At 44.0% G+C, this 288,358-nt stretch overlaps 1 protein-coding gene and 1 non-coding gene across 2 annotated transcripts; both read left to right on the top strand.

Moving 5' to 3' along the window:
• Nucleotides 1–61,174: 61,174 nt before the first annotated feature.
• LOC126483852 (uncharacterized) lies at nt 61,175–286,472 on the top strand. The gene is made up of 6 exons (XM_050107071.1): nt 61,175–61,362; nt 170,067–170,376; nt 255,437–255,574; nt 274,073–274,213; nt 280,593–280,721; nt 286,123–286,472. Exons 2-6 carry the CDS (start codon nt 170,292–170,294, stop codon nt 286,203–286,205), a joined length of 576 nt encoding a protein of 191 aa, XP_049963028.1. The 5' UTR covers nt 61,175–61,362; nt 170,067–170,291; the 3' UTR covers nt 286,206–286,472.
• On the top strand, nt 151,328–151,402 carry Trnat-ugu (transfer RNA threonine (anticodon UGU)). The gene has a single exon. It is a non-coding gene; the product is annotated as a tRNA-Thr (tRNA).
• Nucleotides 286,473–288,358: the final 1,886 nt, after the last annotated feature.

The raw sequence follows: 288,358 nt of genomic DNA, 5'->3' as shown, positions 1-288,358 counted from the left end.
CATCACACACATCCATGCCCGAGGCAGGATTCGAACCTGCGACCGTAGCGGTCGCGCGGTTCCACACTGTAGCGCCTAGAACCGCTCGGCCACACCGGCCGGCTGCGGAATACTCGCTGCACGCTATATATTACGGAACGGAGGGCGTCTTCTTCAGTCTTCGATGGCTCACCCGAGGATGGCTGGCAGTTGTCCAGTGGAAATATCGTCGATGGAAGCTAACGACGACCGGCTGCAAGCCCGAAATCTTCTTGAATACTTAACTTGTATTTACAAAGGTGTCGCAAACGATGGGTGACATGCAACCAAGTCAGAGTTCATGCAAGTTTGTCACACAATTTGTGGATCACTAATAACGCTCTGTAGCACTCTCTGCAAGGCCGTGGTAATGCTCTGCGAATACAGCCCACTAATGTCGGAATACTCAGCCCTAATATCTGGCCGAGGCTGGCAGGACCGTCGCTTACATTCACTTCTTACAGCTGTCGCTCCTGTCATGGCGCGGACCTAATCTTCGTCTTCGTTCCGGCGCTTGTGGTTACGTCAGAACAGTTACCACTGTTGTTTTTAATTTCACCGAAAGTTGTGGATGCCATTTCTTTTTCTATTTCTTCATTTTGCCGTAGCCATTTCACTATAGGTTCCCTGCAGTTCGTAAGTGACTTATGTTGCTGTATTGTTGTGTTTTTCTGGATATTTTTTGACTTCCTTGTTTCGTCGATCCGGCCGGCCGGAGTGGCCGTGTGGTTCTAGGCGCTACAGTCTGGAGCCGAGCGTCCGCTCCGGTCGCAGTTTCGAATCCTGCCTCGGGCATGGATGTGTGTGATGTCCTTAGGTTAGTTAGGTTTAATTGGTTCTAAGTTCTAGGCGACTGATGACCTAAGAAGTTAAGTTGCATAGTGCTCAGAGCCATTTGAACCATTTTTGTTTCGTCGATCGGTTGAAGTATTTCTTTTGCTATCCAAGATTTCTTTGCAGTTAACTTCTTTGTACCTACGTTTGTCTGTCCAATTTCTGTAATTTCCCTTTTTAGAGAAGAACCTATCCTCTGCAACAGAACTGCTTAGTACGGTACTCAGTATCTCAGTATATACAGCCTGAAAGAACTTCAAATGCGGTTCTCATTTTTCAATATTTTAGTATCCCACTACTTTCCTCGTTGTTTCTTCCTCGCGATTTTTTTAAATTTCTGCCTATGGATCATCACTGCCATGTCTACGCCCGTTCCTGGGTACTACTTACGATCCACTTCCTGATTTTGGAATTTCTGTCTCACCATAACTTAATCTAGCTGGCGTTTTCTCGTGTCTCCAAGTCTTTCCCAAGTATATCTCCTCTTCGTGTGATTTTTGAACTGTGTGCTATCTACACTACTGGACATTAAAAATGCTACACCGAGAAGAAATGCAGATGATAAACGGGTATTTACTGGACAAATATATTATACTAGAACTGACATGTGATTACATTTTCACGCAATTTGGGTGCATAGATCCTGAGAAATCAGTACCCAGAACAACCACCTCTGGCCGTAATAACGGCCTTGATACGACTGGGCATTGATTCAAACAGAGTTGGGATGGCGTGTACAGGTACGGCTGCCCATGCATCTTCAATACGATACCACAGTTCATCAAGAGTAGTGACTGGCGTATTGTGACGAGCCAGTTGCTTGGCCACCATTGACCAGACTCTTTCTATTGGTGAGAGATCTGGAGAATGTGCTGGCCAGGGCAGCAGTCGAACATTTCCTGTATCCAGAAATGCCCGTACAGGACCTGCAACATGTGGTCGTGCATGATCCTTCTGAAATCCTTCTGAAATGTAGGGTTTCGCAGGGATCGAATGAAGGGTAGAGCCACCTGTCGTAACACATCTGAAATGTAACGTCCACTGTTCAAAGTGCCGTCAATGCGAACAAGAGGTGACCGAGATATGTAACCAATGGCACCCCACACCATCACCCCAGGTGATACGCCAGTATGGCGATAACGAATACACGCTTCCAATGTGCGTTCACCGCGTTGTCGCCAAACACGGGTGCGACCATCATGATGCTGTACATAGAACCTGGATTCATCCGAAAAAATGACGTTTTGCCATTCGTGTACCCAGGTTCGTCGTTGAGTACACCATCGCAGGCGCTCCTGTCTGTGATGCAGCGTCAAGGGTAACCGCAGCCATGGCCTCCGAGCTGATAGTCCATGCTGCTGCAAACGTCGTCGAACTGTTCGTGCAGATGGTTGTTGTCTTGCAAACGTCCCCATGTGTTGACTCAGGGATCGAGACGTGGCTGCACGATCCGTTACAGCCATGCGGATAAGATGCCTGTCATCTCGACTGCTAGTGATACGAGGCCGTTGGGATCCAGCACGGCGTTCCGTATACCCTCCTCAACCGACCTATTCCATATTCTGCTAACAGTCATTGGATGTCTACCAAAGTGAGCAGAAATGTCGCGGTGCGATAAACCGCAATCGCGATAGGCTACAAGTCGGAAACGTGATGGTACGCATTTCCCTCCTTGCACGGGGCATTACAACAACGTTTCACCAGGCAACGCCGGTCAGCTGCTGTTTGTGTATGAGAAATCGGTTGTAAACTTTTCTCACGTCAGCACGTTGTAGGTGTCGCCACCGGCGCCAACCTTGTGTGAATGCTCTGAAAAGGTAATCATTTGCATATCACAGCATCTTCTTCCTGTCGGTTAAATTTCGCGTCTATAGCACGTCATCTTCGTGGTGTAGTAATTTTAATGGCCAGTAGTGTACATCCAGCTTAGGTTTATTGCCGAACCCAACTGTCACTATCGTCTCTCATTCCTATCACACAGCCCATTCTCTCCCGTAATCTATTCCTTGTCCTACTACAGTGTACCAGTTGTGTGAGTCAACATTACACCGGAATTTCCCTCCACGTTACTACGATTACTGGTAAAAGTTCAATAGAATGAAGAAATGTTTCAGCTAAAAGTCCTACTGAGTCAACGATAATGGGGATGGAACACTAGTTCAGTTGGAAAAAGGAGCGATGGCTATTGCGGAAACTATACAGGCATTCGTCCTGAATGGTTAAGAGAAAAATCAGAATTATGATTCGAGATGAGGTTGCTTTGTACTGAATAGTGATCTGCCTCGCCAGCTCAGCTGTGGCATTTCATGCAGATAGCTGAGCACTGGGCACGCCCAACGAACCCGGCCCGCGGCTCGCATGACACGAGCTGCAGTACGCGCTGTCCGCGGCCGAAAAACAGCACGCGATAAGGAGGCGGCCAGGCGTGTCACGTGACTGGCACAGACGCGTCTGGTCCTGCACTGAACACTAAAGGCACTGCCTGGAAAGCCCACGCTTCTCTGTCACACCACTCGCTTGCAAAGGTTGTGGTGGTTCCCTAGTTTACCTGTTTCTCTTCTATTGAACAAGATCGAGATAGGGAATCTTTTTGGCACAATACGTTACTGCATCTAAATACGCTAACACCGTAAATTGTCCCGTAAGTGAAGTTGCATGTTGAGGGTTACACTGGATAATCTGCTCTTCAGGTTTCACTGGTTGCTTGAGAAGAGCCCTACTTACCCCAAATCTTCTAAAGGGGCCTGCTTGTCGTCACAGGAAACGACTTCGAGCATCACAAAGATCAAACATTAATTAGCTGTCTTTGTGACCGAGTCTTTAAAGATCAGCTTAACGTTTCCTGGGGCAAAGTTATCTTTTCTAACACATTCACCTAAAGAAAATACAATCTAAGGGGAAAAATGAAACGGAAATCGGATTGGATGATTTGTTCTGGGGAAAGAGCTTCAGAAATTGGGTTAATTAGTAATGTATTGGTCCACCCCTGGGCCTTGTGCAAGTAGTTGTTAGACTTGGCATTGATTGATGGAATTGTTGGACGTCCTCCTGAGGGATATTGTGGCAAATTCTGTCCAAGTGGCGCATTAGTTCATCAAAATCCCAATGTCGTTGGAGGGCCCTGACCACAATACTCCAAACATTAGCAACTGGGAAGAGATCCAACGACCTTCCTGGTCAAGGTAGGCTTCGGCAAGCACCAAGACAAGTAGTAGAAACTCTCGCCGTATGAGAATGGGCATTATCTTGCTGAAATGTAAGCCCAGGATGGCTTGCCAAAAAGGGCCACAAAATGGGGCGTAGAATATCATCGACGTACCGCTGTGCTGTAGGGGTGCTGCGGATGACTACCAAAGGGGTTCTGCCATCAAAGGAAATAGCACCCCATACCATCACTCCTGGGTCTCGGGTCGTATGGAGGGCGACAGTGAGGTTGATATCCCACCACTGTCCAGGGCGTCTCCAGACACGTCATCGCTGGTCGTTGGGGTTCAGTTCGAAGCGGCTCTCATCACCAAAGACAATTCTACTGCAGTGAGATTCTAGGCCGAAGACCTGTCCGGAGGGATACCAACCTGAGTATTTCCCGCCATACGGCCAGAAAAACGGGAGTGATAGACTGGGGTGCCATTTCTTTTTACAGCAGGACCCCTTTAGTTGTCATCCACAGTAACCTTACAGCGCAGCGGTACGTCGACGCTACTCTACGCCCCGTTTTGTTGTCCTTCATGGGAAGCCTCCCTGGGGTTACATTTCAGCAAGATAATGCCCGCTCGCACATGGCGAGAGTTTCCACTACTTAACCTTCGTGCTTGCCAAACCTTACCTTGGCTGACGTCCGCCCCGATAGCTGAATGGTCAGCGTAAGTGGCCCAGGTTCGATTCCCGGCTGGGTCTGGGATTTTCTCCGCTCAGGGACCGGGTATTCTGTTGTCTTCATTTTTATTTCATCCCCATCCGGCGCCCAGGCCGCCCAATGTGAATCGAATGTAATAAGACCTGCACCAAGGTGGCCGGACCTGCCCCGTAAGGGGTAGAGATGGGCAAAACTGTTCTTTTCAGAGATTGGATCAGAACTGTTCACTCCCTGAAATGAACTAGCTCTTTTTCATGACTCACCACTCATTCACAACAGAAAATAAATGGAAGGCACATTGCCCTTTAAACTTGGTTTATTCCAGTACCATACCTGTATTTTGATCTTATTTGATCCTATTTTGAAGTAACACAGATAATGAGTAAGAATTTTGTATTGTTTATTGAAATTTCCACGATATGACAAAGTTTTTGATTATTGATTTATTTTGCACTATCGTGGTTTTTTGAGTGATCGGAAAATGTTGTAACTTGAGATTTACATTAACAATGTATTTGGCTATAATGTATTAAAATTTCATTAACCTCGTACAAATACATCGCAAGACATATATTTTTAAAGTGAACATTTCCTTCCGAAGACGCCTAAAATCGCAAAATCCGTACTAAAATAAGAAAAAAATATATAAATTTGACTGTAAGACCAAAGTGCTGCATATAGCCTTCCGCAGAATAAAACAAGGAAAATATTGGTGTATCACTTTTGCTATACATTTATCGGTTCGCTCATAATTAAAGTGTAAATTCGAGTGACCATAATAAAAAATCCTATAGTAAGAGGAGCCGTCAGGAACCTAATCTGATCAGTTTAAACAAATAAAAATAAAATAAAAACAAATAATGTATACATAACATAATTATGTAATATACATAACGGTATTACTACGAAGAACAATATCCAGTAGAGACGAACTCCGATGCAGAGGCGCTGAGTCAAGCAGGTCGAGACGCGAGCTGTATTACTGCGTGAGCTAAGACCGCAGAGACCAGAGTGACACCTGAGTTGCTTTGCTCAACGCTCTGGCTAGAGTCGAGAACGGTGGGGTGAGCGTTGAGTGGGCGAGTTCCGAGGGTGGGGGGAGCGGTGAACTGCCACCACTCACCCGCTCGGAGACAAATCGTCCTTTCTCTTGCGAGCAGGTTGTTGCAAGTAGTTCTTATGTTCTCCGCTAGGAGGCTCTCTGTCCTGTTGCTCGCATCAACTGCCCAGAGGGCAGGACGTGCGACTGAAACGATCGCCGACGGAGTGCTATGCTAAGGTGCGCCAGACACTGCACGCGGCAGAGGAAGCACAGAGAGTGCACGGCATATGTGAAACACAAAATCCAATGGGGCACTGCACAATGCAGGCAGCCAAGGCAGAAACAGGGTAGAGGCCGGCGCTGGCTGTGTTGTGTGGCGTGCAGTGTGCTCTGACCAGCAGAGGCCCCACTGGTCTGCCCCGACTCTCTCTCTCTCTCTCTCTCTCTCTCTGCTGTGGAGCTACCGTTCTTTTTTTCTGAATCACTGACTGTTCACTCCTTTGAAAGATTCAACTCTATGAATTAGTTCAGGAGCGGATCCCCCATCTCTAGTAAGGGGCTTCCTGGCCAATGACGCCAAACGCTCATTTCCATTTGCCCTGGCTGACAAGGTCGCCGGATCTCTCCACATTTAAAACTTTTGGAGGATTATGGGCAGGGACCAACAACGATCTCGAGATTTGGACGATCTAACGCCCCAAATGGACAACATTTAGCACGATAACTCTCAGGAGAACATCCAACTCTTATCAGTCAGTGCCAAACCGAATAACTGCTTGGATAAGGACCAGATGTGGACAACACGTTACCGACTTGCTCAATTTGTGAAGCTCTTACTCGTGAATAAATCATCCAGTTTCTCTGAAATTATACTCATTTCTTTTTCTGAACATGTAAATCATCACATCTACGGATTTCCGTCGCATTCGGATAATTCCTTGGTGGTGCGTCTTTTTCTTGTTTTGTGGTGCAACTGGTCCATTTGATCATGAGTGTACTATTCACATTAATGGAACTGCCTGTCGACTTCGATTAGCAGAGTGCACAAAAAGTAGCTTTGGCCCGTTCCTGCTCAGAAGGCGCAGACCGGGAGGGGACAACGGTAGCAGTGGGGGCTTCATTGTGGGTGATAACCGAAATGTAGGTGAGGTATAGTGCGACAGCTGAAGCTTATTGACGAACGTACAGCTCACATAACTTGTAAGTTACAGTCAGTGAGTCTGCATGCGATGGTGTAATAAGTACTGACAATAAATCTTCGCTTAAACAAAGGATTATTCAAAGCAACAAAAGTTCGTCTGTGTGCTGCCAGAAGAAAATCAAGTTAAAAAAAATGGAAACAGTTTAGCGTAGCAGATAACGTCGCTGGCTATGACCCTCGCAGTGTTAAGTCAAGATTATATGCAAGTGGAAATTATGTGTCAGTTTCCGACAGTCTGTTCGTCAATACAAGCTAAATATAAGATTCTGTTTCTTTGTGTCTCTCCTGACGTAGGGAAGCCTCGGGAAGTATGAGGGGCGTTCAATAGGTAATGTAACACATTTTTCCCAGGTCAATTTGGGTTGAAAAAATGCAAATTTGCTGCGGGACATCGTGGAATATTCCCGGTTCAGCCCCTATAGTTCCGACTGGTGGCGGCGCTATACGTAACCTTCAAAATGGCGTCTGTAACGGAGGCAGAGAGCTGTCATTGAGTTTCTTGTGGCGGAAAACCAGCGCATCGCAAATATTCCACAGGCGCTTGCAGATTCTCTACGGAGAGCTGACAATGATGATGGGGTGGTTATTGATGCATTGATACAGGCCCTCCCGATAAGACAGGTTAGCGGAGATTACGTTGATGTATAGGGTTTTGCAGCCAAAATAATTGGGAGTAATATGGTCTACTGGATTTCCTATAATCGCACGTGCCTGATTATGAAGAACGTTTCGTGGAGCTACAGTGCCTGTAGATAGCAGGAACATCCTTCGTAGCATGCAGATAGCAACGAGGACGCCCAATGTCCGTACTTGGGCGTGCGATAGTCAGCAGAGGCGGGCTCCCCATTCGCGACAACGGGATGCAATCGGTCACTGCTGATGGCGAAATGCGTCTCGGCGCAGGGGCTACGTAATTTTGTATGAGCTCTAGTAGACTGCGGATAAATGCTTCCCGCCTGCCTTCCTAGGGCGCAATTTGGTGATAGTTTGTCCGTTTTCGTAGATACTCGTAATAGTGGTCCACTTATTTGTGAACTTTTGTGGGTTAATGTTTGATAAAAAAAAGCAGTTGTGAAGACATCTGTGTGGGTACAGACTACGGCTTTTTTGTTAGTTTTTTAACAAGTCAAACTTTAAGTATTATTACTGGACGATACACTTCTCCGTGATATTCCTCTGACTCAAGCCCAGCGTGTGAGGCCATTACGGGTGTGTACGTCCAGATTTATACGAGCCCGGCCTGTCCAGCTTTCGTTACACTTTTAAGCCCGTTTCAAACTAATGACGTAAGCGCGGGGAATAAGTATAAGGAGGAGTAAGGAGCTATACTTTAAGGGTGCACAGATATACCAAGCAATGCTGTTTTTTTTCCCCTATGTTTTACTCTGTAGGCCGAACAAGCCTAACACACAATGTCTCCACCACACTACTCACAGAGCGAGCGAGACAAAATAGAATCTGCCGACCAGCCAATGCCAGCCCGCCCTGCAGCGAACCACGCTCGCGCGTCGCTCCTACCTGTGTCGAGACACGCAAGTACGTACTAGCCTGCGCCTTCACTAAGAAAGTGTGCCTTTTACACAGGTGCTCCACCATTTAAGGATTAGATGGCTGTCTCTCTATTCTGCTACACACAGATTTTTACACATGTATGAATCATTAAATGAATATTTTCTTTCGTGAATTAACCCACCGAGAATACTGAAACGCTTTTTCGAGAACACTGAGTGCCGAATCAAACACACTTAAAATTCAGATTTTTCTGTCAGTGAACTATTCGACCAGTGTTCGCAAATGTGGATAACATAGCTGAGTGACGGGAGCACACTTTTGTCCGACGAAATTTCTCAGAACTTTAGAGCCTTTATTAGAGACATATATCAAAATCAGTTGAACGAATTTCAAACCAACGTGAGTACATGCACATACCTGTCAAAGCCTACTTAAAACCGTGGGCATGTAAAGTTAGCATCCAATTAAATCACTTTCGGTGATGACATTGTTGTTCCAAGACGAGAGTAAGCAGCAGAAACTATAGATATTTCGTCTAGAGAAAACGTACAGTTCATTGATACTCAATTCCTCGATCAGTGGCAAAATTTTATGAAAACCCTGCCAAAAAGATGACATTGCCTTTAAAATGTTTTTCTCACATGAAAAGTGAACGGTTTATTTCAAACCAAAGCACAATGAAAAATTTTATTATTAATGATATTGGCAGAACATTACTTCGCAATTCAAGACCATAATGCAAATGGCTCTGAGCACTATGGGACTAAACTTCTGAGGTCATCAGTCCCCTAGAACTTAGAACTACTTAGACCTAACTAACCTAAGGACATCACACACTTCCATGCCCCAGGCAGGATTCGAACCTGCTACCGTAGCGATCGCGCGGTTCCGGACTGAAGCGCCTAGAACCGCTCGCCCACAGCGGCCGGCCCTGAGAGCGCTAATAGAAAGCACAGAAGCTGAAATCGTTATAGGTGCAGAAAGCTGGCTAAAGCCTGAAATAAGTTCTGCAGAAATTTTTACGAAGTCTCAGACGGTGTTCAGGAAAGATAGATTAGGCAGAATTGGTGGTGGAGTGTTTGTGTCTGTTAGTAGTGGTTTATTTTGTAGTGAAGTCGAAGTAGATACTCCGTGCAAATTGGTATGGGTGGAGGTTATACTTAACAGCCGAACTAAGTTAATAATTGGCTCCTTCTACCGACCCCCAGACTCCGATGATATAGTTGCTGAACAGTTCACAGAAAATTTGAGTCTCGTAACAAATAAATACCCCACTCATACGGTTATAGTTGGTGGGTACTTCAACCTTCCCTCGATATGTTGGCAAAAATACTTGTTCAAAACCGATGGCAGGCAGAAAATATCTTCCGAGATTGTCCAAAATGTTTTTTCCGAAAATTATTTCGAGCAGTTAGTCCACGAACCCACGCGAATTGTAAATGGTTGCGAAAACACACTTGAACTCTTAGCCACAAACAATCTAGAGCTAATAGAGAGCGTCATGACTGTACATGGATTAGTGATCACAGGGTCGTTGTAGCTAGGCTCAATACCGTTTCTTCCAAATCAACCAGAAACAAACGCAAAATAATTTTATTTAAAAAAGCGGATAAAGTGTCACAGAAGCTTTCCTAAGAGAGAATCTCCATTCCTTCCGAACTGACGAGATGTGGCTCAAATTCAAAGATATAGTAGCAACAGCAATTGAGAGATTCATACCTCATAAATTGGTAACAGATGGAACTGATCCCCCATGGTGCACAAAACAGTTCCGAACGCTGTTGCAGAGGCAACGGAAAAAGCATGCGAAGTTCAGAAGAACGCGAAATCCCGAAGATTGGCTAAAATTTACAGACGCGCGAAGTTTGGCACGGACTTCTATGCGAGATGCCTTCAATAGGTTCCACAACGAAACATTGTCTCGAAATTTGGTAGAAAATCCGAAGAAATTCTGGTCGTATGTAAAGTACACAAGCGGCAAGACGCAGTCAATACCTTCGCTGCGCAGTGCCGCTGGTACTGTTACCGACGATTGTGCCGCTAAAGCGGAGTTATTGAACGCAGTTTTCCCAAATTCCTTCACCAGGGAAGACGAATGGAATATTCCAGAATTTGAAACACGAACAGCTGCTAGCATGAGTTTCTTAGAAGTAGATACCGTAGGGGTTGCGAAGCAACTCAAATCGCTTGATACGGGCAAGTCTTCAGGTCCAGATTGTATACTGATTAGGTTCCTTTCAGATTACGCTGATACAATAGCTCCCTACTTAGCAATCATATACAACCGCTCGCTCACCGGTAGATCTGTACCTACAGATTGGAAAATTGCGCAGGTCGCATCAGTGTTTAAGAAGGGTAGTAGGAGTAATCCATCGAACTACAGACCTATATCATTGACGTCGGTTTGCAGTAGGGTTTTGGAGCATATACTGAATGAATCACCTCGACGGGAACGATCTATTGATACGTAATCAGCATGGTTTCAGGAAACATCGTTCTTGTGCAACGCTGCTAGCTCTTTATTCGCACAAAGTAATGGCCGCTATCGACAGGGGATCTCAAGTTGATTCCGTATTTCTAGATTTCCGGAAAGCTTTTGACACCGTTCCTCACAAGCGACTTCTAATCAAGCTGTGGGCCTATGGGGTATCGTCTCAGTTGTGCGACTGGATTCGTGATTTCCTGTCAGGAAGGTCGCAGTTCGTAGTAATAGACGGCAAATCATCGAGTAAAACTGAAGTGATATCAGGTGTTCCCCAGGGAAGCGTCCTGGGACCTCTGCTGTTCCTGATCTATATAAATGACCTGTGTGACAATCTGAGGTTGTTCGCAGATGATGCTGTTCAAATGGTTCAAATGGCTCTGAGCACTATGGGACTTAACATCTGTGGTCATCAGTCCCCTAGGACTTAGAACTACTTAAACCTAACTAACCTAAGGACATCACACACATCCATGCCCGAGGCAGGATTCGAACCTGCGACCGTAGCAGTCGCGCGGTTCCGGACTGAGCGCCTTAACCGCGAGACCACCGTGGCCGGCGATGATGCTGTAATTTACCGTCTAGGAAGGTCATCCGAAGACCAGTATCAGTTGCAAAGCGATTTAGAAAAGATTGCTGTATGGTGTGGCAGGTGGCAGTTGACGCTAAATAACGATAAGTTTGAGGTGATCCACATGAGTTCCAAAAGAAATCCGTTGGAATTCGATTACTCGATAAATAGTACAATTCTCAAGGCTGTCAATTCAACTAAGTACCTGGGTGTTAAAATTACGAATAACTTCAGTTGGAAAGACCACATAGATAATACTGTGGGAAAGGCGAGCCAAAGGTTGCGTTTCATTGGCTGGACACTTAGAAGATGCAACAAGTCCACTAAAGAGACGGCTTACACTACACTCGTTAGTCCTCTGTTAGAATATTGCTGCGCGGTGTGGGCTCCTTACCAGGTGGGATTGACCGAGGACATCGAAAGGGTGCAGAAAAGGACAGCTCGTTTTGTATTATCGCGTAATGGGGGGAGAGAGTGTTGCAGATATGATACGCGAGTTGGGATGGAAGTCATTAAAGCAATGACTTTTTTCGTCACGGCGAGATCTATTTACGAAATTTCAGTCACCAACTTTCTCTTCCGAATGCGAAAATATTTTGTTGAGCCCAACCTACATAGGTATGAATGATCATCAAAATAAAATAAGAGAAATCAGAGCTCGAACAGAAAGGTTTAGGTGTTCGTTTTTCCCGCGCGCTGTTCGGGAGTGGAATGGTAGGGAGATAGTATGATTCTGGTTCGATGAACCCTCTGCCAAGCACTTAAATGTGAATTGCAGAGTAATCATGTAGATGTAGATGTTATTCGCGGCACAAGCGCCAAGACTGCCCCTCCTGACAGGTCGAAAGTGTGTTATCGTTCATAAACTCCCAAAGGACAAAGGAATGCAGTCAACTGTCAACCTACACTATCACGAAGATGATGATGTTGTTGCTGATATGTCCGCTGACAGTCGCATAAAAAATACTCAGGTATTAATGAATGAACAAGTTTATTTATCAAAGATTTATAGCACGTCCGCTGCGACGTGTATTGGGAAAAGAAAGAAAAAAAACGTAAAATAAGCCTCTTCTTGAAATAGAACAATAGTACCTCTAAAGTTTAAGTCCTGTAGCAGTTGACGCTGCCTAAGCTCAGCGTGTAGCCGTTTGAATAATAGACGGGAACAAATTTACAAGTCCACAAGTCCGCCATGAAGACGGGTTCCCTGTCTTCTTTGGCGTGGAGGCCTCGAACACTCTATGTCCACAGCTGGCAGCTCCTGGGATCACGAAATCAGACGTGAGCGGCGGCGTCGTCGTGAAGACACCTCTCAAGTAGATTCCTGATTGACGGAATCCATGTGGAATCGGCACCTGGCCCAGGAAACTCACTAGGTCGGAATCTGGTCTGGTCTGGCCCAACCGCGTCCCTAAATACCATTCGGCGCTAGTATACAGCCAGGTCTATTTTCGATCCGTGTCTTCCGGAAGAGAATAGGTCCGATGCCTCTAGCGGCGCTTGGGAGCATCCTGCTGGATGTTAGAGCGTGGCCATCTATCTCCCGGAAAAATTGTCCCCTCTGTGTTAGGCATCTACGAAGCGCTGGTGTGATGTGGGCTGCTGATAACACTGGCATTAAGCTTTGGTACAGCACTTGTGTTATTTAAAAATTATACTGTCAAGAGTTCCACGAAATGATTTCCAAGAAAAAAAACGTTCTTGGTAAAATGGCATCAAACGAGAAATATTAATACTTAACTACAGATTATCGTTATTTCTTTATAACTCTAACCGAAATGACCAAAATTATTGAATACTTTTTCCTTTTCAGTCCCAGCAGAATACATAATTTTTTTCTGTTTATTGAGGAAGTTTCAATTTGTTTTGACATAAGCTAATCGTAGGAAGAACCCTGAGCAATTAAGAAGACTGAGAACTTAGTCGCTATCATAATTGCCCAGTTATAAGGCTGTTAACCGATTTCTGTTTTTTTAGTTTAATTACATGTAACGTCGCTCACACAAAAAACTAAATACAATTGATTATTGATAAACGAGTCTGATTCCATTTCTATTTAAAAGAGGTAGCGCAGCCTTTGGGGACAAATGTCCAGCTAAATAAAACGCTCAATCCGGCTTTTCTATTTTTGGACCTGGTAATTCTAGATATGGGAATTCCTTTGATCTGTTGTTAGTCAAGGACAAAGTCGCCTACTGTCAGAGCTTTCCCACATTCCACATTCATGTGAAGTCACAACCTGTCACCTGTGGAGTGGTTAATCTGCCTTTTTAGTGACTCGCACAACTACAGCGGCAAATACAATCCAGTACATTCAATAAATCATAACCAGCTATGTGACATAAACACCGTAAGGTGTTGTGCACAGATAGTTCCAGACCATCGGCCAGTGTCCTTATTTTTACTGTATTGACGGATTCTTCTCTTTAAACTTCTTGCTGAAACGGGGCTTTAACCCAGAACGTTGCCATTCATGGACTTAACTACTTAGCTCTCCAGACATGGCTCAAGTCCCCCTTTACAGATTCAGTTCTGCCGGTATCTCTCCCCAATTTTCCTAACACAAGCTCTCCTCGAGATTTTGTTCTGCTAGCATTTCTGGAAGATTGGTCGTTGCGAAGCTATCGACTGGCCGCAGCATAGGGGTTGTTTTCAGAATTGAATTTATGAATACGCGTCATTAGTCATGTCTCGATTCCTCAGCGGGTAGGACCAAGGTCCGCAAAAGGACAAGGTTTCAGTGTCAAGTACCGATTCAGCATATAGTTACAATCTCTCTGGAAGTTTTAAGATTGAAAGATTTATTCTAGAAACAAATCCCAGGTACCGGATAAGGCATTTTCCTGTTATCTACATCTATATCTACGCTCTGCAACGCCATTGCGGTGTGTGGCGGATGGTACTTCGTGTACCACTGTCACTTCCCACCTTCGCTGTTCCAGTCACAAACAGTTCGCGAGAAGGTACACTGCTGCTAAGCCTCCGTGTGGGCTCGAATCTCTCTCTGATTTTATCTTCTTTCGAGAGATATACTTAGGATGAAACAATATATTTGTTGACCCGTCTAGGGACGTATTTTCTTCCACTAGGCTAATCCTACAAGATGAGCAGAACGTTTGCAAAGGTTGGAAAGTAAGAGAGAGGTACCGGCACAATTGAAGCTGTAAAGCAGGGTCTTTAATTTGGATAGTTCAGTAGGTAATAGAAAATTCCCAAAAAAGTCAGGATTCTGGGCTTGAATCGAGATGCGACAAATAACTACATCTACCAAACAAATTTTAAAACTGCACACTCACCGCTGCATAGTGAAAGATTTGTGCTTGAGCTTCATCTGATTTCTTCTCGACACGCTACATCCGCACTGGCAATTCCAGATCTCATAAGTTTGGTTTTGCTGTTAAGTTTCAGTTGATTATATTTTTCAGGTTGAACTTGTGCTTCGTCTTTCGAGGTTCTGTATTTGCTCTGTCAATCCTAAACGTCTCAGGCTCACGAATAACTACCATGTATCGGTAGAACGAGGATTTTGTAAGCTGCCTCCTTCGAGAAATGTGGAATGTTGAAGATTAGATGGGTAGATCACCTAACTAATGAGAAGGTACTGAATGGAAACGGGGAGACGAGAAATTTGTGGCACAACGTGACTAAATGAAGGAATCGGTTGACACGGCACCAGTCTAATACTGGAGGGAAGTTCGGTGAGTAAAAATCGTAGTGGGAGACGAAGAGATGAATACAGTAAACAGATTCAGAAGGATGTAGCTTGCAGTAGTTATTCGGAGATGAAGAGGCATCCACGGGGTAGTATAGCACGGAGAGCAGCAGCAAACCAGTCTTCGGGCTGAAGACCACGGCAACAACAACAACAACAACAACAACAACAAAAATCTGTACAGTGTGAAATGTCCCCTTAGAAAAGTTTATGAATTACTGTGCTGACAAACCCCTTACGTTATTTTATTTTTAAACAGCTGAGCAGAACTGAACGTACTCAGACATTTCACTCTTTACTTATTCTGATCAACACTAAACTGACACACAATATTTTTAGCGCAACGCAATCTGACTTGCAATAATCCCTACAAAAGAATGGCCCTGACTAACAATAACCTGTATCTTTCATGAATCACTCACCTCACAAAAACCTTCGTTACTCGAACTACTGCAATACAGCGAGGGCCAATACTGCCAGCTAAATAAAAGATTCTAACTACTGAAGGCACTAACTACTGATAGGCATACTTAACAAATGTAAGATTTTGATAGAGAACAAACAATGTATTTTCCTTAATAGTGTTCAAAAGTCATTATATATATACAACTTCCATTGGAACTACTGACGGCCTTGAGAGAGCCAGTCCTGACAAAACTCTATCATCTGGTGAGCAAGATGTATGAAACAGGCGAAATACCCTCAGACTTCAAGAAGAATATAATAATTCCAATCCCAAAGAAAGCAGGTGTTGATAGATGTGAAAATTACCGAACTATCAGCTTAATAAGTCACAGCTGCAAAATACTAACACGAATTCTTTACAGACGAATGGAAAAACTAGTAGAAGCCAACCTCGGGGAAGATCAGTTTGGATTCCGTATAAACACTGGAACACGTGAGGCAATACTGACCTTACGACTTATCTTAGAAGAAAGATTAAGGAAAGGCAAACCTACGTTTCTAGCATTTGTAGACTTAGAGAAAGCTTTTGACAATGTTGACTGGAATACTCTCTTTCAAATTCTAAAGGTGGCAGGGGTAAAATACAGGGAGCGAAAGGCTATTTACAATTTGTACAGAAACCAGATGGCAGTTATAAGAGTCGAGGGACATGAAAGGGAAGCAGTGGTTGGGAAGGGAGTGAGACAGGGTTGTAGCCTCTCCCCGATGTTGTTCAATCTGTATATTGAGCAAGCAGTAAAGGAAACAAAAGAAAAATTCGGAGTAGGTATTAAAATTCATGGAGAAGAAATAAAAACTTTGAGGTTCGCCGATGACATTGTAATTCTGTCAGAGACAGCAAAGGACTTGGAAGAGCAGTTGAATGGAATGGACAGTGTCTTGAAAGGAGGATATAAGATGAACATCAACAAAAGCAAAACAAGGATAATGGAATGTAGTCTAATTAAGTTGGGTGATGCTGAGGGAATTAGATTAGGAAATGAGGCACTTAAAGTAGTAAAGGAGTTTTGCTATTTGGGGAGCAAAATAACTGATGATGGTCGAAGTAGAGAGGATATAAAATGTAGGCTGGCAATGGCAAGGAAAGCGTTTCTGAAGAAGAGAAATTTGTTAACATCCAGTATTGATTTAAGTGTCAGGAAGTCATTTCTGAAAGTATTTGTATGGAGTGTAGCCATGTATGGAAGTGAAACATGGACGATAAATAGTTTGGACAAGAAGAGAATAGAAGCTTTCGAAATGTGGTGCTACAGAAGAATGCTGAAGATTAGATGGGTAGATCACATAACTAATGAGGAAGTATTGAATAGGATTGGGGAGAAGAGAAGTTTGTGGCACAACTTGACCAGAAGAAGGGATCGGTTGGTAGGACATGTTCTGAGGCATCAAGGGATCACCAATTTAGTATTGGAGGGCAGCGTGGAGGGTAAAAATCGTAGAGGGAGACCAAGAGATGAATACACTAAGCAGATTCAGAAGGATGTAGGTTGCAGTAGGTACTGGGAGATGAAAAAGCTTGCACAGGATAGAGTAGCATGGAGAGCTGCATCAAACCAGTCTCAGGACTGAAGACCACAACAACAACATATGTATGTATATCAATTCATGACATCCAGTCTTACAAATATACTGTCTCTGATGGACACACGTCCAGATCATCCGCTCTCAAAACTCCGCCATCTCTCTCCCCATATCTACCACTGTTGGCGGCTCGCCTCCAACTGCGCAACGCTACGCGCTGTTAACAGCCAACTGCCCAACACTACAATAGCAAATTCCACCAATGCAAACCAGCCACAGACTGCACACAGCACAGTCAGTGATTTTCATACAGAGCGCTACTAGACGTTACCAACATAAAAACCTAAACAGCCTACTTACAGGTGCAAAAAATTTCGACTGACTCAAAATAATGGAAAGTACGAAGTTCAAAATGGTTCAAATGGCTCTGAGCACTATGGGACTTAACATCTATGGTCATCAGTCCCCTAGAACTTAGAACTACTTAAACCTAACTAACCTAAGGACAGCACACAACACCCAGCCATCACGAGGCAGAGAAAATCCCTGACCCCGCCAGGAATCGAACCCGGGAACCCGGGCGTGGGAAGCGAGAACGCTACCGCACGACCACGAGATGCGGGCAAAGTACAAAGTCATCCACATGAGTATTAAAAGGAAGTCCTAAATTTCGGTTACACGATAAATAACACAAATCTGAAGGCTGTACATTCAACTAAATATTTAGGGATTACAACAACGAATAACTTAAATTGGAACGATCACACAGATAATGTTATTGGGAAAGCAATCCAAAGGCATGCTACGCCAATTCGAGTATGACTCTTTAAAACAAAGGCGTTTTTCGTTGCGGCAGGATCTTCTCATGAAATTTCAATCACCAACTTTCTTCTTAGAGTGTGAAAATACAGGGTATTTCAAAAATGACCGGTATATTTGAAACGGCAATAAAAACTAAACGAGCAGCGATAGAAATACACCGTTTGTTGCAATATTCTTGGGACAACAGTACATTTTCAGGCGGACAAACTTTCGAAATTACAGTAGTTACAATTTTCAACAACAGATGGCGCTGCAAGTGATGTGAAAGATATAGAAGACAACGCAGTCTGTGGGTGCGCCATTCTGTACGTCGTCTTTCTGCTGTAAGCGTGTGCTGTTCACAACGTGCAAGTGTGCTGTAGACAACATGGTTTATTCCATAGAGCAGAGGATTTTTCTGGTGTTGGAATTCCTCCGCCTAGAACACAGTGTTGTTGCCACAAGACGAAGTTTTCAACGGAGGTTTAATGTAACCAAAGGACTGAAAAGCGATACAATAAAGGATCTGTTTGAAAAATTTCAACGGACTGGGAACGTGACGGATGAACGTGCTGGAAAGGTAGGGCGACTGCGTACGGCAACCACAGAGGGCAACGCGCAGCTAGTGCAGCAGGTGATCCAACAGCGGCCTCAGGTTTCCGTTCGCCGTGTTGCAGCTGCGGTCCGAATGATGCCAACGTCCACATATCGTCTCATGCGCCAGAGTTTACACCTCTATCCATACAAAATTCAAACGCGGCAACCCCTCAGTGCCGCTACCATTGCTGCATGAGAGACATTCGCTAACGATATAGTGCACAGGATTGATGATGGCGATATTTGGTTTACTGACGAAGCTTATTTTTACCTGGACGGCTTCGTCAATAAACAGAACTGGCGCATATGGGGAACCGAAAAGCCCCATGTTGCAGTCCCATCGTCCCTGCATCCTCAAAGAGTACTGGTCTGGGCCGCCATTTCTTCCAAAGGAATCATTGGCCCATTTTTCAGATCCGAAACGATTACTGCATCACGCTATCTGGACATTCTTCGTGAATTTGTGGCGGTACAAACTGCCTTAGACGACACTGCGAACACCTCGTGGTTTATGCAAGATGGTGCCCGGCCACATCGTACGGCCGACGTCTTTAATTTCCTGAATTAATATTTCGATGATCGTGTGATTGCTTTGGGCTATCCGAAACATACAGGAGGCGGCGTGGATTGGCCTCCCTATTCGCCAGACATGAACCCCTGTGACTTCTTTCTGTGGGAACACTTGAAAGACCAGGTGTACCGCCAGAATCCATAAACAATTGAACAGCTGAAGCAGTACATCTCATCTGCATGTGAAGCCATTCCGCCAGACGCGTTGTCAAAGGTTTCGGGTAATTTCATTCAGAGACTACGCCATATTATTGCTACGCGTGGTGGATATGTGGAAAATATCGTACTATAGAGTTTCCCAGACCGCAGCGCCATCTGTTGTTGAAAATTGTAACTACTGTAATTTCGAAAGTTTGTCTGCCTGAAAATGTACTGTTGTCCCAAGCATATTGCAACAAACGGTGTATTTCTATCGCTGCTCGTTTAGTTTTTATTGCCGTTTCAAATATACCGGTCATTTTTGAAACACCCTGTATTTTGTTGACGCCCATCTACATAGGGAGGAATGATCATTATAAAGATAAAAGTAATCAGAGCTCGCACAGAAAGATTTAAGTGTTCATTTTTTCGGCGCGCAGTTCAAGAGTGGAACGGTAGAGAAATAGCTTGAAGATAGTTCGATGAACCCTCTGCCACCCACTTAATTCTGACTTGCAGGGCAATCATATAGATGAACATGTAGATAAGTACGTTATCAGGACAATGCACCCTGTTCTACGACGCAGAATCTGTGAGGCAACGGCTTGTGGGCAGTAATATTCCTGAAATGGACTGGCCTGCCCATAGTCCCATGGAAACGGTTATGACGTCGAGTTCGTTCCACACCACAGCGTCCAACGTAACTGCTTTCCCTAGTTTCGGCTCTTGAGGAAGAATCGGCTGCCATTCTGGTTGGCGTGGCACTACGCGCAATGTGGAGCCTGGAGTAAGAGGGAGCTGCAAGCATCGTTCGCGAAGCCACTTCGTTCTTTTTAATATTTCCTGCGATTGTATTGCTATTTAATTCTTGTTCAGTGGCGTGATTGCTAAAACTTGATTAAATGAAGAGAGAACGAATACGGGCACATCGTGTAAAGAAGAAACGCATGTGCGTCGAGCAATACTGGGCTAATTTATGTTGCATAGTAATGATCAAATTAGCTCAGACGACACATGAATGTCGGAAGACTCATCCGAGTGGAGAGCATTGTCGGATGCATCACGTATGTCTTTGACGCCACCAGGAAAATGTCTGTTGAGGCATTCATTTACAGTATGATCATTATCTGAAAATCACCACATTCACACAAACTGTTAATACAAAAGCCCCATGTGTGCCTGTTGTATTTGAAAATACTTTCTCCAAACCAGAATCTACTGAGCCATACTCACACCTCCCTAGGATGACTAGAGCGCGGTAGCAATGTAATGTAGTAGTAGTTTCTCCTTTTTACCCACAGACTCAGTATTGCCCAGATGGGAGCCCTCCCCTCGGTACATGTTAAGCTTAACAATAATACATGCCTATAGAGTTCCCTGTTCTTGTCAGAGAATCTCATTCTTCACTAAAAGTTCCTCCCCTGCAGATTTGTCCAACTTGAGTATGTGTTTATGTATGTATGTACATGTGTGTGCATGCAAGCGCGCGCGTGTGTGTGTGTGTGTGTGTGTGTGTGCTTAGGAAGCTGCTACCTCGATCTAGTTACTGTCCATATACAGGGTTTCTCATAATACCTATCACAAGCTTCTAGGGGGATGTAGAGGGGACTTACTAGATAAAGTTGTGATGAGGACACAGGCCCGAAAATTTACGGTTTGGATGTAAAATAAATTTGAAGATAGGGCTATTTTCAAATTTACAGCTTCACTTTCACACACCGTGGAGAAAATGTGCTCCAGTCTATGTACTCTACAAAACAAATTGCAAACCGATTCAGAAAACATATCTGAATGGTGCGAAAAGTGGCACTTGACTCTTAATAACGAAAAGTGTGAGGTCATCCACATGAGTGCTAAAAGGAACTAGTTAAACTTCGGTTACACGATAAATCAGTCCAATCTAAAAGCCGTAAATTCATCTAAATACCTGGGTATTACAATTACGAACAACTTAAATTGGAAGGAACACATAGAAAATGTTGTGGGGAAGGCTAATCAGAGATTTCGTTTTATTGGCAGGACACTTAGAAAATGTAACAGACCTACTAAGGAGACTGCCTGCACTACGCTTGTCCGTCCTCTTTTAGAATACTGCTGCGCGGTGTGGGATCCTTACCAGGTAGGATTGACGGAGTAGATCGAAAAAGTTCAAAGAAAGGCAGCACGTTTTGTGTTATCGCGAAATATGGTAGAGAGTGTCACAGAAATGGTACAGGGTTTGGGCTGGAAATCGTTAAAAGGAAGGCGTTTTTCGTTGCGTCGGAATCTTCTCATGAAATTCCAATCACCAACTTTCTCCTTCGAATGCGAAAATCTTTTGTTGACACCGACCTAAATAGGAAGGAACTATCACCACGATAAAAATAAGGGAAATCAGAGCTCGTATGAAAAGATATAGGTGTCCATTCATTCGCGCGCTTTACGAGATTGGAATAATAGAGAATTGTGAAGGTGATTCTATGAACCCTCTGCAAGGCACCTAAATGTGATTTGCAGAGTATCTATGTAGATGTGGATGTAGAAGAGCGCATGACATTTACGTAACGAAGGACGCTCCCTTCAAAATCGAGAGTGCAGTGTGTCTGCGGAACTCCATAGTTAACTATTGTAGTTGTGACGCACCAGTTCCTCTTAGCCTCTGTTGTGGTCGTTAAACATTTTCCTCAAGAACCAACATTGTCATTGTCGGACTTCTGTACCGCTCTTCTTCTGGCGTAACCCAAGCGCCGGAATGAAGATGAAGAATGAAGACGAAGAACACAAGACCAGAGAAGACAGTGAAACGACGTCGGCCAATGGTGCGCCGATTAGGACCGCGCCACGACAGAAGCGACACCTGCAAGAAGTGAATACAAGCGCCGCTCCTGCCAGCCCTGGCTGGACCTTTTTGGACAGGATTCGCAGAGTATTAGCACGGCCTAGAAGAGAGTGCTACAATATCAGATTGTAGTGATCCATATCCATTACCTGTTTGAACGTTGTGTATAGCAAGCACTCGGATTTATGTTGCATGTCGCCCATCGCTTGCGACACCTTTGTACATTAAAGTTAAGTATTGTCTATCTGCTTCATGGAAATAAAACTACTATTGTTATTTGCTTGAACTGTTGAGAACGCAGCATTCCTTAGGCACCCTGTACGAGACGAGTGGGTAAGACCCAACAACTGGAATGAGTATCATCCGAACTCAGTTCCCGACGAACACGAACTTTTTATTTATATTGTGCGGGCGTCTTAGTTCTCTCGCGTCTTTACTTTGCAGGGCCGCTTAATTGCTTTCACAGTTTCGTGTCGTTTTTGCTAATTCGTGTGTTCAGGTGGGCGTTGCAGAAAATGTCTTTGTCCACACTTTTGTCTGTTTGTTGCATTTGTGTCTTCCAACATGCCCGCCCCACCTGTCGCGCACCCTGCTCAGGTGCTGCAGCCGCAAGCGTTTGATGCCACACAGCTAATGCACATGTTTCAGATGCAACAGATCTCAGCACTACTCAACACAGTGCAGCAGCCACTCGCCACCGCTGTGCGCCCGAAGGAACAACCGCCGCCTACTGCTGCTGCTATACCATCTTTTCGGAACTTTAGTCAACAAGACGAGGAATGGCTCGAGTGGTTGCTCCAGTGCGATGCCTGTATGCTAGCTCACAACGTCCCAGGTACTGTGAAGCGTCCATATCTATTTTCCACTGAAGGAAGTGCAGTGTTCAGATTAATTCAAAGACTCTTTCCTGACGCTTCTTCGAGTGAACTTGCGTATGACAATATTATCGACCAACTAACAAACTATTATGAACAAGTGAGTGTGGTAGCAGCTCGGTATCAATTCCGTCATTGAAAAAAAAAAAAAAAAAAAAAAAAAAAAAAAAACCTGTCAGAACAAACTTATCGCGAGTGGGTAACAGATTTGCAAGGTATCACAAGAAAATGCTAATTCAGATGTGCTAGCGGTGCTTTATATTCAGATATTATGTTGTGTGATGTGATCGTGTAATATGTACCTGATATCAAAATCAGAGAACAGATTTTGAAACAGTCCGATCCATCATTTCAGCAGGTAGTGCAAATACTAGATCAGTACGATTCCGGTGCCTTGTCGGCTCATAAATTTGAGCAGCCCGCTATTTGGTAGGTTGAGTCCCTTGCTTGCGATCGCCCCGTTCCGCACCGCTGGCATGCACTAGCCACGCCAAGTAAACAACGTTACATGCCGCATAAGCAGTTCGCTAAACAGGTGGCCACACAGGCGAACAGAATTAAGTCTTGTCCCCCCCCCCCAACAAGCTCAGTATTACGCTTGTGGTAGGAAAGGACATGTGCAATCAGTATGTTTGAGACGGGACACACATAAGAATTTGGCCCACTCACAAAAATATAGTCAAGGCCCTTGTCATTAATGCAGTGTATTCGAAGTCCGTAACAGCTAAGCGTGCAGTTTATTCAGTGATACAACAGTCAAACAAACTTTTTGTTCATTTACTTATTTGTGAGAAACATGTGAAATTTCGGTTGGACAGGGGTGCCTCTGTCACATTGCTAATTCGTCGCACATATGAACTGTTAGGCTCCCCGCGCCTGTCTAAAACTAGCACGCGACTGACGGCATATAATGGACAAGACATTCCCGTTCTCAGAACATGTACTTTGCCAACCACGTGTGACTCACATACGTGGACAGTGACTTTTACAGTGCTACAATCATGCGATTGTGACAACATATTTGGTCTTGATTCTTTTGATTTGTTTGGCTTTAACATTCAGGACAATGTATTGTCAGTGTCTGCATTCAATGCGAAAGACAGTGCAGCTAGCGTGCTAAAAGAATTCACTGAACTCATTTCTGAAGGTTTAGGCAAAGCTAACAATTTTGTTGCACATATTACGCTGAAAGACAATGCTCAGCCGAAATTTTGCCGGGACAAACTTTTCCCATAGGATTACAGGACAAAGTCACGACTGAACTTAAAGAATTGCAAGATAATAGAGTTATTGCGCCAATATTAGCAAGTCAATGGGCTAGTCCTCTGGTTTTGCTGCCCAAACCTTCCAGTCGCATTCGCCTCTGTGTTGACTTTAAGTCTACCGTCAACCCACAAACTGTAATTGATACTTATCCATTCCCACACACAGAGGATCTTATGAACAACTTAAGTACTGGACGCAACTTTTCAAAAATTGATTTGCGCGACGCGTATCTTCAAATACCACTGGATGAAGAATCTCAAAAAATGTGTGTAGTAAATACTCATGAAGGCTTGTTTAAATATTTGAATTTCCCTTTTGGCAGTGCTTCCGCACACGCCATTTTCCAACAGTATTTGGAACAGCTGACTGCGCAAGTGCCAAACTGTTCAAACTATTTGGACGATACTGTAGTAGTAGGTCGTACACCTGAAGAACATATTGCAAATTTACGTGATTTATTTCGTGTGTTGGCTGATGCAGGACTAAAGTGTTGACTGGACAAGTGTGAATTTTTTAAACATGAGTTGCTGTAAGTTGGTCATGTCATTAACACTCAAAGTGTGCATCCACTTCAGCCGCATTTGTTAGCCATTCGTGACTTGCCAGTTCCTCGCAATGTCACAGAATTGCAGTAAGTTTTAGGGAAAATGAACTTCTATATTCAGTTGATACCGAATTCTGCACAAATTGCAGCTCCATTGTATCGTTTGTGTCCCCTTTGTTTGGACAGATGAGTGTCAAGTAGCTTTTCAAAAACTTAAAGATGCATTGCTCAGTAATCGATGCTCAGTTCACTTTGATCCTGACAAACCAGTTGTATTGAAAGTTGATGCTTCCTCTTACGGAATCGGTGCAGTGCTTTCGCACAGAATTGGTCATAAAGACAGATCTATTACTGCTTTCGCATCAAAAGTGCTGTCCAAAGCTGAGTGTAACTATTCACAAATTTAAAATTAGGCTTTGTATGGCAGAAAATTCTACTTAGTAACGGATCACAAGACTTCTCAGTCCTTGTTTCATCCGACGAAATCAGTTCCTGTACGAACTCCTCAAAATTTACGCAGATGGGCTTTGTTGTTGTCTCAAATCCAGTACGAGATTGTCTATCGTCCGAAAGCTCAACATGGTAATGCGGACGCGCTTTCACCTCTTCCGATTGGCTCAAATACAAAAAATGGTTCAAATGGCTCTGAGCACTATGGGAGTTAACATCTATGGTCATCAGTCCCCTAGAACTTAAAACTACTTAAACCTAACTAACCTAAGGACAGCACACAACACCCAGTCATCACAAGGCAGAGAAAATCCCTGACCCAGCCGGGAATGGTCCTAATACAGACTTTGAGACTTCTGCTCCAGCTTGTTGTCACATTGATGCTTAGGAGTCTGCATTGCTTCAGTCTTTTCCACTGAACTATAAGAAAGTAGCACAGGTCACGGAAGCTGATCCAGATTTGATCATTTTGCTAACATACATTTGCACATCTTGGCTTTGTTCCTTGCATAACATAAAGAACTCTATAGTGCGCCGATACTTTGCTCGCGGGCATAGCCTCGCTGTACAGAGAAGTGTAATTCTTGTTCAGAATGACAACGGACAGTCAAGTGTATTGATCCCTATGGCTTTGCAAAAAGAAGTGCGCAGTTACTTCACCAACGACACTGGGGCATTGTTCGTACGAAACAGTTACAGCGTCGATACTGTACTTGCAGGGTATGGACACCCAAATAGAACAGATGGCATCGCAGTGTCACACATGTGCAGGAAATCAGTCCGCTCCGCCACAAAAGTTCTCTACTTGGCCTAAGTCGCAATCGCCATGGCAACGTGTGCAAATAGACTTTGCGGGACCTTTTTGGAACACTCGTTGGTTGATTGTGGTTGACTCGTACAGCAAGTTTCCTTTTGCTGTGCCAATGACCTCGACAACGTCACGTACCACAATTCAGGTGTTGCCATCGCTTTTTTGCCTCGAAGGTTTACCTGAAGTCGTGGTGTCAGACAACGGACCTCAATTCACGTCAAATGTATTTGAAACATTTTGTGAATGCAATGGCATGCAGCATCTAACCAGTGAACCGTTCCGTCCACAGTCAAACGGCGAAGCGAAGCGTTTCGTCAGAACCTTCAACCAGCAGATGACCAAACTTCGCTCCGCACTCACCAGGGATCAAGCCTTGCAACCGTTTCTCGCCTCATATCGTTCGCACCCACGAGATGGGCCATCGTCGGTGGAATTGCTTCACGGCCGCCGCCATCGGACACTGCTCCACCTGCTCCATCCTCCTCAGCATCCGGCGCCGAAGAAAGGCCGCAAGTATCGCTTCGCGACGCATGATGTTGTCTTTTACAAGGTCTTTAGCGGCAGCAGACGGTGGGCGCGAGGCGAGATCATCCATCGATTAGGCGCTTGCATGTATGTTCTTTTGGGTCCGGAAGGCTTGCAGCGCCGCCATCAAAATCAACTTCGGCTTTGTCATGTACACGATGATCTTTCAGTCTCTCTGCCCCCAGATTCACGAGTCCAGAGGACAGCGCGGCCACAGTAGCCGCCAGAGGGTGTCATCAAGACACCACGGAACGACCCCATGGAGACGGAGCCTTCGCCTCCTCCACCTCCTCTCGTTCTACCGATGGAGCTGGACCCGCCCACACCGCAGCAGTCACCACTGCCTTCTTCCTCTGGTTCATGGCAGCAGGAGATGGACGCGTACCCTTCTGGTCGTTTTCTGGGGGACGTTTCCGCCAGTGCGCAGGCCGGATGGCGAGGTACTGCCGGAAGCTTGACGTCCCCTGCAGCCACAGCTTCCGGCCCGACGTTGCGCCTACACACCTGCATCCCCCACCGTGGTCGCACTCCCTACACGACAACGGTCCACGCTTTGGGGGGGGGGGGGGGGGACGAATGGTTTGGCATAACCCCAACCCCGTAACGAAGACGAAGAACGCGAGACGAGAGAAGGCGGTGAAACGACGTCAACCAATGGTGCGCTGATTAGGATCGCGCTACGACAGGAGCGACAGCTGCAAGAAGTGAATATAAACGCCGCTCCTGCCAGCCTCGACTGTACGTCAGTGGACGGGATTCGCAGAGTATTATCATGGCCTAGCAGAGAGTGCTACAATATCAGATTGTAGTGATCCATATCCATTGCTTGTTTGAACATTGTATATAGCAGGGACTCGGATTTATGTCGTCTGTCTCTTGTGACACCTTTATACATTAAAGTTAAGTATCGTCAACCTGCTTTACAGAAATAAAACTACTAATGTTATTTGCTTGAATTGTTGTATAGCATTCCGAGAACGCAGCATCCCTTAGGCATCAATTACGAAACGAGTGGTCAAGGCCAACAGATCTTACTATAATTGGTGACCTATATAAATCAATGCAGTGAGTTCCAAAATGATATTCGAAAGTTCTATCATATATATTTCAGAAATGGGGACAGGTAGAAAGGAGGACCATGTTGTTTACGACATAATTTTCACACATACCTAAAGTTTTAGTAGCCATTTAGCAGAGTTCATTGTATGTGCAGTAGACAGTGGTTGTGGTGTAGAGAGAACGAAGAAGACAACGGCAGTGTGATAGAAAGAGAGCGACACAGTGGTGGAATGAAACATAGTTGACAGCGACCAATGCTAGGAAAAGCGTAAAGGAGACGGTGCTGGGAGGAGGGGGGGAAATAAAGAGAAAGTAGAAGTGGGTGAGAGCCAGTAATAATCAGAGTCGGAGTTTACGATAATGACAACGAGGAAAAGAGAGATAATGACAACAAAAAGAGACAGCAGCAGTAGGAAGAAAAGTATGATATATTAGCAGTAAGCGAGAGCAAGAGGGTGAGAGGGGACAGTAGTAGCAGGACAGAACGAAGGCGACCGTGGCTGTTACACAGGTGAAAATGACAGAGATTCACAAAGAGGTATTGACAATGGGTTGGGTTAAATGAGTGAGTGAGAATGAGAAAGTGGGAATGGATGAATATGAGCCACTTAAAGCGATGGACTAGTGGGTGTGCGTGAGTTTGGGGAGCCTGTGGAAGTGAGAGGTCAATTTCATGTTAAAAAGAGCGTGAATATGTTCACTTGCCAAATTTTTTGGGAAAAAATTGAAGGTGCTGAGGAAGGTAGAATGGATCAGCTAGTACCTCACTTTTAAGTCAAAGTCTTCTAAGCAGGAAAATATTCACTTTTTGTGCTACGATAGAATCTTTTCTCCACTGGTCATAAAATACGGCAGGGAACATTCATAAAATAGGGCTGGTCGCATGAACACTTTATTAGCGCTGTATGCGACTCACGAACCGCAGTTTGACGACCACTTACTCTAACGTGTGCGCATGCTATTTATAAGAAACGTTGCAACATCCAGTTCGAGATTCTGCTAGATTCCCACGCATGCTCAGTATCTAACGATTACCAGTTTCTTTGAAGCTTGTACCGAGCGACAAACTCAAGCAAACGTTTCTTCGTTCCTGGAAACATATTGCCCCCTTCCGCTTGGATTAGATCCTCCTCTATCAGCTGCGATAAGAGACAAGTCTGGTCACGATAAGTGCATAAGTGAGAGAGACGTTGTCTCAGTGACGGATTGATGTGTTCGCTCCATGACGAAAAGTAAGCTTCCGGTTTGTTGGCACATTTATCCTCGTGAACAAGGTACTGCTGTTCCACGAAGGCCGATGTTAGGCGCAATGCACCTCCACAGTAACCACACGGTGATTTTTGTGTAAGCGTGTTGTTTGTCGCCCTACAAAAAGTATTCGACAATGTAAAGTTGTGCAAGATGTTCGACATTTTCAGGAATAGTGGTGTAAGCTAGAGGAAAAAAGTGCAAAGTGCAATATGTACAAGAACCAAGAAGGAGAATAACAATGGAAGACCAAGAACGAAATGCCCTGATTAAAAAGGTTGTAGGATAGGGATCCAGACTTTCTCCCTTGCTGTTCAATCTGTATATCGAGGAGCTAATGACGGTGCCTATTGTGTAAAAGTGATTTCTCACTGCACGTATATAGTCCTCAAAGCAACTCCAACACTAACAATAAAATTCACGCATGCAGAAGTCCTAGATCCAATCACCACAACCCTGCCCTATTGTCAATTCTTACCCAACCACCGTACCAATTAAACCCGTTCCATAACACCCCACGCAGACTAAATGATGATCATCATCATGCCGACTAGAATGCCTGTCACATCCAAACCGGAAGCCGCCCTATTACCCTTCAAAATCCTGAAGATATCTTCATCACAGTTTCAACAACAGACCATGACTGAAGCTGCTACTTCCCATACACCCATTCACATCTATCCAAGCCGACCTGCTTTCTCCTTACGCGCTCCTGAAATTCTTACAAAATCTCACCAGCTACACATCCTCGATCGGAATACACTAACATGCCAAGGATTATTATAAACACACTTTTGAAATTAATTAAATGTAAAAATACGCCTGAATTGCCGACAGACGACTCAAGACCCATAAGCTCAAGGAAGTAATGGAAAACTTTCCAGGATGTACTGGAAAACTTTCTATTGACTGACAGGTCACAATCCTGCTCCACTCTACCATAGCAATCAAGCTATTCCTATAATCGAAACTTTGATCTTACCATGACCCCGATATCGACGAATGCATAGTCCCATCTACTGATCGCCTTTCTGTTAGTTGATAATACTTACACTACACAACACGAAAAGAATTAAACACAGCAATTACAGCACACAACACAAAGGTCACAGCTGTGAAAAAACATAATGCAGCCACCCGGTCTTCATTCCATCACATATCACCACCTCAAAGAAAATTCTTTCATCTTCTTAGAAATTCTACACACTGGTCTCTACCCTGAATCGTGGAAGATTAAAATTTTCATATACTTAAAACACAAGAACCCTCCTATTGAAACTCTTTCTCAGCCAATAAGTCTTCAGCAAGGAGGTGGCATCACTCCTCTCTAAACACACTCACCAACACCTTGAACAAGACCTTCCTCCCTCCGTCATCCAGCATAGCTTCCGTCCCCAACTTTGCATCGATTATGAACTTCTCCACCTGGTAGCTCCTTACCAGAAACACAATACGACAACAGTCCCTCTTTCTGCCTGTAGCCATAATAAAAGCGCAAGATCGTGTGTGCAATTCTGGTCTCCAGTTCAGAATCCATTGGTTTGCTCTTCCAGTCATTTACAGCACTTTTATTATACCGTTTCCAACCGCCAGTCCTATGTAACAAGACCTAACAGCCAGTCTTGCGTTTTCAACCCAACTGCAGATGTCTCCTAAGAATATGTGCTTGTTAGAGACAAGGCTATCGTCAGGACTGCCCCAGGGAAGAGTGATAGGATCATTATTATTTTCTGTGTATTAAGTTATCTGGTGGTCGGGGTGGGTAGCAGTCTGTGGTTGTTTGCTGACGACGCTGTGGTGTACGAGAGGGTGTCGAAGATGAGTGACTGTAGGAGGATACAAGGTGACTTAGACAAATGTTGTAGTTAGTTCGATGAAAGGCAGCTGTTTCTGAATGAAGAAAAATATCAGTTGATGCGGATGAGTAGGATAAACAAAACCGTTATGTTCGGGTGCAACATTAACATGTCCTGCTTGACACACTCACGTCCTTTAAATATCTGGGCTTAAAATTACAAAGCGATTTGAAACGGAACGAGCATATGAAGAGTGTGGCATTGAGGGCGAATGGTCGATTTCAATTTATTTGTAGAATTTTAGGAAAATGTGGTTCATCTGTGAAGGAGACCGCATACAGGACGCTAGTGCGACCTATTCTTGAGTAATACTCGAGTGTCTGGAATCCACAACAGGTCGGATTAAAGGAAGCCGTTGAAGCAATTCAAAGACGGGCTGCTAGATATGTTACCGGTAGGTTCAAACAACACGCAACTATCACGAGATCCTTCGGGAACTCAAATGGGAATCCTTGGAGGGAAGGCAACGTTCTTTTCGAGAAACACTATGGAGAAAATTTAGAGAACCGGCATTTGGAGCTGACTGCAGGGTAACTGTACTGCCACCAATATACGTCGCGAATTGGACCACGGAAATAAGATACGAGAAATTAGGGGTCATACGGACGCATGCCTGTGCACAATCGTTTTCCCCCTCGATCTATTGGTGAATGGAATAGGAAAGGAAATGACTAGTAGTAGTACTATGTACTACTAGTAGTACCCTCCACCACGCACCGTACGATGACTAGTGTATATGTATGCACATGTAGACGTACCGGCTCGAGCTAGTGATGTATTCTTTATTTCGCAGCCATCTTCGGTCGACAGACCATTAACAGGTTCTCAAAAGGATTTACAGCATCATATTAAGCAAATACAAAATCACTGATCTCAGAAAATAAAACCATCATTTTGTGACGTAATATTCATAAAATTGTCAATATATGAGCTGTGGTATTCATCCGTTCATAACGTTAATCCTATCGCTGATGTAACATGAAAGAGTGCACTTCCCAGCACGGTATGTGTTGACGATGTATGTATGTTACGACGTGACAACAGTCACAAATTCATGGTTCTATTATCTAAGGAATATGATTTTAAATTCGCGTAATATGATGATGTAAATGCTTTTAGGAACCTGACGATGGTCTGTCGACCGAAACTGGTTGTTAAATAAAGAATTTTGTCAACAGCTCAATGCGATAATTACGACATTTTCAAATATCAAAAATTAAATACACCTGATTTCAGTGGTGGCAACACAAAATTTGGGCCATATCAACAAGTTGACAATACACAGGCAATATGCGTGCCACAAATCGAACACTTGTCACAATGTCGGTTCCATGTACATGCAAATTTTATAATGTACTGACTGAATCAGACTGACATGGAGAAAGTTGTGATATAAAGACAAAAAAATAACATTATTTTACGAAAATTAAAATTAAAGACAATGTTATTCTTATGCATCGAAATGGTAACGTTTATTCTCTGGGATATAAATGTAGACTGAGATTTCGTCTAAGCAACGTGTCTGGAACATAATAGATGTTAATCTTCTGATGTCTTTAACTGTTAATATTAATTTAAATATGGCTGTGTCTGTATACGTGAACTTATGCGTCGGAATATATGTACTTTGATCTTATTCGATTCAGGCAGTTCATTTAAATACCTGTTCCCAAAATCTGTCTAAAGCCTAATGGTGCAGTGCTTACATATCACGTTTGGTTGGATCAGCTCGCGGAAGCGGTTCCCCACGTAACCTAGTATGTCACTGTGAATAAAAGTGGTTCTGATTGTTAATAAAAATGTTAACAATGTTATGTATAATTTTTAAGAAGGGAAGCAAAAGCGAAAACTTGAATCATACGAAGAGTGAAGTATGCGTAAAAATGGTTGACGTGGAAAGAAAGAAGAAATTTCAAACCGTTTCATGTTGCAGTCGAAAGTGTACGATATAACAAAATCAACTTTAAACATGCGAAAATTTGTATTTGAAACCGTAGAACTCGTAATAAGAAGCAATGAGTCAGGTATCGATTGAGTGCTTGCTATCGATATTTGAATGCTGAGACTTGTGAACTCACGAGAACTACACTGAAAAGCCAAAGAAACTGGTACACTTGTCTAATAACATGCGTGATCCCCCCCCCCCTCCGCGAATACGAAGAAGTGCCGCAATACGACGTGGCATGGACTCGACTAATGTCTGAAGTAATGCTGGAGAGAACTGACACCATGAATCCTGCAGGGCTCACCATAAATCCGTAATAGTACGAAGAGATGGAGACCTCTTCTGAACAGCACGTTGCAAGGCATCCCAGATATGCTCAATAATGTTTATGTCTCGGAAGTTTGATGGCCAGCGGAAGTGTTTAAACTCAGAAGAGTGTTCCTGGAGCCACTCTGTAGCAATTCTGGACGTGTGGGGTGTCGCAATGTCCTGCTGAAATTGCCCAAGTCCGTCGGAATGCACAATGAACATGAAAAGATGTAGGTGATCAGACACAGTGCTTGCGTACGTGTCACCTATCAGTTCTATCTAGACGTATCAGGGGCTCCATATCACTCCAACTGCACACGCCCTTCACCATTACATAGCCACCACCAGCTTGAGCGGTCCCCAGCTGACATGCATGGCCCATGGATTCATGAGGTTGTCTCCATACCCGTACGCGTCCATCTGCTCGTCCGACCAGGCAACATGTTTCCAGTCATCAACAGTCCAATGTCGGGGCCGGCCGAAGTGGCCGTGCGGTTAAAGGCGCTGCAGTCTGGAACCGCAAGACCGCTACGGTCACAGGTTCGAATCCTGCCTCGGGCATGGATGTTTGTGGTGTCCTTAGGTTAGTTAGGTTTAACTAGTTCTAAGTTCTAGGGGACTAATGACCTCAGCAGTTGAGTCCCATAGTGCTCAGAGCCATTTGAACCATTTGAACCAATGTCGGTGTTGACGGGCCTAGGCTAGGCGTAAAGCTTTGTGTCGTGCAGTCATCAAGGGTACACGAGTGGACCTTCGCCTCCGAGAGCCCATATCGATTATGTTTCGTTGAATAGTTCGCACGCTGACTCTTGTAAATAGCCCAGCACTGAAATCTGCATCAATTTACAGAAGGGTTTCACTTCTGTCACGTTGAACGATTCTCTTCAGTCGTCATTGGTCGCGTTCTTGCAGGATCTTTCTCCGGCCGAAGTGATCTCGAAGATTTGATGTTTTACCGGATTCCTGATATTCACGGTACACTCGTGAAACGCTCGTACGGGAAAACCCCACTTCATTGCTACCTCGGGGGTGCTGTGTCCCATCGCTCATGCGCAGACTGCAAAACCACGTTCAAACTCACTAAAATCGCGACAAACTGCCATTGTAGCAGCAGTAACCGATCTAACAACTGTGTCAGATACTTGTTGTCTTATATAGGCGCTGCCGACCGCAGCGCCGTAATTCTGCCCGTTTACATTTCTTTGAATTTGAATATGCATGCCTATGCCAGTTTCTTTGACGCTTCGGTGTATACTGAAGTGGTTTATTAGATTATGAACGAGACATGGCTTACACTACCGATACTAAAACCAAAAAAATGCAACATAACTCTCCACACCAATACCTTTGTCGACACGTTTTCTGGAACTATTTAAAGACTTATTCACTTGGAGAACCCTCTTTGCAGTCTCAGAGAGATGGAGCAGTGGTTATCACACAGAACGCGCATTCGCGAAGAAGGTGGTTCGTATTCCCGTCCGGCCAGCCATATTTAGGTTTCCCGTGGTTTCCGAAGTCGCTTAAGGCGAATATATGCATGATTCCTTTAAAAAGGACGCTGATGATTTCCTTCCCCAACCTTCGCTCAATCCAAGTTTATGTTACGCATATAGTGACCTGATTCTCAACGGGACATTAAACCATAATTTTCCTTTTGTATTGGTTGCTCCATTCGTCTTCCCACCATCTTCTGCTGGCCCTACTGCGGAGAATCGGACCAGCCACTTAGAGAAAAAGTTGCATCCACCAAGACAAAGCTGCAGGTATCTCCAGCTCCTGCTTCCGTGTAGAGGAGGTGCCTCAACATGATAACCAGAATGAAAAATGCTCCTATCATAGCTCAAAAAAGGCGAATACGTCCTGGGCAGAGTCAGAGACGTAAAAAAGAGAATTATATTTTCAAATTATTTGACAGCTAGAGAGACATTTCAGTCACAACATGTTGACGTATTCCCACCATTTTACTTGTTAGTGTTAGTACCTGTCATGTACTATAATGCGTCGTGTCAAGTAAAGTAACATAATACATGTTGCCATCCCTCCAGGAACAAATCCACCCCCAGTAATGTCACATGTTGCTCTCCAGCCATGTAACATTACATGTTGTTCACTATGCTGGCGAATTTTCTAGATTTTGTGCATTTGAACAGGGACTTTAGCCTATAAATTGCAATACGCAGGTGCGCCAACACCTTGCAGCTAAGAGAGGTCGCTGTGCTGTGGAAGCATGGAAGCATAGTTAACTCGTAAAAAATCGCAAATGTGATTTAAATGTCTTCGAAGCCAGCAGTAAGTCGAAATGCTAGTTCCCTTCTTTTATATCTCTAACTCTACCCAGACATATTCGCCTTTTTTGTGCTACGATAGCAGCATTTTCCATTCTGGTCCGCAAATTTTTAACTGTACCATAATTACGATATTAGACCGCCATAGCTTGGCAGTCGATGTAGATATTTCTTGACTCGGGCGACGACTTATGTGATATCGGTCTTTTATTGTCTTTCGGACCATGTTGATCATATCGTGGCAACGGATAAAGCTTTCGTAAAACAACAGAACGACCATTAGTTACATGTATTTCTCTACCTTCTTACAAAATGTGAACGTATTCTCATAAGTTTGAAACACTGAAGTGGTACACGTAAAACCACCTCACACAAAACATGTTTTTTGCATGTAAAATCCGAATGAAGCTACATTCTTGAAAGTGAGTTTGCAATTTTATCGTAAGAATGAATTTTTTATTCATTTAATTTTCTGTAAACTGTTTCCGCGCATTCAATGCATGGATCAACGAATTTTACGTACTTCATTTAGCTCGACATTAAACCATTGTATCTCGACAACGGATGAAGATTATTGGATTAAAAGAAAATACGTTTTGACTTTACCCACTTATCTACATTTGTCCAAAGTTTCAACCGATTTGTACAATTCTAAAACAAATAAGTGGCGCGCTTCGTAAACCTCTAAGAAAAACGTATGTTATAAAATCCAAACGAAGCAAGATGTTTTTCAAACAGTTAAAACGTATCTTAGATCAAGGTCTGATATACCAAAGAACCAAATCTCAACCATCAGTCTCGCTCCAGTGAGGAGTTATTTAAGAGCAACAATTGTTGTTCGTAAAATCCGAACTTGGGTGACAGTTTTGGCTAGTGCTCATCCGAGTAGTGCTCATAGAAATTCTGATTTTAGCTGAGCATTAATTTCATCCAAAAAAACATTTTGCGAAAGGAACTAATCGATTCGTATAATTTGCATCGTCACCAGCTCCGGTTCGTCGTTCAAACCTTGCTTAACATACGGTAACGTAGCTACAGTAAGACAGATGTTCAAATGGCTACACAAATGGCTGCTCAAATAGACACCGAGTAAGAAGGCCCCCCATCACCAAAAAGTGATTTTGCGCGCTACTTTCTCTGTTATATTTGCCTTCTTGATATCGAGTTACTGACCACGATGGAAAAGAAGTAGCTATCCAAGTGTCCATGAACATAGCAAAAGCCGGCCGTGGTGGCAGAGCGGTTCTAGGCGCTACAGTCTGGAACTGCGCGACCGCTACGTTCGCAGGTTCGAATCCTGTCTCCGGCATGGATGTGTGTGATGTCCTTAGTTTAGTTAGGTTTAAGTAGTTCTAAGTTCTAGGGGACTGATGACCTCAGAAGCTAAGTTCCATAGTCCTCAGAGCCATTTGAACCATTTTTGAACATAGCAAAAAACATCTCGCTCGTTCGAATAAGGCACAATAGTTATCTGTTAAACAGTCTGGCAGGCCAGTCCAGCGAGAAGTGAAATAACGACGGCAACAGTTGTGAACGAGTTCGTCTTAATAACAAAGGCACTAACTGTTTTCTGGGTAGCTGTTTATACATTTACTTTGTCTTTCGGCCACAGGGAAAAGAATGCGCCAAACAGATTTCATTAAAAGATACTGGGTATTAAGCACTTTGTCAATTTTCTACTTTGAGACATCCAAAACACGAAGCTGTTTCAGACGATAGAGAAGGCTTGAAAAACAAGTGAATTTGTAGAATCTGGTCAACAGAATGAACATCTCTGACCTACTCGGTTTGTGGGAAGAACGCGATAGCAAATCATGTTACTTTTCGGAGAAGTGTGTTATCTTTAGTCTCGTAACAAACTGATAAGATTTGGTGAACTTACAGATAAACGCTGAATGCTTGAACGGTTTGCTTGAATCGATAACTTTCTTCACTCTATATTACATTGAAGTCTACGAAATGCGAATAAACCATGAAAACACAGCTTGGGAAAGCACAGAGAATCTAACATGAAAAGAGTATGGCGTTATCGCAGCTGCGTTCAGTAAAATGACTGTTTGTGAACCATAGGATCCGCAATCCGCCTGCATCGTCTGTACCTACAAAATAAACGACTGCGTGTACAGGCCTATGGCGACAGCAGGGGTGGGGGGGGGGGGGGGGTGAGAGAGGGGAGGTAGCAGAAGACTTCTCCATTGGCACAGTCTGGAACCGCGTGACCGCTACGGTCGCAGGTTCGAATCCTGCTTCGGGCATGGATGTGTGTGATGTCCTTAGGTTAGTTAGGTTTAAGTGGTTTTAAGTTCTGGGAGACTGATGACCTTAGAAGTTAAGTCCCATAGTGCTCAGAGCCATTTTTTTTTCTCCATTGGCGTCGAGGCACCATTAAGCGGAGCAACTGCAATGCAGGACGACATCTTATGGCTTAATATCTTGCCGAAGTAGAGACCTTAAGAAGTTTTGGACAATAATGGAAATGGTCGTGCCCTGTTGAAAGGAAACGTCGCAACATTCGCTTGAAGTGATTTAGGAAAGGTCAGGAGAATCTACGTCATGATGAACAGACAGTGATTTCATCCTTCTCCTCTATAAGCACAGCGAAACTCATCGCTATCTGATAGGAAACAGCGATAACAAGCCATTGAATACGAGCTGTGTCTGCCATTTGGCCAATCGAACTGTTGTTCCTAGGCTTTTGCAGTCTCTAACACACGTTCGGAATATATATAGACACCTATCAGTTCTCTCTGTTCTGTTGGTTCAGCAGCTATTCCACAGTATGTGCATTAAGTGCACCGGCCTATTTTCAGAGTGTTGTATTGTGATTCACTTTTATTATAGTAAAGTGATGCAAAGCAATAACATTGTTTTCGATCAGAATCGTTTCACTCGTTGATTTATCATCATGATTATAGTGAGTCATTTTCTTCTTCTGCGACCGAGCGACGTTGTACAGTGATAAGACACAAGAATCACATTCGAGAGGGTACCGATTCGAATCCTCCTCTGGCCACTGAAAATTAACAAGTTTTCGTACCTCACTTATAGCAACAGCTTACAACGTCACAATGAGACAAGGTCCATTTCTTTCCCCATGTATCTACGATCCGAGCTTGTGCACCGTCATTAACAAACTCGTCATCTACGGCACGTTCAACATTAATCTTTCTTCTTTCTTACTTTGTGTTATTTGATCTGATTTTTGGAACGTTTCACTAATAGGAAAAACCCAATTTGCCGATGTGATTCCGGGTTCTCAGACTTGTGTGTGTGTGCGTGCATTATCGTGTTGGAGTATGATTCCTGCTGGATTCTTGTCCGATCGAACACGTCGGAAATGGCATCCGCACTATTCAGCGTGTCTGGAGCCGTGGCTGTGACAGGACGTCCCGAGCGTGGCTGATCATGGAGCTCTGTTTGTGCATTTCCTGAGGCTGTAACTTTCTTTACCCGGAGCCCAACTCTACTCTTATCAACTGCAGCATCGCCATACACTGCGCACAAACGTTTATGAATGTTCACCACGGTTTCTTTTTCTGCACACAAGAATTCAATAGCATCACGCTGCTTCTAATGTGAGTCGTATGTAGAGGCCATTTTGACGCTGCACTATGGCTCTTTCTGCCAGAACGGTTCGAAACTTCACCGGCTCACAGAATAAGCAAGGACGTTTGTCTATGTATATTAATAGCTTTTTAAAAAAAGGGAGGGGGCCTTACTTACTGAACGAGCCTCATACAATTGCTACGGTATGTGCTCGAAACATAGTGGAAATTCGGACATAAAAAACGTGACACGTAATATAAAAGGACACTCTACAACAGTGATACCTGAGCTGTGTTTGCAAAAGAATGAACAGCTTTTCTTTTCCTTTATTGCATTTGATTCCAGTGAGTCACAAGGGCAAGCGAGGGCTGGCAGCGACACAATCTACCGCTCTTCAGCCGAAGGACATAACAGGCATTCAGAAAGATGAAACGATACCTATTAAAAAGACAATAAAAAGGGGAACACACATAATGAGGGGCGACAATGGCGGATAAAATATACGCTTACACGGAGACTTTCATTGGGAGACACAATGAAGAGCATAAGATTGCAAGTGATGCTATATGAATGCCGGCCACTGGGGCCGAGCGGTTCTAGGCGCTCCAGTCTGGAATTGCGCTACCGCTACTGTCGCACGTTCGAATCCTGTCTCGAGTATGGATGTGTGTGATGTACTTAAGTTAGTTAGGTTTAAGTAGTTAAGTAGTTGACCTCAGATGTTAAGTCCCATAGTGCTCAGAGCCATTTGAACCATTTTTCTGTATGAATGTTGTTTCTTTCAATCACTGAGAACCATCGTTAGAGGACTGCACCAGATACTATAAGAATATTGTTTCGCACCATCACACAAAACTACTTTCTACAAGGGGCGTTCAATAAGAAATGCAATACATTATTTATCGGCCAATTTCGATTGAGAAAAAAAATGCGATGTTTGTTGCGGGACATCGTCGAATATTCCCACTGCAGCCCAAATAATTTAATGAAGTTCCGATAGATGGTGGCGCTATACGCAGCCTTCAGAATGTGACGGAGGTGCATTCCAGACAGAGAGCTGTCAGCGGGTTTCTTTCGGCTGAAAACTAGATCATCGCCGATATTCATAGGCACGGTAAGTCGTTGGGCAAGATGTCTGTCATCGCAACAAGGTCGCGCAAACCTGTCTGATCTCCGGGGCGCCGGCCCCTCTCACAAAGCTGTAACTCATGCAATGTTGGAACGTGCTGACACTCTCATTCGACGTGATCGACAAATCAGAATCAAGCACCTCGCTGTAAAATTGGACATCCTTGCTGGTAGTGCTGACACACTCGTCCACCAGTTGGGATACTCAAACGTGTTTTCCCACTGGGTTCCTCACCGCTAGCAGAACATAAAGAGCAACGAACGGCCATACGTGCGGAATTACTTGCGCGTTACGAGACTGACCGTGACAATTTTTTGTCGAACGTCGTCATAAGCCATGAACCATTGGCTCGTCACTTCGAACCGGGTACAAAACGGCAATCCATGGAGTGGCTCCATACCATCTTTCCTTCGAAGAAAACTTTCAAAACCACATTCTCAATCGGTAAAGTAATCGCAACAGTCCTTTGGGATTCTGAAGTGGTTATTCTGTTTGATGTCCTCCCTCAAGGTGTGACGATCAACTCCGAAGCGCATTGCGCTACGCTCAGGAGATTGAATAAAAGACTTCAGCGTGTTCGTCGCCACAAACATGCAAACGAACTTTTCCTTCTCCATGGCAAAGCTTCATCGGACTGTTCTTTCTCATCCATCCAGCAGCCCGAATCTTCCACCTTCCGACTTCCATCTGGTAGACTCAATGAAGGATGCCCTCCATGGGAAGGGAAACGTGGGTGGGATGTTATTGACGCAGCAAGACGTTGGCTCCGACGACCATCAGCATAACGGTACCATGAAGGCATACAGGACCTCTCAGTAAGTTGGTGTAAGGCCATCGCTTTGAACGGAGATTCTTTTTGCAGCCAAAAGGTGGGGAATCGTATAGTTTATTGGAATCCTGAATAAAACTATCTGCTTTTAGAAAAAAATGTTTTATTACTTCTTGAACGCCCCTCGTAAGTAATAAAGCGAAACCATTGGTCAAAACAGACTTTATTTTAAAACTTTTATCCATTCTGGATTTGGAACACTGAGACTGTCTTGTTAAAGGTTTCAGGAAATACTGCCACCAATCGTCGTTTTTTCTTCAATTTTTATTTGTTCATGACCACTTTCGAATCGCCTGGTGATTCATCATCAGATGATACAATTTAGTTTGGAGTATTGTGGGAGTCGTGCATTGTTTATATTCTAGTAGCAGGCACTGCACTGGAAAATATAATCTGCTCTTACCAGTATCGTTTATTTTGTAGAAATACAGGTCAAGCTCTACAAAGAGGTGTCCGTGTTTTGCGCCTACTCACGGTATAGAGCAGATGTTGGCAATGCTTTTCCATGTCAAGTTGGAGGCAGCCGAAGGGGGGACAGTATGTGGGAACCAGTATGCAATTGTTAACCCAAAACGTCTTTATGCTACGAATTATTCAAGTTTCGTGAACGCCTCCCCTCACATCATGATTTTACTGCGTACAGACATTTCTCTTGCTGATAAGTACAACGCTTTCTCCCTTTCTCTGCTGAAATGTTATAAGTGATTTCGTGTCAAAGACGGAATCTAGGTTGTGGTGACAGACCGATCTGTAAAGTAGCCATACTTCTAGGTCAGGTTGGATGGTGATAGTTTCATTTTCGATTATTTTCTGTTTGCTTATATCCAGAGACTGCAGTTTTATAGACATTGTGTATTCTGCATCCTATATTCTAAAATCTACTTATTTACGTGGGAATGTCCACCCCATGTAAATGATTTGTAATATTCTGTTAGCACAAAAAAGATTCGTGTTTCAGGCGAAATCATTTATAGTATTTTAACAAAAAAGTGCGTTAGTGCTCTACATATCAGTAACAGAAACGCCTCGGCGCAAAAAAATCAAAAAGTGAAGGAAACAACACATCGCAGTTAATTCGTGTGAGTCGGACACTGGTATGAAATTCCATTTTTGAGACCAATTAACTTGTGTCAGTGGGTCACCACAGTCTCGATTCCGTGTTTCATATGAATTCATTAACAGCTACTTCAATATATAAAATGCTACAAACGTAATAACAAAGCACCTGGATGCGACAAAAGTAGAAAACTGACTTTGGTCAGCTAATACGTGTTTGTATGTATTATTCCCTGCAAATGAATGTATTTTCTCTAAAAAATATTTTCATTGCAGTCTAATCTAGTATGTTAAGGTTACCTTTACATAAACGACTAATATTTATCCCTCCTACGACTGAAACGCCAAGTATTGTTAAGTCATTAACTATGTAAATCAGCTGTTTCACTATCTTATTTTCTCATGATCGCTTGCGATCTGCGTTACCAACACACTTCAGGTAAGAGCGAGGGCAAACCAACGTAAAGTTTTACTGGAATTCGGTAGTACCACAAATGGACAACAAAAAAAGACATGTGAATAATATTAAAATTTTAATTGGATAATCTGCAGAATATATTGGAAAAAGTCAAGTGTATGACATTTTTAGCGTATGTGCGGCCCTACCACGGAAGTTAAGAAGTCGTCCATGATAGTGAAAGAGGACGACAGCATAATGTAATGGATTTTTTTTTTAATGTGTGTGAAATCTTATGGGACTTAACTGCTAAGGTCATCAGTCCCTAAGCTTACACACTATTTAATCTAAATTATCCTAAGGACAAACACACCCAACCATGCCCTAGGGTGGATTCGAACCACCGCCGGGACCAGCCGCACAGTCCATGACTGCAGGGCCCCAGACCGCTCGGCTAATCCCGCGCGGCTGTAATGTTTCAGATGTGTATGCCGTAATCATTCAGCTTATGAAAGCAATCGAATCAATAAAAAAGAACCACACTTTTTGAACATAACACAACTCATATTGTGCGAACGTTATCTGATCAAAAGTATCCGAACACCTATTAGCGCACATTAATATGGGGTGTGTAATGCTTCGCCTTTATGACGGCTTGAACTCTACTGGAGACAGGTATCTGAATGTCTGTGGTGGAATGGCAGCCCATTCTTCCTCCAGAGCCGAAACCAGGGAAGGTAATGATGCTGGACGATGCGGTCTGGAGAAAGTCCATGTTCTAACTCGTCCCAAATGTATTCCGTTAGGTTCAGGTAGGGACCAAGGGCCGGCCAGTTCATTTCAGGCTTGTGCACAAACCATTCCCTCACAGATGCTGCTTTATGACAGGGTTCAATTTCATGCTGATACAAATCATCATCGCCTCCGAAGTGTTCCTCTATTGTACGCAGTACATAATGTTGCAAAATATGTTCATATGCTTTGCATTTAGCGTTCTCTTAAGCGCAATATAGGGACCACACCCTAAACACGAAAATCACCTCTGTTCCGTAACACCACCTCCTCTGCACTCCATGTTGGTACTACACGAGTTGGCAGGCAGCGTTCTCGAAACAGTCGCCAAATCCAAAACCTTCCCGTGAATTGTCACAGGTTATGGCCTTATTTATCACTGCAAATCACTCATTTCTAGTCATCCCTCACCTCCAGCGTCGCTTAACACTGACAACAGAAATCTATGACTTATGAGAAGCTGCTCGACCATTGTATCCTATTCTTTTTAGCTCTCAATGCACAGTCATTGTGCTACATGGACTGCTGGTAACACTGTGAACCTCAAAAAGGATATATTCCTCTGATTTCAGGCGAGTTTTTACAACCACACTCCGCAATGCTCGATGGTCGCTGCCCGTCAATGAATGGGGTCTGCCTGATCTTGGCTTAGTTGTGATTGTTCCTTCGCGTTTCCATTTCTCAGTCACATCACCAACATCTGACTTGGGCAGATTTAGAATTGTTGTAATGCCTCTGATGGATTTATTAGTCAAGCGACACCCAATGACTAGTCCAAGTTGGTAGTCACTGAGCTCCAGTGACCGACTCATTCTGCTGCGTTCCTGCTTCTTTTCTGACAATACTCCCAGCTTCCTCTTATACCAGCGGACCTGTCTCCCGTGACATATAGACGGAGGGTACTTTTGATTACGTAATGTATATTTATCACTTCAGTATTTCGAACGCTTCTTTGTCATTATGCCTAATATTTTAAACAGTGGCCTCCATAAAGTTAGAGGATAGGCATCAGGTATTTCCCCTACAGCAGGTTTCTGTGGAATGAATACTTTACCTCTACATACGGAATTATCCCAAAAAATTATTTCACACGGCATCAAAGAATGGAAGTATACGTGGGAAACTATTTCCTGATGCTATCAGCACCAAAATCACCAAAATCACATAGAATAAATGTCTCTGAACTCAGCCGTTTATGGAGACCTGTAATATGTCATTTCCAAATCAAGTTCTGATCAGTATGCACACCTAGGAATTTTGAACAGTTAGTTTCACGTATTTCCTTTCCTCCTTGCTGTATTTTTATTGATGATCATGCCTTATACAGAACTAAATGCGTTAGTAAGCAACTGATATACACTGTAAAAAATTAGTTTCAGTTTTCTCCACCAGATGCAAATCTGGCAATGTGAATGCAAGAAAGATTTGTAGAAATGTTTCCATACGTAATAGCTCAGGAGCAGGGTGTAGGCGGGAAAGGTCAAAAAAGTGATAAAGGCATAATGTTGATTTTATTATTAACCGCCCCTTACACAGTTTGCTCAATATGAGACGTCGATGAAGTGCTGTACAGCGCCAGATTTGTACGTGATGGCCTAAATTGGAACCAATTTTTTTCCAGCGTAAATCAGTTCCGCATTAAGCATTAGAATATCTACCAAGTTTCGCTACCATAAGATAATTAAAGCCAACACTGGAACTCTGTGGGCAGCTGCACTTTAATTACTCGTATAAACATCCAGTATATAGGAAGTATAGGAGTGGCCATTTGTGGAAAGCCAGTAGCGATTTGTCCACATTCAGAAGATTCAACACAAGAGCTGCTTCACCTATCCAACATGGTCCTTTGCTTTCAATCAGATAAATATGAAATGAACCACTTACTAACTGTGCTCTGAAAGCTGTAAGTTTTTTCCAGTAGAACGTTATCAATTTCATAGAAGAATATTATGAATTTCATAGTTAGATATATCAAACAATAACATATCCCTCTTAGTGAAATTTTGTCAGTTAGATATTTTAACACGCGATTAGTAAACTGGTAGACGTCATGGTTGATCCCCTTCTGGAACTCAAATTGTGACTGAGAATCTTATATTTGCTTATACGCTCAAGTATTGTTAAACACATTAACCTAAACAGGCTAATACTGCAGAACATCCACATTATTGTGCTTGTTATTTATAAATTTGCAGTTGTTTCACCAAGTCCTCGGACGTAAAGATTAACTGACTGTCTCAATTAGTCATCGAGGATTGAGGCCACTCTAGTAGAGTTGTTTTTCTTAGATATCGCGTGCATCAGCACCGTCCTCGGCGAGTGGGTCGCGGGTTGTGATTCAGACAGCTGCGCCACGGACCGCGGCGGCGGCTCGCGGCCCCGGCGTGACGTCAGCAGGAAATACCTGCGCGGTGAGAGGGCGGCGCCGCAGCCAGGGATAGCCGACCCGTCCCGCCGACACCTGGGGCCGGCCGCCGACAGCGCCGCCCAGCAGCTGCTGCTGTAGGACTGCGGGGTTCGCACCTCTAAGGGTAAGCGCAAATTGAGACGCCTGTAGCTCGTACGAAGTGAAACGACATTACCACGCGACGCTCACGTTCCGCACGTGCCGTGCAGGTCCTGCGCAAGAGACGCGTAGACATTCTTTGCCCGCGCCGGCTGGCGAAGCGCTGCACTGACTTAACGAGGCACGCGTCCTGCAATCTCTCTCAAACGATTTTACCGAAACTATTCGGTAACGAAAGTGGTATTCACGTTACTTGTTGCTTTATATGTCAGCTTCGTGGTGATGTACCCATCATCTCGCTGAAGCTCATACTTGTTGCGATATTCGCATGTAAGTAAGACACTGCACAAATTTAGAAAATTTTGCCATGAAAAATACGGCGCCCCAGCATTGCTGGAGTTGGTGCATACTACAGCATATGCTCCTGTATATGAAATGTAGTTAACATATTGAATTTTTCGTTAGACATTTTGCCTCCAATCTCGAGAAAATAGGTGTTACGTGATGCGTTGACTTCCGATCGCATATGTGCGAGAATGACAGATTCGTAATATCCCTCATATCTCCTAAACTGGTCGACATACCGAAACGAGATTTCGGCAGATGATAGCAGGCAAGGACGAGACATTTTTTTCCAAATGGTTAACACGCGAAATTATCTTAGCTACGGCAATATTGCTGACGCAATAGTTACTATTTTATTTTATTTTTTTTTTCAAGCTGGTACTGTAATTCATAAGTCACCGACAGCTAGTGAAAAGAAAATTTTCTTGCTCGAAAGCAAACATAAAATGTCTTCTCTTATGTTACTGCAAACCGACGCACTGAGTTTTACCGTAAGCTCTGGTCGTCAGTTTCTTGTTTAATGAAACACTACCGAGCGAGGTGGCGCAGTGGCTAGCACACTGGGTTCGCATTCGGAGGACGACGGTTCAATCCTGCATCTGGCCATCCTGATTTAGGTTTTCCGTGATTTCCCTAAATCGCTCGAGGCAAATGCCGGGATGGTTCCTTTGAAAGGGCACGGCCGACTTCCTTCCCCGACCTTCCATAATCCGATGAGACCGATGACCTGGCTGTCTGGTCTCCTCCCCTAAACAACCCAACCCAAACCAATGAAACACTCTGTTTCAGGACTCTGTTGCAATAACTACTGCAAGGTCAATTTATGTAAATTATACCGTGTTTTGGCAAAAGAAGCACAATTACACCTCTCAAAAAGAGAAATGTAACCATTACTCATAAATGATGATACGATTATTCTTCAAATGAGGAAAAGTTAACAGTACGCTCCGAAATAAGTTGTCAGTTCTGTTGCAGTTTTGTCAGAACCCTCATAATCCATCGTAGTTTTAATAGTGAACGACTAGAATGGTAACTTACCAAAGGATTTTCTTCCCGCTCTTCATCTGAGTAATATGAAAGTAGTGACGAGTACGCCCTTCAGGTGGAGTGATGTGCACATGCCAGTGGCTGGTTACTCACCTATGGCTTGCAAACTGACAATGTGTCATTTGCGAATACAAGAGTGCTATTCACAAAGGTAAACAATTGATCCACTTCACAATACGATGGTCAGTGTGTTGTCAACAACTGAGAACAATGCGTGCGACAGGAATGCGGAAGCTAGGCAGTTTGTCTTGAGAGGGGAAGAGTTTATGTCGTCCACGAAACCCTGTTATAAGTCTGCCTTTGTTAGCAACATGTTTCAGCAAATTAAATATTTCAAATCATCACACTCTTTCAGTATAACGAACCTTTCGTAATAATACCAGCCACATTCTTCACTGAGAAAAAATCCTAAATAAACTCAACAAATAAGCTATATTAGTATCCAGACTTGGGAAAAAAACTTCAAAGAATTATTGACTGAAAACAGAGGAGAATTTTTGGATACAATTAAAATCCTAAAGAAACTCAACAAATTAACCACATAAGTATCCAGACTTTGGAAAAATACATCAAAAAATATTGACTGAAAACAGAAGAGAATCTTCGGATACAATTAATAATGATGTAGAAGCAACAGAGAAAATGGCAACATTTCACTGGAGATAGAAGTATTAAAAAAATCAATGAAAATTTCAAAAAAAACGTAAGTGCTACTGTAATTGGAGGACTAACAATTGAACTAGTGAAATACGCTACAGATAAATTATATGAACTTTTGAGAAGCCTTTTTGTAAAATGTTTAAATGGCGAGGCCATACCAGAAGTTTGGAAAGTAGGGTTTATACTAACAATTAACAAGAAAGGAAGAAAAGATGAGTGCGAGAATTACAGAGGAATAACTGTAACTAATGAACTTAACAGACTTTATGGAAGAATTATCAAACATTTTTTAGAAAAAGAATGTAAGGAAATGGAGGCCTAGGAACAAGCTGGTTTCAGAGCAGGGAGATCATCTATAGATCAAATATTTTGCTTACAACAAATAATTCAAAAGAAAAAAGTTAGAAATCAATCCCTTCATTTAGTATTTGTACACACATAAAAAGTGTACGATGATATGCCCATACGTAATTTGTGGAAAGCTTTAAAAGCGTTTAATATTACTTCCATCAATTCGGAACCTTTCTGAAAACTCCATAGCAAGCAGTCTCACCCGGATTTAATGTTACAAAAGGTGTACGTCAAGGATTCTATCTGTTTATCACCAACACTTTACAAATTATATACAGAAAAAGCATTGGAAAAGAAATTTAAAAACATGGGGATCCCAGTAAATAATATTACGACATAGTCATTACAATTTGCTGATGACGAACTAATTTTGGCACAAGATAAATAAGGTATAGAGGACATCACAAGGATATTAATAGAGGAGTATAAAAAATGGGGACTTCAGTTCTACAGGAATAAAAGAAAATATATGGTAATATGATACACAAATCAAGATTTGACACTGGAAGAAAGAATGGGAACTATGGAACACACTGAAGAGTATAAATATATAGGAGTCAATATCACACAATATGGAAAACAAGACAAGGAAATTAATTCAAGAATAAATGCTGGGAAGTTTGCTATTCGAACATTAAATGGTAATTTATGGGTCTAACAGATTAGAAAGGGAACAAAAAGAAAAATCTTCAACGCAGTTATCAGAAGCGTTATGACGTACTGATAAGCAGTATGGACAGTTAAATCGTAAACAGTAAAAAGGTTGATGGCAACGGAGATGGAGGCGGTCTGCAGGGGTATCTACACAAGAAAGAATCAGACATGAAGTCATTAGGTAGAACACGGACATTACAAATTCAACTGCAGATTTTATAGAAGAAAAACAACAGTTGTGGTATGGACAAACGAGAAGGATGTCAAAGGAGAGATTACCACAGAGAATTACGGAATGAAAGTAAAGAGGGAGACCGCCGATCACATGCATTCAATGAATTCAGACGTCTATCAGAAGAAGAAATACAGAAGATGATTTATGGACAGAGAGATAAAAATGGATGACGAATATCAAATTTGATGTGTAATATTGGGATACTGGAAAATGTGAATTGTTACATTTCGAAACCGGATTCTAAAATATTCTTCATTCGTGTAGCCTGTCGTGCATCTAGGTTATTGATACTTATCCCATACATGCAATCAATGGAAAGCTTTTTCTCGTCACTGCTTCTTGATCACCTGATTTTATAACATTCCTTATTATTTCACTGCCCTCACGCTTCATCATCTGTCGCCTCTTGCGATCTGAATACATTGTGAAGGCAGAAGATACAGTCCCAATGACTATGGGCTCACCAGTCATTGATTGTGCGTTCTACTTGACAAAATAGAACCAATAACGAAACAAAAAAGCAAAACTATACAGATATAAATAAATGAAAAAATAATGTACTCATGAAAAATTATCTAGAGCTTAAATGGCGAAAAACGAAACACTACTCATTGACAATGTAGTTCGGTAGTAAGGCGATATTTTCTGGACGTCCAGTGCTACCGCTGACCAAACGCGCTGTGCCGAAGAGAGCATACAGGAGGACTGCTTTCCTGCTCCCCATCCCATCTCTCCTGCAGTGCAATAGTCCGATCCACGAATGATGGCGGTTCGCGCATGTCGAGGAACGGATGAGGATTGCAGTGTTGGCGATCCCAAGCGACAGTTGAGGTACGCACATGCGCGTGCTTTCCGATTGAAAGAAGGGTATATGCAGCAAATTATGTCTCTCGCTTGCTTAAGCAGAATTTATCGCTTACCACCACCATCAGCATTCACAGAAAAGTGCTCATAACACTTCTGAATGCTCACTGGCTGTCAGAGAAAACGTTACGTAGGTGCGCAGAACAAGCCTAAACTCGACCGCCATCGTTCGTGACTCCAACTATAGTACGGTTATTGCCACGAGAAACTGTGCGACAACCACGATGCCACATGACCTGGTGCAGCCGTGAGTCGCATCACCATCGCGTACCACTTGGATCTGCACCACTCAGTTTGCGCCGAGCCTAGGGGAGATAACGAAGAGATACGACATCTGTCCTCACTTTGAACTGGGACACAATATTCAGCATGCGGCAGCTTATGTCGGACTCCATACTCTTACTATCTCAACGGTACATAAAATTATCAAGTACTCATTTTTTGATCATGAGAAAAACAATGTGTTGCAAAAATTTCATGCTCTTGCATGAATAAAGACGGAAACTCAGAGTGAATTTTAACTGACATCCACTCACCAAATTTTAGAAGCGGTAAATAACGAAATGGCACCAGATAGTATTTTCTGTGACCCATCTAAGACACCTGACTGTGTGAATCACAATATTCTCCCAGATAAACTTTTTATGCAGTAGATGGTAGAATCAACCAATGGATAATGTCATCTTTAAACAAAGGGATGCAGAAAGCTTTACTTGGTAATACAACCAAAGCAATCAGAGGAGATTCTTCTGATTGGGAAGAAATCATGTACTGTATAGCGGACATAAGATTGAATTTTAGGGAACCCAGTACATGACTTACGTCGTATGGAACAATGTTCTGTTGTAACTCATCTTTAAGAAAGAAAGTTCTCATTGCTCAAAAACGTGCTCCTGCAACAATACGTGGCACTGACCCACAATCATCTTTTAGACATATTTGTAAGGAGTTAGGCATTATGAGTACTGCTTCACAGTATAATTATTCCCTCGTGAAGTTAGTTTTAAATAATAGTGTGCGGCAGTTCAAAATGGACAATGATGTACATAATTACAATGCCTGAAGAAAAAAATGACATTTACAACTCGTTAAAAGGTGTCTTTAGCACAAGAAGGGGTGCACAATGCTGGAACCAAAATTTGTCACTTACCCAGTGACATAAAATTTCTGGCAGACAGCAAAGGAAAATTTGAAAACAAACTGGAACAGTTGCTCGTTGAAAACTCTTTCTGTTCTGAAGAATTTCTGTTATTGCAAAGTGTAATGGTGGTCGGTAAGACTACGAATTACCAACCCACATCTGTATATAAAAAAATGGTCAGCATGTAGGCATATTTACAAATCAATTTGTCTGAGTGTAAAATGATTCGTTCCACATCATTAAAGTTTATTGTGCAAATTATCTATGGAACATGAAACTAACTAACTAACTACAACTACAAAGCTTTTATTGTCCACAGAATCATCAAATTTAACAAGTATATGTCATGCACATACAGCTTTAAGGTACTTTGTGCAATTACGTGTAGGGTCAAAGATTTCGTTTAATTCTCACTAATGGCCAGGGTGTTTCTCATCAGACTCAAAACAAACGTGCTCACCATATTCTAATATTTTTTATTTCAATCTGTTGTCGCATTTATCTTAATAATTATTACCGGTTTGGTTCAAATTTCGCACAGCTTTCACATCAATTGTAGTTGCAGAGCAATCTGCCAATTCTGTATGTTGTGAGAAGCTTCCGTAAGTCACTAAATAGTGGTTAATTAGTCGCTGTTTAGTGACTTTTGGAGGCTGTGCGCAGCAGATGGCAACGACGTGTTACATCGCAATAAAAATTATTGCAATAATAATGAGTTATCGCTGATGTATAGCACCACCTGATACCATGTCAAGCCTTCATAAATTCAGACAATATTCAGACCGTCCCATTGGGGAGCATTTCTGGAGGTACTAAATTCACTACTGTTGCTACGCATCGTCGCTATTTTCCCAAATTTCTTGAAAGTGGGGGTACATAGACGGTCAAATAAAATCGGGTCCCTTGAGATCAGGGAACCTTTGAGGCCAATGGTGCAGTACGTGACCCCTCGCCCGTTAAGGCTGATGATGATGATGGAGGTGGATAGCGATCGTACCCTTCCCTCCAAAGCAGGCCACAAGGGAAGAAAATGGCAGCTCTGTCACTTCTTTCAGTATCATGTGGGCATTGTGGGCGTTGTAATCCACAACTCGGTCCAGGCCAGGACTGAAAATTCCCCACGTCATACGTGTACAACGATTGATTGGATATTCGTGTGGAGATTTTATTAACAGGAGCTTCGATGGAAGTCTCTTCTTTTTCTTGGCTTTATCCCTTACCTTCATGGGATCGGCATAGGCAGATTCCAACCTGACCAGGCACGCCTCCCTGAAACCCGGAAGCGGCGACTAACGCTCTCGATTAAACGGCTGGGTCAACTTAGATGGTAATCTAAACACCCGAACACACCACGGCCAAAAATATCAAGTGTGTCCACATAAGCGACCGTAAGGGCACATAAGTTTGTGTGGCTATTTTGGAAGACGCTTCCGTAATCGTAATACTATAACTAAAATTCGATGGTTCCCACATGGAGTCTGCCTACGTGAGTGCTAGTACAGGTGAACTTAATAATCAGAATTCATGAGAGTGATCGTAACGCCTCAAGCGTACCGTTTGTTGAATACAAAGGCTGGGCATAGCTGCTTTGGTGAAGTTTGAGTCTCCTCTAGGCCGGCAGAAATAGTGTTTACTTCCATATCTTCGGAACTGGCGGCTGAACGAGGTCAGCGGGTGAGCAAGCGGAAACAAACACTCACATCGTGGCCGTTGAAACAAACAATTATCTAGGTTATGCTCTCTTAGTATCGACGTCTGAAGGAAGTTGAATGCGGCATGTTTCATTTCTGGTATTTGCAGTAGTACCTCCTGTTGTTTTCTGTTATGGTCTCTCGTCCTGTGCTTCCAAGAAAACAGTCCATCAATATGATTTAAGGGGAATTTTTCTTTCTGAGCGAATGCATGTGTGCAGTAAAATATTGCACCAAAAAAGTACACCAAGTGATTCACTGACGATATATTAGGACCATCAGTTGATTGAAAAGTTACATCCAATACAGGAAACCTAAGTTCTAATCATTTTATATACGGTGATGAGCCACAACTGTTGCATGAAAGCGAAAACATGTTGATGGCTTGGAAACAAATTCGTCGGATATGAAGTTGATGGAACGCATTGAGAGACTGCCGGGCACCAGCTCCACGCTCACTATCATAAGTCATAGTGTGACCCATGCCTCGACATCTGGTGCCATAGACCTTCCAAAAACCCACCATGGACGTGTCGAATCTATGCCTCGTATTGCTTTCCTAAGGTGGACCAGCACGAAGTTAAGAAGGTGGTTCAAAATGGTTCAAATGGCTTAGGACATCACACACATCCATGTCCGAGGCAGGATTCGAATCTGCGACCGTAGCAGACACTCGGTTCCAGACTGTTGCGACTAGAAGCGCTCGGCCACACCGGCAGCCTAATAAGGTGGTCGTAATGATTTAACTGATGAAAGTATTTCATCTCTGACCTACTAATTTTTCTTGTTTCGCGTCTTTTTAAAGGCGAGCGTAATATCTACACCATGGGAAGCAGTTGCTCGTAAGCTCTCGTGCCTAGTCAGACTGCTACGTGGAAGTACTTACTCGATAACAGAGCATGTGAACAAACAAAACGTGCCCAAACAGTACATTACTTTCGGTTGGCAGTATCCTCCTTAGAGCCTTTCTCTCCTTATGATTGTTGGCGTGTTACACTGCTTCGACAGGATCCTTGTTTTGTTTTCACATTACTACATATTCTGCTTAGTTCGAACTCTGTTCGTAGGGAGTTAAAAAAAATTGGGTGCAACGAGGAGCTCCTCACAAGCCGCACTTTTATCTAATCAGTTCAGAGTGACTCTTGAGGTGGCGTAAATAGCGACGCCACCGGACAGTGGATGACTGGAAACGAGCGATTTGATGAATGACTATATACTCTGTGGCAACCTGAGGGAAGGTTTTGGGGTTGTCGAGTGCCCTGAGAACGTTACTTGCAATCATGTAGAGCCCCAATAGTGAAGTACAGAGGCAGTGGCATTGTGCTGTGAAAATGCTTTTCAGTGGTTAGGGTGTGATCCGCTTATTACGCTTAACAAAACGGTAAATGAGGATGTATATGAACATATTTTATAGTATTATGTGCTACGTAAAGCAAAGGAACAGATTGGAAACGATGATTTTTTGTTGCAGAATGACAGTGCACCTTGTTATAAAGCAGTATATGTTACGCGATGGTTTGTGAACCATAACATTCTGAAGTTGAATGGCTCGATCTCAAGCCAATGGAACGCGTTTAGGACGTATTAGATCGTCGACTTTCCTCCAGATTCTAGCGTCCAACTTCACTATCTTCTTCGGTTTCGGCTCTTGAGGATACGTGGGCTGCCATTCCTCCACACACATCCACTCCAGAAGTGTTCATGTAATCGTAAAAGCGAAAGGTGGACAAACTCAATATTAATGGTATTTTAAGTGTCTGAATACCGCTGGTCAGATATTGTTTGTGGGACACGCACATCCAGAGGCTGGACTCGAACCCGGCTTGACTAGGGAGTACTAACACCTCAAAACCATAGACAGACTGCGGATTCCTGTTTTCTGGTCTCGGCTAACCGCAGTTGATAAATTCCCGCTATATCCTGTAAATTAAAATGGCAAATTCTTTAAATTTTTCTATGGGTTGACTGATATCTCACAATCCATGCGGAGAAAAACTACAGTTCTTAACAAGTCTAAGACGCTGCAGCTTTCCTGTGGTTAAAAATGTAGTTCCGCTAGAGCAGTGCAGCGCAATACCCTGGATAACAAAGAAACAAAATGTACTGTTTTGCCAGGATACTGTAGAGCAATACTCTGGATAACAAGGGAACATAAGTAATATTCTGTGCCAGGGGTGTCCATTCTTTTAATTTACCTGGGTTACATTGGGAGAAGACGAGTACTTTAGGGCCGCACATACTATACTGAACACCACGAATAACCGCTAAGAGAGAAAAAGACACGATGGACCAATGAGACAATAGCATCGTGTGGCGGGAGTTTCAAATTGAAAATATTCAATATATCAAAACTTTGCATAAAGGAATTTTACTTACTTATTTATTTATTTTACCGATCGTGTGGTAGATTATCACTTTTTGGGACACACTGACGCTTGCTTTGGGCCGCACACTCCTGCTATAAACTGTACCTATGTCTGGGTTCTATTGTATAGAAATGCTAGAGGTTCCGGCAGGAGAAATGAAGTCCTAAAGTTATGTTACCACTGACACCAGGATCTGGCTCTGTCCACGTTCTGTTCTACAGCGAGGTCACGAGTACGGACGACAGCCGAATTTCTGGGAGGTCGGTGACGTCATGTGTCAGAAGACATCAGTCAAGTCGTTAGCGAAAGGGCGCCAGCGTGACGGCTTTGGCACTGAGGCTTGACCTTTCACAAGCCGCTTCGCTTCCTGCTAAACTCTCCGCGTTTAAGAGGAGGGCTCCAAACCAGCTGGTCTGGACACTGGAAATACGCAGCGCGCCTGGATTAGTTGAGAGTGGAACAGTTGAAGACAAAACAGTGAAAAACACGCAGAAACAGCAGTCTCTATTACTTGCCGACGAGCGAAAATGGAACACTTTTTATTGGCAACTACACACATCAAAAAAGTTTTGCATCATCCCGGTTCCCAGAACTCCTGAACATAGACGTTGACTGTTGTCTATAGTTCTACCATGCCTAGACGGTCAACACCGCGGTTCGATCGCGTGCGCATAGTTACTTTATGACAGGAAGAGTTCTCAAAAAGGGTAGTGTCCAACCGTCTCGGAGTGAACCAAAGCGATTTTGTTCGGATATGGAGGAGATATAGAGAGACAGGAACTGTCGATGACATGCCTCGCTCAGGCCGCCCAAGGCTACTACCGCAGTGGATGACCGCTACCTACGGATTATGACTCGGAGGAACCCTGACAGCAACGCCACCAAATTGAATAATGCTTTTCGTGTAGCTTCAGGACGTCTTGTTACGACTCAAACTGCGTGCAGTAGGCTGCATCATGCGCAACTTCACTCCCGACGTCCATGGCGATGTCCATCTTTGCAACCACGACACCATGCAGCGTGGTACAGATGGGCCAACAACATGCCGTATGGACCGCTCAGGATTGGCATTATGTTCTCTTCACCAATGAGTGTTGCATAAGCCTTCAACCAGACAATCGTCGGAGACGTGTTTGGAGGCAGCCCGGTCAGACTGTATGCCCTAGACACACTGTCCAGTGAGTGCAGCAAGGTGGAGGTTCGCTGCTGTTTTGAGGTGGCATTATGTGGGGCCGACGTACGCCGCTGGTGGTCATGGAAGGTGCCGTAACGGCTGTACAATACGTGAATGCCATCCTCCGACCGATAGTGCAACCATATCGGCAGCATATTGGTGAGGCATTCGTCTTTATGGACGACAATTTGCGCCCCCATCGTGCACATCCTGTGAATGACTTCCTTCAGGATAACGGCATTGCTCGACTAGAGTGGCCAACATGTTCTCCAGACCCTATCGAACATGCCTGGGATAGACTGGAAAGGGCTGTTTACGGACGACGTGACCCACCAACCACTCTGAGGGATCTACGCCGAATCGCCGTTGAGGAATGGAACAATCTGGACCAACAACGCCTTGATGAACTTGTGGATAGTATGCTGCGACGAATACAGGCATGCATCTATGCAAGAGGACGTGCTACTGAGTATTAGAGGTACCAGTGTATACAGCAATCTGGACCACCACCTCTGAAGGTCTCGCTGTATGGTGGTACAATATGCAATGTGTGGTTCTCATCAGCAATAAAAATGGCGGGAATGATGTTTAAGTTGATCTCTATTCCAATTTTCTGCACAGGCTCCAGAACTCTCGAAAACTAGCTGATGCAATACTTTTTTGATGTGTGTATTTTTATTTTTCATTCATTGCAGGTTTTCTCCCATGAAAAGAATACGAAGAAGACGAATGGGTAGCTTTGAGGAATAAAACGGCGAAGCCAAGAGAGGATCATAAAGGTAAAAGCCAAGAACTGTTCAAGTCCATGGATAACACAGCTAAAGACCAGTAAAAAAGGCAAACGCTATGCTTGAAAATAATGCAGGACTGATAGACAGATAGATAATGACAGTAGGAGAATTAGAGACGCTGGAAAAAGGACAAGCAGCTGTATGAACATCGAGAGCACAGATAGCAAGCCAGTACTAAGCAAAGAACAGAACGCTGGAAGATGCAAGGAACAGATAAAAAGATCTACACAACAGTAAAAGACTTAAAGGCAACATCATAGAAATGCAAGAGGACGTAGATGAGATGAAATCGGAGGTATGATACTGCGAGAAGACTTTGACGGAGCACTGAAAGACCTAAGGCGAAAAAAGTGCCCTGGAGTAGACGATATTCCCTCAAAATTATTGAGATCCTTGAGAGAGCCAGTGACAACTGAACTATTCCAGCTGGTACGCAAGATATACGAGGGCTGTTCAGAAAGTAGGGAACGTTTCCGTCAGATCCCGTTAGGCGGGCACCAATCGCATATACTTTGGTTTTTGCGTGCTCGTCAGTTCTGTCGGCATCCATCCGTGACAGCGGGAACGTCTCTGCGCGTCTGGTTTTTTCGAGATTCGAATTTGAAATGTGCCCTGCAATAGAAAATCCCTCCAGTTGTGAGGAGATACGGTTTTTGTTGGCAAAAAACCTAAAACCTGTAGAAATTTATCGTGAACTGTGCAAAGTGTATGGAAACAATGTAATGAGTGAGTGTACCGTCCGGAAATGGTGCACTCGATTTAAAAATGGCTGAACCAACGTTAATGATGAAGAGAAGAGTGGATGCCCGAGCATTGTGACTGACGATCTTGTCGCTAAAGTTGATGAAACGATTCGAGAAAACCGTCGCTTCACAAGCACGATGGGTGCCCAAAATGCTTATAGAGCACCATAAAGAACAGCGAAGAGGGGCAACGTTGACATTTCTGGAGGCCTACCGCAAACATCGAATCGCCGGTCGCTGTGACCGAGCGGTTCTAGGCGCTTCAGTCGCGCTGCTGCTACGGTCGCAGGTTCAAATCCTGCCTCAGGCATGGATGTGTGTGATGTACTTTTATGTCTAGGGGACTGATGACCTCAGATGTTAAGTCCCATAGTGCTTAGAGCCATTTTGAACTAGATCGAATCGTAACCGTTGACGAGTCTTGGGTGAAACACGTCAATTGCGAGACAAAATTACAGTCAACTCAAAATCCAAGAAAATACTTGCAAACCTTGTCAACAAGGAAGTTGATGGCGACAGTCTTTTGGAATAGGCAAGGTGTGTTTCTTATTGATTTTTTCGAACGTGGAGCAACCATAAATTCTGCCCAGTACTGTCTAACTTTGCACAGCCTTATAAGAGCAGTTCAAAAGAAACGCCGAGGAAAGCTGACGTCCAAAATTTTGTTTTTGCATGACAATGCCCGATCTCACATGGCAAACCGCACTAAAGAACTCCTTAATTCATTCAAATGGGAAATTTTCCGTCATTCGCTCTACAGCCCCGATCTTGCACAAGCGATTTCCACTTGTTTTCCAAGATGAAGAACTGGCTTGCAACGCAGCGCTTTGATGACGACGCGGAACTCCAAGCGGGCGTGTCTCACTGGCTGAGCCCTCAGGCGGCAGAATTTTACGACGAAGGTCTTTCAAAGCTCGCCGTCCACCGCTGCGAGAAGTGCCTCAATGTGTTTGATGACTATGTGGAAAAGTAGTATGTCAGTCGCTCTTTCAGATCTATATAATAAAATGTATTTCTTGTACCTAGTTTTTTTTAATGCCAAAACGTTCCCTACTTTGTGAATAGCCCTCGTATGGCAGTGACGAAGTACCATCAGAATCCAAGAAGAATGTAATAATTACAATTCTAAAGCAGGCATGTGCTGACAGGTGTGAACGTTACAGAGTCATCAGATTAATGAGAAGAGGTTGCAAGAATTAAACATTAAAATTTGAAGTATCGATGTTCTACTATAATATTTATTAAATAGACCGGTATGAATGTGGACGTAGCTTTCTAGGCTAACCTCAGATAACGTTATACTAAACAGATAGTCCAGGTTCGAATCCTGCCTCGGGCATGGGTGTGTGTGTTGTCCTTAGGTTAGTTAGGTTTAAGTAGTTCTAAGTTCTAGGGGACTGATGACCTCAGATGTTAAGTCCCGTAGTGCTCAGAGCCATTTGAACCATTTGAACCAGATAGTCCACACAACATCAGTGAGAGTTCATTATTAGGTTATGTAAGGATGACCTACAAAGCCCAAAGCCGGTTATTTAATAAATATTATTGTGTAACATCAATACAGCTAATCTGTAAATTTTTAATATGTCTCTGTTTCTCGAAGTCGTGCGACGGCCAGTGTCGACGGAAAACGTTGGCTTGTTTCCTGTTACAAATAAAATTATTTTTAAAGAGAAATTGTACGTGTCCATTTGATAGAGTGGTTCCCGATTAGTGTATTGCGATGTGCGTTTTATCGATATGTATTAACAGCGGCAGTAAAATACGAAGCATAAAGAGCAATCCAGTAGCGATTCAGTAGCGCTGCATGCTTGGCGTTACCATTCAGCATGGGCCAGGGTTGTGCTTCGCTGCTGGTGTGCTGGTTAGTCTTAGAGTTTTACAGTCCCTATTAATACATACCGATGAAACAAATATCTTACTAATCTGGGGCCACTCTATCGAAAGGGCACGTAAAATTCCGCTTCAAAAATCATTTTGTTTGTAACGAGAAACAAACGAACGCGTTCCGTCGACACTGAGCGTTGAATCAAAGAGTTAACGAGTATTTTTTTTTTTGGACTGACTTCAGCCACAAAATGCAAAAACGAGATTGTAAATATTTGCTGGAACACCAGCGAAAATGCGCCTGACGACTGTTGGCAGAGACACTCTATATAACAGTGATTTTACCATTTTAGTTACTTTTATCATCTATTTGGTGTTTGCTGCACACTCATGTATGGTTCTTTCCTTGTTTTGTTCATACGTATTCATGACATTCTGCAATCAGATGAAACAAATGAAATGTAAATAAAAAAATATCTTCTTTGGGCTTGTGCAGCGCCACTTCTCAGCGCGCCAGCTGCCGTGTGCAGTTGTTAACCTTAAATTTTGGAGGCAGAATTTCCTTCAAGTGTGAATTGACGTTGTTCTTGTTCACTTGGCACTAGTAGCTTACAACCATGAATTTGTACGTGTCACTTTGATTGTGTTTAAAATTATTTCACCAATTTTGTCCTATCTACATTGTAATGTGCCACATATATTTCTGTATCGCGTCTTCACCTGGCTGTGCTTATGACTGTTTTGTAAAATATCGAATTGTTGAATCTGCAAAAAAAAAAAAAAAAAGTTTACCGAATACCTGTAAGAATGAGCTACGAGCTCTTGCTCAATAGAGTAAATGTGCTTCACAGTAGCGAAGATGAACAAGTGCTCATAGCTTCTCAGGTACGCATTTTAGAGGCCAGTGGACTTTTTTCCTTGTTTTGGTCCATGCTACCATCTCTGAAAGTTCCCTACCCTACAGTGTTAGTAACAAAGCACTAAGGCATGTATTCCTCTGTCAGAGGTATCACAACAAAGTTTCATATCAGCGCACACTCCGCTGCAGAGTGAAAATCTCATTCCGGGTATCACAACAGTTTACGCTTGTAACTTTCGACTTTTTCGTTACCAGTACAGGGACCCGTACCTGAAATTGATACATTATCCTTCTCCATCATTCTAGAAAATTTGTGACATTATCACTAAATAACTCTTTATATACATACGTGTACAGGCGCCTATAATTTTGATGCTCTGTAGCGTCGTCGGATCTCTTCCCCGGACATGGGTTCCTTCGTAAAACCCCTCTACAGCCTCTAGCAGTGTTTAACATGAGTTGTGTAATATAGCTATGAAAAAGGACAATACGAGGTTTATTGAAGACTTATTCGCGCTTCATTGAGTGAAAACGAAATTACGACGGTTTCGGACATATTTGAGCTTAACAGAAGAATCTCCACGTATGTTTCACTGTTATCGTTATTAAAATTCTTGCCATCTGTTGTGGTGAGGGCAAATTTATTTGGAAGCGGGCAGACAGTAACAAACTCCCCACCCTTCCTCCTCCCGCCCTTAAAACCGAACTCTTGCCCCCACATAAACATTAGCAGGCCTGCACCGCCGCTGGGTTGTCGAATGTCGAGTGCATGTATCGGCGTAATAGTTCGCCACGCGGCCGCTGTCGCCGGGGGCGCGGCGAGCACGCGCTCATTGATTGTTTCCCGTTCGTGTGGCTGCGCGCCGTGTCGGCTGCAGCGGCGGCTGCCGGTTTGGGGCGGTGGGTCGCGGCCACAGCTGTTGGCGACGTTTGTTCGTCGACCGCGCCGCGAGCCCTGCATCTGGCCAGCTGACGAAGCAGCCGTCACCCTCCACTCGGCACGCCCCAGAGTCACCCCTAAGGACGCACAGTTGTCACAGAGCACGAGGTAAGCGCTAGCGTTGTCTCTCCGTCTGCCCTGATCAGCTGACTGCGTCGACGGCAGTAGGTCACCTGAATAAGCTGTTCCTCTCTTTCCTCTTTGTATTGTTGGTGTCTGCATTCAACCGATTTTCGTTTTACATATCTTCACGTATGTTCACGTCTATTATCACATTAGCTCAACGATTAAACAGTTGTGAATTAGTTAGCTATTTACTTGTTATGTAAATCATAAATGCGACCTCTAGCTATGATACGGAACGACTGTTTTGCATTTGTTTTTACTCGTGATACTACTTCAAATTCAGGATGTCTTCTATGGAGTAAAAAGAGTTGTCAAACAGATAAGATATCAATCTGTGTTTAAAGTTAATTTTACTAACCATCAAACTGTTTACATCATTAGGTAGGTGATCAAATATTTTTATGGCTTAGTACATAACTCCCTTCTGTTTCATACTAAGGCTGAGTGACAGAATAAATCACTTCCCTCCCACAGTTGTATACATGGATGTTACTGTTGTTTTCAACCTGCGATTGAATTCGACGAAATAATTCATAATGGAGAAAATGTGCTATGAAGCTGATGTTAATGTACCCAGCTGTGTAAAGAGGTGTCTGAAAGACGTTGTATAGTGTACACTTAGACGACTTACCCAATAATATGATGTCATCAAACGTTAGTGACTCAGAACAGGAGAAGTACGTAAACTTTTTGACATTTTCATCTCCAGTATCTATTATCCGTAACTCAAAATTTGCAGAGCTTAAATGTCTAAGATGATCTACAAAATATGACTGTCCGTCTGATTCGTATCAAAATAAAGACTTAACAATTTAATTTAAAATATTGCTTTTTGACGTTGGTTTACTCTCGTGCATTGTTTCTAATGGCGTCGTCAGATCGTGTACAGTCCTGAATTGCATGTACTGTATTTTCTCTTCCTTCAGTGACAGTCCATTTGCTGAGGAAACGTTATTAATTTTCAGGAAAATATTATTTCCATTTTCAAGTGTGCAATTAATTACTCCATTAGGATTGACTACAAGACTTGCAACGCCTGCTTCTCGGTCATATGATGGAGGATCATTTGTATACACCAAGAACAAGATTGGACCCAATTTCGACCCCTGTGGTACACCTGTAGTGACTGTACCTCGTTCTGAAGGTTCTGTTGCATTGTGTGCACACGTTAAGTTTCTTAACGCAACATTCTGCAACTTTTTAGTTGGACAGGAGGAAAACCATTTACTAGCAAGATCTCTGAAATCGTATTTGTGCTTCTGTAGGACAGTCCTACGAAATCTCTCTCTCTCTCTCTCTCTCTCTCTATCTATCTATCTACCTATCTGTCTGTCTGTATGTCTATCTACCTCTATCTCTATGTGTCCATTTACCTATACACATCGGTCCATCTGATAACTCGAAGCACAAACCGCTACCGCACACCATTCCGGTATCTTCGATTCACATGCGAAACTGCACAACAAGATGCTTTTGAAAAGTCCCAGAAAATAACCGTTCGAACATTGTGTTATTTAAAATGTGTATAAGCTGATTCAGGAATTTAAAAATAGCACGTTTTATGGAGAGACCCTTTTGAAATACCAATATGTTAAGGTACTTTGACACGACAGAAGGCAGCGCCACTGTTCCGAAACTCAAGGTTTTAACGCATAGTCACGTGTATTTTCAGAATCGTAACTAGAGTGTCTGTGCTTACGCTCCCAGAAAGATTTTTGCAGATAAGTGATTTTTGCTTCTCTTTAACAAACTCCAGTGTGATACAGACGCACCCACGACCGTCCATGGTATTTATGTCGCATGAATAGGATACTATCAGTTACGCTTTCCGTTTACGTGTTATGTTGGACACGTTCGACTATATAGTACACGTCTGTCTTCCTTACTTCCGGTGCCTACAAGTCGTATACCATACACTGCTTTTTTAATACACAACACATACATGAATAGCATGAAAAAATCTGCTCTTAAATCCGGAATGATCTTTTTAAAGTCAACAGATTTTTTATCAAAAGAAATAATCATTTTACGCTACAGCACAAACGAGAATCTGCAAGGCATAACCCCGAAATAATCATTTTACGCTAGAGCGCAAAAACGAATCTGCGAAGCACCACTTATAATCCAAACCAATCTTCCTTTTTCAATCTTATTAGCGTGATTCTACGTATTTATTGAGATCGGCAAGATATTACTCGACCTGCATTAATTTAAAACGTCAGAACTAACTTTTCGATAATAACGGTCAAATTAAATGGATATTTTGCAAAAAAAAAAAAAAAAAAAAAAAATCTTGGGGGTTACAGTATAGCAGAAATACCAGCCCTCTGTCGAGAGGTACAGAGCCGCAGTTCGGTCTTGTGAAGCGAATAACATGTGTCTGCCTACAAGAAACTCTGCACGTTAAAATCTAATGGGTCCTATTTTCGTCGCAATGTGGTCGCGACCGTTATAGCCGGAATGTCGCTGAATCTGCGCCAAGGTGAGTGCGCCGCACTCGAGCAGCGAAAGAGGCCTCTCAGCGGAAACTGCGCGAGTCACAGTCTGCCCGTACTGGGTTCCACTGTACGTCGCGTGGCAGTGTGTGTAACGAGACACAGTAGGTTCCGAGAGGCACACCTGCTGCTGAAACGAAAGGAACAAACAGTGGCTTCGCCCTCCGCGAACATGCAGAAGTGCCGCAACACGACGTTGGTATCGACTCGACAAATGTCTGAAGTAGTGCTGGTGGGAACTGACACCATGAATCCTACAGGGCTGTCCATAAATCCGTAAGAGTACAAGGGGATGGAGATCTCACGTTGCGAGGCATCCCAGATATGCTCAATAATGTTCATGTCTGGGGAGTTTGGTGACAAGCGGAAGTATTTAAACTCGTAAGAGTGTTCCTGGAGCCACTCTGTAGTACTTCGTGACGTATGGGGTGTCGCATTGTCCTGCTGGAATTGCCCAAGTCAGTCTGAATACCGCGCGGGATTAGCCGAGCGGTCTAGGCGCTGCAGTCATGAACTGTGCGGCTGGTCCTGGCGGAGGTTCGGGTCCTCCCTCGGGCATAGTTGTGTGTGTTTGTCCTTAGGATAATTCAGGTTGAGTAGTGTGTAAGCTTAGGGACTGATGACCTTAGCAGTTAAGTCCCATAAGATTTCACACTCATTTGAACATTTTTTTCAGTCTGAATGCACAATGGACATGAATGGATGCAGGTGATCAGACAGGATGCTTACGTACGTCTCACCTGTCAGAGTCGTACCTAGACATACCTGGGGTCCCATATCATTCCAATAGCACTCGCCCCACGCAATTACAGAGCCTCCACCAGCTTCAACAGTTGCCTGCTGACATGCAGGGTTGATGGATTCATGAGGTTGTCTCCATACCCGCGCATGTCCATCCGCTCAATACAATTTGAAACGAGACTCTTCCGACCAGGCATTACGTTTCTATCATCAACAGCCCAATGTCGGTGTTGACAGGTCCAGGCAGTGCGTAAAGCTTTGTGTCGTGCAGTCATCAAGGGTACACGAGTGGTCCTTCGGCTCTGAAAGCCCGTAGTGATGATGTTTCGTTGAATGATTCGCACGCTAACACTTGTTGATGGCTCAGCATTGAAATCTGCAGCAATTTGCGGAAGGATTTCACTTCCGTCACGTTGAACGATTCTCTTCAGTCGTCGTTGGTCTCGTTCTTGCAGGATCTTTTCCTGGCAGCAGCGATATCGGAGATTTGATGTTTTACCGGATTCCTGATATTCACGATACATTCGTGAAATGATCGTGCGGAAAATCCCCACTTCATCGCGACCTCGGAGAAGCTTTGTCCCATCGCTTGTGCGCCGGCCATAACACCAAGTTCAAACTCACTTAAATCTCGATAATGTGCCATTGTAGCAGCAGTAACCGATCTAACAACTGCGGGAGACACTTGTTGTCTTATACAGGTGTTGCCGACTGCAGCGCCGTATTGTCTATTTGCATATCTCTGTATTTCAATACGCAAGCCTATACCATTTTCTTTGGCGCTTCTGTCACACTTCCTGAACACTGGATCTGGATGCGAACCATTAGTGGATGAAACGCAATATGTTTAATAGGACACGTGGATACTGTACGTTCCGTTAGTTCCTTAGCTTCCGACAATGTTACGATAATACTGAAAACTTGTTTTGTAATTACTAGAGGTACAGAAGTTTTTACAGAACACCTGACAAAAAGGAGAATCACCAGGATGGCATGATCGGTGTCAGTGTAGTCTCGTACACATAAACATCATCAGCGGGTGTGTAAATTATTAAGAGTTGCAATTCTCTGTTACAAGTTGAATGGCCACCAGAGTGTACTAGTATTGTTTGTGCTTGGCGTTGTTACCAGGCCTGGTAGGGTAGCCTATATAAGGGGCATGAACAGTGTCAGATGTTGAGTGAGCACTGTGAAGGAAGCGGAGGTGGCGCGTACTTGTTTGTATAAAACAGCCTTATCGGCGCAGAGTTTGAAAGGCGCCCAGTGTGGGCCTCCATTCGGCTGGCTGGTCGAATCGTGTGGGGCATCCGCATGTGACGGTGGACTGCATGGGAACGTGACGGCAGGCACACTCATCTTTACATTTTTAATTTGTGGTAAGGTCTTATGAGACCTAACTGCTGAGGTCGTCGGTCCCTAAGCTTAAACACTACTTAATCTAACTTAAACTAACTTACGCCAAGGACGACACAAACACCCATGCCCGAGGGAGGACTCTAACTCCGAGGGGCACACTCATCGTCAAGGTTCCAGTCTACGACGTCTGATCACCACAAGAGGGCATCGCTGCATTGAGCATCAAGCAATTGGCAATCCTTTCACCTGCACATGCTATCCGAGACCAAGTAATGGACTACCGGCAACAGACCGTGTCATCCCGAAACGAGCGATGGACTCCATGCAACGTTCACTCTCGCCCTGGAAGGAGGCTAGCAGCCGCCGAACTGGAGTATTATCAGCCCATGCCCTTGACACCACAACGCAAACGGTAGCGTCTGGAGTGGTGCCGTGACTGGGAAGCATGGACTCCTGATGGATGGCGTCGCATTGTGTTCAGCGGAATCGCGCTTCTGCACTACCGAGGATGACCATTGCCGGCGTGTATTGCGGTGACCTTGGAACAAGACCCGTTCTGCCAACGTTTGGGAGAGGCACAACGGTGTTACCACTGGCGTTATGGTGTCGGGACACAACGGGCATGAGCTTCAGGGCACGGCTGGTAGTGACTGAGGGAACTCTGACGGCACAACGGTACTTCACGGATATCCTGCGTCCTTGTGTCTCGCCTCTCATGCCACTTTCCAACAGGACACTTTTCTTAGTGACACATGTATCACTGAGCAGTCAGCGTGATTTTCACATTCTCCTGTGGCCAGCAATATCCCCCGATCTCTCTTAGATATACCCTGAAGGGCCAAAGAAACTAGTATAGGCATGCGTATTCAAATGCAGAAATGGCTCAAATGGCTCTGAGCACTTTGGGACTTAACATCTGTGGTCATCAGTCCCCTAGAACTTAGAACTACTTAAACCTAACTAACCTAAGGACATGACACACATCCATGCCCGAGGCAGGATTCGAACCTGCGACCGTAGCGGTCACGCGGTTCCAGACTGAAGCGCCTAGAACCGCACGGCCACACCGGCCGACTCAAATACAGATATACGAAAACAAGCAGAATACGATGCTGAGTTCGGCAACGCCTATATAAGACAAAAAGTGTCTGGCGCAGTTGTTAGATCGGTTGCCGCTGGTACAATGACAGGCTGTCAAGCTTTAAGTGAGTTTTTACAGTCAGCACTCGAGCAATGAGACACAGCATCTCCGTGATAGCGATGAAGCAGAGATTTTCCCGTACAATCATTTCACGAGTGTACCGTGAATATCAGGAATCCTGTAAAATATCAAATCTCCAACATCGCTGGGGCCGGAAAAAGATCCTGCAAGAACCGAACCAACAACGACTGAGGAGAGTCGTTCAACGTGACAGAAGTACAACCCTTCCGCAAATTGTTGCAGATTTCAATGCTGGGCCATCAACAAGTGTCAGCGTGTGAACCATTCAACGAAACATCGTCGATGTGGGCTTTCGGAGCCGGAGGCCCACTCGTGTATCCTTTATAACTGCACGACACAAAGCTTTACCCCTGGCCTGGTCCCATCAACACCGACATTGGACTGTTGACAACTGGAAAAATGTTGCCTGGTCGGACGAGTCTCGTTTCAAATTGTATCGAGCAGATGGACGTGTGCAGGCATGGAGACAACCTCTTGAATCCATGGACCCTGCTGATCAGCAGGGGTCTCTTCAAGCTGGTGGAGGCTCTGTAATGCTGTGGGGCTTGTGCAGTTGGAGTGATAGGAGACACGGCTGTGACAGGTGACACGTGTATAAACATCCTGTCTGATCACCTGTATCCATTCAAGTTCATTGTGCATTCCCAAGTCCAGAACAGCTACAGAGTGGCTCCAGGAACACTCTTCTGAATTTAAGCACTTCCGCTGGTCGTAAGACTCCCCAGACATGAACATCATTCAACGTGCTGTTCAGAAGAGATCTCTTACAGATTTATGGGCAGCCCTGCAAGATTCATGGTGTCAATTCCCTCCAGGAGTACTTCAGACATTAGTCGAGTCCATACCACGTCGTGTTGCGGCACTTCAGCATGCTCGCGGAGGGCCTACACGATGTCACGTAGATGTACCAGTTTCTTTGGCTCTTCAGTGTAACATGTGCGGCACCAACTCAGATGTCAACTCCGTCCCAGCGGCAGTATCCAAGATATCAAGGATCAGTTACAACAGCTGTGGGCCAGCTTGTCTCAGGAGCGGGCGCAATGGCTTCATGTCACACTACCCCACCGAATCAGTGGATGCGTCCACGCCAGAGAAATAAGTAGGGTCATACTGTCAGGTTCTGTGTAAATTTGACTCTGTTTTGTAATTACTGCTTTAACATCCCATACTCTCTCAAACTGTGATTTTTATTTGGTTTCTGCCTTTCTTTTCAGCTGCTTCATTTTTGTTGTCAGACATTGGATTCTTTTGGAGAAGATCAGTTTGAATTCCGTAGGAACGGGTTGAGTTGATATGGAGGTAAGAGACCAAACAGCGAGGTCATCGGTCTAATCGTATTAGGGAAGGATGGGAAAGGAATTCGGCAGTGCCCATTCAAAGGAACCATCACGACATTTTCCTGAAGCGATTTAGGGAAATCACGCAAAACCTGAATCAAGATGGCCGGACGTGGGACTGAACCGTCGTCCACCCGAATGAGACATTCTTTTGGCACAGAAAGTGCAGTGAAGTTGAATACATTATTCTGCGAATGTTACTTGGACATACAGTTCCCAAGCATGTGTTCCTATGCAAAATGATACTTACTCGGTCGCTACTAAAATCATTTAAACTGCGTAATAAAAATTTAGAAACGACCTGTTCAGAAATATTTGAAATATTCTAATGTTATAGGAGCTGTCGTAACTTCCTGAGGTATGCAGAACAGCATAAAAATTGTCGTGAGATGCACATTTATGGACTTCGACTTAGCTGTACTCATCACAAAATGAAAATTGTACTTCCATATGCCTTCATCACTTATTCCGCAGAGGAAAATCAATGCTACTCGTTTATTTTTTATGCTGTTTTAACGCAGTGAAACTTCAAGTTACTTTTCAGAAATTTCCATTATTATGTTATTCACCTGAAATTATATCGTATCACATTATTATACGTACAGCAGGGGCTCATGAGTAATGAGACAGAGGTTTACATGTGAACTCAAAATCGTTTATCACTTGCCCAGCTACGCTTCAGTACTCAGATGCTTCAGTATACCTGATACATTTAGTTTATGGATATCTTCGTAAGAATGATCAATCACAGAATGAAGCTGTGAACAGTATCTAAATATACTTTGCAGTACCTGTGTTATTTTGATTACGATGCAAAGTTTCTTTCGACATCCATACATGTCCAAAGGAACAGGCACTTTGGCGATTACAGCCGCTATGAAATACATTAGGTGTATACGCAATTGAGAATAATGACAATCGTCAGCTGTAGAACGGAATGACGACAGTGAAAATATGTGCCGGTCCGGGACTCGAACCCGGATTTTCCGCTTACCGCGAGCGGTCGCCTTACCATTTCGCCAATCTGTGCGCGACTCACAGCCAGTCCCGAACTTCCATATGTCGTCAACCATGCGTCTACGACCTGCCTGCATCGTAATCAGAATAACACAGGCACTACAATATCGTATTTCTCTGCCTATACCGGGCGAGCGACTTTAAAGTACAACGTCCGACATCTACAGGAATGTACATAATGGGTGTAAGAGTCCAGGTCGTAGACGCATGATTGACGACATATAGAAGTTTGGGTCTGGCCGTGAGTCCTGCGCGGATAGCGATTAGCGAGAAGTCCCGGTTAGAGCCCCGGCCCGGCACAAATTTTCATTGTCGTCATTCCATTCTGCAGCTGATAGTTGTCATTATTTGCAAATGCGAATACATTTAATGTACTATCTAAATATGGCTGGTGGAAAATGAAATGCGGCCACTCCTTCTCCTCGATAAAGGATCTTGAGAGGTTAGACAAGAGCTGCGATTAAAAATATGTTTTAATGCTTTGATACACGTACAGTTCCAGCTGATGGAAACAATGTGTGGCAGAAACAAATCAGTAAAATATTTGACGGACAACCAGAACCGTCTGATCTTCAACACTAAAAACCTAAAAGACCTTCCTAAATGTATCCGAGAGTACTTACAGATGTATTTACAGTAGTCTCTTTTTATTCGCACATGCTAAAGTAAGTACTATTCAACGACAAATGATTAATTGAAAACAATAGATCTTGCATGCTTAAGGCCATTTCGTTCAAGGACATGAAACTATACAATAAGCAGATATAGGTAAAAAGTTAACAAATTAAATACATAATTGTCAATGTCAATGAATTTCGCCAACGGCCGTGTAATTTAAGATATTATTTTATTTTGAAGGCTACCAGTTTCAACATTTGACTATGCCAGCTTCAGGCCCTGTATGCATCTCTAAAAATAAACGAAAATGCCATATACAGCCATTAATCTCTGGATGTAGTGAATTCAATTATTACACTAGTGCTTCATTCGAAGATTTGATAGCAACTGTGGCCGAAATAAATCAGTAGAATATTTGACGAACAGCCAGAACCATCTGATCTGCAATAATAAATAAGTTTAAAAGACCTCCCTAAATCACGTCTTCAAATGAAGCACTAGTGTAACGATTTAATTCACAGAATAAAGAGATTTACGGCTCTGTACAATATTTTCGTTTCTTTGGAGGGATGCATGTGGGGCCTGAGTATGGCATGCTGAAACTAGTAGCCTTCAAAATAAAATAAAGTAATATCTGAGGTTATACGGCTGTTGGTGAAGCTCATTGACATTGACATGATGAACCAACAGAGAAATTAAATATGTAGTTGACATACGTAACGCAGTGCAGCGTGGGCGTTCAGAAATCGCTATGAAATATTTTCCGGGACACATGGAAATTAGTAATAAAAAAACTACACTGCGAATATATTAAAATGTTTACTGTTTGTGATTAGCTTCTGTCGTAATGTCACGCTGATCATTGGAAGTCTAGAGTTCCTGTCCACAGTCGATGAAACTGCGAGTTACTCAACGTTTCACTGAGTACGAGTGGACTTCAAAACGTAAGTTACAGGTTATTACGGAAGGACAAGTAACTTTTCTTGAATGCTTCACTACACTTCTAAGTGACACAGATACATAACAATGTTTTTCAACATACACTCATGCTCATAAATTAAGGATAATGCTGATACATGGTGAAACAACGCTCTTGTGGGCGGTTTGCGGGTTTAAATCACCTCGGGGTATGACCATGCGGTGCATTTGAGCTGCGGTCGTATCGCGGTGGCGCTGGCAGCTGTCCACATACGTAGAGGTGTGTTCGTGCATGTCAGAGTACGGTGCAGCGAGTAAGTGTGCAGACGTTTTCAGACGTGCTAATGGTGGCTGTGTGTTGAAAATGGCTCAAAGAACACATATTGATGACGTTATGAGGGGGAGAATACTAGGGCGACTGGAGGCTGGTCAAACACAGCAGGTCGTAGCACGGGCCCTCCGTGTGCCACAAAGTATGATCTCAAGATTATGGCAACGATTCCAGCACACAGGAAACGTGTCCAACCGCTACAGTACGGGACGTCCACAGTGTACAACACCACAAGAAGACCGATGTCTCACCATCAGTGCCCGCAGACGGCCACGGAGTACTGCAGGTAGCCTTGCTCCAAACCTTACCGCAGCCACTGGAACAGTTGTCTGCTGACACGCAGTCTACAGACGACTGAACATATATGGTTTATTCGCCCGGAGACCTGGAAGGTGCATTCCACTGATGCTTAGTCACAGGAGAGCCCGTAAAGCCTGGTGTCAAGAACACAGTACATGATCACTGGAACGGTGGTCCCAAGTTTTCCCGGAAGAGTCCAGGTATAGTCTGAACAGTGATCCTCGCCGGGTTTTCATCTGGCGTGAACCAGGAACCAGATACCAACCCGTTAATGTCCTTGAAAGGGACCTGTATGGAGGTCATGGTTTGATGTTGTGGGGTGAGAGTATGATTGGTGCACGTCCTCCCCTGCAAGCCTTTGACAGATGAACTGTAACGGGTCAGGTGTATGGGGACGTCATTTTGCACCAGTATCTCCGCCTTTTCAGGGTTGCAGTGGGCCCCATCTTCCTCCTGATGGATGATAACGCACGGCCCCACCGAGCTGCCATCGTGGAGGAGTACCTTGAAACAGAAGATAACAGGTGAATGGAGCGGTCTGCCTGTTCTCCAGACCTAAACCTCATCGATCACGTCTGGGATGCTCTCGGTCGACGTATCGCTGCACGTCTTCGAACCCCTAGGACACTTCAAGAGCTCCGACAGGCACTGGTGCAACCTCAGCAGCTGCTCGACCACCTAATCCACAGTATGCCATTCCATTGTGCGGCCTGTGTACGTGTGCATGCTGATTATATCCCACACTGATGTCGGGGTACATGCGCAGAAAGCAGTGGCGTATCGTAGCACATGTGTTTCGGGACGGTTTTCTCAACTTATCACAAATACCGTGGACTTACAGATCTGTGTCGTGTGTGTTCCTTATGTTCCTATGCTATTAGCGCCAAATTTGGGTAGTGCCATGTTGTGTGGCACCACATTCTGCAATTATCCTTAATTTATGAGCATGAGTGTAATAATCAAGTACCTGTACACAACGGTCGGAAACTTTTACCGATATTCAGTTCATCGACGATAGAAATCCATTCCATGCTCACGGAACCATTCGAGAACGAGAACCGCTAAGTGAACTCATCGTTCGAAAATCTGCGACTGTTGAGAACCAATTCCTCCAGTTGGACATTGTCGTCTGTGGTCGATGGCTTTCCTTCTCGATCATCATCGCCCATTGTCTTTTGTCAAATTGTTGGCACCATTCCACTACAGCCGAAAGCGACATTGCATTTGGTTCATATGTCGCCAGTATTGCACGATGAATCTGTATGCAATTCAGACGTTTTACCCACAAGAATTGTATTGCACCACGCAGTTCAACCTTGGCGTACGTTTCCAGTTGCCACGCCAACTCAGTCGCACCCTGTGATCCATCTGTTATCCATACCACAGCACAACCCGTAATATGTACTCTTCTTTGACAACGCACCACTGGTGCTACGAAATTGCCTTAGCTTGGGAAGACATGTGTAAGTTACCTTCTAAAGTCCCCTCACAGCATGACTAAGGGCCGGCCGCGGTGGTCTCGCGGTTCTAGGCGCGCAGTCCGGAACCGCGCGACTGCTACGGTCGCAGGTTCGAATCCTGCCTCGGGCATGGATGTGTGTGACGTCCTTAGGTTAGTTAGGTTTAAGTAGTTCTAAGTTCTAGGGGACTGATGACCTCAGAAGTTAAGTCCCATAATGCTCAGAGCCATTTGAACCATGACTGTTGTTGATGTTGTTGTGGTCTGCAGTCCTGAGTCTGGTTTGATGCAGCTCTCCATGCTACTCTATCCTGTGCAAGCTTCTTCATCTCCCAGTACCTTCTGCAATCTACATCCTTCTGAATCTGCTTAGTGTATTCATCTCTTGGTCTCCCTCTACGATTTTTACCCTCCACGCTGCCCTCCAATACTAAATTGGTGATCCCTTGATGCCTCAGAACATGTCCTACCAACCGATCCCTTCTTCTGGTCAAGTTGTGCCACAAACTTCTCTTCTCCCCAATCCTGTTCAATACTTCCTCATTAGTTATGTGATCTACCCATCTAATCTTCAGCATTCTTCTGTAGCACCACATTTCGAATGCTTCTATTCTCTTCTTGTCCAAACTATTTATCGTCCATGTTTCACTTCCATACATGGCTACACTCCATACAAATACTTTCAGAAATGACTTCCTGACACTTAAATCTATACTCGATGTTAACAAATTTCTCTTCTTCAGAAAAGCTTTCCTTGCCATTGCCAGTCTACATTTTATATCCTCTCTACTTCGACCATCATCAGTTATTTTGCTCCCCAAATAGCAAAACTCATTTACTGCTTTAAGTGTCTCATTTCCTAATCTAATTTCCTCAGCATCACCCGACTTAATTCGACTACATTCCATTATCCTTGTTTTGCTTTTGTTGATGTTCATCTTATATCCTCCTTTCAAGACTCTGTCCATTCCATTCAACTGTTCTTCCAAGTCCTTTGCTGTCTTTGACAGAATTACAATGTCATCGGCGAACCTCAAAGTTTTTATTTCTTCTCCATGGATTTTAATACCTACTCCGAATTTTTCTTTTATTTCCTTTACTGCTTGCTCAATATACAGATTGAACAACATCGGGGAGAGGCTACAATCCTGTCTTACTCCCTTCCCAACCACTGCTTCCCTTTCATGTCCCTCGACTCTTATAACTGCCATCTGGTTTCTGTACAAATTGTAAATAGCCTTTCGCTCCCTGTATTTTACCCCTGCCACCTTTAGAATGTGAAAGAGAGTATTCCAGTCAACATTGTCAAAAGCTTTCTCTCATACAGTAAAGCTGCATGCCCTCGGGAAAAATTACGGCTGTAGTTTCTCTTTGCTTTCAGCCGTTCGCAGTACCAGCACAGCAAGGCCGTTTTGGTTATTGTTACAAGGCCAGATCAGTCAATCATCCAGACTGTTGCCCTTGCAACTACTGAAAAGGCTGCTGCCCCTCTTCAGGAACCACACGTTTGTCTAGCGGTAATTTTCAATAACGGTGTATTTCTTGCTTAAAATCCTCTTACAGGACAAGACTCATTCGTCATTCGCTCATTGGCGGTGCAAGCGTCCGTCCGGCATCCGAATTTAGACTTTCCGCGGTTACTCGAAATCTCTTATCTCATATGTCGGGATGGTTTCTTTGAAAGGAAACTGCAGATTTCCTACGCTGCACTTCCCCAATCCGACCATGCGTTCCGCCTCAAGTGACATTGTCGACGACTGGACGCTGACTCTAATCTTAAATCTTCACATGTGCTGTGTTATTACTGTTAAAAAAGACAAAATGGCAGTTCATATAAAGATTTTTCATTTGTGTCGTGAATTTAGAATGGATCTATGTGATAAAGATAAAAATTGATCGCATACGCTTGAAACTGTACAAGAAGTCGCTCTTTGTGAGTCACGCGTCTATTTTCCCCGCGAAGTGGAGGAGTGAAAACGTGAATGTTAGTTACTGTGCTCCAATATGATATTGTGAATAGCGCAGTTGGTTATAAAATGAAGCTAAATGATAAGACAATGTCAGACAATATACTGCAGTTCACACAATAAAAGTAGTAGTAGTTTTAATTCTGAAACTGATCAATGGAGCAGCATAAGTCAGCCGTTTTACTCATATTGACTGGAATACTGACAACTGTGAAAAATAGCAACAGACACGGAAGAACGACAATGTGTATGTACTGCGGTTTAAAAAATGCTTGGACGATTACTTGCTAACAGTGTAGTACACAAAAGTAGTTTTTTGTGGCTGTTTAATTGCTGTAGCTTGTATATTGTAAGGGATCTGTCTGTCTGTGTGTCTCTCTCTCTCTGTGTCTGTCTTCGCGCGCGCGCTGGTTTGTGTGTGTGTGTGTGTGTGTGTGTGTGTGTGTGTGTGTGTGTGTGTTTGTGTGTGTCCTTTGTGCGGATGGAAACAAGAGCCAAAAAATAGGATATGTCAATCTGCCACAACACATATTGTACAAAGTTACATGACATCATGAGATTGTGCTCTTTAATTCTGAATTCATGCAGCTCTCCACGTTAGTCTATATTGCAAAAGCCACTTCATCTCTGCATAACTGCTGCAACCTACATTCATTTGAACCTTCTTACTGAAGTCAAGTCTTGGTCATCTGTCTCACTTTTTACCCTCCACACCTCCCTCCATTACCAAATTGACGATCCCTTGATGCCTCAGGATGTTTCCCATCACCCGATACCTGCGCTATAAATTTATTTTCTACAAGACTCAATTCAGTACTAAGGCACTAATTTCCTTTTTCCAAATACTTATCTAGTACGTCTTCATTCGTTATCCGATCCACCGATCAGATCTAGCACACTGTAATCGAATTCGGGAGGACTACGGTTCAATCCCGCGTCCGGCCTACATGGTTTAGGTTTTCAGCGATTTCCCTAAATCGCTCCAGGCAAATGCCAGGATGGTTCCTTTGAAAGGGCACTGCCGACTTCCTTCCCCGTCCTTCCCTAATCCGATGAGACCGATGACCTCGCAGTTTGGTCTCTTTCCCCAAACAACCCAACCCAACCACCGATCAGATCTCCAGTATTCTTCTGTAGGACAACGTTTCTAAAGCTTGTATCATCTTGTCGGATCTGTTTATTGTCCACGATTCATTTTCGTACAAGGATACTGCTTAAACAAGTACCTTCAAAAAATATTTCCCAATATTTAAATTTATACTCAGTGTTAACAAATTTCTCATTTCCAAAAAGACTTTTCTTGCTATTACCAGTTGCATTACATATTTTATCTACTTTGGCCATCGTCAACTACATTGCTGGAAAAAAATTGTGCACCTGGAAATACGAGGTGCATTCAAGTTCTAAGTTCTCCGGACTGGAAAGAGATAGAAATATGCGCATTGTTTTAAAATGAGGCCGCGTTCATTGTCAATGCGTCCCAGAGATGGCAGCACCGTACGGCAGATAGAATTTTACCGCCAGTGGCGAGAATGAGAACTGTTTTAAATACTTAAAATGGCGACGTTTTCCTTACTTGAACAGTGTGCAATCATTCGTTTTCTGAATTTGCGTGGTGTGAAACCAATTGAAATTCATAGACAGTTGAAGGAGACATGTGGTGATGGAGTTATGGATGTGTCAAAAGTGCGTTCGTGGGTGCGACAGTTTAATGAAGGCAGAACATTCTGTGACAACAAACCGAATCAACCTTGGGCTCGCACAAGCCGGTCTGACGACATGATCGAGAAAGTGGAAAGAATTGTTTTGGGGGATCGACGAATGACTGTTGAACAGATCGCCTCCAGAGTTGGCATTTCTGTGGATTCTGTGCACACAATCCTGCATGACGACCTGAAAATGCGAAAAGTGTCATCGAGGTGGGTGCCACGAATGCTGACGGACGACCACATGGCTGCCCGTGTGGCATGTTGCCAAGCAATGTTGACGCGCAACGACAGCATGAATGGGACTTTCTTTTCGTCGGTTGTGACAATGGATGAGACATGGATGCCATTTTTCAATCCAGAAACAAAGCGCCAGTCAGCTCAATGGAAGCACACAGATTCACCGCCACCAAAAAAATTTCGGGTAACCGCCAGTGCTGAAAAAATGATGGTGTCCATGTTCTGGGACAGCGAGGGCGTAATCCTTACCCATTGCGTTCCAAAGGGCACTTCGAAAATGTTTTGAAGAACAAATTCCTTCCTGCACTGCAACAAAAACGTCCGGGAAGGGCTGCGCGTGTGGTGTTTCAACAAGACAACGCACCCGTACATCGAGCGAACGTTACGCAACAGTTTCTTCGTAATAACAACTTTGAAGTGATTCCTCATGCTCCCTACTCACCTGACCTGGCTCCTAGTGACTTTTGGCTTTTTCCAACAATGAAAGACACTCTCCGTGGCCGCACATTCACCAGCCATGCTGCTATTGCCTCAGCGATTTTCCAGTGGTCAGAACAGACTCCTAAAGAAGCCTTCGCCGCTGCCATGGAATCATGCAGGGCGATTACGTCGAGAAGCAACGCCAGTTTCATCGATTTCGGGTGAGTAGGTAATTAGAAAAAAAATCGGAGGCCTTAGAACTTGAATGCACCTCGTATGACGTCGAATGCCACCTGGGATATAGTAGATGTATTGATAACGGTTTCTACGTCATCCGCCAACAGCATATAGCGTAGTGGCATAGCTAACGCAGCGCCATCGGTGTCTACCCTGTAACAGTGAATGCTCACAGCGAGAAGGCTCAGGGTGGTGAAAACGTGAGGCGAGCAGGTAACCATGCCACGGAGATGCACTCGTGCTTCCTACAGCCAACTCGGATGACTTGGAAAGCGGTCTAATTGTGCCCTTCCGAGTGACGGGATGCTCCTTTCGGAGTACTACCACACAAAAACGTGCTGTGTCGGTTACGCAACGATACTGATACCAGTGAACATTCTCATACCCGCAGACGAGTTTCTGGACGTTCATGCAACACAGACGTCCGCCAGGACCGTCGCATTGTTAAGGGCAGTAGAGGCAGATCGTACAGCTGCCACAGCAAAGATAACAGGGCTTGTGAGCCCAGACGTGTCAACACGAACTGTTGCGAACTAGTTTTTAATAGCGGGACTACAGGCGCACACACCTCTAACCCGTCTTCCACTCACGCCACAGCATCGACGTCCAGGCTCGACTGGTGCTGTAAGACGATTACTTGGAAGATGAAATGGCATGCCATGGTCTTCAGTGACATATTCTTCCTGTATACAAGTGATCGTCGTTTGTGTGTACAGTGCAGACATAGTGAGCGTTTGTCGTAGAGTGCATTCGTCCAAGGCACACTGGCTCCACCTCACGCCCTACGGTATCTCTGCGATAGGCTACAAGTGGAGGGAACGCTAACCAGTGCAGAAAGTTGCCATACCAGTTCTTTTCCCATTCTTGCAACAGGGAGGTGACGTGTTGTTCCAACAGGATAATGCTCGCTCACACACTGCCCGTGAAACTCAACGTGCTCGGCAAGACGTGCAGCTGCTTACCTCGACAGAGCGATCTCCGGGCTTACCTCCAATCGAGCACGTGTGGGATATGATGGGACGAGAAGTGACTCTTGCGACTCGCCAACCAACATCTCTTACAGTATTACGTGACCAGGTCGAACAGGCGTGGCTTAATGTATCCCAGGACAGTAATCGCCATCTGTACGTTCGACTGGATGCCACAGTCAGCACCTACATTGCCACCTGTGGAGGCTATACTACGTACTAATGCGACCTTTTCAGCATAGGACTATATGTGGTATCTAAGAACTGCTAGTGCTATTGATCTCTAGATGTAATCATTTCTGTGTGCACTGTTGCAACAATGAATCTGGAGTGAATCGGAAATCTCTAAAATGGTGAACTAATTTTTTCCTGCCGTGTATTTTGCTGCCGAAATAGCAAAACGGATATACTACTTTTAATGTCCTATTTCCTAATCTGATTCTCTCGACATCAAATCATTCAGTTACACTACATTTCGTAACCTATGTTTTGTTAATTTTCATCGTACATCCTCTTTTCAAGCCACTATCCAGAGGGTTCAGCAGTTCTTCCAAGCCCTTTGTCGTATCTGACAGAATTATAAACTCATCGTGAAAGCTGAAAATTTTTATCTCTACTCACTCAACTTGTCAAATTTCCCCTTGCTTTCGTTCACAGCTTCCTCAGCGTACAGATTAAATAATGTTGGTGATAGGCTAGAGTTCTGTCCCATTCCTTCTAAATTAGTGCTTTTCTTTCAGTTCTTTCGGCTCTTGCTACTGGAGTCTGGATTCCGTACAAGTTGTAGATAATATTTCGCTCCCTGTATTTTATCTCTGCTACCATCATAATTTCTAATAGTGTATTCCAGTCAACATTTTCAAATGTTTCTCTGTTCTTAAAAACACTATAATCGTTGATTTGCCTTTCTTTTACTTAACTTCTAAGATTCATTTCACTGAAACCCATACTGAACATCCCCAAGGTTAGGCTTCTACCAGTTTTCTAGTCTTTCATGCATAAATCCTGTCAGTGTTTTGCAACCAAGTCTTATTGAACTGATAGTTCGGTTGTATTTACATCTGTCACAATCTGCCTCTTTCGGAATTACAATTATTACATTCTTCTTGTGATATCATGGTGTTTGATCTTTCAAAGCCACTTGTTTTAATTTTGTTCTGTTCCTTTCCCGTGTTCCAGCCAGCCGATGCCTAATGTTCCATTTGAATCTCTGTACAACTTCTCGTTCTTTCGAATTATCCAAGACCAATCTCCTTAATTTCTACCATGCAAAAATTTCGACAGTTTCAATCTGCGGTTCATAATAAATAAGTTGTAGTCAGAGTCCACATCGACCACTGGAAATGTATTAAGTTTAAGATCGGTGCGGGATTAGCCGAGCGGTCTTAGGTGCTGCAGTCATGGACTGTGCGGCTGGTCCCGGTGGAGGTTCGTGTCCTCCTCGGGCATGGGTGTGTGTTTGTCCTTACATCTACATCTACATCTATACTCCGCGAGCCACCTTACGGTGTGTGGCGGAGGGTACTTATTGTACCACTATCTGATCCCCCCTTCCCTGTTCCATTCACGAATTGTGCGTGGAAAGAACGAATGCTTGTAAGTCTCCGTATTTGCTCTAATTTCTCGGATCTTTTCGTTGTGATCATTACGCGAGATATATGTGGGCGGTAGTAATATGTTGCCCATCTCTTCCCGGAATGTGCTCTCTCGTAATTTCGATAATAAACCTCTCCGTATTGCGTAACGCCTTTCTTGAAGTGTCCGCCACTGGAGCTTGTTCAGCATCTCCGTAACGCTCTCGCGCTGACTAAATGTCCCCATGACGAATCGCGCTGCTTTTCGCTGGATCATGTCTATCTCTTCTATTAATCCAACCTGGTAAGGGTCCCATACTGATGAGCAATACTCAAGAATCGGACGAACAAGCGTTTTGTAAGCTACTTCTTTCGTCGATGAGTCACATTTTCTTAGAATTCTTCCTATGAATCTCAACCTGGCGCCTGCTTTTCCCACTATTTGTTTTATGTGATCATTCCACTTCAGATCGCTCCGGATAGTAACTCCTAAGTATTTTACGGTCGTTACCGCTTCCAATGATTTACCACCTATGGCATAATCGTACTGGAATGGATTTCTGCCCCTATGTATGCGCATTATATTACATTTATCTACGTTTAGGGAAAGCTGCCAGCTGTCGCACCATGCATTAATCCTCTGCAGGTCCTCCTGGAGTACGTACGAGTCTTCTGATGTTGCTACTTTCTTGTAGACAACCGTGTCATCTGCAAATAGCCTCACGGAGCTACCGATGTTGTCAACTAAGTCATTTATGTATATTGTAAACAATAAAGGTCCTATCACGCTTCCCTGCGGTACTCCCGAAATTACCTCTACATCTGCAGATTTTGAACCGTTAAGAATGACATGTTGTGTTCTTTCTTCTAGGAAATCCTGAATCCAATCACAAACCTGGTCCGATATTCCGTAAGCTCGTATTTTTTTCACTAAACGTAAGTGCGGAACCGTATCAAATGCCTTCCTGAAGTCCAAGAATACGGCATCAATCTGCTCGCCAGTGTCTACGGCACTGTGAATTTCTTGGGCAAATAGGGCGAGCTGAGTTTCACATGATCTCTGTTTGCGGAATCCATGTTGGTTATGATGAAGGAGATTTGTATTATCTAAGAACGTCATAATACGAGAACACAAAACATGTTCCATTATTCTACAACAGATTGACGTAAGCGAAATAGGCCTATAATTATTCGCATCTGATTTATGACCCTTCTTGAAAATGGGAACGACCTGCGCTTTCTTCCAGTCGCTAGGTACTTTACGTTCTTCCAGCGATCTACGATAAATTGCTGATAGAAAGGGGGCAAGTTCTTTAGCATAATCACTGTAGAATCTTAAGGGTGTCTCGTCTGGTCCGGATGCTTTTCCGCTACTAAGTGATAGCAGTTGTTTTTCAATTCCGATATCGTTTATTTCAATATTTTCCATTTTGGCGTCCGTGCGACGGCTGAAGTCAGGGACTGTGTTACGATTTTCCGCAGTGAAACAGTTTCGGAACACTGAATTCAGTATTTCTGCCTTTCTTCGGTCGTCCTCTGTTTCGGTGCCATCGTGGTCAACGAGTGACTGAATAGGGGATTTAGATCCGCTTACCGATTTTACATATGACCAAAACTTTTTAGGGTTCTTGTTTAGATTGTTTGCCAATGTTTTATGTTCGAATTCGTTGAATGCTTCTCTCATTGCTCTCTTTACGCTCTTTTTCGCTTCGTTCAGCTTTTCCTTATCAGCTATGATTCGACTACTCTTAAACCTATGATGAAGCTTTCTTTGTTTCCGTAGTACCTTTCGTACATGATTGTTATACCACGGTGGATCTTTCCCCTCGCTTTGGACCTTAGTCGGTACGAACTTATCTAAGGCGTACTGGACGATGTTTCTGAATTTTTTCCATTTTTGTTCCACATCCTCTTCCTCAGAAATTAACGTTTGATGGTGGTCACTCAGATATTCTGCGATTTGTGCCCTATCACTCTTGTTAAGCAAATATATTTTCCTTCCTTTCTTGGCATTTCTTATTACACTTGTAGTCATTGATGCAACCACTGACTTATGATCACTGATACCCTCTTCTACATTCACGGAGTCGAAAAGTTCCGGTCTATTTGTTGCTATGAGGTCTAAAACGTTAGGATAATTTAATTAAAGTAGGTGTAAGCTTAGGGACTGATGACCTTAGCAGTTAAGTCCCATAAGATTTCACACACATTTGAACATTTTTTAAATTAAGTTTAAGAACTTGTTTCGAAATGTCTGTCTGAAGCCCCGACTGTCTCTAGATTTCTTCCACGTATACAAGCGGCGTTCACGATTCTCAAAACCAAGTTTTAGCAATGATTCGATTTTGTTCTGTGCAAAATTCTGCCATTCTTTTTTATCTGTCCTTGTTTTACATGTATTTTTGCGTTTTTTTTCCATTTTGATACGGTGAATTTCAGTCCCCATCACAATTAAATTTTCGTTTCCTCCAGCGATTTGAACAGCTTCATTCACGTTATCGTAAATTCTGTCTGTCGCTTCACCATCTATGGAGCTATGTACTATTTATACTGTATATTGCTATGTTATGATGAGTACGACGATTTTTGTGAATGAACGCTTTTGCATGTTAAGCTACTGACATGAATGCGCATATAAGTGAGATTTTGTTTATACTGTCTACATCTACATCTACATGGATACTCTGCAAATCACATTCAAGTGCCTGGCTGAGGGTTCATCGAATCACCTTCACAACTATCTATTATTAAAATCTCGTATAGCGTGCGGAAGAATGAACAAGTATATCATTCCGTACGAGCTTTCATTTCCCTTATTTTATCGTGGTGATCGTTCCTCCTTATGTAGGTCAGTGGCAACAAAATATTTTCGCATTCCGAGGAGAAAGTTGGTGATTGTAATTTCGTGAGAAGATTCTGTCCCAACGAAAAACGCCTTACTTTTAATGATTTCCAGCCCAAATCCTGTATCATTTCTGTGACACTCTCTCCCATATTTCGCGATAGTAAAAAACGTGCTGCCTTTCTTTGAACTTTTTCGATGTGCTCAGTCAGTCCTATCTGGTAATGCTATGCACATTATGCCGTGTGTTTGATTCCCACTGCAAATTTCATTAACTACCGTGTAGTGTAAGGGGCAGTCAAATGAAATCGAGACAGTTGGAAAAAGTAAGTTAACGGTATATTATTACAAAAGTAATCCCATAACTTTTAATACACTCCTGGAAATTGAAATAAGAACACCGTGAATTCATTGTCCCAGTAAGGGGAAACTTTATTGACACATTCCTGGGGTCAGATACATCACATGATCACACTGACAGAACCACAGGCACATAGACACAGGCAACAGAGCATGCACAATGTCGGCACTAGTACAGTGTATATCCACCTTTCGCAGCAATGCAGGCTGCTATTCTCCCATGGAGACGATCGTAGAGATGCTGGATGTAGTCCTGTGGAACGGCTTGCCATGCCATTTCCACCTGGCGCCTCAGTTGGACCAGCGTTCGTGCTGGACGTGCAGACCGCGTGAGACGACGCTTCATCCAGTCCCAAACATGCTCAATGGGGGACAGATCCGGAGATCTTGCTGGCCAGGGTAGTTGACGTACACCTTCTAGAGCACGTTGGGTGGCACGGGATACATGCGGACGTGCATTGTCCTGTTGGAACAGCAAGTTCCCTTGCCGGTCTAGGAATGGTAGAACGATGGGTTCGATGACGGTTTGGATGTACCGTGCACTATTCAGTGTCCCCTCGACGATCACCAGTGGTGTACGGCCAGTGTAGGAGATCGCTCCCCACACCATGATGCCGGGTGTTGGCCCTGTGTGCCTCGGTCGTATGCAGTCCTGACTGTGGCGCTCACCTGCATGACGCCAAACACGCATACGACCATCATTGGCACCAAGGCAGAAGCGACTCTCATCGCTGAAGACGACACGTCTCCATTCGTCCCTCCATTCACGCCTGTCGCGACACCACTGGAGGCGGGCTGCACGATGTTGGGGCGTGAGCGGAAGACGGCCTAACGGTGTGCGGGACCGTAGCCCAGCTTCATGGAGGCGGTTGCGAATGGTCCTCGCCGATACCCCAGGAGCAACAGTGTCCCTAATTTGCTGGAAAGTGGCGGTGCGGTCCCCTACGGCACTGCGTAGGATCCTACGGTCTTGGCGTGCATCCGTGCGTCGCTGCGGTCCGGTCCCAGGTCGACGGGCACGTGCACCTTCCGCCGACCACTGGCGACAACATCGATGTACTGTGGAGACCTCACGCCCCACGTGTTGAGCAATTCGACGGTACGTCCACCCGGCCTCCCGCATGCCCACTATACGCCCTCGCTCAAAGTCCGTCAACTGCACATACGGTTCACGTCCACGCTGTCGCGGCATGCTACCAGTGTTAAAGACTGCGATGGAGCTCCGTATGCCACGGCAAACTGGCTGACACTGACGGCGGCGGTGCACAAATGCTGCGCAGCTAGCGCCATTCGACGGCCAACACCGCGGTTCCTGGTGTGTCCGCTGTGCCGTGCGTGTGATCATTGCTTGTACAGCCCTCTCGCAGTGTCCGGAGCAAGTATGGTGGGTCTGACACACCGGTGTCAATGTGTTCTTTTTTCCATTTCCAGGAGTGTACATTTATCCCACTATGACACAAGAAGGTCAATGTCTTAATGGAAAAACGTTTGCGCTTGCCTAGGGTATTATGATTGTACCCAGGCATGCAACTCTTTGTCCAAAGGAAATCGACAGCCACGAATGTCTTAAATGGGTTCAAATCACTCTGAGCACTATGGGACTTAACATGAGGTCATCAATCCCTTAGAGCTTAGAACTACTTAAACCTAACTAACCTAAGGACATCACACACACCCATGCCCGAGGCAAGATTCGAACCTGCGACCGTAGCGGTCGCGCGGTTCTGGACTGAAGCGCCTAGAGCCGCATGGCCACACCTGCCGGCACGAATGTCTTAATTCAGCACTCCAAAAATATGGAAATCGCAAGGGGTGAGATCGAAACTGTTTGAAGGGTCTGAAATGGCTTCCTAGCGAAACTTTTGCAGCGTAATCGAAACAACCTTGGCAACATGTGTACCACGTGGCTGAAAGTGCAGCTGCACACAGAGGTCCAGTGTGTGTTGTAACTGTCGTATGGCAGCGAAATTTGCCTTATATGCTAACACGGAACCGATTTACGATGGAAAAAATTAGTTGCATTTTTGGCCATCAGGTGCAAATATATCGCAGTACACTGTCACTTGACAATCCATAACCTGAGTAAACAGTGTAGCTATTGAGAAGAGAGATCGTGTACTGTTAATGAAACGTTTTTACGTGAAGTGCTACATTGATAGAGTATCGCCGACTGAAAGGTCTGAGGAGAGGCCCGATGTCATTAAATGATTTAAAGAAGATGATGATGAAGTTCGAAAACACGGATGAGCTTGGTGTGGCACCTGGAAAAGGAAGGTGTCCTATTCCGGTGGAAGTTATTGACGAGATTTCTCTTGCTGTAACTGACCACGCAGCACGTGCCCCGGGTAGTGCTAGTTTCGAGGTCTATTTTACACTGATACCCGTAGAAAATCCGGGCGGTTCAGTAACTGAAACTTCATGATGCGCAGCAACTTTTTCAATTTCCTCTTCGGTTTCTTGCAAGGAACGAAGTTATGACATGTGGCCTGACAATATTCTGTGAGTGACGGGAACATTTTACACTACAGGGTGCAGTGAATACACAGAACTGGCGAATCTGCGGCACTATTGAACAGCATGTTGAGCACGAAAAGGAGCCACTGCATTCGCCATACACGACTGTGTGGTGTGGTTTCACAAGCACTTTTATTTTCGGTCTGTTCTTCTTTGAAGAGAGTATTGCCATACGGCCTGTCAGGTGTACCGCGACGTCTCCACATTATCGAAACCTCCTTGTACAAAATGTAATTCCTGCTTTGGAAGAGTGCAACTGTTTTCATGTAAGATAGGGGAACACATCATCCCAAGTGAAAGATCTGCGTAATGCAACCTTTCACGAACGTGTTATCTCTAGAGGTTTTTCAGACGCATGGGATGAAAAATTAACTGATATGAATCCATGTGACTTTTGGTTCTGGGATATCTAAAAGAACGCGTTTACCAGGGACACGTTCGGTCTCTACTTGATCTGAAGGTCGGTATACAGGAACACGTTGCTCAGATTCAAAAGGAACTGCTGCTAGCAACTGTTGATGACGTCGTTTTACGGATGTAGCATCCCGTCGACGTCTCCGGTGCTCGTACCGAAAAAACTGTGTAAACGACGGTTAATAACAAAATCAACATTATGCCTTTCTGACTTGTTTGACCTATTCTATCCTCGTCCTGTTTCTAACCCAACATAACGAAATGTTTCTATTCGTCTTTCTTGTATTTGCAGTGCTAGATTGGCACCTGGTGGCCAAAATTGGAACTTTTTCAGCGTAAATCGGTTTCGCCTTAACACACTAACATATCTACCAAGTTTCGCTGCCATACGGTTACTAAACCCCACACTGGACCTGTGTGGGTAGCTGCACATTAATTATAACCGTCCGATATTAACAGTTATAACGATTATTTATTAAATAATAAACAGTTTACTTAGTTTCTTCCATCTGTCTCGTTTTCATCTGAGTGCTCCTAATAAAAAAATTTAAAAAAATTCTTGTATTAAAGAAGAGTTTTTTGACTGTCAAGGAAAACTTAGTTGTATGTTCGTCCCCAAAATTTAGTTAACTAATCTTGCCTACCGCATTCTAGATAACATCGAAGACTGTGTTGTGCGGGTTTAATTAAAAATGCAACCATGCCCTACTAAGATTATCTATTTCTGATACGTTATTAGCGGCTGGGCTCATAGTAGACTGATTTGCACACAGGGCCACGGAAGTAACATATGAAGTGCTTGTGAAGCCAGACTTGGCATAGCTATTGCCATAACTCTCAAAACGTCCTTAAGACTGGTTAAAAATAGCCGACCCGTTCCACAGAGTGTAGGATACTATCCAGTATTTCTTAAATTTTCATTTACGAGGGTTATTCCAAAAGTAAGGTCCGATTGATTGCCAAATTGAAACCACAGTGAACATCAGAAATGTTTTACTTGTAACAATTAGCTACACCTTTCAGCTACTTCTCTACGTAGTCGCCGTTCTGACTTAGACTTTTGTCATAGCGTTGTACCAACTTTTCAATAGCCTCATCATAGAAGGCAGCCGCCAGTGCTTTCCGCCAATTCTCCACGCTGGCCTACACCTCGTTGTCTGTGTCAAAATGTTGTCTTCAAAGACAGCGGTTCATGTGACCAGAGATGAAACTCAGGGGGAGACAATTGCGGACTGTATTGTGGGTAATCTCACATTTCCATTTGAAAACGATGCAGGAGCATCTTCATTGCCCCTGCAGAATGCGGCTGAGAATTGTCGTGAAGACGAAACAGCACGACAGTTATGTAATGTTGGCTGCATAGCTTCAGGCGAAATTTCTCACCAGGCCCTCGTACTTGGCGGCAGACACTATTTTCTAGACATCTTTACGCACTCACTGCGAGCTCAGAAATGAGAAGAGCGACGTGATGCTAACTGGGGTTATACTAGAGACACTACCCAACACATCTGTGCAAAGCTTTATCGGATTTTCATAGCCGTTTCCATTTCGCGACCGATCGGACCTTACTTTTGGAATAACCCTCGTATTTAAGAAAGAGAAAAACTTACATTTCTTTCAGTCTGAAAATAACAAATCCATTCTGGATGCTCATCTAAATTTTTCACTTCTCTAGCAGTTCTAGCAGTGACATCACTTGAAATGGGACTTGTTGTGAAAAGAGTACACATTTCATTTTACAAATCCCTGCGTCATTTTTATTTCGTCTAGGTAGGTTCAACATGGACAAGTTTCAGTGAGAATGTGCACAATATCTGTGGATTATTGCATATGCTTCACCTTGCACCAAACCAAGCCGGATGACTCGGTCTCATAGAGCCTTTTTTTTCCGTCTTTGCTCGTACTCAATTATAAACAACATAATAAAAAGACAGGGGGAAAATAATATTCTCAAGGAAATATGTACCATTGTTAGGGGGGAGTGCCCCTTATCAGCTACTTCTTTACCGCAGTTTCGTTTTTGTGACCGAATATTTATTTCAATATTAAGCTCATTACTATGCCCTAAATCGGCACTGGATATTGGTGATTTAGAACTGCAACAGCATCCGCCTTCAGCTTTCGTTTCGAGGGAATATTGAACAGTTAACTTTTCAAATCCCTTTCATAGTCCAAATCAGTAGAATGTACTGAGCAGACACGAGCGTTTTCAACTGAAAACAAATCTGCACATATAAGAGCATTTGTCCATTTTTGTTTCATTGTGTTTAGGAAATATATGAAACTTAATTCTTAACTTACCTACATGTCTTCTGGCGATCGCGCAGTAAACCATTATTTTTCACTTAAAAACTTACTCCAAAAAATCTCTTAATACGCTGATTACTAAGGCGTAAATCTGTATCCAGTCGCCAGTCATTAATAAAAATTCACATTGCCGTAAACAATGGAAAACCAGGCGGCAATTCTGACGTGGCGTTGTTTACCCGCTTTCTAGCGCCGTCTGAGACCCGCCAATACTGTGTGTACCTGCTGCTGCTGCTGCTACTGTCTCCCGCGCGCCTGTGTGTGTTGCTTCGCGTGAACTGTCGTCCCGTAATGCTGTTATCGCAGGCAGCCAAGACGTCGGAAGTCGGTGCCCGCCTTCTCTGTTCATTTTGGCGGGTCGCTTGGCTATTTCTATTGCCTCCTTTATCTTCCATCTGAAAGTAAGAGGCTGTTTCGGCAGTACGCGAGCTTCACCAAAATCGATATGTTTGCCGCACTCATCTCGATGTTGTGCCTCGCTGACTTGGTGCGTTGTCTTAGTCGGATATACGAGGGCCGTTCAGAAAGTAACCTCCGATTGATTTAAAAAAATACACCAAGTTAAATAAAAATATTTTAATATATACATCTTACAACTGCATCTTTGCACTATTTTTCTACATAGTCTCCATAGCGATTGAGGCACTTATCGTATCTCTTCACAAGCTTTGAAATTCCTTCTGCATAAAAATCACCCGCTTGTGCCTGGAGCCAGCCTGTGACCGCATCTTTGAGCTCTTCGTCGTCATCAAACCACTGTGACCTGAGCCATTTCTTCAAATGCATGAAGAGGTGATAATCACTTGGCGCCAGGTCTGGGCTGTAAGGTGGATGGTTGATAACGTCCCACTTGAAGGACTCAAGAAGGGCCGTTGTTCTGCGAGCAGAGTGAGGACGGGCGTTATCGTGCAAAAAAACGATACTGGAAGTCAGCATACCACGGCGTTTGTTCTGTATAGCCCGTCGTAACTTTTTTATTGTTTCACAGTACACGTCTTGATTAATGGTCGTACCACGTTCCATGAATTCAACCAACAACACCCCTTTGGCATCCCAAAACACCGTTGCCATCAGTTTTCTGGCAGAAAAATCTTGCGAGGCTTTTCTTGGTTTGGCAGGCGAATTTGAATGTGCCCACATCTTTGATTGATCTTTTGTCTCAGGGTTCACGTACTTAATCCAGGTTTCGTCACCGGTCACGATTCTGTTTAACAATGGTTCTCCTTCGTCCTCATAACGTGACAGAAAGTCTAATGCAGAGGCCATTCTTTGAGTTTTGTGGTGGTCGGTAAGAATTTTGGGCACCCATCGTGCACAGAACTTACGGTAACCCAATCTTGCTGTCACTATCTCGTACAAGAGAGTCTTAGAAATCTGTGGAAAACCAGTAGACAACTCCGACATTGAGAAACGTCGATTTTCACGAACTTTTGCATCAGCTGTCTGAACGAGTTCGTCAGTCACCAATGATGGTCTATCACTCCTCTCTTCATCATTAACGTTTTCTCGTCCACTTTTAAATAAACGTACCCATTCACGGACAACTCCTTCACTCATAACTCTTGGTCCGTACACGGCACAAAGCTCACGATGAATAGCTGCTGCAGAATATCCTTTGGCTGTAAAAAACCTTATGACAGCACGCACTTCACATTTGGCGGGGTTTTCTATTGCAGCACACATTTCAAACTGCCACAAAAACTAAACTAGCGCAGGTACAACGTTCACTCGACCACGGCTTGATGCCGACTGACCTGTTGAGTGCGTGAACGCACAGATGGCGTCGCTACTCCCCCCACTACCCGCACTGTGACCAATCGGAGGTTACTTTCTGAACCGCCCTCGTATCTTTCGAAAAAAATGTCTCTAAGCACTATGGGACTTAACTTCTGAGGTCATCAGTCTCCTAGACTTGGAACTATTTAAACCTAACTAACCTAAGTACATCACACACATCCATGTCAGAGGCAGGATTCGAACCTGCGACCGTAGCAGCAGCGCGGTTCCAGACTGAAGTGCCTAGAGCCGCTCATATACTTTCGAGTTCAGATATCCGTGTGGTCATGGGTCACCCCGTCCCGCCTACATACAGTAATCCATATTTTCACCTTATTTCGTAAACTCCGTCAGCATGTAGTTTGTCAACTGCATCCTTCCTTGTGCGAAGAACACCTTTTATTCCGTTGCTGCTTCGGAAAATCGGATTGATGCCTGGTCGGCGGAGAATTTTGCCCACCCGTTCAGTGTCATCTTGAACATATGGTAACAGTGCGATGTTTTGTGCTTCTCCTTCTGTTCTCCTCTATTGCCTTCATCCTTTGTCGTCACAGCTGTATCTTTTAGTTCATCTCATAACCACTGGCACTAAAACTGGCATCCAGGTTTTGTAATTTACCCTTTAGATGTTCCTTATCGCTGATCCTGTGAGCCCTCTTGGTTAAAGTGTGCAGGGCGGATTTCTTTTGCGTCGGGTGATGAGAGGAGGCACGTAGGTACCCGTCAGTACTCGTTGGCTTCCTATATACTCTATGGCCCAGTTTACCATCAGGCTTTCTGTAAACTTCTATGTCGAGGAAAGGCAGCACCCCATTCTTTTCTATCTCCGTAATGAATTGGTTTCTGCTGTGCTGCTGGTTGAGGTATTGGTGTAAATTCCGTAGCTCTTCCTTCCCGTGTGGCCAGATAACGAAGGTATCAACATATCGGAGCCAACATTCTGGGAGTAATGGTGCGGACTGGAGCGCTGTTTCTTCAAACGTTTCCATGAAGATGTCCGCTGCAATAGGCGAGAGAGAGGAGCCCATAGCTACACAATCTATCTGTTCATAGAACTCCCCTTTCCACCTGAAATAGGTCGTCGTTAAACAGAGGCGCACTAGCTCGCACATATCGGGTGCCATGCGTTCCTCTAAGATGTTCATGGTGTCTTGTACTGATACATTTATGAAAAAAAGACTTCACGTCGAAGCAACCATCAGGTCTGAGCCCGAGATACACTTTTCTTTTAAAAGTTCTAGAAAATTGGTGAAGTCCTTAACGTACGAATTTGTGTGGCTTACCGGATGTCTGAGCTTTGGAGCCAGTTTCTTTGCTAGACTGTACGTCTGTGAATTGATGGTACTCACAATCGGCCGTGAAGGAAAGGCCTTTTTATAGACTTTCGGTACACCATATATCCTTGGTGCCTGTGGAACTTGGGGGATGAGTCTTCTGGCCATGACCGAGCGAGGTGGCGCAGTGGTTAGCACACTGGACTCGCATTCGGGAGGACGACGGTTCAATCCCGCGTCCGGCCATCCTGATTTAGGTTTTCCGTGATTTCCCTAAATCGCTTGAGGCAAATGCCGGGATGGTTCCTTAGAAAGGGCGCGGCCGATTTCCTTCCCCCTCCATCCCTAATCCGAGCTTGTGCTCCGTCTCTAATGACCTCGTTGTCGACGGGACGTTAAACAGTAATATCCTCCTCCTCTTCTGGCCATGTCAAAATTCGTTCTAGTTTGCTTTACAAATGACTGCATCGATTTGATCTTGGCCGTCGGATCTCTGTCAAGCTTCTTACAAATGGGTTCACTCATACACGGATCTCTTAAAACGAAAGATCTCGTGATGGCTGGGTGTTGTGTGCTGTCCTTAGGTTAGTTAGGTTTAAGTAGTTCTAAGTTCTAGGGGACTTATGACCACAGCAGTTGAGTCCCATAGTGCTCAGAGCCATTTCAAAACGAAAGATATATCCGACTACGACAACACACCAAATCAGAGGTGGCAGAACATCAGGATGAGTGCGGCAAACAGAATGATTCTGGTGAAGGTCGCGTACTGACAAAGCAGGAAAACAATGCCACGTCATAATTGCCGCCTGGTTTTGCATTCGACGATTTCCACCGGTTACAACCAGTAATGCAAACACCAGTTAAAACGTCAGGTTTCCACAAATGAAAAGAAATAATAAAAACACCAATAAAGAACTTCTAACATCCTTCCTCTTCATCCTTAACAACCCATCAGAATTAGATAACAGCCACGTCTGCAGGTATATAAAGAAACAGAGTTTTCTCATTCACCAGTAAACAGAAAGACCCCTAAGAAGGTCACTTGCAACAGTGACCGGAACGTGGATAGTTTTACATGTGGACAATGCGGTCATAAACACAGAAAAATTTTACTGACTATAGAAATGGCACTTTATTTCAAAGACTATGATTACACTGAAATCACCGCAATTTGTGATTAGTCCCTGGACATCACAAAAGGCGGGACATCGTTCTTAATAGGCCGTGTTCACCACGAACTGCAATACATGTCTGCAACGTCCTCCCATGCTGACTATAAAATTCGTTAGGAATTCCTTCACGATCGTGTTAGACAACTGTTGTATTGTCGCTGGTACATGTGCTCGTACTACACTACGACTGTCCAATGCATCCCACACGTGCTCAATGGGATTTAACTTAGGGGGAATCGGCTGGCCAGTTGCGTCTCGTTCGAGGATTTGCTCCACCTCCGCTGCTCGACGCGGTCACGCATTGTTTTCCACGAGAAATAAGTGAGGACCGAGAGCATTCCTGACAAGATGCACAAGGGACACATGTGGAATAAGTACCGTGTCTCAATAATGAGTGTACCGTCTTCAATGATTTGGAGATCAGTACGCCCACGAAACGTAATGCCACCGAAAAGATCATGTTTGACAATGATCGTGAGTGCATTACGTGTCCTCGCCATGTGAGAGTACATAACGCACTCAGGAAAATTTCGAACATGATCGTTTACGTGGTCCAGGTGTCATAGTGTGTGTGTGTGGGGGGGGGGGGGGGGAGGGGCGGGGGGGGGGGGGGAGGCATAATGTTGCATGGGCGTACTAACCTCCAAATCTTTGAGCACGGTACATTCACAGGTCAACGTTATTCTGATACTGTACTATGTCGACATGTGCGTATTTTCAATGGTGCATTCGGCTCTGACTTATTTTTTAGCGTTCCGAAAATTGTTAATTTATAATAATATCACATAAAAAGTTGGTTTGTCATTTGTCGTCTGTCTGCCTGTCTGTCCATCTGTTAAGACCCCTTTCTCTCAGGGAAGGGAGTTGAAATTCATGAAAATACTCAGGTCTACGGTGCCTTGGAAGTATAAAAAATTAAGATTCTAAGCCAGCGCAGTCAAAAGGTACGGCTATTTGTGTCTCATATTTTGATACTCAGTAACTCACACAATACATATACAGGGTAGTCCATTGATCGTGGCCGGGCCAAATATCTCACGAAATAAGCGTCAAACGAAAAAACTACAAAGAACGAAACTTGTCTAGCTTGAAGGGAAAAACCAGGTGGCGCTTTGCTTGGCCCGCTAGATGGCGTTGCAATAGGGCAAACGGATATCAACCGCGTTTTTTTAAAAAGGAACCCCCAATTTTTATTACATATTCGTGTAGTACGTAAAGAAATATGAGTGTTTCAGTTGGATCACTTTTTTCCCTTTGTGATAGATTGCGCTGTAATAGTCACAAACATATGGCTCGCAATTTTAGACGAACAGTTGGTAACAGGTTGTTGTTGTTGTCTTCAGTCCTAAGACTGCTTTGATACAGCTCTCCATGCTACTCTATCCTGTGCAAGCTTTTTCATCTCCCAGTACCTACTGCAACCTACATCCTTCTGAATCTGCTTAGTGTATTCATCTCTTGGTCTCCCTCTACGATTTTTACCCTCCACGCTGCCCTCCAGTACTAAATTGGTGATCCCTTGATGCCTCAGAACATGTACTACCAACCGATCCCGTCTTCTGGTCAAGTTGTGCCACAAACTTCTCTTCTCCCCAATCCTATTCAATACTTCCTCATTAGTTATGTGATCTACCCATCTAATCTTCAGCATTCTTCTGTAGCACCACATTTCGAAAGCTTCTATTCTCTTCTTGTCCAAACTATTAATCGCCCATGTTTCACTTCCATACATGGCTACACTCCATACGAATACTTTCAGAAATGACTTCCTGACCCTTAAATCTATATTCGACGTTAACAAATTTCTCTTCTTCAGAAACGCTTTCCTTGCCATTGCCAGTCTACATTTTATATCCTCTCTACTTCGACCATTATCAGTTATTTTGCTCCCCAAATATCAAAATTCCTTTACTACTTTAAGTGCCTCATTTCCTAATCTAATTCCCTCAGCATCACCCGACTTAATTAGACTACATTCCATTATCCTTGTTTTGCTTTTGTTGATGTTCATCTTATATCCTCCTTTCAAGACACTGTCCATTCCATTCAACTGCTCTTCCAAGTCCTTTGCTGTCTCTGACAGAATTACAATGTCATCAGCGAACCTCAAAGTTTTTATTTAGTCTCCATGAATTTTAATACCTACTCCGAATTTTTCTTTTGTTTCCTTTACTGCTTGCTCAATATACAGATTGAACAACATCGGGGAGAGGCTACAACCCTGTCTTACTCCCTTCCCAACCACTGCTTCCCTTTCATGTCCCTCGACTCTTATAACTGCCATCTGGTTTCTGTACAAATTGTAAATAGCCTTTCGCTCCCTGTATTTTACCCCTGCCACCTTTAGTATTTGAAAGAGAGTATTCCAGTCAACATTGTCAAAAGCTTTCTCTAAGTCTACAAATGCTAGAAACGTAGGTTTGCCTTTCCTAACTCTTTCTTCTAAGATAAGTCGTAAGGTCAGTATTGCCTCACGTGTTCCAGTGTTTCTACGGAATCCAAACTGATCTTCCCCGAGGTTGGCTTCTACTAGTTTTTCCATTCGTCTGTAAAGAATTCGTGTTAGTATTTTGCAGCTGTGACTAATTAAACTGATAGTTCGGTAATTTTCACATCTGTCAACACCTGCTTTCTTTGGGATTGGAATTATTATATTCTTCTTGAAGTCTGAGGGTATTTCGCCTGTTTCATACATCTTGCTCACCAGATGGTAGAGTTTTGTCAGGACTGGCTCTCCCAAGGCCGTCAGTAGTTCCAATGGAATATTGTCTACTCCGGGGGCGTTGTTTCGACTCAGGTCTTTCAGTGCTCTGTCAAACTCTTCACGCAGTATCGTATCTCCCATTTCATCTTCATCTACATCCTCTTCCATTTCCATAATATTGTCCTCAAGTACATCGCCCTTGTATAGACCCTCTATATACTCCTTCCACCTTTCTGCTTTCCCTTCTTTGCTTAGAACTGGGTTTCCATCTGAGCTCTTGATATTCATACAAGTCGTTCTCTTATCTCCAAAGGTCTCTTTAATTTTCCTGTAGGCAGTATCTATCTTACCCCTAGTGAGATAGGCCTCTACATCCTTACATTTGTCCTCTAGCCATCCCTGCTTAGCCATTTTGCACTTCCTGTCGATCTCATTTTTGAGACGTTTGTATTCCTTTTTGCCTGCTTCACTTACTGCATTTTTATATTTTCTCCTTTCATCAATTAAATTCAATATTTCTTCTGTTACCCAAGGATTTCTACTAGCCCTCGTCTTTTTACCTACTTGATCCTCTGCTGCCTTCACTGCTTCATCCCTCAAAGCTACCCATTCTTCTTCTACTGTATTTATTTCCCTGGTAACAGGTAGGTTTTTTAAATTAAAATACAGAACGTCACAGCGTGATTACCTGTAAATACCACATTAATGCAATAAATTCTCAAAATGATGTCCGTCAACCTCAATGCATTGTCAATACGTGTAACGACATTCATATCAACAACGAGTTGTTCGCCATCAGTAATGTTCATACATGCATTGACAATGCGCTGACGCATGTTGTCAGGCGTTGTCGGTGGATCACGATAGCAAATATCCTTCAACTTTCCCCACAGAAAGAAATCCGGGGACGTCAGATCCGGTGAACGTGCGGGCCATGGTATGGTGCTTCGACGACCAATCCACCTGTCATGAAATATGCTATTCAGTACCGCATCAACCGCACGCGAGCTATGTGCCGGACATCCATCATGTTGGAAGTACATCGCCATTCTGTCATGCAGTCAAACATCTTGTAGTAACATCGGTAGAACATTACGTAGGAAATCAGCATACATGCACCATTTAGATTGCCATCGATAAAATGGGGGCCAGTTATCCTTCCTTCCATAATTCCGCACCATACATTTTCCCGCCAAGTCGCAGATGTTCCACTTGCCGCAGCCATCGTGGATTTTCCGTTGCCCAATAGTGCATATTATGTGGGTGAATGACGCTTCGCCACTAAATAGAACGCGTGCAAAAAAAAATGTCATCGTCCCGTAATTTCTCTTGTGCCCAGTGGCAGAACTGTACACGACGTTCAAAGTCGTCGTCATGCAATTCCTGGTGCATAGAAATATGGTACGGGTGCAATCGATGTTGGTGTAGCATTCTCAACAGCGACGTTTTTGAGATTCCCGATTCTCGCGCAATTTGTGTGCTGCTGATGTGCGGATTATCCGCGACAGCAGCTAATTCACCTACTTGGACATCATCATTTGTTCCAGGTCGTGGATGACGTTTCACATGTGACTTAACACTTCCTGCTTCCTCAAATAACGTAACTATCCGGCGAACGGTCCGGACACTTGGATATTGTCGTCGAGAATACCGGGGAGCGTACATAGCACACGCCAGTTGGGTATTTTGACCACAACAGCCATACATCAACACGATATCGACCTTTTCCGCAATTGTTAAACGGTCCATTTTAACACGGGTAATGTATCAGGAAGCAAATACCGTCCGCACTGGCGGAATGTTATGTGATACCACGTACCTTTGTGACTATTACAGCCCCATCTATCACAAAGCGAAAAAAGTGGTAAACTAAAACATTCATATTTCTTTACGTTTACACGAATAGGTAATAAAAAATGGGGGTTCCTATCTAAAAAAAAAAACCGCAGTTGATATCCGTTTGACCTGTGGCAGCGCCATCTAGCGGGCCAACCATTGCGCCATCTGGTTTCCCCCTTCAAGCTAGACGAGTTTCGTTCTTTGTAGCTTTTCGTTTGATGCTTATTTCGTCAGATATTTGGTCCGGTCACTATCAATGGACCACCCTGTATATAAAATTAATGCACAGAGAGCGAGTCGTACTTGGACTTGGCCGATTTTTTTTATGAATTGCAATGCAGACAGAATCGAACGCCACAGGTGAAGGAGCAGTTTGGACGAGAGGATATTTGGCGAATGGACTGACATGTCCGTTCCCCCATCTTAAATCCCATCGATCATATGTGGGTTGCGTTGGCGAGACATACAGCAGCGCGTCCACACGCACCAACGACGGTCCAGCTATCGTCAACAGCTCTGCTGGAGGAATGGAACGCCCTACTACAGGAACTCAGTACCAACTTTTATTAAGAACCATGTCCCTCGATTTTAGCGTAGTTACATCTTTGAATAAAAGTGTCATTTCTTTTCAACTCATTTCATACACTGGTGCCCAAAATTAAAGCAACAAACGGAAATTTTGCAAGGTTTCATTTACTTTGCCACAAAACAGCAGAAACAAGTGATGGCAAAGTAGCAACAATGTAAAAAATACAGAACGTAAACGACTGCAACGTGCATAACGGTAAACAAAAATGTTCTTCATTTTTTCCAACTTAACGGATCTGCACACACACACACACACACACACACACACACACACACACACACACACACACACACACACACACACATATTCCGACAACCGGTTAAGACGTTCACTATGGAGTGCGACCATCTCTTGCACCAACACAGGCCTGACACGACGGGGCAAGCTGTGAATGATGCCACCAGTCTCATATTGAGACCGTAACGCCCACTCTTCCTGCAGAGCTGCTCGCAGTCTTGGAGAGTGGGTCAGGGATTTTCTCTGCCTCGTGATGGCTGGGTGTTGTGTGCTGTCCTTAGGTTAGTTAGGTTTAAGTAGTTCTAAGTTCTAGGGGACTGATGACCATAGATGTTAAGTCCCAAAGTGCTCAGAACCATTTTTTTTAGTCTTGGAGAGCGGTTGGTTGATGCTGACGTGATGCAAGCCGTCTCCCTAGTGCATCCCAGACATGCTCTATGGGTTTCAAATCGGGAGAGCGAGCTGGCCACCACCCGTGCTCTATGCGGTCGAGCATTATCATCAATCAATATGAAGTATGGTCCCACAGCACCTCGCAACAACGGCAAGTGAGGTCCCAAGCTCTCTTCACGTTACCTGACAGCAGTTAAACCTGTACAATTTCATGAAGAGAAGTTCGAGTGGCAAACATAATCCCTGTCCACACTATTAGTGATCCTCCACGGTATCGGTCTCGTTCCACAATGTTTGAGTCCCGAAATCGTGTCCACGTTCCCTTCAGATGCAAATCCAGACTAAATCGGGACTCGTCTGTGGAAACAACGTTGATGCACTGTTCGACCGTCCAGGTGGCATGTTGACGACTCCACTCTATAGATATTCCCTTCTGTGAAGACGCGTCGGAGGTACACATACAGCAGCTCTCCGATAATAAGGGCAGCTCTGCCGAAGCCTTCTGCACACCATTTGTCTCGATACAACACGTCCAGCGGAGGCTGCGAGCTCACGTGCCAGCTACATTGCAGTGCTGATACGGTATTGTTGTGCCCTTACAGCCAAATAACGGTCCTCTCTTCTGAAATCACATGTGCTCGGCCCTGTCCTAGTCTTCGGGATACATTTTCGGTGTCCATAAACTGTCGCCACATCCAAGAAACAATAGAACGGCTCACATTAAGCCATTAGGCCAAATCAGTTTCCGACTGTCCTGCTTCCTTCCTTTCTTTCTATGGCCATTCACCGCAAAGAGTCTGGTAGCCGTCTTCTCTGTGCCATACTGCACCGCCTGTGGCTGTGTACACAACGATTGTGGACGTGCGGCTACACGGTAAACACTACCTCGCTTCATAGGTGCCCTGACGTCATCTTTGGCATGGTTTTCCGTTGACCGGAATGCCATCTTCCTTGTATAACACTGTCGTACGGACATCTGGTTGACACTTTATACGATTATGCAGTGAATTAGACACAGGACGGGGAAACAGCGGTTTGTTGCTTGAATTATGGGCACCAGTGTATTTGTATTACCTAAATTCTCTGTTAAACCGTAACAATTGTTTCTATGCATGGTCCAAGTTTCATCGAGTTATGTTACTTGGTATTGAAACATCATGCGACAGTTACATTAGTACCTCAAGTTTTGCACAGCAGTGCAGTAGGAGAAGCAGATGCCAGGCTAAGATTATTTGGAACAGTAACGAAATTTAATTAATCCTCGAATGATATGATTTACAAAACATTCGTTCAAAAAATCAAAAAATGTTCAAATGTGTGTGAAATCTTACGGGACTTAACTGCTAACGTCATCAGTCCCTAAGCTTACACACTGCTTAATCTAAATTATCCGAAGGACAAACACACACACCCATGCCCGAGGGATGAGGCGAACCTCGGCCGGGACCAGCCGCACAGTCCATGACTGCAGCGCCTGAGACCGCTCGGCTAATCCCGCGCGGCAACATTCGTTCGCTCGATTCCGAATCTTGAATACTGTTCATAAATGTGGAACTCTTACCAAGTATAATTAACTAAAGAGACAAAGACTATTCAACAAAAAGCGGCGTGGTCCTCCGCGGGATCGTTTACTCGGCACTAGAGCGTTATGGAGATGCTCAAGGAACTCCACTGTCAGACGCTACGAGAGAGACATTGTGCATTACGAAGAAGTTTACAGCTGAAATTTCGACAGGGTATACTGCAAGAAGAGTCGGACGACATATTGCTTCCTGCCACGTGCCTCTTGCGAAATGATGACGACGAGAAAACTGGAGCAATTACGACAGTCACTCTTCCCGGGCGGCATCTGTGAATACAGCTGGTAATGCGAGAAAAAAGTGGTGCCAGAAGTACCCTCCGTCACACACCGTAAGCTCCAATTGATGGAAATAACTTATTTCCTGGTGTGTTTACACATGTCCTATCGTTCTTTCCCTTTCTTTTTCTTTCTATCTTTAGCGAGGAATGCTCCCCTTGCCTGCGTTTGTATCCACTTTGCATCGTCCGCCACGGGTTATTTTTCTTCCGAGGTAGTCGTGTCAGAGTTCAGAAATTGTGCACTTCAGTGAACAAGAGTAATAAAGGAATGGGCAGTCAGAAGTGTTAGACACCGTCCTTCCTTCAAAGGAGTCGCATGAGAACAATGAACCGTAAGCGTTCGCGAACGCGGCTCCCGCCCCGGACGTCAGGTGGCGAGGCAGCCTTATGGGGAGGCGTGACGTCAGCACGTTGCAGGCTGGCGCCTCACTGCATACAGCGCCGCGCGCATTGTAAACAGGACGGGTGCCAAAAACATAGCGCGAGACACAACAAGGCGCGCCGTTATGGCCGCGGCTCGTGAAAGCGGCGATAGCGAGCGCATGCCGCGGCGCTCCGTCACTAGTGTTGCCAGATTTTTTTTTACCCTGCAAGAGACAAATGATCAGTTAGGTAAAAGATGATGATGATGATGATGATGATGTCTGGTTTGTGGGGCGCTCAACTGCGCGGTCATCAGCGCCCGTACACAGTCCAATTTTTTACACAGTCCAGCTTTTTTTTTACACAGCCAATCTAGCCAGTGTCACGAATGATGAAATGATGAGGACAACACAAACACCCAGTCCCCGGGCAGAGAAAACCCCCAACCCGGCTGGGAATCGAACCCGGGACTCCGTGATCCTAGGTAAAATAAAATGGATTTCATTTTTTACCCCGGACAAATTTAAAACAAAATAATTTTCTTGCGATTTATTGGTATTTATTATATTTTAATGAAGAATATGTAGGTTTCAACATGCTTTTGATTGATTGTTCATATTTTAAAAAAATTAGTACATTTATAATAACACTTGAAAATCATCGTTGATTCAATTTTACGGGGTAAGTTTATTTCGTACAGCAGCCCATTTCAATGCCATCTATGAAAAAAAAAAAAAAAAAGAAATTCCACGATGCAGCTGAAACTGGGGATCAAAGCAGAATGGTAAGACGTGAAAACTGTTAGGGATTTCATTCTTGGAAAACCCTTCCAGGATTTTCTTCCATTTCTCAATCACGCCCTCATTTTATTTCATCAAAAGACTGTGTCATGTACAGGCTTCTTTTAATTATTTGAAAGTCTTCATATAAAGAGTCCATATTCGATGAATCGATCCTTAAAAGTTACTCAGCTTTTTTAAAATGGTCGTAAATTATTGGTGATTTTAAGTTTGAAAACGGCATCTGGGAAAGGATGTTGTTTTCTGAGAAGTCATTTCGTGGTAACAAATATCGTACCAAATTAGCGTAGAAAATCGTTCCTAATAGATTCTTTTGCGTTAGTGCTTAATTCATCCATTATTTCTCTTATTTTACTTCCGAAAAAGTGGTCTTTTATTCTTTGCTCAATCTTTTCGCGAATCCCATGCATTTCAGCAAGCATCTCAACAACTGACAGAGAACCTGATTCAATCTTTTTCATTGATGTTTCTACCGAAAGCATTACGCCGAAGTTTTCTTCTCTTCTTCACATGTGATTATCTTTTCTAATAGATGAGGAAATTCATTGCGGGATTCAGGAGATAAGATTTTAGTGCAGACATTATTTTTAATGCTCTTTCGACAGCAGGACAAAGAGAGACAACTCTCATGGCAACATGTTTAATTATTTCTTCACATTGCATCTCATTCACTTCAAACTGGTGTTGCAAGTACACCCTTCACCTCGCAGATCTACTGAAGTGACTACCTATTTTCAATATCAGACTTTCTACACGCACTTCCAGTTTATCAGTACTGTTCAGATGGCTCTGAGCACTATGCGACTTAACTTCTGTGGTCATCAGTCCCCTAGAACTTAGAACTACTTAAACCTAACTAACCTAAGGACAGCACATACATCCATGCCCGAGGCAGGATTCGAACCTACGACCGTAGCAGTCGCGCGGCTCCAGAATGTAGCGCCTAGAACCTCTCGGCCACTCCTGCCGGCATCAGTACTGTATTTTGCAACATTGTAGAGAATATGGACGGGGCAACAACCTTTGACAATTCAGTCATTTTCAGATAAAAAAATGTATAGATGAAATGGTTTCTGCCGAAGTTTGAATTAGTTTTGTCAGCGGTGAATGCCGAAACTTTACTCAGAGACCAAGCATTCTTCTCCAATGTGCCTATAAACTTTGAAACTTTGTGTGGACATTCGCCGTTACATTGTACGAATTTAAGTACCCGGTTTACTGCCCCAGCATGATAATCAAAGAATCATAAACGAATTGAAACATTTTTCTATTTTTTATTACTTGCATCTGTCGCAATAAAAAAGTATAGATTTTTTCTTGGATGGACTTTAAAATATTTTTAGCACATTCTTGGCCATATACTTAGCATACAACAGCTCCCGCTTTTGTCCTTCCGCAGCTAAAACGTTGAGCGATTTTTGAATCACTGCAGAGATATGGTATAATTTGTGTGAACAATCTATACTATTGTAACTGAGAGAATGCTTTACCGTGTGATAAACATATGAGAGTTCTCCAGTAGTAATCTTGTCCGTCTCCGAGGCAGATGGTTGAGGCTTCGATAGTTATTTGAATGACGATGATGATGTTTGGTTTGTGGGGCATTCAACTGCGCGGTCATCAGCGCCCGTACAAATTGTCAGTCTGTACACAGTCCAATCTAGCCACTTTCAAGAATGATGGTGGAACGATAAGGACAACACAAACACCCTGTCCTCGGCCAGAGAAAATCCTCAACGCGGCCGGGAATCGAACCCTGGACCCCGTGATCCAGAGGTAGCAACGCTAGCCACTAGACCACGAGCTGTGGACGATAATTATTTGGATAAGGTACTTGATACTCTGGTGCTAGCAACAGCCATGTGAGATTTGGTAGATGCATGTTGTCTTACGTCAGCAATGCCTCCAAAAGCACGAGAAATCTTTATTGCACAGGTAACAGTACGCCTTGTAAGAATTTTCTTTTACTTGTCTTAACCAGGAATAACTATTCCCCCAGTTCGGATTATACTTAATAAGCCATTTGGTTTTTTATTAGAAGGAATTCCACCACTTCTACACGAATTATCTGTGTCACTGACACTTAAATCACTCATTTCGTCAATAGTTTTATGAACCATTCACAAACGTTAAACGTTCAACACTCAGCAATCCTCGCAAAATAATGAACGAAGTTCTAAACTAGAATGACATCAAGGATGGAATGAAAAAACATTCTTCCAGTATTGTTAACAAGCGTTGACATAGTATTTAAACCAGTTATCAAACGAGCGAAAATGTTAAACACAAAAGTATGGAAAGTAAGTACGGATAATAAACAAATAGAAGAATGTAAAAGCAGGCAGACAGAGGCAAATAGAGACGCGCTGCGTCACGCGAAAGGATGGGAACCGGTGAATATCGGCCGCACCCGGCACAGTCGTAGACTAGTCTTAGGTTCATGCGGTGCGTGCGTAAGTAATAGGTACTTGCCAACTAGAGCGCCAAAGATTTCGCAATAGTAATCGAAAAAGATTGAAATATGGGACATAGCTTGTCCCGGCGGGCCATTTAAAATTGTCCCGCAAGTACGGGACGTCCAGGAAAATACGGGACGTCTGGCAAACCTATCCGTGACACAGCAGAAGCTCCCGGCACGCGTGTGTGCTTAAGAAGAGTATCGCTGCGAATGGCTTTTAGCTCAAACGGCAGCACATTTACAGGGGACGGGCCAAAACATGAAGACACCGCGAGAAATATATGCATGATGCTGTAGATGCGAGCCAAGTCTGTAGGTTACACTATTGTACACTACTGGCCATTGAAATTGCTACACCAAGAAGAAATTCAGATGAAAAACGGGTATTCATTGGACAAATATATTATACTAGAACTGACATGTGATTACATGTTCACGCAGTTTGGTGCATAGATCCTGAGAAACCAGTACCCAGAACAACCACCTCTGGCCGTAATAACGGCCTTGATGCGCCTGGGCATTGAGTCAGACAGAGCTTGGATGGCGTGTACTGGTACAGCTTCCCATGCAGCTTCAACACGATACCACAGTTCATCAAGAGTAGCGACTGGTGTATTGTGACGAGCCAGCTGGTCGGCCGGCCGGCATGGCCGAGCGGTTCTAGGCGCTTCAGTCTGGAACCCCGCGACCGCTACGGTCGCAGGTTCGAATTCTGTTTCGGGCATGGATGTGTGTGATGTCCTTAGGTTAGTTAGGTTTAAGTAGTTCTAGGGGACTGATGACCTAAGATATTAAGTCCCATAGTGGTCAGAGCCATTTGAACCAACCAGTTGCTCGGCCAACATTGACCAGACGTTTTCAATTGGTGAGAGATCTGGAGAATGTGCTGGCCACGGCAGCAGTCGAACATTTTCTGTATCCAGAAAGGCCCTTACAGGACCTGCAACATGCGGTCGTGCATTATCCTGCTGAAATGTAGGGTTTCGCAGGGATCGAATGTAGGGTAGAACCACGGGTCGTAACACATCTGAAATGTAACGTCCACTGTTCAAAGTGCCGTCAATGCGAACAAGAGGTGAGCGAGACGTGTAACCTATGGCACCCCATACCATCACGCCGGGTGATACGCCACTATGGCGATGACAAATACACGCTTCCAATGTGCGTTCACCGCGATATCGCCAAACACGGATGCCACCATTATGATGCTGTAAACAGTACCTGAATTCATCCGAAAAAATGACTTTTTGCCATCCTGCGCCCAGGTTCGTCGTTGAGTACACCATCGCAGGCGCTCCTGTCTGTGATGCAGCGTCAAGGGTAACCGCAACCATGGTCTCCGAGCTGATAGTCCATGCTGCTGCAAACGTCGTCGAAGTGTTCGTGCAGATGGTTGTTGTCTTGCAAACGTCCCCATCTGTTGACTCAGGGATCCAAACGTGGCTGCACTAACCGTTACAGCATTGGACATAAGATGCCTGTCATCTCTACTGCTAGTGATACGAGGCCGTTGGGATCCTGAACCCACCGATTCTATATTCTGCTAATAGTCATTGGATCTCGACCAACGCGAGCAGCAATGTTGCGTTACGGTACACCGCAATCGCAATAGGCTACAATCCGACCTTTATCAAAGTCGGAAACGTGATGGTACGCATCTCTCCTCCTTAAACGTGGCCTCACAACAACGTTTCACCAGGCAACGCCGGTCAACTGCTGTTTGTGTATGAGAAATCGGTTGGAAACTTTCCTCATGTCAGCACGTTGTAGGTGTCGCGACCGAAGCCAACCTTGTGTGAATGCTCTGTAAAGCCAATCATTTGCATATCACAGCATCTTCTTCCTGTCGGTTAAACTTCGCGTCTGTAGTACGTCATCTTCGTGGTGTAGCAATTTTAATGGCCAGTAGTGTATTGACAACTAACGGCACCTGTGCAATGTCCTCAATACGTTGGAAGTGTCAGTCGTGATCAGAAAAGTGTTCTGTGCAGTTGTTAGTGTCTTATGTCGGAACTAAGCGAACTCGAACGTCGGCAAGTTGTTGGTGTTTGTATGGTGGGTGCTCCCGTAACCAAGGCAGCCGAAGTGTGGTCTTTCAACAGCCAATGTGTCGAAAATTAATACTGCATACAGAGAAAGGGGAAAGACATCAGAAACATCATCTGCTAAACCACAAAGCAGACGAAACTGTGTTTTGAGTGATAGTGACAGATGGTCGTTGTAGATGATCGCCGGCCGTGGTGCGGATCGGTTCTAGGCGCTTCAGTCCGGAACCGCGCGACTGCTACTGTTGCAGGTTCGAATCCTGCCTCGGGCATGGATGTGTGTGATGTCCTGAGGTTAGTTAGGTTTAAGTAGTTCTAAGTTCTAGGGGACTGATGACCTCAGATGTTAAGTCCCATAGTGCTCAGAGCCATCTGAACCTTCTGTAGGTGATCGTGACAGAAAATAAGAGGACGATAGGTGCAAAGTTCAGTGCGGAGCTGATAACCGCACTTCCAAAACCTCTCAACATCAAAACGTTACAAAGGAAGCTCCGCAAGTAGGGAATTGCAGAACGATCTGAACTTCCGATACTACACGTCAGTGATGCAAATGCCCGTAACAGGGAAAAGGGGTTGCCCAAGCCATAAAACCTGATCGATGGAGTATTATGAGAAAGTCAGTTGGTCGGACCATCCCATGGCAAAATATTTGTCCACCAATGGTGTCGCTAGGTTCCAAGACGACGTAGGCCCTGTTCACACAGCTCGCATTGCCCAGAGCGCGAGGATGAGTTGTCGCATCTCCCCTGTCCACCACAGCCAGCACATCTCATTATTCCATCTCCAGCATCATTATCTGAACTTGCTACTATATTGCAGGTATAATAGTATCATAGTCTCTTGGAAACCACACGGGACCCGTATTTATCCATCGTAAGACGACTGGAAACTGTTTCGAATGCCAACGGTCTTGTTATACCGTATAAGACATCATAATGTGTTGTGGTTCTGGTGTTTCCAAATTCTTATTCACGGCCCCATACATCAGAGATACGGCATCGTAATAAATATCTCGTTGTAAACATGTCCAGCTGCTTTACCTATCTCCGTTTATTTTTCATTTTCATACAATACAATAACTGGGGACCAAAGACCAGTATGATTTACAACTACAGCTTTAATCGCATGCCACCTTACGGAATGTAATGAAGGGTACTTCTGATACCAATATCTCTTACTCTCTTCCATTCTGGAATGCCTCGTGTGAAAACTGATTGTTGGTAAACCTTCTCTTTAGATGTAATTTCTCTGATTTTCTCGTTGTGGTCGTTTCGGGGTGAGACATATGTGGAAGGAAGTAATATGTTGCTCGACTTTTCTCGGAAGGTATTCTCTCGTAATTTCAGTAGTAACCCTCTCTGCGACACACAATGCCTCCATTGCAACGTCTCCCACTGGTGTTTGTTCAATACCTCCATCAGGCTCTCCCACAATGTAAACGACTCCGTGACGAAACAAGCCGATCTTCGATCGTCTCTATCTCTTGTATTCACCCAATCAGGTAAAAGTCCTGCGTAACAGATAATCAAGAATCCGTCAAGTGTTTTGTAACTCATTTATGTCGTGTATGAATATTACATTTCAAATTTCTTTCAACGAATGTAACCCTGCCATCTGCGTCTCCTACAGCTTGTTTTACGCAGTCATTCCACTTCAGGTTGCTCCGGATGGTTACTCCTAGGTTTTTTTTGTGGAAGTTACTCTGTCTAGTAATTTGTCGCCAATAGTGTTTACAAACAGTGAGTTACTGTACATTCACCTTCATTCAGGTTCAGCTTCCAGTCATCGATCCTCGGGGGGTCCCCTGCAATTTGCTGCAGTCTTCTGGTGTTGCTCGTTTCCTATGAACAACTTCACCGTTTACAAACAGACTCGTGGAGCTTTCGACGTTATCGACTACAGCACTTGATTTTTTTGTAAACAGTAACGGCCTTGTCACATTTTCTTGGCATACTCTTGAAGTACCTTTACGTCTGTCTGTTCTACCCGCAAGGAAGTCCTGACGCCAGTCTCAAATCTGGAGCAGTTCTCAGCAAACTCGTATTTTGTTCACTTAACGAAGATTTGGAACAGTATCGAATGCCTTCCTGAAGTGAAGAATCACATCACAACCCCAAGTGCCTTTGTTTACGATGCTTTGGATCTCATGGACTAACAGAGTGAGCTGAATTCAGTTTGTGGAATCCATGTGGAATTATATACTGAGCACAAAACATGTTCATAATTCTACAACAAACTGACGTCAGGGATATAACGTGCATCTACCATCTTGAGGGAACTTGCCTGTAACCTGTCAGTCCCTGACGTTACATCCTTCATAGAACACACTGCTCTCACTCTTAGCAGTTCTGCCAGAAAATCTTGTTTCTAACTTTTTCATGTAACTTAGTGGCAAGGTATTCCTTGGACAGGGTAGTTGATGAGGTACGGCGGAGGATGGGTATCTGGTGCACTAAACGTATTTATCTGCCTACAGCAAGAAAGGTACTAGTCCCATACGAGGGGCAGTACCGTAGCGAACCGCTAGAGAAGTCAAAAGCACACTGTTGCAGCGAAGTATTTTGCGATTTTTCTGCATTCCAAGGAGAAGACCGCTGCAACAGTCGATGCTCAGTTGCTTAAACTGCACGGGAAGATTTGCCACCGTATGACACTCTGGTGCACACGCTTCCAGTGTGGTCAGACACGTCTGACTGACGGAGAACAAAGGGGCAGGCTGTAACTTCACGCCTATCTCGGCGAGCTAATCGGCCCCCTAGAACTGCTACGAGGTAATGTGAATCTGATGAATGGCTGAACGCTAGCGGGCCAAAGACTCAGGATAGTCGAACGTTTCCGGCCAGCCAGGTGCAGAGACGATGAGCGCATCGCAGAACTGGGAATTTGGATGGATGATGTTCGCATTGCCTTTGTGCAGAAGATCCTCCAAAAATGGCGAAGTGTCGGAGAATCTTAAAAAAAATAATAAAAAAAAATGTTCAAATGTGTGTGAAGTTTTATGGAACTTAACTGCTAAGGTCATCAGTCCCTAAGCTTTCATTCTACTTAACCTAAGTTATCCTAAGGACAAACACACACACACACCCATGCCCGAGGGAGCACTCGAACCTCCGCCGGGACCAGCCCCACAGAGAGAATCTTAAAGAGGGCAAAGTTACAGCTCTTTGAGATTCGACAATAGCTCACGTCAAAGGTTAATGCAAATCTGAATACATTTGCAGCTCAGAAAAATGAGGCGCATCCAGTGACACAATAATATTTCAGTATCTTTAAAACTCCAGAAGTTACAGCGAATAAACATTTTCGCAATGACTCTCTTAATCAACAACTTTTAATCCTTTCATGCGTTTTCAATAAACGGTATATCAGACGATAGCATTGCACTGTAGCTATCATCCCTAAAAGCTGTGTATCTGTATCTATTTAATTTATTGATTTACGTCGCCTAATACATCTTTTTCATTATGAAAATGTTTGTCAGAACATCGTATTCTCTATATTTACACAGCAAATAAATGCATTTTGTCGTACTTGTGTTTTTACTTAATGAATAGTTTACTGTTGTGTCAGAAACTTTATTTAAATGTTGACTGCAAGTGTTTTTAAAAAAGTGTGCTAAATGTAGGCAGTCGCATATGTTAGCGGACGCCACCATTAAAAAGTGCCAAAACACGCTTCTGCCAAGCACTAGTAACTGTTTAAACAATAATTAACAACAGTTCGTTGTCATTTATCACTTGCGCAAGACTGTTGGCTTATTTACTGACGAAAAACCTTATTTATGATTACGGAGAATGTTCTGAGTGTGACCTAATGTTATAACATTTCTTTTATTTAAGTATTGCAATAATATATTACTTTAATACGGGAATGTGGTCAAGTGAGTCAAATCAGGTCTAAAAGAGCTTGAGAACGATGTATTATTGGTGGAGATAGCCTTTGGCCAATGACAGCTGGACAGTGGCGGAATACTGCAGGAGTCAAGTGGAGATTGAGACATCTCGAATGAATCACTTAGGGAAGCGATTTTGGACACATTTATGCGAGTTCTGGAAGGAGTCGGACTTTCCTGTGGTAACGAGTGGTATTCGAGTGTGAAGGTCATGGATTCTGGGCAGTGAACGGCTGCTACCACACTTTAACTTCTGAAGCGAAGTATATTTCTGAAGGCTTGAATCTGCTCCAGAGTAGGACTCGAAATATTTCCGTTTGATTTGCGGAACTGAGAACAGAGTATGAGTTTCCATTCTTCGTATCGCGTTTGGTAATTTGTGAATCGTCATGTTGAACTCTGAATTGTTATGAGTTGGTGAATCTCTAGCGTATAGTGATTACGTAACGGGCGTAGTTTTCGCGTATATTCGATGACCATTTAACTTGGTGAATTTGCTACCTTTCTCACAACGCTCTCTACGTGACATTACTTCATCTGATGAGGGTATTTTCCGTTGTATTTCAACTGAATATCGTAGGACCACTTCCCGATTATTTGGCATGACCTTTCTTCAATAAAAGTGTCCACCCCAATAGCTGAACGGTCAGCGCGTTGGAATGCCACGCACGGGGGCCGGGGTTCGATTCCCGGCTGGGGTGGGGGATTTTCTCCCCTCAGGGACTGGTTATTGTGCTGCCCTCATCATCATTTCATCCCTATTGTCGACGCGCAAGTCGCCCACTGTGGCGTCACACTCAACAAGACTTGCACTTGGCGGCCGAACTTCCCGCCTGGGAACTCCCGGCCACTGACGACATACGCTCACTTCCATTTTTCAATAAAAGTTATTCAACATAATTCTCTGTTGCAAATACACTTCTCGGGTTTGCCGCCGTATCGCGTTGTGTAGCTCGCACAATATTTCATCGATGCAACTGCTCGACATCATCAGGTGGTGGTAGCTGCTGCTGTCACTGCTGCAAGGCGCGAGTGAGTGTTGTCTCCATCAATTACAAACGTTAGAATAGAGTACTATTTATTAAATTATTCATTTTTCTTTTATTTTATATTACTGTGTATTTCATTAGTTCGCAGTTCTAGCCATTGCATAGACTATGTGACTGCGGGATCATGGCTACAGACTATTACTTGCAGCGAATTAGCTTCGGGGCGTGAAAGCAGACGTGCGCGGCTCGATCTAGAACCATACATAGCCCAAGTACCTAAAGCACGAGAAACCACAGGCAAAGACGCAACTTGCTTGCTCGTGTGGGTCGCTGTTTGGGAAGAGCAACTACTCAGCAATAACAGTTAGGTTCGGTCGGAGGGCTATCTCTCTCTGTACAGAATCAGAAATCGCAACGGAAGTGGATGTCCTGGTGCTCGAACTCGGGTAGCACAAATGAAGCGAAAGAGGAAAAATTGAAAATTAGTCATGGATCAGTTTTCAGTATCTTACACGATATTTTGAACATGACTAATGAAATAGGTGGCGATAGGAACAGCATCTCGCCACCCTTTACCACTAACATTGCCGTATCCAGGTACAGAATAAGACCAGGAAAAAAAGATGAAAGAACAGATTACACAATTTACTAAATTTTTACTCGAAAAAGAACACTATGCAGCGCCTTCGATAACTTTTGCACAATGCTATGAATCAGTATAGGTCTACAGGCAACTTACATAACCCACGCCCTTGATGGCTTTCCGTGCCCCTCTTGGTTCTCGCTTCTTTAGTGAATCATTCATCTGATGTTGCCCGAGAGCTGGCCTTTGTGAATGACCGCCTGCAGTCAGCATTTCAACAGCCGACATTCCACGTAAGACAGAAACGGAAACAACGTCCACGAGGCATAAAACAGTATCCGAAAGACTGACATTTTCCAAACGTAGACGGAACGACCGAAATTCTCCCTCCCCTTCCCCCTCCTTCCCTACCCCATCCCCCATCCCACAAGGAAAACATGATTGAATAGCCATGGTCTAAGTACTTCTGTTCACACTCGATGTAGTAACTGAAATACTGATAAAGGTGGATGTACACTTCAATTCGTATTTTGTAACGTGTAAACGATTTGTCAATAATTGTGAAAGTTTGTTGTAATTAGTGTGCTTGAATCAATTGCTTGAAACAAGAACGCCTCAAATTTTAGGATGAGTACTTTTTAAATGACATGTTGGGCTAGAGAAAGGCTTGAATACAGTAAGAAGATTCAAATAGATGTAGGTTGTGGCAGTTACGCCAAGATGAAAAGGCTTACACAGATTAGAGAGGACAACTGCATCAACAATGGTCCCGGCGGAGGTTCGAGTTCTCCCTCGAGCATGGGTGTGTGTGTTTGTCCTTAGGATAATTTAGGTTAAGTAGTGTGTAAGCTTAGAAACTGATGACATTAGCAGTTGAGTCCCATAGGATTTCACACACATTTGAACTTTTCTTTCATCAACAAGTCTTCGGACTGGCAACAACAGTGACAACAACAACATCTCTCCCTGAATTTCTCTGTTTCGAAGTTATGGTAGAGATAGAGATACGTTCCATGAACAATCTGACCAAACGGCCTTACAGTATCTGATCAAAAGTATCCGGTCCCCTGCCTGAAAATGCCTTACAAGTTCGTGGCTCCCTCCATCTGTAATGCTGCATTGCGAACAGGTGCTCGGTGGTGTTGAAAGATGCAATCGCTGTCCCCAAATTGCTCTTCAAGAGTGGGAAGCAAGAAGGTGCTTGAAATATCAATGTAGGCCTGTGCTGTGATAGTGCCACGCGAAACCCCCTCCATGAAAAACACGACCACACCATGACACCAAAGCCTCCGGATTTTACTGTTGTCACTACACACGCTGGCAGATGACGTTCACAGGGCATTCGCCATACCCACACCCTGCCATCGGATCGCCACATTGTGTACCGTCATTCTTCACTCCACATAACGTTTCTCCACTGTTCAATCGTCAATATTTACGCTCATTACAACAAGCGAGGCGCAGTTTGGCATTTACCAGCATGATTTGTGACTTATGAGCAGCCGCTCGACCATGAAATCCAATTTTTCTCACTTCCCGCCTAACTGTCATAGTACTTGCAGTGGTTCCTGTTGCAGTTTGGAATTCCCGTGTGATGGTCTGGATATATGTCTGCCTATTACACATTACGACCCTCAACTGTCGGCGGTCTCTGTCAGTCAACAGACGAGGTCGGCCTGTACGCTTTTGTGCTATACATGTCCCTTCACGTTTCCACCTCACTATCACATCGTAAACAGTGGACCTAGGGATGCTTAGGAGTGTGGAAATCTCGCGTACAGAAGTTTAACGCAAGTGACACCCAATCACCTGACCACATTCGAAGTCCGTGAGTTCCGCGGAGCGCCTCATTCTGCTCTCTCACAATGTCTAATGACTACTGAGGTCGCTGATATGGAGCACCTGGAAGTAGGTGACAGATCAATGCACCTAATATGAAAAACGTATGTTTTTGTGGATGTCCGGATACTTTTGATGACAAGCGGTGACAACAGAATGAGTCGCTCAGGAGAACTGAGTATCTTAGAAAGTGAGCTAGTCATTAGGAGTCACCTGAGATACAAATCAATCAGGGGCATTTCAACCCTTCTTAAAGCTGCCCATGTCGACTGTCGGTGATGTGACTGTGAAGTGGAAATGGAAAGGAACAACTGCAGCTGAACCAACACCAGGCAGGCCTCATGTAGTGTCGGGGAGGGACTGTCGAGCGCCTGCCGGTGTGGCCGTGCGGTTAAAGACACTTCAGTCTGGAACCGCGTGACCGCTACGGTCGCAGGTTCGAATCCTGCCTCGGGCATGGATGTGTGTGATGTCCTTAGGTTAGTTAGGTTTAATTAGTTCTAAGTTCTAGGCGACTGATGACCTCAGAAGTTAAGTCGCATAGTGCTCAGAGCCATTTGAACCATTTGACTGTCGAGCATTGCGGAGGTCAGTTCTTCCAGGAGAAGAAATGACTCGTCAGTTCCAAAGTGCAGACAGCAGTCCATGTAGCACAATGATAGTGCGTAGGGAGCTAAAAAGACTCGGGTGCCATGGTCGAGAAGCTCACATTTTTGTACTCAATGCTAAGCCACGCTTGAGGTACTTTAAGAGCGCCGCCACTGGACCATGGATGACTGTAAGCCGTCGTAAAGACGAAGAGTGGACAGGCCTGAACCAATTTTCATTTTTTATTCATTATTGTGAAAACGTCACTCATAACACTGTTCTCTTGTTCCAGTATTAACAATAATTCTGTGGCTGGGTAAGACTACGAATGTGGCGATCAGTCTCATTTTCGTGACATTACCAAACTTGTGCCGCAAAATGTTATTGAGTGATACAGAGGGAACTACACTGAGCTGACAAAAGTCATGGAATACCTCCTAATCGTGTCGGACATCCTTTTGCTCGGCTTAGTACAGCCACTCGACGTGGCATGGACTCACGTTTTGGAAGTCCCCTGCGGAAGTATTGAAACATTCTGGTTCTAAAACCGTCAATAATTGCGAAAGTGTTGCCTGTGCAGGATCTTGTGCACGAACTGACTTTTCGATTGTGTTCCATAAATCTTCGATGAATTCGTGCCGGGCGATCATCGAGGCCAAACCATTCGCTCGAATTGTCCAAAATATTCTAACATGGTGTATTGTTATCCATAAATATTCCATCGTTGTTTGGGAACATGAAGTCAATGAACGGCTGCAAATGGTCTCCAAGTAGCCAAACTACGATCCGTTCAGCTGGACCCGTGAACACAGTCTGTTCCATAATTGAGCCATCACCAGCTTGAACAGTGCCTTCTTGTTGACAACTTGGGTCCATGGATTCTTGTGGTTTGCGCCACATTCGAATTCTGCCATCAGCTCTTACCAACTGAAATCGGGACTCAACCGACGAGGTCCTGCCGATGTGATTACGAGCTCAGGAGAGGCGCTGCAGGCGATGTCGTGCTGTTAGCAAAGGCACTGGTGTCGGTCGTCTGCTGCCGTAGCCCATGAAAGCCAAATTTCGCGCATTGTCCTGACGGGTACGTTCGTTATATGTCCAATATAAATTTCTGCTGTTTTTTTTCACGTAGTGCTGCCAACTCTACGCAAACGCCGCTGGTCTCGGTCGTTAAGTGAAGCCCGTCGGACACCGCGTTGACACTGTCGATGTCGGAATACTAAATACCATAATGATTTCCGAAATGAAATGTCCTAGCGTCTAGCTCTAACTACCATTCCGCGTTCAAAGTCTATTAATTTCCGTCGTTCATCCATAATACGTCGAAAACATTTTCAAAAAAAAATGGTTCAAATGGCTCTGATCACTATGGGACTTAACATCTGTAGTCATCAGTCCCCTACAACTTAGAACTACTTAAACCTAACTAACCTAAGGACATCACACACATCCATGCCCGAGGCAGGATTCGAACCTGCGACCGTAGCAGTCGCTCGGTTCCGGACTGCGCGCCTAGAACCGCTAGACCACCGCGGCCGGCAAAACATTTTCACTTGAATCAGCTGACCACAAATGACATCTCCACCAATGCACAACCCTTTCATACCTTGTGTACGCCATACTACCGCCATCTGTCCATGTGGATGCCGTTATACCATGAGTTTTGGCACCTCTGTGTAAAAGTGCAAACATTTTACCGTAGGCGTTACAAACCATCAGTTTCAGTAAGGGTGCCATTTCTAATGGTATCACAAGTATTAAAAATTTACCTCATAACACACCAGACTATATCACTGTTCGTCAAACAAGTGGAAAACATTTTAATAATGGTTTGAGAGCGAAGCTTTTTGATGTTTATAAATAGCTGTCAGAGATGGGCTTGAAGAGCATAGGTGTTTCACCCCAAACTTAGTGCCAATCGCCAACTTCAAAGCGATTTCGATATATCTTTTAAAAGAAGAAAATACACCTGATAAAATGTTTAAACCTTCCTTTTACAGCATTATTCATGATATCGTAGTTTTATTATAATATACCCTCATAGGTCTAACCAAAGAGATTCTTTTGGCGCTCAGTCACTTTCCATGGCCACCTCTTCAGGCTTCCCTGTCATACATGTTTACGTAAGTGCTTTCCAAGCGATTCAGTAAGTGTGTACACATGTTATATATGTTATATGAGTTCGTTCTCTTGCTACAAAAGCAAGCGAAGGAAGTAACAGTTTCAGGGATGGAAAGTTTGACAGATGCTGTCCTCACGGAAGCTGTGGCCTCTCTACTGAGCCAGAAAGCTACGCGACGACAGGAGGAAGAGTGGCTGTAATTGACGGACAATAAGCTCCAGTCAGTGGACTAAAGTGTCCGGCCGCAGCGGTTATTCACATTGAGTGAGGCGAGACGAAATGACTCTGCTGGCTTTTCTGTGGAGCACCGTCCTCTACCCTTGGCTGCCTGTTCCACCGAGAGAACTCACGTATTTCTGGGGTCTCACAGGTACATATTTCAGTTAGTCACTTTTAACCGAGCGCCATCTTGCATTCTGCTGAGAGGGCAGCAGCGAACATAAATGGGCAAGTGTCCTTTATTTTAGTGCATCACGAGTGCGGCACAGTTTTTAATTCTCTCTCTCTCTCTTTCTCTCTCTCTCTCCCTCCCTCCCCCCCCCCCCTCCCCCCCTCCCCCCTCCCTCGCCATCTCTCTCTGCCTCTTGCCTCTCTAGATGTTACCAGTTCTACTGAAGGTCTTTCATTGAGCATAATACTCACTGCCTTTATTTGCCATACTCCACTATATTTTGAGTATTGTATAGTGCATCAGCTCACGACCAAATTGTATCGCTAAACTGAACCAGGATTCATTTCACAACATCGCTCTGATTTTTATAACTGCGCGCTGAATCGCTCAGATTTCTGCAGCCATTTAAGTGCCTAATAATGAAACAACGAAAATACCTACAAGATGAACTCGACTTCCACCGACAAAATTCCAGATGTTTTTCAAGAATATTTTCTGAATGCTTTGGTACAGGGTACTCGTGGTCCCTGGTGGCTCATCACAGGTAGCAGTGCAATTGTGAGTTATTCTGATTGTTACATCAAACAGTTTCTTTTTTGTAAACATGCCTCCACAGCAGCGAAAAATCTTTGTAATATGCAATCACCAAAACTTACAACACAAAACGCAGACTACCGCAGCAACCCACCACCCGCAGGCAGATGCAGAAGTACTGTGATGTGACCGCCGTCGCTGCAGGAACAAGTCGGCGCAGCATCGTTGTCCCACTCTTGCACTGCGTTCAGTGAACCCATACACGAGGTGCGTATCGGCCAGTGTTTCAGGAGAAAACGATCCATGCTACTGTATATCACTATTAACGAAGAATCACTGACAGAAAAACTAACCCGAAACAGAAAAAGTAGTAATGCATGCTGATGGCGAAGGGTAAAGTGGGTTTTACTGTCGTCAACGAGTACCAGTGTTTCCAAACAAGACACATAAGGCATACCGTCGACGTTTGTACTCTTCCGCACATATTTTCAGTGCAATACTGATACAATTATAAATGTCTACAAGAAATCGAAGGAAAGACAATTATCTGATCATGATGCACAGTTAATGGAAATAAACAGTATGGCACCTTACCATCATGAGGCAGCTTCATATAGAGCAGTGAGAACAGGATACAGTGTTTTAACAATAAGCAAAATGTGTGCTATCGGATGAGGTATATATAAGAAAACATGCTAACACCAAATGCAATTTATTCCATAGTAAATTTGTGTCTGTATTCGAAAGTTCCTGCCCTAAAACGTTATCCAGAAGATTTATTAAAAAACTAAGGGAATGAAAATGTTATCTGAGAGAAAGAGGGAAATTTATATAATGGCCAGAATAACTCAGGATCCTACACTACTTGCATACTACAAAAAATACTAATACCTTAAGGAAAGGCGTTAAAATGTCAAGAAGCATGTACGTCCTGCCAGAAATCAATAGTGTGGATAGTAAGATTGAAACTATATGGGATATTGTCAAACTAGAGACAGGACAGCTAATAACTGTACAAGATATAGCAACGATTATACTAAATGACAATTTTGTGACTGATAATTCACAAATTGCAAATATTTTTAACAATGACTTTCTAAACACTTTCGTTGTACACACGGGAGAGAACACAGAGTAACAAGACAAGCTTCTAAAACACACAATCAAATGGTATTAATTCAACAATCCTCAAAAACATGTTCATACGTGCTTCAGGGAACACAGGCCAGACAAGAATGAAAATTTAAACTATGGCCTGAAAAACTTCAAGCAACCAATTGGTCCAGTAAATACAATAAAAAAATTAACCGCACTTGATAAACCATCAAAACACGGGCATTTCACTAATAAGGAAATCGCTCAGGACTGGCAGCTGGTAATACCCATAGCACAGATTGAAGTAGCTGACGAGAATTTCGAATGAGGCAACAAGAGGCAGCAATACATTAAATCACGTTGTTCCCACAGTTCATGGGCTAAAATTTTGCTCAGTGTCCACGGTTCCAATGCGGTCGTGAGCAGAAACAAGGCTGTCCACTCAGAGGCCCGTCAACCAACGCCAGTACCAACAGTCTCATTCCTACGCGTTGCCAGCTTATACTACCGCCCAGCGTGCTTCCAAATACAGTGCATGCACCACTCACGCCTCCTAGCGGCTCCGTGTTCATTATTTCGCCACGTGCCTCGCCTCAGGTATGCGCTATATAGGCAAACTCTACGCCAGACGGGATCGATATATCTCTAGGTCGATGTGCACACATCAAGTAGACGCACACTTAGTGGAAACAATTTACTTAGCATATCACAGTTTGGATTCCAGAAAGGTTGCTCGTCTGAGAATGTTGTTTATGCAGATTGGGTTAAATAAAAGTGGCCTGGAGAACAGTGTTCGAGGGTACAAAGAAACACAGCAGAGGAAAGTAAATACAGTAACAACGTGACTATAGCAGATGCTGAAAGTGACCACCTTCCATCTCTTTGTACTTTCGTGCCCTGGTCACAAGCTGATGACGGCGGATCGAAGCTGGTCTGCTGGAATTGCTGCAGTCTCATCCGAAATGTTCTGCTGCAGTTCTTGAAGACTATGAGGGTTGCGATATAGCTTTGACTTGACGGCTCCCCGGCTGCGGTGGCCGTGCGGTTCTGGCCCTGCAGTCCGGAACCGCGGGGCTGCTACGGTCGCAGGTTCGAATCCTGCCTCGGGCATGGGTGTGTGTGATGCCCTTAGGTTAGTTAGGTTTAAGTAGTTCTAAGTTCTAGGGGACTTATGACCTAAGATGTTGAGTCCCATAGTGCTCAGAGCCATTTGAACCATTTGAACTTGACGGCTCCCCACACACGAAGTAACCGCACATTGACAGGTCAGGTGACCTGGTTGGCCAGCTAGGGCGGCGACCACACTGACCTCTACTGCCAACTGTCAGGCGTGTAGACTGTGTATGTGTATGGACGGCCGGCTGTACGGACAGTTGCTCTATCCTTTGGAAGTAACTGTAGGTCTTTCCCTCGTTTGTTAATGCTGCCAAAAAAATTCACGTCCTGTCGTATCCACTCCTCCGGCAATTTTTATTCACTCCACCCTGTACATTCACTCGTCGAACATTACAAGCCTTAAATAATAATTTAGCACCAGGTGGATTTTTTGGTGATCGTTTCAAGACGTTTGGTTATGTATATCGTGATACTCTCTTACAAAAGTGAAGTTTTATGGAATTGTTGGCTTTATGCACAGTTGGTTTGAACAATACTTATCAAACAGAATGCAAAAGGTTGTGCTGAATAATCCAGACTGTTGAAAGGGTTGATAATTTTAGAGACGGAGGACAAATCACAAAGGCAGTCCCACAGGATTCAATTTTGGGTCCATTTCTATTCGCTTTATATGCGTATGAGCTTCCACTTAACATTCAACTCACAGAATTTGTACTTTTTGCAGACAATACTAGTGTTATAATAAACTCCATTAGACAGAAAGCAACAGAAGAGGTTCTTAACGATGTTTTCCAAAGAATTGTCAGGTGATTCTTAGAAAATGCACTCTCTCTAAATTTTGAAAAGAAAAACACTCTGTATTCAGTGCTGTACAATAACTAGATTAATATCGACAACTGAGATAGTGCATGAGCAGGAGTCAGTCAACAGGTCAGAATGCTCCAAATTTTTTGGTGTACATATTAAAGAAAATTTGAACGGGAAGAAGCATATTACTGAGCTTCTCGAAAAATTAAGTTCAATTATTTAAGCTCTTCATATAGTTAGTAATCTTGGAGACAACAAATTAAACTCATGATATTTTGCATATTTCCACTCCATGATGTCTTTCGGAACAAAGTATTGGGGTAACCCGTCATTTAGAAAAAAAGTACTGACTGCACAAAACCGATCTGTAAGAATAACATTTGGTGTTCACCGACGAACTTCATGAATGTATCTCTTCAGTTAACTAGGCATTTTAACTCTGACATCACAATACATACACTCACGTTCAGAAAAAAACAGAACACCTTGAACGACTAGAGATAGGACGTTCATATTCATAGGACATGTACATCAGTATGTTCTGCAGAAATGTTTAGCATTTGAAGCATGTCGGACTGCGTGTTCAAGGCCCAATGTCGATATCGTCGCGAAACACCACCTGCGGCTCTCGTTGTCGCTGTAAACCAAAGGTGATGGATCAGTGTGACTTGAGGACGTTCAGGATGCCTCTCAGACACGTGCACGAACCGTACCGTCAAATCAGTGAGTTTGAAAGAGAGCCTATTATTGGCATGAGAGAACGTGATGCATACATCTGGGAAATTGCTGCTCGTGAGGGACGAAGCGTTTCGGCAGTGCAACGGCTGTGCAGAATGCTTCACGGAAGGCCGTAGAGCACTACGAGATGGGTCAGCTCGCATCACTCAGAAGAGATCTGCGCCCTCCTCGACTCTGCCGCAGCAGTAGAACAGTGTAACACATCTTACACTATCAGGGGTGGTAGGCCGTCGCCGCTTGTTATGGCATGGATTACGTGCGTGTAGTCAACTTCACCGCCTGCCTTTGACCAATGTGTAGAAACACACTAGACAGCAATGGTGTATGCAACGACGTCATCGGGGACAGGAATGGCATCGAATAGTATTTTCGAACAAGCAGAGTTTTTTTTATTTGAAAATGATGGCTCTATGTTGGTTCGCTGTAGACAAGGGGAGCGGCATCACAGTGACTGCATTCGCACAAGACATACAGCGCCAGCTCATGCCCTTATTGCGTGGGGTGCTATTGGGTACAACCACAAATCATATTTGGTACGTGTCCAGGGCACTGTGACCAGTGTGACTTACGTGAATGACAACGTGCGACCCATACCGTTTGTGCACAACACTCCAGATGCCATTTTTCAGCAAGACAATGCACGACCACATGTTGCTGCACGAATATGTACCTTCTTGGTGTCCAGGATGTCAGTCTTTTGTCCTGGCCCACCAGATCACCAGATTCTTCAGCAACCGAAAATGTGTGGGATATGGTGAAACAGCGGGTGCAGTGCTGTGACCACACATAAACCTTGGAACCAGGCGAATGCAGCATAGATGGCTATGTCACAGGACTCTATTCGCGCCTTATACGCGTCGTCGCCATCACGCATGGATGGTTCAAATGGCTCTGAGCACTATGGGACTTTACATCTGAAGTCATCTGTCACATAGACTTAGAACTCCTTAAACCTAACTAACCTAAGGACACACACATCCCTGCACGAGGCAGGATTCGAACCTGCGACCGTAGCTGCAGCGTAGTTCCGGACTGAATCGCCTAGAACTGCTCTACCACAGCGGCCGGCCCATCACGCATGGAGCAAGTTGTTATGGACCATGCCGGAGGCTGTGACTGCTAGGCAGCAGAAAACATATTGAACCGAGGACTGAAATGCTAAACATTTCGGCAGACCATACTAATGTACAAGTCCTGTGAACATGAATGTTCTATCTCTAGTCGTTCAAGATGTCTTTTTTTTTAGATGAGTGTATATTTGCTGGTAAAATTCGTCATAAATAATCCATCACAACTTGAAGAACAGTGAGGTCCATATCTACAATACTAGAGGAAAAATAATCTTTATTGCCCATTATTAGTTTTGAAACTGTTGTAGTAACTTTCAGGCTTTCAAATTGTACAAATGTACCTTGTGAAGTAGAATAATCTCTTGTAGACGATCACATATATCTGTATATTCTCAATTCTAGAAGGTATGCTCCCTAGGAACTTCGATATTTGAATAACAAAATGTATTGACATTGCACACAACTCAAATATGTCCTTCGCGCTAAGACGTTCACTTAACTGGTGCCGCGAAGTTTTTGAGGGCCCTCATCAAATGGCAGTATTAATCTTCCATTGTCCGTAGCGCCCTGGCAAGAATACTTCCCGAGAAATGTGCTCTGACCGAGTGAGGTGGCGCAGTGGTTAGCACAGTCGACTTGTATTCTGGAGGACGGTGGCTCGAACCCGTGTTCGGCCATCCTGGTTTAGGTTTTTCGTGATTACCGTAAATCACCTCAGGCAAATGCCATAATGGTTCCATTGAGAGGGCATGGCCGATTTCGTTTCCCATCTTTCCCTTATACGATCTTGTGCTCTGTCTCTAATGACGTCGTTGTCGACGGTACGTTTAACAATAATGTCCTCCTTATCCAAAAGTGCTCTACATTAAACGTGTCCCGTGTGTAAGCGAGCCCCGATTTCCCCTAAAGACAAGGGAAAATAAAAGCTTTTATAACATAGGGCTACAAAGGGTGCTAAATGCTACATTTGTAGATTGGATAATCAATGAAAAGCTCCTGAATCGTGTTGGAGAGAAAAAAGTGGCCTGGTACTTACTCAGAAGCAGGGATTATTTGATAGGGTACATCTTGAGCCATCAATAAGTAGTCAATTTGGCAGTGTAGGAAAGTGAAGGTCGAGCTGGATGAATACTGCACAAGGCTACCAAGTCTGAACTACATTAACCAGGTCCAAATGCGTGCAGGTTGCAGTAGTTATGTAGAAATGAGGATATATTAGTATGAAGGGCTGCGTCAAACCATGGTGAGAACCGAGAACCATAATAACAATAGCTTCCAGAAGCGCTAATAAGAGATTCCAAGTCTTCACATATGAACATACCGCCAATCATTGATGTGCACTATGGGCATCTTCCACGGTAGATCCGTAGCGTTATGCGCTTAAAGTCAAACCTCCCTCCATCAGTTTATACTTCATACATTTGTTATTGACGTTTATTCAGTATCGTATCATGCAGTTTCTCAATGTTTTCATAAGTGGATGTGTATTTCAGGTGTACAACGTTCAGGAGAAGTACGGCCATGTAGGTACTCAGCTACCCACTGACAATCGCTGAAAACCGAGGAGCAGAGTCCTTATAAATCTTAACAAACTTTGGATTCATTGGAGTTAGCGATATACAGCGCAACTCAATTGATTTGTGCAAATAAAAAGCGATTCATTTGAATGAAATACAGTCAGCATAACTAATTTAAGATGATATGTAAACAAAGCTATTCCCCACACAGTTGAAACTTGCATTTCGTTATTTGGAAAAATTTACGGACCTATCGAGTGTGTTTGAATTGTATAGTGATCCAGGAAAAAAAAATCAGGAAGTATTCAGCACGGATGGTGTTTTCAGTATATGGTGTGCTAAGGGTATAAGTACCGGTGTCGTGATCATTGGAGCCTTAATATGGTGCACACTTCAGTGTGTCAGTAGTTTTATTCTCTGCATGTAACAGTCTTCTCGCAAATACGTCACATAATTTACTACATGACGTGTTCTACAGGATCGTAACTACACCACTAAGTTAACTACACCTCTTGGTATAGACTGCCGTTTTGTGTCCACACGTTCACCGTTCAACACCTGATCTGCTGCCCAGGGGGAAATCAGCGTTAAGGACTTGCTCTTGCCACGTGGACTTGGAAGTGCCAACCAACCTAAAAGCATACTATTCCTAGTATCTGTAATTATTAGTCTGCAAATGAAGTATGTTGTTCAGAACACTGTCCTTAGTCACCAATAAAAATGTCCCTAACACCCTGCATATATCAAAATACATTTTTGCTGCGGATTCACATACAAATTGAGTTATGCATTTCAGATATATATTTTTATTCATGATTAAAACTTACGACGAATTTCTTAAAGAAATAAACATAGTTTGATATAAAACTTTCATTGTGGTTTATTTACAGTGTTTCAGTTGCAAGGTTTCAGCCCCCCTGCAGCATGTTTGCCCTTATGTTACCCATTTCCTAAACTTTTAACAGAAGGAATTAGTATGCAGAGTAAATAAGACAGAGTGTTCTCTGCCGCAGTGGGATCCACAGGGTTCGTGAAGACACACCTGTACTACCTTGATTCTTCAGATGATGTCCTGAAGCTATCCCTCTGATTAAAGTAAAATCGTTTAAGTATTCTACTTCCAGGCAAACGGTAACTACATAACTGATTACCGACTGCTGTTGGGTCATCCCTTATTGGAGAGTGCAGAAATCAGGGCATTTTTTCAACCAGTGATTTGTGAATTTGAACTGGGGGAAAGAGGACTCTCAGCGGGCAATAACATGGGAGACGATCCATTTCCTGCTTTTGATTTACAATCAGGGGAATTTATTAGTAAATACGATCAGCATGGGCGGATGGTGACGTATCGGAATTATTTTGCTGTGGCAGCAGTACGGGCGTAAGAAACGCTACAGCCTGCTTAGCGTATGGAAGAGGCCAATAGAGAACCTCATCCACTAGAATCACGTCACGATAATAATGTACGATGTATGACAATGTTAAATGCTCAGTAATGAGTATAACGATTCGGTCAACGTGTATTCACGTAACCGCACGTTTGTTTACAAAAGTACGGTCCATAGCGCTGTCATGTCTGCATAATGGACCATGCGTCGTATGTTGCTTCATAGGAACAAATTTCTGTTGTATCATAATATTCCGCAGTGTTAATAGATTGGAATGGAATATGATAATCTTTAGAAGCTATCGGATGTCCCCGAACATTTTCCTGGTTAGACTTACTAACTTTATTATTTTGCAGTGCTGTGATATTTCCATGTGCGTGTGTTGAAATCGCAAAAGCCGTTCAAAAAGTGAGTACTGCTCGGTGAGCAATGGAGAGATGCATGTTGGGAACTGCTAAGAGAGGCAGGCAAATAAACAAAAAATGGATCCTGCGTGAAAATGCTGTTGAAGACAAAATTCGGGAGGGGGGGGGGGGGGCGGGAGGGCGGGCGGGAGTTGGGGTATGTAGCCTGACGAATGGTTAGCTACCGAGCCAAGGAAACACGTTGCTGGATTCCGAGAGATAAAAGACCGAAAAGACGACCAAATGGAAAATGGCTACGTGGCATTAGAAAATAGATTTATGCTGGGGCAACATGTTGAGGACCGTTGGTGAGTGTATTAATGCCGGTTCTCGCTTCTCACCATCAATAGGTTACATACAGTCTTACCAAATCCACACTTTCCTGGAGTCCTGATTCCATAAATTCTTTCATTTTCTAGGCAGCCGCCATCGTTTCCCGTTTCCTTCTGGATTCCATATGAATACCTTATGTGACAATCTATTATCATATTCGTTGTAAATGCCGGTACGTTATAGTAGCTTCCATTATGTTTCCTTCCAGTTCCATCATTTTTCTGGTTTCTTCATTTCCGATGAGATCGAACCTTGAAATCACAGGATTCCGTCCCCGCTAATCCATTTCCGTAGCTAGTAATTCATACTTTTATACTTATTTCCCACACTTCTGGTCTATCTAAGGGCTATCTCATTAAATGCATCTGGGCATCAATTAGAGGGCATTAATATGAGACTTGAACTCTCCCCGGAACACTGAATGTCAATGAAGGAATGGTAGCCCAATCTTCCTCAAGAACCGAAACCGGTAAGGCTAGTGATGTTACGGAGCGAAGTCGGCAGTCTGACTCATCCTAAAGATATACCACTGCGTTCAGGTCGGGATATATGACAAGCCAGTCCATTTCAGTAAACTTATTGTCTAGAAACCATTACCTCTCAGATGCTGCTTAATGACAGTGTTCATGGTCATGCTAAAACTCCTATCATTCATCTTCTCCAGACTGTTCATCTGATGTAAGCGGTACACAGGGTTGTAAAGTGTATTTCTATCCTTCCGAATTTAGCGTTTTCTTAAGCACAGTAAGAGAACGTAACCTAACCAAGAAAAACAGATTTATACCGTAACATCACCAATTCCGTACTTCGCTGTTCCCACTACATGCAGTGATGGCTAACATTCTCCAAGTATTTAGCAAATCCAAGCACTTCCATCAGATAAGCACCGTGTATAGCGTCATTCCTCATTCCAAATCGCGTCCGGCCACCCTGATTTAGGTTTTCTGTGATTTCCCTAAATCACTCCAGGCAAATGCCGGGATGGTTCCTCTGAAAGGGCACGGCCGACTTCCTTCCCCATCCTCCCCTAATTCGATTAGACCGATGACCACGCTGTCTGGTCTCCTTCCCCAAAAACAACCAACCATTCCAAATCGTTCCTTTCCAGCCAATCGCTCTCTAGTGACGTCGCTCTTTACACCATCTCAAGAATCGCTTAGCACTGAACAGAGAAATGTGTGGCTTGTAAGAAGCTGCTCAACCATTGTGTCCCATTATTTCTAACTCCCAATGCGCAGTCATTGTGTTAATTGGACTGCTGGCAGCACTTTGGAAATCACGAGTGATTCCTTCCGCTGATTTCAAGCGATTTTTTGTACAACCATCCTCCACAGTACATGACGTCTGCCTGTTATCTGTTTAGCTGTCGTTGTTTCTTCTCACAAACATCACCAACAGTCGACTTGGGCAGCTTTAGAACTGTTGAAATGTCCCTCATGGATTTGTTACTCTGGTGACATTCAACGTTCGAAGTCAGTGAGGTCTCCATACCGACCGACTCTGTTGCTACTTCTTCTCAGAGCCGACGGCACCTGTGGAGTACGTCACGTGACGCTACAGATTTTACGAATTACAGGGACCGTCTCCTGCAGGGACGATGTACTATTTTAGACCAGTTTAATACACTACTGGCCATTAGAATTGCTACACCCAGAATAAATGCAGATAATAAAGGGGTATTCATTGGACAAATATATTATACTAGAACTGACATATGATTACATTATCACGCAATTTGGGTGCATAGAACCTGAGAAAGCAGTACCCAGATCAACCACCACTGGCCGTAATAACGGCCTTCATACGCCTGGGCGTAGAGTCCAACAGAGCTTCGATGGCGTGTACAGGTACAGCTGCCCATGCAGCTTCAACACGACACCACACTTCATCAAGAGTAGTGACTGGCGTATTGTGACAAGCCAGTTGGTCGGCCACCATTGGCCAGACGTTTTCAATTGGTGAGAGATCTGGAGAATGTGCTGGCCAGGGCAGCAGTCGAACACGTTCTGTATCAAGAAAGGCGCGTGCAGGACCTGCAACATGCGGTCGTGCATTATCCTGCTGAAATGTAGGGTTTCGCAGGGATCGAATGAAGGATAGAGCCACGGGTCGTAACACATCTGAAATGTAACGTCCACTGTTCAAAGTGCCGTCAATGCGAACAAGAGGTGACCGAGACGTGTAACCAATGACACCCCATACCATCACGCAATGTCGTCAAACACGTATGCGACCATCATGGTGCTGGAAACAGAACCTGTATTCATCCGAAAAAATGACGTTTTGCCATTCGTGCACCCAGGTTCGTCGTTGAGTACACCATCGCAGGCGCTCCTGTCTGTGATGCAGCGTCAAGGGTAACCGCAGCCATGGCCTCCGAGCTGATAGTCCATGCTGCTGCAAACGTCGTCGAACTGTTCGTGCAGATGGTTGTTGTCTTGCAAACGTCTCCATGTGTTGACTCAGGGATCGAGACGTGGCTGCACGATCCGTTACAGCCATGCGGATAAGATGCCTGTCATCTCGACTGCTAGTGATACGAGGCCGTTGGGATCCAGCACAGCGTTCCGTATTACCCTCCTGAACCGACCGATTCCATATTCTGCTAACATTCATTGGATCTCGACCAACGCGAGCAACAATGTCGCGATGCGATAACCCGCAATCGCGGTAGGCTACAATCCGACCTTTATCAAAGTCGGAAACGTGATGGTACGTATTTCTCCTCCTTGCACGGGGCATCACAACAACGTTTCACCAGGCAACGCCGGTCAACTGCTGTTTGGATATGAGAAATCGGTTGGAAACTTTCCTCATGTCAACATGTTGTAGGTGTCGCCACCGGTGCCAGCCTTGTGTGAATGCTCTGAAAAGCTAAGCATTTGCATATCACAGCATCATCTTCCTGTCGGTTAAATTTCGCGTCTGTAGCAAGTCATCTTCGTGGTGTAGCAATTTTAATCGCCAGTAGTGTACCTCGTAGCTGAGCGTCTAAATTCACTCAAGCCGTCGATAACGTATGACAAAGATAAGGACTGTATTCGGTACCTTTTCATTGGCCTACTGATTTCTTGCCTGCCCCCGGATGTAGTGGAGCTCTCGTGATGTACGTCGTGCAAGGGAACTATGAACGATAGCGTTTCTCGTAGGTCGAAACAAGGACGGGGATAGCATTGCTGCCGGTTCCAAGTGACAGTTGCTCTGCGCGCATACACGTGCTTTGCGCCTCGTGTAAGCGTGTATCCCACAAAATATGTCAGTCTCTTGCTTGTGTAGAACTTTTCACCCACCACCACTTTCAGCCATGACAACTCGCAACAAATGGAGTATAAATTTTGCTTAGCAACTCGCTACGATAGCGTATAATGCTCACACTGCGTATATCACTCACAGCAGAGCATTCAAAACACTACTGAACGCTCATTGGCTATCGGAGAGCTCGTGACGTAGGTGTGCAGGACAGGCCTAAATTCGACCGCCATCGTCCGTGACGCCACAGCTCGTTGTGGAGCCTGTATTTCTTGCGAGTCCCGCTTTTTTCCTCTGACAACAGGATACTCCCCACTTCATTTCTGATGCTGGGTCCATCTCTCAAGATATTTAGTGGTCAATTCTGCATTATATAGGTGTGTCCGGACGCTTTTGATCAGATGGTGTACATACATACATTAGACTACTGTTTCGCTTATAGTTATTTAGTTTTATTTCTAATCATACTATTCCATTTAATTTAGTTTAATTGTCGAATGCCACGTTTCCCCTGTCAGTCTTTTATATCGTTTATACTTCTTCCGTCTGCGGTTGGAACTAGATATTTAAAAGGAGGACAACATTTAATACAACAATTCTCAGAATGTAAGTCATGCTGTTCGTCACTATTCACTGTCAATACACAGTTTGCTTTGTGAATGTTTTCTGAACCCCACATGTCATATTCTTCTTCTTGCTCACCATAGAGAGTAGTTAAGAACCATCACTGTCATCAGCAACTATCACCCGGTCATCAGTGAATTGCAGAGAGTATACAGTTTATCATCTGCCACTGACATTCCCATGGGACTCCATATATTTCTCCATGTCCTTAACTCTTTCTTCACACATCTTTAAACAACAGAGGAGCCAATGGACAACCATCTCGAAGCTGGAATGAGATTTTCACTCTGCAGCGGAGTGTGCGCTGATATGAAACTTCCTGGCAGATTAAAACTGTGTGCCCGACCGAGACTCGAACTCGGGACCTTTGCCTTTCGCGGGCAAGTGCTCTACCATCTGAAAGGCAAAGGTCCCGAGTTCGAGTCTCGGTCGGGCACACAGTTTTAATCTGCCAGGAAGTTTCATATCAGCGCACACTCCGCTGCAGAGTGAAAATCTCATTCTGGAAACATCCCCCAGGCTGTGGCTAAGCCCTGTCTCCGCAATATCCTTTCTTTCAGGAGTGCTAGTTCTGCAAGGTTCGCAGGAGAGCTTCTGTAAAGTTTGGAAGGTAGGAGACGAGGTACTGGCAGAAGTAAAGCTGTGAGTACCGGGCGTGAGTCGTGCTTCGGCAGCTCAGATGGTAGAGCACTTGCCCGCGACAGGCAAAGGTCCCGAGTTCGAGTCTCGGTCGGGCACACAGTTTTAATCTGCCAGGAAGTTTCCATCTCGAAGCTCTCTGCTAATTTAGAAGACATTACCGACTCTCATTTCTTATATGTACAATGTAAGGCTCTAACTGCATTAATGTCCGGTATTAAGACACCACTGGTCGTTATGCTCAGTCATAACTTATTTAAAGACACTCTGTTTACGCCTTTTATTGTTTTATGAGTGTGGGCATTTCGCTATCTCTCAGGTCACTTTTCTGTTACTCGTTTGAGTATGAAAAATACGATCTACACATGACCGGTCGGTGTTGAACTCGTTTTGGTCTGATTCCTTAAAATGTTTCTCAGCTCTGTTTTAACGCTCATCTGTACTGTCTAGCCTATTCTCTACAACTATAACAATCCTTTTTTCTTCCTTTCTTACAGTTGGTATAACTGTATATTTCCAATTAAGAGGCGAATTGTTGTCATTTAAGCATTTAATAAAAATAAGTGCAAGGACTTCCATTAAGACACCCGTTGCCACTGCTAGCGGTTCATTGCTAGTGCGAGTACTTCCCGCACCAGGAGATTTACCATTTTTCCATGTGGTAGCGCTTTGCGTTAGTTCGTGTTATCATTTCTACTTTGACGTGTTCTGTTTCATCTTGTTTGCTTTTTCCCTGAATTTCAGCTCTATTGTCTTTCAGAAGATTCTTTAACAACTTTTCCATTCGTGGACATAAATTAGACTTATTCCTGAGGTATTCTTAGTCCTGAGGCCCTTAATGACATTCCAGTCATCCTTATCAAAATATCTCGGAGTCTTCCACTTAACGGCAGCTTGGAGGGCAGCGATACTGAGGCCGCAAAGTCGTAAGCCGACATCCTGTCTTGTTTCCCGCCAGCTGTGTCCGGTGTCCCGGTTTTGTGGCCAGACTGACCCCATTTGTTTGCAACACATCAGCGCGATAAGCGCAATGGCAGCGATTGCACCTGAGTGGGAAACCATCTTCCGGTGGCCGGATGTTTTGTGCGCACTCTGCGTTCCACACACGGCGCCTTGGCCTGCAGAAACTAGGGTGTATCTCTATACTGCTGAAGACAAAACTTGGCAGTTTTCAAATGTTCCATAACGTTTTTACCCATCAGTCAAGTCAGTACCATTCACAGCTTGTGCTTTACATTTCCTCTCAGACCATCATGATATTTATCCCATAAGAAAAAGCTATATTCCAGTATAGGTTGAACAATCAATCTACAAGCAAATCCTTTTGTACAGAAACAAGAGAGGATGTTACTAATGACGCAAATCTTTATTTAATTTTGCTTTACAAATCGAACATGCTCGTATCTGAGCAATATAATAAAACACTCTTTTTTTTACGTTTCGTGAAGTGCACAGTCTTACGTTTTATATACAAATGTAGATAAGTCTTTGCATTGGGATGACATATTTTCAGTTAAAGTTTACTTAGTATTATTGGAATTTTTATCAGATAACACGTCTTAGGAGATGACAGCGTCACCTACGCGAAATCTGAAATTGTAGCTAAAACAATCCATTAAATTATCAATATGTAATACTCTTAATAGTGGCCCTACGAAAATAAAATTGTATATATTTCTTAGTGATCCTGTGAAGTATTATGTGCTCCTCTCTGCTTAGTAGGTATTGGTTAGTTCAGCAATAAACTTTGCTGCAGCAAAGGAAATGGCATACGGACGTCTAATAAATGAGATGGGCAGGAGGTGAAAAATAGTAAGGTAGGAATGGCTAGACGAGAAATAAAAGGCTTTAGAAACACACCACCTGTAGGAAGATTAAAGAGGCCTTCGGAGACAAGAAAAACACTTCTATGAACGTTAAGAGCTCAGATGGCTAATCCATGCTAAGATGGTTCAAATGGCTCTGAGCACTATGCGACTTAACTTCTGAGGTCATCAGTCGCCTAGAACTTAGAACTAATTAAACCTAACTAACCTAAGGATATCACACACATCCATGCCCGAGGCAGGATTCGAACCTGCGACCGTAGCGGTCGCTCGGTTCCAGACTGTAGCGCCTAGAACCGCACGGCCACTCCGGCCAGCCCATGCTAAGAAAAGATGGGAAAGTTGAGAGTTAGAATGAATATATACAGGATCTGTGTAGGAGGAATTAAGTTGAGGAAAATATTATGGAAAGAGGATAGGAAATAGGCGGAGATGAAAGATGTAATACAGCGAGAAGAAATTAGCAAAGCACTGGAAGACCTAAGCAGAGACAAGGTCCCTGGAGTATGTGACATTCTCACAGAATTACTGAGATCCTTGGGAGAACCTGCCATCGCAAAACTATTTCATCTTGTAACTATTTCACCTTGTTCCCAAGACGTATGAGACTGGCGACGTATATTTATACTTCAAGAAGGATGTAAAAAATCCAGTAGCAAAGAAAGCAGGTGTTAACAGGTGTGAATATTACGGAACTATCAGTTTACTAAGTCATGGTTGCAAAATGCTAACACGAGTTATTCACAAAAGAATGGAAATGAACTGGTTGAAGCCGACTTCGGAGAAGATCAGTTTTTATACCGAAGATATGTTGGAACACACGAGGCAATACTGACCCTACAACTTATCTTAAAAAAACAAAAGGAACACTTACGTTTACACCATTTGTTGGTTCAGAGATGAGATATGACAATATTAACAAATATATACTGAAATTCTGAAGTAGGGGGAATAAAATACAGGGAGCAATAAGTTATCTACAACTCGTACAGAAACCAGACGGCAATTATAGGGGTCGGCGGATAAGAAAAGGAAGACGGTTATTGAGAAGGGAATGGGACAGGTTTGCGGGCTATCTCCGATGTTATTTAATCTCCACATTGAGCAAGGAGTAAAGGAAATAAAGATAAATTTGGAAAGGGAATTGAATTTCAGGAGAAGAAAAAAAAATTTTAGGTATGCCTATGACATTGAAATTCTGTCAGAGACGGCAAAGGACGTGGACGAACAGTTGAACAAACTGAACATTAATATCAGCAAAAGTAAAACAAGAGTAATGGATACTGAGGAAATAATGGATATTGAAGAAATCAGGTGGTCAGAAAATAACTGATGATGGTCGAAATAGAGGGGACATAAAATGCAGATTGCCAATAGTAAGAAAAAGGGAAATTTGAAAAGTAACTATGAAGAAAAGGAATTTACTGACATTTGATATAAATTTAAGTGTTAAGAAGTATTTTCTGAAAGTATTTGCGCGGATGCCTCGGGCATGGATGTGTGTGATGTCCTTAGGTTAGTTAGGTTTAAGTAGTTCTAAGTTCTAGGGGACTGATGACCTACGATGTTAAGTCCCATAGTGCTCAGAGCCATTTGAACCATTTGCGCGGAGTGTAGCCTTGTACGGAAGAATAACACGTTAACCAGTGGTTCCTAACCTTTCTTAGACCATTACCTCTGAGTGCAATCAGACTTTAGCTAGTGCCCACACCCTCCCCTCCTGTCGCCCCGCCATCTGTGTCCCCTCCCCCCGCACCATCACAAACTTTATCACCTAACTAAACTGTAGAATGAAAGACTTTTCTAGGAACACTTTTATTTTTAAAAAGATGGAAGATGAATTATATTTGATTTGTGTGTGTGTGTGTGTGTGTGTGTGTGTGTGTGTGTGTGTGTGTGTGTGTGTGTGTGTCTGTGTGTTAGAATGAATGACGAAGGAATTCATGGTGCACCGCAAGTGTTGCCCACAACTTCTTCTCAGAAGAGAAAGGTGCTCTATACTTACCGTTCGTACGTCAATTCATTGCTGCGCTCCTTACTTCTGAACTGGCAGAAATCGGACGACTTCAGGCTGCTAATGCCTTATGTCTAACCACTCTAATAATAACTATAATATAATAATAACAATCTGGCTGAGGAAGCCAAGGACATGTAGCATCAGGATGAAGTTGACATAATACCAATTATACTATCAACTACAGGAGTCATGCCACACAATATCCACCAGTACATCAACGCAATACAGCTACATCCAAACGTATATATACAACTACAGAAATATGTAATTATTGATACATGTTCAGTTACCCGAAAGTTCCTAAATGCAATGTAGTATATACCGTACAGTTAAAAGGAAGCCACGCTTGATCCAGGTCTGCGTCACTTTCCATTTTTAACCAGACATAACGTCTGAGAAAGGAAAGAAACAATAATAACAATCTGTGTACATCGCTATACTAGCCCTTATGTAATTAGTTCAAAAATGGTTCAAATGGCTCTGAGCACTATGGGACTTAACATTTGAGGTCATCAGAGCCCTAGAACTTAGAATTACTTAAACCTAACTAACCTAAAGACATCACACACATCCATGCTCGAGGCAGGATTGGAACCTGCGACCGTAGCAGTCGCGCCGTTGCAGACTGATGCATCTAGAGCCGCTCGGACACCACGGCCGGCATGTAGTCAGTGCTATGTCGTGTTGTTAATTAACTGATTTATCTGTATCGAAGCGAGTAATGAAGCAATTTCTGGACTATAACTTGGAGAATGTATTTTCTTGAGGTATTTAGCATTTGTTATCTATATATCTCATATTTATCATCAGCGATGTACGGGACAAAGCACGACATACGCTTGTAGTGGGTGGACTATGTGAGGAACTTGTAACCTACACCACATTAATGCTACTAAATTGAGAAAAAGTAATTATTTGATAAGTTACTGAATCAATATTAAAGTCTTACAAAATTCTGATAATAGTAATGATCTTTTGAAAATAACAGAATCGAATTGTTTAGTTTTAACATCTCAGAAAATTTCATTTAACCCCTCAGGAGGTAATTACCCTCCAGGTTGGGAGTCACTGACTTAGAGGATAGACGGTTCAGACAAGAAAATAATAGAAGCTTTTGAAATGTAGCGCTGCAGAAGAATGGTTCAGATTAGTCGGGTAGATAGAATAATAAGGAGATACTGAACCGAATTGTGCAGAAAAGAAGGTTATGGCACAGTCTGGCTTAAAGCATGGATCGAGGATCGGTTGACAGGACATATCCTGAGGCATCAACGAATAGTCAGTAGGTGGTGGGGTTGGGAGAGGAGGTAGAATTGGAGACCAGTGCTTGACTATAGTTATGCAGAGACGAGGAGGCTTGCGGAGAATATACTACCTTGGAGGTCTGCTTCAAACCGGTCTTCGGACTGTAGTCAGTGACACGTGGACGTGAAGATAAAACTAGACTAATAACAGCTCACGTAGTGGTATAATTAGCCATTCTTCTTTTCATTTATCCGTAATTGGAGTGAAGAAGGCTGGAGTTTAAAATTGTGCCACCGTCGAGGATACTGAAGACAAGCGACGAACGAGTAATTTTAGTTCACGATGCAATTTGTCAGACTTAATTATGGTTTGCTGTACATAGAGCGACTTTGCTGTCAATTTCTGAGAATGTTATTCTCTTCATTAGCCTCCAGATCTAATAATTATTAAGGGTTCCTCTCTGGTAGATACTACGTTACACGACAGGCGACTACTGTAACATACACTTAGGTGACATGGGATAGCGCGACATGCACATATACATATGGAGACAGTATCGCGTACACAAGATGTAGGGCAGTGCATTGGCGGAGCTATCATTTGCACTCGGGTGACTCATGTGAACAGTTTTCCGACGTTATTATGGCCAGACAGTGGGAACTAACACACTTTCAACGCAGAATGTTAGTTGGAGCTAGATGCATGAGATGTTCCGTTTTTGAAATCGTTAGGGAATTCAATATTCCGAATTCCACAGTATCAAGAGTGTACTGAGAATATCAAATTTTTTGTCGCTACCTCTTACCACGGACAACGCAGTGGCCGACAGCCTTTACTTAACGACCGAGAGCAGCGGCGTTTGCGTAGAGTTGTAAATGCTAACAGACAAGCAACGCTCCGTGAAATAACAGCAGAAATCAATGTGGAACGTACGACGAACGTATCCGTTCGGACAGGGCGGTGGAATTTGGCGTTAGTGGGCTGTGGCAGCAGACGACCGACGCGCGTGCATTTGATAAGAACACGACATCGCCTGCAGCGCCTCTCATGGGCTCGTGACCATATCGGTTGCGCCCTAGATGACAGGAAAACCTTGGCTTGGTCAGATGAGTCTCGATTTCAGTTGGTAAGAGCTGCTGGTAGAGCTCTAGCGTGGCGCCGACTCCACAGTCATAGACCCGAGCAGTCAAAAACCTAGTGGTAACTCCACAGTGGAGTGGGATGTGTTCACAGGGAATGGACTGGGTCCTCTGGTCCAAATGAACCGACCATTGACTGGAAATGGTTATGTTCGGCTACTTGGAGACCGTTGCTGCCATTCATGGACTTTATGTTCCCAAGCAACGATGGAATTTTTATGGATGACAGTGTTCCATGTCACTGGGCTAGAATTGTTCGCTATTGGTTTGAAGAACACTTGGACAATTCGAACGAACGAATTGGTAACCCAGATCGTCAGACATGAATCCCATCGAACAGTTATGGGACATAATCGAGAGGTCAGTTCGTGCACAACACCCCGCAATGGCAACACTTTCGTAATTACGGACAGCTAGAGAGGGAGCATGCCTCAGTACTTTTGCAGGGGACTTCCACATTCTTGATGATGAAAAAGTAATCCTGATAACAACGTAGTTTCTGTTGTCTTGTGTTTGTTCGATTTCTTTTCACTGCGGGTCGCGCTTGGACTTAATACAAGGATGGTTCATGTACTAAACTTTAATGTGAACCTTGTTGTCGTGCCGTTGCAAACAGATGGCGCAAGAGACTGCTCAGTCTTTGGCTCAGGTTCAGTTCTTACTACCATCCCATGTTTAATTTTTGCATCACACTTTTGTTCGGCTTTTAGAAACGAAACAAAGAACACATTTTGGCGACGCCGTGTATGAAAGGGCGTTTGAATTTGCTCTTGCAACAGCCTGATCGGCTAACTTCAATGTTAATTACCTCGGAACAGCGCAACGTACCGATTTTTTCCTTAACAAATATTTTACAGCAGACCTACACTGCAACACCCTTGCTAGCTTTTCAGAGTGTTTCTGACCACACTGTTTAATGTGACCATTGTGTACTAGTTTTGGTAATTTCAGCACGTTAATAACTAGCGTATAATCATACTTTACAATAAATGAAAAATAACACCTCAAACTGACTTTAAGAAGGAAAGTGTGAATTTTGTACATATAAAATGAAACATCTTCTGGAAAGTACTCGTAAATAATCTCAAGTTTTCATTTTCTGGGAGTGTAAGAGGGAGATGATAACTTTGTGTAGAGTAGAGTACGAAATAATGAAATTTGACTTATCATGCATATGAAATGTAATATGATAATATTTGATTAAAGTCGTAGGTGATTTGGGGTTATAGACGAAGAGAAATTTGGTACATGTAGCTGCCACCTTTGGCAGCAACTTGGCTTCAATCTGACTGGCCATCGAGTGGAAATGAACATGGACGACAGTGAGTGTTGACTTGTGAGACTGTAGATACTCTCTTACCAGATGTTCCCAGAAGGTGATGAAAAATCTAGAGGTAGAAGTGGCCTCTCCGTATCAAGCTAGCTCAGCGGTCTTGCTTTATCTTGTTGAAAGATGTCACAGAGACCTCGATGATAGGGCATAGCCGCCGGCCTGAACACGTAAAAAATGTAGCGGCTGCTGTCCAAATTACTACCTAAGCGTACCAGCTGATCGTGTTGTGTGCCCAATAGTAGCCATTAAATCAGGTGTTGGCCCTGTTGACAAATGCAGTCGGGCAACGTTCCTTCTCCTCGAAGATTCCACACGCGTATACGTCTATCGTGATCTTGTACACGGGATCGGAGTCGTCTGCAGCGACCAAGTATCGTCGTTTCTGTCAGCGCGCCTGTCTCAGATGCCGCGTCAAGGGCAGCCGCAACAGTGATCGCTGTGCTGGCAGTTCGTGATGCAGAATGGACACATGTCTTCCTGCAAACAAACTCACTTTCTAACTCAGGCTATATGACGCGAGTGTACGGTCATGCACGGGCGAGCGAACGAATATCTGTCCTCTCGGGCGGTAGGCACATGAGACTGCTGAGATCCTGCACTGCTTTGAATATGATGAGCCTCTGAACCCATCGAATCCATATTCGTACGACAGTCGTGGGATACCGTAGGCTACGATCCTCACTGTCGAATTGCGACTCATGTTGGTGAACATTTATTCTTCTTACACGAGACAAAACACGATCTCATCACAAAAAAGAGAAAAATATTAATATATTTCTGAATGAGAAACTCGCTTCGTAATCTTTCCTAATACACAGGCAATTCGCGTTCCAGCGACAAAATTTCACACATTGTTCGCGGACATTCACTGCTCATTTTGGTATGAGGACCGGTGGTCTTAGGTATCAAGTTTACGAGTAGCTGCGTTTCGTTTGACATTGGATTGCTAGCCGCTGTAATACTTCATGGTCGGCTCGGCCACCAGACATGAGAGCGATGGGCTTCTTCCTCTAAGGCGATGTGAAGATACTACTTTACCACGCTTCGGTCGATATTACCATGTGTTTCTAATTAAATTGCAGTTACTCATGGAGGTCTACTGTGGGCTGTAATTATCGTATGTCAGCGGAAGTCGGTAGATACGCTAATGCGTAAATGGGGAACGGATATACCCTGAAAAGAACATTACTTCCATATGTGGCCACCAGGTGCTACTGGGTATTAGAGGTACCGGTATGTAAAGCAATCTGGACCACCACCTCTGAAGGTCTCGCTGTATGGCGGTACAACATGCAATGTGTGGATTTCATGAGCAATAAAAAGGGCGGAAATTATGTTTATGTTGATCTCTGTTCCAATTTTCTGTACAGGTTCCGGAACTCTCGGAACCGATGTGATGCAAATTTTTTTTATATATATGTGTATGTATACGTACTTCTATATTTATGAAATGTATGGATTTCAGCTAGCAATAGCGCCAATGCTCTCAGGCGGAGACCGACAGAATAGATCATTGTACAATCACAAGTGGCTGATTATCCATCATGACTAAAATGTGAGACTGAAGTCTCGAATGCCTACTACATGTCATAAGAGTGGTAAACCTGTGGAGCTCAAATATAGCTTATTAATGTTTTACTAACTTGATGGTGAGTGTGATCGTAGGGATTCCTTTGATGCGTACTGACAGTGGGATCTTAACAAATGAATAGTTCTAGGTGAAAAGTGGAAGTCTTCGTTTACAGATTTTCTGAAGAGAATACATCGCTTAAGGTCCTCGCGTGCTGTCACACGCCAGGACAAGGCATAATCGGCTATCTACCTGCTTATAAAATTATTTCTATTGGTATCCCCCATATATGAAGAGACGACGCATCAGGCAGAATTCGATGCAACCTATACTGTAATATTAAGCACCTGTCTCCGTTTGTGCATTGCTACCATTATCAACAGAATTTGGGGACTGTATGTTTCTAAGCTTGCATTAAAATTGGAACACATGAAGACGTCAGGCAAAAATGTCGAACTTGCATGATGTGTACAGCATGCTTGGATATTCAAATGATTCGCTATTCAGCGTAGCCGCTCAAGGTAGGTAGAATGTGTATGACGATATGACATCCACGCAGTCATTTGATAAAAAATTACATAGGTGATCAGCATAACTATCGAGGAACTTTTATATGTCAACGGTAGCAGTTAGTGTTGCACTGAGGGAGTATCGCCGACTGAAAGATTTGAGGAAAAGCCTGATGTAATTAAATGGCTTAAAGAAGACGATAATTGAAATTCGAAAAAGTGGGTGAGGTTGGCGTGGCACCTGGAAGACGAAGCATCCTATCCAATTGGAGGTTGTTGACGAGGTTGCTGTTGCTGTAACTGACCATGCAGCACGTGTCCCGGGTAGTGCTAACGCTCTTGCTGTCTCACGAGAATTGTCCATCCCATGGTATGGTCCACAGTACGGAAAGTTGTACGCTGACACCCGTAGAAGATCCGGACGGTGCCGCAATTGAAACCCCATGATGCGCAACTTTCTGAATTTGTTCTTAGGTTTCTGGCACTGATGGAAATTGACAACATGTGACCGGGAGATATTCTATGGAGTGACGCGACACATTTTACACCACTGGCCATTAAAATCGCTACACCACGAAGATGACATGCTACAGACGTGAAATTTAACCGACAGGAAGAAGATGCTGTGATATGCAAATGATTAGCGTTTCAGAGCATTCACAAAAGGTTGGCGCCGGTGGCGACACGTACAACGTGCTGTCATGAAGAAAGTTTCCAACCGATTTCTCATACACAAACAGCAGTTGACCGGCGTTGCCTGGTGAAACGTTGTTGTGATGCCTCGTGTAAGGAGGAGAAATACGTACCATCACGTTTCCGACTTTGATAAGGGTCGGATTGTAGCCTATCGCGATTGCGGTTTAATCGTATCGCGACATTGCTGCTCGCGTTGGTCGAGATCCAATGACTGTTAGCAGAATATGGAATCGGTGGCTTCAGGAGGGTAATACGGAACGCTGTGCTGGATCCCAACGGCCTCGTATCACTAGCAGTCGAGACGACAGGCATCTTATCCGTATGGCTGTAACGGATAGTGCACCCACGTCTCGATCCCTGATTCAACGGATGGGGACGTTTGCAAGACAACATCTGCACTAACAGTTCGACGACGTTTTCAGCAGCATGGACGATCAGCTCGGAGACATTGGCTGCGGTTACCCTTGACACTGCATCACAGACAGGAACGCCTGCGATGGTGTACTCAACGACGAACCTGAGTGCACGAATGGCAAAACGTTATTTTTTCGGATGAATCCAGGTTCTGTTTACAGCATAATGATGGTCGCATCCGTGTTTGGCGACATAGTGGTGAACGCACATTGGAAGCGTGTATTTGTCATCGCCATACTGGCGTATCACCCGGCGTGATGGTATGGGGTGCCATTGGTTACACATCTCGGTCACCTCTTGTTCGCATAGACGGCACTTTGAACAGTGGACGTTACATTTCAAATGTGTTACGACCCGTGGCTCTACCCTTCATTCGATCCCTTCGAAACCATACATTTCAGCAGGATAATACACGACCGCATGTTGCAGGTCCTGTACGAGCCTTTCTGGATACAGCAAATGTTGGACTGCTGCCCTGGTCAGCACACTCTCCAGATCTTTCACCAATTGAAAACGTCTGGTCAATGGTGGCCGAGCAACTGGCTCGTCGCAATACACCAGTCACTACTCTTGATGAACTGTGGTATCGTGCTGAAGCTGCATGGGCAGCTGTACCTGTACACGCCATCCAAGCTCTGTTTGACTCAATGCCCAGGCGTATGAACGCCGTTATTACGGCACGAGGTGGTTGTTCTGGGTACTGATTTCTCTGGATCTATGCACCCAAATTGCTTGAAAATGTAATCACATGTGAGTTCTAGTATAATCTATTTGTCCAATGAACACCCGTTTATAATCTGTATTTCTTCTTGGTGTAGCAATTTTAATGGCCAATAGTGTACTTTACAGGGTCACTGAATACACACAACTGCCGAATTCTAGGTACTATTAAGTCGCGTGTTGTGCACGAAGACCGATTGCGCTCGCCGCATGTGACGCTTTGGAAGAGTGTAACTGTGTGGAAACAACTGTTTTCATGCATGAGGAAGCAACACCTAATTTCGTTCGCCCAGTGAAAGATCTGCTTAATACAATACAACAATCCCACAAACTTCTTACCTCCAGAGGTTTTCCAGATGCTTATCCTATATATAAGATCGCCTGTAACTTCTGGCTCTAGCGATGTCTGAAGGAACGCGTTTACCAGTGATACGTTGGCTCTCTACCTGATCTCAAGTTCAGTATGCAGGAACATGTTGCTGAGATCCCATTGGAATTGCTGCGAGCAGTTCATGACGTTATTCACGGAATGCAGCAGCTCATCGATGCCCCCCGTGCTAGTATTGAACAAATTGTGTTTACCGCGGGTCATAAGATCACTTGTTTGATCTTTTCTGCCTACGTACCATTCCTAATCCGTTATCTAAGGAAACATTACTGTGTGCCATTCCTGTATTCACATAGTCAGATTTCACAGCATAAATCTGTTGCACTTTAACGCATTAGAATATCTACCAAGTTTCGCTGCCATATGATAATTACAGCCCACATCGAACCTGTGTGAGCAGTTGCACTTTAATTGTAACCACCTGCGAATTTTGATTGCCTAAAACAGTCCATGTTGCGTCGCTGTATGCTCTGCCATGATCACAGCAGCAGACGTCTAGAACAATACCTGCAAGGAAACAGTTCTCCACTTTATCAGGTTCGATTCCATCGAGAAACAGCTGTTCCCACCGACTGCTTTCATTTCAAGTAGTAAAGGGTACAACAATCAGTCGCATGTATGGTGCATAGACAAGACGTATTAACTTTATTTTACAGTTCGCGAGTTGTATCATTTTGTTTATTATTTTTTTCACTTTTTAAAAACTTATGTACGAAAAACAAAAAAGGTGGTTGTAGCTAAAACCAGCGGCTAATGGTTAACGGCTACACTTGGTGGTAGCTTTTTGAACTAGCCAGTGCCATCACTTACCGTTGCATGTTTTACAACTGAACATAATTTAAAAACTCAAAACATATTGTTCAGGCACCTAAGTTAATAAAATAGCTATTTAAACCGTACTATATACTAAGTATGGTTAAAGGAATTAGACCAGAGAATATTGGTGCTATAAGGCGTCGCACCATCAGCAGTACGTCGAAAGGCCAGGAATCCTTCTGTTTTAAAACGTCCTTTCTTAAGAGTTTTGCGTACAAGTCCATTACATTTTATCCAGTTTGGTATTGAAACTAACGAACTGCCAACTACATAGTGTAACAATGCGGGACATACATTAGATGTTATCAGTGCATCATACACGTAAGGAGGGCGAGGTATATTGGTGTGACGTACTCTGAAGCCAGATGTGTTGTGATTGTAAACAGCGGCCTCAGTGTGAACTCAGCCTCCCACATAAACAATCCAGCTGGGACTATGTACATATAAAAGTGGGTTTAATGTTTTAACTTACATTTACTGGTATGTATTTTATGGCTGACTTATATTTAAAGCTTATGCGACTGTACATTTAATAAGGCATGCATGCCACATTATTAAATGTTTATGTACATGTTTTAATACTGCTGATGGCCGCCCGCCTCTCGTGGTCGTGCGGTAGCGTTCTCGCTTCCCGCGCCAGGGTTCCCGGGTTCGATTCCCGGCGCGGTCAGGGATTTTCTCTGCCTCGTGATGGCTGGGTGTTGTGTTGTCCTTAGGTTAGTTAGGTTAAAGTAGTTCTAAGTTCTAGGGGACTGATGACCATAGATGTTCAGTCCCATAGTGCTCAGAGCCATTTGAACCATTTGCTGATGGCCACACAGTGACCGAAATGTAGATCTGCAGTCCAAATCGTTTCCGACTAATTGCTGTACCTTTTAATATTTGAGTTCAGCATTTGTTACTTTCTGTACTGTACACTGAGAGGATAGACTGATGAGACTGGGATAAATGTGTACGTGATTCGCCTGCAGGTTGTTTAGTGTATGCGATTTTCAGGCTTTTTAACTTTTCTATGGATATTTTCACACTATCAAAGGTAATTATAGTAACAAAACACACAAATCGTAATTACACTATTGCTGTGTGAAGAGATATCGGAGGCCACTGGTTCCTAACGCCTAAATACTCAGAAAGTATCCCTGAACAACTCCAGAATTTTTTCCGGTGGAGGTCAGGCGCACCCTGTGTACAGAAATTAGTTGTCGTAACTCCAACCTACCTTGGGCGGTTACGCTGAATAGCTAATCATTTGAATATCCAAGCATGCTGTACACATCGTGCCAGTTCGACCAATGTTGTCTGACGTTTTCATGGTGTTCCAATTTTAATGCAAGCTTAGAAACATCCAGTCTCCAAATTCTGTTGACAGTGGTAGCAATGTACAAACAGAGATTAGACAGGTGCTTAATATTACAGTGTAGGTTCCGCCGCCTTCTGCCTGATGTATCGTCTCTTCATATGTGAGGGACACCAATAAAAATAATTTTATACGTAGGTACATAGCCGATTCTCCCTTGTCCTGATATGTGACAGCACGCGAGAGCCTTAAGCGCTGTATTCTGTTCAGAAAATCTATAAACGAAGTCTTCCACTTCTCACCTACAACTATTCATTTGTTAAGATCCTGTTGTCACTACGCTTCAAAGGAATCCCTACGATCACACTCACCATCAAGTTAGTCAAACGTCAATAAGCTATATTTGACCACCAGAGGTTTACCACTCTTATGACATGTAATAGGCATTCGAGACTTCAGTCCTACATTTTAGTCACGGTGGATAATCAGCCACTTGTGACTGTACCATGAACTACTCTGTGGTCTCCACCTCAGATAACTGGCGCTATTGCTAGCTGAAACCCATATATTTCATAAATATAGAAGTACGTATATAAACACATATCACAAGAAGTTTTGCATCACCTCGGTTCCGAGAGTTCCGGAATCTGAATAGAAAATTGGAATAGAGATCAACATAAACATCATTTCCGCCCTTTTTATTGCTCATGAAAACCACACATTGCATGTTGTACCACCATACAGCGAGATCTTCATAGGTGGTGGTCTAGATTGCTGTACATACCGGAACGTCATACCCAGTAGCACGTCCTCTTGGATTGATGCATGCCTGTGTTCGTCGTGGCATACTATCCACAAGTTCATCAAGGCACTGATGGTCCAGATTGTCCCACTCCTCAAGGGCGATTCGACGTATATCCCTCAGAATGGTTGATTGCTCACGTCGTCCATAAACTTCAATCTATCCCAGGCATGTCCGATAGGGTTCATGTCTGGAGAACATGCTGGCCACTCTAGTCGAGCGATGTCGTTATCCTGAAGAAAGTCATTTACAAGATGTGCACAATGGGGGCGCGAATTATCGTCCATGAAGACGTACAGCCGTTACGGCACCTTCCATGACCACCAGCGGCGTACGTCGGCCCCACATAATGCCACCTCCACCTTCTTGCACTTTTTGGACATTGTATCTAAGGCATTCAGCCTGACTGGATTGCCTCCAAACACGTCTCCGACGACTGTCTGGTTGAAGGAACATGCGAAACTCATTGGTGAAGAGAACTTGTCAGTCCTGAGCAGTACATTGGGCATGTTGTTGGGCCCATCTGTACCGCTCTGTATGGTGTCGTGGTTGCAAAGATGGACCTCGCCATGGATGTCGTGAGTGAAGTTGAGCATCATACAGCCTATTGCGCACAGTTTGAGTCGTAACACGACACCCTGTGGCTGCACGAAAAACATTATTCAACATGGTGGCGTTGCTGTGAGGGTTCCTCCGAACAGTAATCCGCAGGTAGCGGTCATCCACTGTAGTTGTAGCCCTTGGACGGCCTTAGCGAGGCATGTCATCGACAGTTCTTGTCTCTATGTATCTCCTCCATGTCCGAACAACATCGCTTTGGTTCACTCCGAGACGCCTGGACACAGAGTAATAACACGGACGGGATCGAGCTGCGGTATTGACCGTCTAGGCATGGTTGAACTACAGACAACACAAGCCGTGTACATCCTTCCTGGTGGAATGACTGGAACTGATCGGCTGTCGGACCCCCTCCGTCTAATAGGCGCTGCTCATGCATGGTTGTTTACATCTTTGGGTGGGTTTAGTGACATCTATGGTCAAAGGGACTGTGTCTGTGACACATCCACAGTCAACACCTGTCTTCAGGAGTTCTGGGAACCGGGCTGATGCAAAACTTTATATACATCTTCATCTTAACCAACTTAGTATTGGAAAATCATTGCTATGGTGGTAAGAATCACCTACCAATCAAGGGTTGGAGATAAAGGTGAAAAAAAAAGAGTAGCTGACAAGGCGCGCATACCCATCCTTTCGGTAGCGTTATCGCTTCCCGCGCCCGTGTTCCCGGGTTCGATTCCCGGCGGGGTCAGGGATTTTCTCTGCCTCGTGATGACTGGGTGTTGTGTGATGTCCTTAGGTTAGTTAGGTTCAAGTAGTTCTAAGTTCTAGGGGACTGATTACCATAGACGTTAAGTCCCATAGTGCTCAGAGCCGTTTGAGCCATACCTATCCTTTAGTCATCCAGATTTTGAGAATGCGAGCACTCCGGCACTTGCAACAATGTTTAGACATGATTTCAAATCTTTATGAAACTTTTTCTCCGCGACAACCCCCACAAAACGATGAAAGGAAAGAAGTTTTTCGCTTAATATACTTCCGCTGTTCTTGCAGTACAAATGCCGCATGATGCATGAAATTTTAGTTCATTACTCCTAATTGTATGCGCGACACATTTTTCAGGCAGCATTCACATATACCACAGTATTTTCCAAGAAAATTATATCATTGTATGTGAAATAGTTCAAGAGATGTGACGTCAAACACTGAGGTGCATGAAAAACTGCCGCATCGTTCACGACGATTTAATTTATTACTTCGTTACTACTAACTCAGTTCGCAGCACATTTCGCAGATTATCCGATATGTCGCTGAATTATCATTATACGACACATAATTTATAAGATATGACGTCAAATACCTCGTGGAAAAGTTATGCATCATATATGGCGTTTCAATACAACACCTTCCGCATACAGTATCCGCATTTGCCGCGAATGTATCTGCAAAATTACAACATTTTACAGCACATAGTTGAGGAGATATGCCGTCACAAACACTGAGCTGCGTGCAAATGAAACTGCAATGCGAAATTCGCTAGAGAGACAGGTAAAATATGTGTACAGATACCTGTAATTTATGTTAAATATACGTGAAATACATTTAACATGTGCGTACATGGGAAAAGCCACAGGTAACATCATTCTAAACCTTTTGAAGATATCAACCAAATCTGGAACACGTATTTTTTATAATCTGGAAAGGAATAGTGTGGGGTAAGAACCCCCAGCCTCCTAGAGGGATGGAGTTGACAAAGAGGAGAAAGAATGTGGGAGGAGGAGATGGACATTCAGTGAGGATGAAGGGGGAGATGAGTACAGTTAGAGGTGAGGAAGAGACGACAGACAGAGGGCAGGGGGAAATGTACAGAGACAGGAGAAAGGAGAATATGAACAGGTTGTGGAGGAGTAAGAGATGGGCAGACAGAGGGGGGGGGGGGAGGAGAGTAGATGCACAGAGAAAAGGGAGAAGGAGGTCGACAAAGGGAGTGGGAGGAGGAAATGTACATAGAGGGGGGGGGGAGATGATAGAGGGCACAGAAGGAGGTGGACAGAGTGGGGAAGGAGCAAATGGACAAAGTGGAGAGGAGCAGATTGATAGAGAGTGGGGGCAGTACGACAGCGACAGAAAATGAGAAGGATGGGAGGGGAGGAGGTGGACAGAGAGAGGTGGTGGAAGAGATGAACAGAGAGAAGGTGAAGAAGGAGATGGACTAATGGAAGATTGAAATAAATACATACCGGGGCAATGCCGAGTACTCAGATAGTAAGATTTACTGCTACTCAGTATTCCTCTGAAAGAGTAACTGCGCACAGTAATCGAAATGGAAATAAGAGTAGTCTGGACCAAAGCATTGACTGAACCCTACTTTCAGAACTGAACAGCAGTATTGTGAACGTGTATCAGTTTCAGAGTTGCTAGAGAGGTGGAGATAAAAACACACCATCTATTACCTTGGGTGATCATGTAAAATACTTTATAAACACAGTAATACCGGTAAAAACCTCATATATTCTTAATGAGTTTGTGCCGAGGCTATGATAGAAAAACGCTCAGGAAACAATTGAACTGAGAGAGACGAGAGGAACAAATTGTTGTGCCACGATTTTGTTCCCACGCAGAGTTTACTTTCAAACTGCGTCGTGATATTTGGCTGCGACAAGTGATCTTAGTGGTGAACAGACCCTGAGACGGAAGCAGTGGCTCATCCCACGGAGGTGGCCGCACGACATGTCTCCTCTCTCATAGTATTCGTCTAGAAGTGAGCTTTTATTCCATCACGAAAGTCGAAAATCGTTGACCCTTCCCCGGCTGTTGGATACTCCCCTACTATCTACCAAATCGGTCTTGTAAAAACGTTCCTCCCCCTGGAACTAACAACAATTTGTCTGCCTTAAGTCTCCTGGTAAGGTCACGTCTATTTTGTACTAGCTCTATAGGTGCATAACATTGCCTTAATATCGCACCTCCAGCTGTACGATGACGAATCAAAATGTATCACTATAGACTGCTATTTCACAGCATTTGTTTCAGCTGTGCAGACTACGGTATGCTCTCCGTCAACACGTTTCCGATCTGTGCGTTGCGTGCCTTTTTGTGTTTAATCATTACGCGAACTTGACGAATAATATTCCACCACTGCGAGTAGCCCGGTGCATCGTAGATCCGCTGTTTTAAAGATTGAGCCCTCGCAACAGTATGAAGCTAGCAGTGAAACGTCTGTCAGCACATTCGGCCCACATATCTCTCGGAGTTAAGTGAGGCAGCGTGCAAAAAAGGCATTCCACCAACCCCCTATCGTGGCAACACACACGTGCAGGACATGCGCGCAAAATGGTTGTCCGCCAGAGACTCCCGGAGAATGTCAGGGTTCCTGTAACACGATGCTGACGGTGTCTACCGCTAATGTGAACCATGCGCATCGCGCCTTGCGCGGCTGAAAAGCCGGAGTCGTCTTCTGTTTGTAGAAAGTAACGTAAGAAACTACGTCCTCCTCGAAAGAGTAGTAAGAAAGGAAAAAGCAAATGTTAGTAATCCTCTTTCAAATTTATTCAATTACAACTGGATACACAGAGCGGTAGATAGAGTATGTAAATAGAGTGTAAGATGAAAGATCACCCAAGAAAATCCTTCGATCGGAAAGGAAGGAGAGACAGGTCGACCAAGGAAACGATGGACGTAAACTTTATGAAGAAGGAACAGGCATGTGCCTCATCCCCGTATGTAAGACGACGACGACGACGACGACGGAGAGTTCGATGACGGTATTCAAACATCATTATCTAGACTTTTTCGTACTTTTCGCCCACATAGCTACTACGACTCTCCCAAAGAATTTCACACAAAGCAGAAAACTATGACGACTCTGACCGATATATCAACTGTAAACAAAATTTTCGTCCTACACCGAATGTTCGCATAGATATGCGTTGTGCCAGATTTAAAATTATGTGTCCAACTACAGCTGGAAACTGTGTCCTTCGTGATAAAAATGAGAGCTATTGACAGTCAGATACTGCTGCCTGGTTCAGTCGGTAAGAGCGTTGTCCCTAGAGGCGCCAGCCACTATGCCTTTCAAATAATTTGACATAAACGGGTCGTCGTTTTGGGGAAGGATACCAGACAGCGAGGTCATCGGTCTCATCGGATTAGGGAAGGAGGGGGAAGGAAGTCGGCCATGCCCTTTCAAAGGAACCATCCCGGCATTTGCCTGGAGTGATTTAGAGAAATCATGGAAAACTTAAATAAGGATGGCCGGACGTGGGATTGAACCGTCGTCCTCCCGAATGCGAGTCCAGTGTCTAACCACTGCGCCACCTCGCTCGGTGACATAAACGTTCAGGGGGAATGCAGAAGGTCTACAGTCACGAATACGAGCCGGAAACTCTATCAGCGTACAGGAAACTCTGCCAGACGTATCAGAGAATAGATAATGGCTACTTATCTCAGTAGACATGCACCACCGAACCTCTCACGCCAGTCTTCCTGCCTAAATACTCCAGAGTGAATGAAATCTGACGATTTTTGCTGGGGCATCTCTTTGAAGATTTGGTTGTCCAAGATTCAATCAACGGGATCACGTCTTCACCATTACATGCCCATCTCTTACACAAAAGCCGCAAACACCACAATGTGTAGTTTTCTACCTATACGTTCTGATAAAGATCTATACCTCAAGAAAAAATGCTCAATACGTTGGTTCGCACCTACCACAGCTTCTCTTACACTGTATGTCGATAAGCTATTAACAACTAGCCTTTAGACCCCATCTGTTGTTTATCAATGTCTTCAGAAGACGTGATGTCACTTAGCTAGACCGTTTGCCTCCCTCTATCTTGCGAGGTTGATTGGTAATGCGTTCAAAGGTATGAAGTACTGTGTCGTCTCGTTTTTGTAGCTTCTGTGCCTCTGCGCTGCGTTACAAGAGCAAGAATTGTAGTCATAACGGAAAAGATTCGGAATCATTTTGTAATCTGTCGCGCGTTGGCCTCTAAAGTTAGCCGTACTTTTATGAGGAAAAAAAAACAATGTTTTCCCCTTAATCTAACTTACGGCCATCTGGCTATTCGGACATCATTGTTATCCACTCTACTTATCCGGTTTCCAAAGAGACTCATACATCGCGATTATCAAGAACACTTAGGAAAATGTGTAGCAGAAATAACATCATCAGCTGTTTGTATTGGTAGATGGATGTACAGACATTCAAGGAAACGTCGCACGCAAGCGATCTGAACTGTTTCCTTCGAAGATACTATGAATGCAGGAATGTCACTTGATCTTCCTTACAGTGGGTTTTGCCAGAACATGTTGTTTCCTGCTTATGCGAACACGTGATGCAGTAAGGCAAGTATACAAGCGGAGCAGAGGCGAATGGAAAATCACTATAGCGACGATATGGGTCGCATATGGGGCAGTACACAGACATAAGCGACTTTGGCCAAATGCATGTTGTTATGGTCCGGCACCTGGTAACGTCGAAACTAGCCGGTTATTAGCGTGCTACTGTCATACCTAAGTGAAGTTCTTGTAGGATGGTAAAATGACCACTAAGCGACAAGGTGTTGGACATCCACACCTAATCACAGAAAGTGGGAGATATCCGAAAGAACAGACACCATATCTATATAAGTATATAGTTCTGGCAATACCGGCCATGACCTTCTTCTATGCGGATGCACGCATATTCCCCGAACTCTTACGGGACTCGGTAAGAATGTCTTCCACGAGTAATGAGTGTGTTGGGGTGTGACACTACGAATGTAGTGTGTGGACATACAAGGTGACAATGTGGGTCGCGCTTGAGGCGTGCGCGAGATAGTCCCTGCAGTCGCACTATACTCCGTGCCCCCGATGGCTCAGATGGATAGAGCGTCTGCCATGTAAGCGGGAGATCCAGGGTTCGATTCCCGGTCGGGGCACACATTTTCACCTGTCCCCGTTGGTCCGTTGGTATATATCAACGGCCGTCAGCAGCTGAAGGTATTAAAATTAATTCTAAAAACGCGCAGTGATGGTGCAGCGATAACCGCTTTGGAGCACACGATATACATTGTTGAATATAGGACTCTGCAGCAGACGACCTGCATTTTCCCATGTTGACTGAATGACATCGTCAGTTAATATTAGAATAGACCACGGAGCAACTGAGATTGGGTCGTGGGTTAGAGGAAACACGTGGCTTTGTTTGATGAATCACTTTTCTTGTTACGGCATGTCGAAGATAGTGTCTGGTTACACTGGCATCCAGGAGAGTGGCTGCTCTAAGCGCATTGCGCCACGGACCCAGGCCGGTGGAGGCAGTATTATGGTATAGGGGACCTCACCTGGAACTATGGGACCCTTGCACCTGTAGCACCAATCGATTGGACCTTGACAGCTGTTTATTAAGTAAATATTATTGCGGAACACCTGCATCCCTTCATGCTTGATGCCTTCCCCAATATCGATAGCATCTTCCAGCAGGGTAAATGTCAGTATCAAAAGGACGGACTCGTGCTACAGTTCTGTCAGAAGCATGATGGTGAACTCACATTGATGTCTTGAGCGCATAGAAGAAACATAGAAGATCCAAAGAACATCGCGTTTTGTTATAGGTTCAGTTCAGCAAGCGCGAGAGCATCACGGAAGTCTACAGCTGCATCTACATGTTTGCTATGCAATGATTTCGTGCCACATTCAAGCTATTTCTCTAACATCCCACTCTCGAACACCGCGCAGGAAGAACGAACACTCAAATCTTTCATGCGAGCTCTGGTGTAATTTTATTATGATGACCATTCCTCCCTATAAATAGGTGGCCGCCAACGCAATATTTTCATAATCTGAGGAGAAAGTTGGTGATTAAATTTTCATGAGTAGATCCTGTCTTTTAATGATTGCCATCCCAATTCGCGTACCATATCCGTGGCACTCTCTCCCTTATTTCGCGATAACAAAAAACGCGCTGCCCTTCTTTGAACTTTTCCACTGTCGTCCGTCAATCCTGTCTGGTATGAATCCCACACCGTACTCCGGAACAAGGCGGGAAACCGTAGTGTAAGCAGTCTCTATAGTAGACCTGATACATTTTCTAAGCCAATAAATCGCAGTCTTTGGTTTGCTTTCCCCAAAACGTTATCTATGTGATCGTTACGATTTCAGCTTTTCTTAATTGTAATCCCTAAAGTATTATCCCGTGTCCAGCCATCCTGATTTAGGTTTTCCGTGATTTTCCTAAATCATTCCAGGCAAATGCCGGGATGGTTCCTCTGAAAGGGCACGGCCGACTTCCTTCCCTAATCCGATGAGACCGATGACCACGCTGTCTGGTCTCCTTCCCCAAACAACCAACCAACCTAAAGTATTTAGTTGAATTTTCAACCAGTAGACTTGTGTGTTTTATGATGCAACCAAAATTTAAGGGATGCCTTTTAGTACTCATGTAGAAGACTTCACACTTTTCATGACTCCAAGTCAATTTCCACTTTTAGCACCATACAGATATCTTGTCTAAACAGTTTTGCAATTTTTTTGGTCTGATGGCTTTACCAGACATTAAATGACAGCATAATATCCAAACAATCTAAGAGGATTGCTCAGATTGTCTCCTAAGTCGTTTACGTGGATCAGAAGCAGCAGAGAGCCTATAACACTTCCGTGGAGAACGCCTGATATCACTCCTGTTTTGCTCGATAATTTTGTGTCGATTACTACGTGCTGTGTCCTTTCTGACGGGAAATCACGAATGCATTAGAATAACTGAGATGATAGTCCATAGGCACACAATAATCAGAAGTCGCTCGTAAGGAACGGTGTCAAAAGCTTTCCGGAAATCTAAATATATGGTATCATTTTGACATACCCTGTCGATAGTATTCATTACCTCGTCAGAAAAAATAGATAGTTGCGCTTCACCAGAATGATATTTTCTGAACCTGTGTTGACTCTTTGTCAATAAATCACATTCTTCGAGACAACTCATAATGTTCGAACACAGTATATGTTCCAAAATCCTACTGTAAATCGACGTTAGCGATATGGGTCTGTGATTCAGCAGATTACTTCCTTTCTTGGGCATTTGTGTGACTTGTGTAACTTTCCAGTCTTTAGGTACGTATCTTTCTACAAGCGAGAGATTGTACATGATTGCTAAGTATGGAGCATTTGTATCAGTATACTCTGAAAGAAACCTGACTGGTATACAATCTGGACCAGAGGATTTGCCATTATTAAATGATTTAAACTGCTTCGCTACACCGGGGATCTTTCTTTCTTTCTTTCTTTCTTTCTTTCTTTCTTCCACTTACGCCATAGTCCCGCAGCGGTCGCAGGGTCGGCGTGGTTACAACGGCTGTGGCAATGTCAGTTTTAGGGGTGGCCGGATGCCCTTCCTGCCGCCACCCCGTACCCCCCAGGACGGAATCAGTGTACCCCAATTGTCTGCGTCTAGTGTAAATCGTGAAATGTGCTTCAAATGTCTGCGACGCGTGTAATTGAGGCGGAACGTGGGAACCAGCCCGGTATTTACCTAGCGGGATGTGGAAAACCGCCTGAAAACCATATCCAGGCTGCCCGGCACACCGGCCCACGTCGTTAATCCGCCGGGCGGATTCGATCCGGGGCCGGCGCGCCTACCCGAGTCTAGGAAGCAGCGCGTTAGCGCTCCCGGCTACCCTGGCGGGTCCTCCGCTACACTGAGGATATCTACTTCCAAATTACTCATGTTTGCAGTTCTTCTAAAGTCGAATTACGGAATACATACTCTGGCTTCTTTGATGAAGGAATTCCGGAAAACAGTTTTTAGTAACTCTACTTTAGTTGCACTGCCATCGCCACATCACCATTGTCATCGCGCTGTGAAGTCCCTGATTGTGACTTTCCGCTTAAATATACTTCACGTAAGACCAGAATCTCTATGGGTTTTCTACCAGGTTTGGAGACTATTAAAAACGTCTCGCACTGAATTTCACGCCAAATTTCGAGCTTTTCTAAAATTTAACCAATCTTAGGGGTTTTGCGTTCTTTGAAATTTGACACATTTCTTTTTCGTTGCTCCTGGAACAGTCATCTTACCAGTTTTGTGTACCATGGGAAGTCAGTACCGCCTGTTATTAGTTTATTTGGGAACGACTGTCGATACTGTTTCTTTGAATAAATAAACGACAAAAACGACATCTGGTCTCGCTTACATAAAGAGCTAGGAAGAAGTGGAGGCTGCCTCCTAGGAAAATACTCAGCCAACTCTAGTGGCAGGCACTGCAGTAGAAGCGTTCTGCATCACGGTATAGTTTGCAGTTAACGTTCCGAAAGCGCATGTCCATTATTCCTAGGCATATCTTGCGAAGGGTCCATGAACATAAAATTAGAGATATTCGAGCTCGCACGAAGGCTTACCAGTAGTCGCTATACCTGCGAATCATTCACCACTGGTACAGGAAAAGTGTGTAGTGGGAATGGTACTCTCCGCGACACATAGTAAGGGTGACATACGGAACGTACACATAGATGGTGCAGATATGAACCCGATGGAACACATCTGGTACGCTATTGTGTGCGAAGTCCACGCCCAGAAGCGATCGGGCCTCAGTTTACGGCGATCAAGTGACCTGTGTGGAGGCATCTGGTGCCTCATACCCCCGTAAAACTACCGAGGAGTTTTCCAGTCCATGCCACGCAATGAAGTAAGACCCCACTAAGCAAGTAGTTGTTTTGACTCTATTTCATGCGTGAGAGATGCATTTTTCTCATATTTCTACTAGTTTCATTTGGGTTTGAGGCATGTAAAGGCACTTCAGTAACTGCTTAAGATGTCTGATAAAATCGCAGAGCAAAATGGCTGAATGTGAATGCCAGTATGGTTACCTTGTATAGGGCAAAGCCAGTTTCTTTCCCCACCAATGCCCTATTCGAACTGCCGGCCGCGGTGGTCTCGCGGTTCTAGGCGCGCAGTCAGGAGCCGTGCGACTGCTACGGTCGCAGGTTCGAATCCTACCTCGGGCATGGATGTGTGTGATGTCCTTAGGTTAGTTAGGTTTAAGTAGTTCTAAGTTCTAGGGGACTAATGACCACAGCAGTTGAGTCCCATAGTGCTCAGAGCCATTTGAACCATTTTTGAACCCTATTCGAACTAATATCCGTCCCTGATATCACTGTCATTTGGACGTTGAATATAAATCTTCCTCGCTTCATTTCGTATAAAGTATGAGGTAGTAATAGAAATTTGAAAAGTGAGTGACACTGTGTGGTTGACTTATAGACCGAACATAGTTTATATGATATTGTGAAGCGTCCATAAATGTAATTTGCACTTTCTCTCTCTCTCTCTGTCCCTGCCCCTCTCTCTCGCTTTCTGTCTCTCTCTCTCTCTCTCTTTCTCTCTCTCTCTCTCTCTCTCTCTCTCTCTCTCTCTCCCTCCCTCTCTCCCCCTCTCCCCCTCTCTCTCCCCCCCTCCCCTCTCTCTCTCTCTCTCTCTCTCTCTCTCTCTCTCTCCCCCTCCCTCTAGCTCTCTCTTCCTCCATCTCTCTCTCTCTCTCTCTCTCTCTCTCTCTCTCTCTCTCTCACACACACATACACACACACACAGAGAGAGAGAGAGAGAGACAGAGAGACTAACACCCACACAAATGTAGCTCACAACATACTGAGGCTTTCTCACTACAGTGGCACTTCGACAACTTTGAGATTATTATCGTTTTTCCTTATTCAGACAGCTTCAATACAGTACTGTCTGTGTGAACATCGTCAGCTGATGCAAATTTTTTCGCCGTCGCATACATGGACCCACCCACAACACTTTAACTACGTTTTCCAACATTTGTAACCCAGTAATTCAGCTACTGTGTTACTATTAAAGATTTTTGATTGAACGAACAGGTCCAGAATCGTACCGTAATCGTTCGCTAACCGTGAACAGACATTTCGTAGCCGCAGTGGCTGGCACTAATAGTTTAACGGCGGACACGTCAAGGCCTGCCTGCCACTTAAACGTCATTAGCAACCGGCGGCTGGGGGAGACACAGTGTCGAGTTTTGTGTCGAGTTTTCGAGGGCGAACACCGTTACGCTGTTAGCAACAGCATCACACATTTATCGATGCGAGTGCAGCTGCCACTGAAGGTCAAACCAAGCCCGGAGTAGAGAGCAGAACGCTTAACCGTATGAACAGGTAGACCCGCAAGTGTGAGAAGCGTACTAAGTTCCCACGATGCCGCCGGCCGGAGTGGCCGAGCGGTTCTAGGTGCTCCAGTCTGGAACCGCGCGACCGCTACGGTTGCAGGTTCGAATCCTGCCTCGGGCATGGATGTGTGTGATGTCCTTAGGTTAGTTAGGTTAAAGTAGTTCTAAGTTCTAGGGGACTGATGACCTCAGAAGTTAAGTCCCATAGTGCTCAGAGCCATTTGAACCATTTTTTTCCCACGACGCCTTTCTTTCGATTATTATTACCGTACTTACGTTATCTGCTTATTTCTTCAGATGAATTACGACGTCTGCAAAAAGAATTATTTAGAAGTAAGCATGATTAAAAACCAGTTATTTTAGAGATTTGGTGAGAAAGGAAGTAGCTTGTCTGAAATATAGTTCTAAATGAGAATTTTTTTTGAAACATTATTTTGGCTGTGAACTTCTGTAGAATATTCTGAACAGTTATTAAACAGAAACATTCACAGTTCTCGATGCTAATAAACTGAAATTGGAAGAAACTTAAATTACTGAACGTATATCTTATCTACCCCGCAATGGCGGGTGGTGCGATGTGCAACAAATATATCGATCAATATCTTCAGAGCCAGAATATAAGGGCTCCTCCGTCAACTACATGCTCATCTGCTCTTTGAGCAACCCCTATTTTGCATATCCACTGAGGTAGTATCCATTTAGACAAAGTCCAGTAAGTTTATTTTCACCCCTTTGTTTTCAACACTTTGCTTCACAGTACTTCCATTTGCTGATATACCCCATTAGAATGATTTTGTTGTAACTTGTGTACATTTAAGAAGTTTTTTTTTCGCAGATCCTATTCGAAATATTATGTTGTGTACATAGGAAAAGACAAAAATATACGCTCTAGGACTGTATTTGCTATATGCTCCCATAGGTTAACAATTTACACACATCAAAAAACGTTTTGCATCACCCCAGTTCCCAGAGTTCCTGAAGATAGTGAATTTTGTATCACAGACACTGTCCCTTTGACTGTTCAGAGATGTCACTAAACCCGCCAAGATGTAAACAACCATGCATGAGGAGCGCCTATTAGACGGAGGGAGTCCGACAGCCGATCATGGCTTGTATTGTCTGTAGTTCAACCATGCCTAGACGGTCAATACCGTGGTACGATCCCGTCCACATGCTTACTTTGTGCCAGGAAGGGCTCTCAACAAAGGAAGTGTCCAGACGGTTCGGAGTGAACCAATACGATGTTGTTCGAACATGGAGGAGATACAGAAAGACAGGAATTGTCGGTGACGTGCCTCGCTATACTACTGCAGTGGATTACCGCTACCTACAGATTACGGCTCGTAGGAACCCTGACAGCAATGCCACCATGTTGAATAATGCTTTTCGTGCAGCCACAGGAAGTCGTGTTACGACTCAAACTGTGCGCAATACGCTGCATGACGCGCAACTTCACTCCCGACGTCCATGGCGAGGTCCATCTTTGCAACCACGACACCATGCGGCGCGGTACAGATGGGCTTAACAACATGCCGAATGGACCGCTCAGGACTGGCATCAGGTTCTCTTCACCGATGAGTGTCGCATATGCTTTCAATCAGACAATCGTCGGAGATGTGTTTGGAGGCAACCAGGTCAGGGTGAACGCCTTAGACACATTGTCCAGCGACTGCAGCAAGGTCTTTACAGTCTGATGTTTTGGGGTGACCTTCTGTGGGCCCGACGTACGCCGCTGGTGGTCATTGAAGGCGCCGTAACAGCTGTACGATACGTGAATTCCATCCTCCGACCGATATTGCAACAATATTGGCAGCACATTGGCGAGGCATTCGTTTTCATGGACGACAATTCGCGTACCCATCATGCACATCTTGTGAACGACTTCCTTCAGGATAACGACATCGCTCGTCTAGAGTGGCCAGCAGATTCTCTAGACATGAACCCTATCGAACAAGCCTGGAATAGATTGAAAAAGGCAGTTTATGGACGATGTGACCCACCAACCTCTCTGAGGGATCTACGCCGAATCGCCTTTGCGTAGTGGGACAATCTGGACCAACAGTGCCTTGATGAACTTGTGGATAGTATGCCAAGACGAATACAGGCATGCATGAATGCAGGAGGACGTGCTACTGGGTATTAGAGGTACCGGTATGTATAGCAATCTAGACCACCACCTCTGGTCTCGCTGTGTGGTGTTGCAACACGCAATGTGTAGTTTTCACGAGCAATAAAAAGGACGGAAATGACGTTTATGTTGATCTCTATTCCATTTTTCTATACAGGTTCCAGAACTGTCGGAACCTAGGTGATGTAAAACGTTTTTTGATGTGTGTATAATGAACGCCACATCTACTTAACACTTCAGTTCCTTATTCACCCTTACTGTTTCAGTGAGGACTTTCGGTAGCAAAGGCGAGACAAGACGTAGGTAGCCCAGTGGATAGAACAAAGTGAATGAAGTATGTCGGTAATCAAGTGAAAAAACTGTATAAATCGCCGCAATTATGTCCTCTGTGGCAGTGAACATTCGTCTTCATGACGTTCGTTCCATTTTCAGAACTTACCAGTGTACATGCTTGTGACTCAGAGTGGCGAGCTAGGCGTTAGATGCATAATACTGTAGTGGGAGGAAGAAGAGAGAACAAACGATCAAGTATTTATGGACATTGCAACGATGACTATTAATCTCTACGAAGCCCACAACTATTTGTCCTCGACATAAAAGTATTGTCGTGCTGGTATGATGAGCGAAACATGTAGTTCTGGGATACAAACTGACATAAAAAATCATAGAAGCGTATGTCACCTGGAGGATATTGAATGTAGTGATAAAGGTTCAACTTCGTCCACCAGGAGATGGTGTGGTAGCTTTACCACCAGAGTGCAGTCTGTGGCTACCCTGTAAAAGGAAACACCCACAGCTATAAGGCTCCATGTGGTGAAGACATGCTGAGCAAGCACGCACCATGTCACAGAGACGCACTCGTGGTTCCTACACTCATCTTCACCACCTTGAAATGGATAAAATTGTGGCCTTCCGAGTAGTGGAACGGTTCTTTCGGAGAATTTCCACGCAAGTATGACGTACTACGTCAGTTGTGCAGCTATGTTGGTAACAGTCGACACATGAACACATGAACGTTCTCTCCCTCATAGACAATGTTCTGGTCATTCACACCAAGTTCATCATATTGCAAGGGCAGCAGTGGTAGACTGTATGGTTTTTGCAGGACAGACTATTGCAAACGGGTTACTGTAGCAGTCGTCATGGAGACATGCCCCCTCAATATCATCTCACCGACCTACTGCATTACCAGTCAGTGATAATTTCAAATGTTGGTAAAAACTCAGAAAAAATTAGCCATCTTTATTTTTGGTCCAGAATTGATGGAGTACTTTCTAAAAGAAAATTCTTGCCATTTGCAACAAAAAAAACTCAACCTATGAAACGAAACAGAACCACTTTCACATTTGGACTGAAAATAACACATCAACATACTTATTTTACCGCGAAAACGTAAATATTCTGAGATAAAAAATAAAATACTATAAGGTGTAAGGTGTCAGGCAAATCCACCTTCCATGAAAACCCTGACATGATAAGCAAATCCAGCAGTATGTCACATAGCTCCGAATAAATCGTGACATTAAATTAACAAAAGTAATACGAGTAACGAGTGAGCAAATGGAATATCACAGACTAACACAAGAATGCCTAAATGCATGTCATACCTTCCCACCGTGAGACAGACGCAGTTCCGAGGGGAGAAACGAGAACAGAAGCCAAGAGCAGAACCGTGTTAAGTTAGAAGGCCCTACGATAAGGGACAGACACCCACGTCGCCAGCTAACCGTTAGGACCACCCCCAAGCCGGTGTTAAAAGCTAGAGCCTTAGCGTGAGACTTTTTCGCGTCTCTGTTACGCCAGGACCAACCTCCAGCCGATGTTAAAAGCTAGAGCCCTCCAGAAGAACAGTATAGATCTTACGATAACACAAAAAGGGCAACCCCAGACGCATGTTTTAGCGTGAGACCTTTTCGCGTCTCTGTTACGTCAGGACCACCCCCCAGCCCATGTTAAAAGATAGAGCCCTCCAAAAGAACAGTATAGATCTTACGATAGCACAAAAAGGACCACACCAGCTGCAAGTTTTAGCGTGAGACTTTTTTGCGTCTCTGTTACATTGCAAATTTTAAAAACATTGCCCCACCACGAAAAGTATAACGTTTCTCATTGGATAGACAGAATTTTTGTAGGCGGAGCTTAAGGTTAACATTGAGACCCTGATTGGTCAGATGAAAACACAGCCAGATAGTTTTTTTTAAACCAACTTCGGTAAATTGTAGTAAGGAGAAGTTAGGAGAGAGTTGCTTCCGAGACAGCGAGGTGAGCGGAGCTGTGCTTCCCGCCGCCCGCTGACGAACACCGACAAGGTAATGAACGCACGCGATGCCGCATAACAGCGCATAAATCTTCACTCAGAACTGCAGAAGTCTCATCTGTTACACCCCCTTTTTGCGTAATACTAGTGTCGATCGTCAATTAAAGCTCATGGTGTTCACATTTGCCACTCGAAGTAAAAATCTGAAACGCGATGATTTTTCTGTTATATAGTTATTGAGAAGCCACATCAGCCACTGTAATTTAAGACAAGTTAGATAAGTAATTAAAGATAATTGAGGGTCACTGTAGACCATTTTGATAGTTTTCTCTTTTGTGAAACTTAATTTAAACCTAGATTATAGATGTGATATGGCATAGGTCATCCTTCAATCCATTGTAGAACTTGGAAACCCATTCAGGGAATATTCGTTCACATTTTTGTTGAATGCAGTTGGTTTTTACCATCCTGTATTAAAACATTTCCTTTTATCAATAGTGCAATTTATAAACAATGTTTTGTGAGTAGAATAAAATTTCCAATGTTAAACTTAACTGCTTTTTCGACGTTATTTTACCGGCTAACTAAAAAATAGGAAAGCCTTGAACCCCTTCCACTAAATTTAGTTAGTATTAAGATTCTTTTACAGGGAGTGCAGTGGAGCTGACGCTGAAATCATTAAGTATTTGGTTATATCATCGCTAGTCTCACTGAACTCTTCTGAATTCTACATGTCATGTGTGGTCTGGCGTCTCCTTACCAGCAACAGGTCCCAGGTGCAAACTAGTCAATTCCCTAAAAAACACCCTCAGAGCGTCGTTGCGCGAAAGTGGTAGGGAGGCACGATATAGAACCAACAGACACCACGCAGAATGTTATAAAGGGATATGAAACTGTGTAACGAAAAATGTCGTCAGTGATGAATTTGCGTTCTGTTGGACCTTGTAGAAACTTTCAGAGAGAAAGCTATTAAAAAACTATGGTATTAATTTGGTAACATTTGAGACATCATTACTATATCTTGCCATGTATGGACACATTTCATCTCCGTGCGCCACAGTGCGCGAGTACCTGAATGCCGCCGCCAGGGTTTTTGGTCCGACGGCTCGACTTAACACAACCGAGAATATTCACTACCTCCAGAAAAATTTTATTTACGGCTCTTACTGACCCTTCCGAACTGCACCTATCCCCTTTATCGCCGATATGTTGTTGTTGTTGTTGTGGTCTTCAGTCATGAGGCTGGTTTGATGCAGCTCTCCATGCTACCCTATCCTGTGCAAGCTTCTTCATTTCCCAGTACTTACTGCAACCTACATCCTTCTGAATCTGCTTAATGTATTCATCTCTTGGTCTCCCTCTACGATTTTTACCCTCCACGCTACCCTCCAATGCTAAATTTGTGATCCCCTGATGCCTCAGAACATGTCCTACCAACCGGTCCCTTCTTCTTGTCAACAAACTCCTCTTCTCCCCAGTTCTGTTCAGTACCTCCTCATTAGTTATGTGATCTACCCATTTAATCTTCAGCATTCTTCAGTAGCACCACATTTCGAAAGCTTCTATTCTCTTCTTCTCCAAACTATTTATCGTCCAGGTTTCACTTCCATACATAACGCCGATATATGCTCTACAAATGTACTTGAAGGTACTTTCAGGCCAGTATTTCTGATGAAGTAGAGCAAATTTATTTTCGCGTGTGAGTTTTGAATGGCAAGTTTTACCAAAGTAAACACGTACAATAGTCACGTAGTACGTGACTATTGTAGTCAACACGCAATAAGTGCACTCTGCTCTTGAAATGCCACTAGCTCTACAGTATGTTCAGAAATTTCCGTGTCAGCAAAATCGCCGGACTTGACTCCAGTCAAACACGTGTGGGACATGATGTGACGACGACTCGTGCGATTCGTCCACTCATTTCATAACTCTTACACAGATAAGTGAAATCCTCGAGCATGCGTCAAGTACCCCCTGTGTGATCGACTGCAAGACAGGGTAAGTGCCTACATTACATCCATGGAGGCTGCACTTAATACTAATACACATTTTTCAGCATAGTCCAAAGTCGGTAAGTCAAAATCTCTTGAGCTATTGTTCTGTAACGGAAATCACTTCATGCACTCCGTATGTGTATTTTTTGTAATAGCTTCTGGTTTAATTAGAGGACTCTCGAAGAATGTTAAGATTTTTTTTCTGCCAGTTCCGAATTCGTCTAATCTTTTTCGGAATATACTCTGGGCTGATAATGAGTCAAGGTAAAACTGTGTACCTAACCAGAACCAGAACACAGAAGTCTGGCTGTCCCACGATACCGTGGAGCTGGCATATCCGGGAGATTGCCAATATCGGATGCTTTTGTATCGGGTCACTGAATTAATGTATTGTGCTATACCCAACGAGCCATGTCGGACATAGGACAGTTTCAATTCATCAGAGCATTCTGTATTTATTCGGAACACTTTAAATTCCCGAGAAAGGAAGTTAGACTGAACGTGTGTTACAGTAGGGTACACGGGAACATGTGTCATATTGCCTTCCAAAAGAAACATCACATAGCAGTGATCAAAACTCTGTATAAAGAGTGAGAGATGAGTAGCAAAAAATGGACATATTCTGGCAGGACGTTACTGATCAGTAAAGTGGAATATCTTGGTGAATATCAAACTCTGGCCATTAGCACGTAATCGTGGTGATGTGACTCGACAGTGCTTAACGTTCGGTTCCGTTTAAGACTTATTCTGTTTTCAATTATTTAAATGCAAGACGTATTTCGGGATGGGATAAGAAGTGGTGAAATACAGTAGGGTCGATATCTTGTATTATCTTCACTTTTACGCGATCAGGCCCAGCAGATCGCTACCCTACTACAAGTTTCCTTCTCTATCGTCTTCTATCCATCCCTGCCATCTTCCATGCGTCCACATCTATGGCTGACTGTTCTAGTTCTTCGTGGAGGCCATCCCTCTCTCTCTCTCTTCCTTGGCCTTCTCTGCGGTGTAGGGATGAAATCCAAGAGCTTCGGTGACTACTTGTCGTCTTCTACTTGATCCACGTGTCCAGCTCACTGTATTCGCTTGTTTCTTATGATTCCTGCTATAGTGGCATCTCGAAACAGTTCACCTAGCTCATGCTCGTATCTGATCCTCCATTCACCCGTCCAACATTGGACCAAAGACCTTCCGCAGCACTTTTTTCTCAAATAAGGGAAGTTTATGAACGTCCTGCTTTCAGATATACTCATATTTCACAGCCATAAGTACCACAGGTTGTATCAGAGTTTTACGTAACCGAATACTGAACCGTCTAGAGAGACATCTGGACCGAAGCAGCCGTGTTAGGCTGTAGGAGCATCAGTTTCCTGCCTGGATCCTGGAATTGATCTCTGTTCACATGACAAATTCTCCAAGAAAAGCGCTTCCAGGTATTTAATTTCGTAGGCTGTCTTGTAGGACTGTTCTTTCGCCTGCAGTGACTGTAGTTGTCCAGTATCTTGACCTTTTCGACGGGTCTTGGCTCCGTTTATGAGTAGCCCAATTTTTCTGGCAGCCGTCTCCAGTGAACTGGTCATTTGTTTCAATTGCTCTTCAGAGCTGCTGAGTAGGCAGATATCATCTACGTGCGCTAGATATACTAGATTCTTCCCTTCTACGTGGACCTCTTCGAAGTCTTCTTTAAAAGTTTCATGTATGTTCTTCTCAAGAGTAAAGCTAGGCAGGTAGGAGATGAAGCATCGCCCTGTTTTATTATCTTTAAACGTCATTACAATTATCTTATGTAGGTTTATAAGGAAAATATGTCTGTCACTTATACAGTAAGCCTGGTGAAAATTAGAACAATGGGCGTTGAGTAAGTAATCCAATACATTTTTTTCTGAAAGCAGGTTAGTTTCATTCAGGATTCCAATACCTCATGTTATTCCCCACAATTTTGGCTACAAAGCCCTATTTTTCAACATAATCTCCTTTCAATACGACAGCCTTACGCCACCTTACCGGGAGGGCCTCTACGCCGCTTTGTACCACTATACTCTCGATGTCAGAGCGGACGTCTAGTTGCATCAATAACCTCCCTATCATCCACGTACTGTTTCTCGCGGAGTGCATCCTTCACTGGACGCTGTGAACTGCTCTCGGTTTCGCAGAATTGTGCGAGGCCTCGCACTGTCATGGAGAAGGAGAAGTTCATTTGCACTTTCGTAGCGACGAACACGCCGAAGCCGTTTCTTCAGTTTCCTGAGCGTAGCACAACACTTTTGAGAGTTGATCGTTGCGCCGTGGGAGAGAACATCAAACAAATGAATCCTTGTGTGTTCCAGAAGACTGTCGCCATGATCTTACCGGCGGAGGGTGCGGCTTTGAATATTTTCTTCGGAAGGAAGTTAGCCTGGCGTCACTCCATGGATTGTCGTTTTGTTTCCTGTTCGAAGTGATGAACCCATGTTTCATCGCCTGTGACGACGTTTGATAGAAAATAGTCACGATCAGCCTCTTAACACACAAGCAATTATGCACAAATGGTCCTTCATTGTTCTTTATGATGAGGAATGCAGCAGGCACACACCTTTGAGTTCCGCAACTGGTGGAAGAGTGTGTTAGCACTACTGACAGAGGCGTACAGTTGTGCAGTGAGATGTTCGATTGTAATATGTCAATTATCTCCAATGAGAGTGTCCACACGTTCCAACATTGCAGGAGTCGCAGCTGTGTACGGTCGACCGGAACGCGGGATGAGATCGGACATGTTTGCGCGACCTATTTGCTACGATAGAGCCCTCGCCCAACGGCTCACCGCGCTTTTGTTCACTGTCAGGTGTCCGCAGATATTTTTCAAGCGCCTATGAATATCTGTGATGCTGTCGTTTTCCGCCAAGAGAAATTCCATGACAGCCTTCTGCTTGGAACTTACTTCGTTACAGACACCGTTTTGAAGGTTACGTATAGCCCTGCCACCTATCGGAACTTCATGAAACTAAAGGGACTGAAGAAGGACTATTCCAAAATGTTACACAAGAAATTCTGCGTTTTTAAACCGAAACTGTCTGAGAAAAAAAGTGTTGCATTACTTACTAAACCCCTCACCTCGACATGTGATCGCCATAATCCTTTGCATGACACGTGGAAATTTCTTGTGTATGGTGACAGGTGGGCCATTTTGGCCCACCTTCCCAACTAAAGAAAAATCTGTTGTCGTGAATGTCCAGAATGTGACATTTTTAAATGTATAACTGTAAATGTAAGGGTAATGAAAAAACATTTTCACCAGTGTTTCATCCAACATTAATATTAAAATCACGTTCAAAATAATTATACGACAACAAGACTGAACTTCCGCAATTGTTCTTCAGTAATAATGAAAGTAGGAAAAACTTCCTTATTCGTGAAGAATCAGGGACAAACAATCCTCATTTTTTATGTAATATCCATATTTCTACAATTAATTTAGCAAAATAGGGCAACAATCCGTCACAACACGTGTAAATTAATTTTGTGACACGTGGGCCCAAATGGCCCGTAGTATTACAGGAAAGCCAAGTTTTACCTTACCTTGAAACAGCTGAGGCCGCAACCACTAAACCAACTAACCAACTAACTGAAACGTATGTACGTTGTTGCTCCGGGCTCTTATGACCTCCAGTGTTGACAACACAATCCCTTTAACTTTCCGCACAGGCCTCAAAGGCCTACATGTCATGTAAATGATTAATGTTTGATTATCGTTCTAAATTCCACTCGTTACTTCTTACTCCATTTATCTCGACCTTCGGTGTGTTAGCTTGACAACGGAACTCTGCACACTCGTCCTTATGAAATGACGTGTAATAAAGATAATTAAAATTTTCTTAGTTCGCAGCACATTGCATCATTGGTTAAAAATAAAAGCTTGTTAACATTGTGGGCAGAGCTAGTAGAAATCCTTGGGTGACAGAAGAAATATTGAATTTAACTGATGAAAGGAGAAAATATAAAAATGCAGTAAATGAAGCAGGCAAAAAAGAATACAAACGTCTCAAAAATTAGATCGACAGGAAGTGCAAAATGGCTAAGCAGGCACGGCTAGAGGACAAATGTAAGGACGCAGAGGCTTATCTCACTAGGGGTAAGATAGATACCGCCTACAGGAAAGTTAAAGAGACCTTTGGAGAAAAGAGAACCACTTGTATGAATATTAAGAGCTCAGATGGAAACCTAGTTCTAAGCAAAGAAGGGAAAGCAGACAGTTGGAGTACATAGAGGGTCTATACAAGGGCGAGGTACTTGAGGGCAATATTATGGAAATGGGGAAATGGAAGAGGATGTAGATGAAGATGAAATGGGAGATATGATACTGCATGAAGCTTTTGACAGAGCACTGAAAGACCTAAGTCGAAACAAGGCCCCTGGAGTAGAACTACTGACAGCCTTAGGAGAGGCAGCCCTGACGAAACTCTACCATCTGGTGAGCAAAATGTATGAGACAGGCGAAATACCTTCAGACTTCAAGAAGAATATAATAATACCAATCCCAAAGAAAGCAGGTGTTCACAGATGTGAAAATTACCGAACTATCAGTTTAATAAGTCACAGCTGCATAATACTAACGCGAATTCTTTACAGACGAATGGAAAAACTGGTAGAAGCCGACCTCGGGGAAGATCAGTTTGGATTCCGTAGAAATATTGGAACACGTGTAGCATTACTGACCCTACGACTTATCTTAGACTGTAGATTAAGGAAAGGCAAATCTACGTTTCTAGCATTTGTTGACTTAGAGAAAGCTTTTGACAATGTTGGCTGGAATACTCTCTTTCAAATTCTGAAGGTGGCAGGGATAAAATACAGGGAGCGAAAGGGTGTTTACAATTTGTACAGAAACCAGATGGCAGTTATAAGAGTCGAGGGGCATGAAAGGAAAGCAGTGGTTGGGAAGGGAGTGAGACAGGGCTGTAGCCTCTCCCCGATGTTATTCAATTTGTATATTGAGCAAGCAATAAAGGAAACAAAAGAAAAATTCGGAGTAGGTATTAAAATCCATGGAGAACAAATAAAAATCTTAAGGTTCGCCGATGACATTGTAATTCTGTCAGAGACAGCAAAGGACTTGGAAGAGCAGTTGAACGGAATGGATAGTGTCTTGAAAGGAGGATATAAGACGAACATCAACAAAAGCAAAACGAGGATAATGGAAAGTAGTCGAGTTAACTCGGGTGATGCTGAGGGAATTATATTAGGAAATGAGACACTTAATAACTGAGGATGGTCGAAGCAGAGAGGATTATAAAATGTAGACTGGCAATGGCAAGGAAAGCGTTTCTGAAGAAGAAAAATTTGTTAACATCCAGTATAGATTTAAATGTCAGGAAGTCGTTTCTTAAAGTATTTGTATGGAGTGTAGCCATGTATGGAAGTGGAACGTGGACGATAAATAGTTTAGACAAGAAGAGAATAGAAGCTTTTGAAATGTGGTGCTACAGAAGAATGCTGAAGATTGAATGGGTAGATCACATGGCTAATGAGGAGGTACTGAATAGAATTGGGGAGAAGTGGAGTTTGTGCCACAAGTTGACTAGAAGAAGGTATCGGTTGGTAGGACATGTTCTGAGGCATCAATGAGTCACCAATTTAGTATTGGAGGGCAGCGTGGAGGGTAAAAATCGTAGAGGGAGACCAAGAGATGAATACACTAAGTAGATTCAGAGGGATTTAGGCTGCAGTAGGTACTGGGAGATGAAGCAACTTGCACAGGATAGAGTAGCATGGAATGCTGCATCAAACCAGTCTCAGGACTAAAGACCACAACACCACCATTTCGGGCATTCATAATCGCTTCAGCTATATTTAGTCCTGTATTTTGAATCACTACCGGTTTCATGGAACTAAAAAGCACATCTTCAGGTGAACATGTGACTGAAAAAGTGGCATTTAATGCCACGAAACCGGTAGTGGTCCAATAATAAAGGACTAAATACAGGTGAAGCGGTTATTAATACCATAGCTGTGGTTGGCCTACCTACTAGGTTGTCTGCACTTGTTAACAGACACTATCTTTTTGAATTTAATGTAAAAGAACGACATTTTTTCCGGTCCCCCTAAAATTAGCTTGTTGCATGGTGTAAGCTAAAATCATATCGCCGGCCGGTGTGGCCCAGCGGTTCTAGGCGCTCCAGTCGAGAACCGCGCAACCACTACGGTCGCAGGTATTGTGTCTCACTATTCAGAGGCACAAAACGCGTGGGTGTTTTCAGCTCCTTACTAAATGGAAATAAGTAGGAGGCCGCGTTTATAGGAGCTGAAGGAATCCAGGTTGCAATAATATGCGGTACGGCACACTGTTAGAAGGATTATTATTCAAGAAACACATAGTACAAAGAAATTACTTATCTTCAGTAGTTTGCAGGACTGCAGCTGCGGCTATGAACTAATACACCATATCCTCAGGGACTAAGCCTGATGGGCCCTCCTCAGAGAGTCAATGCAAACAGAACTGGCTGAGGGCCGATTATGAAATGTTGAAATCTAGCTAAGAAGTGAACGAGGCACACTCCAGTTCCGTCCAGCTGCAGAGCCCGCTAGAGTGCACTGTGCTCGGCAGACGATGGGCTGCCAAACTTGTGTTGGCGCGGCGTTGTAGTATTATCTGTGGCAATGATACTACAACGGGTTCGAATCCTGCCTCCGACATGGATGTGTGTGATGTCCATAGGTTCGTTAGGTTTAAGTAGTTCTAAGTTCTAGGGGACTGATGATCTCAGATGTTAAGTCCCATAATGCTCAGAGCCATTTGAAACATTTTTTAAAAGCCTATCAGTTCAATTAAAAAGAAAATCTGCCATTACTTTGTCATAAAAGAAAGTTCGACTGACGACGGAATAGACGTCTTCTCGTGAAAACCGCAATAGATATGCCTGATAACGACTTTGAAAGCATTATTCATTATCCAACTGAAAGTTGAAAGTGCCTTGGAATGGATATTTAGCACGCCCTATCTGCTTCGTTTAACTGTATAGTATACAGAATCTGCTGTTGCTTAGCACAATGCCCATGAGTTGTACGACTTTATTGCAGGGTACAGCGCCGAGGAGAAGTTGTCACCGCAAAGTGGGCGCGCGCCGGCGGTCGGTGACTGCTGGTGGCAGACGGCCGGTGGCCGGCAGCTTCTGCTGCGCCCGCGGCAGGAAGTGGAGCAGCGGCGAGCACATGGACTGGCGGCGGCGGCGGTGGCGGCGCTAGCGGGCGCTGACGTCACAGCGTCGCGCCGCGGCGGCCGGCGGCGGCTGGCGCACTAGCGCGATGGGCCGGCGCGGACTCTGCCGGCTGCCGCTGCCGCTGCTGCTGCTGCTGCCGCCGTTGCTGCTGGGCCGCGCCGCCTCGGCAGGTGAGCACTCGCCGGACTCTGCACCGGCCGGGAGGCGACAATCTGCCACCGATCCGACCAACGTCGTCTGTTCACGCGACACGCGCTGCTGTACGTCGGTGCGGCGTGCTCCGCGTCACGTTTGTTTTTTGTGTTTATCTGTGTCAGCTGGTTTCCTCGAAAGCGACTTTACGCTCGGAGTGCCTCTTTCTTCGATTGGTTTTCTCCTCAGGGAGTACGAAGTGACCCCGAGCTCCAGAGACAATGTTTCGGAGGTTGTTCGTCGATATTTTCTGATCATTTTAGCACAAGGCACCTGTCGTCTCCGGCGGTTCGTTACAGAGTTTCGCATTTCGTTTGATTTCTTACGCCCATTTACATTTGTATCTACGCTTTGATTCCGTGACGATGTTACAAAATTTCAGTATGATTCAGAAGACTAAATGTATCAATCTGAGGTAAGGGACCCTTGTCTGGAAACATTCTAGTCGAGAGTTCATAAGCGCAAATAGTTCTGATACTTCTAACAGTGAACTACCTACGATTGTAAGGTAGGAAACTTTCAAAGGTGGTAGCGTGGACAAAAAAAAAGAAAAAAAAAGTCTAGTAAACATGGGCTCTCAAGAGCTACTAACACTCGTTCCTCTACGATACTGTAAAACACATTTATAACGAACAAATGCTCGTAGGTCTTAAGGTGTCCATTTCAGAGTCGATATTTACTAAACTTTTTTTTCCCTGTCTTATTCCGTATCACCACGTCTGACAGCTGCCTACGTTGCAGCCGCAGCAAAAACAGTACTGCTACATGTATTCCACCGTTACAGGTATCATAACGATTTCCGCTTATAACTGATTGGGTCGTCTCCCGAAGGGGTATCTTAAATTAATACATCTACCCTTCGCCATCAATTCTGAAAGTTTGTAGCATCGTCACGGAAACACCCTCTACATTTCACTGAAATTATCAGCACAAGAGTGTAAATGTCTAAGATACGTGTCATGTGTTTGTTAGGAAATAATTTTGTTCCATTCGCTGAGTTCTGCTACTGGCCGTCAAGCTTGCATTCTGCACTGCTTTGTTCCGTCCCAGGTTTGTTTTACGACAGCGTTCGACGTTATCAGTGATGCACAGCAGTATGGAATAGTGTGCTAATAAAGTGTTGGCGGATATACACCTCGTGTATGGGATCACGAAATGCAGGGAAAGACCGGCGCAGCAACGCTATGGTGTGCTGTGCCCGCAGTGACCTCACCAAAATCACAGCACAGAATCTGGATCCTTTCGTGTTGTATGCTCCTTGTGATTTTGTATTACAGGTATTTTCATTGTAGTGAAGATACTCTGGCGGAAACTACGGTAATTCGGTTAACAAACCGAATAAATCGTAAGTACGTTATCACTTTGCAACGAGATACTGAACGTCGTGGATCCCAAATTCGAAAACACTAAGCAAAAAGATTCCTGAAAAAATTTCCAATATTTTGTAGATAGTTGGTGTTTGTCCTGAATAAACAGTTACTGTGCTATTACTCCCACCTTTCCCTAAGAGATTTTCAGTGAAATTTAGAGTAACTGCTATTCCGCACCTGGTTTATGTGATTACAGCATTTGTTGCTCCATATCCGAACTGCTGCTTCCTCGCCATCAGTAACTTGTGCAGTAAGCAACGATGACAGGCTGTCACTGATCTTTCCTTGTCTGTGAAGTCATATATTTGCTTACAATGATTGTATTAAGTAGTTTTACAATCAGTTTAGACAAAAACAAGAAAATTCGATATGAGAACCAGAAGATATACGACGTTTTTCGAACATACAAATTGTGTTAGCGGGATATCAGCCTACTACTCGTATTTGCATCTCCTACCTGAATTACGTTTTACCTGGTAACTATGAGCTATGACTTCTTCGCTTGGTTAACAGACGACAACCAAGTAACAAAGGAAGAATAGTTTGCAGTATAATGTTTTTCTTGTTTAACTAAGCTTCTGTCATTAATAAGACATTTTTCAGTTCTGTTTAGCACCCACTTAGAAAGTAGTTAAATGCTAAATGTAAAGCTTCCAGTACGTATATGTAGTGGAACATCATTTTTCATTTCAGTTTTTACTAATAGTAATGCTTTCCCAGTATCCAGCATGCTACTGCCCATGGCATTCTACATATGACGGTATTTCTCTTCTCCATTTACAGTTAGGCTGCATGGAACTCTATGATCACAGCTTGCCATTTCCAGATATGGCAAAGAATATACAGTTGTCATTCAAGATAATTACCCTGTAGCTGTTAATTTTTTTGAGATTCCTGTAATATTCAAGAGTCATAAGTTTTGCCAACGCGTACCATCGACAGATTGGCTAAATAGCGTCTTCTCCAAATAGTGTAATACACAAGAAAGGAAACGATCAGTCTGGTATCTTTACGGAGCGGACGCCTGCGGAGAGGCCCGTGACATTTATTGCTCTGAATCAACGTTAGATCGAGATGGAAACGATCCCGAAAGCATTGCCCCTCACTCACCCAGCATCTCAGAATTATGAGCTCGCAAACAGAATCCTAATACTTCCACCTGTACGTGCTATTGATCTTGCAACAATCACGTCAGCAGTGTACAGAGTGTTTAACTAAATATCTCGAAAACGACGCATTTTACGAAAAAAATATTCTAGGTGAAAAATTAATATTAGTAAATGAGACATGTGTCTGTGCTACAACTGGCCACCTGTTTTCAATGCATATTCGGATTCTCGCCAAAAAATTCGTAGTTTACTCAAACCATTGTTTTCCGTTCGTGGTAGATGGCACTGTAATCAACAAGTATCAAGCGTGTCTGTTTTTGCAATTAAGAACCGACGCATTTCATTCTACAGTTCATTTAGAATGTAAATGTAAAAACTTTGTGCTCTAATGCTCGATAATCATGTTCAAACGTTACTTGACTGTTGCAGATTTGATTGTAACCTTATGGTTAGCATTTTCATTTTCTGATTAGAAACTACGTTTAGCGTGATCCAGGAACAACGATGTGGATGTAATAGTTTTCTGCTCTCATCTGGATGCTTGGTATCAGCGAATCACTTTGCCTCTCACCATCACGGTACTTGATTTCGGCGAGTATTCATGGTAGGTGTGCCTGTCGCTATCACGTCGTGGACATTTTACCTTACTACAATGGTTGTGGTTTGTACTCCCCCGGTAGCTGCGTAGCGGCCAGCGCAAGAGTTACAGCGGTTGAATGGAAATACACACCGAAATCAGACAATCTGAAGCCGGATTTCGATGACAGCCACCGAAATAGAGCATTCCGATGATTTGGGAACTCACCATAATCAACCCTGTAGGAAACAGAAGACTACGTTACCATACAAGTAGCGTATATATATGCCACAAATTTCAATGTGTAGTCATATTGGCTGTGTTGTACAGTCACATTTTCAACAGTCTGTAACGCTTGAACATCAGCACCACCCAACAGAACACAAAGCTTTACATTTACATCGTAAATTAAACATAGAATCAAATTAATCGGTTCTTATTTGCAAAAACAGGATCACCTATTATTTGTCGATCACAGCAGCATCTGACACGAATGGGAAACAATGGTTTGAGTTCTCTGTAAGTACCTTTTTGGCGTAGAATCCGGATACTGAATAAAAATTGAGAGTTATCACATTTGAAAATACGAAGTTGGCCCACCCTCTAAGAACTATGGGACTTAACATCTGAGGTCATCAGTCCCCTAGACTTAGAACCACTTAAACCTAACCAACCCGAGGACATCACAGACATCCATGTCCGAGGCAGGATTCGAACCTGCGACCGTAGCAGCAGCGCGGTTCCGGACTGAAGCGCCAAGAACCGCTCGCCCACAGCGGCTGGCCACGCAGGAGGAGTGGAAGGAAGAGGTCAACTGTAAAACAGACAGATGTCCCTTTTACTAACATTAAGTTTTCACCTAGAATATTTTTTTCGTACGTTTTCGAGACATCTAGTTGTCTCAAAACAAACACCTTGTACGAGAGGTGGGGCCTGAACGCGAACGGTAACGTATCAGAGATTTGGTGTTGCACAACGTGTGATCTTCTCCCTTCCATGGATAAAAAACATGCCGGCAGTGTTGTCGGAGGAAACCTGTTTCTTGAATTGTGAAAGCAGCTCGTGTTCTTATGCGTAATGACTTCCGCTTGGCCCTGTGATAGCTTCTTAATTATGCCTATAATCATGACCCGGTCCAGCAAGCCGTGAACGCCAACGACACTGTTTTGTTCTACAAACATCACGTTGCTTTGCTATACTCTTGCAGTGGACGACGTCTGTTTCATGCTTTTGGTTGTCTCGTTAAAAAAAATATCTTTTCAGAGTTACAAATAGAAGTTAGCATTAAGAAAGTTCAGCTCTTGAGACAAAACTTCTGTCACGTACTGCTGGACGACGGTGAATGAGCTGATTATTTTGCTTACTTTCTTGTTATGATAAGTACATCAATAGATCTGCGTCTTTGAGCAGTTATGAAGAGATGAACGTGTTATTTGTATGGTCTATCTCCTATTGTGTTTTTGTCAGACGTACTAATGGAAAAGTTGCACTAGATGCTACATCTGATAACTACTGTTTGATTTACGGTTGCCACGAACAGACACAAGATGTTTTTCAGTGGTATTTTTTGTAATTCTAAGACCGAAAACTCGAACTATTAGGAGTTACGTATGAGGTGAGAGTGCGTTTTGAAGACAGTAAGAGCTGCTAGAGACTTAGCTTTTATTCTATCCCATCACACACTGTGTGATTTACTGACAGCGGATTATAAATGTGAAGAACGTTCTTTGCTGTCAGAAAGATTCCCACTTCTGAAAAATATGATTTCTAATAGGCGACTGTGAGGGTACGCGGGAGGTACTGTCACTCACGCGGTAAATACACTCCTGGAAATGGAAAAAAGAACACATTGACACCGGTATGTCAGACCCACCATACTTGCTCCGGACACTGCGAGAGGGCTGTACAAGCAATGATCACACGCACGGCACAGCGGACACACCAGGAACCGCGGTGTTGGCCGTCGAATGGCGCTAGCTGCGCAGCATTTGTGCACCGCCGCCGTCAGTGTCAGCCAGTTTGCCGTGGCATACGGAGCTCCATCGCAGTCTTTAACACTGGTAGCATGCCGCGACAGCATGGACGTGAACCGTATGTGCAGTTGACGGACTTTGAGCGAGGGCGTATAGTGGGCATGCGGGAGGCCAGGTGGACGTACCGCCGAATTGCTCAACACGTGGGGCGTCAGGTCTCCACAGTACATCGATGTTGTCGCCAGAGGTCGGCGGAAGGTGCACGTGCCCGTCGACCTGGGACCGGACCGCAGCGACGCACGGATGCACGCCAAGACCGTAGGATCCTACGCAGTGCCGTAGGGGACCGCACCGCCACTTCCCAGCAAATTAGGGACACTGTTGCTCCTGGGGTATCGGCGAGGACCATTCGCAACCGTCTCCATGAAGCTGGGCTACGGTCCCGCACACCGTTAGGCCGTCTTCCGCTCACGCCCCAACATCGTGCAGCCCGCCTCCAGTGGTGTCGCGATAGGCGTGAATGGAGCGACGAATGGAGACGTGTCGTCTTCAGCGATGAGAGTCGCTTCTGCCTTGGTGCCAATGATGGTCGTATGCGTGTTTGGCGCCGTGCAGATGAGCGCCACAATCAGGACTGCATACGACCGAGGCACACAGGGCCAACACCCGGCATCATGGTGTGGGGAACGATCTCCTACACTAGCCGTACACCACTGGTGATCGTCGAGGGGACACTGAATATTGCCCGGTACATCCAAACCGCCATCGAACCCATCGTTCTACCATTCCTAGATCGGCAAGGGAACTTGCTGTTCCAACAGGACAATGCACGTCCGCATGTATCCCGTGCCACCCAACGTGCTCTAGAAGGTGTAAGTCAACTACCCTGGCCAGCAAGATCTCCGGATCTGTCCCCCATTGAGCATGTTTGGGACTGGATGAAGCGTCGTCTCACGCGGTCTGCACGTCCAGCACGAACGCTGGTCCAACTGAGGCGCCAGGTGGAAATGGCATGGCAAGCCGTTCCACAGGACTACATCCAGCATCTCTACGATCGTCTCCATGGGAGAATAGCAGCCTGCATTGCTGCGAAAGGTGGATATACACTGTACTAGTGCCGACATTGTGCATGCTCTGTTGCCTGTGTCTATGTGCCTGTGGTTCTGTCAGTGTGATCATGTGATGTATCTGACCCCAGGAATGTGTCAATAAAGTTTTTCCCTTCCTGGGACAATGAATTCACGGTGTTCTTATTTCAATTTCCAGGAGTGTATTAATTTCGATGTCTACGTGCCTTACATGTTCAAACTGTGAAAATTATTCCTTCATTTTACAAAGCAACATGTTTTTGTTGTTACGTAATTTATCTCAGAATCCTCTTACGTGATTTCCCAGTTTAATTCGTTGTCGCTATATGGTTCCGTATCAGCGACCTTTGAATTTTTCGCAGGATGAAATATCAGAATCCCTGCATTCTTATTTGGACGAAAGTGTGTAAGTATGTTACTTGGCGCAAAGCAAAGATTCTGTTCTTTTTTTTTTTTTTTTTACACGTCAAACGCACTTAAAATAATTGAAACAAAAAAAAAAAAAAGACAGAGGGTGTGTGTGTGTGTGTGTGTGTGTGTGTGTGTGTGTGTGTGTGTGTGTGTGTGTGTGTGTGTGTGTGCTAGGTGTGTAACTGCCAGTGAACGGTCAATAGGAAATACACCCAAAATATGTAAGACGGGATAGTAAAATGAAGATCACTTTTGGAGTTGATAGGCAGAAGATGTGAAAAAACAACAAAAACTTCAAACGTTTTCTATAGTGGCATTGTTTTCGACAAGTCTCTTACAGAAAATTCCTGTCGAAAAGAAAACAGGGGTCTTTCTTTTTATTATTGTTTTCTGTCGTCGTAGCTTGGAGTTTTTTTAGTGTATCTTAGTGCCACAGTCGCGTAGGTTTGAATATACAAACACCATCACTGGTACTCGTATTTGCTTGCCTGCCAGCGCTCAGTGAATTGGCGTCTGTGACAGCATCATTGTTTTCTAGTGGAACCCATTTGTGCTTTTAACGTGTTTGATAGTGCAAATTCAATGCTCAAATATGAGGGTCATTCCATAAGTCAAGGTCTATCGTGCGAACGTGTGGCATCACCGTAATCGCAGTACCCACATTCGAAAGTCCGCGGCAAACATTACCGAAGTCAAGGGACAGATTGCGACCGCATGCGAGGTACCAGCGCCTGTAATGTTCAGTGTGAGGTTGGCCATGGTACGAGACGCACTCTCCTGCGCCCACCCTATCCACCGAACCGCAACCCATGCGGTTTCGACCTCATACCACAAACGAGGATACTATTGCATGGGAAGCGCTTTGCAGACAGGTTGAATGTCCTCATGGCAGTTCGGTGACAAGTTCTACATACTGACTGCAATGCCAATGGCTCTCAACGCCTTGCCCATCGTTGGCAACGCGGTCAGTATGCACTGGGTGACTATCCTGGAGCACAGTAGTTGTTTTTGTGTTTCATTTCATCCTTTACTGTCCTCTTGTACTGCAATTCTATTTTATGTTGGCATTCAGATACACACTGCCATACCGGTTCAGTGCCAATCGTGGAATTCTCACTGTGTCGCATTATCTCAGTATCGCAAAATATACCATAGTTGCCATGACTTATGGAATGACCTATTGTTTTCATTCGTATCTTAATGGTAGGATGGACAAAGAATGTGCCTGCTGAGTGCGGACGCAGGAGAAGCTGGTGGCAGTTTGGGAGCAGCTGAAAACGCTGTTGATTATGGTCAGCCGTCTGCAGACTGCTGCCTCGGGGTGCAGCGGCGGCGAGGAAACTAACGCGTCGCATGGGACATCTCAGTTGTCATTTGTGTTGCCCACGCACTCCGCTGCCGAGGCACCTTCCAATATATCCGACACGGGATAACCCCTCTCACCTCAGTGTGGGTTGCACGTTGCAACGCATTCGCTTCGCTCGAGGCGGAGGGCCGGCGGCTGTCAGTTCACCCTGTGAGTGGGAAAGTGATCGCTCCTTCAGCAGGATTCGAGCAAGCACAAGGAGGAAAGGGTTTGCCAGTTATCGGGAGACTCAATCTGATTTGCGTTATACACTCCCTCTGCGAAATAGCGTCCAGGGCTGGAAAGAAGTCCAAAGTGCGCCCGGTAACTCTGCCGGGGGAGGGCGCCACATCCGAAATTTGGAGAAGGACCACCCTGTGGCTAGCGAGGGTGCACGCTGCAGTCACCTGTAAATTGTGTCTCGTGTCGGCACCAATGACGACTGTCGCTTGAGCTCTGAGACCATCCTCAGTTCGTACAGACAGCTGGCAGCTAAAGACTGTTTCCCTTGCCAGAGTGTCCAAGCAGAGCTTAAAATTTGCTGTATCGTATCCACAATTTCTCGGGGTCCTTTGTTTTGGAGCAGAACAGATGGTCTCAACCAGAGGCTCCATCGATTCTTTGATGATGTTGGGTGCAGATTTTTGGACCTGATAGGACAGGGGTGCACTACACAGAGGATGCAGCTACTTGGGTACCGCAGTAGAATATTTGCACAGGTTATTCAGAGGTTTTTTACGCTCAGCCACAGTTTGAGGCCCTCTTACGAATGCACGTCAGTCGGTAGGTAGACAGTAAAATTAGATTTCAAAGAAAGTAAAACCATAAAAACACTTCGAATGTCAAAATTTTAACCGTAAAATGTCAAATTATTCGTAACGAAATCACTTAATTTACGGCTTTCCAAAATAGCTATCATGCGCAAATTGTGGTCGTACTGAGAGCTGCATAAAACCGGCAGTAGAAAACTCCGATGTACTTAACAAGGCATAGAATGTACACTCCTGGAAATGGAAAAAAGAACACATTGACACCGGTGTGTCAGACCCACCATACTTGCTCCGGACACTGCGAGAGGGCTGTACAAGCAATGATCACACGCACGGCACAGCGGACACACCAGGAACCGCGGTGTTGGCCGTCGAATGGCGCTAGCTGCGCAGCATTTGTGCACCGCCGCCGTCAGTGTCAGCCAGTTTGCCGTGGCATACGGAGCTCCATCGCAGTCTTTAACACTGGTAGCATGCCGCGACAGCGTGGACGTGAACCGTATGTGCAGTTGACGGACTTTGAGCGAGGGCGTATAGTGGGCATGTGGGAGGCCGGGTGGACGTACCGCCAAATTGCTCAACACGTGGGGCGTCAGGTCTCCACAGTACATCGATGTTGTCGCCAGTGGTCGGCGTAAGGTGCACGTGCCCGTCGACCTGGGACCGGACCGCAGCGACGCACGGATGCACGCCAAGACCGTAGGATCCTACGCAGTGCCGTAGGGGACCGCACCGCCACTTCCCAGCAAATTAGGGACACTGTTGCTCCTGGGGTATCGGCGAGGACCATTCGCAACCGTCTCCATGAAGCTGGGCTACGGTCCCGCACACCGTTAGGCCGTCTTCCGCTCACGCCCCAACATCGTGCAGCCCGTCTCCAGTGGTGTCGCGACAGGCGTGAATGGAGGGACGAATGGAGACGTGTCGTCTTCAGCGATGAGAGTCGCTTCTGCCTTGGTGCCAATGATGATCGTATGCGTGTTTGGCGCCGTGCAGGTGAGCGCCACAATCAGGACTGCATACGACCGAGGCACACAGGGCCAACACCCGGCATCATGGTGTGGGGAGCGATCTCCTACACTGGCCGTACACCACTGGTGATCGTCGAGGGGACACTGAATAGTGCACGGTACATCCAAACCGTCATCGAACCCATCGTTCTACCATTCCTAGATCGGCAAGGGAACTTGCTGTTCCAACAGGACAATGCACGTCCGCATGTATCCCGTGCCACCCAACGTGCTCTAGAAGGTGTAAGTCAACTACCCTGGCCAGCAAGATCTCCGGATCTGTCCCCCATTGAGCATGTTTGGGACTGGATGAAGCGTCGTCTCACGCGGTCTGCACGTCCAGCACGAACGCTGGTCCAACTGAGGCGCCAGGTGGAAATGGCATGGCAAGCCGTTCCACAGGACTACATCCAGCATCTCTACGATCGTCTCCATGGGAGAATAGCAGCCTGCATTGCTGCGAAAGGTGGATATACACTGTACTAGTGCCGACATTGTGCATGCTCTGTTGCCTGTGTCTATGTGCCTGTGGTTCTGTCAGTGTGATCATGTGATGTATCTGACCCCAGGAATGTGTCAATAAAGTTTTTCCCTTCCTGGGACAATGAATTCACGGTGTTCTTATTTCAATTTCCAGGAGTGTATATCGTGATGACAGGTCGGACGTCACAGGAGGGGGAGTCTTAATTGTAATCGACAAAAATATTATGTCTGCCGAGATGGAAATTGAGTTTGATTGACAAGTTATCTGGAAGCGAGTAGGCGCCTAGTTGATCTCAAGTTAATCATCGGATATTTCTACCCTCCGCCAGTTACCGCCGTAACAGTCGTAGACTCATTCAAAGAAAATCTACGCTCAGTAGCACAGAAGAACCGCACCCATTCAGTATTAGTTGGAGTCGACTTTAACCTCCCGTGTATAGACTGGGACGTCTATGAGTTCATTCACTGTGAGGTAGTCCTGAAGACTTTTCCGAAAGCTGTCTTGAGCAGAAAGTTCGACAACCCAAAATGGAAGTATTTTAGACCTGGTCTAATCTTAACGGAAGTGTCAGCGTAGAGACAGCAATGTGTCATAATAATGTCATCATGACGAGGACGGTTACTAAAGTTAACAAAGCCATCAAGAAGGCTATGAGAGTTTTGGTGCTGGAAAGAGGATATAAGCAGTTGTTACCACCCTACGTAGACAGTGAATGGACGTTGAGGAATTATGGAAGAAGTTTAAACTGATTGGAAATCGCGCTCTGGAGAAGTATGTGATTAGTAAGTGGATTAAGGACGGAAAAGACACATCTTGGTTTAATAACAAACTTCGAAAAATTCCGAGGAAACAGAGATTGTTTGGAGCATGTATGCAGATGTAGATGTACGGGTGAGGTGACTGCAAAGCCTTTCAAAGAGATTTTGTATTACTGCACTGGCATTGAAGAAGAGCCACCTTCAAACCTCTGACTGGCCGTTATGATTTGGGCTTCCCGTAATTCAGTAACTCAATGAAGACGACTGCCGGGTTGGTTCCTTTGGGGATAAGACAGCTGATTTCCTTCCCTATCCTTGAAGTAGTTTAGAGTGAAATAGAACTTTTATTCAGTGCTAGGTCTCCGTAGACATTCTGAAAGCACCTTTGAGTATCTGCGATGCTCTGGTTTTCCGACAAAAGAAACTCAGTGACAGCTCTCAGCCTGGAAAACACATCCATCACAGACCCTATTTTGAAGGCTAATGTACAGCGCTGCCACCTATCGCACTTCGTGAAACTGTAGGAGCTGAAGCGGGAATATTTCACGGCGCTCCACAACAAATTCCGCATTTTTTCAACAGTTATTGGCCAAGGAAAAAAGTAATACATTACTTATTGGACGTTCCTCGTACTTGACAGTTAGAGTTGAGAAATTAAATGTGTTTTAGAGCCTGGTAAGACCACAACAACCTGCTCCAGCTCTTGGTCGCAGGTGTACACTAGATAGTCGTAATAAAACAACACTTAACTGAATAGCGCGTAATAGTAGTTTAATGTAACAGTTGCTTCACTGAGGCTGTTAGTGCACGCTTGCGACTGTCTGCTACTAGTCTGGTACTACAGGTATGTGGTCCGTATAATTAATTGTCTATAGAAGATAGTTTTATTTGTAATTTAATTTCCTAGTAGTTTACTGTCTCCCTCTTTTAAAAAACAGAGTAGCTGATGATGACTTGGTAACCGCTAATAATACAATATGTGAAGCTAGAGGCTGAAACATGTAATTCAAAAGCTTTACAAGATGGTCTCTGTATTTTCCATAGGCAGTCTTTATAAGATTTTCATTGAATTTTCTCATGCTGAGAAATTAGAAGGAGCGACCTATTTCTCTCGATAAAACCTTTCAAAAGCCAATATCGTATAAATGTTTCTCTCTTTACAAACAACCTTTTGCGACAGACATTGCTGTCACCTCCAGCTCTTCAAAAATTTATGATACAAAATGTGTTTATTTTGAGTTAGAACTCATACCAAGCTTCACGCAGATAAAATGTCTACATCTACATGAGAACTTGACTTGAGGCCCAACTGAAAATGAACAGTTTCGTAAGAAATTTTTGCAGACCTGAAGATGACAGCCAAGTTTGTCGAAACCGTATGTTTGTAAACATATCTATGGATTGTTGTCTTCAGAATTTTTATAGTCCATAAAACTTGCTTTCACTGAAGTCTCCGAAGATTCCACGGTCACACAAATGAGTATCAGAATTGCAATACTGGCAAGTATACAAGCTGTCGAAACATGTCAAACTTCAGCTCCTCATGGTGGTAAGAAGGTGAATGGCGTCAGACAATTCCGTTGGCGAGAGCTGCCGCCCTTCGTTCCGACCATTTGTGTGCGAGTTGCCACTCCGTGCATTATGCGCACAGAACGCTAGCTAGCTGGCCACTTGCCGGACGGCGCGCGCCCCGCTTCTCTGTGGGACACGGACAGGACGTGGACATGGTCCGCGATGCCAAAAGCGGCCGATAAGGCGGCCGCCGTGACCTCAGCGGCTGAGTCAGGGGCGCCCGCCGGCCTGGCTTTCCATTCAGTCGCTCCACGCGCCGCGCCGCCTGCCGGATGGCGACGTAACTCTGTAGTACCGACCTCTGTGGCCGCAGCGAACAGCGATAGTGACGGAATATAATGTCTGTGCCACTGTTTTGAGAGGTTCCCCAGTATTCTGATTGGTGTGGCACGGCCCGTCAAGGCTAATCTCTTCCTCTCAGACTAGAGCTTCGTGCGGCGCCCTCAATTCAACTACTTTGCAAAACTTGTGGACGAGAGAGATAAAGCATGGTAAGATATTAACTGCTCAGTGGAAATAAATGAAAGTGCGGAACCATATTGCCTGAGGTCTCCCATTCGTCCACAGAAAGTTGGACGTCACACGACGTGAGGTCAGCGTGACTCCAGCGCAAAATGGGGCTAGACCTGCAATAGGAAGCAGCTGAGGGAACGGAAAAAGTGTATGCCATTCAGCGAGCAGTTACGTCGCAAATGTGGTAGTTTTCCTAATTACAACATAGCCTGGAGAAAACATTTGGATGACTTCGCACGGAGAGCCTTTCGGACCAGCCCAGTTTCGAGTCTGTGTCCAGAGTCTGATGAACGACCACTCTAGATTTGGCGACATATCGTTTTGGGTCGACGCGTTGAAAATCTCAGCGCCACGTCAGTCATTGAGATTTCTTTCAGGGGTCCAGCCCACCTCTGAATGGCTGATCAGGAATCGGCTCCATGTGACCAAGCCATTTGGAATACGTGCTACAGACTGTCTCAAAGTTCTGGACCTGTCAGACATCAAAGATACAAGAAAACTTATACTCCAGATTTTGTTTTTACAACTTTGTTTTCGTCCATTTTAAGTATGTACCACAGTTTTATCGTTGTTTATACAGCTGGATCCGAGCAAGAGAATGTCCTCGGTTGTTCTTCTTTTTTTCCTGATGGTTTTTAAAGTGCATCTTCCGGAACAATTTACAAATTATGATGCGGAATTACATGGCATTCTAATTTCACTGGAGAGGGTTTACAGACATCACCGTACAAAGTTTCTTGTCCGTTTCGAGTCGCTTTGTGCCCTGCAAGCACTTCGCCAAATATATCCAGTAGACCTGCTGATTCAGCTCATCCACGACTCCTTACAGCGCCTCCAACACCATGGAGAGGAGATGATCTTTTGCTGGGTACCAGGCCCCATTGGGATACAAGGTAACGACATGGACGACAAAGCCACCAAGGAAACATGTTGGGATGGTGATGTCCATCAATGACCCATCCCGTTGCTCGCCATCATCTCATTTTCTGACAGACGCATGATGCGTCAGTGGGAGACTGAATGGTTGCAGATGACAGAAAACAAACTGCGGTCGCTCAAATCGAACACAGAGGCATGGCGGACTTAATGTCAGCATCACCGCTGGAAAAAGGTTCTGCTTTCCAGACTGCGCATTCGGTATAGCCCTTTAACACAAGGCTACCTCCTCCGGCCGGAGGATCCACCACTCTGTGAAGTTTGTGGCGTGCCACTCTCAGTTCAGCATATTTTGGCAATGTGCGTGCTATATACTGATATTAGGGCAGCCCTCAGTCTCGATGGAGATAGTGATTGCAGTGTTACAAGGGTGGTCAAATTTTGTGAACTGTCAGGCCTCACCCCTAATTGATGGGGAAGGGAGGCAGACTTTAATACATTACAAACTGTTCTGCATGTGGGGACAGCCTTCGTCCGTCCGCCCCCCCTCCCCCCCCCCCCCCCCCTGAGATTAGCTTGCTGACTTTTCGTCAGGGCGCTGACGACCATGATGTCGAGCGCCCCTCGCTTCAAATAATCATCGTCATTATCATGATGATGATTATCATCATCATCATCATCATCATCATCATCACCACTTCACACGGTGAAGAACCACCGTGAAGCTGGAAGAGGGACGAAGCGGATGCCATTTAACAGAACTGCAAGGCACACAGTACCCCACTGCACAGTGGACGACGATTGCATGGGATAGGTCTCTTTGCTCGATGACCACAACGCTGTGCTCCGTTAACACCCGCACATCGGCGCCATCGTTTGCAGTGGTGCCAAGAGCATAGGGACTGGAGCAACTCAATGTGGGGTTGCGTGCTCTTCTTGGATGAGAGCAGATTCGGTCTAAGTGGTGATTCTGGACGAACCATCATATGAGGAGGGATAGGAGTATGTAATGCACCTAGGAACATGATCGTTCCGGTTGTCCAGGTGTTATGGTGTCGGAAAGCATAACGTTTCATAGGCGTACTGACCTCCAAATGTCTGAACACGCTACATTCAGGAGTCTGTTTCGTGCCGTCCTATGGCGTGATAGTAGAGCTGGAAAGCATACACATCCTTTGCTGCTGCGAATCATGTTCAGATGTCGTCGAATGGTTTTGAACAGTCCCTAGTGGTTCCACTGCGTATACCGGAACAAACATTGTCGCCGCATCGCACTCCAATCACGTACAATAGGGTTGCAGGCCCACGATGTCCTCTATAGAAGGATTCAGTCGTCTGGGTGGTGTCAGCAGAGTCAGATATTGTTAAGAACGTCGTCCTGCTGATCCTCGCATTGCAAACTGTCGTTTTCGACCGCGAAACATCAGGGAATCAAGGGAAAGTGTGTTTTCCTTGATATCATTTATGTCCATGTCAACCCCTGAGACCTTTTCGCGTCCGCACTGAGCGACAGCGTGTCTGAAACGTTTTTCTCGGGTGCCCAGAAGAAAACCGTGTGATTTCAACGCTGGACGTCGTGGTTCTGACCTCAATCGCAGAGGCGTCAAGAGAATGAGTGAGATATTGGTAAGGGGGGTGGGGAGGGAGAGGGGTGAGGAGCTCCCCTTGGTGAGACTCGTCCACGGTGGCGTAGGGTAGAGTTTTGTTGAAATTTGGTGCCAATGTGACATCATTAAGTGACCATACACCTCACGTGAACTTCTGAGCTGTGGCCTTTCTTCCGCAGTGTCGACACCTTGCTGTTTGAAGCGTTACCGAGTACGAGGGCGATGACAAGGGGCCCCACGCGTTAGCCCCGTTAGAGAGTAAGCTACAGAGGTAACCTGTAGGCACCTTTAAGCCAAATTTCAAACTTCTGCGTCGCAACGGGAGACGATTATGTGCTTTCGAAAAAGTGACCCTTAAATTGCTTCGCACAGAATACATACTAATGTTTGTGTGCTGACAATAAAGAATCGAGTAATAAAGTGAAGCACGACTGTGGAAATCCAATGATTTGATTTTTTGTGATCTACAATATCGTTACAGAATATCAGGCAGACAGATCCTGCAGTATCTAATTTTTGAACTACACTGAAGCGCCAAAGAAACTGGTATAGGCATGCATACTAAAATTCAGTGATAAGTAAACAGGCTGACGACTATATAAGACAAAAAGTGTCTGGCGCAGTTCTTAGATCGCTGCTGTAAGAGAGGTTATCAAGATTCAAGTGAGTTTGTACGTGATGTTATAGTCCACTCACGAGCTATGGAACACAGTATCTTCGAGGGACCGATGAAGTGGGGATTTTCCCGTACGGCTATTTCAAGAGTGCACCGCGAATATCAGGAATCCGGTAAAACATCAAATCTCCGACATCACTGCGGCCGGAAAAAGATCCTGCAAGAACGGGATCAACGACGGCTGAAGAGAATCGTTCCACATGACAGAAGTGCAACCCTTGCGCAAATTGTTGCATATCCTAATGCTGGGCCATCAACAAGTTTCTGCGTGCAAACCATTCAACGAAACATCATCGATATGGGCTTTCGGAGCCGGAGGCCCACTCGTGCACCTTTGATGACTGCCCGACACAAACCTTTATGCCTCGCCTGGGCCCGTCAATACCGATATTGGACTGGAAACACACTGCCTTGTCAGATGAGTCTCGTTTCAAATTGTGTTGAGCGGATGAACGTGTACTAGAGACAACCTCATGAATCCATAGACCCTGCATGTCAGCAGGGGACTGTTCAAGCTGTTGAAGGCTCTGTAATGGTGTGGGGCGTGTGCAGTTGGAGTGATATGGGATCCCTGACACGACTCTGATAGGTGACACGTACGTAAGCGTCCTGTCTGATCACCTGCATCCATTCATGCCCATTGTGCATTCCAACGGACGTGGACAATTCCGGCAGGGCTATACGGCACCCCACACGTCCAGAATTGCTACAGAGTAGCTCCAGTAACATTCTTCTGAATTTAAACACTTCTTCTGGCCAACAGACTCCCCAGATATGAACTTTATTGAGCATATCTGGGATGCCTTGCAACGTGCTGTTCAGAAGAGATCTCACGGATTTATGGACAGCCCTGCAGGATTCACGATGTCACTTCGCTCCAGCACTACTTCAGACATTAGTCGAGTCCACGCCATGTCTCGTTGCGGCACTTCTGCGTGCTCGCGGGGCTCTACAGAATATTAGACAGGAGTACTAGTTTCTTTGGCTCTTCAGTGTAGAAGCTCTTGAGGAGGACAAACGCTTTCTTTAATTTTAATTCTTATACTTATTTTCCTTAAAAGAACGTACTTTACAAGAAATTAATTGATGATGCACTCAGTGAAACGGAAAATTATCTATTTAAATTCTCAGTACGATTTTCTAAAATTAGCGCTCATCTCCTCAGTACGAAACGATATTTTAGCTTGGGAAACCAAGTTTTTCCCGAACTTATCAGCGTCGCAGCTCATCTCGATGTCGGCATATTTTCGCGTAATGAAACTGTGCACCCTCAGTCCACAAGCAGGTGGTTACAGCCAGAAGTTTACACAATCCGCTTTTAACCTGCTCTTGCTTCTCTGTTAGCTAGGCAGGCAGGGTGTCGCAGTGTATCAGCAGAATGGGCAGGCCTGCTTAACTCCCAAACAAGCCAAGCTATGCACAACCCAAACAAGTTAAAGCAGTCTTGCTTGCCCACGTCTCCGTGTTACCCTACGTGGCAGTTTATGCTTTACGCCACCATTGTAGCCGTTTTATGAGAAGGTACCCTAAGTTGATGAAAAGTCTTTTTTACACGAATATCACAACACGAGGCTCAATGAAATATATATTCATTTTGGTCATTCTAGACCAGGAACTTGTGAATTTTATTTGTCCTTTTTTTCCTTTTCGGCGTATTTCGGGATTATTTACTTATTCGGTGTGATCGGTTTTCTCGGAAACTTCGCGTACTTTCCACTAGTACTGGCTGTTTTCAAAACGAACCATCATCAGGTCACGTCTAATACATGTTTTCTGCAGTGAGCAGAACCATCTCTGAAAGTCGAAATCTTTTGAATCTAAGAACCTCAAGATGTGCATTATACTGCACTAGCCGGTTTCTGTAAATTTAGTGTGTTTCAGCCAAATATGACCACAGCTATACAAATTGTGGTTACGTTTTCTAGAACGTCTATTGCGGGTTCACTGAATTCGTTCTAAGTGGCCAAAATAGTTCATTCTAAACTACCCAAATGCATTGTAACAAACACGAAATTCGTTTTTTGGTTTACATTACTCTAAAAAGTACACGTGTGTGGGCAAACAGCAGCGTTCGGTCGGTGATCGGTGGTTATACAAAAATCCCACTCAATCTGATGGACTGCATTGATTCGTGCGTGTAATGTGGCTGTCTGGTCGGTAAGCTGAGATATCTGTCAGTAGGACTGCGTCTCTTTTCTTTATTTAGTAAGCGTGGTTCTGCAGTTTTGTTTTGTTTCGTTTCACTTTGCCCACTTTGAGTAAGAACATAGGATTTATACACTCCTGGAAATTGAAATAAGAACACCGTGAATTCATTGTCCCAGGAAGGGGAAACTTTATTGACACATTCCTGGGGTCAGATACATGATCACACTGACAGAACCACAGGCACATAGACACAGGCAACAGAGCATGCACAATGTCGGCACTAATACAGTGTATATCCACCTTTCGCAGCAATGCAGGCTGCTATTCTCCCATGGAGACGATCGTAGAGATGCTGGATGTAGTCCTGTGGAACGGCTTGCCATGCCATTTCCACCTGGCGCCTCAGTTGGACCAGCGTTCGTGCTGGACGTGCAGACCGCGTGAGACGACGCTTCATCCAGTCCCAAACATGCTCAATGGGGGACAGATCCGGAGATCTTGCGGACCAGGGTAGTTGACTTACACCTTCTAGAGCACGTTGGGTGGCACGGGATACATGCGGACGTGCATTGTCCTGTTGGAACAGCAAGTTCCCTTGCCGGTCTAGGAATGGTAGAACGATGGGTTCGATGACGGTTTGGATGTACCGTGCACTATTCAGTGTCCCCTCGACGATCACCAGTGGTGTACGGCCAGTGTAGGAGATCGCTCCCCACACCATGATGCCGGGTGTTGGCCCTGTGTGCCTCGGTCGTATGCAGTCCTGATTGTGGCGCTCACCTGCACGGCGCCAAACACGCATACGACCATCATTGGCACCAAGGCAGAAGCGACTCTCATCGCTGAAGACGACACGTCTCCATTCGTCCCTCCATTCACGCCTGTCGCGACACCACTGGAGGCGGGCTGCACGATGCTGGGGCGTGAGCGGAAGACGGCCTAACGGTGTGCGGGACCGTAGCCCAGCTTCATGGAGACGGTTGTGAATGGTCCTCGCCGATACCCCAGGAGCAACAGTGTCCCTAATTTGCTGGGAAGTGGCGGTGCGGTCCCCTACGGCACTGCGTAGGATCCTACGGTCTTGGCGTACATCCGTGCGTCGCTGCGGTCCGGTCCCAGGTCGACGGGCACGTGCACCTTCCGCCGACCACTGGCGACAACATCGATGTACTGTGGAGACCTCACGCCCCACGTGTTGAGCAATTCGGCGGTACGTCCACCTGGCCTCCCACATGCCCACTATACGCCCTCGCTCAAAGTCCGTCAACTGCACATACGGTTCACGTCCACGCTGTCGCGGCATGCTACCAGTGTCAAAGACTGCGATGGAGCTCCGTATGCCACGGCAAACTGGCTGACACTGACGGCGGCGGTGCACAAATGCTGCGCAGCTAGCGCCATTCGACGGCCAACACCGCGGTTCCTGGTGTGTCCGCTGTGCCGTGCGTGTGATCATTGCTTGTACAGCCCTCTCGCAGTGTCCGGAGCAAGTATGGTGGGTCTGACACACCGGTGTCAATGTGTTCTTTTTTCCATTTCCAGGAGTGTAGTTGTCAGGTACCACGAACCAACCTGAGATGTGAATTAGAGACCGAAGTTGCCATTTATATCAAGAAAGTGTACGAAATACATCCTCCGATTTTGCAGTGATTAGCATTTTGAAGTTTGTGCTGTAGAAGTAGAGCTGTGTTGTTTAGGGGAAGAGACCAAACAGCGAAGTCATCGGTCTCATCGGATTATGGAAGGACGGGAAAGGAAGTCGGCCGTGCCCTTTCAAAGGAAGCATCCCAGCAATTGCCTGGAGCGATTTTAGGGAAATCACGGAAAACCTAAATCAGGATGGCCGGAAGCGGGATTGAACCGTCGTCCTCCCGAATGCAAGTCCAGTGTGCTAACCACTGCGCCACCTCGCTCGGTGTAGAAGTAGAATTGATTGGGAGTTCATAGTAGTGGTGTCTACACAATGGGCTCCAGCTGATGACAGAGATATGTATGAAATAATTGCAAGCGTTATTACAGTTTTTCCCTTCTAAACTGAGAGACATACATACCTAATGTAAAGTTCAGGGGGCATTTTAATTTATATCTTGAGGTCAAATATATTATACAGCTGTATCAAAATCGCTTGTCATTTCATATAATCAAACTCTCCTTCACACAATTTATAATAAGAGTTATAGCAATCTGTAGTGCTGTTATTGACGACACAGAAACGTCGAGATTGTAAATCAGTTGTGTAAATACTTGGAGTTAATCTAGAAGACTGATTAATAGAATTGAGAACTAATAAAAGAGCTATATTAGTACACTGGAAAGGTGTAATCTAGAAAAGCGTTTCAAAGCAAGTTTAATGAATTATAAGTATCGTTTAGTTTAAATTTATATTTTAGACGTATTCATGGGAATGTGGCAATCAACTGCAACTGCCGCTATACATGGCAGCTCGTTTTCCATAGCAAAACTTCTCGACAAAGTGGCGTTCGTAATCCTAACTGCAAAAAAATGGTTCAAATGGCTCTGAGCACTATGGCACTTAATTCTGAGGTCATCAGTCCCCTAGAACTTAGAACTACTTAAACCTAACTAACCTAAGGACATCACACACATCCATGCCCGAGGCAGGATTCGAACCTGCGACCGTGGCGGTCGCGCGGTCCAGACTGTAGCGCCTAGAACCGCTCGGCCGTCCGGCCGGCAATCCTAACTGCAACTGCTTGGCAAATCGCTCGTGTTTGGGGTGTCGAGGTGAGCGACCGACTGTAGGCGATATCGCATGCGACGGATCGCTACGATCCGTGGCTCGCGTGTCGGGTCCTTTAAGACTGGGGAAAGGAAGGACAGCTCCATTAGCCAAAGTGACGCAGACGCCGGACTGGTGGCAGGAGACACGCCTGCCACGTCACAGCGTGACAGCGTGCACTGTAGTTCGCAGACGCGCGGTGCGGCGCGTCACGCATCGCGTGCGCTGGCCGCGAGTATTTTAAAACTGGGCCTCCCGCTGAGCGGCCGACGACCTTCCAGCAGCCGGCAAGTGCGAAAGTCTGCGGGCCGCGCCGGCCGCCTCTCCGTGACTCAGGCGACGGCGCCTTCCGGGCCGCTCCGCAGCTGCGGCACTCGCCACCTCTACCGGTTCGCCCATCTCCTCACTTGTTAGGCGCGCTCGATCGACCGAGCACGGGATCGTTTTTCTACGACAGTGACGCTATATAGAAGTAGGTACATGACCGATTGAAAAATCGACCGCCGAGAAAAATTTGTAGCAAGACACAAAATTATCGGCAAATCCACTTGTTTCTGCTCGGGCGGTTACTGCACAGTGTAACAGTTTCTAAAAATGGAAATTATTAATACCGTGGCATTAACATCTTTGATAGAATGTCGACCTGTGCTGGCGTTCGCCAAGGTAGGGTTACAGGCCCTTTGCTGTTCCTTATCTATATTAACGATTTTGGAGACAATCTGAGCAGCCGTCTTCGGTTGTTTGTAGATGACGCTGTCGTTTATCAACTAATAAAGTCAACAGAAGACCAAAACAAACTGCAAAACGATTTAGAAAAGATATCTGAATGATGCGAAAAGTGGCAGTTGATACTAAATAACGAAAAGTGTGAGGACATCCGCATGAGTGCAAAAAGGAACTCGTTAAACTTCGGTTACACGATAAATCAGCCAAATCTAAAAGCCGTAAATTCAACTAAATACCTAGGTATTACAATTACGAACAACTTCAATTGGAAGGAACACATAGAAAATGTTGTGGGGAAGGCTTACCAAAGACTGCGTTTTATTGGCAGGACACTTAGAAAATGTAACAGATTTACAAAGGAGACTGCCTACACTACGCTTGTCAGTCCTCTTTTAGAATACTGCTGCGCGGTGTGGGATCCTTACCAGATAGGACTGGCGGAGTACATCGAAAAAGTTCAAAGAAAGGCAGCACGTTTTGTATTATCGCGAAATTTGGGAGAGAGTATCACATAACTGATACAGTATTTGGGCTGGGAATCATTAAAAGGAAGGCGTTTTTCGTTGCAACGGAATCTTCTCACGAAATTCCAATCACCAGCTTTCTCATCCGAATGCGAAAACGTTTTGTTGACACCGACCTACACAGGGAGGAACGATCACCACGATAAAATAAGGGAAATCAGAGCTCGTACGGAATGATATAGGTGTTCATTCTATCCGCGCGCTGTACGAGATTGGAATAATAGAGAATTGTGAAGGTGGTTCGATGAACCCTCTGCCCGGCACTTAAATGTGATTTCCAGAGTATCCATGTAGATGTAGATGTAGATACGACAAAAAACCGAAATGTTTTAGTGATCGCCAAATAAAAGAAAGATTATGGCTGGAAATCTGTGAAACTTTGACACCAGGATGGTCCAGCTAACCTCTGACGAAAAAATGCAAACATTTTGATCAAACATAGCAACATTGTATGTGAATGAAATTTATACACCGAGTTGTTGGACAAATCATTTTATTGTATATGTACACGCAAAGCTGAAATATAGATATTTCACATTTAAATATTTCACAACGTAAGTTATAAAAACATAACTGACGAAAGTGCCTACATTTAGTCATATTGCCTACGAACAGAAACCGTTAACGAATAAGTACAGGGTGATTATAATTAAAGTTAAACTTTCAGACCGCTGTAGAAATAACACCACTGGTCAGAATGACGTCAAATTGTAACGGAATATCGTCGGAGAAGAGGAAAAATGTATGGCATAAGAAAAATAAGTAGTTACAATATGTAGCAATAGAGGGCGCTGTAAGCATCATAATTTAATGGTGGTCGAATACAAATGACAAATGAATCATACAACAATGCCTAAGGTGTACGTTTGACGTTAAACAAACTGCACTATTCAGTGTGCATGGGCGTACAGGTGTGATACTGTTAGTTACGTAAGCCCATCCACCACGACAAGGTCATACCACATCGGAGGGGAAAAATCGGTTACCACTAAATCATCAGCAGAGGCAAAACATTTAACATTGACTTTGCATCCAGAATTTCCGATCTTTATACCTTTGATGCTTTTTTTCGATTCTCTAATAATTTTGTCCAGAACTAACTTCAAGAGCAGGGAAAGGGACCGTCTTCTTGTCGAACACCCTGTACGAATCTCAAGAGGCGCAGAGACTTCACAAAGAATTGGCTTGTTAGTGCGTTTGTAAGAGTCTGGCGGATTAGCGTCTGTGAGCTCTTCTAGAGTGTAAAACAGCGTCTGGCGATAGTGATAGGCCTTCCTAAGGCCAAAAAATGTGAGAAGTTTGTTTATACTATGGCAGATCGTTATTATCGTATTAAGGTTCCATAGCTGTTCTGCGCTTAAGAGAGTTCTGAACAACTTTTGTATGTGATTGGCAAGAAAGATTCTTCAGATCTGAAGTGTAGCCTATTCCAGTTTCCACTCTTCTTTTCCAACTGTGAACCATAATTCCACCGCCGGCCGGGCTGGCCGAGTGGTTCTAGGCGCTACAGTCTGAAACCACGCGACCGCTACGGTCGCGGTTCGAATTGTGCCTCGGGCATGGATGTGTGTCATGTCCTTAGGTTAGTTAGGTTTAAGTAGTTCTAAGTTCTAGGGGGCTGATGACCTCAGAAGTTAAGTCCCATAGTGCTCAGAGCCAGCCATAAATCCACCAACAAAATTTCGGACGTTGTTCGAATGGTCTTTCAGACCACTCTGGTACAAGGGGCCGTGGTCTCCGGTTTCTCGTTATAGAGCGACTGCATTTTGTTTGATTTATGACCCCTATTTTTTTGAATTTGTTTTACACTGGAAATATCATCACAATAATGCAAATGTCGACCGTATGCATGACGTGTATTGTTTGAAAACTAGTGTGATCCATTCACTCGCGGTACAGACAGCTGACAAACAAGAATGTCGCCACCGTAAACAACGTTCGCAAACAGTAATACGAGGGTTGGAACGTAAATAGTGGCAACTATTTATTCGCAACCGATACAAAAGTTACATGTTTTCAGCTGTTACTGTCTTTCAAAGTCGTCACCAGCGTTGTGTAGAACCCGTTGCCTGCGATGTGGAAGATATAGTGTATCGTTAGCAGAGCCTGTTCTATTGATGGTGCGAATGGAGTGGTCCAAAGTTATGGTGATTCTCGTGTACGACTGTGATGGTGTTATCGTAACGCATTACGTTCCTCCACGGCAGACCGTCAATGCACAGTATTACTGTTCGTTTTTGGAGCCTCACCTGGGACCAGCTTTGTGAAAGAAGCGGCAACACTTTCTGCGCGACCCACCCATCATTTTGCACGACAGTGCGCGGGCGCATACAGATCTAGCTGTGGCTGCTCTGTTCGGTGGATGGGACTGGGAAGTGCTGTACCATCCACCATACTCCCCGGACTTAAGTCCTTGTGACTTTGATTTGATTCCGAAGATGAAGGAACCACTTCGTGGCATTCGCTTCAGAACTGTTCCAGAGAGTCGACAGGCAGTAGACCGCTCCATTCGCACCATCAACAGAACAGGCTCTGTTAACGGTATACTACGCCTTCCACATCGCTGGCAACGGGTTGTACACAACGCTGGTGACAACTTTGAAGGACAGTTACAAGTGCAAACATGTAACTCTTTTGTATCGGTTGTGAATAAATAGTTGCCACTATTTAAGTTCCAACTCCCGTATTTACTTTCTTCTTCGTTCTCAAGCTTTCATTCAGTATTGTTACTTTCTGTATCGATCTCCTTTCTCCAAGTGTTAGTTATGCGTTAACAGCGATACACTGCAGTGTGGACGGGTTTACTGATGAACAGTTGGCCGATACGCAGTTCGCGTACGGAAGAAGTCGCAGAAAGACGATACGCAGAGCTGTTAACCGCAGCACATCAAAGTACTCTTGGATCTTTAATATTCAATCGTCAAAATGCACAACACAAAACGGAGGACTGTGATGTGGTTGCTGGAGCTATGGAAATAGCTCAATATAGCTTTGTTGGTAGGCTCTTCCAGAGCGTTGAGTGGAACCATACGTATTAGCAACCTAGTCAGTATTGCTGTGTAGTGCTGTTAACATACAACCAGCAATGGAACAAACAAATCGGATGCTGCACGAGCAATAATGAATGCAAGGCAGAATACGAAGAGTAAATCGGGCATTGCTCTTGTCAATAGCACGTACCGTGAGTGAATAGAATACGTAAGTCTCTTTCCAAACAAGACAAATAACGCATACCGTCAATATGTGCACTGTTGTACAGATGCTTTCAGCGCAGTAGAGTTAGAAAGATAAACGGCGAAAGACTTCAAACGGAATGCAATTGCTCTGTGACGATCCATTAGACACGACTTGTCCTTTTCACAAAAGTACTCAGAAAATATCCCTAACCTACCGTAAAAATTTATTCGGTGAATTTCGCATTCGCCCTATATACCCGAGGAGATTGAAAAACATTCTCCGCCTACATTATTCACTTGCACGAGGTTATAAAGTGGTGGAAGCTTTAAATTTCGTTGCTTAAAGAAATTGTTTAAAAGTTCACCGTGACTGAGCTGCTCCTGTTTGACATCCCTATGTGCTCATCATCGTCGCATGTATTTGAATGACAGGAAAGGGTGTGTTCACCGGACGGCGTATCAGCTCCACATGTTTCAAGCCCACATTACATGGAGCGTGGACGATGAATGACCGAGCAGGCCACACTGTTCAGTACGTACACTGACTCTCAGAAGAGCTTGCTCACACAGTGGCCACTTTATTCGTCTGTTGAAGTACGTCCTGTCCAGTCTACCGTTCAGCCATTTGTCCGTCATGCAATTCTGGATTGTGAGTGACATCAACACTCTGTGGTCATCATATGGATGAGGACATTGGCAGACCACATAGCGTACTTCCTGAAAGCTCAACGTCCTACAGCCGGAAGTTTCAATTTCTGCCCAAGGTTCACTTCATAATTCTCCCCGGTACCGCCAAGACATGACAATTTACAGAAGTATATTAGAGCTACCAGCAGTATTGAGTCATACATCTTACTGAATTTGGACGATGAACTAACTCAAGATGGACAACAGTTATTCAAAAGAAAAGATTTGTATCCTCATGTTTCCACAAACGCTCACTGACAAGTGTACAATTTATTTAAGACAGAACTGTATGGACCTTCTCACACTGCGCTGACTTTTCTGCTTCTTTCGTTTTCGTATTCTAAAACTGTAGAAACGTTTATCGCGTTGTTTCACGAGTTTCTTCCTGAAGACTCCAAAATGTGTGACGCGCGAACCGTTTAATTGTCGCTGCAGGAACGCTCAAATCTGTGACGCACGCCGTGTCTGAGAACTCCACTAATTGCACCGGTCCTGGCGCTACGGCTGCTGACAAATACCGCAGTGACGGTGCGAGCTCCGTGACACAGCTGCTGTAGAGAACGCCGTCTGTCTGGCCCTTGCTTTGCTGAAGCTTCACTAGTAGCGAAGCCATACGGATACCAAATCCCTTTAACAGCCCACGGAAATTTTTCATTGACACGCAAACAGGTGGGTTGATGTCTGCCCTGTGGTCAGCCATGCAGTATATGTTCAAAAAAATGGCTCTGAGCACTATGGGACGTAACATCTGAGGTCATCAGTCCCCTGGAACTTAGAACTACTTAAACCTAACTAACTTAAGGACATCACACACATCCACGCCCGAGGCAGGATTCGAACCTGCGACCGTAGCGGTCGCGCGGTTCCAGACTGTAGCGCTTGGAACCGCTCGCCCACTCCTGCCGACTGCAGTATATGTAATAAGTAACTAGTGTCGATATTTTCATGGAAATTATCAGAGTCTGACATCTGTACGAGAAGTTTTTATTGTTCAGGTTCTCCCAGGTAGTGTAACGTATTATGGCCAATAGTTATAGTTATCGAATTAATGTTTTGAAATGTCTTACCTTTTTGTATATGGGTATCCATCGTTAATGTTCAACTTTCGAAACGCTATAGAAAGAGAATCAATGCACAAAATGACATCAAATTTGAACACTGGGGGGAAACATGATGGAACAAAAACTAAAATAAAATAAAATTAAAAATTTGACTAATAGATGGCGCTGTAATCATCAGAATATGTGTTCTTCAGTTTACGTTCGAGACACCAACATGTGTCCATGAAGCGCCATGCGGTACTGGTAAGGTTCTTTTACAAGAGTGGTGACTGTGCGTCAGTAACACTGGAGAAGTTCCGGGCGCTAGAGGATATGAAAAATGACATTGGTTCGATGTCTACCAAGAATCTGGAGAAAATGATTGAGAAATGACTCGTGACTTCGAAAGTACTGTGGCAGACCATCTAGCACAAAAAAGCATGCGACACAATACCGCTCATAAGACACACATTTCTTTAGTCAGTAACATGTACAGAGCGACGCTACAGGGCAGTGGACGACTGGAAACGAGTGATCTGAGGTGATGAATCACGCTATACCCTGTGGAATTCTTATGGAGAGGTTTGGGTTTAGTAAGTGCATGGAGAGCGTTACCTGCTATCACGTGTAGTGCTAACAGTGAAGAACGGAGAAGGCAGTAAATGATATGGGGGTGTTTGCTGTGGGTGGGGTGTGGCCCCCTTATTGGTCTTAAGACGACGCCAAATGCGGAAGCATATGAACACCTTTTTCGGGATAGTGAACTGCTTACAGTAGAGGAACAGCTCGGAGACGATTATGGTATCAGCGTGAGAGCATACCCCATCATAAAGCAGCATCTGTGAGGCAATGCTTTATGGACAGTAACATTCCTGATATGGACTACTCTGCCCGGAGTCCCGATCTGAACCCTGTGGAATACCTTAAGGAGGAATCAGAACGTAGTCTTGGCTCCAGACTCAAGTGTCCAACATCACTTCCTTCTCCCACTTCGGCTCTTGAGGTAGAATAGGCTACCTTTCCTCCATAGACGTCGATACACCTTATTGAAAGTGTCACCAGCAGAGATTAAGCCTTCATAAAGGCTAAGGGCGGACTGACATTAAAAACGGAAAAATAAACAGTGATCAACGACATGAGCATGCAGACGGCAATAGAAACCACTGAATTAAAGACTCATAACGCGTATCCACAGGACATGTGACCTGTAATTAAAAAAGTGTCTTGGTGATCTTTGCATTGGCAAAAGATTACGGAATAGTCCGCCCCCCCTTCCACCCCCCCCCCCCTCCACCCCCCCTCCCACCCCCAATGTAATAGTGCTGAAGAGTAGGCTGAAGTTTAAGAGATTAGTCAGGAAGAATCAATACGCAAAGAAATGGGAAACGCTTGAAGTTCTCTAAGGCTATAGGTACAGCAGTAAGGAATGATCAGTAGGCGGTACAGTTGAAGAGGAATGGACATCTCTAAAAAGGGCAATCACAGATCTTGGAAAGAAAAATGTAAGCACAAAGAAGGTAACTGCGAAGAAACAATAAGTAACAGATGAAATACTTCAGTTGACCGATAAAAGAAGTAAGTCGTAAAAAGTTCAGGGAAATCAGGAACACAGAAATAAAAGTCGCTGGGGAATGAAATAAATAGGAAGGACAGAGAATCAAAGAAGAAACGCCTGCATGAAAAATGTGAAGAAAGCGAAAAAAGAAATGATTGTCGGAAGGACTGGCTCAGCATATAGTAAATCCAATACAAACTTCAGTGAAATTAAAAGCGAGAGTGGTAATATTAAGAGCGCAACGGGCATTCCACTGTTAAACGCAGAGCAGAGAGTGGAGAGGTGGAAAGAGTACATTGAAGGCCTCTATGAGGGTTAAGGTTTGTCGGATGCGGTAGGAGGAGTCGGTTTGGAAGAGATAGGGGATCCAGTATTAGAATTAGAATTTAAGAGAGCTTTGGAGGACTTAAGATCAAATAAGGAAGCAGGGAAAGATAACATTCCATCAGAATATCTAAAATCATTGCGGGAAGTGGCAACAAAACGACTATTCACATTGGTGTGTACAATGTATGAGTCTGGCGACATACCATCTGTCTTTCGGAAAGCATGATCCACACAATTCCGAAGATGGCAAGAACTGACAAGTGCAAGAATCATCACACAATCCTCTTAATAGCTGATGCATCCAAGTTGCTGACAAGAATAATATACAGACGAATGGAAAGGAAAATTGAGGATGCGTCAGATGATCAGTTTGGCTTTAGGAAAGGTAAAGGCACCAGAGAGGCAATTCTGAGGTTGCGATTGATAATGGAAGCAAGACTGAAGAAAAATCAAGACACTTTCATAGGATTCGTCGACGTAGAAAACGCGTGTGACAGTGTAAAACGGTGCAAGATGTTCGAAATTCTGAAAAAATAGGGGTTACCTATAGAGATAGACGGGTAATATACAATATGTAGAAGAGGCAAGATGGACTAATAGGAGTGGATGACCAAGACAGAAGTGCTCGGGTCAAAAAGTGTGTAAGACAGGGACGTAGTCTTTCGCCTCTACTGTTTAGTCTTTACATCGAAGAAGCAATGATGGAAGTAAAAGAAAGGTTCAGGACTGGAATTAAAATTCCAGGTGAAAGGATAATAATGATACGATTCGCTGATGAAAGTAAAGAAGAATTACATGGTCCGCTGAATGGAACGAACCGTCTAATGAGTACAAAACAGGGACTGAGAGTGACTCGAAGAAAGACGAAAATTATGAGAAGTAACAGAAATGAGAACAGCGAGAGATTTAACATTATGATTGATGGTCACGCAGTAGATGAAGTTAAGGAATTCTACTACCTAGACAGCAAAATAACCAATGACGGGCGGAGCAAAGAGAACATCAAAAGCAGACTAGCACAGGCAAAAAGGCATTCCTGGCCAAGAGAAGTTTACTAGTATCAAACAAAGGCCTTCATTTGTGGAAGAAATTTCTGAGAAAATAGGTTTGGAGCACAACATTGTATGGCAATGCAACGTGGACTGTGGGAAAACCGGAACAAAAGAGAATCGAAGAATTATGTGGGAGCCGCGTGCGATTAGCCGAGCGGTCTGAGGCGCTGCAGTCATGGACTGTGCGGCTGGTCCCGGCGGAGGTTCGAGTCCTCCCACGGGCATGGGTGTGTGTGTTTGTCCTTAGGCTAGTTTAGGTTAAGTAGTGTGTAAGATTAGGGACTGATGACCTTAGCAGCTAAGTCCCATAAGATTTCACACACACAATTATGTAGGAAAACCAGAGAATCGAAGCATTTGGGGTGTGATGCTATAGACGAATGTTGAAAATTAGGTAGACTGATAAGATAAGAAATTAGGAGGTTCTGAGCAGAATCGGAAAGGAAAGGAATATGTGGAAAACACCATCAAGGAGAAGGGACAGCATGATAGGATATGTGTTAAGACATCAAGGAATGGCTTCCATGGCATTAGAAGGAGCTGTAGAGGGCAAAAACTGTAGAGGAAGATAGAGATTGCAATACACCCGACACGCAATTGAGGACGTAGGTTGCAAGTGCTACTCTGAGATGAAGAGGTTGGCACAGGAAACAAATTCGTGGTGTTCTGCATCAAACCAATCAGAAGACTCGTGACACCCTTCCACCCCCCCCCCCCCCGCCCCACCCCCCAAAAAAAAAAAAAAAACTTAACAGAGACTCAGCATGTTGCCTTGTCCTGCTCGATCACCGGATCTGTCTCGAATCGGACGACAACACCAGAGTCATCCGCAACCAGCATCGAGCTTTCTTGTATTGACCAACCAAGTGCAACTGACATGGAACTCCATTCCACAGTCTGACATCTGGCACCTGTACAACACAATGCATGCACGTTTACGTGTTTGCGTTAAACTTTCTGGCGATTACATCGGTTATTATTGTACCAGAATTTCACATTTACAATGGCTTATATCGCCCTGCTATCTTGAAATGTTAATCACTTCCGTATGTAATCTAGACAAATATATTCCGTAAATTTGATTGCCCTTCATGAGTTATTTTTTGCTGTTCCGATTTTTTTCCGTCAGTGTATTTGTTGTAAGAAAATTGTGAGTCTTCACAATTTGATGGGTCATTCCGCTGCAGGACTTGATGGTGTGGCGATGCGGGGATCCTGTCGGAATTGTACATACTTGGCAGTGTGGCGGGGCGGTGCTGGCGAGAGCGAGCAGAAAAAGAGCACTTTGGGAGCGGCGTTTCCTGCCTGCCGGCCCGGCCACAGAGCGGCGGGTAGACAACGCGGCCGATTCATGTGCGGAAGCGGCCGCGGCGTTCCTCCGTTGCTGGCGCGGCCCCGGACACTTGCCCCACGACGCGCCCCGGCGCGGCTGGGTGACGCCATATTGGCGGAACCGGAACCGGCAGACGATGAAATCAGTTTCCAGAAGGCGGCCTTCTGTGAACCGGCTCTCGCTGATGGAAGTCCAGCGGCATTCCGGCCGAGATACGTACGTGTACTGCGCTTCCTACGCGGTCGGCTGACTGAGCTCTTCCAAAGATGAACGTCTCTAATACAGATCTGACAGGACTTTGGGTCACAATACAAAAAGTCAGAACTTTCTTCTGTAATTACAGGTACGACTCCGCCTCCTTCTGCGATAGTTTTGAAACCGAGGTTTTACTAAAGATGAAAGTTCACCGTTTGAATTTTAAACTTAAAAATGTCACATAGCATAAACAACGCTGTCATCTATATGTCCCGAGAGGTCGAAAGACACTTCTGTCTCCCAAGCTGTCTCTTTCCACGACAAAAGAATGAAGTCGTTAACGTACCGTCTCACCATTGTGGGGAGCAATCAGCAAAAGTTCATAAGAAATTTCTGAAAACGAGATGGGACTTAACATCTAAGGTCATCAGTCCCCTAGAACTTAGAACTACTTAAACCTAACACACATCACACACATCCATGGCCGAGGCAGGATTCGAACCTGCGACCTGCGACCGTAGCGGTTGCGCGGTTCCAGACTGAAGAGCTTAGAACCTCTCGGCCACACCGGCCGGCCGATCAGAACGTCGGAACTGGAGACGCCCCAGAAACAGCTCTCAGATGACGGCTCGAATTCCTTTGAAGTCTCCTTTGAAGTGGCGTCTTTGATGCGCTGTTCAGCTCTTCTGTGAGTAAGGGAGCCTGCAACATCAGCCGCCACGGTGCCTGAAAACTGACCGTAAGGAAGTCTGAAAGTGTTATGATTCGCAGTCATATGAGAGCGACACAGTATAAAACACACAACATTAAAATTTGCGAGAAAAATTTTCAGGAAAATTGTATTTATAATCTTTACTCAATGCTGGACCATGGCCTTTCGAGATTACTTTTCCACACAAGCGACGTATCACTAGTCGCAATATGTCGACACACTGTACAGCATGTTGGGCTACAACAGCGGCATGTGGATGAGCGTTATCCTGCTGGAAAACACACAATGGAATGCTGTTCATGGTAATCAGCACAACAGGTCGAATCACCAGACTGACGAACAAATTTGCTTGAGATAGCCACGAGAGCGCTCCTTTTGTCATACAAAATCGCACCACAGACCGTAACTCCAAGTGTAGATCCTTTGTGTCTAGCACGCAGACAAGTTTGCTGCAGGCCGTCAACTGACCTCATTCTAACCAACATAGGGCCACCGTTGGCACGGAGGCAGAAAAAGCTTTCTACAGAAAAGACAACTGACTTCCACCCTGCCCTCCAATGAGCTCTCGGTTAACAGCGATAGTGTAACAATTGAATTGACGGTATCCAGAGATATATCGCTCCATACAACATGTTCGTTTATTTGGTTCAAATGGCTCTGAGCACTATGGCACTTAACATCTGAGGTCATCAGTCCCCTAGAACTAACCTAAGGACATCACACACATCCATGCCCGAGGCAGGATTCGAACCTGCGACCGTAGCGGTCGCGCGGTTCCAGACTGAAGCGCCTAGAACCGCTCGGCCACATCGGCCAGCTCGTTTATTTGAATAGATGCGTATGGGTCCTGAAGATTGCGTAATGAAATTCTGAACCTGGTAGACTTCACAATGAAATAAAATAATAAGTTACACGGCTGCTGGTGAATTTTATTGACATTGATACCAATGAAGTCGCAAATGGCGGTGGTTATTGCCAAGTGCTGCTCAAATTGCTGCTGCAGATGTAGTACGACGAAAATGAGGGTCTTCTCTCTCGGTAATGCCACGTGGCCGTCTGGAGTCCAGTCATCTTGCGACCGTACATTCTCGTGACCACCGCTGCTAGCAGTCATGTTCAGTGGCTACAATCCTGCCATGTCTTTCTGCAATATCGCAGAAGTAACATCCGGCATCTTGTACCCCTATTACACGACCCCGTTCAAACTTAGTGAGGTGGTGATAATGACGCCTTTGTCGCCTTTTAAAGGCGTTCTTGACTAGCGTGAACTCACCACTTCCAATCTCGAAGGTAACTAACACTTCCGACCGTTACAGCGTATATCTAAAGCAAACCTGATTCCCACCCTCACAGTGGCGCTACTCTTATGCGACTGACGTGCAATTGGAACAGATGTCATGTTTCAGAAGTAGAAATAAGCATACCAACTTTCTTTTATGTGGCACAATTTCTTCTTGGTGTTGTGATTTTTTTCCATCAATATACATAAAAGATAATTTTACATATTGCTGCTGTTACTGAAACGCTTCTCCAACAGCGCTATCAATTCATCACATGAAAATCGGTGGTACATAGCATCTGCTAACGTGTATGGTATAGTATATGGTGCTGTGAGTCTATCGCCGACAATTCCTGTCAGATTGAGACTGAAGCGGACCTAATGCCTCATCTCCATGATTGCAAGAGGATTTGCCCATAAGCGTGTATCGTGGTAATTTATTAATTTTACGGCCTACATCACCGAATACTACACACTGCACATCGGAATTAAAATGGCCCACATCCCAACAGTTATTGAAAATGATCGCATGGCATTTATTGGCCGGGATGTCCCCTTCGCTGTTCGGCTGCCGTATTGCAAGTCTTTTTAGTTGACACCACTTCGGTGACTTGCGTAGCAATGATGTAGAAAATGATGATGGACACACAACACCCAGCCCCCTGCCGGGAATCGAACGCGGGCCCCTATGCGTGGTAGGCGGTAACGCTACCGCTGTGCTACGGAGGCGGTCCCAACAGGTATTGGTTTCTGCGCATATAATTACGGGAACTTTTCTTCTAGTCCTGACGACTGCTACCTTACGTAGGAAGATGTGACACTATTTTAAAACACCCAGCATAGGTCATGGATTTTTAAGTTAAAATTTTAATTTCGGCGCTATTCCACAACACTTCTTCCTGAGTCCACTGCAGTAGTAACTTTCTGCGCCAACAGATACCAGTACAGTAGTCGCCTGCAAAAAGGCCGACATCGATGTCCGTATTAGACAGCGTTTTGCGATACAATTCTTGAATACAGAAGGTGAAACGCCCATTCGCATTCATGAAAGATTGAAAAAAGTGTATGGTGATGCAACAGTAGACACCAGCATTGTTAGACGATGAGTTCGTCGCTGCAATGAAGATGAGGCGCAAACACGATTGGCTGACGAAACGCGGAGCAGCAGGGAGGTGACTGCAATGACCCCACACGGTGGTAGTAGCCCTTAAGCTTCGTTACAGCGACGAACCCATCCTCTAACAGCGCCGATATCCACTGTTGCATCGCCTTACACGTTTTTCAGTCTTTCACAAACGTGAATGGGCATTTAACCTTCTGCATTCAAGAATTCTATCATCTGTTGATGCTGGGACAGTGCATTGCGGATTAGCACCAGATTCAATTTTTTCATTTAACAAAATTTATTTAAGGGAAAAAAAAGATTTCTTTTTAACTGACCTTCATACCTCAGAATAGGGCCTAGCTACATTTTTGGCAGATGGGGGTAAGGTATTTGTAGCGTCTTTGTGTCTGTAACCTTCCCTTCCGCCCTCCTTCCTTCTCCCCTCTCTCCGAGCCACACGCAGGCCAGCCCGCACGGTGGAACATCCTCCTACCGTACCTCAGGCGGCGCAGCGCTGCCAAGGCCGGCGTCTGTCGCCAGCTCGGCCGTTAGGACGCCCAACGCACCGGCCGCTGGCTGGCTGGCTGGCATCTGCGCGGTGGCCGTCCTTGGACGGAGCCAGCAAAAACAAAGGCCACCCGTGGACCCGGACACTGCATTTGGCCATCCACGAAAACGGAGCTACGATCGAGCGGCGCCACGCGATGGGAATCCTATCCTGTCCTTTATACAGTATGACATCGATGCGTTTTCTTGGAACTACACTACTGGCCATTAAAATTGCTACACCAAGAAGAAATGCAGATTATAAACGGGTGTTCATTGGACAAATATATTATACTAGAACTGACATGTGATTACATTTTCACGCAATTTGGGTGCATAGATCCTGAGAAATCAGTACCCAGAACAACCACCTCTGGCCGTAATAACGGCCTTGATACGCCTGGACATTGAGTCAAACAGAGCTTGGATGGCGTGTAAAGTACAGCTGCCCATGTAGTTTCAACACGATACCACAGTTCATCAAGAGAAGTGACTGGCGTATTGTGACGAGCCAGTTGCTCGGCCACCATTGACCAGACGTTTTCAATTGGTGAGAGATCTGGAGAGTGTGCTGACCAGGGCAGCAGTCCAACATTTTCTCTCTCCAGAAAGGCCCGTACAGGACCTGCAACATGCGGTCGTGCATTATCCTGCTGAAATGTAGGGTTTCGCAGAGATCGAATGAAGGGTTGTGACAACAACAACAACGAATGAAGGGTAGAGCCACGGGTCGTAACACATCTGAAATGTAACGTCCACTGTTCAAAGTGCTGTCAATGCGAACAAGAGGTGACCGAGACGTGTAACCAATGGCACCCTATACTATCACGCCGAGTGATACGCCAGCCAGTATGGCGATGACGAATACACGCTTTCAATGTGCGTTCACCGCGATGTCGCGAAACACGGATGCGACCATCATGATGCTGTAAATGGAACCTGGATTCATCCGACAAAATGACGTTTTGCCATTCGTGCACCCAGATTCGTCGTTGAGTACACCACCGCAGGCGCTCCTGTCTGTGATGCAGCGTCAAGGGTAACCGCAGCAGTGGTCTCCGAGCTGATAGTCCATGCTGCTGCAAACGTCGTCGAACTTCTCGTGCAGATGGTTGTTGTCTTGCAAACATCCCCATCTGTTGACTCAGGGATCGAGACGTGGCTGCACGATCCGTTACAGCCATGTGAATAAGATGCCTGTCATCTCGACTGCAAGTGATACGAGGCCGCCGGGATCCACCACGGCGTTCCGTATTACCCCCCTGAACCCACCGATTCCATATTCTGCTAACAGTCATTGGATCTCGACCAACGCGAGCAGCAACGTCGCGATACGATAATCGCGATAAGCTACAATCCGACCTTTATCAAAGTCGGAAACGTGATGGTACGCATTTCTCCTCCTTACACGAGGCATCACAACCACGTTTCACCAGGCAACGCCGGTCAACTGCTGTTTGTGTATGAGAAATCGGTTGGAAACTTTCCTCATGTCAGCACGTTGTAGGTGTCGCCACCGGCGCCAACCTTGTGTGAACGCTCTCAAAAGCTAATCATTTGCATATCACAGCATCTTCTTCCTGTCGGTTAAATTTCGCGTCTGTAGCATGTCATCTTCGTGGTGTAGCAATTTCAATGGCCAGTAGTGTATCTAGACCAATGGCTCCCAACATGGGGGCTAATTAAAATGAAATTTTCTGAGGAGTACAAACCAAAATATTTCCGTCACATTATTGTTATTATTATTATTATATTATTATTATACAGGGTCAACAGTAATAAAATAGACAAATTGCAGGGACGGATTCCTGACTGGAACTGAAGGAAAAAAAACTCTCTGAACATATGTCCGGAAATGCAACGTTACCACAGTTGAAGCCTGACGAATGAAAGATCCTCTGACCACGTACCATGGGTTCCTTGTCTGTTTCGCGCTGTGTGATTCATGCAGCGTACTGTAAGCAGCAGAATGGTTCGGTATGCATGCCGAGAATAAGCCGAGATGGTGTTTATGTACGGCCATGCAGATGGAAACGACCGATAGGCAGTACGGCCATATCGAACCAAGTACCCTCACAGACACCAACCACATCAGACAACATTTCAAGCGAATATGTGTGATCATGGGTCCTATCATACGGACAAATGTGCAGGGAGGCGGCGGACGGTGCGAACCTCAGAGGTGGATAATCGAGTTCTACGCGATATCGAGGCGAACCCTAGCACAAGCTCCAGGCAAATGACCCGCCGATATCGTGTAAGCCAAAGCACGATTGTGTATATACTGCGTGACAACCCCTACTGTCCCTATCATCTGCAATCTCTGGAGGCCACTTTGACCATCTGTTGCGACGTATGTGCAATGCAGCTCTGTACTGTGTTCCGGGACGACATGTTGTCGTCACACGCACACCGTCCATTTCCGGACACGTGTTCATAGGAACTTTTTCCTCAATTTCCAATTAGGAACCCTTCACGGCAGCTTGTCGGTTTTGTTAATGTTCACCCAGTATAAAACATAAATAATAATAAAATAGTATTTAGAAACAGTATTTAAAAATATCGCTGTCTCAGTCAGAGCTGACGTTGATCCAAACGATGTCTGATGATCGTTGCATTATGTATATGTTGCACAACATGTGTCACCTGTAAATACGGAATAGGGATTTTAATTGTCTTGTGTGCGTTTCGTTTAAACAGACTGATTGTAATTCACTGCCGTCATACAGTTGTTTTGCGAGCATGCGCACTTTCCCAAAGAAAGACAATTTTCATCTTTCGCGAACCAGTCCTCTTCTGTGTACTTGTTCATAAAGTTGGTCCAGAAAACATCCGTAACATCCGCTGTTTGTTGCCACACCTTTTACAAGGTTATCACTGAACAAAATTCAGTTTACAACCCAGGAAACACTGCCCTTAACACTTCCCAAGTGAACTCGATGACAGTTCATCCAAACTTATTTTCAACAGAAACCGGGTGACTGAATTCAAATGTGGCGCGCAGTTTTCGTGTAGATTCTCTATGCGAAGGATATCCTAAAACATCGACCACAGATGAAAACATCTAAAAAAATGCACAGTATGACATTGGAACAAGTTCAAATCGATTTCAGTTGCTGGAGCTGCTAAGGTCAGTGTTTTCTGGGATGCACACGGAATTTTATTCCGTGATAACTATGTAAATTGTGTGACAACAACCAGAGAATTTTACGCATGTTTTCTTGGCCAACTGGATAAAGAAGTACGCAAAAGAGGCATGGACTGCAAAAGACGAGAACCTCCTTTCTTCAGGATAGCACGCCGGCTCGCAAAACAAATGGAAAACTGAGGGATTGGAAATACACATTGTAGAAGCATCCGCCCTAATTAGCAAATTTGCCTCGCTATAACTTCAAACGGTTCCCACATTCAGACGAATTTACAACCGGAAAACGTTTATATGAAGTGCAAATATCGTGTGTACCGACGCAATGGTCAGACGCAGGACTCGTATTCGTGAGGACGTCGATTCAAACCCCGTCCAGCCACTCAGAGATAGGTTTTATGTGATTTCCCTAATTCTCTTAAAGCTATCGCCGTCACGCCCGTTTTGGAAGGGCGCGGGCGATTTCCTTCCTCACCTTTCCCCAAGAAGAGCACGTGCGCCGTCTCTTAACGGCGTCGTTGTCGACGGGGCGTCAAACTTTAATTTTCCTTTCTTCCTAACAAAAAACGTTTTGGCAAGCTTAGGAGTGAGATTTACTGACCTTCCATATTCGCACTTCAGGGATCGAGCCTACTTCACAGGAAAAATAGAAAGAAAAACAATGGGAAAGGCTCACCGAACTAAAAAGCTACGCCAAAAAATAAATACATTTTTAACGTAAAATTTAAAATCTCTCCCTGTCAGGATGAAAAATTTCTCATAGATCTCTTCCCGTAAACCAAATAAACACTTCGACACATAGGCAGGTATCATTAATCAGCTTCGGTATTTTAGAAGAAGACCTATCACCTTGTTGTAGCACTTCTGATTACTCAAGTCTGTTAACTTACTGATATTGCAGAGTGGTTTCTTTCTTTTAAAAAATTGTCTACGACATGAAGCATTGAGGAAGAGAAATTAATGAAGATTGTACAGAGCTGAACAAAAGAACGGCGGAAGTGAACAAGTAAGCTGGATTATACAGATGTCTGTTGTAATCATCAGAACGTGAACAACATGTTCTTTTTTGTCATAAACAAGTTCGAAGCAACGCTGATCAATTGCGGTCGTCAAAAACGAGCTTAGATCTGTATCGACAACAACAATAAAGAGCACCTCACATATGCGTAGAAGTGTTCGAAAAACCCTCCCAAGCCGCATTCACGAGTTGTGGGGCTTATGTGATTTGCAGGAATATACGGGGTGCCCGGACTAGAAATACACAAAAACATTTCTTTATATTTCAGAACCAGTTAAGGTTTATAACTTTGTGTGACCAGCATTGTACACAGAAGCTCAAAAAATTTTATGCATGTTGGTAAAGTTCAATGTGGGCTCTGTTTGTGGCTCGACGTACATCGAAACGGTACTCCACTTCTGGGCACATGTTCATAAGCATGACAGGTGTTATACCCTCTACTGCGGCGTAGATCCGTTGTCTGAAGTCTACCTGACCTCGAAACCTTGTTTTCTAAACAATGTCGTTGGTAAACCCCTGGCAATGAACTTCAGCGTAGCCAGATCGGAAGACCGAGGGAACCAGGCAATGCAACACCCCCTTCCGATCCGACTTTGAGGAACCGTCTGGTGAAGAAATATGGTAACCTCATTATAGTGAGGGGAGGGGCGAGGCACCATCTTGCTGGAAAATGACGTCGGGAGGCACATGTGGAACCGCATAGTTCGCCACCATGTCGAGATAGGTATGCCCTATCACTGGGGCGTATGCGACATGCGACTCAGCGCTGTTCGTGAAATGGTGAGGATCACCTCTTGAAGAGGGTTTCTATCGATTACGTATTTACAAAACAATATAAAATGTCGAATTCTTTGGTTATGTGGATTTGCTTGTGTATACCTATATCCCGGATACCCTATACTGTATTGCAGAAGGGTCCATACACAGCTGAGATAGGCACCGTCGTTTTTAATACTTCTGATCAACAGAACAGCGAAAGAGTCGTGGAAGTATGTACGTAAAAACCGACAAACATATAGACAGAGATTTCTTCACTTCATTAACGTCTTGTTGCTTAAATTTCTTTTGAGGAACAGTCTGGTGCGATAGTTTAAACTAGGGCGCAAGTAATAAATTAGGTTTAACTTAAGTGCATTACGTGTGATATATTTGGGAGGAAATAATTTTTCGTAACGTTTCTTGTGATGTTAGGCTCTGCATGGCGCCCAGTGCTTTCAGCTTTTACAGCTTCTCCATCAATGCCTACCATGTATTTTGCTAAAACACTTGTACCTGCTGCAAAAAATGGTTCAAATGGCTCTGAGCACTATGGGACTCAACTGCTGAGGTCATTAGTCCCCTAGAACTTAGAACTAGTTAAACCTAACTAACCTAAGGACAGCACAAACATCCATGCCCGAGGCAGGATTCGAACCTGCGACCGTAGCGGTCTTGCGGTTCCAGACTGCAGCGCCTTTAACCGCACGGCCACTTCGGCGGGCTACCTGCTGCAGATTGTACGTCCCACATAAAGTTTATATTCTGTTCTGCTGGCAATACAATACCTAAATGTAAATTTTATCCTGTCTTTTCTGTAACTGAATAAACAGGGCCGTCTGCTTTTGATGTTCTTTCGTAGGTATCTGAAAATCCCACTGTAAGGGTCTAGGTGGCTCCAAGTTGTCATGTTACGGTATACTCGAACCTGGGCGAAGGACGCTACAAACTGTACTTGGCTTATTATATCGGTAATTTTTTATTTGTATGTAAACATAACTGCTTGCAGAATTAACCTATGGTTTTAAATGAATATTGATAGAACTTTTAAAAAATTGAACAGTTATTTCTTCATTTTTTAGCTACAGCAGCCTTTGTATTTTGATATGTTCATTCGACTGCTTTCTGAACCAATGCCATCTGGAAGTGCGCGTGTTTTCTTTATTTGTGTTATGCAAGTCTAAGTTGGCTGAGAAATACATTAGAACCGAGTATATATAGACGAACTACTTTATATGGATATGTTTCACTATTTTTGAGATATGTCACACGTTAGGACCATTTCAACTTAGACAGGTTGTTTTATGGTAGCTATCCTCCTCAAATTGTATTTGGAACTCCAAGTCTTGTTATAAGGCGGAAAAAAAACTTTAAGAAAAACTGTAATCCAAGGGTCATATTTAATTATGTGTTTTAAATGGTCAAAGTTTTGACTTATGCCGTAATGTAAATTTTATCCTGTCTTTTCTGTAACTGAATAAACAGGGCCGTCTGCTTTTGATGTTCTTTCGTAGGTATCTGAAAATCCCACTGTAAGGGTCTAGGTGGCTCCAAGTTGTCATGTTACGGTATACTCGAACCTGGGCGAAGGACGCTACAAACTGTACTTGGCTTATTATATCGGTAATTTTTTATTTGTATGTAAACATAACTGCTTGCAGAATTAACCTATGGTTTTAAATGAATATTGATAGAACTTTTAAAAAATTGAACAGTTATTTCTTCATTTTTTAGCTACAGCAGCCTTTGTCTTTTGATATGTTCATTCGACTGCTTTCTGAACCAATGCCATCTGGAAGTGCGCGTGTTTTCTTTATTTGTGTTATGCAAGTCTAAGTTGGCTGAGAAATACATTAGAACCGAGTATATATAGACGAACTACTTTATATGGATATGTTTCACTATTTTTGAGATATGTCACACGTTAGGACCATTTCAACTTAGACAGGTTGTTTTATGGTAGCTATCCTCCTCAAATTGTATTTGGAACTCCAAGTCTTGTTATAAGGCGGAAAAAAACTTTAAGAAAAACTGTAATCCAAGGGTCATATTTAATTATGTGTTTTAAATGGTCAAAGTTTTGACTTATGCCGCAAATTCCGCAGCAAATTTTTCGTTATTCGATACTCTACTGATCATATGTACTTGCGTGATCGCCGAGAACTTGAATTTAAGTAGCCTGTATCTTTCTTTCCCTCTGATTCCGCAATGGGAATTGCATCTCTGGCGTGCTGTATTTTTTAATAGAAGTGATAACATGAGAATACCAAAATAGCATTGTATGACTGAACTTATTAGCCCTTGTTGCCACCATGCAGCGGCATAATCAGTATAACGAACAAGAATTAAGTTCTGAGCCCACTATAAAAATGGTTCAAATGGCTCTGAGCACTATGGGACTTAACACCCGAGGTCATCAGTCCCGTAGAACTTAGAACTACTTAAACCTAACTAACCTAAGGACATCACACACATCCACGCCCGAGGCAGGATTCGAACCTGCGACTGTAGCGGTCGTGCGGTTCCAGACTGAAGCGCCCAGAACCGCTTGGCCACACCGGCCGGAGAGCCCACTATAAAGAAGTTCTTGAGAGTCGGTTTTCCGCACTGTGAATAGTATTACCCATATGTGAGTGACACACGCACTCCGCTGCTCGATTCGCTGCGGCTCACTTCGTTACCGTCGCTCGAGCACACCAACGCCACTAGCCCAACGCCATGTCGGGACGCGGAAAGGGAGGCAAACTTGTTGCTGTGGCCAAGCTTTTGCTCACGCTGGCAGGAGATGGCCGTGGCAGCAACAAGAAGAAGCGCAGCCGACCGCAGCTCAAGAGACAGTCCTACCGCTACCAGAAGATCGGACACGTTGCCATGACGTGCAAGGACGCAGTCGTGTGTTTCAAATGTGCCAAGGCACATGACACACGCAATTGCGACAAACCACCACACGTCGCGCCAACGTGCGTTAACTGCGGCGGCGCGCACGCTGTAAACGCTCGCAGCTGCACATACTTGAAGCAGCGGACATCAACCGCCAAGAAAGCGGTACTTGGAGAAGAGGCAGCGGTCCCGCCACCCCCTCCCAAAGGGGGAAACGGGGAAGCCGCAGTCCAGCCCAGCGCCACCACCGACGACGACGCAGTGGCCGCCCTCAAAGCAGCGATGGCGGCAGAGAGAGCGGCAATGCAGAAGGAGATCGTCGGTCTCCTCCGGCAGCTGCAAAAGTTGCGGGAAGAAATCAGGACGCTGCAAAAGAAGACACCCGCCCCCGATGCCACCACCACGGTGGTACGACAAGCTGGGGTGGATGTGTCTACACAAACGGACGTCGCACCGGAACCTGTAGCAATACAGGAAACCGGGGAGACGCCCATGAACGTGGTGCAGCCTGTACCGCCACCGCTGCCACCGCCGTATTTGGAGAAGAGGAAGCAGCAGAACAAACGAGATCAAGAGGGAGGAGGGATGCACTCTGAAGTCATACCTTTCCCGGACGTCACGAACCTGCCAGCGATACTCAAGAAGATCGCAACCATGGTGCGAGATGGGCGGTACGACGTCCAAAGAAAACCCTACCTTTTCGCGCAAGAGGAAGGGTAACGGAAGCCACCACTTCCACACCGGCCGTTCGAGCTTCGTGGCGGATATCGGGCAATTATGCTCGAATTCGTCACGAAGAAGGGCCTCCACACCATCAACTCGAACCCAGTCTTTACGCCGCGCGACTGGGGCTTCATCTTGGAGGATTCGGTCGCGCGGCTGAAGAAAGAAGTCAGAGATGGAGAGAGGAAGCTCTCACCCGAACTGGAGTCCGCAGTGAACAACATCGCTCGCGAGGGGAAGACGAACTAGTACAACATCAACAGCCAACGTCACCGCCAGCGTGGCTGCATACTGGCAACCAGGATTCATCACCAATAACACGCAAGGACCATCCACAACGAGAGACAACAAACACTATTCCAACCTGTAAGGATCTTGGAGGAACAGCTATCCACAGCTTAGACTCCAAACCTCGGGTCAATGACTAGACCCGTATGCATAGCGTCAGCGTCAGCGATATGTGAGTGACACAGGCGAAAAACAGTTACCATCGGCCCACTTCTGCGCTGCCGACAACTACGTGCTACGAGTATCGCCTCAGATGTTGGAAAACGTCGGAGCTGTCTTCTTATCGTTTGCATTAAGAAAACAGCACACGTCCTTTATTTCATTATTGCAGATGCAATTTGGCTGATCGTCCTCTGGATATCGAAGAGTTCAACAATCAGACCCATTGCAGCTTCCCTTTCCCAACCCCAAGTAGCAGACACACCTGTTATCCACGGCACTTACCGAGCGAGGTGGCTCAATGGTTAGCACACTGGGCTCACACTTCGGAGAACTACAGTTCAAATGGCTCTGAGCACTATGGGACTTAACATCTATGGTCATCAGTCCCCTAGAACTTAGAACTACTTAAACCTAACTAACCTAAGGACAGCACACAACACCCAGTCATCACGGGACTACAGTTCAAATCCATATCTGGTCACCCAGATTTAGCTTTGTCGTGATTTCCCTAAATAGCTCCAGGCAAGTCTAGAGCTGGTTCCTTTGAAGGGTACGACCTGTTTCCTTCCCAATCATTGAAGCACTTCGACTTCGTATTCCGTCGCTAATGACCTTGACGTCGACGGGGCTTAAATCGTAATATTTTTATCCTCCATGGCATTTACTACCGGAATCCTAGGAGTTTTACGACTACCGCGTTCGCGTGCAAGCAGTGGTTGCGCAGTTAATAACTGGACCTCCTTTGGCCATTCACACAAACGTTGCAACATTAGTATGATTTTCATATCAACAAATCAATTAGGAAATTTTCCATATTTCAAATATTGCATATATTTTCATTGTACAAAGCAAGTGATCAGTACCGATATTTATGATGTAGTAATTTTCATATTAGACGGTTTCTAGCTTTTGCAATAAATGGTAGGTCAGTTCTAGTCTTCCTCATACATCAGTTGTCTTGTTCCACGAAAGGTTGGGCAAAGTGCCGGATATCAATGAATTACTGCCACGATATTTCGGTGCACTTTCTTCAGACGATCTTCAGGTGTGTACTGGTGGAAGCACACGGACCTCCCTCTTTTACTACTGCCCCGGTGCATGCGTGCTGTACGCAGTTGTCAGTGTCCATGCGTTGCTAGAGTGCATGCGTGTCTGCTTCAAGTATGTGCGCTACTGTGAGCGACTTCGTCTTCACACGCTAAAATCGTACAATTGAAATAGTTGCGCAGGGCACCTTTCTTACGACATAATTACAAGCGTCACCTAACTGGAACCGCCGTCCTCACCGATAAAGGTCTCAGACAGTCGTTTCACAGCAATTATCTTCAGTTACTAAACAAAGTTTCGTGGGAACAACGTCGCATTTCGTCAATATTCCTTTTATGTGCCCTGAGCATCTCTGTTACAATTTCGGGTCACTATACCGACCTCCTACTATCACAAACCATGTAAATTTATTCTAAATCTGCTCTCACGCCTACTCGATAAACTGTCCAAACGTTAGGCCAATACTCTAGAGTAAGTTGCCCTAGCTCCTTGTAGTAGATTCCCCTTTTTCTTGGGAGAGGGGTGGGGTGGGGAGGAGGGGTCATCTTCTGACTAGTTTGATGTGTGTCAACAATGACATAAACGTTTCTACATTCTTAATGGAAAGTAAACAAATTTACTTACATAATAATCTTTGCTTCTCAAGATGTTCTAGAAAATTGCTGCAGGTACACGTTCGGGACATGTTTTATTAGAATCACAAGACCAATAACAACAAAATAAATGGAAATCGTGCTTTACTTTAACCTCGTACAGTTTTGCGATGGTTTCATATTAGCAAAGTTGCTGAATTTCAGGCAAAATCTTTTATTAGCCGTAACTCTGTAAGTAATCATTCGTGGACCTATGTTTATATGGACTTTTTTCTTTAGTTTTACTTGTAGAATGATGATGAGGTCCCATAATCCGAGGAGCGTAAGGAACGATGCGGGAGACCCGCACCGCTGTACTAGGCAAGGTCCTAGCGGAGGTGATTTGCCATTGCCTTCGTCCAACCGTAAGGGGGATGAATGATGATGATGAAGACGACACAACAACACCCAGTCACCTCGAGGCAGGAAAAATCCCTGTCCCCGCCGGGAATCGAACCCGAGACCCCGAGAGCAGGAAGCGAGAACTCTACCGCAAGACCACGAGCTGAGGACTAATAGAATAACGTATTAAAATATTTGTATACCTTCGTGAAACACCCTGTATAATGTCAGCCTCACAAAAATATACTTGTACGCTGAGTAAGATTTAACAATATTCTCGTATTGATATTCCGCAGCTATGCGCCTCAAAAGCAAATGAGTAAACCTAAGCAACTTAAGAGGTGTTAGGAAATCACGTTAATTATTTTCAATTTGCAGTTTAATCATGCCAATCACGCCGAAAGATAGCGCATCTCCTGCATATGCACTTCACTTTAAAATTCGAAGAAAATAACGCACAACAAAGGTATTAACAATGAAACAGCACTCCGTACTTCTTTAATGACACACTTATTCGTTTCATTAAGCTACACTGCATATGTGAATTGCAACATGAAAACCTTAAGAGCAATAAGATCTCTGGCATGAGCTACATGTTTGACATAATGAAGAAAGCTTGTTACCATTATCAAGCAATTTTTCACAAAGCTCTCACTCACTCCACTGTACAGTTCTTCGTGCTCGTACATTAAGCGGCTGGAGTGGGCTGGAGTGAGTGACAAACACACTGATGAGCAAAAAATTAAAAAGCTGTATACTCGGAAAGTCATAAGTGCGTACTATCAGATTTGAGGCCCTAATTTCCGCGCGGGGTCGATTACTCGGGCTGATATCTTGCAAGTGCACTTCTTTCTCCTTTAAAGATGAGGCTGAGTCGGTGACGTTTGCTTGTCAGACTGGCGGCACTCGTCTGCAGTTTTCGGCCTGACGAGATCCACCCGATGACCTCCGTGCGCTCCAGCTCTGGTGCGCGCGCCTCGCACTCCTAATGGGGCGCCTGACGGTCCATGTCGGGCTACGATATCACTGCGAGCGAGCTCCTAGCATCTCTGACTAAACCGAATCTGCTTGCCAGAGGTTAACTGACGTCACTCTTCATAGAAGTTAAAAGGTTGCGCTGCGCCAGAGCGGAGACCGTAAATTACTTTTAGAGCTTGAGGACTGCACCGAGCGTGGTCCCTCTTCTGTTTACATTTCTGTGCGGTTGGGAGTCGTCCACTTACATCTCACACGTTCCCTCAGGAATAAATGTCGCCATTCTTAAACTTTATTACCACGGAAGCTACTACGCGTTTTTCCCGGGACATTGACAATATTTCTAAAGTGCGGAGTAAGTTAACGGTCTCGTGACGTTGGACAATCTTCTCATTATAATGAAGACTTCTCCTCTGCCGAACAGTGTACCAGTACATTGGTATTTCTTCTTCATCCCGGGTAATGAACGAAAGAGACAGGGTGTCCCAGGAGGAATGGTCAGTATTTAGGAATATGACAGGCACGATCAATCGAAGCAAAAAAGCCTGGTAAAGAGGGATATAAAATGCATACTTGAAGAGGTATGGACACTTCTTCAACTTCGATATTGTGAAACAAATCTCTTCCACTGGAAGCTCTTTGCTTTCAATATTTTGGTAGTGTGAACTAAAACAAGAAAAAAAGTGTAGTAAACGTGAGATACCTTAAGACATATGACCACTTATTCATCTTCGCTACTGTGAAACAAATCTCTTCTCTTGAACAAGTCGGCAAAGCTGTTAAGCTATGCGTTTTGTAGCCCATGTTTACTAGACTTTTTTTCTTGTTTTGATCCATACTACCTCCTCGCAAAACATGGAAAGCAAAGAGCTTACAATAGAAGAAATTTGTTTCAGAGTATCGAAGATGAAGAAGAGACCATAGTTCTACAGATAGGTATTTTAGAGCGCGTGTTTACCAGACTTTTTTGTTTCGAATGATCGTTCCTGTCGTGTTCCTGAATATTGTCCATTCCTCCTGGGACTCCGTGTATACATCTAGGTAATTATGTGCAGTTGTCGCACTCACTTTAACATATAAACTAATTGTTATTTTTTCTTAATAGTAGTAATGCTTGCATAAATGAAAAAAACGAGCTGTTTGAAACTTGGCGTAAATAATATTGAGATCTGTATGCCGATAAATTAATTGAAGGCCAATGGGCCGGCCGAAGTGGCCGAGCGGTTCTAGGCGCTACAGTCTGGAACCGTGCGACCGCTACGGTCCCAGGTTCGAATCCTGCCTCCGGCATGGATGTGTGTGATGTCCTTAGGTTACTTAGGTTTAAGTAGTTCTAAGTTCTAGGTGACTGATGACCTCAGAAGTTAAGTCCCATAGTGCTCAGAGCCATTTTTGAAGGCCAATGATATTTACTCTGGCTGGTTTACGCATTGTAACAGTTTGAGAAGACAATTAGCGGGCCAGCTCTCGTCACAACAGTCTTCCATTAAACATATCCATCACTTATAACCCCACCATATTTTCCCAAGCACCAGCCAGAGCCTTTTCCATTCTGTCTTCGTTTTTCTTCCGACCGATGTGGTGCAGTAGTCAGGACATCGGAATTGTTGTCAGGATGAGTGGAAGCCATGCCACTGCCCAACTTCGACAACTGAGATTTTCTGTGGTTTCACACTTATGTCGGGATGGTCGCTTGAAGAACATTTCACCTCTGCGCCTCACCCATACTCGTCCAGGTGATATTGAGCTTGTGGTGACAACAGCGATGGGATCGACCACTCAAAGCAAGACTACTTCATAAATTATCTTTTCAGTATTCCTTGGATATTGGAGTATGGACGCTCTGTTACACGGATGTCTCTTGTGAGGTGTTTTCTACATAAGTGTACACAGTGAGTAATAAAAGTGTTTCAGTCTCTATATTGTTGTTTGTGTACTTTGTATGAATAGTATACATCACGTATCCACTAGTGGTGACCCCGAGCTGATCAGTTTACATTCTATGTGCACACTGTACACCGCTATGGAGTCTACCGTCTCTGTTAAAGAAGAGCTTCAGACCTCACAACAGGGATCAACTCCGGTACCAGCTCCAGCCGTCGACAACAGTATTCATGTGGGAATCACAATATAAAATGTCCACCTTTCTGGCCGACCAACGCACAATTGTGCTTAACGCAAATCGGCGCCATTTTTCGTTTCTACGTTTTCGATTCCGACATTGAGGAATTTACTATTGTAATTTCGCAATTGGACCTTACGGTTTGTGAACAACCGGCGGACCTGTTCGACAAACAATCTTTCACTGTTCTTCAGGACATTACCTTGGAACGTTTTGTGCCGCCCTCGGAATAGGGCTAACTAAAAATCATGGAGAGTGAGGCAGTAACTGGTACTTCTCCCTCCCAAGTTCTCCGCTTCCTGCGCACGTTGGCGGGACAAGGCCTGCTATCTGAACAATCACTAGAGCTTTTTTGGTTCTGACGTTTGCCACCACATGTTCGGCAGATATTGTCAGCTTCCCGATGCTCCCGGTGATGAACTAGCACGAAAGGCAGACTATATGACGATTGCTTATCCCAATATAAGTTTGTGTGAAGTCCAGCCACAGGTCTGTGGTGACGATAACAATGCTATCGTCACCACAAGCTCATGCTTCAGCACTGAAGTCTTCAGTGATGGAACGTTAAGAACTAGGCTACTTTTCTTCAGTAAACAGTCTGTATTGAAGGCATTGTCATATTATTTCTGAGAACATCAACTCTGGCTGCAATTTTCATTCCTTTCCGACTTTTTCCAACATCGTTGTTCGTTGTAATACGTTTACCAACATCACAATAATTGCATTTGTTTTTCCTTTCTGTGAACAACTCTGGAAAATTGGTAACAGGATATGATAAATGCTGCAATCATTACAGATGTTAATCTCGTATGTACAATAATTTGTCAAAATGGAAAACATTCATATCTTAAGTTAATGAAATGTCGGTGTATTTTATCCGTGTCCATACATATCATATGATGGTTGCCCAGAAAGTAGTGCACCACATTTTTTTCTTCAACTATTCTTTATTGAACATAAAGAGAATTACACACACGAAAGAATGGTGTTTTATGTACTCACCATATTTTTCCACGTAATCTCCATTCCGTTCTATGGCTGGTTAGTTGTACACTGCTATACCCACTCTCTCTTCGTGGCAAAAGCTCCCGCACAAGACATTTCCTAATACTGTGCACGGGTATAGGAAAGCGGTTTTATTCATTAGGAGTGCAATAACCTCCCAACAGTGATAATTTTCGCTTTTTTCCACACTGCGCGTGATCTCGGCGTTTATCAAAAAATTTTAAAAATACAATTTTATACCCATTTTATCGACTTGGATAACATTGTTAATCATCTCTTCTTGGTCAGTCTGCTGACATCTATAAGGAATTCGCACTGCATTTTTATTTTTAAAAAATTACGAAGCTACTGATAACCTTACTTGATCGTGCTGATGAAATTGGAACAGCTGATTTACAGACGCCAGACACATTAAATAACCAATGGTCGGAAAACCGATAGTTTGATCAGGCATGCAAAATCGATTCACTCTCTCCATATATTAATACGATAGCAAAAAGCGGTTTTCGAAATTCGATTGGTCTTCCGCAATTTGTGTGCTATGTAAATGCATTGAAAGGCAATATAACTGTTTGGCTGCTGCTACCAAACCGTAGAACTAAGCTGTCTTTGCCCACGTTTCACCCTTGGCTTGTCCCAGCCAGGCTGCCACCACCCCCTTTGTTGCCCAGAGAAATAATGGGACAAAGGTAGTAATGCCTACTGATTTTAATCATTTAGGTCAAGAAATGAAAGGAGATATATGTTCCTCTTCCTTTGGTACACACCTCACGCTATCTGTCTCCCATGGTGACGTCGCCGTCCATGTCAGCTTGATCTGCCGATCAGTTGTCTGCCAATTCAGCAGAGGACAAATACAAAGATTTTTTCTTGGGTCTTTCTGTGCTGACTAACGCTGCAATGTTTTCATTTTGAGGTTGAAGCTAGCTTTTGTGTCCGTGTCTGCTTATAAATAAATTTGTTTTTGGGTAGATTTCGCATGTTTTTTCGTCTTTTGTCCGAAATATATTTCTTTCAGCATGTGGAAGGAAGAAATAAAATATGAGAACCCACTGAATATGGTGTAACTTTAGCGAAACATGTCTGAGTAAACTAAGAAAAAATTGTGTTTGCTGAAGGTGGAACGTATCCAAAAACATATTTGTTATATTTTCAGTTTCCTTGTCAAAACATCTCCTGTAGACATAACAGGCATTTTTTAATGTGACTCATAACAACAGAAGTGTTAAGCACATCGTAAACAAGTAAAAGACGATGTTTGTGTAGTTTCAGTAACGGCCGCTCGCGTAAGCTGAAACTACAAATGAAAGCTGCGCATAGCTGCAAAGAATAATTGAAACTACTTAACAACATTCGGGCGTCACACTGAACGAAATTCTTAGCAGAAAATAGCTTTTGTTGCCATAATAGTCATGGTAGCGAAAGGCATTTCTAATTCGTCCCAGTTTCTCCGTTGGAGTCGCTAAGAAGCAAACGTATTCTTGTTTGAATTGACCAGAGGTCTAAGTGCGTCGCTCCCTTTACTAATTTTTGATCAGCAAGACGAGAAAGTGCTTTACTACCGCCAGAGAATTATCATTTTTCTGCTGAGCTGAGAGTTTATTAATGTTTGTGTGACAGTGAGAAAGTTCGTTAGTTGGAGACAATGCCAGAAGTGGGACTCATTTCCTTTTCTTAGTAATAAGAAACGTTAGTCGAGAGCAGTGGAAAAATAGCCGACAAGACTTTATTTTTTGTGTTAAATTTTCCACGCAGGTAGATGGAGCGTGTGGGTGTTCGATCGTTTTCAAACAGTAATATAAATGCTCAGCAGAAAATCTTGGTGCCACGTTTAATTGAATAATGAATAAAAATTCGTCCGATTTTCAAAGAGTAAATAGCGTTTTACGTAGCCGACAGCTGACAAAATTTCTTTCTTTTGCAGATATTAAATCTCAAGCTTGAATATTTAAAGCTACTTTTTATGAATATATTTTACCTAAATTTGAGATTTTCTGTTTTTAGGTTTTGCTTGGACTATAAATTAATTTTACAGTACCAAGCACGACCAAACAGTACGTGCAGAGCAATTTCTGTAATAGCTCAGTCGACTTTAATAACTCACTGCACTCAAATTCTCTTCACTGGGCGCAGTCAAAAAGTTATACTTGATTTAACGGCTTTCTAGATAATTAAATTAGAATCGATAGTTGTAAAGGTGACTATTTCCAACTATCAAGTAATTATGTCACCAGGAACAGTGATGTATATAATAAATAGCAGTTACGGTTTTCTGAACATTGCACTTAGCCATAAAAGTCCAGAAAAAGTTTTCAAATGAAGTTAATACTTATATTCTCACCTTGTACTTTCATCAGTTCACCTAAGAAATAAATGCGTTGTTCATAAAACAAATAAAAAAAGACCTGTCCGTCATTAGCGCCACTCTGGAGTCGTGCTCACAGAGAAACATGTTTACGATCATTTATTCATATTAACATGTTGCTTATATGTAAGCGTAGCTCTGTCACGACAAATGAACAGGATAAAAACAGAGAAGACTCACATAACGAAAAATCCTTTTCAAATAAGCCTATTAGAAATGAAATACGAATACATATTTTTAACTAACGTTGTCTACTCGCCCAAAAACAACTTTTACCATCAATTAACTAATGATTGAATGTGAAAGGTGGTCTTTAAAAGCCCTGACATTAAGAGAATATTTAAACTCTTTACAGGGGATATGCAAAATAATTTGAATAGCTGTACTTACTTGGAAATGGTTTGTTAATAAGGAGTTGGACCCCAATCTGCCACCGAGCGAGGTGGCGCAGTGGTTAGACACTGGACTCGCATTCGGGAGGACGACGGTTCAATCCCGCGTCCGGCCGTCCTGATTTAGGTTTTCCGTGATTTCCCTAAATCACTCCAGGCAAATGCCGGGATGGTTCCTCTGAAAGGGCACGGCCGACTTCCTTCCACATCCTTCCCTAAACCGATGAGACCGATGACCACGCAGTATGGTCTCCTTGCCCAAACAACCAAGCAACCAACCCAATCTGCCACCGAGTGAGGTGGCGCAGTGGTTAGACACTGGACTCGCATTCGGGAGGACGACGGTTCAATCCCGCGTCCGGCCATCCTGATTTAGGTTTTCCGTGATTTCCCTAAATCGCTCCAGGCAAATGCCGGGATGGATCCTTTGAAAGGACACGGCCGACTTCCTTCCCCATCCTTCCCTAATCCGATGAGACCGATGACCTCGCTGTCGACGGCCGGTGTGGCCGAGCGGTTCTAGGCGCTTCAGTCTGGAACCGCGCGACCGCTGCCTCGGGCATGGATGTGTGTGATGTCCTTAGGTTAGTTAGGTTTAAGTAGTCATAAAAAAATAAATAAATAGTTCTAAGTTCTAGGGGACTGATGACCTCAGATGTTAAGTCTCATAGTGCTTACAGCCATTTGAACCGTTTGAACCTCGCTGTCTGGTCTCTTTCCCCAAACAACCCAAACCCCCCCCCCCCCCCCCCAATCTGCCCGTAATACAGCTGCGATTCTTCTTGGAATACTGGCATATAATGATTGTATAGTCTCCAGTGGAATGTTATGCCGCTCTTCGATCAGAATCTCTTGTAACTCCTGTACTGACAAGGGAGGCGCAAATCTGCTCCAAAGCATGCGGTCCAGTACCGCCCACAAGGGTTCGATAATGCTCAAGTCCGGGGACTGTGCTGGCCAGGGAAGACGCTGCTGTTCAGTTGCATGCTCCTCATACCGCGATTGTACTGACCGTGTGAATGGGTGCATTATCGTCCTGAAATATGGCATCATTGTTGGGGAACAACATTTGAATCATGAGGTGCACCTGATCAGCTAAAATGTTCGCATAATCGTTGACAATAACACGAACTGTGAGAGTAATGATACCAGCAGAATACCATGATATGGATCCCACACTATCAAACTTCCACCCCCAGCTTAACCGTTGGAATCAAGCAATCAGGATTGTAGGCTTCTTTTAGCGTCCTACAGACGCAAACCCGGCCCGATGTTGGAAATAACGAAAAACGTTGACTCTTCGGACCATTAGACGTGTTTCCACTTATCGGCCGCCCAGGATTTATGCTCCTGGCACCATCTTTTCCGCTTCTTTGCGTTGGCTGTCGTCACGAATGATTTCGGTGCAGAAGCTCGTCAATAAATATTCGCTTTATGGAGTTCTCGGCGGACAGTGTCGATAGGTACGGGATCTCGAAAATGGCACCTGAGTTCTGCAGTCACTTTAGCCGCTGTAGTTTTGTGCTGATTTGACACAATTCGTATTAGCGTACGACGATCTGTCATTTAGTTTAATTTGCACCCACTATTACGTTTACACGCTGATGTCTTTCCATGTTTTGTGCAGGTTGTCATGACTGTTGAAACAGTTGATCTTGAAACATTCAATACGTACGCACAGTCCAGCGTGACACGAGCCTTACCTTCGCTGTTGACCGTCAAACACAACCATCCCATTACTACCACTGTTCACATTATTTTCCTATCCCCTGAACAACCCAGCCACAAGTCAACGAAGGATTGGTACAGGTGACGGGCACTGATTAATAATATCTAGAAGATGACGAACATCAAACTTTTAGAGACGCTGTAATATAGAACGCTGTTACTCGATTAAGAAAATAAATTTCGTATGGCAGTATTGTCTTGTGTATCTCCTAGTGAGTAAACTGCCTAAATCAGAAAGTATTTCATTATTCGCATGAGTTGGTTACCTACCCTTTAGTTCGGTTGTCTTGAGTGTGACTCTTAGAAGGAGATCGTGATCAGTGTGGTGTTGTGTTCTTGCTTTTAATGAAAGGGAAAGGAGAGGGTGAAACTCGGTGACGGCACGTAGCCTCCTCCTGTCAAACAGCATGAGGTGGACCCACAGGCTTAAAGGTCCCACCTCTCCTCGCACTGCCGGCCAAATACGGGTGGTCAAAATTTCTTACATCTCAGGGGTTTCTAGGCGATTACCACCCTCCGAACTGATAGCCGACAAATAAAAGTGCATTTCTGGCGTCGGCTGCGGAAGCCAGATATTTTTCCTCCAGAACAGGCTATGAAGGCCCAAAGGCACCGACCGGCCGCTGTGTCATCCTCAGCCAACAGGCGTCACTGGATGCGGATACGGAGGGGCGGGGCAGGTGGTCAGCACACCGCTCTCCCTGCCGTATGTCAGTTTCCGAGACCGGAGCCGCTACTTCTCAATCAAGTAGCTCCTCAGTTTGCCTCACAAGGGCTGAGTGCATCCCGCTTGCCAACAGCGCTCGCAGACCGGATAGTCACCCATCCAAGTGCTAGCCCAGATCGACAGCGCTTAACTTCGGTGATCTGACGGGAACCGACGTTACCACTGCGGCAAGGCCGTTGGCAAGCTAGTTATTACTCAACAGATAATCAGAGAAGTTTTCGTGAATGAAGTGTAGCTGATAGATGACAGTAAGAACAGCTCCACTCGTAAGAGTTTTATTTAAAAAAAGCACCCCGTCTTCAGGCCACGAGTGGCCTACCGGGACCATCCGACCGCCGTGTCATCCTCATGGAGGATGCGGATAGGAGGGCCGTGGGGTCAGCACACCGCTCTCCCAGTCGTTATGATGGTATTCTTGACCAAAGCCGCTACTATTCGGTCGATTAGCTCCTCAATTGGCATCACGAGGCTAAGTGCACCCCGAAAAATGGCAACAGCGCATGGCGGCCTGGATGGTCACCCATCCAAGTGCCGACCACGCACGACAGAGCTTAACTTCGGTGATCTCACGGGAACCGGTGTAACCAGTGCGGCAAGGCCGTTGCCTTTATTTAAAAACCACGCCCGGTTTTAGCGTCAGCCATGTAAGTCACGTACGTAGACAATCGCTTGAACACCTTCTTAGCGGCATTTTTTGTTTCTAAATAGCAAAGCTTACAGTTGGAGCTGCACCTGATGTCACCTTGCCACCAACATGTGTACAGGAGCGGACGCGACTGTTAGGGGTGGGCGGAGTCGGCAAATCATCGATGCTAATTTCGATTTCTTCATCAACGTCTAAATATCTACGGCCGATAATAATCGACCCCAAAACATCCATCCTTTTTTTAATGTCGATATTAAATGATGCATTTATATAGAACGACACATAAAGTAGTATATATATATATATATATATATATATATATATATATATATATATATATATATTCGTATCCACTATCGTATTTACACTGCCTGACAAAAAATGAACCACTAAAATGGAAGAAGAAAGGAATGAAATTTCGCGGGTTGAGAGGGTATCTGATGTTATTTCAGTGATTACAACATCGAGTCAAATTTACAAAGACCTTGGCAGTAACAGCCGTTGCTCCGGCCTGGATACGTACAATGGTTCATTTGGGAAGGGTGTCATCTAGCCGCTGTATGCTCTCCTGAAGCAAGCTGACGCACAACTGTTGTGCCTGGTGCTTGATATCCTGGTTGCTGGCACTCGGACGGAGTTGGTCTCAGAGCTGCTCCCACATACATTCTGTCGGGAATAGATCTGGAAATCTTGCTGGCCACAGGAGAACCTCAGCATCACGCCCACAGTTCACAGAGAAATGCGCCACGTGTGGACGAAAGTCGTCCTGTTGGAAAATGCTCCACGATACTATCGCGTGAGAGGTAACGAAGCAGGATTTCCGTGACTTAACGTTGTGTCACCAGAGTTCCCTCAATCGCTATAAGCCGTATCCTGAAATCAAACCCTATAGCTCCCCGAATCATGATGACTAGAGTAAAACCGCCGTTCCACTCTAAAACATTGAGAGGATAGGACATCGCCCCTGATCGGCGACCAAAGATGGTCATCCATGATAGAGCGGAACCGCGATTCATCGCCGAACACAATGGGAGGCCATTCATCGGCAGTATATGCATCCCAGTCATGGTAATGGCAGCCTACGCGTGGGATGGTTGAAATGGTTCAAATGGCTCTGAGCACTATGAAACTTAACTTTTAAGGTCATCAGTCCCCTAGAACTTAGAACTACTTAAACCTAACTAACCTAACGACATCACACACATCCATGCCCGAGGCAGGATTCGAACCTACGACCGTAGCAGTCGCGCGGTTCCGGACTGAAGCGCCTAGAACCGTTCGGCCACAGCAGCCGGCGATTTTTCATATACAACTCAGCTGCAATTGTAGATCTGTATCAGTTCCAGTTTGCAAATTAATCTTCTCTTTTGATTTTATAATGTTCATTCCATAAATAACATATAGTTTCTCTGTTTTTCTGTAATATATCAACGTATTCCGACACTACATGAAAGCCTGAACTGAATGAACAATGAAAAACATTAGGTCACGTTTAGCTGCAAGAAAATTTATTTATATAACCTAATTTTTGGACCTTATTTTCTGATCTTAACACCGGACTATAGTTTCGCACATACAGTCCTTTTTCAAAGATCGTAATCACCCAAGAAATAACAATCATTTTAATATGAGAGATAGTAATCAAATAACATTAATAGAATTAAAAATGATTTGAATGTAATGGATGGTTATAACTGAATTGACGGCCTTCCGAGTGCTGCAGTGCGGGTTATACACGTTGCAGGACGATGAACGTATAGTCGTTAATTGGAACGCTCGCGGACTATGTTGGAACAAATAATAGTTCCACTTTTTGCTACCAGGTGAAAATATGACACTTTAAGCAGTCAGAATGGGGTGTAGGTGCAGGAAAAGGGGAGGAACGATGAAACACATGATAACGGAGGTTCTCGCACGTTTATTAAGTTGCAACATGCAATATGGCCTCCCGACTCAGCAACGTGCTGCATCCTCAAAACGGCATTTTTGACCGTAGCTCGCAGCATATCCGGTGTAATCAGAGCGATACGTCGTATGCTGTCCTTCAGGTCAAGAAGAGTCTGGATACGTCCCCGATGGACCCGATCTTTCATATATCCCTGCAACCAGAACTCTCACGGATTTAGGTCGGAGGATCTGGAATGCCATACATCTTGAAATTGCCTAGAGGTAATGCGATTGTTACCGACGGTTTCTCTAAGCAAATCTTTCACCTGGCAGGCGGCATGTGGTGTCGTCCCATTTTCATGCAAAATGTGGTTTGGACGCAGTTGCGTTCTTGCAAAGCGGAACTCACTTGCTGCACAAGGAGGTCCTTACAACGTACAGATGTCACTGTACACCTGTCATTCGAGGTGTAATCTCCTCGAAGACAAGCGGACCTAGAATGAACGTGGAATGTGGAAACACACCTCGCAGTCATACAAGCTGAGTGCAGCGGATGTTCCTGCGCAGCACGTGGCGGAGCAGAACCGCATTTGCGACAGTTCTGTGCATTCACTGCAGCGTGCAAAGTAAAATGTGCCTCACCCTTCTAAAAATATTCCTCAGCCACATGTGAACCATTTCCATGATTGCCAAAAAACGAAGGGCAAAAATCACGGCGTTATCTTGTGGCTTCATTTGGTGCACATTCTGAATTTTCCGGTGATATTACTGCAAAACGCGCCACAAAATCTGAACTGCTGACCAGGGGACAGACAATTCCAGTGGCACATCTCGAGCAGTGGCAGAAAAATTTGATGCATGTGCTGCACGGTCGGATATGTAGCTACAGCAATTTCATCAACAACTGCAGTAAGGATGAACCGCCTCCCTCTCCCTGCTGCACCACCTGATTCGCCTGTTTCTTCAAATTTCTTGATCATATTCTTCAGCCCATTTATTGACACTGGGCCTCTTCGCAGCTGTTTATGTCGGCGATGTTCCAGGGGTGCAGCGCTGTTATTGCTGCCGTTCTAATAAAACTACTTTGCCAGCAGTGTACGGCCTTCCTTCTCAATAGCCATGGTGTTTCATATGGAAATCTCGAATCTTCACAACCTTTTGCGCCAACAGTCATTCCATTAAAGAAATGAACAAGCATCGGCAAGTTAAAAAGAGCATACTCGCGTCAAAACATGAAACACGGTATATCCTGACTGCTTACAGCGACATATTTTCGCATGGTGGCAGAAAGTGTAATTATTATTTTCTCAACATACTCCGCCAGCCCACAGATTAATGAACATACCTACCATGTTTCAGCAATGAACCAGCCCACACTACATCACTCGGAAAACTGTCAGTTTAATTGTAGCCACCCAGTACGTAGGGACAACGTGAATGAATAGTAATGACTGAGAACTAAAAATATTGTACTATTTTAGTAGCAGTCCTTAATTCTAATACTACTACTGCTGCCACTCCTGGCGCCACTAATAGTTATAACAATAATAATAATAATAATAATAATAATAATAATACTAACAACAGTGGCAGATTCAAAAAGTATTTATAGGTGTACAGTGATCTAACGAGTACTGAGGGATGGAAACTTAGGTAGCCTGTACCAGCGTAAATGAAGAAGATCTGGTTGGAAAGAAGGATGTGATGGAATAATGAGTGCATACAGGGTCGAAGACAAACCTTATTGTTGCTTCAGTAGATGTAGCCGATTTTCCTACCTTAGTTCGTTCAAAAGTGTTTGTCCCCTCGCCCTCCCCCTTCACCCCAACTCACCTTGTAACGACATTTGACAGGTCGCAGATACGTCGTAGTATGTTACATCACGTGTCCATACGAAAATTCGTTTAAGTAATGAAAATATTATCGACTAGAAACATCCCCCAGGCTGTGGCTAAGGTCTCCGCAATATCCTTTCTTCCAGGAGTGCTAGTTCTGCAAGGTTCCCAGGAGAGCTTCTGTGAAGTTTGGAAAGTAGGAGACGAGGTACTGGCGGAATTAAAGCTGTGAGGACGGGGCGTGAGTCGTGCTTGGGTAGCTCAGTCGGTAGAGCACTTGCCCGCGAAAGGCAAAGGTCCCGAGTTCGAGTCTCGGTCAGGCACACAGTTTTAATCTGCCAGGAAGTTTAACATTATCGACTGTTGGAACAAGTAGCCTGGATTTTTTTGTCAGCATTGAAGGTCGAATAATCAGTGTTATGATGTTTCAAAGACACCAGTGTCGATATTAAAATTGCTTTGTTTAAACTCCTGACATCGACATTTTCTAAATACCGATGGTCACTGAACATGCCTAGTGGCTTTGTCATATATTTGTCATATACTGACGACTTATTGACCTATGTCTTATCAAGCCTGAGGCCGTTGGAAGGCAGCGAGAGCACTCCAACACAGGAGACACAATGCAGAGAGTAGACAAAAATGGTAGCATTTAGTTTACAAGAGCACGAGATCTCGCTGTCAACACATTTTTTTCTTTCCCACGTAATTTCAACAACAGATTTATTATGACCGAGAAAGTTATCAGTGTTGACTCATTCATTATTATTTTCATAGTCTTTATGTTGGAAATAGGGAAAAAAGTTTTTTTTCCTTAAGGAGAGTAGAAATAAAAAAACGCATACATGAGAACTTTCAGTCAAATCAGTGCATTTATTTTATTTATTTGCATACACATTTGTGTCAAGTTTAATACGTAACCTACGAAGCACTGCACCCATGAGGATGATACTGATGATAGAAACATGAAAAACAATAATTCCTGCGACATGCAACACACGCAATGAAGGCCAAATTTTTGCATGTGCATGGTTTTTCAGTGTTTCTATTGCAAAACAAATTTGGTTTACAGTCATAAACCTACCACGCATATAGAAGCATGTCATCGGAAATCGGCGCAGAAAGCTCACAAAAGAAGAGGGAACAATAAGTTTCGTTTTATTTTCACAAACTTTTTGTGAACAGATTACCGGTTTCGGTCTGTAATGACCATCATCAGATCTGTTTTATAAAACAATAAGTTTCCTTTAATTTACGCCTATGGCCACAAACTTTTTCTTAACAGATTACCGGTTTAGGTCTATAGTGACCATCATCACATCTGTTAACAAAAAGTTTGTGACCACAGACGTACATTAAAGGAAACTTATTGTATATACGGGTCACTGTTTTATTCACGACAATGTCGCAGTTTGTGAGAGAAGAGGGAACGTCAGCAGCAGTAAGATTCGACCCAGAGATCTGGTGCTCACGAAACTAAGCGTCCACTCGCTCGCTGCTGTCTCCTCAGATATTAGCGACAAATACAAATTGCATAAGATGGCCTACAGTTTTCAGTTTTCTAGAAAACGGTCGAGAGTTACGTGTTTATGTATGTTGAAGTCAAGTCTTTGTCGTTATACACCCCGTCAACATGAATCGAAATAGCGAGGGGAAGTTCGTACAATCTCCTTGTTAGAGTGCTGTTCTCATTGTTTGTTCTTAACAAAAGCGCTAGCGATTGCTACTTTTGTTAGCTCTCATCTTAAGGGCTGTCACACTGAATTCAATTGTGCCAACAGTCGAATACTTTGCTTTTTCTGATCCTTAGAATTAGCCTTCTGTGTACTGGTGCAGCCTGAATGCAACAAAAGAGTTTTATTCAGACCCTCGCGTTCTTTGCGTTTCCAACTACGAGTGTCCTTACCGAGTCCCAAAATCCGCACCTCTCGTACATTCCCCGTGACAATGTCTGGCGCTGATCTAAGCACCTGTCATCATTAGAAACTTGTCTTTCTGCATTTGCTACTAACCGATCTGGAACTGCAACCTGACCTGTAACCCAGTTTTTCCCTCTATCCTGTGCTTGGGGGGTTGCTGCCTTGCTAGCGACTATCACTCGGTGGCCTGGTTCGGTAGCAAGTGCTCTCGTTACCTCACAAGGGGCACGCGGCCCGCTACCCGCAAGGTCCCGGCGCGATACGCGGCCACAGCCCGGAAGCGGCGCGCGTGTTTACAGGAAGGGCCCGCGGTGACGCAAGGCCGGCTGCTGGCTGGGTCTCCGCGAGGTCGCGGCTGCTGACCCCGCGCCTTGCCGCTGTGGCCGCGCTGCGCCGCGCCGCCCCACGCCAGCCACCGCCGCTTCCGCCCCCGCCGCCCCCGCCGGCAGCCTTCCTTCCGCCGCCGCCCACGCGCCAGCCGCCGCCCACACGGCCGCGGCCTCGCGCCGGCGCCAACTGCACGACTCTATCGTCTGCACGCTCTCCGCCGACACTGATTAACTAGTCTGCTACTTTTTGTTCGCTCGCTACAAATAGCGCGAATGACGGATGCGTTGCTTGCTTTTTTGTTCTGTACGTCGTGGCTAGTCGGCAACGGTTAGCGGCGCGTATCGCGATGGGACGATCTATTGCCCGCTTGAGAGTAAAGCGGTCATCAAACTGCAGGCCGGTTTTAACAGCACAATACTACGGTGCTGTTGAATGCCGCGCGGCATTAGCCGAGCGGTCTCAGGCGCTGCAGTCACGGACTGTGCAGCTGGTCTTGGCGGAGGTTCGAGTCCTCCCTTGGGCATGGGTGTATGTGTTTGTCCGTAGGCTAATTTAGTTTAAGTGGTGTGTAAGCTTAGGGACTGATGACCTTAGCAGTTGAGTCCCATAAGATTTCCCACACATTTGGTGCTGTTGAAGGTGATGTTGCCTGGTCTTCCACTGACCTTCGAACGCAACCATTTCGCTTCGAAAGCTATCAGGAATTTCTTGAGCCTTGACTGCCGTAAGCGGATGCTTCCTTTGGTGTGGGAAGGCAGTATTAACGAACGAGATGTCGGGAGGACGCTGGTTCAAATCCCTTTCTGGTTATCCACATTGAGTTTTTCAGACGTTTCCCTAAAACTCCTAAGGGAAATGCTGGGATGGTTCGTTTGAGAACGACACTGAATCACAAACACGTAGAATGAAAGGGACTCTAGATGCTTAACTATGAAGTATACTGTGGCTGAAATTCTCTGAATTATCATGATGTCATTTCACTATTTATTAGCAATTCGACACCTAGGAGGGTGGTTTGATAAATGTGGTAAAAAACAAGAAAAAATGTTTGTTTCGTAAACAACTCAACTTACGTCTCGAGATAATCGCCTTTGAGCGACATACACTTGGTTCAGCGATCGTCCAGCTTTCTAATACCTCGGAAAAATAGGTTCTGTCGAACTCCGCAAAATACTCGTTAGCAGCAACAGACACTTTCTGATTTGATAAAAAGTTTTTCCCAGCAAATCAAAGTTTCAATAAGAACAGGAAGAAGTCAGTTGAGGCTAAGTCCGGTGAATGGAGTTGGAGGAGGAACCAATTCAAAACCCAATTCACGCATTCTAGCCATTGTTATCGCTGATGTGTGGGAAGATGCATTATCGTGGTGAAAGACCACTTTTTGCGTGCCACGGCAAGTTCCGAACGATCATAATGAAGCATAACAGGATATAGTTATGGTTCTGCCTGTCTGCGAGTCATTTATTAATTTTTGGAGATTGTTCATTGGGAATTTCAAAAACTAGTGGTCGTGACTTATTAATTTTTGAAGATTGTTCATTGGGAATTTCAAAAACTAGTGGTCGTGACCTTACCAGCTGACAAAATGGTCTTTGTCTTTTTCGGTGGACTTTTAACCGGCGTTTTGGCTCTGGTGTTTAATGATGAATCCAGGTTTCACCAACAGCCACAAATCTGCGCAACAAGACTTGCGGATTGCGATTAAACATCGTCGGACATTGTGTTGAAACTTTAAGCCGAATGCGATTTTGGTCGACTCTGAGCAATCGCGGCACCTCCGTGTACACAGCTTCTTCATAGTCATTTCTCCGTGCAGAATGTTATGCAAGAGCTAAATTGAGATGCTTACAGCCTTAGCAATCTTGCGAATTTTTATTCGGAGGTCTTGCAGTAACATATTACGGATTTTGGCAATGGTTTCCTTTGTGGTGACCTCAATTGGACAGCCGAAGCTTCGTTGCTTGTCTGACCATTTTTAAATTCATTAATCGTAAAGTAAATGGTATTCAATAATGGTGGAGAGTCCGAGTGAAATTCATCCAGTTCTGTTTTGACTTCTGCTGCAGTCCGGCCCTTCGAATGAAAATGCTTAATAACAGCACCAAACTCGGTTTTCTCCATTTTCAATCACAGTCGGCTCACCAATACAGATGAATGTCAAAAATAATCTGTATGCTGTACATTATTGAAATTCTTTATACGATCCTTGGAATAATGAAGCTTACCAACCACGAAGGTGCAACAAAAATGTTTCATTCTTTCACGGAAATTTACCAGACTTATCAAGCCACCCTCGTCCTTTATGTATTATTGCATCTATTTCGCGCGATGAGACAGTTTGAAGCTTAATTTTTGTGTAAATTTTCTCATTTTATTTCTCCTCTTCCCTTCATTCGTCTGACTTCCGCTTATTATTCCTGCCTATAACGCACTTTCATGTCTTTTCCTCAATCGACAGTCTCCCTTTGTTGTGAATTGTACTACTGCCGCTCAGATGTTCTCGGTTCAAATGCAATACAATTTTGTTCGAAAGTGAATGCAGCTTGATCTTTTACAATAAGCTGCATTCTCTTCCGAATAACTTGTACAAGTGTAGTCAAGCGAGCAGATGCTAACCTCGTAGATTTCCTTTAAGAACATGACCGAGTGATAATGTCAGAAGTTCTATGCGGCGTTTTCCGGATGGTGCTATTCTATACAAGGAAGTCGAAACACTAGAAAATTGTAACGAAATGTAGATGATAAACGCTTGCTCCATGGAGTGGTAATTAACCCACAGTATAAGCAAATGTAACGTATTGCGAATACATAGACAGAAAGTCCCTTTATAGTATGGTGACACGATTTCAGAACAATCAGTTATATCCATAAACTATCTAGGAGTATGCGTACGGAGCGATCTGAAGTGGAATGACCACATCAAATTAACTGCGTGTAAAGCAGATGCTAGACTAAGATTCATTGGGACGATTCTCAAGAAATGTAGTCCATCAACAAAGGAAGTAGCTAACAAAACACTCACTCGACCAAAACTTTCTCATTGCTTGTCAGTCCGGCATCCGCACGATATAGGATGTGTAGAGGAAATAGAGAAAATCAAAAGAAGAGCAGCACGTGTCATTGAAGGTTCATTTAGAAAGCATCAGGGAGGCTTACTAGCAATCGCTCTTTCCGTGAACCATGCGCGACTGGAACAGGAGAAGGGGAGCTGACAGTGGTGTGCATAGTGCCCTCCACCATACACCGTATGGTAGCTTGCAGAGCACACATGTATATGTCGATGTAGACGGCGCTTTTACAAAGTGACAGAGAAACAACGTAATTTTTTATGTCCGCGTTGGGTTCGTCAATCCAGCTGGATACCCGAAAACATACAAATGACGTTTATGGACGCTTGTTGATTCGAGTGACTTGGTGAAATAGTATGCTGTACTGTGATCTGAGCGCAGAACCTTTGCTGGTAACGCATCAACAGCAGAGTTATCCCATGAAAACTCGCACCTCCGCGGTGAGAACATACCTTCCCTCCTTTAGAATGCCGAAGTGATACTAAGGTTTCCGCGTCCAAGCCTTTCTATCATGAACCTGTCTACTCTCACAGAGGAATGAACAGTCTCCTACGGACTCTCGGATCACGAGTATATGAGAACGCCAAAGGCAGGCAGAAGCTGCGAGCCCTGCGTGTATGGCTTGGTTGAGCACGTTACATATGTACCTTTCAGAAACTTCGACATACATTCTAGGTTACGGCTGCTCTAGAGACAGAAGGCAGGCAAACACCACCTGACGACGTGTCGAAAGGGTTGCCTAACCATCAGGCGCTAGAGACGCCACAAACCTGAATGTATGATGAAGTCTCTAACAAGTACATTCGTAACGTGCTCAACTAAGGTGCGTGGGTTTCACTGAGGATGTTGCCGAACTTGGAGGAGGTGGTGGCCTTTCTTCACGCACATCTTAATGCTACACCCCCGTGATCACGCTGTAGTAGAGCACGAAAAACGAGGAATGAAAAAGCATAAAAACGAATTTCTGCTTCGAATCACTTTCCGATTTGGTCGAATAGTTTTCAGCCGTCTCTAGTGAGTCCACCCTGTAAACTAGAGTAAAAATTGTGGTTGCACTACACTCCAGAGGGGTTAGATCACATTCAATGGGGCTGCAGCCCCTCCATCTCACGGAAGGGTTGAAAATCCCAGGGGATGACAGCAGTGTCGAACATTGTGCAGAATTCTGTTCTGTTACTCATCGCCCTGCAAAATGTTATTTTCGCCCGCGAAATACGTGGGAATCAACGCTTCAAGCGAAAGGGTGCTATCATTGACGCTCTTTATGCCATCCCCTAAGGCCTTTTCGTGTCGATTCTGCGCGGCGATGCGTTGAAATGTTTTCCTCGGGCACCCATATGACAATCACGTGCTTTCAACACTGGTTGTCGCGGTTTTGACCTCCATTGCTGAGGCGCCAAAAGAAGGGGTGAAATGTGGGTATGAGGGGGTGCAACGACGTTCCCATTGTGTGACATGTTTCGTAGCATTGGCCAGAATTGTGGTGAAATTTGGTGTCATTAACCTCCCCTTACACCTCGATTCTGAGCTGTGGCCTCTTTTTCCCACGTGTCGACACCTTGCTATTTGAAGCGTCGCAGAGCCCGAGAGTGACGTCACAGGGCTCCATGCTTTTGTACCATTACAGAAAAGGACATAGGCACCATTGAACCGAATTTCAAACTAATGCTTCGGAATGGGAGACAACTACGGAGTTTAAAAAAATAACCATTTAATTTTGTTTCCCAGTGTAGTTTCTGTCCGGCGCACAGCGTTAGCCTGTATAGTTCGCCGGTTACTGTGTTAAACGATCGTTTCTGTTTCTTTACGCGAGTGTTTCTTACCCCGCCTAGTTTTCCGTCCTTTGGCCTGAATGCGACAATTGCTGACAGTTCTTCGTGTCAGCCGGTCAGCTACGCTCTTGTAATAGCGGTCTACCAATTGAGATGGCGCAGTAGTTAAGGAAATTGAAACACTTTCGAGAAGCGCGGGTTTCAAATCATCGTATCGCCATTCTGATCCAGATTTTTCGTTGTTTTACGAATAATAAGAAGCTTCGACGAGTAGTTTTGCTTATAACAGCACCGCAGATTCCTTGAGGTACCAGCGTCCGCTTTTCGCTTTGGACTGTTTGATAATATCTAACTGAACGATCATTTTCAAAAATTCTTATTCTCGTTGAGGCTTTTGTATCATTTAATTTAAATTAGACATACAGTAAAATATCCTAGTGCAGATGGATCGGCTAAGGAAAATATTTTTGTATAAAAACTGAGATGCTGAAATTTTAATGTTTATTGCACAAGTATTAAGTGAGGGCGAGCAAGTAAGAAAACTGAATCTTTCCATAAAAAAATATGTAAGTGCACACACTGAAAATCACACAAAATAATTTCTAGTCTCTTATATGCAAGAAACGTCCAAATAAATCAGCTTACAGTATTTACTTACTGTTTATTTTTATTGCTGTTAACATGAGCTGTAGACGAATACCATACACGATACACATGTGTCATGTCACGTAGGTATTAAAAATATATGGTTAATTCTACGAACAGATTCATCGGCGAAGAAGGACGATGTGGCCATCAGTAAATCCCGCAGACCCACTTTAATTTATGATTTGACGAATAATCAACTTTTTATGATTGTTGTCATGTTACTGAAAATGTTAATTTCTGAATATGGGCACCTTTCTGTACGAAATAAACTTATTTCAGGCTTTATGCAACATGTTCTTATTCCAGGTACTGATTTTGTCAACTGTCCTTATGGTTGAAAAAGAAGACAATATTATTTACCAAACTTTTTGGTAAGGAACAAATATTCCGGGTAACAGTGGTTATTATACCCAGTTCTTTGGGTAGGCTACTGTAGGTCGTTCTTGTATTCACAGAACAAGGTAGTTAGTGTTACACGGTCTTACATTTGGAAAAGTTTTATTTGGCTTGAGGATGATGATGATGATGATGATGCAGATGATGATGATGATGATGATGATGATGATGATGATGCAGATGATGATGATGTTTGGTTTGTCCGGCGCTCTCCTGCTCGGTTATCAGCACCCGTACAAATTCCCAACCTTTCCTCAGTCCAAACTCGCCACTTTCATGAATGATGATGAAATGATGAGGACAACACAAACACCCAGTCATCTCGAGGCAGGTAAAAACTCCTGACCCGGCTGGGAATCGTACCCGGGACCCCATGCTCGGCTTTGGCCTGAGGAGCTATATCACAATATCACAGCGTATGACATCGCTGAATGAAAGTAAGCAAAATATACCAGCAATTTGCCTTTTGAGTCACCGTACCCGACAACTTCCCCATTAAAAATAGTTCTGTTGAGAAGTTTCGGCTGTTTCGCTGTAGATACTATTATCCAAATTTTACTAACGACCTGACACCCGATGAATTATCGCTTTTTCTGTAATTATTCCTATTTTGTGCATATGATCAATGGAAGTCGCCTACAATTTTTTAACTGCGTGTAGAGTGTCTTTTCAAAATTTAATGATAAAATTTGGCTACAAACAACTGAATGGATCTAAGTGCCATATCTCACATTTGTCAGGAGAATGAATAACAATATATCTCTGTTTGTACATAAGTGACTAGTGTCCAAAAAACTGAGAAGGTATTCTGATACAACAGAATTATACCGCCCAGCGCATTGCCTAAAAATTAGACAAATAGGAACAGAAATACTTGACTAAGAAACTGACCCGTTCTAGGTGGCAATAAGAAAATGCTTACGAGATGAATCTTGTAAATAAGATTCTTAATAATACTATTTATTTACACAGTAGCGCCGTTACCATTTTTCAGACCATGTTCATCCTCAGACGGCTGTTCACGTTTATCTCACGTTTGTTGTTGCTCCCATTAGTTGTTGGCTATTTCATCCAGGAACTTATGTAAACAGCAGATGTAATACAAACGTGAGCAGCCGTCTGAAGATGAACTTGGTTCGAAAACTGGTATTTGTGTAAATAAAAAGCATCATTAACAGTGGCTGGTTGCTATTTTCTTCTTTGTAAGAATAAATTTGGTGGTTTGTACAGAGATATGCTCTAAAAAGTGACAAAATAGCAGGAAGAATGTTTTTATTGAAAGTATCATTAATACTGAGGCACTACGTTTTATTTGGTAATACACGTACAAAAAAACAGCATTAGCTTATTATCTAGTGGATCTGCAGTCAGCAAAAACTACTTCCCATTCCTTTTAATTTTGGAACTCCAGAGCGATGCACAGCTTGCCCTAAGGATCATGCGACACCTGCTGAAGTATGTTTCAAAGGTTGTCTCCAAGGTTTGGCATCTAGATCAACTCTATATCTACATACACATGTACGTACATACTTCACAAGACACCATACAGTTCATGGCAGTCATTTCCTTTCCTACTCCACTCGCAAATAGAATGATTGAAGACATGAATGGCCATAAGTCTTCGTACGAGCCCTAATTTCTTTCTTCATATCTTCAAACGCCGGTTCTCTAAATTTCTTAAGTAATGACTTGCGAAAAGAACGTCGTCCCCCCTCCAAGGACTCCCATTTGAGCTCATGAGGCATCTCCGTAATTCTTACGAGCTGATCGATCCTAGGGACATGCAATAGAGTGCCGAAAACACAGCACACTGAAAACGCGTTTGGAGAAAAACAAATGGCACTCCGAACGTTATCCGCTAACGGTTTTCAGTTTATCAACTTGCATTAAAATTAATGACGTAAATGCAGAATTCCACTGAGGAAGATATGCTACTTACATACCAGTACGTGAATAACTGTAAACGTGTGCTACTCCTTAGTTCCGTCTCGATTCGCCGTGTTCAGCATACACAGACCGATGGCAGTCAGGGAATTCCGCCTGCGCGTGCGCCCGCCAAGACGATGTCCACGTGGCGGCGTGATCTCAGTGCGCCCAGCCAGCGCGACGGTCTTGGCTTGCCAACGAGCGACCAGAAGAAAACAATCTCTTAATGTGTTGCAGGTATACCAGCGGACTGGCGCTGGAAGTCTTATATCGGACTGTAGAGAGTAAACTTCTTCCTACTTGATGATCAAAATTCTTATAGGTGCTGTACCGCGTCAGTGTATTAAACACAAAATACTGTAAGAAACGTAAACTACAAAATCAGCGTTCGGCCGTGTTACAACGGCATTCCTCAGAGCGTTCTCAGGCCAGCCTTGTCCTGAGAAAGGCTGTTGTAATACGTCCGAAACGTTGGTTTTGTAGTTTAAAATTTTAATCGTCTTGACTCAGGCCGCGGAAGCCTACGTAATTACGTTCTTCCTACTTACTGCATTCTCCATAGGCATCTTTCCCGTTTATTCTATAGCTGTTTTTAAACTTCGAAAATTGATTGTTCCTTTTATGAGCCACAGCCTTTGCTGCTGGTATTCCAGTGCTTAGAACTAAGGAAAATATAACCTTCATTTACAGCTGCTAGATTAGTTACTTTTGTTTCCGTCGTGTTCAAAATTAAACATTCAGAGATTCATGTAACTTCTCTTCAAATATCGCCAGAGGATGAAGACTCTGAAGAGAAATGAGCATAAGCAAGCTTTGAAATTACTCGCCTTGAAACATGTCAGTGTAGCGCAGAATGTTCACGGAACATAAGTGCGTGTGTGAAGCTGTGTCGTTCGTTGAATCTCTCCTTCAGCACAGAGAAGACCCTGTACAGTAAGCGCCTCTTCCTAACTTTCTGCTGTCAATGTCGCGGTTAGTTTATACAGCTATGGGAAAAAGGTTACTGTTAACGATACCAAAATTCAAAGTTCCACTTCAAACCGTTTCTCGCACTACGCAGTGTTTTTAAAAGATTTATTCTAATTGTTAGTCATTTTAGTAACAACAATTGTTTATGTATACACCAAACGCCTGGGATTGCGTTACATGAGACAATAACTATTTACAAGTTGGATGATCGTTTAAAGACAATAGCATCACGTTACAAAATGTTAGGCAACTTTCAGTACATGGATTGTCTCAATCTTTGGGGATAAAACCGCAACGCGTGGCTTAAACTTGAGCTACAGCTTTTCGTAGCAGGAAACTGCTCCCCCTACCGAGTGCGGTGGACTTCATTCCACTTAAAGGCTACCTCTTGATTGAAGAGATCTGTGAAGAGCAATCTCAGTGCATTATTATACAACCTAAATAGTCTCTTTAGCAACACAACACTTTCCTCTGAAAAAAAGAACCCTCACAATCGTCTAGCGATGATATGCCCAATCGTAAATAGGCACAAATTTTCTTTCTCCAAATGAAACTGACGCAAACGAAATACGTCACACCCTACAATGAACTGTATTAAGTAGTGAGTTATTTCTTAAGAGGGTAGAAATAAGTCTCTCATTTGGGGCCGAACTTTGCAGTCTTTTTACAAATACGTAGCAAATACGTAGCAAAAGAAGAAAGAAACGGAAAGAAAGAACTTTTGCACTTAACTATATCAACTGGAGTATGAAACTGGAAAATGTTTGTAATTTATCATGTTCGTACGAGGATATAAATGCGGTACGTTTCCGTACAGAATAAAATACAGAAAAAGTATTGAATCAGAATGCTTAAATAAAAATTATAACGTTTCTGATAATGTCTCACGAAAGTCCGAGCATACGAAGTAATTTCTGGCATAAGAGAGTGGCTCGAAGACTTTTAAGGAGTGGAACACAGTATGTTTTGATGAGAGGCGAGTGACCATCGAAGGCAAAAATATCGTCAGGAGTGCCACAGGAAGGTGTGATAGGACGGCTCTTGTTCTCTGTACATGTAAACAGTCTGACGAGCAGTGCAAGTAGCAGCAACAATGTCCGCCCCCGGCAGCTGAGTGGTCAGCGCGACTGAATGTCAATCCTAGGGGCCCGAGTTCGATTCTCGGCTGGGTCGGAGATTTTTCTCCGCTCAGGGACTGGGTATTGTGTTGCCCTGAACATCATCATCATTATTTCATCCACATCGACGGGCAAGTCGCCGAAGTGGCGTCAAATCGAAAGACTTTCACCAGGCGAACGGTCTTCCTGACGGGAGGCCCTAATCACACGACATTTACATTTAGTAGCAGCAATTTGCTACTGTTTTCTCAGGACGCTGTAGTGTACAGAACAGTGTGGTCTTTCAGTGACAGCAGGAGAATACAGGATAATATGGACAGCCGTGCTGAGTGGCCGTGCGGTTCTAGGCGCTACAGTATGGAGCCGAGCGACCGCTACGGTCGCAGGTTCGAATCCTGCCTCGGGCATGGACGTGTGTGATGTCCTTAGGTTAGTTAGGTTTAATTAGTTCTTAGTTCTAGGCGACTGATGACCTCGGAAGTTAAGTCGCATAGTGCTCAGAGCCATTTGAGCCATAATATGGACAGAATATCTAGTTGTTGTGAAGAACGGCAGCTTGCTATAAACGTTAAAAATGTAAATTAATGCAATTAAGTAAATAAACAATCCTATAATTAGTGACGTGCTGGTTGACATAGTCACGTCTATGAAATATCTAGGCTTAACACTGCAAAGCGACATGAACTGAAACGAGCACTTAAGGTCGTTTGTGGGGAAGGCGAATGGTCCGCTTCGGTTTATTGTAAGAATTCTAGGTTAGTGTAGGTCACCTATAATGGAGGCCGCGTACAGAACGCTTGTGCGACCTGTTCTCGAGTACTGGTCATGTGTTTTGGAGCCCCTCCAGGTCGGGTTGAAGGAAGATACCGAAGTTATTGAGAGGCGTGCTGCTACGTTCGATCGACACTCGAGTGTTGCGGAAATGTTACGTGGACTGGGAAGGGAATTTCTTGAGGGAATAAGACTTCTTTTCGCGAAACACTATTGTGGAAGTTTGGGGAACCGGCATTTGCGTAAGAGCGTGGAACGATTCTGCAGGCAGCAGTGTAAAACTTGCGCAAGGACCGCGAAGACAAGATAAGCGGAATTAGGTCTCGTGCGCAGGCATACGGACAGGGGTTCTCGCCGCGCTCCGTTTTGTAGTGGAACCGGAAGGGGAATGACTATAGTAGTATCATGCTATGCACCATATGGTGGCTTGCGGAGTATATGTAGAAATCATGGACATGATTGTAAACAGCACCTGGAAGGAGATAGTCTTGGAAAGGAAGAAAAAACAGCCAACCAGTTACGTAACACACGTTTCTTAGAACACCTAACCTAGGCTTCGATAATTACATTATTTTCTCCTCCGACTGAAAAAGACAATTTTATAATCATCGAAACTTTAGTCAAGAGTTCTAAGGAACCTGTGTTACGCAAATGATTGGCTTTCTTCTTTCTTTTTTTCTTTTCTTTTTTTTATCCTTCCCAAGACTAAGTACGTAGGAGTATTTCTGAAAAAGTTTCTCTTCCTGGGACACTTTTTGGTTTTGTCACGAAATTTTACTTAAATTATAAGTGATGTAGCCATGAAAGATGACTTCGATGAATGTATTGGCCCTAAAAGATAAATAATCAAATCACATAGAAAAATATGTATGAAAGCTGACGTGCTTTATGATCCTACTTCCGTGGCAACCAGTTTGTATAGAAGCCAATACATCAATTTTTTTATGTATCGGCTTCTGTGATATAAAAATGAAATCTAATCACGCTGCATGATCATTGTCGGAGATGTTGACGTGAAAATAATAAATAATAAATAGCGATTATTATACCAGAAATGGCCGAGGTAATGAGTTAGATGAGCTTACTGAAAAGACTAGTGCGTTTATCGTTAACACATTCTTCCAAAAATAAACATACAGTGAAAGGCTTTCGCAAGGAACAAATATGATACACCATATTTTATCAAATAATGAAGACATTTTACAGAATGTGGCATCCTAAACCGCTTTCGAATTACATACGATCATAGACGTAGCACGCAGAGTAAAAATAGTTGTTCTGGCGATTAATATTGTTGTTGTTGCTGCTGTACAGTTAATTCTTTATCCTATTTACCAACTTAATCCACGCTATTCGTTTGCAGCACCACATTTCAAAAGCTATTTTCTTATAGTCTCTACTATTGCTCATGCGCGATTCACTTCCACATAAGGCTACTCTCCAGACAATTATTTTCAGAAAACGTTTCTTAATATATAAACTGATATTAGATGTTACCATATTTCTCTTCTTCTGCAAAGTTTTTCTTGTCGCTACTCAACTGCGTTTTATATTTTCTTACTTTGGCCATTGTCAGTTATTTTGCTACTCGTGTAGCAAACGTCTTTGGTTGTTTAAGTGTCTCATTTCCAAATTTAATTTCCTTGACAACACCCGACTTAATTTTACTACCCTTGTTTTAGTTTTTTTATGTTCATTTTATAATCTCTCTTCGAAGCATAATTCATTCCGTTTAACTGATCTAGCCGGCCGGTGTAGCCGAGCGGTTCTAGGCGCTTCAGTCTGGAACCGGTCGGCAAATCTTAAATCTACTATTTCTTCTCCCTAAATTGTGACTACATTACCGAATTTCTCCTTGATTTCCTTTCCTGATTTGTCAATATCCAGTTTAACATCGGGGACAGGCTACAGGTACAATCCTGTCTACTCCATTCTGAAACCTGGACTCTCACTAGGGACGAATAATGTTGCATCCTCGTCCTGTTATCTTTACGTAGGTTTCAGTGGTCTCCCATAAAGCTTTAGGTCTATGCAGCGATTAGCTTCGTAATATTTTATCAACATAAGCAATGGTCCATCTGTCGATCTGGATAGCGATGAGACGTTAAACTGTAACTCCTCTCCGTTATCCAAGGAGTCTTCTGTTTTTAATGTTCACTTCCACCCACATCTCACTGCAGAGGGGATATTTAGATCTCGAATGGGGTAATGAATAAGTAAGCCATTTTTTGTCTCCACACTTTTAGGTGAAGAAAATGAGGGTTCGTATGTACTTAGAACGTTAAGTCAACGGCTTTTATTTATTAATTGTCCGCCCCCGCTAGCCGAGTGGTCAGCGCGACAGAATGTCAATCCTAAGGGCCCGGGTTCGATTCACGGATGGGTCGGATATTTTCTCCGCTCAGGGACTGGGTGTTGTGTTGTCCTAATCAGCTTCATTTCAACCCTGTCGACGTGCAAGTCGCCGAAGTGGCGTCCAATCGAAAGACTTGTACCCGGCGAACGGTCTAGCCGATGAGAGGCCCTAGCCACACGACATTTATTTTTATTTATTAATTACTGTAACAAATGTTTGTTGAAAACGCGAGAGATGGTGTTACGTTTGACCGTGAGCAGCATGAGCACGAAGTGAGCTGCCGTTTGTCTGGCGTAATGCTGTAGCGCATTTAGCCGTCAGCTGAGTCTCAGAAGGCTGTTGGTGAGCTAAGCGAATCACACGTCGCCATCCGGTGCCTGATGAGGAAGTGTGTGGCGTGGCGCGGTTACCAAGCGGAGGCGACGGTGACGGCGGCGGCGTCTGCGGAGCTCATACTCTGCCGGCCGCCGCTGTCTCCCACGCCACAGCCTGACCTCCCCACCCTGTGGCGGTTGCTACACTCTGCTGGCCGGCAGCAGTGCAACACCATGAAAGCAATATGCAACCTCCGATTATTTCCTATAAATGTTCGATGGGATTCTTGTCGGGCGATCTGGTTGGCCAAATCATTGGCTCGAATTGTCCAGAACGTTCTTCAAACCAATCGTGAGCAACTGTGGCCCGGCCACATGGCGCATTGTCATTCATAGGACTTCCATCGTTCTTTGGAACAATGAAGTCTATGAGTGGTTGCAAATGGTCTCCAAGTAGCCGAACATAACCATTTACAGTCATTGATCAGTTCAATTGGACCATAGGATTCAGTCCATTCCATGTAAACACAGACCATACCATTATGGAGCCACCACTAGTTTACTCAGTGCCCTGCTGACTACTTGGGTCCTTGGAGTCGTGGGGTCTGTGCCACTCTCTAATCCTACCAGCAGCCCTTAACAATTGAAATCGGGACTCATCTGACCAGGTCAAGGATTTCCAATGGCTGGCTCTGAGCACTATGGGACTTAACATCTATGGTCATCAGTCCCCTAGAACTTAGAACTACTTAAACCTAACCTAAGAACAGCACACAACACCCAGCTATCACGAGGCAGAAAAAATCCCTGACCCCGCCGGGAATCGAACCCGGGAACCCGGGCGTGGGAAGCGAGAACGCTACCGCACGACCACGAGATGCGGGCGGATTTCCAATGGTCTAGGGTCCAATCGATATGTTCACGAGCCCAGGACAGGCGCTACAGGCGCGTCGGTCGTCTGCTGCCATAGCCCATTAATGCCAAATTTCGCCGCACTGCCCTAACGGGTATGTTCGTCGTGCATCTCGCATTGATTTTTGCTGTTTTTTCACGCAGTGTTGTTTGTGTGTTAATGCTGGCATCTCTACGCAATCGCAGCTGCTCTCGGTCGTCAACTGAGGGCCGTTGGCCACTGTGTTGTCCGCGATAGTAGTAGTAGTAGTAGTAGTAGTAGCTTTATTCACCCGTATATCTCTTTTTACAAGGCTATGGGACATGTCAAAGTATGTACAAGTTTAGACCAATTAAAAAAAACGTTAATTCGTATACCCATATATTTACGGACTTCTAGTTAAGAGGCAATTATTAGATTTTACTCCTGGTGTACAATACTTTTGTTACAAATAACTTACTAAATAATGTAATACCACACTGTTCACTCGTATCTCACTCAGTCACTGTACACTAGGGGTAACTCCTTAAATTAGATACTCTCGGCACATTTTTGTCACTGTGGGTCTCGGAATATTGAATTTCCGAACGATTTCCGAAATGGACTGTCCCATGCCTCTAGCTCGAGCTACCACTGGACGTTCAAAGTCTGTTAATTCCCGTCGAGGGGCCTCAATCACATAGGAAACATTTTCACATGAGAAAATATGATAGCTCCGCCAATGCACTGTTATTTTATACCTTGTGTGCACGATGCTACCGCCACCTGTATGTGCGCATATCGCTATCCTATGACCATTGTCACCTGATTGTAAATGATTGTCATTTCAACATGACCGCATAAAGCAAGTAGGAGTTGAGATCTTATACATTACGCACGTATAAGAGGAATACAGCTTTTACATTTATGACGTGTTATCGCATGTGGCTATGTCCATGTTCGGGGTCTCCGTGCCGTTTTATTTCAACGAGATAACGCAAGACCATTTGTTGCCAGAGTTGTCCTGTCCTAACGCTGTACCGAAGCGGTTCGACTGTTGCCGTGGCCAGCACGCTTTCCAGCTCTCTTACCCACTGAAAATATGTTGTCATGGATTGTCGAGAGACTCGCCAGATATCAGAATTCATAAACTCTGTCACAGAGTTGGAGCAGCATGTGTGGATAATAGTCGTGCCACTAATATGGACTAATTTGCTTTATTCTTTTGGGCAGATAGGAGTTAAGGAGCAGAAGTTACCTCTTGTATTTGTTTCGTTTTTCATTTCAAATCAATCGCTACTATGAAATGTTAAGGAAAATGACACCAGTGCCATCTGGTCATGGTCGGAAGAACCGTTTTTAAAAGACAGATTTGACATAAAAGCAATGCCAGGGGTGATGGTGGTGGTGGTGGTGGTGGTGTGTGTGCGCGCGTGCGCGTGAGCGCCAACGCAATAAGGACCAATAATCGGATTGTCTTCAACATCATACCACACATTTATACAGTAACATTGATGAAAACTGGTTTTCATAATGATTCGTGCAATTAATATGCATTTTGGATGTTGATGATGTTGCCACGAGCATATTTGCTACGGATGCAATATTCTGCACCTGTTTAATGTTGCAGCATCTCAGTGAAGTTTTATGGAGAGATGATTAAATTTACTCTTAAACCGTAATGCAGATACATTTGCAAACTTATCTCTCGTAAAATAGTGACCAGACTGTCTTTTCTTTTCATTTTAATTATTTTACTGTTACATCCACTTAAGTGATTGTCCCAAATATTAATATCACTACAAGAAAAAGTTCATTGTATTTCCGATACAGGTCTATAGGCCACCGTAATGTTTTTGTCAATTACTGTTATTATGGAGAATAATATTTCTCGAAGTCACATTATATACGGTTACCCTCTTAACGTTACTATTTACACAATGTTGCACGGCAGTCACGTCACATACAATTTTCCAACTAGTCATCGACTTTACTCAATATACACATGAACAAATACACATTCAGATACACTAGGTTTCATATTTTTAGTATAGAACATTTCGTTCCGGAATTAAATAAAAATAGCTCCCAACTTCGCCCCCCTCCCACACCGAAAAAGTTGTTCGAGAGGCTTCCCTTGGCTGTAAAGCAAATAGCGGTATTGGAAATCCCTTCTGAAATACTTTACACTCTACCCCACTACCAGCCCACCTGGTATTTGGTTAAAAAGTTCCTGACTCTGCTAATGGCCATTATTCGAACAGGCCACTGTACCTTCAGGGGCAGGAAATGAAAAGCAATAAAAAAATTCTACTGCGACTTAGCATCTGATTTCATTTGTCTTGTCATTGGTGTATCGAAAGTGGCATGGTGTCTCTAGGACACTGATCTCGAATTCCTACCAGACGAACCTCATTTAGGTTTTCCGTGATTTTCCTGATTCAATTACGGCAAATTCTGGGATGCTTCCTTCGTAGAAGACACGGCCCAATTTCCTTCCTCGCCCTACGTCAACTTGTAGCCCAACTCTGATGACCTCTTCGTTAGCATTGCGTTAAAGCGTGATCTTCCATGCTTTTTCAGTTTGCGTATTGCTGTAACCATCAGTATGCCGTCTGCGCATGCAATGCAACTGTTTACTCCTCAAGAGTTTATAAATTTCCTGGCAGCGATTCCAAAACCTTGGCCTCAGACGCAGTCTCATCAACATAGCTAATTCTTTTATAAACTATTTTCAAGCCAACTTTGACTCTTCTGCCATATTAGTAATCTCTGGGATGTTATCGCGTGTTCTTGACGAAGTGATTTCCCTGAGGCGTGAGAAAGATGTGGGAGATGGAGTATTGTCAAAGACTCCCACAAAGAACTTTTCTGTAAGCCGTTTTCCGTAGAGGGACGGTGTTTTCTACTCGCGGTCTGTACGCATCACACTTCAGCGCATAAATCACGTCGAGAGTGGGTCGGTGACGTCAATAGAATGTGCTGAGAGTTCCGAAATCGTAAGTATGCTGAGGACTGCACACCCTCAAATTCAGGTTACAGTGAAACAGAAACACTATCTTAAAGTGAAAAATTATTTAGGCCTTACGGTACCTGGAATTAGAAGAAACCCTTACGGTAGATATATATGGAGGCACAAACAGATGAAAATTGATTTTATTTAATGAACATTGTGTCGACAGTGAGAATCAAGCTCTAATGAAAGATAAAACAATCTTTGATGCTGTTTAATACTTAGAAAGAAAATAAGGCACAAAGCGTTGAGTAAAAAGCCACCAGTTACTGCCTTCTAACTGTTGTTATTGTGTTTGTCTGGATACATATTTTCTCGAGTAAGTAAATGTCGATGTTTTGAAATGTTTGAGTGACACTTTTCGTAGTCTTTCAGTTTTCAGGAGAGTGGGGAATTTGCTGTAAGACGTTTGTTAAATACATCAAATATGAGTTTTGCTTTGGCTACCTGTTATCATTGTTAGTTCCTTAATTCTTTTACGGCGTTCCGACTTTTTGTAAGAATGGTGGACCTTCGTAACCTCACTTTCACTGCCAAACTGCACAGCAGATAGCACTCAAACACATGTACTTCTGGTACCAACAAGTAAACAGAAACGACCACTCGAGGCAGGCAGGAGAGTATCACGCGGAAATAACACCAACTCGATCTCATATTTAGGGGCGAACAAAGTACAGTTGCAAGTATCAGCCCCAGAAATCATTACTGTGCGAAATCTGGACCGAATTCCCATAGAATGCAGTTATGAACTTCTGAAAGTACAACTTATAAACTTCGCGCCCACCGGCTGTTTGTCGCTCGCTCCACACCACTATAACCGCCCAATTCCCGAGCGAGTTCTGTACAGCTGAGTGACAACCAGGGCCTTCCCTATTCCTGGGACACTGAAGGCGAGGGAACAAGACGGGTGCAGCGGACACTACTGCCCAACGCGTTCTGAGAACTTGTTCTAGAACGTCATGTCACTCTATGCGAAAAATACTAAGTAATATGACCATCTAACATAGCACATATACGTTCAATGTTATTTTAACAATATTACCTGTTCATATCCTGTAGCTATACAGGTTGACTCAAAAAAACGTTTACAAACTGTATGGCACATCTAACATACTAGAAGAATCAGTAATCAGATGGGAACCAGGCGTCGCAAAGGCGATCCGGAGCTACTAAATGGCTTTACAGTTTAAAACTGGGTGCCGGACCGAGACTCAAACTGGGCACCTGTGCCTTTCGCGGACAAGTACTCTACCGTCTGAGCTACCAAAGCACGACTCACGCCCCTTCTCACAGCTTTACTTTAGCCAGTACCTCATCTTCTACATTCCAAACCTCACAGAAGCTCTCCTGCGAAAGTTGTTGAACTAGCACTCCTGGAAAAAAGGATATCTCAGACACATGGCTATGCCAGAGCCTGGGGGATGTTTCCAGAATGAGATTTTCACTCTGCAGTGGAGTGTGCACTGACATGAAACTTCCTGGCACATTGAAACAGTATGCCGGACGGAGACTCGAACTCGGGACATTTGCTTTTCGCGGGCAAGTGCTCTACCGTCTGAGCTATCCAAGCATGACTCAAGCCCCATCCTCACAGCCTTTCTTCCAGGAGTGCTATAGTTCTGCAAGTTACGCAGGAGAGTTTCTGTGAAGTTTGGGAGGTAGGAGACGAGGTACTGGCAAAAGTAATGCAGTGAGGTGGGTCGTGCTTGAGTTGCTCAGACGGCAGAGCACTCGCCCGAGTTCGAGTCTCGGTCCGGCACACAGTTGTAATCCGCCAGGAACTTTCATATTAGCGCACACTCCGCTGCAGAGTGAAATTCTCATTCTGGGCTTTACAGTTATTTAGTCACGTGCTGCTCAAATGGTTCAAATGGGTCTGAGCACTATGGGACTTAACTTCTGAGGTCATCAGTCCCCTAGAACTTAAAACTACTTAAACCTAACTAACCTAACGACATCACACACATCCATGCCCGAGGCAGGATTCAAACCTTCAACCGGAGCGGTCGAGCGGTTCCAAACTGAAGCGCCTAGAATCGCTGGGCCACTCACGGTGCAGCAAATGGACGTCCACTACAGGAGATTCTCAAAGTTTTGTACAGATGCATCAATACACGCCTGACATCGACCCTTTCAAAGGTACCTTGTGTATTTCGAAGACATCCTGCTGCAACAACAATCCTGTCCACTGGGCCCTCCGGCGATGTAACAAATGTTTCATATACAAGGCCCTTCAGAGACCCCCACAGGAAAGAATTGATTCGGGAAAGATGGCGTAATCGTGTGGCCATGCGACTGGCCGCACTGCGACCATTCCAAGGGCAGGGAAAGGTTGCCTGCAGATGTGTCCTCACTTGTTTGCTGGAATGCGCTGGGGCTCCGTCGTGCTGAAATCGAATGCGGCGAATAGGCATGGGAACATCGACAGCGTTTCAGGCAGATCCTCTCGCAAGATCGTCAAGTCGGTCCGGGAGAACGTACTGCCCAATTAAACAGTAACCGCCAGCCCACACGGTAACGATAAATTTGCGTTATGGCGTATACGTAGGTGAAGTTCACATCCGCCCACGCAAGCAGCTTGTGAACGTTCATCACACCCTCTAGAGAGAAAGCAGCCTCATCGGTGAAGAGGACACACGCTGTGAAGCTTCTGTCTGCAGAAGATTCCTGCAGAAACTATCGCGGAAATCCCATGTGCTTATATAATTGCATAGGCTTCCGCGGCCAGAGTCAGTCCACATAAAAGTTTTCTGGGTATGGTACGGCGTCATAACACGTCACTGTGACGTGGTACCATACCCAGAAAACTTTTATGTCCCATGTGCTTGTTGTAGTCCGCTGATTGCAAACCCTGGGCGCTTTGGAAATGAAACGGATGTAGTACTTCGTCGTGTATAATGGTTGGGGGATACCAGCGGCGCGGGATACACCCCGTGTACTCGTTGACGGCGTACGCTGCACCCTTTCGAGAACGCTTTCTTCCACCGCAACTGTCCGTGTTGTTCGTTGGCGACCAGCAGCCAGCTTGTGCACATGGAACGAGACGGTTTCGCACAATGGACGCTGCAGGGTGGCGAATAATGTGTGGCACGGCACCTTTCTATCGAGATTTTTTTGCACGATACAGCCGCACGGCTTCCCGTCCAATGCAGTTGACCGCGCCGTATGACAAATGCGATACGTGCAGATAGCCTATTACCACCGCTTTCACGGCGTGAGTGATCACTCTTTGTGTAGCAACGACCTCTCGTGACCGTAGCGCCCTCTCGTGGCATTTGCGACCTCCAGGCCCAATGTGATTGCCGATCCTTGTTGTATGCCCGATGCGCCACATTAGTTTGTCAACTTTTTTTCAATATCCTGTATACACGCCTCAAAGTCAAAATTAATAAACCCAAGTAACTGAAGAATGTCCGCTCCGATAGCTGAGTGGTCAGTGCGGCGGCTATTACGCCAAGGGGCCCGGGCTCTATTCCCGGCTGGGTTGGAGATTTTCTCCGGTCAGGGACTGGGTGTTGTGTTGTCCTCATTATCATTTCATCCTCATCAGTGGAAGGCAACGGGAAACGACCACTGGAATCACTTCCATAGACGCTCATGCGGTGGACCTCTCTGACGAGGCTTCCCCCATGACAAAACCTGCCGTAAGGCAGAACACAAAAGTTTAACTGAAGAATAATTATGAAATGAGATTAATGATTTTCGATTTACAATTTAATCATGCCAATCACGTTGAAGAATGCCGCATCTCCTCCAAATGTATGGATCTGAGCACTATGGAACTTAACAAAAAATCGGTTCAAATGGCTCTGAGCACTATGGGACTCAACTGCTGAGGTCATTAGTCCCCTAGAACTTAGAACTAGTTAAACCTAACTAACCTAAGAACATCACAAACATCCATGCCCGAGGCAGGATTCGAACCTGCGACCGTAGCGGTCTGGCGGTTCCAGACTGCAGCGCCTTTAACCGCACGGCCACTTCGGCCGGCGGAACTTAACATCTGAGACCATCAGTCCCCTAGAACTTAGAACTGCTTAAACCTAACTGACCTAAGAACATCACACACATCCATGCCCGAGGCAGGATTCGAACCTCTGACCGTAGCGGTCTCGCAGTTCCAGGCTGAAGATCCTAGAACCGCTCGGTCACACCAGTCGCACTTTCACAGTGCGAGCTTTAAGATCTAGACAAAATAACGCACAACGGCGATGTTATTAATTAAATGGCACCGCGCCACTTCTCTAAAGACAAAACAATTCATTCAAGGATTTAAACTGCGTTTGTGAATCATAACATCGTAATGCTGAAAGTAAAGAGATCTCTGGCACCAGCTACAGGTTAGAAACCGCACACGTAGCCACAATTAACAAAGCCTGTTACCAGTAAGTCAAAACAGTATTTCATAAATTTCTTAATCACATCGCTATACAGTACTTCGCGTTCGGGCGTTGGGCAGCTGCAATGAGGCGGAGAGAGCGATAAAACAGTGTCCGCGAAAGTTTAAAAGCTGTATTTTCAGGTAGTCATAACTGTGTACTGTTAAAATTACGGACCAAATTTTTGCGCGGGATCTATTGCTGGGGCTGATATTTTGGGAGTGTTCGTTTCTCTTCTTAAAATATGAGGTCGAGTTAGCAATGTTTCGTTGTCAGTGCAGTAACACGCCAAGAGCGCTGCAGTAGCCACACTTGCGACGAGTGGCCAATTAGATTAGATTAGATTAGTTTTTCGTTCAATAGATCCGTGCTGAGGAGATCCTCGTGGATGTGGAACATGTCAATATTTATTTATTTATTTATTGTAAGCTGAAATAACAATACTATTAGTATGACTACATACAATACATCATTTGTTTCTATTAAAAAATTCGTCAGTGGAGTAGGAGGAGTTGGTCACTAGTAAGCCTTTCAGGATCCTTTTAAACTGATCTCTATTTGTAACTAATTTTTCTATGTTTGCTGGCAAATTATTGAAGATGAGTGTTCCTTAGTAGCGGACCCCTTTTTGAACTAAAGTAAGTGCTTTTAAGTCCTTGTGCAGATCTTTTTTTGTTCCTGGTATTGTATGTATGAGCTGAGCTGTTTGTTGGAAAAGGAGATATATTATTTAGGACAAATTTCATTAAGGAGTAAATATACTGAGAGGTAGTAGTTAGTATACCGAGTTCTTTGAAGAGGTTTCTACAGGGCATCCGTGAATTTACTCCACAAATAATACGTATTACACACTTTTGGACTCTGAAAACTTTTGTTTGACTTGAAGAGTTACCCCAAAATATTATACCATATGACATTATGGAATGAAAGTAGGCAAAGTATGCAAGCTTTTTCATTTTTATATCGCCTGTGTCTGCTAACACTCAAATTGCAAATACAGATTTGTTAATGCGTTTCTGCAGTTTTGTGGTGTGCTCCTCCCAACTGAATTTATTATCAAGTTGTAATCCCAGGAATTTAAGAGTGTCAACCTCTTCTATCTGCTCTTCTTCATACTTTATGCATACGCTGGGTGGAAGTCTCTCGCACATGGAAAAGAAAATACCCCCAACGAGCAGTAGTGAGAGGATTTCCTCGGCGCGTTGCCTGATTTAACGCGTCTGTTGCAGGCGGCGGGAAGCTGGGCTCGGCGTGCAGCAGGAACCACGAGTGCGCAGTCCGCGTCGCCTACAGCGAGTGCCGCGAGAGGCGCTGCGTCTGCCGCGAGAACCTGCTCGCCTCGGCCGACGAGTCGCGCTGCCTGCCGCGTGAGTAACCGCACAGTCTGCTGCCTAGCACCGCCCGCCAGTCACTGTCTCATAATTCTGTTTAGTATCACGAGTTCACTTCACTGGCATTTTTCAAACAACTTACGGGAATTCAGCCAGGTAATATTGACAGCGATCGCCGATACTTCGGCGGGAGTATACCCCGCCATTTTCTAGGTATAAACTGCAACGGACTGGCGACGTACAACCTCGGTTCTTGGAGTAATTCAGGACACACACACACACACACACACACACACACACACACACACATACTCACTGAACATCAGTGCCACCAAAGATGACCAAAGTCAGAGGTACCGCTGTTGTTTTGACAATGGAGAGTGCAGGATTCCAAGCAGTTTAAACAAAAACCTCCATCCCTGTTTACAAGATTGCTCGCTAAACACATATCTGAATTTTTCATGGGGAGGTGACGACACTACATTCGCCTCCCTAGACGTCCGATTGCATTACCCCAAAAGAGAATTTGGAAATTTCAACTGGTGTAGTTGTTGCGATGTTTCGTACCTTTTCATTTGGACACCCCTTAAGTTTCATTACCCCTAGTGAGTGTGGCATCACATGAAGTCCTAGCCCCGTACATGATACCAGCCCAACAGATCACTCATCCATCTCCCCGAAAAACCAGTGGGACTGCATGCCTATGACGTGCGTCGGTAGTTGGCAGCCTCCTCACTTTTCTACAACGATAATCGGGCTTCAGAAAAAACAGGAGCACGACAGTGGAAAGGACCCGGCACCTTTGATGTATGTTCCATTCCAAGGGTTCCCTTGCTCGTCTTCTTTCTGCATCACGGAGCTGGAGTAGGCGGGTGGGGGATGTTCACTGTCGCTCTTAATGGACGCCTAGAGGCCAAACTGATCCGTAGCGAGTGTCTGGGTCGACATAGCCCCCCAGCTCCCCCCCCCCCCCCCAAAAAGAAAGTTCGCTGTTACACAGCATTTTCTTCGGGGTGGACGGCGGTCATCAGCTGGTGTCGTTGACCTCGGGCAGTCACTAAGGGTCACTCCTTCAGTGGTTTGGATTTCACGATAGCGACTGCGCGTTACAGTGACGTGGTTGCACCGAACGCCAGTTTGATGACTTCCCTTGCCGACAACCCTCCTTGTCCTAAAGTAAGAATTCGCGTACGGTCTATATCTCCAGCGGCATGTCGAGACAGTAAAAATTGTACATAAGCCGCCTCGTCCAGTTCACTCTCTACTCATCCGCATCAGTAGCTGCGCGGTAAGCGCGGCGGATTGCTAATCGAAGGGACCCTGGTTCGATTCCGGCTGGATGGGAGAGTTTCTGCACTTGGGGACAGGGTATTGTGTTGCCATTAGTTTCGTCACCTTATTCGTAGTAATTGACATTCCATATTTGAGATGACGTAGCTGCGCTCCCAGAAAGGTAGTAAATACTCGTAAATACATTAAAAAAGGTTCTCTACTCAACTGCGCCGAGGATGCAGGTTTCCATTTGCCTCCATTACACAGCAGGATATATGTGGAGACTTCTCCTGGTCATAAGAGTATTCAGAAGGGTCTCTAATCAAAAAGAAACACTAAGGAAGCAAGTTATGAGAATAGACCAAAACTTTTCTTTTATCACTTCATATACAACGACCCTAATTTAAGCTGGGGCGCAAGATGTAGTTGTCTTCCATGCGCCACATCTTTCACCTTTGGCTTTCTCTTTAGTTTCTTTAAATTTAGAACTAAGTTAAACATATTTCTGTTGTTTTGTGTCAACTAATAAAGTTTAATATAACCTTACAACTGAAGCTACACTAAGCATAAAATTAGAATGAAAATTAAATAAGGTAGGTGTACCAGTTAAGAGCTGCTTAAGATTCGACAGCATCTATCGCACTAATCTGAGCATTTGCGGAAGTGCTATCTACAGTGCTACGAAGTCTATTTATTTGTCTGTAAGAAAAGAAAGGGAGAATTAAAAATTTCATAATTTTTACCTGTGTATGAATAAATACACTACTGGCCATTAAAATTGCTACACCAAGAAGATGACGTGCTACAGACGCGAAATTTAACCGTCACGAAGAAGATGCTGTGATATGCAAATGATTAGCTTTTCAAAGCATTCACACAAGGTTGGCGCCGGTGGTGACACCTACAACGTGCTGACATGAGGAAAGTTTCCAACCAATTACTCATACACAAGCAGCAGCTGACCGGCGTTGCCTCGTGAAACGTTGTTGTGATGCCTCGTGTAAGGAGAAGAAATGTGTACCATCACGTTTCCGACTGATAAAGGTCGGATTGTAGCCTATCGCGATTGCGGTTTATCGTATCGCGACATTGCTGCTCGCGTTGGTCGAGATCCAATGACTGTTAGCAGAATATGGAATCGGTGGTTTCAGGAAGGTAATACGGAACGCCGTCCTGGATCCCAATGGCCTCGTATCACTAGCAGTCGAGATGACAGGCATCTTATCAACGCATGGCTGTAACGGATCGTGCAGCCACGTCTCGATCCCTGAGTCAACAGATGCGGACGTTTGCAAGCCAACAACCATCTGCACGAACAGTTCGACGTTTGCAGTACGTCGGAGACCATGGCTGCGGTTACGTTTGACGCTGCATCACAGACAGGAGCGCCTGCGATGGTGTACTCAACGACGAACCTGGCTGCACGAATGGCAAAATGTCATTTTTTCGGATGAATCCAGGTTATGTTTACATCATCTTGATGGTCGCATCCGTGTTTCGCGACATCGCGGTGAACGCACATTGGAAGCGTGTATTCGTCATTACCATACTGGCGTATCACCTGGCATTATGTTACCGGGTGCCATTGGTTACACGTCTCGGTCACCTCTTGTTCGCATTGACGGCACTTTGAACAGTGGACGTTACATTTCAGATGTGTTACGACCCGTGGCTCTACTCTTCATTCGATCCCTGCGAAACCCTACATTTCAGCAGGATAATGCACGACCGCATTACATTTCAGATGTGTTACGACCCGTGGCTCTACTCTTCATTCGATCCCTGCGAAACCCTACATTTTAGCAGGATAATGCACGACCGCATGTTGCAGGTCCAGTACGGGCCTTTCTGCTTACAGAAAATGTTCGACTGCTGCCCTGGCCAGCACATTCTCCAGATCTCTCATCAATTGAAAACGTCTGGTCAATGGTGGTCCAGCAACTGGCTCGTCACAATACGCCAGTCACTACTCTTGAAGAACTGTGGTATCGTGTTGAAGCTGCATGGACAGCTTACCTGTACACGCCATCCAAGCTCTTTTTGACTCAATGCCCAGGCGCATCAAGGCCGTTATTACGGCCAGAGGTGGTTGTTCTGGGTACTGATTTCTCAGAATCTATGCACCCAAATTGCGTGAAAATGTACTCACATGTCAGTTCTAGTATAATATATTTGTCCAATGATACCAGTTTATCATCTGCATTTCTTCTTGGTGTAGCAATTTTAATGGCCAGTAGTGTATTTAAGTGTTAGTCATTAAGTGTATCTTATTAAAACTATTGCTCCTAAATAGGAGTGATGCCCTTCAATTATTATACATGTAGAAAATAAAAGAAACTCTCTGAATAATTGTTATCATATAGTTGTAGCAAAATAATCTGTTTGCAAATGACTCATTTAGTACAAAAATAGTAGCGCTCACGAATTATAAAAAATCTGTTGACATTTACAGAAAGAAGAAATTAAGGAATCAAACGAAATATAAAATGAAATGAAAAAATTCCAATTAAACCATCAGCGAAATGCACAACTGTGACATTTTCTGTTTCATTAATGGGATTGCGAAAATTTGGTCGAGGGATCCCGAATTCCTTAGCGTCCGTTCTCACGCTCATTCCATCTGCAGTTGCATCTAATGCTTTCCCTAAAACCTCTTGTGACCACTATCATCGCCTTTTGGCTTTGTTATAATCACTTATGCCTTTTGCCATTTTTATTTTACGAACACAAATCAAATTCGACAACTCTGCTCTTTGTAATAACCTCCCCGTCAGAAGTTCATGGGCACCAACATAAACCACATTTAATTATGACAGATGAGATTCTGAGTAAAGAGAACTACTCACTGTTATTGTTACAACAAATGTATTAAATACAGCCCATATCGCTCTTATTGGAGATCTGCTTTACGTCTACGTCAATAATTTCCCAAATTCAGTTGAACGTTAGACTAATAAACGAGCTTTCCAGGCATATATAATAGTATATTATTTACAAATTATTCAAGATATTTGAAAAAGTCATTCTCTCCGAATCTCGTCAAACGTAGAAGTCAAAAGTAACGACCCAAAATGGAGGGAAACCAATCGCAGTTGAAGTGCGTTATTCTAACAAATGTTGCTAATAGTTAACACTTGCTACGCCTAATGTGACCGGATAGTTACCAACCAACTCAGATAACTGCGCCCAGAGCAACCACGGCTGAATTATTCCAGTTAATCTCCCTGATTGTCGCCGTTTACTGACGTGCAAATATTTCTAACCTAAGTTGATCTGGTAGTCCATTTAAGCATGTATTACAACAGCAACTTGATTTACCCATCCCATTTACTAATTTAATGTGAGTACGTCATAATCTCTCTTCATAGTCATAAAAGCACAGTTTTCTGATTAGATACTACGTATCTGTGCACCACGTCCCGCTATCAGCGGAAGAGAGGTATCAGCCTAGAAAAGCCCTACAGGCTCACCCCGTCTTCTTCACGCACTGTGTACATCTAGTTGTCAATGCTGACAGACAACCAACAATGCGATAAATGACCGCAGAAATCACTGTCGCACGTGGGTCGAACATATCCGTTAGGACAGTATTGTGAGCTTTGCCGTTAATGGGCTATAGCTGCAGACGACCAACGCGAATGCCTACGCTGCCTGCAGCGCCTCTACTGGGATCGTGACCACATCGGTAGGATCCTAGACGACTAAAATACCTTGGCGTGCTAAGATCAGTTGGTAAGAGCCGAGGGGAGGGTTCGAGCGTGGCCCAGACCCCACGAAGCCATGGACCGAAGTTGTTAGCAAGGCACTGTGCAAGATGATGTTGGCTCCATAATGTATTTATATAGAATGGACTGGGTCCTCTGATCCAAGTGAACCGATAATTGACTGGAAATGGTTATGTTGAGCTACCTGAAGACATTTGCAGCCAGTCATGGACTTCATGTTCCCAAACAGCGATGTCATGTGACTGGGCAACTGTTCGTGATTGGTATGGAGAACATCCTGGACAATTCGAACGAATGATTTGGCCATCCAGTCACTCAACACGTATCACATCTAATATTTATGGGACATAAAGAACTCGCACCGGCAACATTTTCGAGATTATGGACGGCTATAGAAGCAGCATGGCTCAGGGAGCTTCCAACGGCTTGTTGAGTCCAGGCCACGTCGGCTTGCTACACAACGCCGGGCAAAAGGAGGTTCAATATGATATTAGGAGGTATCCCATGACTTTTCTCACCTCAATGTGTGTACGCCGCTAACAGTTTGTACACCTCTCCAAATGGCCGCTAGCAACTCTCGCTGATCGTCACCACAACAAAGCAATAATACAGTTTAAAGCCAATAGGGAAAGAGTCACACACAAGACGGCACCTCCAAATTTGCACGAAACCACTGATGTTTCTTGGAGTGAATGAACCCTAGCCAATTCACCCAACGCCAGCCTCAGCTAGCTCGTGAGTGCACGCTTTGCTCTGACGTCTCTCTATCTTTACCGAACGAGTATACGGTGATTAATCCGCAACACACGCCGAGAAAAATAGGATATCGCCTAAGTGGAACGCTACGGCCGCGCCCGGGAACGGACTTCGAATTCTCTCTGTCTTCCGTACTGGTATAAGTAACTCGATTGATCACGAAAGATCGCCTACTCCGGACTTCTGAAATACACAATGAGGAAACTACCTCCGTCCCAAATCGAGCACCACTTCTATATCCCACAAGGGCAGCCGGCTGCCTCTACCATTTCGAGCGATCATTTCCTGATCCGCTTATAAAGCTTTTGTAAAGTGCTGCTCCCTGACAGGACTTTTAGAATTAACTCTGCAGCGTGTGTCGGAAAACACCGGTCCTAATTGAGAAGCTGATCGCTCTTAAAGTCTTAAGGCTAACAAAAAACTTCATCTCACTTGCAGCCGGAAATTGGCTGAGGAAAGTACAGAACAATAGGGTATGCCAGCAGGAAATAAGATGTTAACAATCCTTATCGGAGCGTCGTAATGACGACAGGTAGAAATGGCACACTTTGCACCACATTGTGTCCCAGATAAAAAGTGCGTGCGTTCTTCTAGGGTTCTCTGGTTTCACTTCGTTTTCTCCTGTCCAGCAGTCTTACAGCTACGAATGAGTTTTGATAGTTTTGTAACTTTCTTGTGAAGGGTATCGAAAGAAAAACGCTGATTACCAAAATGAGTTCTTCAACACTATGCGATATTTCAGGTTTCAGTAGTATCAACGCTGTTAGTTTTGAGTTGTGAACAGTACATCACATCATTACTTTAAAAGCATACATTTAAATAAAGCTTTTATCATTTCACTTACTGATGTTAATCAGTCTGCTGACGATTTTCAAAGTTAGTCACAGAGGAGTCCAGTCTGCTCTCGCTTTTGGCCTGTTGTAACGGCGGACCAGAACGCATATTTCTTGAAGTTAGTATACACATGCTTCTCGTCTGTTAACCTGATGCTTTAGGTCACATGGAGTACTTCTTGTTTGCATGTGTGTGCCTGGAGAACTGTGGCCGAGTTTTCGTCTGTGAAAGAATTTTCCAAAACAGAATTGAAAATCTGAGTAGCCAATATATTTCCCGTTTTGACGAAAATGACTTTTATTTTGCTATTGAAATAGTAATAGTCTGTTACTGCTTCTTCAAAGAAGCAAAATATCCAAGAACTATTTTCAGCATTTGCGTCAAAATTTTTGGATACAAACACGCGATTTTGAAGGACATCCGTGTGATGAAGAGAAAAATGACAAGGATGTCCTTCAAAATCGTGTGTATGTATCCAAAAATTTTCATAGGTTTTGCACACCGTGGATTACTTGTAGTATATCACCTCTTTACGATGGGAGTGATCACGCCTCGGTCAAAGCAGTGCACTACGTGGGAGAATATGGAAAGAGGAATACGGATAAGGCGAGGCTCGTCACACCTGAACTTTCTGTCGCCTTTAGTAATGCTCCTCACTACTTACGTGGCACAGTGTTGAACGCCATACGGAAAAACAGGAAGACGGAGACTACCAGTTCAACGGCATCCACTGCCCGCCAGACACTGTGTACGAATAAAGCAAGCTTTGTTTCGAACGAATGATTACAGCTCGTATAATTTTCACAGAAGCTGCTAACCCGGCTGGTAAGTGGTGTGACGGGTGGTGTGCAGAGATCACAGATGACCTCTGTATAATCGTTTTAAGCCCGCCAGTGAGTCCCATGACGTCATCTCCGAACTCGTCGTCTCTGTGTGCTCGTAGGCTCGACTCGTTACTTTCCGCCGCTGCCCACTCGCCACTGGCGTCTGTTGTCGGGTACAAGTGGACTCGACTCGCTCTGGAAAGAGAGCGAGCACACGAGGTCGCAAGCATAACCGAGCACTCGGGGCACTGCCGCTACTTAAGCAACCTTTCTGAAAGAAACTTCCGCCATTACACTGTGAATTACTATTAATTAGATCACACACTCATGATTTCGGCTTGATAGCTGTTTTGAAGTCCAAGTTGAAATGTCACAAAAGTACAACCTGCCTAAATGACATTACCAACCATTAGGGGTGACGATTATTATATACCAATACTAGCGGACCCGACAGACTTGTCCTGCATGATATTTCAAGCGATTAGGATATTAAATAAAGTATGAAATGAAAGGCAAATAATATAATAATTTCATTATTCTTTCTTTTGAAAAAACAGCAATTTTTCTAAAAACAATTCGTTACGATCAATAATGTTTGTTTAATTTTATCTTAATGCGAGTTGATGAACAATATTTTTATTCAATTTTTTTTTCTTTATTGTAATTTTAGCACCTCATACAGGCGGGCTGTCAGCAGCATAGTACGCCGCTCTTCAGCCTTAAGTGGTATAATCATATGACAAAGAGGCGACATAGACAATACAATGAATATGGCGGGCATAAAAAGTAGAGACAAAAAACAATAAACATGAAGCCGTTCACGCTGGACGATAAAAACACTAACACTTGTTGACACGGCGCACAGAACACGGAGGACGGCGACGGCACATGTGAACAGTGGAGTTGTAACTGCGAAAGAACGCGAAACACAAAATGAAGCACACACACGAGACACTGATGGCGATGATCTCCGGTGCGCGAATGTTAACTATGCGCGTGCAAGTCCGGGGACCTGCCAAGAGAGGAGGAGGAGGAAGGGGAGTGGGAGAGCGAGAGGGGAGAGCAGAGATGCCACGGGCATGGGAGATAGGGGGGGAGGAAGGGGGAGGGGAAGCCCGGGGGAAGAGGGGTGGAGGGAGGACAGGGGAAAAGGAAAGAGAAGGGAAGGGGAGAGAAGGGAGGGAGGCTGCCTAAAGGAAAGGACACCGGAAGTAGGGGGTGGGGCAGGGTCAAAGTTGATAGGAGGGGTAGATGGAGGGGAGGCGGACATCATCAGGGAGGGGGAGCTGGCGGAAGCCACCTTGGGAGAGGGTAAGGAGGGTGGAGAGATGGAGACCGGGTGGGACATGGGAATACAGGCGCGGCAGCGGGCGAGGGTGGGAGAGGATCGGGGAGACGAGCGGGTGAGGAGGATCGAGTTTACGGGAGGTGTACGGGATCCATATCCTTTTTTTATTCAATTCCTGAGGAGTATAAATGAATAAACTTGACGGTTTACCAATGCGAGAACATGCCACATATATTTGGCCATGTGAAAGGACCGGCTTTTCTAGATACAACCCACAAATTGACATTGTTCGACCTTGTGACTTATTAATAGTCATGGCAAATGCCAAGCGAATTGAAAATTGCAGACGTCTGAATGGAATGGGAGAGTCTGAAGGGATCATTGGAATTCGTGGCAGGAGAACAACTTCACCTTCAAATTTGCCGTTCAAAATTGTAGCTTCAAGAACACTGCCCATAATTTTTATGACTAATCTTGTACCGTTGTACAGCTTAGGTGCATTTAAATTCCGAAGCAAAATGATAGGTGATTCAATTTTTAATCGCATGTTATGTGGTGGCATTCCTGGTAAATCCAGCGAATTCAAAAATTCAACAGGATAGTTGACTGCTTCGTCAGAATCGGTAACAGTGTCGATCGATTTGAACAATATCTCATTTCCGGGCAGTGACTGTTGTATTTTGAAGTTAATAGCGTCAACCTCGATATTTTTGTGGCTAAAATAGCTCATTCACGAAGCCACGCATGATTAATGTAATTAGCTTGTAAATATGGAAATATGCTTTCAATCAAAGCATCTTTCATATTTGCAATGTTGTAGAAATTGTCTGGCATTGTGATGCATTTTGTGTCTCCATGCAATGATATTGTTCCATTTCCAGTGTTGAGCAATTGCTCAGAGAATGATAGTGCCAATGGATCGTTTTGCAGTTGAACACGTATATTTGCGTTAAGACGTAATGTACTGACTTTTCGCCATAGAAAAGATTTTTTTATACATGCGTTAATTTCATCCGCATATGTGGCGCGTGGAATGACCGGCATTGTCTGTATAACATCACCGGACAGCAGCAGTAAGGCACCACCGAAAAGCCTGGTGTTATTATTTAGATATTTCATCATTGTATCGAGAGCTTCAAGTGAATGCTTGTGGGCCATAGTGCATTCATCCCAGATAATGATTTTGCATTTTTGCGAAACTTTAGCCATACCAGAATGCTTTTGTATGTTGCACATTGCATCTGGATTTGTGTGACTGTTCAACGGCAACTTGAGTGCTGAATGTGCAGTCCGTCCGCCATCGAGCAAAGTGGCTGCTATACCTAATGAAGCAATTGCTAACGCAATATGATTTTATGATCGAATGCGTGCAAGTATTAGTGAGATGAGAAACGTTTTCCCAGTGCCACCTGGTGCGTCCAAGAAAAAGAATCCACGTTCTTCTGCTGCAATTGACAAATTAATTCGATGGTATACTTTCTTTTGTTCATCAGTGAGTAGTTGCTCACTATTTTCAACGAAAGTAGTTAGAGAGACCGTATTGAACTGTTGTTCGTGCTGAATCTCGCTGTTAGTGATGTCTGTTGCTGGGCGGTTAGGTGAGGGCATACCAAAATGAATGAGTCCCATATTCGAAATCAGAATGCAAATATCTTCCATCTTTATTAGCGCCTCCTTATATATTTCCGGCGAAAAATCGATATTGGGATCTTGATCAGCTATCCGTGTGCGATGCAGAATGTCTTCGCTCATGTATTCTTTACATTTGTCCCAGAGGACAGAAGCTTGAGATGGAAAACATGTCGTCAATAATATGGCGAATAATTGGCGATTTTGATGAGGAGAGGAACTCAATGTTGCAAAAAAAATGGCTCTGAGCACTATGGGGCTTAACACCTATGGTCATCAGTCCCCTAGAACTTAGAACTACTTAAACCTAACTAACGACATAACACAACACCCAGTCATCACGAGGCAGAGAAAATCCCTGACCCCGCCGGGAATCGAACCCGGGAACCCGGGCGCGGGAAGCGAGAACGCTACCGCACGACCACGAGCTGCGGACACTCAGTGTTGCATCTGCAATCCCAATGGTTGTCATCTTCCAGCAAATGTAATTCGCGACACGCATCATGATATGTGTCGTACAAAATGCCATTGACTGCTCGCAAGTATTGGAAGGACGTCGATCCAGGAACATTAACCAACAATAAACGCAAGGAGAAACATTCGCGTTGCTTTGGATGAACTGTGTATAATCGGCCTAATGTACTTCCCATAAATATGCCATTGTATCCTTCAACCGGAACACCTGGCTTTCGTGGTTCCCACTTTTTTTGGCTGTTTGTTCCATGCGAAATATCGTGGCACATCAGTATGCATTAATGTCTTTGCGAATTGACTGGGAATACCTGGTCGGTTGCATAGTTCGAAAAATTCAATTAATGTGGTTTTTGGGGCAATTGATGCACGTTGTAGAGCAGTCTCTTCCGTGAAATAAACACGCTCTCCATTTTCAAGGTGCACGGCCAAATGTATAACAGCAGGGTCTCTTTCGTGTATCGCAAAACCCAGAATATGCCAAACTGCTTCATTGCTGCTGATATATCGGCCAACTTGATACCGTGTTATTTCATCGTTTTCGTTAACATTGAGAACAGCAATTACAGCCATATCACTGCCCTTATGGACATATTTGCATATACATTTTATGGACTTCACCGAACTTCAGAGCTCAATGTTTATGTGTGCTTTGTAGATTTTACCCAGCAACGGTGAACACGGAACCACCCAGTGATTGTCAGTGTCAACTGTTGTACCGTTTGACATGCGTAATTGATGTGATTGACTACCATGGTCAATGTCTCTACGACGATACAATGGATAACCATCGATATTAGTGATTGTATCATTTATACAATATTTTGTAAAACGTTTCGTACATTTTCCTTTGTCCATGCACGGCTCCGTCATGTTTATAGCACCGCATGGACCATGGATAATGTTAGCGGTAACAATCTCATACAATTCTTGATCGATATTCCGATCCGGAATTTCTGCTGAGATAATTTTATCAGTTTCTTCAGACTGTATTTTGTCGACCAACCAAATCAAAAAATGCGCGTGTGGCAAACCCCGTTTTAGCCATTCAACATAATACAGCCAGCAACGTGCTTTGCCACATACAGAGGAATGTATAATCAAGTTCATCAACGATTTTAACTTTTGTCTGAAGACACGTTCAGTGATATAGTGCCGATCTATTGCAGTTTGACCTGGCAATAACGCAATTTTAATTTCGTACCATTTTGGATCATACGTAAATGTAATGAACAAATCTGGTCGTCCGTACGCGCGCACAAAATTCATGGCGTCTTGAATGTATTCTTGCATATGACGTGGGCTACCAATATATGATGATGGAAGAATATATGACGTACCGATTTCGTTGATATTAGTTATTCCATCTACGTTACCAACAATAGCATCACGCGAATGAATGTATTCCTCAGCTCGAAGTTTCGCTTGATTATACCTGATGTATCGTAATCGCTCGCTTTCAATTTTCGCATACATATCAACGATATATTGATGAAACAGCTGGTGGCATCGGAGATTATTATTGTCATCATTGGCACGAATCATCAACCGATATGCGTAAAAGTTCACCGCGCTTACTTTCTTGCTGGTTTCTGCACCTGCGAAGTAAAATATAATTAAGACATAAAGAAATAAATCGTGCATAAAAATAAAATATTAGGTAATGACATGTGTAGATTGTACCTGTTGCTGGAGTTCTTTGTTTGATATTTAAATGATATCCATCTTCTCCTTCCGAAAGTATCAATGGATATTGCAAGGCGTCGTAAGAGCGATGACCGTCTTCAGTCGTAGGCACTGTGTTATCTCTTCGTTGGATTCGTATTCTCGACGTTCAAATGCGTCTCCAACCATAACAACTGCAACTTCATGAATGGTCGGTGCGTTATAACGGCTCGCGTGCTGCCAGATGGTACTTTGTCTGCTTTGATGGCGATCGTATAGTTGTCGTTTTGCAGTCTGCTTGAAACGGTATTGAACAACTGGACCAACTGGTTGTGATTCTGTAAAAACGGTTCTAAAATACCCACAATTTATCGCTCCTCCATGTGCTCGATATGGTTTTACTGGCAGCGTGCGTTTATTTGCTGCTCCTCATCGCCCATGAAGTAGATTTGCAAAACTTTTGATGACGAATTGAATTTGCGAATTTTACGCAAAAACAATTTAGACTGAGATGTAGCTCCAGCCAATAGTGTTTTCAATGGTTCCGGCGGCGAACTCAGTGGTGGCAATACAATTTTTCAAGACGCTCAGCAGAAACCGACCGATTCACCTTTGTATTTGAGTACATGACAGTGTTGGCATTGTTTGTTCATAGCACCGATTACAATTTGTGAATGTGACGAATAGTCGATGACAGACTCATATTCAAACGCAAGGTGAAGAAATTATGCACGTGTCAATGAGCGATACACTTCCAAACGCTGTTGTTCACGTGTTCTGAATGTGTCGGTGATTCGTTGACGGGCCAGTCTTTGTCTCAATGCATTAGCTAGAAGGTGTTCGTTGCGTTGCTCTTGACTTTCATTAGCACGTCTGATTGCAGCCTGGTTTCTTAAAATTTCATTGTCCGTCAGTTGAATTTCTGCCGATTTATTTAACCGACTGTTCTGGACTAACTGTGAATTCCGAGTCCGTCGACCAATATTTCCTCCTCGTCCCCGAATACGTGGCATTGTTTTATGTACGTAACTTATATGTGAGTATAATACACTTAATATTCACTGAAATGCGATACCTGAAACATCAAGACACCGTACAAAAAAATTAAAATGTCAAAATGACGAAACACATATAATATAATAGACTCAAATTAAAATGTCGACAAATAAACGAAATCCTATGCACGTAACTTATATCTGAACATAATACGCTCAATAGTGCACACAAAGCCGGCCGCGGTGGCCGTGCGGTTCTGGCGCTGCAGTCCGGAACCGCGAGGCTGCTACGGCCGCAGGTTCGAATCCTACCTCGGGCATGGGTGTGTGTGATGTCCTTAGGTTAGTTAGGTTTAAGTAGTTCTAAGTTCTAGGGGACTTATGACCTAAGATGTTGAGTCCCATACTGCTCAGAGCCAAGTGCACACAAAAATGCAACGCCATCTATGGTGCTGATTTAAGAATGCAATTTGCCAGGCCCCCACTTGAATGCATACACAAAAATTCATTCAAGTCGATCTAGCCGTTTAGTTGCAGTATAGATAAATAACCTAGATACCTACTGCAGCGCCATCTGCCGGGCTGATTTGTGAACCTATATCATCCAGGCCCCCACTTGAATGCATTCACAAAAATTCATTCAAATCGATCCAGCCGTTTAGTTGCAGTATAGATAAATAACCTACATATCGACTGCAGCACCATCTGCCGGGCTGATTTGTGAATCTAAACCATCCAGGGCACCACCCAAATGCATACAAAAAAGTTCATTCAAATCGGTCTAGCCGTTTAGGAGGAGTTCAGTGACATACACGCGTACAGTAGAATTATATATATAAAGATAATGGCTGTTCAAGAGTGTACACAGGGTGGAGAAAAAATGCCGCATTTGTCGTTCGGCATGCGATTCCTCATCCCAATTCAAGACAAAATAGTACCTATTAAACACAGTCCCAGCAGTAAGTTTAATAGAAACGCAATTTAAAACACGAGGTTTTGGCAATACTGTAACTGCGTGCAGCGTGGCCAGTAACAGGCAGCATGAACTCTGCACTGTACCACAGCTGTCCCTTTAGCTCAGTGAGACGAGGCAACGCCGTCGGAAACAGATACGTATGTAAATTCACCGACCTTCGAGTCACGCTCGCAATAATTTTTTTTTCACTTACAACGTCAAATTGTGTCCAATTTACACCTCCTCAATGGGCTATCTTATTTCTTTCTGTTACAATTACCTTTATTTAAACATTAGGACGAAACACGAACCTCTTACAGACATAAAAGACGATTTTGTTTCATCCATGATACCAATAAAGCCAGTAGAAAATAATAGTCGATACAGTAACATCGTCTGTATGCAATGAGATACACAACATGCAATGGGTAGACTACAATAGATTGCACATTATGCTATGCACAGTAAATCCATTCTGTACATTTGACGTCAAGGCTTATCTTAGAGTGCGTGCTTCGTCCACTTTAGAGAAGATATTCAAAATGACCACTTTGTAATAGCAGACACTTCACCACTCGTTGGATCACACTTTGCTGGACCCTACACAACACACCTGCATCCGCCATTGCCGAAGTGGTATGCTCCCGAGGTTTAGATCATGCACATCCTAGGATGTCCTACCATAAATTTGTTCCTTCATTGTCCGCACAAATAAAAATCTAGTGGATTAAGGTGCGGGGGACGTGGATGCCAGAACACTGGACCTCCATGACCAATCCACATTCCTGAAAATGCTTCATTTAAAAAGTGACACACATTCATATAAAATTGTGGCGGTGCACCATCATGCTAAAACCGCAACTGTCACCGAAAACCAATTGGAATGTTTTTTAATGCGCCAGGCAAAGTATTGGAAACAAACATACGATACGGGGGCACATTCACCTTGTCCATTCGTCTTGTCCAGCAATAAATAAGGGCCCAAAAGCACTCCTGCCCAGATTCGAGCCCGCAGGTTTATGCCAAAGTGTGCCTGAAAGCCACGTTCACGAGTGGATTGCGTTCTGACCAATAAAGGCTGCCGTGGAGGTTCAAAATACCCCCACGAGTGAAGCTAGATTCGTCAGTCCTTATAAAATTATTTATAAAATGTTAGTTATCTTCCATTTGGTGCAAAAACCAATCACAAAACTGCACTCATCGAACGTGGTCTTCTGGCCGATGGTGTTGTTTAACGTGTAATACTTCATCGTGCTACACTTCAACAACCAGTCTTTGAGATATGTGGATGTGCCTTGCAATATCACGGGTACTTCGCTAAGGTGACTGGTGAACGGATTCAAGAATCACGTCCTCTGTTTGTGGAGTACATCTAGTCCTTGAACGACCTCTTTCCATTGCTTGTGGACGAATATTACTGGTTTCCCGAAAGCGTTGCTCCAGACAACGAAAAACATTGTTATCAGGATGGCGCCTTTGACGGTACCGTGCAGCATACGCACGAACAGCAGCAGCAGCAGCAGTTTGGTTATCGGGTGTTCCCCGCACCAAAAGCATTTCGGTACATTGATTGTTTGTGTACTATATCGGGAAGCTGCCCTACATGAACTTCACAGGACCAGTTATGGCTGTGCGCTGCGCGTTTAGTAGACACATGCATGCAGTTTAATGGATCCCACTGTCATATGATTGGCTATTATCATGTGACAAAATGGTCCTGCTTATAAACAACGAATACAAGGGAACGGACGTCTAAAATATATAAAAAAAGGAAACTGATGAGGATCGAGCCATAGCTCCATGGTGGATGTGGATGTTCCAACAGTCCACTCGCTAAGCTACAACGGCTGGTGCTGTAGCATGGGTTGATACACGTTCCTCTGCACATTCCGATGCGCTGCACTATGTGACAGTGTTGCCAGATCCTCGTTTTCATACACGTGTTTTCAAAATTCCAGAAAACATGACATGAGGGTCAAGTGCAGTCTCTAAATAGAGATTAATATTTAAAATACATTTATAACATTCTTAGAAAAATTTACATAAACGAATGGCGGGCCAACCTACATAACTCGCTATTAGCCCATGAAAGTAAGTAGCCATGACCAAAACTGGGCTGTAACAGTGACGTTGTTATGTACCCAGGTTTTGTTTGAAGCAACACATACGGTTTTCTCATGGTAGAGGTGGAATAAACAAGAATATAACCATGTTGTTTCGACTGGGTGAAATTCGTATGTTTTTCTTCAGAAGCGTGGACTATAGCATGAAATTTGTTCCAGATGTTAGTCGTCCTCTAATGTGGCATATACTGATGAGCCAAAACATTATGACTACCTGTTTAATATCTTGTTTGTCCGTCTTTGGAACGAAATACATCCCTGATTCTGTGTATCAGGGCTCTGACAGTCTGCTAGTAGGTTTGTGGAGGCATGTGGCATTAGATGTCTGAACACAGGTCAAATAATTCGCTTAAATGACGGGCCGTTGGTTTTGCGTCCGCGGTGATGGCATCCGATAGCTACTCAGATTGGTTCCATAGGATTTACATCAGGCAAAACTGGTCGCCGAGATGTCAAAGTGAGTTCACTGTAATGCTCCTCAGACCACTGTAGCACGGTTCTGGCTCCTAGACGCGGACAGTTATACGGCTGAAAGATGACATCGAGGTCGGGGAAGACATCAAGCATGAAGGTATGCAGGTGATTCACAGCTGTCAGAGAGTCTCGGATTACTACCACAGGTTCCATGCAAGCGCAGGAGAATGCCTCCTACAGCATTATACTGCTCCTACCAGCCTGCGTTCGTGTCACGCTGCACGTTTCGAGCCGTCATTCACCTCGATGACGGCGTTTGTGGACACTGGAATTGACCTAATGTAACAAAACTGTGACTCACCCGAAGAGGCGATACTTTTCCGTCGATGACGTTCGAATCCTAATGGTCCTGTGTCTACTGCAGTGGTAATTGATGATGTCGTTGTGTCAACATGTGAACATATAGGGGTGGTCTGCTGCGAAGAGCCATGTTCAACAACGTACGATGAACGGTGTGCTCGGAAACACATGTGCGTGCACCAGTATTGTGCTGTGTGAGCAGAAATGCCACAGGTCACCATATGTGCTACTTTACGGATCTTCCGAAGCCCAGGTTCTGTGAGGAGTCGTGGACGTCCAGCCTCTTAGCACCTAGTGGTAGTTTCACTGTCCTCCTACCTCTTTCCATAAATGTTCACGACAGTACCACGTGAACATTCGACCAGATTCGCCGTTTTCTAGATACTAGTAAGCAAGCTCTGCGTACTATTAATCTGCCCGTTGTAGAAGTCGCTTATCTCACTGGATTTCACCATTTGCAGCCTATATCTTCACTAGGGTGATTCCACGTCCGTACCTGCTTGATTCCCTCGTCAATCCCTGCTCCACTTACATACTTTTGCCGGCCGCTGTGAGCGAGCGGTTCTAGGCACTTCAGTCCGGAACCGCGCTGCTGCTACGGTTGCAGGTTCGAATCCTGCCTCAGGCGTGGATGTGTATAATGTCCTTAGGTTTGTTAGGTTTAAGTAGCTCTAAGTCTAGAGGACTGATGACATCCGATGTTAAGTCCCATAGTGCTTAGACCCATCTGAACCATTTAAATACTTTTGTTACCGCGTCACGTGCCCAAAACGCCATCAGGCGGGGGGGGAGGGGGGGGGGCAGTGGTCATAGCGTTTTGGCTGATCAGTGTATTTGCAATTATGTACATTTCATCAGTTAAGTTTCATCTTACACCCTCCACAGTCTCACAAAACACAGCTTTGTTAAACCATCTCAACCTGACAATTGATCACTTTGTCTCAGTGTTTCTCCACAGTAGAAAGATCGTGTACTCATCTTCTGTACTAACAGTAAATCACAAGTAGCCTTACACGTCTGTGTGGTACAGTAACAAAGTACGAAGCGACTGCAGCGCCAAAGTTCTCAGACTCGTCATACACGCAGAACTACAGCAAGAAAGAAGGAAGCCCGTTATCACTGACGTGACAGCGGCGGCTTGATTTGTGAACTATGCAACCCGCAACAGCTGACTCGTACTCGGCCCGTTTCTGATCTCTGGTGGTGGTGTGTTGTGTGCGCAGCGCTGAAGCTGCGCTACCGCTGCGAGGAGCAGGTGCAGTGCGCCGGCGTGCCGCACGCCGCCTGCCTGCCGGACGAGCGCGGCTACCAGCACTGCCTCTGCAAGCCCGCCTTCGTGCTGTACGCCGACCGGTGCCTGCCCAGTAAGTCGCCGCACTGCTTCTCTTTACTTTAGTTTCACTGCTGGCCATTAAAACTGTAATACCATGTACTGTGAACACGGCGCCCATTGCTGCCGATTCCTTTGATGCGGCAGCAAAGAGAGACAAGCCAAACAGTGCTGTACCCAGCAAGACTGGACACCGAAGTGGCACAACGGTGGCAGTCGAGCCTCCGATTCTGTGTACAACATCTACATATATACTCCGCTAGCCACCAAGCGGTGTGTGGCGGAGGGCACAATTCGCCCGCCCCCCCCCCCCCCCCTCTGTTCCACTCTCGGATCACGAGAGGGAAAAACGACTAAATGAATTTTATCCATAGTGGATGCTGTCGAACTCCGTGACTGTTCCTTTATGGGGTTCTACAACCCCGGAAAAACGACTGTCTGAACGCCACAGTACGAGCTCTTATCTCCCTTATCTTTGAATGATGATCATTACGCGATTTGAAAGTTGGTGGTAATAATATATGCTCTACATCCTCGGCGAAGATTGGATTTCGGAATTTAGTGAGCAGCCCCTTCTGTTTAGAGCGTCGTCTATCTGCAAGTGTGTCCCATTTCAAACTTTCTATGAGATTTGTAACGCTCTCGCGATGGTTAAATGTAGCAGTCACGAATCTCGCCGCTCTTCTTTGGACCTTCTCAATCTCTTTAATCAGACCCAGCTGGTAAGGGTCCCATACAGACGAACAATACTCTAAGAATGGACGAACTAACGTATTGTAAGCTGTTTACTTTGTTGACGGACTGCATCGCTTCAGGATTCTACCAATAAACCGCAATCTAGAGTACGCCTTACCTGTTACTTGTGTAATCTGATCATTCCATTTGAGACCATTTCGAATAGTCACACCCAGATACTTGACTGATCTTACCGCTTCCAAAGACTGATCAGTTATTTTGTACTCCTGCACTAATGGGAATTTTCGCCTTGTTATACGCAGTAGGTTACACTTACTGATATTGAGAGATAACTGCCAGTCATCGCGATGATGATGTAAGTGTCTGGAGGCCCCGAGAAGGACGAATATTGCCAGATTGTATTCGTCATTGAAACAGGAGCCCAGCACCTTTCGTGATGAAATGGAAAGCCATTGGGTACCTGTGGTTTGCAAAGCAGGGATTTTGGCACTACTCGTCTCATTTCTAGCATGTTAAGGCCTGTGGTTGTGCGTTATCTTCGAGGTAATCATGACGTTCTCCTTCAACAAACTGCATGTTGCTCGTGCCGTCACAGCACATTCGATACAGAGACTGTTCGACTAGTGCACTGATAGGCACACTCCCCACTATTTTCATCCATTGAAAACATGTGCTCATGGGTCGCCGAAAGAGGGGCCCGCCAGCACCTGCCAGACACCAAGACTTTAGAACTCTAGCATAGAGCTAGAACGTGGTTGAACGACGTACCCCTATCTGCCATCTGGACTCATTGCCAATTAGACTCGGTACCCAGTCGGATTACAGTCACTGTTGCAGGCCAGTTGGAGTAGCCCTGTACACTAAATTTCGCATCCTGTGTACCCTAAAATCTTCTACGAATTTAATCGCGTATTCTGTGCACGCCCAATAAGCAAGTATTCCTTATTTGCTGTCCTTCTTGGTATTTTAGTTTTAATGGCCAGCAGTGTATCTGCAATAACCCACCTGCAGAACATAGTTACTCAGAATTACCATTGATCTCTAGGTTGTAATATGGCAGATTAGTGCAGTAGATCTAAGCTCTACAAATAAAGGTTTGACCTTTTATTAGAAAAACATAATGGCAACATGATCAAATTTATCCCTTCAAGATGGAGCTTCACCATTAATGGAGCAACTATCATTCTTCCATGACCATACTTTCCTTCAACCATATTCTCTGACGAGTCATTTATTATACAGGATGTACGAAAATTACCGTTACTGACTTCAAGAACTTGCCGATGGGAGTGAGTACATAACATTTTGAACAGGAACCCATGTCTCGATACATGCCGTTTCCCTTCTATTACGGTTTCAGTTCAGATGTTTAACTCATCCACTTCTGCTTCAGGAATTGAATTAGCCATGGCGCAGTACAATTATTAAGTAATAGTTAGAAAGAAATCATAACGAAACATCTAATTCTCATTCAAGTACATTTGTCTGTATTAATACTAAAACATTATATGTTTACATTATTCCAAAATAAAAAAGAACGCATCATACTGTACCTACGGAACAATACCGATGCATTGCAACAGCTGTGCCGAGCACCAACGTTGTTACAGACACTGTACCCACGAAGCATGTTGTGCAACACACTCTCCAGCCCACATGCTGTCTCTTCAGTTTCTAGTGCAGCAGACGTGGACGCTTTACGCATTTCAATTGAAACCATCGTAGAACAGGAACTGTACTTTTCCGGTCATGGGTTCATACACAAAATATTGTCTACTCACTCCCCTCTATAAATCCTAGAAATTTGTAACGGGAATTTCCGAACACCCTCTGTACAGTGATTTAAACTTAACTACGTGTTCTCTCTCTCTCTCTCGTCTAACACACACACACACACACACACACACACACACACACACACACACACACACACACATAAGCGCGCGCATAAAATTATTACAATTTTAGAAATTTTTCTTTGAGTAAAGGGGTTGTCAAGTACATAAGATTTCAGTTTACGTTCATTATTCCTTACATCAACGAGTAGATGGCAAAAGACTATTGTGACTGAATAACGCGTACCTTTCTGTAACACACTGAGGGTGAGTGAAATACAGCTGTTTCTGATTCTAGAATTATATTTGTGAGATTCATTCCTCAAAACAAATTCATGACTGATATATTCCGATACTAATGTCAGTATGGCCCGCCCGGTTAGCCGTGCGGTCTAACGGACGGCTTTCCGGATTCGGAAGGACCGTCTGGTCCCCGGCACGGATCCGCCCGGCGAACTTGTGTCGAGGTCCGGTGAGCTGGCCAGTCTGTGGACGGTTTTTAGGCGGTTTTCCATCTACCTCGGCGAACGAGGGCTGGTTCCCGTTATTCCGCCTCAGCTACACTATGCCGGCGATTGCTGCGCAAACAAGTTCTCCACGTACGCGTACACCACCATTACTCTACCACGCAAACATAGGGGTTACACTCGTGTGATGTGAGAAGTCCCGTGGGGGGGGGGGGGGGGGGGGGGTTTCCACCGGGGGCCGAACCGCACAATAACCCTGAAAGAGAGGTTCGGTGTGGGGCTGCAGAGGGCTGAAGTGGACTGCGGTAGTCGTCTTGGAGTTGTGGACTACTGCAGCTGCGGCGGGGACGGAGCCTCTCCGTCGTTTCTAGGACCCCGGTTAACATACAATACAATGTCAGTATGCCCTATAGGTTAAAGAGCTGTCTACGTGACATTTTAGACTGAACGCTACATACATTCTAAGATAAAAAAAGACAAGAAAACGACGCAACACGAAGGACTTATCCGAAAGGGACGGAAATCGGTAGATGTGATGTCTACGTACAGAGAAACAGGAACACATTGGTTGTCTTCCGTGGCATCCATATAACTGTGTACGACTTCGTACACAACTGTAACGATAGGTGTTCTACAGAGCGATGCGGCAACAGTCGCAGACATGATTAGCCAACAAGATAACACAGCAAACAGAAGATCTACTTAACTCGTATTTCTCGAAGTGAACGAAGACTCATTACAAATACGTAGCAAGAATCAGAGTCTAGCTGCCACACTGACAACAAGGAAGAGTTTCTCTCTGTACTAAAACATGAATACTGGAGCTGAAGATGCGACTGGATGGTGTCTGCATTGCTTCGTGGGACGATGTGGCTTCGAGCACAAGTTGGATGAGTCGCTGCCGCCGGCCGCTCTACACCACGGCGGCAGAGGGCGCTTGCAGTTCAGAGCCGCTGGTGGCGTTACTCATCGGGCGCACACCATTGGGTCAGCCAGATCCCGCGCGGCCACTATCGACTTCAGACATAAATTTGCATTTTCATTACCAACTGGGACGCCCATGGGGTGGTATCGATAAGTGATACCGCACTTACAGCACTGCAGTTTGTCGACGATATTCTATGCCCTGTTTTGTCGCCCTTCATGGCGCGCCTTCCTGGGCGTACATTTCAGAAAGATAATGCCCACAGGCACATGACTATAGTTTCTACAGCTTGTCGTCGTGGTTGCCAACCCTACCTTGGCCGGCAAGGTCGTCACATCTTTCCACAACTGAGAATGTGTGGAGCATTGTGGGCAGGGCCCACCAACCAGTTTGGGAGTTCGACGATGTAACGCGCCTATTGGACAGAATTTGGCACGATATGCCTCAGGAGAATATCCAGCAGCTCTAACAACCAATGCCAGGCCGAATAAATGCGTGCTGAAGGCCAGAGGTTGACCAACGCGTCATTGACTTGGTCAGTTTGTGACGATGTTTCTTTTGAATAAATGATACAATTTTCCTCAAATTTTAATAATTTGTATGTCCGTACCTGTACATCACATTTACTGATTTCCGTCTCATTCGGATAACTGCCTCGTTGTGTGTCGTTTGTTTTGTCTTAGAATGTATCTAAATATACGTTTATGCCCCAAAGATCGATGCAGCTCCATTTTCTGAGAAACTATTAGCTAATATAAAATTCTCAGGTTTATGGTTAAGTCAGTTGGTCGAATTTCTACGACGTTCCGACGATTTTTATTTTCGACGTTTTTCGGTGAGAAGTCGACGTAAGGCCCCTATGAACTTTTTCACAGGTGCCGGATGTGAGCCTTCTTCTCCTCCTCCCTTAGAAGATACCTACTTCTGTTATTTGGGAAATATGCTTCATCACGCCAGAGACAATTATTGTTCTACCTCTTTACTTTCTTAAGCGCTCACTGAGCGTCCGGAACTGCCAAACTACACTACTGGCCATTAAAATTGCTACACCAAGAAGAAATGCAGATCATAAACGGGTATTCATTGGACAAACATATTATACTAGAACTGACATGTGATTACATTTTCACGCAGTTTGGGTGCATAGATCCTGAAAAATCAGTACCCGGAACAACCACCTCTGGCATAATAACGGCCTTGATACGCCTGGGCATTGAGTCAAACAGAGCTTGGATGGCGTGTACAGGTACAACTGCCCATACAGCTTCAACTCGATGCCACAGTTCATCAAGAGTAGTGACTGGCTTATTGTGACGAGCCTGTTGCTCGGCCACCATTGACCAGACGTTTTCAGTTGGCGAGAGATCTGGAGAATGTGCTGGCCAGGGCAGCAGTCGAAAATTTTCTGTATCCAGAAAGGCCCGTACTGGACCTGCAACATGCGGTCGTGCATTATCCTGCTGAAATGTAGGGTTTCGCAGGGATCGAGTGAAGGGTAGAGACACGGGTCGTAACACATCTGAAATGTAACGTCCACTGTTCAGAACGCCGTCAATTCGAACAAGAGGTGACCGAGACGTGTAACCAGTGGCAACCCATACCATCACGCAGGGTGATACGCCAGTATGGCGATGACGAATACACGCTTCCAATGTGCGTTCACAGCGATGTCGCCAAACACGGATACGACCATGATGCTGTAAACAGAACCTGGATTCATCCGAAAAAAGGACTTTTTACCATTCGAGCACACAGGTTCGTCGTTGAGTACATCATCGCATGCGCTCCTGTCTGTGATGCAGCGTCAAGGGTAACCGAAGCCATGGTCTCCGAGCTGATAGTCCATGCTGCTGCAAACGTCGTCGAACTGTTCGTGCAGATGGTTGTTGTCTTGCAAACGTCCCCATCTGTTGACCCAGGGATCGAGACGTGGCTGCAAGATCCGTTACAGCCATGCAGATAAGATGCCTGTCATCTCGACTGCTAGTGATACGAGGCCATTGGGATGCAGCACGGCGTTCCGTATTACCCTCCTGAAACCACCGATTCCATATTCTGCTAACAGTCATTGGATCTCGACCAACGCGAGCAGCAATGTCGTGATACGATAAACCGCGATCGCGATAGGCTACAATCCGACCTTTATCAAAGTCGGAAACGTGATGGTACTCATTTCTCCTCCTTACACGAGACATCATAACGTTTCATCAGGCAACGCCGGTCAACTGCTATTCGTGTATGAGAAATCGATTGGAAACTTTCCTCATGTCAGCACGTTGTAGGTGTCGCCACTGGCACCAACCTTGTGTGAATGCTCTGGAAAGCTGATCACTTGCATATCACAGCATCTTCTGCCTGTCAGTTAAATTTCGGGTGTGTAGCACGTCATCTTCGTGGTGTAGCAATTTTAACGGCCAGTAGTGTAGATAACAAGTACGGCTTGGTGAAGTGAGAAACGGGCTGTGTTTAATGAGGTTGCCTCGTTTACAGGGGTGACGCTGCGAGACGCGTGCGAGCTGACGGCGCAGTGCGGCAAGAACATGGTGTGCGAGGCCGGCAGCTGCGTCTGCAAGGGGTTCGCCTACGAGCTCCACCGCCAGTGCATCGTCGACCCAGACGGTATGTTCGGGCTGCCATGCAAAGTACAGTTGTCAGGGAAACAATAAGTTGTCTCTGTCAGGCAGGGAACGATGACGTTTCTAAAGCTAGAAAAAATTTGTTCGTATTCAGCGCAGTCATCTTACAGGCCAAATCAGGCGAATGCGTTAGGTACCATAGCAGCTCGTACTTCATAATTGACGACATATCTCAGGAAACCGTGATCTTCGTTGGTATATTATTATTATTATTATTTAGTATTCTGCCTAATGGCTGGTTTGTGTCCTCGTACGGAGAATTTCTGATGCCAATGTTCCACGTCTTCTGCTTCTTCCTTCAGTGTGCTCTATCTCTTTCCATCTTCCATGTCATCCAGAAGCTCAATTCTTCTTCTTTCTGGTCCTACCATTCCTTTAATTATCCCGCCAATGACCTCGTGTATGAGCCGTCCATGTCTAAATATGTGTCCGATCCAGTTGACCTTCCTATGAAGAACTGTATGCAGAATGTCTCTCTTCCCTCCTAATCTCCTCAGTACAACGTTATTCGTCACCCGATCGGTCCACTTGATCTTCTACAATCTTCTCCAGCAACACATTTCAAAACTTTCAAGACTTTTTCCCTTTTTTCTCATGGTCCATGTCTCTCCTGCGTATAGCACAATGCTCCAGATGTAGCACTTCACCAGTTTCTTCCTTAATTCCAAGCTTAACTTCCTCGTCAGCAGATTCCTCTTTTTATTGAATACAGTTTTGGGCATAGCGATTCTTCCTCGAATTTCACTGTTGCATTGGGCATACTTTGTCACCGAATTTCCCGGGTACTTGGTATAATGAATGAAAAAGCCGTCTGAATCAATATTTTCAGATCTAAGATGGTGCAAGACATAATGAGTCAAGACAACATAAAAATTGCATAAGAATAACGCCATAAATAATACCGACAATGTTACTACAAATGTCATTAAAACAGCATGAACTTATTCTTATTTAGCGCCACAAGGTGCAGCTTAACAATAGTGGTTTGAATGTGACATAAAACTACGTAAGAGTGTAGATAGAATGCAATGAGGTAGGTTACATAGTCATGTGACATGCGCAAAAGTCGCTGATAGTGCATTGATTCAGTGCAAAGAAGATTCTTCCATCACAAAACAAAGAGAATAATTAAAATCAGAAATACGTTGACACAATACATGTCAGTATGAACGATATTTCACAAGAAAAAAGTAAAAAAAGGGTAACAAACAACATCACAATGAACTGCAGTATTCTCACAACACATCTAATATGCATATTTCATTTCTCCATGTGTTAAAACGCAATTTGAAGAACTTGCTTTCATGGCAAAATTAAAAAACTTAGGACTCTTTATTTGACATAAGATAAAATTGTTGAAGGAGTCTAGTTACAAAAGCAGCCAGAACATCCAGCAAACAATATTAGTACTAAGTATTAAAAAGGAGGTGGAACGTAGTAGTTGGGAGAAACAGAGTGGCCAGTATTGTGTGCCACTATTATATCAGTCACAGGTATTTTTTTTAAATCAACGCAAGTTTTTCAGGTTTTTTTTTAACAGATGGAGAACTCAAATTAATGCAAATGAGATTAGTTTGTTAACCTCGCACTTTCTGTATTATGACACATATGATGTACAATTTACTGTGGTGTTGTTTTCAAGACTTGATTTTTACTTTTATCTTGTAACAAATCATTCATATGTATTAATTTTACAGATTTTCGATTTTAATAATTCTCTTTATTTTATGATGGAAGTATGTTCTTTACACTGAATCAAAGTACCGACCATTAATTGCTATATATGTCATATGACTGGCTCTGTAATATTACCTAGTCCTTCCGCTCCACATTTTTATTTAGTCTTGTGCCACATTTAAACCACTACTGACAAACTGCACGTTACAGCACTAGGTATAGACATATTGTAAGGTTATTTGTCGAACCATTGTCATTAATATTTATAGTCCTATACTTGTGTAATACTTACGTTGTCGTAGCTCATTCTTATTTTTCCCTACTTGAAAGTTGACTACATTAGTCAAGTCGAGACTGGTCTTCAATTACAACAAAAAAATTATGATCCAGAAGATGCTTTTCATTCATTAATTCGTGCTTCAAATCCCTAAGTCTTCTCATATGAGGTGCATTCAAGTTCTAAGGCCTCCGGTTTTTTTTCTAATTAACTACTCACCCGAAATCGATGAAACTGGCGTTACTTCTCGACGTAATCGCCCTGCAGACGTACACATTTTTCACAACGCTGACGCCATGATTCCATGGCAGTGGCGAAGGCTTCTTTAGGAGTCTGTTTTGACCACTGGAAAATCGCCGAGGCAATAACAGCACGGCTGGTGAATGTGCGGCCACGGAGAGTGTCTTTCATTGTTGGAAAAAGCCAAAAGTCACAAGGACCCAGGTCAGGTGACTAGGGAGCATGAGGAATCACTTCAAAGTTGTTATCACGAAGAAACTGTTGCGTAACGTTAGCTCGATGTGCGGATGCGTTGTCTTGGTGAAACAGCACACGTGCAGCCCTTGCTGGACGTTTTTATTGCAGTGCAGGAAGGAATTTGTTCTTCAAAACATTTTCGTAGGATGCACCTGTTACCGTAGTGCCCTTTGGAACGCAATGGGTAAGGATTACGCCCTCGCTGTCCCAGAACATGGACACCATCATTTTTTCAGCACTGGCGGTTACCCGAAATTTTTTTGGTGGCAGTGAATCTCTGTGCTTCCATTGAGCTGACTGGCGCTTTGTTTCTGGATTGAAAAATGGCATCCACGTCTAATCCATTGTCACAACCGACGAAAAGAAAGTCCCATTCATGCTGTCGTTGCGCGTCAACATTGCTTGGTAACATGACACACGGGTAGCCATGTGGTCGTCCGTCAGCATTCGTGGCACCCACCTGGATGACACTTTTCGCATTTTCAGGTCGTCATGCAGGATTGTGTGCACAGAATCCACAGAAATGCCAACTCTGGAGGCGATCTGTTCAACAGTCATTCGGCGATTCCCCAAAACAATTCTCTCCACTTTCTCGATCATGTCGTCAGACCGGCTTGTGCGAGCCCAAGGTTGCTTCGGTTTGTTGTCACATGATGCTCTGCCTTCATTAAACTGTCGCACCCACGAACGCACTTTCGACACATCCGTAACTCCATCACCACATGTCTACTTCAACTGTCGATGAATTTCAATTGGTTTCACACCACGCAAATTCAGAAAACGAATGATTGCACGCTGTTCAAGTAAGGAAAACGTCGCCATTTTAAGTATTTAAAACAGTTCTCATTCTCGCCGCTGGCGGTAAAATTCCATCTGCCATACGGTGCTACCATCTCTGGGACGTATTGACAATGAACGCTGCCTCATTTTAAAACAATGCGCATGTTTCTATCTCTTTCCAGTCCGGAGAAAAAAAAATCGCAGGCCTTAGAACTTGAATGCACCTCGTACATGAAGCAGCTGTGTCGGCATGTGTGTTACACTGAAGAATATTTATCATTTTGCTTATCAAGCCGTCTCTCAAGCATGTTTCTTCATAGACTTTGTTTACTAAGTTTGCTTAGTAGTCCCTGCCAGCACGACCCATGACCTTCAGCAGATAAAATAGACTTCACCTGGTCTTTTCACACATTGCTTTGACTGATATTTTACTTGTTGGACCCATGTCTCGTCCGCATTAAAAATAATCAGTGCACAAAATCAGTTAGATTTTTTTCAAAATAGCTGACAAATTCATTTCATTTTTAATCAACATTCAACAATTCTGTATCTATACTGTATAACCTTTTCTTTGTAGTTAATTCTTCATGTGGAAAATACAGTACTTTTCCTTCTTGTACACCTATAGCACAAACTGTTTCTTACAATCGTTGATCTTTCAACAATATAATGTGCACATTCTTGATGTTTTTATTCTTGGTGCAAGGAATGCTGAGTTGTAAAGCACTGATAATATTTATATTTCTGCTGATATTGCTATAAGTAATGCTGTTGTCCAAGGGATACAGCCAAGTCATGGTATTTATGGCTGGAAGTAAATGTGGGCTCACAAGGTCTCAAGTAATTTCGGATGAGACAAGGGGAAGAGAGGTGTTGTGGGAATAGTCGCAGGGGCAGAGGGGCAGGGTGTGAACGTTCAATAGGGTTTTTGTGTCGATAATGAACCATTGATTCGTTAGTGGAGTTTCTACACAGAACTCACTAATGCACAATCTTTGTTTATTTCAGTTTATAAGAAGTCTGTGTAATGGAAATACTATACATAAAAGCAGTCTGTGGCCACTGGAACACAGTGCCTCAGATTACCCAAGTAATTCATATATGTGGTTCCACTCAATGAAGGACGAAGGTCCTCCAAAATAAGGTATAGAGAGATCAATAAAAGAAACAAATTATAGTTATATCTGCAACTTAAAACTCTTATTGCTTTCGTTTTCTGGAAAATTTTGGCTAGCTCATCAGTTGAAAGAGTAAATGGATCTTTCATCTTCAATCTTCTGTACTGTGTCAAAAATCAATATTGTGTAATCAAATAATAAGTCCTTAACCTTTCTAGAACATCTGGTGTCAGTTTTGCCACTCGAACTAAGATGACATACTGAATCTTTAAATAACTCGATGTTTTACATCCAGATTGCAGGACTACAATGTTTATTACTGCTGTATGATGATTTGGGTAACACAATTCTTTCAGCAATTCATATCCAACTGTCATAGGCTTGACATTTATTACTCTATGCCATGGTATTTTGAACTCTCTTTTTGTGTCCAATGCATATATTTTTTTTCCAAGTCATATGTGTGGATGTGGCTATTTTCCATTTTCTGCTAGTGTGTAATATAGTCACCCACTGGTAATAGCAATATTGCAAACATTTATTTTTGTTTTTATTTTTTTATTTATTGTACTGTACATCATTAAACTCATATGTTAATCTTACTAATATAATTATTACTGTTTTGTATTTTTTTATTTATTGTACTGTACATCATTAAACTCATATGTTAATCTTACTAATATAATTATTACTGTTTTGTATTTTTTTATTTATTGTACTGTACATCATTAAACTCATATGTTAATCTTACTAATATAATTATTACTGTTTTGTATAGCTGGTCCTATCAATTTAGAGCAGCTTGCATATGCGGTGTTGTAGATGTTTGTGTTGTCCAGTGAGGGTGAGGAACTACTACATGAGAGGATGTTAAAGGAAGAAACAGATTTTGCAGTTATCTCTAAGTAACAATATCAGACAATGCAAATTTGAAAAGAATGTCATATAGTAGAAATAGAAACCTATACTAAATCACAGCAGCACATTTTTATAAGAGTGTTATAAAGATTCCATCTTGAAATGACTTACCTACTTTGTGCTCTTTTTTGTTTCAGATTATGTCGGACTAGACAGTTCAAGTAATCAACTGCTGTCTTCACTTTTCCTGATATTAGTCTCTTTACTTCCACTATTGTGATGCAGTAATGTTTCCCAGCACTGGAAAGTGAGATAAATCAGTGTACAAGAATGCTCCAAAATGTTGTTTGAAATTTTGTGGATGCACTGGGAAGAATTTGGACTATTCAAAGTGTTTGGTGTGATACAGACTTTTTTATTGGCTCTGAGTTTAACAGAGCATGTAACTGTTGTTTGTAAAGAAATATGTGTGATTTGTATATTGTCACAAAGTTTATAGCCACGTATTTGTTACTAGTCACTGCCACAAACCACAGAATAAATATACTTCTAGTTTTTCTACACAAAATTGTACATTTTGTAATGGAGTTGTAATTCAAACTGATATTACCCACAACAAATAATATTTAATTTAATTGCATGAATAAAATATGTAGCTCAATGCAACTGAAGTTGTCTGTTACTATTAATAGGTGTTATTATATCACTTTTGTTGTTGCTCAGTTTTTTATTTTTCATAATTTTATTCAATCAATATTAGTCATCATCTATTTATCACTTTGGTCCAACTTTATATCTATCATGTAGCAATTACCTTATTTATTATAGATGCCTTTTTGTTTCTTTTATATTGAATCTATCATTTTCATAAATTCTTTCCCATTACATAAATCTTTTTTATGTAAACACTGAATAACAGATTTTCATTTTCAGTGTTTTCACCCCTCATGTTCTAGTTGTGATACCAAAGTATGTAACTATTTTGACAATATGCTAGTCCATTCCAGAAAGATATTTTCCTTTGTCAACTAATTTTTTCCTGATGTATAGAAGGTGGTGCTTCACCAATGTCCCATTGCTACACTTAGTAGTTCAGTTTCATCTCTGTTAGAATTAAGTTCTTGTATTCACTGCTAATTATTGCATGTATACTTCTTATTTCTTTACATTCTCTCCTGTATGCCTTCTTTTGTTACTGGTATGTTTAAGCTTGTTATTGATGTAGTCATGTGTTTATGAGAATGGTTCCATGTACATGTTTATCATTTTCCTGATAAAAATTTTGTGTTTGATCAAATTTTTTCACGACAAAGTAACATTGGGCCTCAGAACAAATTTATTGAGCTGATCTTCTTGCATAATCAAGACTTGAATAGCTACTGACAGCAGATCACAAAAATATTACTGGTGGTAATCTGCTCTTAGAACTTGCAGATTTTCTTTATTTTTGAGAGATCTAATCATTCTTGTGACTTATTCAGCTTGCTTCAAAAATTCATAGAAAAATAGGCTTTAGGGTATGAGGGAACCAAATGTCACAAATTTGTTTCCAATTATTTGTTTATAAAATATTTTACATAATAAGGACAAGTCTGTGATCATTTGAGTCATTATCAATGCTTATTTAAATACTGTAGAAAGTTAGTTTTATTTCTACAGTAAATAAAGGGAACAAAATTCATGTATTGCAACAAATACTCAGTGTTAAATTTAAGAAGTTAGAATTTGTAAGAAATCGCACATTTCAGTGTGATGTTGACAAACTGATCTAAGGAAATATATGGAAAGAAATACTATAAATCATACACAATATCAAATGGTGGATTCATTATAATTTAAAATTATTGCGTTTTTGCTATTTCTGTGCCTATGCCTTTTACAAATGTCTTCCTTTTGATATCTAAAAAGAAAATTATATTTGATTTGTAAGTGATAAATAAAACTGCAACATCTAAAATTATGAAATAAAGTTAGTGGCAATATCTTGTAATTATAACTGTAGACATGTTGCACCTAGGTATTTGTAAGCTCAAGATTATTATTTTGAAGATTAGTGTTATCAAGAAAGATAATTTATCATATAGACAGCAGTGGACTATGTAAAATTATTGAACCACACCTCCTACACATTCTGTATATTGTTGTGTATCCACTACTTGATAATTTCAACAAGTACAAATATATTTATTATATGCTAGTTGTAAAAATGTTTTGTATCATTTCTGTCATATTCTAGAAGACAACCTAATATTATAAATATTACATAGGATTAAAAAAATTTAAATCATCATTTGAAAAACTCTCTCTATGACTATGAAACTGATTTATGATGTTAGACTTTCTCTCTATATTCATGCTTCAATGGAACACATATTTTCTATCTTTGAATGACTTCGAAAAGATTGCAATTGTAGAGGTTTGAATTACAGCTGC

The sequence above is a fragment of the Schistocerca serialis genome, chromosome 1 (genome assembly GCF_023864345.2).
Source record: "Schistocerca serialis cubense isolate TAMUIC-IGC-003099 chromosome 1, iqSchSeri2.2, whole genome shotgun sequence".
In the NCBI taxonomy this organism is placed as follows: domain Eukaryota; kingdom Metazoa; phylum Arthropoda; class Insecta; order Orthoptera; family Acrididae; genus Schistocerca; species Schistocerca serialis.
This window is presented reverse-complemented; position numbering and strand designations above follow the sequence as displayed.

What these genes read in the sequence shown, in the direction of transcription:
- LOC126483852 (XM_050107071.1), top strand. Translation starts at nt 170,292, where the DNA reads ATGGGCCGGCGCGGACTCTGCCGGCTGCCGCTGCCGCTGCTGCTGCTG. An exon ending in CGCCGACCGGTGCCTGCCCA is followed by an intron (nt 274,214 to 280,592) that starts GTAAGTCGCCGC and finishes CCTCGTTTACAG; the next exon opens with GGGTGACGCTGCGAGACGCG. An exon ending in GTGCATCGTCGACCCAGACG is followed by an intron (nt 280,722 to 286,122) that starts GTATGTTCGGGC and finishes TTTTTGTTTCAG; the next exon opens with ATTATGTCGGACTAGACAGT.